Source organism: Globicephala melas, chromosome 20 (assembly GCF_963455315.2).
Source record: "Globicephala melas chromosome 20, mGloMel1.2, whole genome shotgun sequence".
NCBI classification, from domain to species: domain Eukaryota; kingdom Metazoa; phylum Chordata; class Mammalia; order Artiodactyla; family Delphinidae; genus Globicephala; species Globicephala melas.
The window spans coordinates 44,002,352-44,287,457 of NC_083333.1; the positions used below are offsets into that span (position 1 = coordinate 44,002,352).

The 285,106-nt window shown below is 45.7% G+C and overlaps 7 protein-coding genes, 1 long non-coding RNA gene and 1 other non-coding gene across 15 annotated transcripts; 5 read left to right on the forward strand and 4 right to left on the reverse strand.

Annotated features, from left to right (window-relative positions):
- Positions 1-5,483: 5,483 nt before the first annotated feature.
- Positions 5,484-69,137, reverse strand: TTLL6 (tubulin tyrosine ligase like 6). Of its 3 annotated transcripts, XM_060290105.1 has the most exons (17): positions 69,033-69,137; positions 58,873-58,984; positions 57,617-57,810; positions 55,906-56,036; positions 35,967-38,199; positions 35,699-35,829; positions 34,045-34,201; positions 33,127-33,270; positions 32,441-32,526; positions 27,548-27,773; positions 26,043-26,218; positions 24,563-24,751; positions 23,708-23,885; positions 22,473-22,817; positions 10,680-11,049; positions 9,934-10,202; positions 5,484-6,236 (listed from the first exon to the last, which is right to left on the reverse strand). In XM_060290105.1, exons 5-16 carry the CDS (start codon positions 35,985-35,987, stop codon positions 9,934-9,936), a joined length of 2,292 nt encoding a protein of 763 aa, XP_060146088.1. In that variant the 5' UTR covers positions 35,988-38,199; positions 55,906-56,036; positions 57,617-57,810; positions 58,873-58,984; positions 69,033-69,137; the 3' UTR covers positions 5,484-6,236. The 3 variants fall into 3 exon arrangements, with proteins under 3 accessions (XP_060146088.1, XP_030695938.1, XP_060146089.1); XM_030840078.2 differs by lacking the exons at positions 55,906-56,036; positions 57,617-57,810; positions 58,873-58,984; positions 69,033-69,137 and having other exon boundaries at positions 22,473-22,754; positions 35,967-36,085; positions 37,085-37,125; XM_060290106.2 differs by lacking the exons at positions 32,441-32,526; positions 35,699-35,829; positions 35,967-38,199; ... (2 more) ...; positions 58,873-58,984; positions 69,033-69,137 and having other exon boundaries at positions 34,045-34,816.
- CALCOCO2 (calcium binding and coiled-coil domain 2) lies at positions 61,326-83,990 on the forward strand. Of its 2 annotated transcripts, none has more exons than XM_030839714.2 (13): positions 61,326-61,409; positions 68,414-68,603; positions 72,963-73,065; positions 73,221-73,354; positions 74,166-74,291; positions 75,159-75,247; positions 75,628-75,697; positions 76,201-76,323; positions 76,612-76,698; positions 79,409-79,504; positions 81,049-81,184; positions 82,423-82,451; positions 82,962-83,990. In XM_030839714.2, the coding sequence occupies exons 2-13, from the start codon at positions 68,424-68,426 to the stop codon at positions 83,133-83,135; spliced, it is 1,347 nt and encodes a 448-aa protein (XP_030695574.2). In that variant the 5' UTR covers positions 61,326-61,409; positions 68,414-68,423; the 3' UTR covers positions 83,136-83,990. The 2 variants fall into 2 exon arrangements, with proteins under 2 accessions (XP_030695574.2, XP_030695573.2); XM_030839713.3 differs by having other exon boundaries at positions 61,382-61,428.
- On the reverse strand, positions 82,046-120,951 carry LOC132594105 (uncharacterized). The gene is made up of 5 exons (XR_009560242.1): positions 120,690-120,951; positions 119,825-120,250; positions 104,656-104,742; positions 84,518-84,619; positions 82,046-82,607 (listed from the first exon to the last, which is right to left on the reverse strand). It is a non-coding gene; the product is annotated as an uncharacterized lncRNA (long non-coding RNA).
- Positions 118,277-118,562, forward strand: LOC115843832 (small nucleolar RNA U89). The gene has a single exon (XR_004035891.1). It is a non-coding gene; the product is annotated as a small nucleolar RNA U89 (small nucleolar RNA).
- ATP5MC1 (ATP synthase membrane subunit c locus 1) lies at positions 120,306-123,156 on the forward strand. 2 transcript variants are annotated; one of them, XM_030839837.3, is made up of 5 exons: positions 120,306-120,412; positions 120,999-121,046; positions 121,970-122,047; positions 122,443-122,621; positions 122,939-123,156. In XM_030839837.3, the coding sequence occupies exons 2-5, from the start codon at positions 121,008-121,010 to the stop codon at positions 123,051-123,053; spliced, it is 411 nt and encodes a 136-aa protein (XP_030695697.1). In that variant the 5' UTR covers positions 120,306-120,412; positions 120,999-121,007; the 3' UTR covers positions 123,054-123,156. The 2 variants fall into 2 exon arrangements, with proteins under 2 accessions (XP_030695697.1, XP_030695696.1); XM_030839836.2 differs by having other exon boundaries at positions 120,374-120,482.
- A 9,144-nt stretch (positions 123,157-132,300) lies between these two features.
- Positions 132,301-147,236, forward strand: UBE2Z (ubiquitin conjugating enzyme E2 Z). Its single transcript, XM_030840287.3, has 7 exons — positions 132,301-132,732; positions 134,721-134,793; positions 136,722-136,909; positions 139,243-139,354; positions 141,960-142,072; positions 142,865-142,955; positions 144,929-147,236. Exons 1-7 carry the CDS (start codon positions 132,419-132,421, stop codon positions 145,097-145,099), a joined length of 1,062 nt encoding a protein of 353 aa, XP_030696147.1. The 5' UTR covers positions 132,301-132,418; the 3' UTR covers positions 145,100-147,236.
- A 1,324-nt stretch (positions 147,237-148,560) lies between these two features.
- On the reverse strand, positions 148,561-156,272 carry SNF8 (SNF8 subunit of ESCRT-II). The gene is made up of 8 exons (XM_030840289.2): positions 156,131-156,272; positions 155,720-155,770; positions 154,100-154,238; positions 152,858-152,962; positions 152,151-152,223; positions 151,055-151,196; positions 149,878-149,952; positions 148,561-148,833 (listed from the first exon to the last, which is right to left on the reverse strand). The coding sequence occupies exons 1-8, from the start codon at positions 156,182-156,184 to the stop codon at positions 148,696-148,698; spliced, it is 777 nt and encodes a 258-aa protein (XP_030696149.1). The 5' UTR covers positions 156,185-156,272; the 3' UTR covers positions 148,561-148,695.
- Positions 156,273-160,665: 4,393 nt separating this feature from the next.
- On the reverse strand, positions 160,666-164,769 carry GIP (gastric inhibitory polypeptide). Its single transcript, XM_030840276.2, has 5 exons — positions 164,684-164,769; positions 163,085-163,231; positions 162,436-162,525; positions 161,584-161,685; positions 160,666-160,675 (listed from the first exon to the last, which is right to left on the reverse strand). The coding sequence occupies exons 1-5, from the start codon at positions 164,767-164,769 to the stop codon at positions 160,666-160,668; spliced, it is 435 nt and encodes a 144-aa protein (XP_030696136.1).
- Positions 164,770-187,133: 22,364 nt separating this feature from the next.
- On the forward strand, positions 187,134-225,078 carry IGF2BP1 (insulin like growth factor 2 mRNA binding protein 1). 3 transcript variants are annotated; one of them, XM_030840034.2, is made up of 15 exons: positions 187,134-187,308; positions 188,497-188,557; positions 211,561-211,609; positions 212,129-212,180; positions 215,571-215,634; positions 216,920-217,201; positions 217,960-218,094; positions 218,804-218,926; positions 219,702-219,837; positions 220,686-220,808; positions 221,157-221,276; positions 221,982-222,056; positions 222,795-222,926; positions 223,192-223,305; positions 224,986-225,078. In XM_030840034.2, exons 1-15 carry the CDS (start codon positions 187,134-187,136, stop codon positions 225,076-225,078), a joined length of 1,734 nt encoding a protein of 577 aa, XP_030695894.2. The 3 variants fall into 3 exon arrangements, with proteins under 3 accessions (XP_030695894.2, XP_060146522.1, XP_060146523.1); XM_060290539.1 differs by having other exon boundaries at positions 221,160-221,276; XM_060290540.1 differs by lacking the exons at positions 216,920-217,201; positions 217,960-218,094.
- The last annotated feature ends 60,028 nt before the right edge of the window (positions 225,079-285,106 follow it).

Here is a 285,106-nt window from a genome sequence, read left to right on the forward strand (position 1 = left end):
GACTCCTAGGCTTGGGGAAGCAGGGTGTTAGAGAGACACCATAGTCTTTCCCTTTAAAATGGCTGATGAATGGCTAAAGGAGATGTGGTACATATATAGAATGGAATATTACTCAGCCATAAAAAGGAATGGAATTGGGTCATTTGTAGAGACGTGGATGGATCTAGAGACTGTCATACAGAGTGAAGTAAGTCAGAAAGAGAAAAACAAATATTGTATATTAACGCATATATGTGGAACCTAGAAAAATGGTACAGATGAACCAGTTTGCAGGGCAGAAATATAAACACACATGTAGAGAACAAACGTATGGACACCAAGGGGGGAAAGTGGCGGGGGGTGGCGGTGGTGGGATGAACTGGGAGGTTAGGATTGACATGTATCCACTAATATGTATAAAATGGATAACTAATAAGAACCTACTGTATAAAAGAATAAAATAAAATTCAAAAAATAAAATAAAATGGCTGCCCAAGTAGTATATACTCAAGAATTAAGAGGAGCCGGGAAATAAGCCAGCAAAAGAAGTCAGACAGAGAGCTGAAGACACCAAGCACCAAATCTAGATTTTTAAAATTAAATCCTAGATTTTGCTTTCTTTCCTCATGCTTTCTGGGGACAGTAGATATTCAGGAATAAAGAGGAAGAGGGGGCTTGATGAAGACCACCCCAGACCAGTCAGGGCCCATGGTTCGGGAGAGTCATGGCGGAAGCAGGATTAGTAGGTGCCTGGTGGGAGAAACACATGCTCAGAACAATCCCCTCCCACCTCAAGGCAGCTCCGGGAGCTTCTCACCACCTCTCCAGCACACAGCGCGTTCTCAGGAGACGTGAAATACCCTCCACAGGACACATGGCCTGATCCGCTTTCCCAGGCTGCTGGTTAATAACAAGAGTCATGGCTGGAGAATGCAAAATAATTGAAAGCAATGCTTAGTAAATTGCAGTTTCAAGGTCTTCATTGCCTTCCTAACAATTTGCAAAACCCATTTTATTGCCTTTTTAGATTCCTCGAGTTGAAATGCCACTGTGTGCTGTAATTAAGCTAAGTGATATGCCAGCTGTGAAGACAAGGGTTGTGAATGATTACATTGGGCTCATGTAATCAGTCAGTATGGGTGGGGGAGGACGTTGGAACAGCTGCCAGTCTGCCTGCCTCACACTCCCTGCCAGGGTGGAGGGAAAACTGGAATCTGAAATGGCTCTTTTAAGGCTAGGGAGAGCTACCCAGGCTGTTTGAGGTGGGCTGGGGCCGTCCAGTGGGATGAGCCAGGTAAGTGGTTCCCAAACTCGGCTGTTCTCTGGATGCTCTGAGGGAGCTTTCTAAATCCAGGTCAACAGCCCCCCTCACCCCAGCCAGACTGACCACTTTCGTGTGATGGGTGGGGGCACAAAGATCTTTTAAGCTGCCGGGAGAACCTACCCAGTTCTGAGCCTGGAGGACCTACCCAGTCCAACATGGCTACATTTAACAATTTTGTCTTTAGGAAATCACTTTTGTATTTGGAAACGTTTCCTTCAGTGCTGCTCTTTTAAATCCATCTGGAGACAGAAACTCATCCACCTGCTTTATGAAACAATGACCCTGATCTCCTCCCCCAAAGCTCCTTCTCCCAAAATTCCTGTTCTCTTTCGAGGGACTCGGTTCGTTTGAAGCCATCTTTCTTGTTCTCTTTTCCTTTTCCCCTGCATTCATTCAGCTGCTATGTCCAAGCTCGACAATGTTTTTCTCACCTGTCTCCCTTTCTTTCCCACAGTCAGCCATCCTGATAGGGGCTGCAAGGGCTCGAAATCTGGGTCATGGTAATGAGCCTCCTAATCTCTCTCCCACCTTCGTTCTCTTCCCTTGCCAATCCTCCATTCTACCATCTACTATGAGATTCACCTTTCTAACACTTAATAAAGTCTCTCTTCCATTCAAAAACCTTCAGTGATTTCCCACTGCCCACTGAATTAGGTCAACACCTCCCAGGATAACATTTTAGACTCTTCACGATATCAATTCATTCAGCAAGTATTTACCGAATCCAATTATGTCCTAAGCACCAGGCTGAAAGCAGGGGATACAAAGAAGTAAAGACATGGTACAGTGCAGTGGAGAGACAGCCACACAAACAGGTCCACCATCACGAAGGGTACAATAACGACAACATAAACAAAGAGCACCTGGGTCTCCAATGTCTTCTTTTAAACTATCTTTCTATCGTCATCTCCCAATTTTTCCTTTCTGATCCAGCCAAATTGGACTAGACCTTACTTCTTCTTTTTTTTTTTTTTTTAGACCTTACTTCTTAATCATTTTCAGGGTTGTTTTTATTTTCTTCCAGGACTTTATACCTCAGTCCCACACCTCATATACACTTTAAAAAATCCTATTTATAGGGAGAAGATATGTGTAGATGATATATCCGGTAAGGGGTTAATATCCAACATATATAAAGAAATAGCACACAACTCAATAGGAATTTTTTTTAAAGCCAAACAATCCAATTTAAAACAATGAGCAGAGGACCTGAATAGCTATTTTTCCAAAAAAGACACACAGATGGCCGACAAATGAAAAGATGTTCAGCATCACTAATCATCGGGGAAATGCAAAGAAAAACCACAATGAGAGATCACCTCACACCTGTCGGGATCCCTACTATCAAAAAGATGACAAATAGCAAGTGTTGGTGAGGATGTGGAGAAAAGGGAATCCTCGTGCACTGTTGATGGGAACATAAATTGGTGCAGCCACCATGGAGAACAGTGCAGAGGTCACTGAAAAAATTAAAAGTAGGGCTTCCCTGGTGGCGCAGTGGTTGAGAGTCCGCCTGCCGATGCAGGGGACGCGGGTTCGTGCCCCGGTCCGGGAGGATCCCACATGCCGCGGAGCGGCTGGGCCTGTGAGCCATGGCCGCTGAGCCTGCGCATCCGGAGCCTGTGCTCCGCAATGGGAGAGTCCACAGCAGTGAGAGGCCCGCGTACCGCAAAAAAAAAAAAAAATGAAAAGTAAAACTACCATATGATCCAGAAATTCCACTTCTGGGTATTTATACAAAGAAAATGAAAGCACTAATTAGAAAAGATATATGCACCCCTATGTTCATTGCAGCATTATTTACAATAGGACAGTTATGGAAGCAACCTACGTGTCCATCGATAGATAAATGGATGAAGAAGATGTGGTATACATACACAATGGAATATTACCTAGCCATAAAAAGGAACGAAATCTCGCCATTTGTGACAGCATGGATAGTTCTAGAGAGTATTATTATTATTTTTACATCTTTATTGGAGTATAATTGCTTTACAACGGTGTGTTAGTTTCTGCTTTATAACAAAGTGAATCAGTTATACATATGCTCCCGTATCTCTTCCCTCTTGTGTCTCCCTCCCTCCCACCCTCCCTATTCTAGAGAGTATTATGCTAAGTGAAATAAGTCAAAGACAAATACCAATTTTTTTCGCTTATATGTAGACTAAAACACAAAACAAATGAACAAACAAAATAAAACAGAAACAGACTCATGCTGGTGTTCACCAGAGGGGAGGAAGTTGGGCTAAATAGGTGAAGGGGATTAAGAGAATCAAACTTCCAGCTATAAAATAAATAAATCACAGGGATGTAATGTACAGCATAGGGTGTGTAGTTAATAATATTGTAATAACTTTGTTTGGTGACAGATGGTTACTACATTTATGGTGGTGGTCAATTCATAATGTGTGTAAACACTGAACCACTATGTTGTACACCTGAAACTGATATAATATTGTATGTCAACTATATACATCAATTTTTAAAAAATGTTTTGCTTTGTTTTTTGCCACACATGCGCGGCATGCAGAACTCCCCCAACCAGGGGTTGAACCCATGCCCCTTAAGTCCTAAAAAAAAAATTTGTAGGAGAAAGGGATTTGAACCTAAATTTTTTTGAACTTAAATTTTTATACAAAACTTCATGCAAAGGCAAATAAATCATCGCTGAAATGGAAAACTTTCTTACATTAAAAATCTTTTTAATAAAAAACAGTCCATTTATCTTTTTCTGTCACCTCAAGTATCACCTCTTCTATTGAAGCAGACTTGATCCTCGCAGCTGGGTGTGAGAGCGTTTCCTTCTCATCCACCGATGCTCTTTTTCAGCGGCACTTAACTCAGGCTAGTTCTCCGTGGACCTGTCTTACCCGACTGTGCACTCCATGGAGGCAAGGACCACCACAAGCGTCTTTTGTCCCCCATGAGCATTCAGCAGACAGCTGCTCTGCATAGCCCCAGGCAGGAGGCGGGTGGGGCTAGACAGGCAGACTACTGTTTTGCCTTCTCATTGGACAACTCAGAGCCGTTACAGTCTCTATAGGCAGGACCAGCTACCTAATTTGGTGGACCCAGTGCCAAATGAAAATACAGGACTCCTCACTGAAAACTTATTCAGCATTTCAAGATGGTAACGGCAGAGCATTAAACCAAACGCAAGGCCCTTCCTAGTGTGGAGCCCTGGGTGACTGCACAGACTGCATGCCCAGGAAGCCGACCCTGTCTCTAGGATCAAAATTGTCCCTTAGAAAGACAAATAATTCTGACTTCACCTTATTAAGAGACTTCCTTTTTATCAGCTCAGGAACCTTGAGTAGCTGGGGCTGGTGACTAGGGAGAAAAGGGGAAAGATACAGAGCTTCCAGGAAGCCCCATTTCAGCAAGTCTTACATCTTTTGTCTGGGCCAGACTATGACCTATGGCAATCTGATAGTGACAGTGGCATCAGGAAAGTGCTGGTGAAAGGGGGTGAGGTGACAGTTAAGCTTTTACTAGCCTGCCCAGTGGTAACCAGGGCTTCCTTCTTCTGGTATTCAGGTGGGCCTTGAATTACTACTAAAAAGAACCCTCTACCAGGAGTCCTTGATAATCAGGCCTAGGTCGGGATAAAGGTGGTGTGTCTTTGTGTGTGTTTCACAGCTGGACACAAAAGGCTAGAGCCTAACTTCTCCATTCAATATCTTGGATAATTAAAGTCTTTTGCCTGAAGGGTAATCTCAGAATCCCCTGACATCCTTGAGGCCAGAAATTCATCCCATTGGGAATCCATCAAGCAAAGCGAGTCAACATTGCAAAGCAGATGCTTGACTTCAGACCTCACCCTTCTCCCTCCTCTTCTGCTCCATACTCCTCCTCTAAAGCTCATCCCAGAGATCTAACTCAGGAAGAGCAAGTGAGGCAAAACTCCTGGCTCACATTCCTGGAGAGGGTAGAGAATGAACTGGCGGACAAACTGAGATGTTACGCCTCGAGTCTAGCCAGGCCCTATGCTAGCCAGAGACATGGCAGCCATGGTGCCCCCAAAAGGGCCACCTCAGGCTGCAGGCTCCCAGCAAGGAGGACATGGCTTATTGAAGACCACTCATCCAAAAGAATTCTTCAGAGCCTCCTGACATATTTGGGGCTCTCTTAATGAGAGGCGCTCAGAACTCTCTCCCACCCGCCCCTTCCCATTCTCACTCTGGTTCAGGCGGCTCATCCTGGCATGGAGCATGGCAGTTTATTTGATTAACGCACACTCGAGGGGAAGATGCATCATTTCTGGCAGGTCAGTGGGAGAAACACCTGCAGACAGGGTACTCTCACCTCACCTCTGTCTTCATCAGCAATTTGAGTTAGGCTGGTAAGGGAGATAGGCAGAAGATGTTTGCACACTGACGTGCTGGCATAGGAGGAGGTCTGGGCTTTACCTGATGAAGTTACAACCGCCTCAACTCCCTTACTCAGGGCTCAGAGTTCTCCATCAAGCTTAGCCTTCTGTCTTTTCTCTCTGGAGTTGAAGACAAACTGACACTGGCCTGTTGGTGCCCTGAGGGCTTTGGGCTCCTGGAAATTGTGAGTCCTTCTCTGCAGCTCTCCTCCCTTCGTGTTGCTCTGTCCTTGGGAGTGTTCTGGATGACAGTGCTCTATGCGGGACCCACAGGAATGTCACTAGTGGGGCAACTGGGGTGTGTCCTGGGCAGCACCAGTAACTCCCAGAAGTCATGGTCCTCCAGCACTGTAAGCTAACGGGGGGGTGGTGGTGGGGGGGCACAAAAGTCAAGGCTATTAGCCTCAGGGTGCTAATGGGTGGTAGTCATAAGACCAGGATGTCTAGATGAGGAAATAAAACTCAGTTGCTTCTATGGGCATTGTAGACACTGTAGGAAGAAACAAATCATTTCCTGGGATTAAGAGGAGGAAAGGGACACAGTGGCAGAGATCCAGTCTGATTCTGGAAAGAGAAAAGAAAAAAAGATTTTTCTTATATTTTCCTTTAAAATGGCTTCTAGAATATTCCAGCCAATTAACTCATCGTCATCATTCCTATCTAATGGGTCAGGAGGCACTCAGGTGATTCACATCCACAGTAACCAGAAACTTTATTTTTTTTTAACATCTTTGTTGGAGTATAATCGCTTTACAATGTTGTGTTAGTTTCCGATGTATAACAAAGTGTATCAGCTATACGTATACGTATATCCCCATATCGCCTCCCTCTTGCGTCTCCCTCCCACCCTCCCTATCCCACCCCTCTAGGTGGTCACAAAGCACCGAGCTGATCTCCTATACAACATTCATCTTCCTGTATCCTTACAGCCCCAAACATTTGATATGGATCATTTAAAAGCTGGCCACAGACAACAAGTGGTAGCAGTTCAGAGTACAAACTTAGCTCTTGGTATCTATGTGCCCTTGGGCACGTTACTTAACTTCTCTAAACCTTGGTCTCCTCATTTGAAAAAAGAAAATAACAACAGTACTTACCACAAAGGGCTGCTTTGAGGATTGAGATACTGTATGCAAAGCTTTTAGTACACCAAAAGCAAGTGTCCAGAGTGCTGGGCTCAACACCATGAGCACAGTATCATCATCACCATCAACATCATCATCATCATCATTGCAGCTACTTATTCAGTAGGGTGCCCGGCACCCTGCTTTAGCAAGCTTTAAATCATCCTTAAAATCCTACAAAATGGCCTATTTATCCCCTAAATAAGCGGCCCACTCACTATGAAAGTGGATCCCAAGAAAGGATGATGAGATCATAGAGATTTAAGCAGAAAAATGGAGGAAATTGTCAGGGGTCCATTCCTCAGGATGGGTCAGGATGCGATCTAAGTTCATGGCAGAGTGGTAAAGGGGAAGAAATATCAGGCTATGTTGTCCAGAGCCCACCACTCATGTGAGTTTGGGCAAATCATTTAATGTCCCCGAACCTTGATTCTCTTCATCTGCAATTTGAGGATAAAGGAATAATGTCTGCCTTGCCAAACTCACAGCACTGACCTGAGGATTATATGAGATACGGTACATAAACTTGATGTGGGAGATTTTATTATTACACCTACCAAGAAAGCCCATGATCCATAATTTGGACTTCTGTTCTGCTCTTTCCCTCTTTCATTCAACCATTATTTATTATGCAGAAGCCCTATTCTCACACCACATCCTGCTCCATTTGTAAATCAGTGTGTTGACAGGCATTCTGCTGTACATAATCAGACTTGTATGTGTCAGTCCTTTGCAATCCGGCTAGTTGGGAATTTTTAGAAGCCATTATTTGATCCAAAAGCAGAGGACCAGCTCTGAGATCTGGTGACACCACATGGTATTCTAGGAAGCCCTGCTTGGCCTTGGCCATCACTACTTCCTACAGAAATGCCTTCACGAAAGAGCCATTTATTATTCCCTCAGCTCTAACTGAAGCCTAATATTAAAAATGCCATTTGAAAGAACAATAGTGTAGCTTTAAGAGCTCGAGGGCTGGGAATCGGCAACGTCTGACTCAAATCCTTCCTCCACCACCGTGGAACCTCCTGAATGTTAAGCCTTATGCTCTTTGAGCCCCAGTTTTTTCTTTTCTAAAGTGTACAGTTATGATTAGAATTAAATTAGATAATATATATATATTTAGAGGAGTGCTGGAGCCTAGAGAGTACGCTACCAAAAAAAGGGTAAATTTTACCATCATTAACATTTATTAGAAAACATGTCAATACCTTCAGCCATTATCCACCATGGATGGTAGTAAGTCTATAATAGCAAACGACCACATGACAAACTGCTCTTAGAAATTAGAGGCAGGGAAGGAAGTCTCCCCTAAAGAATCACCTATTTACTAGATGAGTAAACTTATCTTTACTCATATTTTCGATATGAAAATATCGAAACCTTCTCTGCCTACAAAATCCCAGAGCTTCTCAAGGAGTCTGAACCCAAGCTGACTTTGCTAAAGAACGGCATGAAGAAGCAGCATCCCGTGTCAGAGCTGTTCGCCAAGGTTCCACTGAGGGGGAAGCTGTCCTTGTTCCCAGCTCACTACAACCCAAAGCTGGTGCTGAGTGACCGGTCATGTGAGTGCCAGTGTGTACAGGGATGTCCAAGAGCTCAGTGTGGGGTGGGGGTGGGAGGATGAAGCCCCTGCCTTCAGAGAGACCCCAGTGCGATGGTGGAGGCATAGTCCATGTCCTTAAGGAGTCTCTATTCTGACTGGGGAGACCACAAAGTCCAAAACAGAATGCTATGTTTGGCTTTTTCTGTCTAGAGCCAAATTCAATGGTCATTACGGGAAGCACTTTATCACATCCTTTCAATATAATTATCTCTTCCCTTTCCCTGTGTGGCTTCTGATCATTATAACTTCATTTTAATAGTCATATTAAATACAAGTTTTTATTGTAATCTGCTACATGATCCCCCTTTTTAAAAGTAGGAGCATAAATAACTTAAAATTATGGAAAATCACGAACCGAAGACAGTGGGGGTAGGTTTGAGCCCCATCAGGACTGGGGAGTTTTGTTCCTATCACAGGCCTACAGGTCAGGCCTGGCCGTCACAGGTTCCTCTGCCCAGACCTGGGTCTAAACACAGGACAGTGTTCACTACCACACCTGAGATACTTCCTTGACAGGCAGATTCTCAGTGGCCTGTCCCAAATCTCTTGTGTCAGGATGTCCAGAGGTGTGGCCTTGGAAACGACAGGCTTAACAAGGAGCCCCATGTGATTCATGTCATCTGGGAAGTTTGGGAAACACCAGGCCCAGTTTTTCTCTGATGGTGGTAAGAGGACCAACAGAATCACCTAGAGGAGTTTCTTAAAATGCAGATTCCTGGGCCCCAGTAGGACCTACTGAATAAGAATTTCCAGGAGCAGGCCTTGGAATATGCATTTTTATGAGCACCCAAAGTGATCCCTATGGGCTGATGTTCACTCGCCAGCCCTTCTGCAGTGTGAGCTCCAGGTCACGAGGGGGTCAGGGCAGACTGTCTGGTCACAGTCTGCTGTAGGTGGCTGGCAGGAGTGAGGGAGGTGATTAAAATGTATCTCCTTCCATAATCCGCCGAGCAGCACAGATCCCTCCACCACAGGCAATACTACGTTGTAGAGTTCTCCTAAGTTTTTACATATCCCCTTCCTTTAGAAGCACTAACTTTCTGACAGAGGGCTCCCTTGCTATCTCTTTGGTCCTTTTACACAGTGGAATCAAAGCTTAAGGGTCTTTGTTTCCAGATCTTCTCAGACGCCACCATCCTGGTGTTCCGTGCCCTCAGTACACTCCATCACAGGGCCAGCTCTCAGGGCAAGTGACCTGGACCTAGGCCAGGCTGGCAGAGCACGAAAGGTGTGGAAATCAACCCCTCACGGTTGGCCTGGTTCTACTTACGGGACCGACATCAGCGACTGTCTCAATTTCACCCATGAGTGGAAGACAAGGCTAAGTGTACCTAAAGCAGCGGGGCCGGATCAGTCATAGCAGAAATATACATTGCAAGGGGGTCACATTTTGACTGAGGTTAAGTCTTAATTGTCTACTTACCTGTATGTATTTATGGATCTATCAGTCCACCTACCTACCCAACGTTCTAGAAGTATATGTACAGTGCCCGCCAGTGCACCAGACACATGAAGGGAATATGGGTGGGCCTACCTAGTTCCTCTCACATCCTCTTCGGCCAGAGGTCAGGCAGTGGCTGTACGCTTCCTGATCCTGTGTACACCGGTCTCGCACAGCACCTGTATGGCTTCTGCCAGGCCTCGGATCCAGTCGGGCTGCAGTGGCAACCACCAGCAGGTCCTTCAGGGAAACAGCATGGCTGTGAGAATTCTGCAAGAGGAGGAGGGAGGGCACATCCAGCTGCTTCTTCTCGCCAGAGCTTCGGCCGCAGAAGCAGCACTCCCGGGGCAGGGAGGGGTTTTCTGGAAAGGCAAAGGCATTGGCATCATCCGTCTGTGCTGCTGGACTCAGCACAAATTCCTGGCGAAGGCCACCTCCCACTAGGGTCTCCCACTGAAAATTGGCGGAAGCTGCTGCATCAGAATCAGCCACTGTGCCTTTCCTCCAAACAGTTTCTCTTCCCTGTTGTTTTTTTTTTTTTTTCAAACTTAACACGCCCAACTTGTACAGGCTCAGTTGAGTGGGCCTCATCTGAATGAGAACAGGAAAGATTGAAGAGGGTACTTAGACATAGCTCTACGTTTATCATTTTTTTGCTTTCCCAGTAAGACTAGAGACTCCCTAAGAACAAAAACTATGTCTCCACCATCAGACTGGGGTCTCCCTGAAGGCAGGGAATACAGCCCCCCTCAGATGGGGCACTCCCCAAGATTAGGACAGGTTCTGTTGGTTTCTCCATCCCCTAAGCTCTTCGCACATCCCTGTACACTGGCACTCACGTGACTTGTCACTCAGCACCAGCTTTGGGCTGTAGTGAGCTGGGAACAAGGACAGCTTCTCCCTCAGTGGAACCCTGGCGAACAGCTCTGACACGGGATGCTGCTTCTTCATGCCATTCTTTAGCAAAGTCCAGCTTGGGTTCAGACTCCTTGAGAAGCTCTGGGATTTCGTAGGCAGAGAATTGTTTGACAATTTTTCCTGGATGAGGTGCCAAGGCATCTGCTGCTGCTTGCATTTGAAGGAGGCCCCCCTGTCCATCTCTGAGCTACTGCACTCAGAGCTGGTTTCCATGGTCACCCCTAGCAGAGACTGGGGGGTGTCTGAGACCTGGGTGGTGAATTCTGGGAAGGTTTCTACTGAGGTTAGAGGCTGAAAAAGAAAATGGTCCAAAATGAGATTGTGGAAAGCAGAGGGCTCCCTCCTATGCCATTTTTAATTAAAACAAACAGACGAAGAGCTGAGTTCATGAGCAGCAAGAAAGATTTTGGTTAGAACAGTTTCTTAACCATGAACTGGTTAAACACTAGGGCAGAAGATGGTGGGGAGTGTCCACAGAGCTTCCTCTGAAGGTCTTTAAACATGAGATCAATTTTATTTATTATTATTATTTTTAACATCTTTATTGGAGCATAATTGCTTTACAATGGTGTGTTAGTTTCTGCTTTATAACAAAGTGAATCAGTTACACATATACGTATGTTCCCATATCTCTTCCCTCTTGCGTCTCCCTCCCTCCCACCCTCCCTATCCCACCCCTCTAGGTGGTCACAAACCACCGAGCTGATCTCCCTGTGCTATGTGGCTGCTTCCCACTAGCTATCTATTTTACGTTTGGTAGTGTATATATGTCCATGCCACTCTCTCACTTTGTCCCAGCTTACCCTTCCCCCTCCCCATATCCTCAAGTCCATTCTCTAGTAGGTCTGTGTCTTTATTCCCATCTTACCCCTAGGTTCTTCATGACCTTTTTTTTTTTTTTCTTAGATTCCATATATATGTGTTAGCATACAGTATTTTTTTCTCTTTCTGACTTACTTCACTCTGTATGACAGACTCTAGGTCCATCCACCTCACTACAAATAACTCAATTTCGTTTCTCTTTATGGTTGAGTAATATTCCATTGTATATATGTGCCACATCTTCTTTATCCATTCATCTGTTGATGGACACTTAGGTTGCTTCCATGTCCTGGTTATTGTAAATAGAGCTGCAATGAACATTGTGGTACATGACTCTTTTTGAATTATGGTTTTCTAAACATGAGATAGATTTTAAACCCTGGAGACTGGTAATTGAGAAATAGGTATTACTTCACAGCTATTAGACTGGCGAAAATTAGAAAGCTGGATATCAGTGTTGGTGGGAAGGGCGGGGTGTCTCATGAACTGCTGTTGAGAATGTAGGCTGGTCCAGCCATTCTGGTGAACCATCTAGAAATACTTGGTTAGATAAGATTGCAAATACCCTGTGACCCAGCAATTCTGCTCCTAGCTATCTATGCTAAATAAGTTATTAGATTGCTCCTTTTAAACAAGTACACCAAGGTTCCCAGCAACATTATTCACAATAGCCAAAAGTGGACACAACCCAAATGTCCACCAACAAATGAATGGATAAAAAAAATGTGGTGTATGGGCTTCCCTGGTGGCGCAGTGGTTGAGAGTCCGCCTGCCGATGCAGGGGACACGGGTTCGTGCCCCCGTCCGGGAAGATCCCACATGATGCGGAGCGGCTGGGCCCCGTGAGCCATGGCCGCTGAGCCTGCACGTCCGGAGCCTGTGCTCTGCAACGGGAGAGGCCACAGTGGTGAGAGGCCCGCATACCGCAAAAAAAAAAAAAAAAAATGTGGTGTCTACACACAATGGAATATTATTTAGCCTCAAAAAGGAAGGAAATTCTGATACACGCTACAACATAAATGAACTTTGAACACATTATTCTAAGTGAAATAAACCAGACACAGAAGTACAAATATTGTATGATTCTATTTATATGAGCTACCTAGAGTCCTGATAGAGACAGAAAATACAACAGAGAGGAACAAAATAAGGCAGGAAAGATATATGAAGACATAATGGAGAGAAACGTCTCAAATTTGGTGGAAGACATCAATATACAAAACCAGCAAGCTCAAGAATCCTAAATAGGATAAATACAAATAAAACTACATCATATTGCATTTCAAATTGCTGAAATTCAGAGGTAAAGAGAGCAGCCAGAGAAAAATGTCACATTACATACATGGGACAATGATATGAATACAGTTAATTTCTCATTAAAAAAGAAAAAGAAGAAGATCAGAAGAACTGGAACAGCATTTTGAAAGTGCTTCAAGAATAATGTTAACCCAGAATTCTAGGTCCAACAAAAATCTCCTTCAAAATGAAGGCTTTTAAATAAAGACATTTTCAGATAAACAAAAACAGAAAATTCATCACCAGTATACAGATGTGCACTACAATAAATACTAGTAGTGTATGTTAGTACAAAAGAGAGATAAGTTTGCCATATTTAAAATTAAGTACAACGTTACCTCTAAGTAGATTCTGACAAGCTGAAGATGAATATTGCAATCCATAGAATAACACCCCCCACAAAAAGGCAAAAACTTATAACTAAAAAGATGACGGAGAAATTAAAACTAACAAATACTCACTTTTTGATTGATCCAAAAGAAAGCAGAAAAGGAGGAACACGGGGAAAAAGCAGAAACAGAAAATATGTATAGAAAACAAACAGAATTTCAGCCCTAAATTGTATTAATAACTACATTAAATGAAAATGGAGTACTCCAATTATAAGGCAGATGTTGTCACACTGGATAAGAAAGCAAGACCCACTTATGTCTGTATATAAGAGAAATCCTTTAAATATAATGAGAAAAGTGAGTTGAAATTAAAAGGATTTTTTTGAAAAAGATATACCATGCAAACACTAACCACAACCAGCTGGAGTGGTTATATTAATATCAAACAAAATAAATTCTAGGACAGGGAGTACTACCTGGGATAAAGAAGATTTTATCATTTCATGATGATAAAAGGGTCACTACATCAAAAAGACAAAATAATTATAAATGTGTACCTAATAAAAGAGCTTCAAAACACATGAAGCAAAAAAAAAAAAAAAAAAAAAAAAAAAACACATGAAGCAAAAACTGACAGAACAAAAGGTAGAAATACACAAATCCACAATTGGGGTTGAGATGTTACCGTCCATCTCTCAGCAACTGATATAAAAAGTAGAAACTAAATCAGTCTAGATATGGAAAATCTGAGTGACGCTGTCAACCAGAGTGATCTAATTGATTCACAGAACACTATACTCAGCAACTGTAGAACACACATTCTTTCCAAGTGCACATGAAACATTCATCAAGATAAATCATTTGCTGGGCCGTAAAATAAGTCTTGATAAATTTTAACAAAGCATTTCTACTAATCGCAAAGGAATTAAATCAGAAATTAATAACCATAAGATATCTAGAAAATCCCTAAATATTAAAAAATTAAACAATATACTTCTAGATCACCCATGGAACAAAAATGAAATCACAAGGAAATTAGGAAATATTTCAAACAATGATAATAAAAATGCAACATATGCAGATAAACTAGTGTTTACAGGGAAATTTATAGTGCTAAACACATATTAGAAAGGAAGAAAGGCTTACAATAAATAATCTAACTTTCTACTTTAAAAGGCTGGAAAATGGTGACCGAATTAAACTAAAAGCTAGTAGAATAAAAAGGAAGTAATAAAGATAATACTGGAAAGCAATGAAATAGAAAATAAACCATAGAGAAAATTAACAAAGCTTAAAGCTGGTTCTTTACTTAATAAAATGGATAAGCCCATAGTAAGATCAAGATTAAAAAAAGAGGAAACAGAAATTGCTTTTATCATCCATGAAAGAGGGGATATCACTACGGATCATGCAGACATCAAAGGGATAAGGAAATTTAAAACAATGAGAAGGGACAGTAGTCTTGGTTCTAGCTGAGATGGATTAAGCATACTGCATCTGTCTCTCCCACTGACTGTTCCTATAAAACCTGCACAGAATGCACGCATAGAGTAGCTATCTGACAATTCTGAAAAGTAAACAGTAGCAGGCAGATTGAGGAAGATGAGAATTTAAAGTACCAGCAAGAGAGCAGCGAGTCTACTGTTTTTCCTCCAGTATCCTCTGACCTGAACTCAAGGCAACTCAAAACTCAAAAGTGGCTACTGGGGAGTAGACAGAGAAAGCTCTACGAGAAGCCCTATAGCTGTGGCTCAAAGACCTTTTTTTCGTCTTTTCTTTTCTCCGCTCTCTGTACCCCCATGTCCATGATGAAATCCTGAGGTGGGTTTCGGTAATTAATAGAACTCAGTGATTAACAGAACTAAGTGTACAGAAAATTCATAAGAATATAGAAGGACTGAACGACATCAGCAACCAAACAGATCTAATTGACTCACTACGCAACAGCAGCAAAATAGACATTCTTCTGAAGTGCACGTGAAACATTCTCCAAAAGAGACCATATTCTGAGTCATAACATAAACTCTAACAAATTTAAAAGAACTGAAATCATATAAAGTATGTTCTCTGACGATATGGAATTAAAGTAGAAAGCAGTAACAGAAAAACACCAGGGAAATCTCCCAACAACTGAAAATTAAACAACACATTTCTCAATTGCCAAGATATGGAAGCAACCTAAGTATCCATCAACAGACGAATGGATAAAGAAGATGTGGTCTATATTTACAATGGAATATTACTTAGCTATAAAAAAAAGAAATTTTGCCATTTGCAGTAACATGGATGGACTTAGAGGACATTCGGCTAAGTGAAATAAGTCAGACAGAGAAAGACAAATACTGTACGATATCACTCATATGTAGACTCTAAAAAATACAACCCACTAGTGGATATAAAAAAAAAAGAAGCAGATTCACAGATATAGTGAATAAACTAGTGGCTACCAGTGGGGAGAGGGAAGGGGTGAGGGGCAATATAGGGGTAGGGGATTAAGAAGTACAAACTATTAGGTACAAAATAAGCTACAAGGATATATTGCACAACATGGGGAATAAAGCCAATATTTTACATAAAATAAATGGAGTATAACCTTTAAAAACTGTGAATCACTATATTGTATACCTGTAATTTATATAATATTGTACAGCAACTATACTTCAATAAAAATAAATTTTTTAAAATTAAAAAAACCCTACATTTCTAAATAACCCATGGGTCATAAAGAAAATCTCAAGTGAAATTATAAAATATTTTGGACTAAATGAAAATGAAAATATATCAAAATTTGTGGTATCTAGCTAAAGTTGTTCTTAGGAATTTATAGCATTAAATGTTTATATTAGGGAAGAAGGTCTTAATCAACATTCTAAGCTTCCCCCGTAAGAAATTAGAAAAAAGAAAAGAAAAATAATCCAAAGCAAGCAGAACATAAGTATTAATAAGGGCAGAAATCAGTGAAATAAAAAATTGGAAAATAAGAGAAAAAAAATGAAACAAAAACCCAGTTTTTCGAAAAGAATTAACTGATAAACTCCTAGCAACACTTACCAAGAAAAAAAAGAGAGTGAAAGAACAAACAAATTACCCATATCAGGAATGAAAGAGAGGGTATCACTACAAACTCTGCAGACATTACAAGGATAATAGGGACGTACTATAAACAACTTTTCACATATAAATCCAACAACTTAGATAAATTGGACTGATACCTCAAAAACCACAAACCACCAAAACTCACTCAAAATAAAATACATAACATTAAAGAAATTGAACTGTAGTCTAAAATATTCCAGAAAAGAAATCTCCAGGCCAAGATAATTTTACTGGAGAACTCTAACTGAATATTTAAATAAGAAATAATGACAATTCTACACTATCTCTTCCAGAAAACAGAAGAGGAGGGAACACTTCCCAATTTATTTTATGGAGCTAACAGACCAAAAAAAAAAAAAAAAAAAAAAGAAAAAAGTAAAAGAAGAAATAAAACCTTATAAACTAACATCTTTTATGAACACAGACATAAAAATCCTCAACAGGGCTTCCCTGGTGGCGCAGTGGTTGAGAGTCCACCTGCCGATGCAGGGGACACGGGTTTGTGCCCCGGTCCGGGAAGATCCCACATGCCGCGGAGCGGCTGGGCCCGTGAGCCATGGCCGCTGAGCCTGCGCGTCCGGAGCCTGTGCTCCGCAACGGGAGAGGCCACAACAGTGAGAGGCCCGCATACCGCAAAAAAAAAAAAAAAATCCTCAACAAAACATTATTAAGTTGAATCCAGCAATGCATAAAAAGAACAATACATCATGGTTAAGTGGGGTTTATTCCAGGAATGTAAGACTGGCTAAAGATCAAAAATTAATCAATGATGGGACTTCCCTGGCAGTCCTCTGTGCTTTCACTGCAGGGCGCATGGGTTTGATCCCCGATCCACGAACTAAGATCCTGCACGTCACGAGGTGTGGCCAAAAAAAAAAAAAAAAAATCAATGTAATCCACCATATTAACAGTCTAAAGTAGAAAAACTATATGGTACTATCAACTGATACCGAAAAAGCACTTGACAAAATTCATCATCCATTCATGATTAAAAACAACTCTCAGCAAACTAGGAATAGAAGCGAACATCTTCAACCTAGTAAAGAATATCTACAAAAACCCTACAGCTAACACCATACTTAATGATAAAAGACTGGAATGTTTCCCCTTTAAGACTGGAAACAGGGCAAGGATATCTGTTCTCTCCACTCCTGTTCAACACTGTACTAGAAATCCCAGCCAGGCAATAAGGTAAGAAAAAGAAATAAAAGGCATAAAGATTGGAAAGAAGGAAGTAAAACCCATCTTTATTTGAAGATGACATACTTGTTTGTTGAAAATCCTACAGAATCAACAACAAAAATCCTTACTAGAATTTATAAGGCACCCAAGCAATTCAATGAGAAAGGAAAGTCTTTCAATAAATAGTGTAGTAACTAGATGTGCATATGGGGAAAAAATCCTAGTGCCCATCACCTAGCACACTCAAAAGTTAATTTGAAACAGATCATGGAACTATACACAAAGCTAAAGCTATAAAGCTTTTAGAAAAAACCTAGGAGAATATCTTTGTGACCTGAGAGTGCATGAAAATTTCTTATATAGGACACAGAAAGCAAAAATCATAAAAGAAAAATTGATAAGCTTCGTCAAAATTAAGTTTTTTCACTAATCAAAAAACACTATCAAGAAAAAGAATAGGTAAGTTTCCAGACTATATAAAGCATTCCTACAACACAACAGTAAAAACATAAATAATCCTATTTCTTAAAAGGGAGGAAGGCAAAAACTTGAACAGACTCTCCATAAAGAAACATACAAGAATGACCAATAAGCATTTGACAAAGTGCTTGACATGCTTAATCATCAGAGAAATGCAAATTAAAACCGCAATAAGAAATCACAGCATAGCCATTAGAGTAGCTAAAATTTAAAAGACAGATAGCACCAAATGTTGACAAATGTGGAGCAATTGGTACTTTCATTCATTGTTGGCTGAAATGTACAAAAGATACAATCACTTTAAATAAAGACTTTGGAGTTTCTTATAAAGTTATACATAGAACTACCCTTTGACCTAGTAATCCTTCTTTTAGGTAATTATCCAAGAGAAATGAAAACTATGTCCACAAAAAGACTTGTACAGGAACGTTCATAAGAGCTTTAATTAAAAACCGGGAAAACCCAAATGTCCATCAACAGGAGAATGATAAAAAAAACCCTGCAGTGTATTTGTACAATGGAACACAATTCAGCAATAAAGAAGAACAAACAACTGATATACCCAACAACATGAATGGATCTCACAGATATAATACTGAACTAAAAAAGTCAGACTCAAAAGAATATATACTATATTATTCCATTTGCACAAAATTCTAGAACAGGCAAAACTACTCTAAGATGGAAAAAGTCAGAGTCAGGATAGTGGATGCCTTGAGGAGGGATGCAGGGAGCAGGAGGGCAATTGCCTAGGAATGGGCAGGAGGGAACTTTGGAGAAATATCAGAAAGTTCTATATTGTGATAGGGATATGGATTACACAGGTGTATTTATTTGTCAGAATTGTACAGTTAAGATTTTAGAAAAAAAAGTGGGGCTCAATAAGAAAAAAAATAGGACATAGAATGAGATAAATAACCCAATCACATTTAAACAGATTTTAAATGCATGTATTTAAAAAAATCCCTTCTTGGGACTTCCCTGGTGGTCCAGTGGTTAAGACTCCGTGCTTCCACTGCAGGGGGCGTGGGTTAGATTCCCTGCTCGGGAAACTAAGATCCTGCATGCCACACAGCGTGACCAAAAAATTTTTTTTAATAAAAATGACAAAATAAAGATTATAAAAAAATTTAGAAATCCCTTCTTTACAAGGAAACAAACTAACAAAAGATGGTGGATAGATGAATGGGAGGTGAGCATAGGGATAAAGGGACAAGTAAATAAACAAACCAGTCAAAGGCTTTGAATGAACCAAGTATGATACAACATCCTGAACCAATGATTTTGATTAAATCAACATGAAATCCAAAAAAGAAAAAAAAGAATGAATTGTTGTTAGCTGCCTTATTTTTTTAATCTCTTTAGTGTTCAATAGTACTGCTTTAAGCCTTAAGTTAATGCAAAAAGAACAAGGGCAGTCTTAAGAAGTAGTTATATTAAAATAATAGCTAATGCGTACTGACTCCTGTGTGATAAACACCACTCGTGGATCCACTTTCTTGGCTCCTTGCGTTTACTCCTCACGATGATCCGCTGGTAGGTACTATTATGAAAACACCATTTTTTAGATGGGGAAACTGAGGCTTAGGCAGATTAGAGTGACTAGATGGGAGTCATACATATAATAAAAGGAGACCCCAGGATCTAAACAGTGGCAGCCAGATTCCCCAAAGTATACTCTTTACTCATTATTATTATTTTAAAATTTTATTTATTTTTGGCTGCGTTGGGTCTTCGTTGCCGCACGCGGGCTTTCCCTAGTTGTGGTGTGTGGGCTTCTCCTGGCGGTGGCTTCTCTTGTTGCGGAGCACAGGCTCTAGGCACGCAGGCTTCAGTAGCTGTGGTTCACATAAACCCACATCATGTAAAACTTACCATCATAACCATTTTTAAGTGTACAGTATAGTAGTGTTAACTCTATGCACACTGTCGTGCAACACATCTCTAGAACCTTTTTAACTTGCAAAACTGAAACTTATACCCATTAAACATCCTTTTGTTTCTGCCTCTCCACAGCCCCTGGCAACCACCCTTCTACCTTTTGTTTCTAAGAGTTTGACTACTCTAGATGCTTCATATAGGTGGAATCATGCAGTATCTGTCTTTTTGTGACTGGCTGATTTCACTTTGGAGAAATGTCTATTTAAGCCTCTACCCATTTTTTTTTTTTCAGTACGCGGGCCTCTCACTGTTGTGGCCTCTCCCGTTGCGAAGCACAGGCTCCGGATGCGCAGGCTCAGCGGCCATGGCTCACGGGCCCAGCCGCTCCGCGGCATGTGGGATCTTCCCGGACGGGGGCACGAACCCGTGTCCCCTGCATCGGCAGGCGGACTCTCAACCACTGCGCCACCAGGGAAGCCTGCCTCTACCCATTTTTTAATCGGGTTGTTTTGTTGTTGTTGTCATTGTGAGCTGTAAGAGTTCTTTATATATTCTGGATATTAACCCCTTATCAGATATATGGTTTGCAAACGTTTTCTCCCATTCCACAGGTTGCCTTTTCATTTTGTTGACTGTTTAAGTCTGATGTAGTCCCACTTATCTACTTTTGCTTCTGTTGCCTGTGGGGTTGGTGTCATATCCAAGAAATCATTGCCAAATCCAATGTGATGAAGCTCCAAAGCATACTCTTGTAACGGTGTTTATCAAACCACGGTTGCAAACTTACCAGTAGGTCAGGAAATTAACTTAGTGGACTGTAATGGGTATTTTTTTTTAATAATTCTACAGCATTTCTATTGATTGATTGATTGGCTGTGTTGGGTCTTCGTTTCTGTGCGAGGGCTTTCTCTAGTTGCGGCGAGCGGGGGCCACTCTTCATGGCGGTGCGCGGGCCTCTCACTGTCGCGGCCTCTCTTGTTGCAGAGCACAGGCTCCAGACGCGCAGGCTCAGCAGTTGTGGCTCATGGGCCCAGTTGCTCCGCGGCATGTGGGATCTTTTCAGACCAGGGCTAGAACCCGTGTCCCCTGGACCGACAGGCAGACTCAACCACTGTGCCACCAGGGAAGCCCATGTAACGGGTATTTTTAAAAGAATAGAATGAGGGTTTCCCTGGTGGCGCAGTGGTTGAGAGTCTGCCTGCCGATGCAGGGGACATGGGTTCGTGCCCCGGTCTGGGAAGATCCCACATGCCGCGAAGCGGCTGGGCCCGAGGGCCATGGCCGCTGAGCCTGCGCGTCCAGAGCCTGTGCTCCGCAACGGGAGAGGCCGCAGCAGTGAGAGGCCCACGTACCGCAAAAAAAAAAAAAAATGAGTCACTATATGCAGTGTGGCTAAGCACTGTTTTAGAAAATTTTCTCCAGTTGTATGTGTGTGTATGTGATGAACTATGAAATAAAATGAATTTCTACTATGAGCTATGGTGAGAAATTTGAAAAACATTGCACTACTCTGCACTGCATTTGGACCAAGCAAAGACCCAACAACGCGGAAGATTTTCCAGTAGTTATAGTAGAGTCGTCACATAGCTCTTGGTGGGCCTAGGTATGATGAACACAAGAGAACCTGTGTTAGCATTGTTGGTACTACATTCAGGTGGCAACTTAGTTTCCAGAAAAATAGAAAATCAACTGTCATATTAAATTAATATCTTATGCAAATTTTATTGGTGCTACTTGTTTTGTTTTGCAGTTGCATAAGAGCTATATACGTGTAAAGACTTTATATCTGGTTTTATACTTGCATATATTTATACAAATAATTTAAGTTTACAATTGGAATCTAAAAGAGCTTTCTTTCCTTCAAAAGGTGTCCGTACAACAATGGAGTTTGAAAAACACTGTTTAGGTCATGGACTGGGTTCAACAATATCCCCCCGAAAATTCATGGACACCCACAGCCTCAGAACGTGACCTTATTTGGAAATAGGATCTTTGCAGATCTCAAGTTAAAATAAGCTCATATTGGATTAGGGTGAGCCCTAAATCCAATGACTGGTGTCCTTATAAAGCCACGTGAAGAAACACAGAGGAGAAGCACAGGAAGAAGTCTGTGTGATGACAGGGGCAGGGATTGGAGTTATGCTGCCACAAGCCTAGGAATGCCAAGGATTGCCAGCAACCACCAGAATCTAGCAAGAAGCAAGGAAGGATCCTCCCTAGAGAGCCCTCACATGGAGCGTGGCCCTGCCAGCACCTTGTTTTCAGATCTCTAGCCTCCAGAACGGTGAGAGAATGGATTCGTGCTTCAAGCCACCAAGTTGATGGTAATTTGTTACAGCGGCCCTACAGAAACTAACACAACAGGCGGTAACCTGCCCAAAAGAGGGGATGCATAAGACGGCCTTTCTAAAAGCCCTAAATGTATAGGTCTAGACTCCTAACAGTATGCCATTCCACAACTTGGGCTTCACAAGTGGGGAAATTGAGGCCCAGAGAGGGTAAGTGGCTTACTCAAAGGGCCATAGTACGTGCAGAGAAGGGACCAGAAAGCCAGACTCCTACCTCACCCCCCACCCCACCCCACCACCAGTTCGGCCCTCAGGGAAGGCAGACTGCTCTACTTACCACAGTGCTGGTGACTGTGTTCACTGCAGAGGTGGACTTGGCTTCCTTGATTCCGGAGACGGGTTTACTGAGCTCTGGCCTGGAGCAGCTGAGGAGGCTTGAATTCCTCAAGTCAGTAATAGAGCTGTAAGGCCTCGCAGATGTAGGCTTATGGGGAGCAGGGCCAGCCTCCTCCCTGGGGGCCTCCTGCTCGAGGCTGCTGTCTGTCTCATTTTTCTTTGTGTTTCTGATGCTCGACAGCAAGTCGGGTGTGCAGGACTCTAATGTCAATGGCTGGAGGTACTGGGAAGGAGGAAACCAAACGTATAGCCCATGGGAACCCAGCTCTGTCCACTTCCAGATCATCTGCACCCGAGGGTAGGTGCAAAGGAGATGAGGAGGAGAGGAAAGCAATCAGAATCAAAGTCTCTCTAATCGGGGGCTCTTAACCTGGGGTTCAAGGACCCCTAAAGGGCTCACGGATGGTTTCACGGGGCCTTTGAGCCACTTGAAACTGCAGTTTTAAAATTGTATCTTTGTATACGTTATGGCAAGAGATTCCATAGCTTTTTATCAGATTCTCGAGGAGTCTATGACCCTAACAAACTTATTTTTTTTAAAAATAAAAACCTGCTCTAAACCTGTCCCTTCAGGTAAGTCTTTGAGAAGGAGATAGACTGAAAAGTCAATGAATCTTTCCAGGGAGCCAGAAGAGAGAGCTAGGCAGAGAAGCAGGGGATCCAGAGATTCAGATGATAGGACAACTGGATAGCTGGCCCCAGCCTAGAGGCTGGTCCACACTTTGAGCAGAGAGCAGGCTGGAAGCACCAGCTGTGTTCAGTCACCCCATGTAGTGTTCTGAGGTCCTGCCTCCCAGAAGCTTTTCCCTGTGGCCTCCTCTCTCAGCTGTGCCCCTGGCCTGCTGGAGGGGAGCATTCCAACCCAAACTAGAGTTGGGGACCATGACCACAGGTAGTCTTAGAGCCTACTCCCTACATGGGGATGGTGGTCAGCCTCCCAGCTGCTTTTACTCCAGCTGAAGGAAGAAGGGCACACCAGTGAGAGTCCTCTCTGCCTGGATGGAGGGATCCTCTGAAGGCCTCCGGGCTCCCCTCCCGGGGCCCAGCTCTCCATGCGGCCCCATTCCCTCAGTGTGCCTGAGATCTCAGTAGCGGTCTCCTCAGCACCCGCCCCTGGACTGGCCCCAGCCAGGGAAGGGCGCTGGGCATGCGCGCTCCCCTCCCATCCAGGTTTACTTGTTTGGAGGCCGGGCTGGTGGCGGTCTTGGACTCCTGCCTTTGTTTCTGTCGCCAGTTCTGCGTGCGCTTGCCTCTCGCTCGCTCGCCTGCTGATTCCCCCTGCATTTCCACCCTCTTATCTTTCGTTTGGAAGGATATTTTCTCCTGTTTCAGTCTCAGCTCCTGGATCAGCTGCCTGCCCAGTGAGGAACAGTCATGTAGGTTAGGGATGGGCTGGGAATGTGGACACTGTCCTTGAGGGCAATGAGACACCCTGCCCTGCCCACCTCATAGAGTGGAGTGGCGGGCTGCACCCCACTCACCACACCCCACCTCTCTCCTCACTTCCCAGGAGGCCAGATCCCACAACTGGCAGGTGCTGGGAAGAAGGTCTCGGTAGGACGCTAAAGGTAGGGGCTCCCACGTTGGACCCCTTCACATGCTGGGCTTCTCTGGCCAATGATGTGACGGAAATAACTCAGTCACATGACTCAGGAGACAGGGGTTCTAGAGCCTCTTCTGCTGTTATCTGCTGTACGATCCTTTTTCTGCTCCATGAAATGAGGTGGAGGGCGGGGAATGGACCGAATGGGATGAGCCCCTTCCGGTCCTTAGATTTGACACCTGCATGAATCCAGGAGGCAGCCCTGAGGGGCTGGGCATGCTGGAGTGGGGTGGGGGTGCCTGTCTCATGGGTGAGTTTCTAGAAACAGCCCCATATCCACTTAACAACGTCTCACACCAAAGAATCTTACGATTCCTGGTCCTTGCGAGACCAAAGCAACTTCAAGGCTGCCCCAAGGTTACCCCTCAGGTCAGGCAAACCCCTCTTCCCCCAACACCCTGCTCCCCTAGCCCCAGGAGCCTTCCTACCGGGCATACATCTCCCGAGCCCTGGAGGCAACTGTATTCTGGAAGAGGGAGTTGTTGTCCTGGAAAAACTTCTCATACTTCTCCGAATTCACACTGGGATAAATCAGGCGGAAGCCTCCACAGTTTTCCTTTTCATACTTCTCAGTTTTCTCTAGAAGCACGGCCTGAAAGCCCTTGACTTCCTCCTTCCTGTTGGGAAGCAGAACACAGGGCTGCAGTTAGGGTTTCCTGGGACCGAGCTTGGAGAGGACATGGCCTTTCCAAGGACACGGATGTCATCTAGGGCCAGACGGAGGCCTCGCACGCAACAGTGGTCAGTCCTAAATAAATGAACGCATGAATGTTTCCCTGAAAGGAGATTCTAGCCCTCCCGAGACAGCAAGTGTCACAGTGTACTGAGAGCTGGTTGGAACGGTCTTCCTGACAGCTCACCAAATTCTCTCCCGTTACAAGTAGAGCCTGTTTCCCCCTTGGCTTTGTTCTGATGAGGCAGACTGTCGCCATCTTCCCAATCACAGCCCCTGCTACCCTTCTCTGGCGAACTGACAGCTTGTGTTTTGCTAAATTTGAGGGCTTCGTGGATAAGGCTGATGAGCTTTTATGAGCTGTGATGATCTCATTCTTCCTCACAGCCCCCCGGGGAGGTGGAGGTCAGGGAGCGAGGAACGATAAGCCCCTTTTACGGCAGGGAAACCAGGAGCCCCTGAGCCACCCAGGGGCAAGTCATGACGAGGAGACTGATCCAGAGAAGGGCCCTGGCCGCCCCTTAGCTGACGCTGCCTCTTTCTCCAGAGTTTAATGGAAGGCAGCCCACCCAGCGGGCTCGGTGTCCAGACCTGCCACTTACCAGCGAGGTGACCTGTACAAGGCAGTTCCCCTTCCAGAGTCTTGGTCTTCTTAGCTCCAAAATTAGGACCATACAACACCCCATGCTACCGCCTACCCATCCCCCTTCCAGGGAAGACAGTGCACGTGAACACGCTCTGAGAAACACAGTGCCATCCAAACCGAGATGCCATGCCCCGGTTCCAGAAGCTCAGTCCCGAAGGATCAGGCTGGCTCTGCTCATGCGGGGGGCAGCGGGCCACCGTGGGATCTGAAAAGCAACAAAGCCACTCCTTGGCCAGGCTCCTGTCTTCTTTCTCACTCTACAGAGGAAGGCCTCTGTTAAAAGGTAAATGCTACCCAGCAGGGAGCAGGGCGACAGAGGCTCCTGCCCACACAGTGGCAAGGGGAGGATGGACAAATCTTCCTTTTTGTATAGATAAATGGTTTTACTTTTCAATTGGTAATCCCTGGATCTTCATATGATATTAATAAACTCATATCCATCACAGGTATTTATGTCTATAACTTAATCTCCTACTTTTAGGAACAAAGGAATAGCCACAGTAAAACTGTTCAAACTGCCACATCCTGCCAATATATATTAATTTTCCAAACAGGATTATCATTTGTTAGAATTGACCCATTACTGTACCTGGTCTCCCGAGAACGACACTGCTGCAGGAACTGCGCCCGTTGTCTCTCCTCCTCCAAGACTTTCTTTTTGTCACAGCTTCTCAGGTTGATCAGGACCAAAGTGTCATACAGCAGACTGTCCTTTACCTCTTTATCCAACCAGGAGTCAGTGGAGAAGCTCGGAGAGTGGTTGACCTGTGAGGGCAGGACGGCAGCTGCGGAGGCTGGGCAGGGTGCAAGCAGGGTGTGAGGCGGGACGGCCCCTCCAGGGAACCACCCGAGCCCACCTTGGTCGGGGCCCTGGCTACCAAGATGAGTGGAAAGGAGAGGGAGAGAGGGTCTAGGCTGGAGCCACAGTGAAGAAAGGAGGAAGCAGAACCCCCTCCAGTTTAACTAGCTTTCATTTTAGTCCTGTCTTCCTGAGAAGCACGGCAGGGGGCGGGGGGGGGCTGTCTTTGGTTTCCCCTCCACCTGGTGTGCGTGTGCCCCGTCCCGTGCACTGTGCATCCCAGAGAGTAGATGGACGGGGACAGTCCAAAGGGCCAGGCTGGGAGGTGGGGAGGGGAAAGGAGTGATGTATTCGGGATCCTGACCGGGGTTGACAGGGAGACTGGTGGGAGGACGGAGAGGACTCATTTCTGCCCACAGAAGAGTCTACGTTGTTCAGAGCCACTGTGTGACATTTGAAGGTTTCCAGCAGTTTCTGAAGGCCTGCTCCTGGTGGCTTATTCTGCTCTTCGGGTGAGAGCTCCAAACGGCCATATTCTCCTTCCCAGCCACACTTGGGAATAAGGGCTGGGAATGGAGGAAAGGCAAGGCCCCAGGAATCTGTAAATCTGGGTCTTGAGCTCTGAGGGCTGACGCTGTGTCACTGGCAGCTGTCACCAGCACCTCTGATTTGTACCGCAGCCCCACTCCCACCCCCACTCCCGGCGTGCACCCTGAATGGCCACGGGAAAGGGCTGCTTGCACAGGTCCAATCGGGAAGAGAGGAGGCCACCCAGGAGCTTCTCTTCCTCCTCTTCCCACCACCCCATGGGTCTGGGGGAGGCAAGAAACTCACTGAGTGGCTCCCCACCCATTCCCGTGCCCACAGACACTGGGCCGCTCTCCGTTGGTGCTTGGGACTGAGTGGTCCAGGCCCCTGAGAACCAAGCCTGGTGGCTCCTGTCTGATCTTGAACACCCTCCACCCAGCTTTGGTGAAGAACCACCCTTTCTGGGAGATGACTCTGTTATGAAAGGTAGAGCTGTCTTTAGAATCACTCTGGGCCTGAGATGAGAGCTTCTAAGTCTGGGTGGACCTCGAGAAGGCACAAGGAATTCTCTAATTCCCGGCCGTCTACCTCCCTCTGGTGGCCACTTTTCAGCAAAGGGAGAAGCCCCAGGCAGCAAGCACCTCTGGGGGGCAGTGGCTTGGGAAGTGGATTACAACATCCTGGCTGAGCAGGAGGGCGGAAGGATGGGCCCGGCCGGCTCACCCTGGTAACAGGCGTCAGTTTCACCCCTCGCCCCAAGCCCGCACCTCCAGCAGCCAGGGCTTGAGTTTGTGATCCAGCAAAATGTCGAAGCCCAGGATTTCAAAGCAGGCGCTGTTGAGTGTGTGATTGCGGAAGCAGGCGTGGTAGTTATGCTTGATCATGGGGTGAGCCGAGATGAGCGTCTTGATGATGATGTCCTCGATCTCTCTCCAGATCTGCCCCACGTTGTAGCCGTGGCTCTCCATGTACACGTTGAAGGTGGAGAGCTTCCTGGAAGGGAACCACGGGCCATGAGGCAGGGCAGCCCACCTCTGGTCATCTAAGGCCATGGCATGCTGGAAACCAGAAACTTCTGGAGAAGATAAGGCCCCAAAGCCAGTGGGGAGGGACACCCAGGAGCCAGGGTCATACCAGGGCTGTGTCGGCTCAGGAGGACCTTGCAGGAGCCGCAGGGCCGTACTCCTCAAGCCTCCACCGTCCTGGAGTGGGCAGAGATATACTGACATGTAAGCCCTGGCCTGGGCACTTTCACTGTAACATAGAAAGCACCTGTGGGCTGGGGCAGGCATTCGGTATCCCAGGTGAAAGCTGAATGGATGAATAAAAAATTTTTTAAAAACACACCCTACGGGCTTCCCTCGTGGCACAGTAGTTGAGTCCGCCTGCCGACGCAGGGGACACAGGTTCGTGCCCCGGTCCGGGAGGATCCCACGTGCCGCGGAGCAGCTAGGACCGTGAGCCATGGCCTCTGAGCCTGCGCGTCCAGAGCCTGTGCTCCGCAACGGGAGAGGCCACAGCAGTGAGAGGCCCGCGTATCGCAAAAAAAAACACCCTACATCATGGTTTTGCTTTGGAGGCAATGGTTTCTCAGCCTGTGCTGTTCATTAGAAGCACTTAGGGAGGCTTTTAAGGCCACCGATACCTGGGTTCCACCTCAGCTATCTGAGGGGATTCTGGGGACGCTAAAGACACAGAAATTTTGTTCACTGTTAACCCCCTAAAGGGCTGACCAGAGGGGAAAGGAAACCCCAGGGCATCTCAACAGATAGGGTTACCAACTGTCCCAGGGCAAACCAGACAGTCTGATTTTAGAGCTGAAAGTCCCACATCCCAGGAAACCCCTCAGTCACAGGCAAACCTAGATGGCTGGTCACCCTATCACAGAAATCAGAGGATATCTACCCCATGAGGAGAGGTTTGTGAGGAAACATCTGAGGAAATGCTCCGGTCAGCTCTGAGCTGGGCAGTACAGAGACAGGGCGAATCTGACAGGTCCCAATGGTGGGGACAGACACCCCCTCACATGCACACAGGTGTGCACAGAGAGCCAAAGTGGGAAGTGGAAATATTGGAGGAGGAAATACGGGCGATACGGGGGAATGAAGAACAAAGAGAAGGATGAGAAGACAGGAAACACAGCTCACCCGGGCCATCCAAAGAGCTAGATGGACTCCCGTCAATGGAGCCAATGCACATTTGAAGAGGACCTGCTGTGTGTGCAAAACTCATGCAATGAGGGGATCCCAAGAAACCAGCACTTCTCTTCTGGGAAGCCTAAGGACCATCTGAGGAGTCAGCACACACATGAGACAACCAAAGATGCATTTATATCACGACAGATGAACAGAGGCCACTCAATATAGAGGCACACCTTTTCTACCTGCCATTGTCAAGGATGGAGTGTTGCACGTACATGAATTTTCCAGATCGCTTGAAAGCAACCCTTTCAAGTGCAAACAACAACAAAAAAAAGTGTTTAATTTGCCTAACTGGAAAATAAATATTCCCAGAGTAGATTATACACACCTCTACCTTCTTATAACAGACGTTATGAATCATAACATAAACTCTTCTTGATGACTCAGGCACATCACAATGAATACACATAATTGTGCAATTTCATAACGGCCAGTGGCTAGTCCATTCAATTGAACACACCAGCTATGTGCCAGGCACCCTGAAAGACGAAGAGGACCCGGTCTCTGCCCCAGAGGCCTGCCAGGTTTCCAGTTTTTCTTCTTCTTCATTGCTCCTACTGAGTTTGCAGCCTGGCAGGGGTTTACTGCCGGTACAGCTGGCCTCAGGCTAGGGAGGGGGGAATTTGAGGTAGGGGATGGGCTAGTAGGAGAAGCAGATTGTCTCAAAAGATGGGGAAGAGGAAGATGAGGAAAGGTGAAAGCAAACAGGAGGGAGAAAAGGCAAGGACTCTGCCCCGCAACATGGGAGGCACCTAGAAGGCCAGGGCACCATTCTAACCATCAAGGAACTTAAGTACCATTGGGGACACAAGGAAAACATGTGCCCCAAGCACAGAGAAGCTACGGGCTACAGCTGATGCTGACCGTGAGGGTGGTGGGAGTCCAGAGACAGAGAGGTTACTGGGGGTGGTTAGACTCGGATTCCATAGGCTTGTCCTTAGAGATGGAAGCCAGTCCTCTCATCAGACAGGTGAGGAATCAGAGGCCCACAGAGAAGATGGGTTTCACCCACACTGCAGTGGTTATATGGCTGAACCAGCACCTAGAACCAGGTCAGAGAAGGCAACACGGAAGCTTAGTTTGACAAAAGGGCCTTCAAGGATGTTCTCCCATGTTTTCAGTTGGAGCTGAGCAAAGGCAGAGAGGTGGGAATGAGCAAGGCCTGTGTATCAAAAATGAGCAAAAGAGTGTCCTGGGAGAACACCACGGAGCGGGTGGCACCGGCAGTACCGCTAGTGGTTAAGGGCACAGACTCCAGGGTTAATTCCAGCTCTGCCACTTCTTAGCTGTGCGAACTTGGGCAAGTTTCTTAACCTTTTTACACCTGTTCCCCAATATGCAAAATCGGGGTGATCATATCACGCCAACTTTATAGTGTTGTTATGAGGATTAAATAGGTTGAGGAATGTAAATTTCTTAGAGCAGTGCCTGGCAGACAGGAAGTGCTCAACAAATAAAATGGTAACTATTAATGTAGTAATAATAATAGTGGGAAATGGGGTCTGGTCAAAGCATACAGCAAGCAGAGGAGTTTGAATTGGATGCTCTAGGCACCTGGGAGCCACACTGGTTACCTGAGAGCAGAAGTAATGAGTATACGGAATGTGTGATAATAACAGCACCCACTTGCATAGGGGGTATTGCTTTTGAGGCCTATTCATACACATCATCTCAGTAGGTCCTTACGGCATATTTGTGAGGCTGGCCAGTCGGGATGCATTTTATTTATTTATTTTTGGGCCGCGCCCTGCTGCTTGCGAGATCTCAGCTCCCCAACCAGGGATCAAACCCGGGCCCCCTGCAGTGGAATTGCAGAGTCCTAACCACTGGACTGCCTGGGAATTCCTTATTGCGTCATTTTAGAGAGGAGAAACCGGAGGTACAGAAAGGTTAAGCAGAGGTGGCTGGGGCTAAGAAGAGTGAGGAGGCCGTGCGGCTGTCGAGGATGAGGATGAGGCTACGTCTGGTGGAAAGGAAGGGATGGAGGGACATTTGAAGGAGGAAACTTCAGAATTCAATGACATGCTGGAAAAGGAAACATCTAAGATGACACCAAACTCTCCAGTCCTGCGGGTTAGAAGTTAGAGAGGGGGAAGCTTGGACTGCTGAGGTGGAAGTGATGTGAGAGAACACGTGACATTGGGAAATGCTGAGCTGGAAGCAACGGGGAGACATCCAGGTGCAGCTAAGGAGAGATGGGCCTGGAGCACCGCAGGGGGACAGGTTGGGGGTAATGCAGGGGCAGGGGAAGGGGGGGCAGCCGACAGCTCCAGCAGGAGGGAGGATGGAGAAGAGGGATGAGGCCAGGCCCCGTGAGTGAGGCGAGGAGAAGGAAGGGGAAGGGGGGAGGGGGAATTAGGGTAGCAGAACAATACTCCACACCCTCACCTTAGCCCTGGCGCCACATAACACGCCCCCCCCATCACAGCCTGAGGGCCCAAAGCCTGTTAGTGGGGTGTCCATTCTCGTAAGAGGAGGGAGATGAGGGCCCTTTGATGACATGCCTTTAGACGAAGGAGAAATCACAGTAACTACAAGCAATATCTGTGCTCTGTCACAGGTCACTTGAGTCTCAGAGTGACCCTACGAGGTGGGCAGGGCAGGGCGTCTCACTGCCCTATTCTACAGACCAAGAAATGGAAGCTCAGAGAGGTGAAGGGACTTGCTCCAGCTGACTCAGCTGGCGTGGGTCAGAGCAGGGACTGGAAGCCAGGCCTCACCGAGCCCCGATGTTCAACATGCAACCGCGCAAGAGGCCAGAGGGTGCCCACAGACCAGGTGGGCAAAGAGGAAGTGTGGGAGCTGTGGGCAAAGTCGGGTGGCCAGCGCCCTCCGATAAGGGGGAGATCGCCTCCTGCCAGCCCAACACGTCCCCTTCCAGCAGGCTTAACCTAGTGATTTTCCATTTGCTTTTTGGAACTCTGCTACCAAGGGAGTCATGAAATTTCCTGTGCTTCTCTGATGCTCTGAAGCCAAGCAGACTGCCTGTTTATCAGTCCTTTAAGTCTGATGCAAGAGAAAGAGCAGGGGCATCGTGACACATCACTTGAGAATCTCTGTTGGAGCAACACCCCAGGGAACCACAGGCCTGGCAGGTCCTTCTCCGGTGTCAGACCAGCAATCGATAAATATCTGTTGGTCTAAAAATGTCAGAAGGGCCAACTGTAATACGAGTATGTTTTGGTGTGTGTGTGTGTATCCTGCTGAGGAAACAGTTCGTGTTTATCTCTCCTCCTCCCAACCTCCTAGGGTTTATGATGTGGCCTTCTTTTAATGATTAACAGCCAGAGGGCAGAGACTAAGGAGTCTGTTCTGGGCTTAGAGGCAAAGAAATATATTCTGACACCACGTGACCCAAGATGGAAACACTGATGGGGACCGACAGGGTTTGGATAGAATCTCAGAGAGCAGCTCGGAGCCCAGCAGGGAAAGAAAAGAGAAGGGAAGCCGCTTCCTTACCTCTTGCTGCCAGAGTGAGCATCTCGAAGGAAATTGGAACTGTGCTTATTAATGGAATAATTAGTCAGGTGCATGCAGATATCGTCCTGGGGAAAGAGACACAAGTGTGCGGGGTCAGGAGGAAGGGCAGCCTTCCACTTCCTCTCTGTGCCCTTCCATGGCCCCTGGGGCTTAAGGAGATGGAAAAGAAAGGGGGCGTCTTAGGGCTTACTTACACTGGCAAAACAGAGGAAGTAAGAAGGCGTATCCTACAGCCTGGAGAATAAGAAACTCCCACTCCTGAGGTTGGGTGGCGCTGTGCTGAGGGGGGACTTCAGGAGCCCTGAGGGCCTGGGGATGTTGTGGGAGGGCTGGGGCCTTGCCCACATCCTTCTTTCCTTGAGCACCACGGAATTGTGGCTTTGCAGTCAGGCCACGAGTCCCCACCTCATCTCTTCCTAGCTCTGTGACCTCGGACAAGTCCCTTATAACTGGATTTTAATTTCCTTATCTGTAAACTGGAGATGATAATCCCTATCTCTGAGGGCTTTGGGGAGGGCTAAAGGAAAGAACAGATACACCCTGGCACATAGTAAACCACAGTTCAGCAAGTGACAACCACATCCACCATGCGTTGAGAATGTAGGGGCAACTAGGAATTTTTACCAGCTAAGAGAGGAGGGGAGGCAGCATGTCCCCGAGCTCACCAGGTTGTCTGGGCAGGGGCGGGAGTAGGAGGTGGTGGCGAAGCGCGCCAGTCCTTCATTGTACACAAAAATCCTGAGAGGGTCACAGGATGTCATGAGCACGTAAATCCGCAGGTCAAACTTGAACCCGTCGATGATAAAGGGCTGGGAGGAGAGAACAGAAGACACACGGCGTCAGAGGAGAAACCCCGACTTGAAGCCCATTAGCGCCCTGTCTTGTTTTCATGGCTTCAGCTCCAGTGTTACCTGCGTTACAGAGGCCAGGCTGGGCTGGGGTTGGGGAGGGGGACAAGGGGATTTAGGCTATGTGACCTTGTGCAAGCCACTAACCACACCAGGCCTCAGTTTCCTCATCTGTCAAATGGCATGAGTAACCGCCTCCAAGAGCTTTCCTGGCAACAAGACAAAATAACATGAAAAAGGCCTGTGATGAAGGCCACGTTGTCACCACGCAGGGCTTGCTACCGTCGCACTTCTGCCAGAGGTCTCCCTGCAGTTGCAGTATTGATTGCAGTGCCAGCCACGTCTCCTATGCAGCTTCTAGAAGGCTCCCTCCCTGTAAAGGGCTATACCTCCAGTCATGGACAGCTGGTTACCATGCTCTCTCCAGGGCTACTTCCCTCTCCCAAAGGAGGTGGGGCCTCCACAGACCCAAGGGGCTCTCCCAGCTGCCGTCTGTTAGAGGCAAGGGGCCAGCATGGCAGCGCCAGACCAATCGACAAGAGTGCAAGGGCAAGGGCGCTCTGGCCCAGGCACATGTCACGTCTCTGGTCAGAAGGCTTGGTCCAACCAAGTCCAAGGCAGGACTTGGCTCCACCCCCACCCCACCCTCCCTTCCCTCTTTTCACAACCAGTCCAGCGGAGCTACAGCCTGAGGTTGCTGTGGATGATAAATAAATAATCACGAGGAGGAAGTACCTTTGAGATATAGAGTTGACAGATCATATCCTCCCCTGGTTTGATTTCTTTCACTGTCCGGGTGATGAATATACCTCTGCCCTGGCAGCCCGAATCCGGCTTACAGATGTACACCTTATTTTTTCTTGACCTGCTGTAGTTCTGCAAATCTCCCCAGCTACCAGAGCAGGAAGAGAATGAGAGACACCTTTAGCGGGGGGATCAATGAAAATGAAGGCTAGCTCTTTATTTAAAAAAAAAAAGAAAAAAGTGACAAAAGCCCTGGAGTTGACAGACAGACGCCCAGAGATCTGGTTATAGGAGAGGCAGTCGAGCACACACAGCGGAGAGAAGATGGGCTCTGGAGGGAATTCAGATCTGGATTTCAGCCCCAGCAACAGCACTCACCAGCGGTGTAGCCCTTTACCAGGACTTGACCTCTCTAAGCCTCAATGCCATCATCTACACCATGAAGACAATGACAGCTATCTCACACATGACACGATGCGGGCACGGTGCCGGTCCACGCCGCACACCCCACACAGGTAACTGTGATCCGAGCGCTTCGGCTCTCTGAGTTTGCAGACAAGAGGTGTGAAGTTCTGAATCTGACTCAGGCCCTGACAAATGATGTGACTTTGGATCCATCCGTCTCTTCCCCTGCTCTGGGCTTCAGCCTTTCCTCTGTAACACCTCCACTCCAGCTAGAGCGTGACAGGGCAAGTACTATCTTTGAATGTAGTTTGAAGAAAGTATATTCAGAAGAAAGAAACCAACTTAAAGGATTATAAATCTCAGGCTTGCTATACTTCTTGTTTTGCATTTTAACTCAAAGAAGCATTGTCACCCCTGGAGAAGTCACATGACTGCAATGTCCCTCAGTGGCCATGAAATCTGGAGGCGCCTGTCAACCCGATGGCAAACACATTTTCTCTGAAGTTGCTGCTAAGCTCTGCAAATTGTTCCAGACAAGTTAGGAAAGGCTGAGAACCCTGGGGCGCTTGGTTTGGGAAAGCACTGGGGGGAGACGGGAGCGTGGGATTCCTGGGGGGCCTTTGTGAGTAAGTATAATTCTGATGGCAATGCTTCTCTACTCCCCCACCTCGTCCCAAACACCAGACTGTACCCAGGTCATGCTCACGTCATCTCACATTCCTCCTGCTTCTCGTGATGCGGTCCAGAGTATCTTAGGTACCAGGAATGGATGTCCATTTTCCAGATGGATATAGTGAGACCAGAGATGGGAAAAGGCTGAATGCCATCCACGGCACTGCCATGGGTCAGAGGTTAGGTGTCCCTCCCTGCTCCTAACCTGGGTGCTAACGATTACCTCACTCCCTCCAGAAATGCTCGAGGGCCTTAAAAATTCCGAAAGTGCACAGTGAAAAGGCTGGAACAAGTTCAAAATCAACAGCTTTCAAGGTCAGAACAAATTCTCATCCCAACTGCAGGCACAGGCTCCAAGGCACCCAGCCCCTAAATGTCATCTAATTGTATAGGCAGAGCCTTGTGTTTTCTCAACCTTGGACACACCCTTTATTCCTTCTCTTCCTGAAGAGGAGAGAGAGATGGGAGACCCTATGGGAAGGGAAAGTAGCAACCAGGGACTCGGGGGCAAGTGGAAAATGTAAACTGGCAGTGGGGAGTGGAGAAAGGGGCGCAGGTGGGCACTCACTCAGCAGGAAGACACCAGGTCCTAGGGAAAAAGTGGAAATCTTTTGGGAATATCTTTAACATGCGGCTCATATTCCTGGCCAGCAAGTCCTTGCGGCAGATTTCAGTCATCCCTGGGAAGTGATTGATTTTCTGCAAAGGAAGCCGGAAGTCGTGAACAAGGGGGCCCATGGGAGTACCCATGAGCTCCCCCTGGGGACAGTCATAAGACTGGGGCTCCACGGGGTAGATGCCACGCTTACACAGAGGACCGGCTCTGACCCAGATACCTGGTAACTTTTGATTTCCATCACCCGCCCCAGCGACACCGAGTAGTCAGTCCAGTAGAGAGTCCAGTCGTCGTTTTCCCCTCCCTCTCGAAGGCCATACTGTTGGGCAGCCCTACGCACTGCCGTGGCAGGTGGAGAAAGAAAGGCCCATCAGCCGGGAAGTGGGGGAGGAGCACGTGGTGGGGAGGTTACGTTTCTAGGTGCTCCCAGACCGTACACTGAAGCCAGACAACTGGGCTCCTTGGGACTGGAAGCCATCTTGCCCCATCTGGACACACCGTTGCCGAGAAAGGAACAGGGAGAGTGGAAAGCTCCTGGGGAACACAGCCTGTGCCCAGTGACCTCCACAGAAGGTTTTCTGGGGTGAATGTTTCACCCACCCTTGCCAGGAAGTAGGCCTCTGGGTTTCCTCCAAGCACTAGCACTGAATGTTCAGGGGATATAAACTAATCCTTAACGTCGACCAGAGCCAAGCTTAATTAGCAAGGTAAATTGACAGAAAAAACTATGCAGTGTATTTCAAAACCATATACATGCTATCACGTCCTTCTTCCCCGGTCCCCATTAATCTTAATAACTAGGAGCTGACTCCAACACAAACTCAAATGCCTTCAAGAGCCTGGAAAAAAAGAAGGGCCTGCAGTGACCAGGAGAGTCAGGACCAAACTAAAGCACCCAAATTCGAAATGAAAATAGTGGACTTCCCTGGTGGTGCAGTGGTTAAGAATCCGTCTGCCAATGCAGGGGACACGGGTTCAAGTCCTCGTCCGGGAAGATCCCACATGCCGCGGGGCAACGAAGCCCATGTGGCACAACTACTGAGCCTGCGCTCTAGAACCCATGAGTGTAGAGCCCGTGCTCCACAACAAGAGAAGTCACCACAGTGAGAAGCCCGCGCACCGCAACAAAGAGTAGCCCCCGCTCTCGGCAACTAGAGAAAGCCTGGGCAGCAACAAAGACCCAACGCAGTCAGAAAATAAAAATAAAATAAATAATTTTTTTTAGAAAATCACCCTTCAAAAAAAAAAAAGAAAGAAGAATATATGAGTGAGCCTTCCCAACTCTTTGGGGGAATCCAGTGGGTCCCCATGGTGGGTGCCTTGAATGCAGGTGCTCACCACTCTCATATCGGCAGCTGGATAGATTGATCACCAATCATCTGGAAAAGAGAAAGGGGAAAACACCAAGACAGAGACAGACACACATGCCAGAACAAGGGGCTGCACGTAGAAACATCGTGTCCCACGTGGAGCTGCCTGATACCTAAGTGGTCCCGCTAAGCCCGGTTTGACCATCCCTGTTACTGAGGACACAAATCCCCAGGGTTGCAGAGTGACAGAAAACATGGGTTCAGAGTACTGTTACTCTGCCCACGAGCTAGAAATTCTGTATTGTGATTATAGCTGATTTTGCTTGAAGCTTCATATTAACATCATCGCCTCCTCAATCCTTTTACTCCAGTGGCCCATCGGGAACGGGAAGTGAATATCTTTTTGGCCAAAATACTTCATGGTCTCCCTCCTCTTGCCCCCCCACTAAGGGAAGCTGTGAGTTAGAAAGCAGACAAGCTTTCAGACATCAATCAGTCTGAGGAGGAATTCACTCCCCCTCCAGAATGGAGCAAAAGGCATGGCAAAATATTAAAGAAGAACTAGAATGTGGAAGCTGCGGTCAGATCCTGAGAAGTCGGCGTGATTCTGTTACAAGTACTTTAAGTACTTTCTTAAAACAAGGAAATCCATCGTCTCTCCCCACACAATTTTTTAAAGGGATTCTAAACAGAAATAGAATGAAGATTAGGACGGGCACGGTTTTATATTACACACCATTATTTGATTCTATAAAACAGATGATCAAAAGTGGGTTCTTTTTATATGAACCAAAAGTGGTGTGATTTTTACTCCGCACAGTTTCTCCTTTACCCACTCCTTAGCAGCCGAGGCCCGCCCCGCTCCAGGTCCCTCCTGCTCTTACCAACATGGATCCCCACTCCTCATCTTTCAGTCCTAACCTCTTTTTCTTCCTCTTCTTCTTGCCTTGCTGCTGGGCATGCTGAAGCCCATTTTGAGCCCCAGTGCTCTCTCTCACAAAAGCCAGGGTGACGATTTCTTTTGAATCTTCTATGGAACTGTCCTCTCTCTCTTCCGAGTCTGTCCCTTCCTCTCCTTCCAAAAGCAGGCACTGGAGCATCTCCCCTGCCTGGGGGAAGCTCTGGGGAAACACGGGTCCTCCCCTGGAGAGAGGGTAAATGGAGTGGCAGTTACTCGGATCCACCTGCAGGGGGACCCCCCTCCCTTGCTCTTGTGGGCGGTGGACCAGCGCTCAGAGACCAGACAACAGGTTGCAGTTTATAAAATGCCACGCCACCTCCACAGTTGGTGCAGGCTCCAGCAAGGAGCTGATTCCACCTTTTGCCATGACTATGACCTTGGGGACTCATTCAGCCAACACTGGCCTTGGTTTTTCCCTCCTGGGGTTTTCAGAAGCAAGCTGAGATGCTATGCATGGCACCATGCCATAAACAATCTTATTATTAAAGTGAGTAAGCGTCTGGAGACAGCCTCAGAACCAAGCCCTAAGCCTCCCTAGCTGAGGGAGTTAGTCCCCGTGGGTGCAGACAAGGTGCTTTGAGGAGGTCTGTTAACTATTTGGGCTCTGCACCAAACCTCCCTCCCACAATCTGCTGGCCTGAGAGTGAACACAACTGGCGCTCATGAGTGCAGGACTGACTCGTAGCTGGTTGAACAAGATTCAAGCCCGGGGCCAGATGCAGCCCTTCGGAGACCTCAACCACAGAAGAGGCTACAGTGTCTCCCTCACCATCCAATTCAAAATAAAAGCAAGACCAAATTGTAAAATACCTACAAGGAAGTCCAGCAAAGTTCCCATTCCACCCCCACCCCCGCCACCCCCATGATGACTTCTGTGATGTTTGCTTGAAATTTCAAATATCAAATTTTTTGACATGGTTTTTAATGCCCCTGCTTCACTAATCCTTAGGAATGTGCTTAGTCTGCCTTTGGGTACCCAGAACTGCCCAGGCCCAATAAACTGATTCATATCCTCTTCACATCTGAGGCTTCTATGACCATAAAGCCAAATTTCTGGTGCTTTCCCCTCCTCTCCTCACCTCCCCAAAGCCCGCCAACCTCCTCACTATTTCAGGCCCTCTCTCTTCTTGCTACTTACCCTGTTCTTTCCTCACAAACTCTTTGGCTTTGAAAAAAGATATTAATATCTTAATAAAGATATAATATCTTTATTATAATTTATTCTAATGTATTATTATCATTGAAATACTATAACATTAAAGGAAGCTCAGAAAAGGGCAGTGTGGGAAGTCACCCGTAGCTAACATAGCAACTTTGGCCCTACTGTGTATTCTTTTTTATTCTAAATTTCTAAGCATAATTATTCTTATAGGATTGTAACCATAATAGATAAACAATTCTGTATCTGCTTTTCGTCCACTTACTATCATAACGTAACCATCCTTTTGGCTGTGGCAAAGTTTACATGGTTCTAATTCTTAATGGTTGTGTAATAATATCCCATTGAAGGAACGTGTCTGAATTTAACGAACCATTGCTCTATTACTGGCAATGTAAGTTGCTTTCAATCTTGCTATTACATAAATAGCTCTAAAATGCACACTTTCATGTACAGAAGAGCTTGTATTTCTTCAGGATTATATTCTTAAGATATTTATCCAGAACTAGAATTACTAAGTTAATGAATATGAAAATCATGTAGCCTCTGATATTTTATTTATTTATTTATATCACCATGTTATTTCCCAGAGGGATTCCAACAATTTCGACTACCACCAGCAACGTGCAATGATAGCAGGCTCACCAGAGTCACACAATCTCTTGGGAATCATCTCCCCTCTGTACCCAACCGTGCTAATTCTAGACAACTTTTATACCTTACGGCCAGGTTTTTTTTTTTAACATTAATACACCCTGCCACCTCTCTCTGCTTCTTTCTCAAACCAGAATGGGGAAGGGGGCTCTAACTCAGAGGCTACCTATGAATAATTTCATAATAAACCCTTACATGGGCATCATGCTTTAGGCTTTCCAAAGAATTGTCACATATACGATCTCACTGAATGCTTGTCGCCACTCCTCAGAGGGAGAGCAGAGTTTTTTAATGGCCAGGGATTGCCACTTGTCTCTCTCTCTTGCTGAAGAGGGCTGTCCCTTAACACCCAAGGCCTCTGTGGTGACACCGGAACAGGGGCAGAAGGGGTTGTGCTCAGCACAATTAACGATGAAACCTGGGTCTTGTGAGTCAGTTTCTCTTAGTGAACGGGCACATTCCTGGCAAAAGCTCAAGAGGACTATAGTACATGAGATCTTGACCTTGGGCTGCTCCCTTCCTGCCAGGTAAACGGCCATCTCCCCTCCCATGGCCTCCACAACAGCTCCTGTTTACCAAGCCCTCCAGGAGCACTGGCTCCGTTTACCTCAATGTTAATGTTAACTTGAGGAGAGAAAACTGACCCTGAATTTGGTCTCTGGAGTTGTGAGCTGTCTGTGCCCTTTTTCGAATCCTTGCCCAAGTGGTATAAACAAGCCGTGGCTGCTTATATGTGTCTGCCTCAAAGAGAAGAACAAAAAACAGTCAAATTCTGTTTACTTTCGCACAAGAGGGCCTCAGGCACGTAAACAAGGAAGGGATGGAGCCCATGTATTGATACTTCTGCAGGAGCTGGTTCATCCCGGCAGCCTTGCCCACCTTCCCCTGTAAACTATGCTACCTATGACACGAGAACCTCTTGGAAGGCACCCGAGACAGGTGCAAGACGGCAGACAACAGTCAGTGCCACGTGTGACTATATTTGCTTTCTCTTTGGGGGCTTTCTCTTTTCCCAGCCCTCTCCTTCCTGTTTCATCCCCAAGGCTAAATCCTTCTGGCTTCTCTCCAACCCTCGAAAGAGAACGGCTCACTCAAAAGTTGCCCACCGGGCTTCCCTGTTGGCGCAGTGGTTGGGAGTCCGCCTTCCGGTGCAGGGGACACGGGTTCGTGCCCCGGTCCGGGAGGATCCCACGTGCCGCGGAGCGGCTGGGCCCATGAGCCATGGCCGCTGAGCCTGCGCGTCCGGAGCCTGTGCGCCGCAGCGGGAGAGGCCACAGCAGTGAGAGGCCCGCGTACCACAAAAAAGAAAAAGTTGCCTACCAGGGCTTGCGTCCTGAATCTAGCCTACAGAAATGTTTACTGGGCCACGGTGGTGGTGGTAGTTGTTATAGCTGTAAACTAGAAGTAGCTGCCAATAACTAGGAAATGTAGATTTCTCATAAAAATCTAGATTTCCATTCCTCTTTGGAAAAGCAGGTCCCCATTGCTTCACGCCAGCAATCAACTAGGGCCGAGCAATGGCTCCCTCTTTAGCCATTTTCCAGCCTGTCCCAGTCCCTGTCTTTCCCTATTGTCTCCGTGATTCAGGAGCCAAGTGACAGCTGCCCCTGTGCTATTATCTTCCGTATAGTAGCATTAAGAGAGAGGGAACATTTTCATATGCCTCAGATCACTTCTCTCTCATTTAGGCTACACGCCTGACCCCAGACATCTGAATTTACCCATCCTCCACCTGCGCATCTCTACTTCTCTTTCCCAGTCTCAACAACTGCTCCCTGCTAACCTGGGAGTTCCTCTCCTGCCTTAAAATTTGTTCAAAAGCAGTCTTGCAGCCTCGGGGAATCAAAAGAGGTGGGGCCACAGATTCAAAGGACAAGGCTAAGGAGAATACAAAAGAGAGAAGGGGGCTGCTGCTGGCATCCTGAAATACTATATCTATTTCCCAGTTTAAGGGCCTCTGCAGTCAGGGATGTGGCTTTAAATCACTTGCTAAGAGGCAGCTGTAGTGACGTGGCTAAGAACTCAAGATTCTGGAGTCTATTTGCCTGGATTTCAATCCCTGCTCTGCCACTTCCTAGTTGTGTGACCTCAGGCAATTTACTTATCATAACAGCCCTCTGCCTTAGTTTCCCCATCTGTAAAATGGTCTGCCCCAGCCATGGGAATTAGATGAGGTAATTCATTTGAGTTAATACAATGTGCTTAGAACAGTGCCTGGCACATAGTAGGTGCTCACTAATTGCTACCTATCATTCTCAGCTGTGTGGCCCTGGACCGTGGACTCCCTGATGGAAGAGGCTATGTCTAAATTCTCAGCTCCTACCACAGTGTCTGGCGCATAGCAGAGGTTTCTATGCTTCTTGAATGAATGGACTGGAAGGATGAATAAACAAATGAACTAGTTTCACCTAACTAAGGTTCTTTTTCCCCATTTATATAATAGAAATGTTGCTGTGAGCATTAAAAAATAAAAAACACTTTTTAAAGCATCGACCTTGCATCTTTTCATATAGCAGGCACTTAAAACACTTAGTTTCATTCACTTATAATAGTAAATACAATTTACAACCTACTTACCAAGTAACAGGTATTAACTATACTAAAGCACTTTATATACATACTGTCTCATCTCATCCTCATAATATCATATCACAGATACTCTCTTCCCTCTATTACAGATGAGAAGGCTGAAACATGGAGAGGTTAAGAGGCAGAGCTGGGATTAGAAGCCATGTCTGTCTGACCCCACCAGCTGTCTCTCCTCTATACTCCATGCACTGCCTTTTCCTCTCTGTTATCACCTATAAATGATTGTGACCATAAAGAGAAGCAACTGACTTCTTAGCTCCCAGAAACAGTCTCGGTGACTTCAGTCCCTCAAGAATCAGCTGGTCCCACATTGTTTTCCTTAAAGCCAAGTGCTTCTAAATTCCCACTTCCAACAAGGGGCCTAGGTCTCCTCAGGTTTGATATAATCTGGGACCAGCCCTATTGTTTCTACTTCGCATTTATTTTCACTCTGTTTCTTTCCCTTCTTTTCACCAGTATCCATGCTGTACCAGGGCTCTTATTTGGAGTGTAATTAGAACATTTTCTAGTGGAAGTCCTGAATATTACAACTGGGAGGGACCTTGGAGAGTGTCTAGTTCAATCTGTTTGCTTTTTAAAGGTTTTGAAATCCCCCCTCCCAGCTACTGGAGGGGACATGCACAAAGCCGGAGAGAAGTCTGCAGAGCCAGGATCAAAGCCCCAGCTTCCTGCCCTTCTACATAGCTTTCCATTATGCCAGGTAGGTGGGCAGGCAATGAGGACCAAGGGATTTGGGGAGTTCAAAAAAGAACACTATGTTGTACAAATATATGTAGCAAACATAGAAAATACCATCTTCAGTTTTTCTTTATGACACAAGACACATTCAATTCACCTTCCCAAGTAGGAGAGTTAAGACAGTGAAAAAACCCTGATGTTTCCTTCCATTTTGGTATGGGATTTGATCTTGGGATCTTCCAAGTCAGAGGCTGCCAACTAAAGCCGGGTTACGCAGCATGAAAATGACCTTCATTGGCCACCAGGGGGAGGGGATGAGCACTGGGATGGCTCCATGCAAACAAACACTTTGCAGGTTACTTGGAGGGACTCGTTTCCACTTCTGAAGGACTATTCATGTTGACTACTCTTCTTGGCTCTAAGGGTATTGCAGAAGGGTGGGAAATGTTTAGTGCTTTCCTTTGCAAGGCTGCATTAATATGGGTGTTCTGTAAATGGGAGGAAAAGAATCATTTGGTAGTTAAGTGTTTCAAGTTTTCGCCAAGTTTTTTCACCCTGACCTTCACAGCCTAGACTTTTCTTTCAGTCTGTAGGAATTCATACGGCACTGAAGAGTTTTTCCTACTGTGTCTGCCTGTGACTTTCCTTCTCTTCTCCCAAATAATAGGCTTTCCTGCACTCCCCTCCTCTTCTCATCTTCTGGTCCTCATTCCCCTTCTAGATGCATCCTCTGAAGGCTTTCAGTGGGTAGTCCTTGGAAAAGGTCGAAGTAGATAGGGGGAAAAAAAAAAAAAAGATGTGGAGGTAGGACCCCTGAATCTTGCTTTCAGCTTTGCCTCTTTGACACAGTATGTCATAAGAAGCCAGTATTTATCTCCTCCCTCATTCCCTGTCTTCTCCATCATTACAGAATCACCAGGAAGATAAAAGCTTCATATCCAGAAAAGTGCATTGAGCTTTGAAGCAGGCAGGATAAAATAAGATGCCTTCTATGGTCTTTGGCTTTGCATTCTAGCCACCCTTTGAATTTCAGCACAGGGCCTGAAGGGATCCTTAGCAAAACGTGGACTAACAAGGGAGGGGAAGGGACACTCAAGTACTCAAGGGCTTTGCCAGTAAGTGCTGAGAATGACTGACCACATTCCCTGGGAACAATAAGAATCTTGCTGACTCAGATGCCACCTTTTATTCTGCTAGAAACTGAGGAATTCTGCAAGACTGGAAGATGCACTTTTCAGAGCAGGCTCATGCCCAGTCATTTTCTCCACAAAACGCAGTGCATAACTAACAAAGACAGATGGTTCTGGATCTAAATCCCATCTCTACCACTTACTACAAGGGCGACTGTGGGTGAGTAACTGAGTTTCTTTGTACCTCAGTTCCCTCATAAGTAAAGTGAAGATAATAATATTCATCTCATGGGGTTGCTTTAAAGATTAAATGAGTTAATATTTCTAAAGCTCTTAAAGCAGTGTTTGGCTCAAAATAAGGGCTATATTGTCAAATGAAAATATAATGGTGGCATTGGTGTATACAATAAATAACTTATTTAAGTGCCTGGCACATACCAGTGCTTAGTAAACTGTTAGCTCACTTCCTGCGTCATCCCCAAATGGAAGTTACATTTTTCCCTAGGGTTCATATCCCAAAGAACTTTTCTCAAGCTTAGAAGAGTTTTCCTTCAGGAGGGTGAGAAATAACATCTGGAAATGAAAGAAAAAGAGGCTGGAAAGGGGGTAGGTTATTTGCAGAGGGCTGTGCTGCCAAGAAAAACAGCAGTGTCTTTCTGTTAAGGATTCTCCAGGCAAAGGAAAAAGGTTATCAAGAGAAGGATCCAAAGATGGGGAAGGGGGAGGTGGAGAAGGTTGTGCGATTCCCAGGGATCTCTTGTATCTAAGGGACTGCTCCCTGGGGGCACCGGGTTTGGGAAATCGAGGGAGGTCAGGAAGTGAGGGTGCACACAAAGGGCGACCCGGGTTCGGGAGAAAAGCTAGGACAGGAGGGGAGTAAGGAGCTGGGAAAAGAAGGGTCGGTGTGCGAGAAAGGTCCTGGGCATGGGGGTCTTGAGGATGAGAAAAGGGTGTGAGAATATTTTAGCAGTGAACTCAGTATGGGGCGTGGAAGAGGGTGAGCGATACCTAGACCTGCTGAGAAGCGGTGGGCTATGGAGCCGAGAGGAAGCGGGTGCGGGTGGCTTTTGCCACCTGGTAGAACGCCACCAGGGAGGGCAGAGGGGGTAGCCCTGGGGCACTGGGCACCGTGGGGGCCAACGGGGACATGTAGAACCTGGTTTTCAGTGGGGAGGCACTAGGAAGCCGCGGCCTGGGGACAGCACCGAGCTTTGGGGCGCTCTTACCCGCGATTTTTACTCTCCTGTCTCGGCCCCGCTCTGCCACCTGTACCGCTCGCAACCACACTTGTGGGTCCACTGCTCCAAGGATTGAGACACGCTCCCATTGGCTGCCAGACAACCCGTAACCCCAACCCGCGCCCCTCCTAACTTGGGGTCTGCCCGGCCCTCCTATTTGCATATAGGGCTTTCCAGGCCTTCGACTGGCCCCTGCGGTAGGCTGACATGCGCGCCCATCCCGCTCCCCAATTAACCGCTCGGAGAAGGAAGCGCCCGAGGTCGCCCTGGGAGACGCCAAGGACGCGGTGACGCCGGGCCGCGCTCCCAGCGCGCGAGGCGCGACTACCGCTCACCCTACGCAGGTCCCCGCCCTCCCCGGTCCGCCCCGCCTCAGCGTCCGCGTCGGTCCGGGCCCGCGCCGTCGGGGCGTCGTGCGCAGGCGCGGCTGGAACGTCCTGGCTAACGCAGATCCGCAAGTCTACCTCCGGAGCTCCGGCGGCGCGGGTGGCGCCGAGCTAGGGGCACCTTGCCCTTCGGGCCTCTGCGGAGGATAAAAAGCCAAAACCGGGAGCAGGAGGCACCTTGCAGAGAGCACTGGATTGAGACCTAAGTCAAGATCTCAGGTTGCTTGTGTAACCTGGCCCTTGCACTGAACTGGCCAATAAGAGAGGGCCGCCCAGGGCTCAGGGGTCTTGGCTTCTCGAAGCAACACTTTGACTGTCCTTAGGTGGAGAATCAGAGTAGTGACTGGATTTAAATAATTGTGGTTTCCTAATGTTTCCACCTGTCTAAGCTCAGAGTCCTGCCTGCAAAGGATTGGCAGCCAGTAGGGCTGTTTCTGCCTGGGTTGATTCAGGATTGGTGAAAGATTGAACAAAGGATAGATGTTAAGGTCTTGAACCATAGTGATTTGGTGAAACTCCCTTATGGATTGAGCCGAGGAGTCTTGCTGCCTGTGTCCATCCCTCTTCATTCTTGAAATTTTTCCAGATGCTTAACTTGATGCCACTGAAATGTAACTGCTCCTGTAAAAAAATCATTTAGTCCCAAGGAGTAAGATTTATGTAAGATTTGGATCGTTACTCTCCACTGAGGGTAGAGCTCTTTTCCAGCAGTTGAGGGGAGACATGTGAAAAGGAGAAACAAGGCCATCTCAGAAAACCTGTAGTCGAAACAACTAAGGGAAGAGGCAAAATCCACATCTCTGATGTGAAGCATGTTGGAGTTAGTCCAGGAGTGTTTCTTAGAGTATGTAAGCTTTTAGCAGATTCATTGGGAACATTCTGGTCAGTGACTATGCCCAGGACTTCATGCTATGCTGTGATAGGATATTGGAGAAACAGCAGGTGAAGGGACTAAAAAGAACCCTTCAGGATGGTTTTTACTTTAAGGTGGAAACATTTGAGCTACAGCAGATGCAGAAAGAAATCTTATCTGAACTTCTCTTATCTGAATAATGCAGAGGTTTACAAGAGCCAGCAGTTACAACCCAGCAACACCCCCACCCCTCCAGGGAGACCTCCAGTCATGGAGGCACCATCCCGGGATACACGGATATTCCAAACAAACTGTCTAAATAAGTCTCATCAGAGCCTTCCATCCTTTGAAGCCTTGAACACCCCCCCACACACCCTTATTAAACTGATGTATAAACCTTAATTCCTAGCTATCGGGGGAGTTACTCACTCTAGACTGCTCTCGTATGCATATAAACTGTTACCTTTCAGACGTAAATTGGTAGAGGAAAAGATTTCCTGCCAACACAGGACACTGCCCCTTTACCTGCTGATCTGCCCAGGCAGGAGGATAGAGGCAAAGGCATAGCTTAACCCGAAGCAGACACTGAAATCCTGCTACGTGGTACTTAAGTTCACACTGTAGGGCCCGAGGTGGAACCAGCAGCCCATCTGCTGCTCTTCCAGAAAACTCTCTGCCATCCTGTCCTCTTCCCTTTTCCCTTTTCCCTCTTCCCTCCAGGTGGCCCTAGGCCATCTTGCCCTTCCCCCTCTCCAGGGCCTCGAGGACCCAGGTGACCATCATCGACTTGTCACTCAGCAGATGCTTCCCTAAGACCAACTGTCCCAGCTTGGTTCCCCTTCCCCCATCCTGCCTCTTTCTTTCCCCAGTGTCCTACCAATCTGCTCTGGCAAGCTCACACTTTGGTCTCTGGTTCCTGTGGAGTGATATTGTGATGGAAATGAGGGAGAGGATGCAGGAGGGAGCTGCAAAGATTTACAGCTTCCAGAGGGCTTCCATTAAAATCCCTGACAACGGGTTATTTATGAGAGGGTTGGCTGCAGTGGGAGCTAATAGGCCAGAGCCTGGCACTGCTGTCCTTTCAGGGGTGATGACAAGAACAAACGCAGGGTGAATAGTAGAGCTGCCCCCACTGTAGAACAAAGCAGGCTTCGACCCCATTGGGCATCCTCTCCAGGGCCAGAGAGTGACAGCCAGGAGAACTGAGAGCATCAGCGATTTGTAGCAGACAAACCGGAAACAGAAAAATACACGTGACAAATAAGTGAGGGGTTTTCTGAGCCTGGGTATGAAGGTTGAAGCAGTGTGTTGGAGGGTCCTTCCAGTCGTTGCAAAATGTGAACTATGTACCCTCCTCTGAGCTCCAACTCAGAGGAAAGATTGTGTGAAAAAATACAGGTCTGAAACTTTGGTTTTCACTTTTTGTGCCTAAGGCACCCACCTGACTAAATAAATAGTAAGACAATAACAAACCCCTCAGAAGGTTGTTTACGGTTGACACACACTCTCAGTTTGAGATGCTTCCTTTAAGTAATTAATGAAAAAAGAGAGAGTCCTGCTTTTGCTCCCCTGAACCAAGGTCCCGCCTGGAAGCACTCTCTTCCTGTGCCAGTCAAAAGAAAGTCTTGGTATATGTACCAGGGAGGAAGTAGGGAGTTGAAATGCTGCAATGTATTAGGGAATGTTATAGAACTGTGTCCAATCACAGAATCAGAAGTCTTGTTAAATCAGAAGAGATCTTAAAGACCCTGGTATTTCTCTTGTTTTCAGATGAGGAAAGTGAGGCCCAGAAAAATATGGTGGCTTGGCCAAGGCCTTGCAGGGTTTCATAGAGAACGGCTCCTTCCTTCACACATTCTTAGTACTGTTATTGGTGAAACAGAAACAGAAGTTGCTGTCCAGCACCTTTTTTGATGTCTCCCATTTTGGTGTGTATCTGGTGGGGCTGAGAGAGCCCCTGGGAATGGGGTTACTTGACGAGGGCAATGGAGCTTCCAGGCTTCTGGGTTTTCTTTGTTTTTTTTGTTTTGTTTTTAAATTTATTTATTTTATTTATTTTTGGCTGCGTTGGGCCTTTGTTGCTGCGCAGGCTTTCTCTAGTTGCCACGAGCAGGAGCTGCTCTTCGTTGTGGTGCACGGGCTTCTCATTGAGGTGGCTTCTCCTGTCGCAGAGCATGGGCTCTAGTTGCGTGGGCTTCAGTAGTTGTGGCTCGTGGGCTCTAGTGCGCAGGCTCAGTAGCTGTGGCGCATGGGCTTAGTTGCTCTGTGGCATGTGGGATCTTCCTGGACCAGGGCTTGAACCATGTCCCCTGCATCAGCAGGCAGATTCTTAACCACTGCACCACCAGGGAAGCTCTCCAGGCTTCTGTTTTTATCTTGTCCTTCTTCATCTTCCCTCTGCCTTCTGGGGAAAACAGCTTTCCTTGAAAGGAGCTATTCATGGTTGTTTTTAGGGCACCCTTTTCTTGGCATAGATGCTCTTAGAAACAAGTTCCATAGAAAGTGCCCTGACTGCAGCTGAAATAACAGGCACATTACTTGAACAATTTCTATGTGCAAGGCAGTTTGCTGGGTGCCATGGGAGACACCCAGACACATGCACTTATAAGTGCACTGCATGTAGCAAAGGATCCTCTGCGAAGTTGCCTTTTTATTTTTCTTCAAAGTGCTTGGAACACTCATTTCCCACCAACACTCCTTTTTGGTGGGCCAAACAATATTTATGTGTGTGACATGGGTATATAGTATGGATTCCTCTCACTTACACATTGCTGTCATTTTATAGGGTAAAAATAGTAATGATAGTCAAATTCAAGAATTACAAAGCAGTTAAATAGATGTAGAATCTTTGCTTTTTAAAAGTTGTTTAGGGAATTCCCTGGCATTCCAGTGGCTAGGACTCTGTGCTTCCACTTGCAGGGGCATGGGTTCAACCCCTGGTCAGGGAACTAAGATCCCACATGATGCACAGCACAGCCAAAAAAGAATATAAATAAATAAATATATAAAGTTTGTTTAATGCATAACCTAAATATTCAATGGTTAGAGAATGGGGAAGTAAACTGTGGTAGAATCACTTATGTAACAACAACCAAAAAAAAAAACAAAACCAATCATTATGAAGTTTTACAGCAGTATAAAAGAATTTTTTACCTAATAGTAGTAAGTGAAAAATAATTTTATAAAGGCTATGACTATAATTATGTCAAACATGTATTTGTTTGCATTAAAATTTTGAAATACTAAGAGAATGTTCACCAAAAATGGTAAAACCGGGGCTTCCCTGGTGGCACAGTGGTTAAGAATCCGCCTGCCAATGCAGGGGACATGGGTTCGAGCCCTGGTCCGGGAAGATCCCACATGCCGCGGAGCAGCTAAGCCCGTGGGCCACAGCTACTGAGCCTGCGCGCTAGAGCCCGCGAGCCACAACTCCTGAAGCCTGGGCGCCTAGAACCAGTGCTCTGCAACAAGAGAAGCCACCACAATGAGAAGCCTGCGCACTGCAACAAGGAGCAGCTGCCACTCACCGCAACTAGAGAAAGCCCGTGCACAGCACCAAAGATCCAATGCAGCCCAAAATAAACAAAATAAAATTAATTAAAAAACAAAACAAAAAAAGGTAAAACCATGACCCATACTGGTATAAAAGTGAATGCATGTTAAAGATGTTATTTAACTTATTCACTGAAGATAGTCAGATAGTCAGATCGTTCAGCTGGTTCAAAAAAAGCAGCACAATTTGTCTGATAAAAAGAATTGCCAACACAAATAATCAATAACCAAACTATAATAGGAATATAAAAGAGTTGTATTTGAGCCAACCAGGAGACAGCCTCTCAGATATCTCTGAGGAGCTGCTCTGGAGAAGCATGGTTTTCAGCACAGTTTTATATCTTGTCAGAACAAAGAACATCAAACAAGTCAGAGATACATTCCTTCAAGGTTTCCAGGAAAAAAAAAAAAAAACCAGATCAACATGTACACAGCAAGTCAGTATGGCCTTAGCACCTGGGAAGAGAGTCTTATCATCAGAAGAGTACCAGCACTGGTGTCCCAGGAACTTTATTTTTAACATGGATATTCTTTACTTCTGGTCAATGTCCCCTTTTCTTTGATGAGTAAAGCAGATGCATAATGTATGTTTGAGAGGTCACAAACAGTCTGTATTAGTTAGCATAAAATTCAACATAAATCATCTATAAGCCAGAATGACTTCCCCATACCTCTATGTGAAAATTTCTTCCATTATTTCCCCCTTTTGATCGTAAATCTTTTTTTTTTTTTTTTTGCGGTACGCGGGCCTCTCACTGTTGTGGCCTCTCCCGTTGCGGAGCACAGGCTCCGGACGCGCAGGCTCAGCGGCCATGGCTCACGGGCCCAGCCGCTCCGCGGCATGTGGGATCTTCCCGGATCGGGGCACGAACCCGTGTCCCCTGCATCGGCAGGCGGACTCTCAACCACTGCGCCACCAGGGAAGCCCAAAAGCCAGTAGTATTTCAGATAAAAAGTCACAAAAATCATAATCACATTTACCAATTAGTCAAATCCCAAGTAGTTGATTTTTGTTCTGCTTGAATTTAGTTTTTCCTTTAGTTTTGCTGACCATGCCTGGTGATTGAGGATGATAGTGACAGTAATAATTTTAAGAAGTTTGTAAGGTTTTTTTTTTAAGATTCCTATGATTGGGAATTCCCTAGAGGTCCAGTGGTTAGGACTCTGTGCTTCCACTGCAGGGGGCACGGGTTCAATGCCCAGTTGGGGAACTAAGATCCCGCATGCCATGTGGCATGGTCAAAAAATAAAAGAATTTTATTTTTAAAAATAAAAGAATTTTATTTTTAAAAATAAAAGATAAAAAGAAGACTCCTATGATTTGCCCAGTGAAGTGGGTGCCTTGATCACTGGAGACTGTGGAAAGCATACCCCACATGGAAAATACATTTTCTAACAGTTTCTTTGTCCTTGGGAGGATGTCAGCTTTGCAGCAAGGGAAGGCTTTAACCCATCAAACAAAAAGGGGGTTGCCAGGGAGCCAGGAAGAGCCAAGCAGCTGTATTGGGTTTCCCATAGCAGCCCCAACTGTTTAATTTACAGCTATTGTTTACCCATCTTAATTTCTCTGATTTGGGAGCAGACTGTTGTCATGTTACAAAGACATCAAGATGGCAAAAGTCTGACAGCAAGGGGTTCATTTTTGCAAAAGCAGAATGGACTTTATCTACACGTGCCATAACCTTTACAGATTCTGTTGTTGTTGCCTTTGTATGAAAGTCAGCTAGAGCATTTCTCTAATACTTCGGTTCAGTCCCTTTAGTGTGAACCTCAATTTTGATGACTAATGACATTTTTGTGTGAGGACATATAAGACTTCCAGGAGGGACTTCGCTGGTGGTCCAGTGGTAAAGTATCCACCTTCCAATGCAGGGGACACAGGTTCGATCCCTGGTCAGGATACTAAGATCCCACATGCCACAGGGCAACTAAGCCCGCCAGCCACAACTACGGAGCTTGTGCGCTTCAACAAGAGAGCCCACGTGCTGCAAACTACAAAGCCAACGCTCCCTGGAGCCCACATGCCACAACTAGAGAGAGAAAACCCACACACCACAACTAGAGAGAAGCCCCCGCACCACAACAAAGACCCCACATGCCACAACTAAGACCTGAAGCAGCCAAAAAAAAAAAGACTTCCAGGAATTTCACATAATTTCTGAAACGTTTATAATATATATTTATATAGGCATAACATAAAGGAGGCTTAATGTTACCTTTTATTTGACAATGCTTCCCATGTAATTTAACATAACAAATAAGCCCAATTAGTTTAATATCTCCCTTTGAGACACTTTAGGACAAAATTACTTTCTTTTCCCTTAACAAAATTCATTTCCATTCCTCATACCATTTTTTTCTGGCTGCATTGGGTCTTTGTTTTTGCACGCAGGCTTTCTCTAGTTGCGGCGAGCAGGGGCTACTCTTCATTGAGGTGCGCGGGCTTCTCATTGTGGTGGCTTCTCTTGTTGCAGAGCATGGGCTGTACGCACGCGGGCGTCAGTAGTTGGAGCACGTGGTCTCAGTAATTGTGGCGCATGGGCTTGGTGGCTCCATGGCATGTGGGATCTTCCCGGACCAGGGATCGAACCCATGTTCCCTGCATTGGCAGCTGGATTCTTAACCACTGTGCAACCAGGGAAGTCCCTCCTCATACCTTCTTTTACTTAAAACACACACCTATTTTCCTTGTATACTGAAACATTTCCCATATTATTTCTAGTAGCTTTAATTACATATGTATTATAATTTGTAGCCCTTAAAAAACCTTAGTTGCTAGATTAAGAAACCAAGAAGCAAGCCACTGTGAACTGTTTGTCATACCAACATTTCCTGATTGGTGAACATATGAATATATTTCCAAACCTCTAGAAACATATATTTTCTCTTCCAATAAACCCAAACATCTAAGAAGACAAAGTAGGTAAACTTAGACTTGCTTAGCAATTAATGTTTTAGTATTTTATCTTAATTGGAAATGATCTGAATATTCAATGAGTTCCATTATTTAAATTAATTTAGCAAAACCCAAAAATCTGGAGAACCTATTTTTAAGTAGACATACCAGGGAGATCCCTGGTGGTCTAGTGGTTAGGATTCTGGGCTTTCACTGCTGTGACCTGATCAGGGAACTGAGATCCTACAAACAGCGTGGTGTGGCCAAAAAAAAAAATAGACATACCGTAAAATGTAATTATTCTCGGGACTTCCCTGGTGGCTCAGTGGTTAAGAATCCACCTGCCAATGCAAGGGACACGTGTTTGAGCCCTGATCCAGGAAGATCCCACATGCCATGGAGCAACTAAGCCCGTGTGCCACAACTACTGAGCCTGCATGCCACAACTACTGAAGCCTGTGTGTCTAGAGCCTGATCTCTGCAACAAGAGAAGCCACTGCAATGAGAAGCCTGTCCACTGCAACAAAGAGTAGCCTCCGCTTGCCACAACTAGAAAAACCTCACGAGCAGCAACAAAGACTCAACGCAGCCATAAATAAATAAATAAAAATTTAAAATTAATTAATTAATTTAAAAAAATGTAATTATTCTTAATCACCTAAAAACTCTTATCCTATTTGTCTCTATTTTATTACTTATGAAAATATCATCATACCAAGTTAATTTTCTTGTTGACAAGTTTTATAACAGAGATAACATAAGTTTATTGACTTTCAGTAAACCCAGGCACATTAAAAGTATTATACTTAATGTTGATGACTCCAAAGACATGCCTGTATTAATAAAACCAATAACTTAAACTTGTTTTCATTCATTAAAGATTAATCTTAGATCATGTGATCCTTTAAAAATTGGGGTTAGTTTTTCATTACTTGTAGAAATATTTGATTTGTAAGTGCTTACTTTTAAGTCAATTAAATAGAGCTCTTTTACAAATTAATTTTGATAATATCATCTGGAGGTAGAAACATCATATTTATAACACAGACACACGTATATCCAGATAGACACACACAGAGATCTCATAGTTTTCTTGCTTGAGTTTAAAAGGCGTCTCTCCTCCCTTTCCCCCACCTGCCTTTTGTTTTCAATTTTAGTTTCTAGTAATTGAGCCAAGGCTGTAGTCTCAGGCAATGTGGTCTGTGTTTGCATTTCAAGGACATGATAAGAGTTATAACTTCAAGTTTTCTCCTAGGAGTACTTTTGTTCTCTCAGGGTAAGAATTTTGAAAAGATGTTTTATCAAGCCAGATTTCTTTAACTGCACATGCAAAAAGCAGTTCTGGAATGTCAAAAGAGCTCCATCCTGGCCATTTTAGGGTTAGATAAGTACTTGCAAGTATTGGCTCCGTAATTGTACATGAAGCCAACAGTTCCAGTGGGTCGCTGTCTGTCTGGGAGCTGATAGGCTTTAGAAGCATAGTTTCCCACTTTTTTTTTTTTTTTTTTTTTTTTTTTTTGCGATACGCAGGCCTCTCACTGTTGTGGCCTCTCCCGCTGCGGAGCACAGGCTCCGGACGCGCAGGCTCAGCAGCCATGGCTCACGGGCCCAGCCGCTCCGCGGCATGTGGCATCTTCCCGGACCGGGGCACGAACCCGTGTCCCCTGCATCAGCAGGTGTGAGGGGGCTATGTTCTACTTTGGTGGGAATAGGACTGAGTTGACGCCCTGCATTCAATTTGTGCTTTTCCTGGAGTTTCTTTTCTGTTCTTTCCGGAGGAGAAGGGCCGAAAAAGGACCATTCCAGGGCGCGGCGCTGGGCTTGCCACATTTGGGAGCGCCGCCTGAAGTTGGGCGCACAGCCCCCCGCCGCCCTGCCGCTGGGCTGGTGGAGGCCGCAGCACTTTTAGGGTTGCATCAGTCCTCCTGTTTGCACTATTTCTTTTTGCGACCATGGCCCCGCCTTAAGTATTTCCAATTGAGAAACAAAACCTCAGGAAACCAAAACTTAACCAGCCGCTCTCGCTTCTGTAATTACGCTTGCTGACCCCCCCCCCGCAACCGTCCAACCAATCAGACGGCGACTAGTGTCTCTGTTTAAAAGTCAACCAATCGGCGACTAGTGTCTTTGTTTAAAAGTCAACCAATCGGCGACTAGTGTCTCTGTTTAAAAGTCAACCAATCGGCGACTAGTGTCTTTGTTTAAAAGTCAACCAATCGGCGACTATGTTTGTACCGGTCTATAAAAGAGCTGTACTAAACTCCGCCGGGACCTCTTAGCGTCACCGGCAACGAGTGCGCGGAGGTCCAGGTTCGAACCTGCGATAAATGACCCTTGCCGTTTGGTTTTGACTCTCGACTCTGGTGGTCTTGTGGAGGGCCTCGCGACCTTGGGCATTTCAGGTGGACTCTCAACCACTGCGCCACCAGGGAAGCCCTCCCACTTTTTTAAAAAAGTCTAATTTTACTATAAAGTACACATCTTTCCAATTTTAAGCTACATTTTTTAAAAAAGGTCAGCCGACCTAGTTCACTCCAAAGTTCTTTCTAGGTCCCTTGCCTAGAAATTCTCCCTAGGTCCTTGCCTAGGAATTTCCCCCTAGGTCCTTTTGTCTAGGAATTCTCCCTAGGTTACTTTCACCTAGAAAATGAACTGTTACCCCCTTAAGACTACGAATCTTAAGATAACAGCTCAAATGAAAGTGACGGACCATTACTTAATAAAAGGATATCCAGATATCAGGAAAAACTCACCAAAGCATCTGAAGAGTGCTGTGAAGCAGGGGTGGAGGGTGGGAGTCTCCTCAGGGGGCTTGGTACCAAGCACCAGCACAAAGTAGCATCCAGGTGACCTCAGGCCAGTTTTTCTGATATCCTGTCAAGAACTCCAAGCATTGTCGATGTAAATAATTAATAACCAAACTATAATAGGAATAGAAAGGAGTTGTAGTTCAGCCAAACTGAGGACTATAGCATAGGACACAGCCCCTCAGATATCTCTGAGGAACTGCTCTGGATAAGCATGGTTTTCAACACAGTTTTATATCTTGTCAGAACAAAGAACATCAAAAAAGTCAGGGATACATTCCTTCAAGGTTTAAAAAAAAAAAAAAAAAAAACATCAGCACATACACAGCAAGCAGTATGGCCTTGACACCTGGGAAGGGAGTCTTATCATCAAAGGAGTTCCAGCATTGGTGTCCCAGGAAGGGAGACGTTTACTTTTTATTTTTAACATGGACATTTTTTACTTCGGGTCAATATAACCTTTTCTTTGATGACTAAAACAGATGTATAATATATGTTCGATAGGCCACAAACAGGCTGTTTTAGTTAGCATAAAATTCAAGTTCAATCATCTACAAGCCAGAATGATTTCCCCATACCACAATATGTGAAAATTTCTTCCATTAGAATATTGAAAGGAGGGACTTCCCTGATGGTCCAGTGGTTAAGAATCTGCCTTCCACTGCAGGGGATGCAGGTTCGATCCCTGGTCGGGGAACTAAGATCCCACACGCGCTGGGCAACTAAGCCTGCACGCCACAACTAGAGAGAAGCCCACACGCCACAACGAAGAGCCCGTGCGCCGCAACTAAGACCCAATGCAACCAAATAAATAAATAAATAAATACTTTAAAAATATATATTGAAAGGAATTGCAAGCAGAGGTAAAACTGATTTTTTTCCACAAGGAAAGGAGGGAAAACATTCAAGCCTCTGTCAGACAAGTCAGAAATTACTCGTCCACAAATTACTTAAAATTTACAGAATTGTGAAATAATTCCCGTGAAATCAATTTGAATCAGCTAATTAAAGGAAGGGTGTGCAACACACACATTTTTCTCTACAGATGGCAGTCTTAAAAACATGGGTGGGATTATGGAATTTTTTTTTTTAGTTTATTTAATGTAATTTTAAAAAACAAATATATCCCTCCACAATTTTTTTTTAACATCTTTATTGCCAAATTTTTAACAGGACATTCCAAAGCACCTTTAAATATTAACACCCCCTGAAGTGCTTAGTAGGGGATTTGATTTGCCAGAACATTTTAGAAACGCATGGTTAATTTGAGGCATACCTGGTTCCTGTTTCTGTCTCTCTTTTTTTTTTTTAATTTTATTTATTTATCTGTTTGCGCCGGGTCTTAGTTGCGGCATGTGGGCTCCTTAGTTGTGACATGCAAACTCTTAGTTGCAGCATGCATGTGGGATCTAGTTCCCTGACCAGGGATCAAACCCAGGCTGCACCACCAGGGAAGCCCCTGGTTCCTCTTTCTCCTGAAGTTTATAAAATACCATACTTGATCTAATTAATAGTCTCCTTCTTCCCATTGATTACTCATTCCTTCTCTTTCTCAAACCTGGGCATACAAGCTATCTCTGCTTTGTAAGTCATCAAATTGCAGAGTCTCTAAATGGTTACAGAGACAGCAAGCTTCAGGGATAAAAATTCCTCTCACCTTCCTTTTCCATGGAGTCGAGAGTCCAAAGGCCAGAGGAGCCATTGCTACTGTACAGGACTGGGCAGGGCCGGAGCTGAGGGCAAAGGTGAAAGTAGCAGCAGCTACTTGGGCGCCTTCTCCTTCCCAAAGTCCACACCCCTGCCGCCCAGATGCTGCAGGTCTGCACTAGCCAGGACAATGATCACGTAGACCTAGTTAAATTTACATTAAAAGAAAAAATCCAGTTTCCAGTTGTAATAGCCACATTTCAAGCGTTCAATACCCACACGTGGCAAGTGGCTACTGGATCAGATAGTGCAAGTAGCGAACATTTCCATCATCGCAGAGAATTCTACAGGACTGCACCACTGAAGATGACCACTCCCTCCCTCCATCTCAGATTTCTCTCCCATCACTTTTTCTGCCAGCCACGTTTGTTATTCAAATAAATCAAGCGTCTGACAAAGACTGTCTCTTTGACCAAACTGAAGTTAGGTGCCTCTGAGCACTTTTCTCAACTAGGTCTCAACTTTTGGCTTCTGTGTCTAATCCTTGCCAAGTCCAGTTTTAGCAAAAATCCTAAGTCAATTTAGAGGGAATCCTCCACCCCTGAGATCTGATCCATCCCTAGCTTGCCCTCAGCAAAAATCCTACTTAGTCAGTTTAGCAAGAATCCCCACTACCCTTGGTGTGTCCTCTTGGTAATTTTTCATCTACTGACCCCCCTCACTCTGCTTAATGGCTATAAATTCCGACTTGTCTTTATTGTATTTGGAGCTGAGCACAATCTCTCTCCCCTGTTTTAATGTTCCTATTGCAACAGTTCTGAATAAAGTCTTCCTTACCATTTAACAGGCTTCAGAATAATTTTTTCTTTAACACCTCTTCTATGAAACCTTCCTTCTTGCCCCTAGGAAAAATTAATTCTCTTCTATCTTAGCACCACGTCAATTCCTCTTCTAAAGCCAATATCGTGGTATTAAACTCATTTATGTGTTTTTCGTCCCTTATGGATTACTGAACTCTCATGAAAAGTATAGCGAGTATAGTGATTAAGAGTACACTTGAGTCAGAATGCTGGGTTCAAAGCCTTCTAATGGCACTTACTAGCTGTGTGAGCTTGGGCAAGTAACTTTATTTCTCTAAGCCTCAATTTTATCATCTGTAAAATGGGGATAATAAAAGTGCTTCTCTTATAAGAATTAAATGAGATAACCCACTGTGTCAGGCACAGACAAATTACCCCAATCCCCAGTCTTTGTTCGACTCCATACCTGGAAGTTGAAGATAAAAGTGGAAGATTTTCTCTGTAGGTCTGAATGTAAATTCCCATTTCTTCAGTATTCAGTCATAAAGGGTTGTACTTGCAGGCTTCCCTTGACACTTCTATTGGAAATAAGTAAATCAGACTAATTAACCTTTTTTTTTTTATTATTCTGTGCTGTCAAATTTAGCTCTCCAAGCTATCAACAAAACAACCTATTGATAAGACAAAAGTGAGTTTATTCTTACTGCAGTAAGGAAGACTAGTATCTTGACAGAGTTGTAATAGTGGCCGACAGGTGGCAGGACAAAGTAGTAGTATTTATTGAGAATTTGAAGATTGGTTGGAGGCGGGGTGGGGGGGGGCCGGGAATCTTTCAGTGCAGGTGCGGGGGGCGCAGGATTTGATTAGAATTGGGCAAGGGTCATGATATAATAGTTTAGGACTGGAGGGCACAGCAAGGATTTTGAGGCCAGCGGTTCTAAGAGTCTTGGAGTGTACAGAATTGTCAAGTGATACTTCCTATTGAAAAGCTGATGGTTCTTTTAGGAAGTTCTTAAAATGAACAATGGATTTATTTGCATTTTTAACTTCCAGGCAAGAGTGTTAATAGTTGTCATATTAACATAGACAGTAAGCTGTGTGTGTGTAGGAGGTGTCAGTTCTCAGTGCTTTTAAGAAAGCTAATAAGTAGAATTAATGGAAATATATCCAAGATTCTAAGGTCACCCCTGTAGATAGAGTTTTAAAGGGAAGAGTATTATTTTGGTAACTCAGAAGGTGATCTGAACTTTCAGTAGAAACCCCACTCCCAGGTTTACTCATCATTTCCCACCATCCTTTCATCTCAGTTGAGTGCCACCAGTCTTGTGAGAAGGCAGGATTAAGAATGCTCATTCTCCTGCCTGAAACCTCAAGTGGCTTCAGGGGCATAAATCCCTGGTTAGATGACATGGAAAACTTTCTCTCCAGATTTAGACAGATGCTACTCCTTGGAGAAGGGGCACTTCTGAATTTAACCTTCCATAGACAGCATGTTCAGTGTTAAGAAATAATTATCCTGGGCTTCCCTGGTGGCACAGTGGTTAAGAATACGCCTGCCAGGGCTTCCCTGGTGGCGCAGTGGTTAAGAATCTGCATGGCAATGAAGGCGACACGGGTTCAAGCCCTGATCTGGGAAGATCCCACATGCTGTGGAGCAACTAAGCCCATGCGCCACAACTACTGAGCCTGTGCTCTAGAGCCCATGGTCTGCAACAAGAGAAGCCACCGCAATGAGAAGCCTGCACACTGCAATGAAGAATAGCCCCCACTTGCTGCAACTAGAGAAAGCCTGCATGCAGCAACAAAGACCCAACATAGCCACAAATAAATTAATTAATTAAAAAAAAAAAAGGAATATGCCTGCCAATGCAGAGGACACGGCTTCAAGCTCTGGTCTGGGAAGATCCCACATGCCACGGAACAACTAAGCCCATGCACCACAACTACTGAGCCTGCGCTCTAGAGCCCGCGAGCCACAACTACTGAGCCCGAGTACTACAACTACTGAATCCTGCGCCTAGAGCCCGTGCTCCGCAACAAGGGAAGCCACCACAATGAGAAGCCTGCGCACTGCAACAAAGAGTAGCCGCCACTCGCTGCAACTAGAGGAAGCCCGTGTGCAGCAACAAAGACCCAATGCAGCCAAAAATAAAAATAAATAATTTTTTTAAAAAAGAAATAATTATCCTGACACTTGATAAAACAGTAAAAGAGACTTTAACCAGGACTACTGCAATAGGGGAGAGAGATTGCACTCAACTCCAAATACAATAAGGACAAGTGGATAGAAAATTACTAAGAGGAGACATCAAGGGTGAGGGAATTGTTGCTAAACCTACTTACAGGATTCTTGCTGAAGGCAGGCCAGGGTTTGATCAGATATCAAGAGTGGGGAATTTTCTCTAAACTGACTTAGCAGGATTCTTGCTGAGTTTATTCTTACTCCGATTAGGAAGAGCACTACATTAACAGAGTTAACACTAAAGAATAATTTCTTTCTGGAGGGGTAATGATGAAACACAAACTGGGCTACCCAGGGGGGTTGCTGGGTCTCCTTTAGGGGCAAGTGGGAGGCATGATTAAATGACAAAGAGATTCTCATCTATAAGACTCTTAGTGAAGTATTACGTGGAGCAGGAGAAAAATGAAGATGACTTCTGAATGGTCCTTCAAATGTATGGAGCTTGCACTCAGGTCTAAAAGAAAAAAAAATTTTTTTTTAAAGGAAGGTAAATGGCTCTTTCTAGGGAAAGAAGTAGGCTCCTTGGAATGTGATCTTTGCTTCAGACTGGGGAAAACCATACAGGGCTGCGGAGCAACCCTGGGGCCCAGTCACCTAAACACTACAAGTCCCCAAAAGCACCGCGGTGAGGGCGGGGCTTGCTGACCGTTACGACGTAGCGGGCGGGGTCAGACGGGACCGCTCTGCCCTGGGTTTTCAGCCCCGCCCCTGTCTCTTTCCCCGCCCTGTTGCTGTGGCGCCGCCGCTGGCTGTAGCCCCTGGTGAGTCCCTGGAGTGAAGGTGGGCAATTAGGGACAGTTGGGCCCTCGGGTTCCCCGACTTCACACATCCAGTCCTGAGAAAGGGCCATGGGCGGGCAGTGGTGCGGCTGGTTTCGGTTTTCACCTCCTTCCATCATTCTAGGGTGACCGTGAGAGTGGCGTCATGGGGCCCCTGGAGCCCCTCCGCGGCCTTGGAGGGTTGAGGGCAGTTTTTTCCCCCAGGAGGGTAGGGATTCAGTGCCCGGGGCCGGGTGGGCGGCTCCTGGGGCAGAAGGAATCCTCTGACCCGAGTGAGGGTCTTGAAGTCACGACGTCATGCCCCCGCCTCTCTGGCCGAGGTCGTGTTGGTTCCTTAATCCCCGTGCTTGACGTCATTGGTGGCTGTGGCCGAGGGCGGACCTTGCCCAGTCACCCTAGGCAAGTTACTTTCTCTTTGGGCCTCAATTTCCCCGTCTTGATCCCTGAAGCCCCCTTCCTTCAGTTGAGGCCGTTTGTAATTGGAGGAGATGTTCTAGACGACCGAGAAGAAAGAGCACTTGGGGTGCGGTGACCTGCTTCTTTACCGTTGATCTCCGGTGGCCCCTCCCTCCCCACCATCCCCCCCCATCTTCCCCCACCCCCAATTTAGTTTGGGGCTAATGTTCCCACTCTAATTTATTATGATTTCAACCCCTCCTGGACATTTAAACTTTTTTCTATCACTTGGATTCTTTGCTTCTGATGTAAGCCAACAAGTGGCCATGGTTGGAGCTGAGTAGAATAATACAAAAGCTATGTATTATAACATCTCCACTATTGCAAAAACTGTTAAAAGCAAAAGACTTTTAATACAATAGGTCTTTGTAGACTGTGTAGAGCACATGATTAAGGAATATCCAGGTGAGTGACTTTCACCGATACTTTCAGAGGGCCTCTATTTGAAACTCTACCCTTTTGCAGAAATGACAGCTGTGGAGTGGGAAGGACCCTAAGAAAGGTAGTAAGAGTTACGTAACACAAGTCATGTGGTCTTTGGAGTCAGATAGTACAAATAGGGCTCTTTAAAATTTTTGACTGTGCTTATTAATATAATACCATGCTTCCTCATTTTCTTAGATGAAAAGACAGTTAAACTCTTTCATTTCCTTTTTCCTTCACTTGGGATCATCATTATAGCTGGAAAGTTCCTTAGAGATTTTCTTGCCTGATCCGTGTGTTTTACGGATGAGGAAACTGAGGCCTAAAAAGAGGTAATGTGACTTGGCCAAGATCTCAGAGCTAGTTAGTGGCAGAACTAAGACAGGAACCCAGGTGCCTTGGCTCCTAGCTTAGTCCCCTTTCTATTACACTTCAAACACTGTCACTACCCAGGTCACTTCAAGGGTTAGCAGAATCACCCTTTTCACAGAAAAAGTATAAAATCTCAGTAAAGTAAAATGGAATAAAATGGAGATTTAGTCCACAGCTTGGAGCTTTTCGCAGTTTCTCCTGGTTGCCCAGAACAGTTTTTCTGTTCTTCCCTAGTACTGTTGGCACTGTGGTGTTGTGGTATGTGGGATGAAGGCTGCTTAGAATAAGCCGGGCAGCTAATCCAAACAGTTGTTACTGAATTAGGTATTAAAAGTCTCCTGGGGGTACAAAATTTACTTAAGGCACTAGAAAGATTTTAGGTAAGGAACTGGAATGAACTTGGAAAATTCGGATTAGAGCAAGTGGCTCTCATAATTTGAGGACCAGTGACTATGTGTCTGTGCTTTTGCTCCCCATCTCAGGGCCATCTACACATCCATAATATCTATTGTCAGTGTTCTCTAAAGGGTAGTTTTGTGGAAGCATCTATTCCAGGGCCAGGGGGAGTGGAACTCAAATCAGTTTGTCCATTTTGCTAATTGCTAGTAGTTTAGAAACTTAAGTAAGCAGAAGGATGAAGGGATTAGGTTGAATGTGTGTTTAGTTTTTACTTATTTTTGTTTTTACTATTCCCAAATGAAGAACTGATTGGCATTTCTCTCTCGGCTGTGGATTCATTTGGTTTCCTTCTGTGAACTGATCCAGAGAAACTTATAATCTATAGTCTTCACTTCTCTTGAAACATGTGCCCACTGGTATAAAAGGCGAATGTAAAAATGTTGGGCATTCTTTGTGCTAGAATTTTAGTTTTTGTTGCTGTCGTTTTATAAGGTTATTCTTTGTGGTTCAGCACACATGAGGAAAAAGCTTTAGGAAAATTGGTGAATTGATTTGGTTGAATATTTGCACTGTTAGAACCTAAACCAGAAAGCTTAAAAAAAAAAAAAAGACAGAAAGCTTAACGTTTTTCAATTATTCTGCTAAAAAGCGTATCAGCGTAGTTTACAGATTCAAGAAAGAGCAGGAGTAGAACTGGCTTCTTGTTCCTTCAGGAGAATATAGGAGAATCTATGCCCTCATGGAACAGTCCTGGGAGTACTGTATTAGGCTTGAGAAGCTCATTAGATGAAAATGTGTCAGGTTTTCTTAGAAGCCAGGAGCCAGTTCGGGAGACTCATTTTAAGATATATTGCCTATTATTGCCTGCCTCCTCTGAGGACCCTAATCATTTTGGAAACTGAGCTGAAAAAAAAGAAAAAGTAGCAACTGTGTCAGAGTCCAACTAAAGTGCCTCTGACAGTTTGTGGAATCTCTGCATTATTTTCCCACGTTTGATGGTTTGTTTTCTGTTTTTGGTTTTGGTTTTTTTTGCGGTACGCGGGCCTCTCATTGTTGTGGCCTCTCCCGTTGCGGAGCACAGGCTCCGGACGCGCAGGCTCGGCGGCCATGGCTCACGGGTCCAGCCGCTCCGCGGCATGTGGGATCTTCCCGGACCGGGGCACGAACCCGCGTCCCCCGCATCGGAAGGCGGACTCTCAACCACTGCGCCACCAGGGAAGCCCTGATGGTTTGTTTTTAAAATTTTCTATTTGTTTTCCCTGGTCACTCGTTATATGGCCAGTCTTTGATTTGAGGGTAGGAGTAAGGAATTAAGTGGAATACCATTCCATGACTTCTAGGGAGCCTAATTCATCCCACTGCTTTTTAATGACTCTAGGTTTCTAAATTTAACATTTGCTCTTTTTGTATTTCTTCTCTCTTCCTTGTCTCTGTGGATATTGCCAGAATTAGAAGTGGATGGTGGACAGGTTCTATAGTGGGAAGAGTGGTTAAAAGAGGGGAGCTGATGCTTAAATCATTCTAATTTTCCTTCCGCATCCTTCCTGCCCGCCCCCGCCACAAACAGTCATTTCTAGACTGCTTTGTCAGAAAGACAATTTCCCAAGCCGTTGTTGGAGCCCATTTCTCCCAGGGAATTTTATCGCTGGGAGGGAGGATAAGCTTTAAGGATCACTGACCTTAAAAATCAGTAGATAGCTTCCTTCCAGGAAAAGTTGAATGAGGTACCTCCTCACTGACCCAGTGTAGATTGACATGGTTATGCTCTAGGTTTACCCATGGCCTTTTCTAAAAGTCGTCGGCTTTGGTAAGAAGCAGAAAAGCCACTATTTTTCTTCACTCTACCTCCTCAAACCCTTCTGCAGTCTTGGCAGAAGAGTTTTTTATTTCAAGAATGATTGAGTTCCAAACACCCGGAGTGCCATTGGGTGTCCCCTGAGTCCTTCTGGGAATGTAATGAGGTCTCTGAAATGGAAAACTTCATGGAGTCTCTTATATTTTTGATAAGCAAGGAACCAAGGCTGTTGACTTTTCCAGACAGATGTTAGGTTTTCAGATGAATGACAAGAGATGAAGGTTCCATTGGCTGTGCACTCAGGCCTCAGAATATGAGCTCTTTCATGTCATTTTGTGTGTGTATGCTGTCCTTTCTTCAGTGAGATTCTGTCAGGATCTCAGTTCCCCAACCAGCGGTTGAACCCGAACCACAGCAGTGAAAGCCCAGAATCCTAACCACTAGGCCACCAGGGAACTCCCGCCTCACCCTATTTTAGAAAAGAGAAAGCTGAGAAACAGCTTCTCCAAAGGTACCCAACAAGTTAAGAGCAGGGCTAAAGACAATAATCAGCCCCTCCATCATTCACAGCATTGTTTACCTACAAAGCCGCTTCCTTTCACTTTTTGATGAATTGCATATGTATCTTATTCATTCATTTATTCAGTGAGTAAGTACTATGAGTATAGCAATAAGTGATTGCTATGGGCTAGGTGTTCTGTTGTGTATGTAGTGGTGATAGTGTTATGAAGGAAAAGAACAGGGAGTATGATGGTATTTAGGCTAATTGAGAGACAGGCCCCGAATTCACTCTTTCCTGAGTGTTCTCATGATCCACAGTAAAGGACAGATTAAGTCACATGCTCAGATAAATGGTGCTCCAGGCTTAGGACACAGGGGCTATGCTGGCCTCAGTGTGACTGAAGACCACTAGGAAAGACAGGGGGTCTGCGAGCTGAGAAATCTCCCTGCCCAACCTCCCACAGCATCCAACAGATCAGTAGTCAACAGCTTATCATGAGGAACAAGTACTGGCCTAGACTGGAATGTGACCTCTTTCTTCCTTAGAAAAACTGATCTGAGGTTTGAGGTTGAGGATGTGGCCAAACTGTGTCACAAACCAGAAAGCTAGTACATTTCTTAGTTCCTTAGCTCAGTCTCGAGAACAGACAGTTCAGTGCCTCAAAGTCCTCTTACCTTCTCTATGAAAAAATTGACTTCTGGGGGAGCTGGAAGAGGAGGCCTGTTAGCTTAGAGTTCAAAATAAAACCAGGAAATAAGTGGGGTGGGGCAGAGCTAGAAGAGCTACTGTGTTTTTCTGGTTATTGTACTTACTCTTTTTTTAAGGGGTGTGTGTGTTTGTGTCTGTGTGTGTCTCTGTGTGTGTGTGTGTACAATCTTCCAACACGTTCTAACAGCTGAATTTGTAAGATACCATGTAGTAGTATTTGCAAATATACAGCCCTTTCTGCATCTGCTGTGTGGAGCTGCAGTATTGTTTTCATTTCCCAGTAGAACTCTGGGTTGAGAAACATAGACTCACTAAATGCATTTAGAAGACAGGCATGTGGCTTTTGAGGTCCCGACAATTCAAAAGACTTTGTTTTCTTTTGTGTGTTGTTTTTATCTCCCCAATAGTTCCCATCCTTGATCACATTTTATCTGTACTATGACCTAGAAAGGTGAAATACAGCTTACTAGCCCCATTTTATAGATAGGAATCCAAACTTGCTTGCTGTCCTCCATGGGCTGCATTTTTCTGTTTCTTTGCTTTTATGCATGCTGCTTCATTCATCTGGAATTTCCTCACCCCCAAACACATTTGTCAGAATTCTAATCTTCCTTGAGGGCTTATCTAGGATTCTACTCACTCCTCGAAGCTTTTCTTCATTTTCCTAACCAGTTTCATTTCTCTCTCTTTTGAACCCAAGAGCATTTTGCACTTATTTGGCAGTCACTTAAATTCTCATCTAACCTCCATATCGGATTGAGACTCTTTTGAGGGCAAAGACTGACGGAAAAGAAAAGAAACACAAACGTAATAGTCACTAACATCTGTAAAACCCTCTCTTTATCCAGACTTTGTGCATGTGCTTTATTCTGTCACTCAGCCTTTACTTTGTGTGAATTGCCTACTCTATGGCAGGTACTGATTTAAGGACTAGACACTGCACATTGTAGGCATACCTATCTGCTTCACAGATACTATTTTTTCTTTTTTTTTTTTTGCGGTACGCGGGCCTCTCACTGTTGTGGCCTCTCCCGTTGCAGAGCATAGGCTCCGGACGCGCAGGCTCAGCGGCCATGGCTCACGGGCCCAGCCGCTCCGCGGCATGTGGGATCTTCCCGGACCGGGGCACGAACCCATGTCCCGTGCATCGGCAGGCGGACTCTCAACCTCTGCGCCACCAGGGAAGCCCACAGATACTATTTTTTTTTACAAAATTGAAAGTTTGTGGCAACCCTACCTTGAGCAAGTCTGTTGGCGCCATTTTTCTAACTGCATTTGCTCACTTCATGTCTCTGTGTCACATTTTGATAGTTCTCACAATATTTCAGACTTTTTCATTATTATTATATTTGTTACGGTGCTCTGTTATCAGTGGTCTTTGATGTTACTTTTGGAAGTCTTTGGCATTTTTTAGCAATAAATTATTTTTCAATTAACGTATGTACATTTTTTTAGACATAATGCTACTGCACACTTAATAGACTACAGTATAGTGTAAACATAACTTTCATATGCACTGGGAAACCAAAAAAACTGTGTGACTTGCTTTATTGAGGTATGTGCTTTATTGAGATGGTCTAGAACTGAACTTGCAATGTCTCCGAGGTATGCCTGTGTTTCAATTAATGCTCACAAAAAAAAGAATGAGGTAGATGTTATTAGCCCCATTTTACAGATGAGGAACCATGCACAGAGTCCAGTTAAGTAAATTACCCAAGGGCATGTGTTTAATAGGTGATGAAGCTGGAATTTGAACTCCAACATTTTGATTTCTGAACCCATGCTCGTCACCACTGCATGTCAAATAATCTCCTTCTCTCATCCCTATCTTTCTTTCTGCACCCATCCCCAGCTCCTAGCAGAGTGCCTTAATGTATAGAAGGACCCGATAATTACAGGATAAATGAAATTGAATAGAGAAGCTGAAATCTAGAGAAATTGACATTCCAAAAGCCACAGGGCTTGTTGGAATGAAATATCTAGAATCTAAGTCTTAACAGTTCCTAGCTCAGGAACCTCTAGGCTGCCTTACTTAAGGCATTTAGAGGAAGGGGAGCAAACTAGATGTGAGCAGAGAACAAGGGTATGTGAGGGTGGTGGTGCCTGTGGTGAAGAGGTCACAGAGACTCAAAATTCTTATAGCACAGGAAGTTATGAATGCAAAGTGGCTCATAGTGAAACCGAAAGCAAGTTGTGTGCTCTCAATACTTGTCAGGCTTTTGCTTTAACTGACTTGCCCCGAACTGAATGTTTCCTGGGTGAGAGCCCAGAAATTTCCAGCATTTCAGACAACCCTTTTTGAGCCTTATTCTATCCCATATCTCATAACAGGACCCCTACCATGGAAGAGACAGTAGAAGATCCCCCCACATCAGCTGTCTTGCTGGACCACTGTCATTTCTCTCAGGTCATCTTTAACAGTGTGGAGAAGTTCTACGTCCCTGGAGGGGACATCACATGCTATTACACCCTCACCCAGCATTTCATTCCCCGTCGAAAGGATTGGATTGGCATCTTTAGAGTAAGTGCTTAATTTAGTACCAAGTGACTGGGAACTAGAGGTTCATCTTAGTTACCTGAGTGTGTGTCTGTCTCTGTATTATAAGCATTTTGCATATATGTGTGGCCAATGTTAAAATCCTAAACTAAGCTCCCTAGCACTTCTCCCTACACACACCAGCATGTGCTGTAGGACTCAAATTTTAATTTCAGTCTTAAGCTAAAATAAGATAGCAAATCATACAATCCACAAGTTTTATTATACTTTCAAAGACCAAATGTAAATGTTTTTTAAATTATCCTATTTTGAAATATTCATCTATGACTTGACTGGGGTAGGTGGCCCCTTATATAATTTCTGTGAATTTAAACGTCACTTGCTTACTTAGTACAGTGTTTAATTTGTTTTAATATAAGTATTACAAATCTGGAAAGGATGTTGAAAATTTACCTTGTCCTATATCTTGCATCCAAGAAGTTTGTTCCTGAATAAGCGTGTCTTGCTTCTTTGTGAAGATTTCCAAGAACGGAAAGTTTATGAGCTCCCTCGGTTTCCTCTTCCAGTGTCTAATCGCCCTGTCAGTTCAAGTACAGAAATGGTACTTTTTATTATAGTCAACTTACTGTCTATCTCCTCTTCTTTCCCCCTCTGTATCTCTGTCTCTGACATCCCCTCACACACAAACACACACATGCACACTCTTACTCATTCACTCACTCACACACCATAATGACAAATCATCCTATTTACAGAGACAGAGATAAAGGTCAAACGTAAGTAACTTACACTGCTGAGTCCCAACATAAGTGACCTTTGTTTTGACACCTCAGTGTGTCATGTGCTTGTTTACCAATGCTGTTCATCCTAAAATCAGACATCGTTCTTGAGTGCACTGTGTAGGAGCTGATGCTAATTCACATTTCCTCATCGAATTCCTTCTCCTTAATTGTTTGGAATTCCAAGCTAAGTGATAGAACGATGGAAGCTGTAGGTAACAAGGCTGGTGTTTAGAGGTGGGGGTAGTGGACAACCGGAGGGACAGCCGGAGCAACTTCCAGTGAGGACTTCACTCTAAAACAGATGAGAGTCTTATGCTTTTTATTTATTTATTATTTATTTAATTATTTATTTATTTTAATTTATTTATTTATTTATTTATTTTTGGCTGTGTTGGGTCTTCGTTTCTGTGCGAGGGTTTCTCTAGTTGCGGCGAGCGGGGGCCACTCTTCATCGCGGTGCGCAGGCCTCTCACTATTGCGGCCTCTCTTGTTGTGGAGCACAGGCTCCAGACGCGCAGGCTCAGTAGTTGTGGCTCACGGGCCTAGTTGCTCCGCAGCATATGGGATCTTCCCAGACCAGGGTTCGAACCCATGTCCGCTGCATTGTCAGGCAGATTCTCAACCACTGCGCCACCAGGGAAGCCCTATTTTTATTTATTTATTTATTTATTTGGCTGTGTCAGGTCTTCATTGCTACACGAGGGCTTTCTCTAGTTGCGGTGAGCGGGTGCTACTTCTTGTTGCCGTGTGTGGGCTTCTCATTGCAGTGGCTTCTCTTGTTGCAGAGCACGGGCTCTAGGCACACGGGCTTCAGTAGTTGTGGCGCGCGGGCTTCAGTAGTTGTGGTGCACGGGTTTCAGTAGTTGTGGCACGCAGGCTCAGTAGTTGTGGCTCTCGGGCTCTAGAGTGCAGGCTCAGTAGTTGTGGTGCACGGGTTTAGTTGCCCCGCGGCATGTGGGATCTTCCCAGACCAGGGCTTGAACCCATGTCCCCTGCATTGGCAGGTGTATTCTTTTTTTTTTTTTTTTTTTTTTGCGGTACGTGGGCCTCTCACTGTTGTGGCCTCTCCTGTTGCGGAGCACAGGCTCTGGACGTGCAGGCTCAGCGGCCATGGCTCACGGGCCCAGCCGCTCCGCGGCATGTGGGATCTTCCCGGACCGGGGCATGAACCCGCGTCCCCTGCATCGGCAGGCGGACTCTCAACCACTGCGCCACCAGGGAGCCCAGCAGGTGTATTCTTAACCACTGCACCACCAGGGAAGTCCCGAAAGTGTTATTCTTTTTAAAAACAAATGTTTAAAAGCATTGTTTTTAAATGCATCTATACTTCATTCATTTCAGAGGTATTGCGTACCACAATAAGGAAATTGTGGTTAACCCAGAGAATGGCCTCTGATGTTCATTGTCACAAAGCTGTTGATTTGAACACCTACCCTAAAGTGTGTAAGCAAAGTTTAAGACTAATAAAGAGAGAACACAAACTTTTTGAGAACATATGATGTGCTAGGTCTTTGATGAGGTGTGTGTGTGTGTGTGTGTGTGTGTGTGTGTGTGTGTTTGTGTGTGTTTGTGTTTTCTAATTTAATCCTTACAGCACAGCAGCCCCCTGAGGTAAGTAGTAGTATTGCTTGTGCACAGATGAATAAAGTGAATGTACTCAAGATGGTGACCTTCCCAAGGTCTCCTAGCGGTGAAGCAAGTTTGTTTGACTCGCAAACCTCTGCTTTTCTTCCTCTTTTCTGCTGAATTCCTTTGAACAACAGATGGTCAGTTAGAGAATTAAGGGCTGACTGTAAAGTTGTGTACTTCCTAGCTCACTTCTAAAGTGCTCCTGGTGTTCTTGCAGTGTAGTCTTAATCATACCCCTCAACTCCTCATCTGCCCTAACACCGCTGGTTCCCAGCACCAAGTAGGCCCTCACAAAATGTTTCTGCACGTGCAATATGCTACATCTTCTCCATAGAGTGAAAGCTACCACCAGTGATAAAGCCTAAAGTGGATGGGAGTCAGCTTTTCTTCCTTCAACGTGGAGCCCTGCGCTCCATACTCTCCTTTACCCGGGCATTTATGCGATGTTCCGAGGTTCCGGGGAGGGGAGATGTCATAGCACAAGAGGCAGGCTGCGACTAGCACTGCTCAGATGGAAGAGCCAAGGACAGAAATCGCAGGTGGCTAGAAGCTGCTTCCTTGTTCCAAGGCAGCAGTAATTCTTAGGCCTTCCTAGATGATATTTTGGTCACAGTGCATTAAGAAACTCCAGGATGTGAATGAAGACTCCATAAAATTCCTGCTTCCTGTACCTCCACAGGTTTCAGTGGCCCAGAGGTGCTTACGCAATGGTGTGGGTGTTAATGAGACACTAAAACATGCCCTAGTATGTGTGATGCACTTACAGCCTTTTCAACCCTGCTCTGATTCCTTAGTATATGAACGTGGAATTTATTTTTAGTTCTTTTTCTTCCCACTGGGCTCAGGCAGGGTCACAATATGGCAATAAATGTAATTTTGCTTATTTGCTGAGTATTCTCCCCTTGAAGACACACGGCTCCTTTTCTATTCTCCGGTGTACTCTCATCTTCCAGATGGGATTTGAGCCGTCTTTTACCCTCTTCACATTTAGTGAGAATGTTTTCCACTTCGCCAGCTTCCTGCTCTGAGGCATAGTTTACAGCATCCTTATATCTTATGACTTACTGCATTCCATACCTAGAAGGGGCCTTTATGACTACCAGATTGTTGTTGTTATCTTTATCACCAAAAAGCCTTCATTAAACATGCATTAAGAAAAACACTGAAGAAAGAAAACTCTACAGATTGGACTCAGTTATCTGGTACCTCATAGTCTAAGAACACTCTTGCATCCAACCCCAACACACACATTATTTTTAAAATGCACTTTTAGGGGCTTTCCTGGTGGTGCAGTGGTTGAGAGTCCGCCTGCCGATGCAGGGGACACGGGTTCGTGCCCCGGTCCGGGAAGATCCCACATGCCGTGGAGCGGCTGGGCCCATGAGCCATGGCCGCTGAGCCTGCGCATCCGGAGCCTGTGCTCCGCGGTGGGAGGGGCCACAGTGGTGAGAGGCCCGTGTACCGCAAAAATAAATAAATAAAATAAAATGCACTTTTAAACGCAGTGATATAACCGGGTTGGTATAGGTGACAAGACTGAATTGGACACAGGAGAGGACGAACCAGTGGAGAGGGCAGATCAGAAGTGCTTTCTGATTAAGAAGTTCCAAGAACACTGTTGTAGGAAAATAGCGGGATCAAGGTTCACAATCCCACAACTTTTCCCCGATCACTCTCGGTTCTATGTCTGACTTGGAGATACAATATTTGGAACTCTTGTCCTGGGTGTTGAATGGCCAGTTTTTGTTTCCTTCTAAGACAAGTAATTTAGACTGTGTGTGTGCATACCAGTTTTTAATTGTATATATAGTTATCATAAGTCAAAAAACAAGATTTGATCCATTGTGGGTAGATCTTATCATAATGAACTTACTCTATTGTAAAATCAACATAACAAAAAGTGCATTTTACGAAGACGTGGCCCAAACCTGAGCGCTTTCAGATGCTGAACAAGAGCCTCTTGTCATTGCAGGTGGGATGGAAGACAACCCGTGAGTACTACACCTTCATGTGGGTTACTTTGCCTGTTGACCTAAACAGCAAATCTCCCAAACAGCAGGAGGTCCAGTTCAAAGGTGAGAAAAATACTGGATCAAAGGTAGAAGACAGCTAGCAGCCAAGACTACTGAATTCCCTTGAGCCTGAGCTTTCTGGGTAGATAAAAGACTTCCGGATTTTTAGTTTTCTGAATAGACCTTATTTTGGATTAAAAATCATGTTCTGTTTTCAGCTTATTACCTGCCCAAGGATGATGAGTATTACCAGTTCTGCTATGTGGATCAGGATGGTGTGGTCCGGGGGGCAAGTATCCCTTTCCAGTTCTGTCCAGAAAATGAGGAGGACATCCTGGTTGTTACCACTCAGGTCTGTAAGCGTCTCATCTCAATCCCTTCCTGCCGCTAAGGGTAGCAATTCCAGGATAGGGTAGAATTTTAGTCAGTAAGCCTTTATTGAATGTCTAACAGTTAACTGTTGGGAAAATTTTATACAGTACCCATTCAAACCCACCATTCCTAAGGGAATGACTTAGGAATGTTAACAAGAATCATAACAATAAGTGATTTCTCCTTTCTCTAAAACTTCTGTAACTCAGTTGACATTCAGTTATTTAACTTTCCCAGTTACTTAATTTTTGTCATCTGCACATCTTATCACCATAGTAAATTTTATAAGCTCCTTTGAGGAGAGACACACCAGATATTCTTCTTTGTATCTCTCAGATTCATTTGCTTACTCAGTTATTTAACAGGACACCTACTTCCATCCAACACTCTGGTAGGCACTAGGGATGTAGTGAAGAATCAATTAAAATCCTGTCCCAGTCTCAAGGAGCTAAGTCTGAGAGGAGAGACAAACAATATTAAGTGTTTGCAAGAAAAAACTCTGTTCTTTTGTCAATTACCCCTTTTAACTTTTTGTGGCCTTAATTTTGTTTATCTTTCTTTCTTGGTAATGGCAGCCTCAATGCTGCAATTATACAGACACACCTCTCTTACCCCGCTTCCCTACATACTGAGGGGCTGCTTCCACTTGGGGTACACAGATGTCACTACAGTGAGTGGGAATCAGCTAGACCCTAACCATCCCAGCCTATGGGAATTTTCTGCTAGAGGGACTTGAATATCCATTGAGCTATAAAGGGCCAAACATGAGTTTATGGAACGTTCTTTCGTAGGGTGAGGTGGAAGAGATTGAGCAGCACAACGAGGAGCTCTGCAGGGAAAACAAGCAGCTGAAGGACAGCTGTGTCAGCCTCCAGAAGCAGAACGCAGACATGCAGGCTAGGCTCCAGAAGAAGCAGGTATGGCTGCTGGTTAAAGGTGAACTTGGAGGTTGGAGATCAGAATCATTTTCTGTTTTTCTTGTGATCTCACGCCCTTATACTAATATCTGGCACAGATTTTAGTATATTAGAGATTTCCTTTTTATTGTTTACATATTGAAATGATATTTTCATTTAATGAATTAAATACATATACTATTAGTAAAATAATTTCATCTATTTCTTTTTACTTGTTTTAATGTTGCTACTAAAATTTTTAAATTATGTATGTGGCTTTCATGAATTAATTGGACAGCACGTTTCTAGGAGAAAAGCACCTTTATTTTGCCCACTGCTGTGTCTGCAGTGCCAGAACAGTGTCTGGTGTGTAATAGGCACTCAGTAAATATTTGTTTAATGAATTAATGGACAAATATAAGCTCCACTAGAAGAGAAATTAGGTAGATGTATTTTTTCTTCCTTTTTTTAATTGAGTTGTAGTTGATTTACAATGTTGTGTTAGTTTCAGGTGTACAGCAAAGTGATTCAGTTTTATATATATATATATATATATATATATATATTAGATACTTTTCCCGTATAGGTTATTACAAAATATTGAGTATAGTTCTCTGTGCTATACAGTAGGTTCATGTTGGTTATTTATTTTATATATAGTAGTGTGTATAATGTTAATCCCAAACTCCTAAGGTAGATGTATTTTTAATATGGAAAGAACATATTAAGAACATTTTAATGTAGAACTCCTTTTACTTGGATATTTCATTCACTGCTGTGTCATGCTATATGCCTGACATATAAGTGCTCAATAAATATTTGTTGGCTGCCTGAGATACTAAACACTGTCTTAGAAATGTTAAGTCCCTTTGATGTTTCAATCTACAGGAGGAGCTAGAAACCCTAAAGAGCATCAATAAGAAATTGGAACAGACAATGAAAGAGCAGAAGGACTGTTGGGAGACAGAGCTTCTTCAGTGAGTGTGACTCTTGAATGGGAGGAGCTGCTGTATTATAGACACCCTTAGGCAGGGTCTGATTAGATTTTAGAACAGTCTTCCTATTATGACAGTGATAGGTATGATTCTCCTTCTTTGATTCATGAGCTCTTTGATTCTAGGTTAGAGAATTAGTATCAGAATTGTAAGGACAAATGACCTGAATTCAAGTATTAGCGTTAAGTATTGAACACTTGCAGTTTGAGGTCAGGAAGCCAAAATAGGACTGAAGAAGAGACTAGTGGATTTAAAAATAACTCTGCAGGCTTAGGGCCAAGGCAGCCTTAAATCGTTTAAGGTCTGGGGGAGCTGACCTAGAATCAGTATTTTTTTTCACTTAGTCGTCTCCACTTCCACAGGCTGAAAGAACAAAACCAGAAGATGTCCTCAGAAAATGAAAAGATGGGAGTCAGAGTGGATCAGCTTCAGGTAGGTAATGCCAAACCTTTGCCAAAGTATATTTCCTTAGCCTTGCCACCACTCCACTGCGGTGGCCCAGGAAGATACAGCTCATTGTACTGAGGGCCTAGTGGTGGATCGCTCAGAGCATCACACTACAGTTTCAGTGTGTGTGTTTTCCGTTCTTGGCCCTCCACACCCTTTTTAACTTTTCTTTTAGCTACAAAATCTTTTCAAGCAAAGTCTTACTAAAAAGCCTGGAATGTAAAGCAGGTAGCAGCAGGACTCTCTTTTTTAGGAAGCTGTGCCTTGAAGAGGGGCTTTAAAGGGTGGCTTGTCAGATTTTACTCAGCTGAGCCTTAGATTCTCAGGTGTAAGGTAGAGCTGAAGAGTGAAGACGTTCTTAGGGGTATTTGGCAGCTGGGAGTTGCTGGGGACACACATCTCTTTATGTTACTGCACATTTAAAAGCATTGTTCCTGTTTAGTTTTCCTTCTTTTTTATTTTGGTTACATTCACTATTTTTGCTTTAGGCCCAGCTGTCAACTCAAGAGAAAGAAATAGAGAAGCTTGTTCAGGGAGTCCGAGATAAAGCAGAGCAGTTGGAGGACCTGAAAAAGGAAAACGGCCAGCTCTTTCTCAGCTTAACTGAACAGGTGGAGTCATGGAACAAAATATTTTTAGGCATTTGTGAAAAAATATATACATTGTTCTTTCTTTGCTCTATCATATACCTGGGTGTCACTGGCTGCGGGAAAGGTCTCAGGGAAGCCATCTGAAATGAGGTATCTAACGGCTTTTCTCAGAAACTTACAAGAGAAGACTTGCTTTTCTCTCTGCACCCTGCTCGCTCATTAGCTTAGCAGGCCTTTCCCCAGTGCGTGCGCACGTGTGCGTGTGCGTGTGTTTTCCCAGCAGTGGTACTGAAATCTGTTTTTGTGCAGAGGGAACACCGGAAGGAGCTCGAACGGACAGTGGAGGAGATGAAGCAGAAAGAAACTACTGCAGCGAAGAAAGAACAGGAGTTAACGGCATGTCTGTCTTTGGATGGCTATGTGGGAGGGAGCCTAAAGAAAGGAAGGGATAGAGCCTATTTTCAGGGGATGGACAGGATAAATGACACAGATTAGAATAGCATTTACCTCTGGACTTTCTTCTCTCTACCCAAAGGGACAGAGAATCTGCCATTTATAGACTGTTGAGGAGAGGTGGGCATTTCTAATATGTGACGAGTGAAAAGGAATATTGGAAGTTAAACTTCACGAGAGATTGTAGTAAATAGAGCCTTGGGCTAGGAATCACACAGAATAACCCCTACCCCCTTCTTAAAGAGTTTTTGTCGGGGCAGACAAATTAATGACTGTCAAATGAGCTCTACAATTAGAAGATATTATAGTAGTCAAACAAATTTTGTTATAATTAATATAATGTTAGCGATTATCATAATTATAAATTGTTCTGAGCTATGTAATATAGTAATGAAAGCCTAATTGACTAATAATTTCCTATAATATATTGTTGGAAACAAGGCCTCATGGTGATCACAGGTGCCTAGAAGCTCCATTTTCTGAACTGTTGTAAGGACATGAGAACTCCTGATGTGTGGAGAATATCCAGTTATTGGGAATGTAACTCATATCCTCTATGCATCATTCATTCATTCAATCATTATCTAATTGATCATTGAGTACCTACTGTATATAAGATACTGCGTATTTTAGCTTATATAATAAAGAATAGATGCAACAAAGTTTGAAAATCTTCAACTCACAGATTAAGTATAGCTCACAGGAATGTTTTATTGTTCTAGATGGTGTTTTTTAAAAAACTGATTTGGTGAACAGCACTTAAAAATGGGAACATTTCCCGTTAAAAGAAATTTGTATTTCCAGCTTCTTGAAAAATCAGAGGCTCTGGCAACATATGAGCCGACACTCCCGCCCAGTAGCAGTATCTGGAGCTGGAGCTGCTGACCCCTTAGATGGGTCATGCGTTCCCCATGTGGCTGCCGTCCTCACTGTTTTGTTACATCCCACTCCTTCATTCAGTTCCATTACTTGCCAGGCCCCTATTGGCACTTCTGAGTTTGTGACCTCTGATGTAACAAAGAAATCTGCTTTAAATAATCTACAGCCATTCAAAGGTTTGAACCTCCTTGGTTTTCATGGAATACTTTGAAAGATCCAGGGGCTCCCCAGCTGTCTGACAGCAATTCTTTATTCCTCATGCATCCAAAAGTCCCCTAACTCTGACGACTATGTATCTTAGGCTTCAGGAGCCTAAGAACAAGAAAACAGCAGTGGAGGAGCAGCTAGTACAAGAGGTGGAACGCCTAAAGGCAAAGGTAGAGGCCGGGAAAGCCTGTTTCTTAGAGAAGTACAAAGAGTGTCAGCGGCTCCACAAACAGATCAGGCAACTCAGGGCTGCCGCACGGGTAGGTGACAGAGATGAGGGGCCCAGGAAGCAAAGGGTGTGAAGGTTTGTGGCTCCTGGACCAAGCCCAGAGGATTGTACACCCTTGTTAAGGAGAATACACCCTCTGCCAAAAAGAGGGATGGAATATGGGGCCAGAAACCAGCCTGGAGATCCCCAGAAATAGAGGCCCCAGCTCAGCCATGGGTCTCAGGGAAGGTTTTTTTTTTTTTTGCAGTACGCAGGCCTCTCACTGTTGTGGCCTCTCCCGTTGCGGAGCACAGGCTCCGGACGCGCAGGCTCAGCGGCCATGGCTCACGGGCCCAGCCGCTCTGCGGCATGTGGGATCTTCCCGGACCAGGGCACGAACCCGTGTCCCCTGCATCAGCAGGCGGACTCTCAACCACTGCGCCACCAGGGAAGCCCTCAGGGAAGGTTTTTATAACCATTGAGCAGGTTTCTGTACAGACTCAGATAGTGCTTTCTTATTTCTGCCTTTTGAGGAAGTGAACCAGGACCAGAAGAGCCAGCAGGAGCCAGTGGGGGTGGGGAACCAGGGGCCTGCAGTCAGCACTGTCATCGGGTAGCCCCCTTTCGCATTACTACCTTAGGGTCGGCTAGAAGTGCACAGCATTCAAATAAAAAATCTTGGGAAAAAAACCCCACAACTGGTAGGATTAGCTTAAAGTGTTTTTGTGAGGTATTCGCATGTGTGTGTATATAGGCAGGTGTCGGGAAGCGCTGAAGCATGCCTATGAGTTTTGGCTCCATGAAACTAGTCAGGTGAACCCATCGTACTGGGAAGCCCAGGACCGCAGTCTGGGTTCCTTTTAGCCTTGGATAAATGCCTTCCAGGGTTCCTTCTTCCTCAGTGTAACTTGAGTCCATATGCCTATCTTCACACTGGGAGGGAGTCACACCAGCCTAACTCAGTGCTTCACGCTGTGTTGGGTGAGATGTTTATTCAAGACAAAGATGATGATTGTTTCCATGGTTGCGTGGGGTTTAAAAAAAGCTCAGTTTATCCCTAATTCTGTTAAGCCAGTCTTGAGGTTTCCCCCAAGCTGATTTTTCTCTCTTTGGTCACTTACTCCCAGCTAAACCAAACGAAACTGGCATCTTGATGCCAGCCCAAGCCTTCAGGCATTTTGTTAAGTCATTTTTCTGTAAGTCAGCATCACCTCCATGGTACCACTCCTCCCTACCCCCATTTCCTTCTCCACCACCTCAGTCCCACCACTTTGGACAGCCAGATCCTCTTTGATCTTGTTTACCCCACCTTGGATCCAGACTGCAATAGGTGGTCCTAATCCTAATTTGTTTTGGCAGGACCAGAACTTTGACCTGTCAAGAAGACTGAGTGAGAACAAGGTTATATATAACGTTCTGCAGAAAGAGAGAGAGAGAATGGAAGAAGAAAATGGTGTAAGTGTGTAAAAGACTTTTTAAGGGAAGGAGCAGGGTGACCCAGAGATGTGATGATAACATAAAAAGTTAAACAAAAGAGCCCTTTCTGGGACATTGGATGAGACAGTTGCTCCCAAACAAAGGGTACATTTCATCTGGTTTCCTAATCTACCGCAAAACCCATTCTTTGTTCTGTAACTGAAGCTTGTTTGGCATGGCAGTAGTGACCTTGAAAGGAACAGCCTTGATGAAGATCTAACTTATTATTTTTGCTTTTAACTCCACAGCTATTCTAAGTATTGTCTTTGGGGAGTAATATCCTACATCATTTTTGTGCTAGCTGAGGGACCCTTTTCCTTCAGCACAACTTTTTTCTTTTTCTCTGCTGCCAAACCAGGAGAAGTGGTGGTCTGTACCAGTGCTGGACCCATGGTAGGCCCCAAATAAATACCATGCATTCATTCATTCATCAGTTCATTCTTTCATCCAACCAGTATTTATTTTCTGCTGTATGCTAACACATTATTATTGATTGATTGAGGATGATGGCAGCAAATAAGGTTGAACTTGAAGTCATTCTCACGTGCTTGCTGGCATCAAAGAGCAGGTGTCCATGCATTCTGGCTGCTCCTCCGATCTGCACCTCCAGCCATTCTCCATCTCTACCCTCTCCATAACCTTCTGGGCTGTGCCTTCAAGTGATCATTTCTACCTTTGATTATATCATTTATGCCAATGTGTTTCAATTTTGCAGAAAGACTTTGGGGTCTGTTTCTGGTCCTGTCATTCTCATCCTCTTGATTTAGTTAGCGGTACTTTGACTTTGAAATAGTCGATGGTGTGGGCTGGGGGTGGGGGAAGGGTGTGCAGCGGATGGGGAGGAAGAATGCACACAACTTGCAGCAAGAAGAGAAAGATCTGATATTTGGAGCTTTGTTAGGAACTGTAGTAAAACCCTCTGAAGATGTTAAGAGGAAATTTACTGATTTTCTTTTTTCTAAGAACTTTAAACGCTGCCTGTCCCCCTTGTGGCTTGATCTCTTACATTCTTTCTCTCTCTCGCATTCCCTCCCTCTCTTTTTTCCTCCCTCTCACTCTCTGTTGGCATATCCATTTAATGGGATAAAACATGAAGAGGGAAAATTATATCAGATGAATATTCACACTATGTAAGAAAATTGTTCTAGGAAGGAGACTAAAAAGCATTCTGCTCTCAATAATGTGTAACAATTTCAATCTTAATATAGCTCCCACCACCCTCACATATCCATAAAACTTCTGTACCCCCTTCAGTTGGTGTGTATTTAAAGGTTTAAAATTCCTTTTTGCATTCATTCTAAACAAAATTCAATACATATTTAAATTCAGATATTAAGAACTCAGATCTTTGGAATACTGAGGCTGCTGCTTCCCCTTTTGAAGGATTATGGTTTATCATTTCTTGGGCTTCTCCAGTGCCACACTGTTAATTGAGAACTACCTGTAATGGGCATCCCTGGCCAGTTCCTTGTGGCCATTTGTTGTTGGCTTTTAACATGTCTCTTTAAATACTCTATCCTTAGCTTTTGAAGATGGAGAACAGCACACTGCTGAGTTACATGGGTCTGAATTATGACTCTTTGCCGTATCAAGCGCCTGCTTCGAATCAAGGAGGTGCGAGACCAAACCCAGGACTTGTCTATGGAAACCCATATTCTGGTAAGACAACTTTGCCATTCGAGGTGGAGGCCCCTGCTTGCATCCCTTTCCTCCAATAAATTTTCTTTTTATCTGAAATGCTAATTAAGACCAGCCTCATTGTTAAGACTTGTTGGGCAGAAGCTGAGTACCCAACAGAAAGACTGCCAGGCAAGAAGTGTTAATTGAGAAATAAATCTGAATCTAGAAGACACAAATAGATCATTCGCCTAGAGGCAGCAGACACAAATTGAGTCCCGTGGCTATATTCCAAATATATGAGTCAGAGAAATGTCTCTGTGTAGAAGATATATACATCTAAAGCTGAGGAGGCTAATTAAGATTTGGAAGTGGAAGCACGAGCGGCGGACTGTGCCACCCAGGATGGGCTGTTAGGCAGCCACCCCCGTGGCCTGACCAAGGGTAGCAGGGATGTGCTCAACAGAGACTCCTGAGTGGTTTGGAGGACAGGAAGTGGGGTGACAACCAGTCTTGTCATTGAAGGACCCGGGGTCAGATGTCTTTGCCAAACAGGGAACTTTCCTCCTTTTTTGTCTCCAAAGCGATATGAGACCTCATTTGCTTTTTTGCGACAGTTTAAAGCAGTCCTCTTCTCTTTTTTTTTTTTTTGCGGTACACGGGCCTCTTACTGTCGTGGCCTCTCCCGTTGCGGAGCACAGGCTCCGGACGCGCAGGCTCAGCGGCCATGGCTCAGGGGCCCAGCCGCTTAGTGGCATGTGGGATCTTCCCAGACCGGGGCACGAACCTGTGTCACCTGCATCGGCAGGTGGACTCTCAACCACTGCGCCACCAGGGAAGCCCAGTCCTGTTCTCTTAACAGTCACAATCTGATCTTTGCAACAGGCAGGGGTACAAGTTTATTTTTCCTTAAAAGTATATTTTTAAACATTTCATTTAAAAAATGACTGTGTGGATTTGGTCTTAAAATCTATTCTCAGACTATTTCCGTGTTAAATTGTTACTGTTTTCATTAAAATCTCATTTTCTCCACACTGAAAATAGGTTTATTGTTTTTTTCTGATTATATAATGGCTACTGAAAATGCCACTTCATTATTTTTTCCTCTTTTCCCACTATCCTTGACCTAGATCCCCTCTATCAAAGTAGATGGTATATATGAGAGCTAAAGAATCAGAAGGGGAACAATGAGGGTTACAAAAAACAGCTGCTAGAACACAGCTGGAGAATGTATTCTAAGGATGCATTTCATTGAGTGCAGTCTTTTTTATTACCTTCAGGTATCCAAGAAAGTCCTGCCCCCAGCCTGGTAAGTATTTGATTCCTGAGATTGCCCACAGCAAATCTTTGAGAAGATTTCCCTTCCTGCTCCATCCAGTTCACGGAAGAACCGTAGGGAGACTGGTTCGCTGTGATAATCCAAGTCAGCAGGGTCAATTTGGTCAGTGCCGAAAGCTGAGAGAGCCTGTTAGGGCGGGGAGAAGAAAACACAGTTCATCCATCAGTGTTCCGCTGAAGATTTTTCACCTGTGAATTGAGTTTGGTAGAAGGACTAGGGAGGAGATATGAACCAGGCAGGTAGCCAAACAAGGTATGTCCAGTGCCCCTTCCAGGCAGTATTACATCCTTTCAATCCTGGGGTTAGAGAATGCCCCAGTGAGTAGCTCCAAATGTGAATTTGTTCATTCATCCTCTATTTCTTGATCACCTACCATCTGCCAAGCATGATGCTAGGTGCTGAGGATATAGTAGAAAGTCAGACACAGTCTCTGCCGCATATAGCTTACATTCGGACTGACCTCTTTGCTTTTCCTCCCAGCTCTCCATCAAGAAATGCCCCACCTGCAAATCAGACTTTCCTGATGACTTGTTTGATCACACCTTGGAGCAGCACATGCAGCCCCTTAGTTTGAATTGTCCAATTTGTGACAAGGCCTTCCCAGCAAAAGAGAAGCAGATCTTTGAAGACCATGTGTTGTGCCACACTCTCTAAGTGTCCCGGCCTCCTGGATCTATACTGTCCATGGATTTTATAGAGTAGAAGCTTCTACTATGAGTTATGACCCAAGATCCTGCCTAACCTGAATCATTAGGGATTTACTTAGTCCTGCTGCCCTATAGGTGGAGTCATGTCGATTATCTGAAGCATAGTGTTAAGGGCTGTTACTTCCATCCTTGTGGGTTTTAGTACCTTTTAAGTCACATAACTCCAGCTGTGTCAGCCTCTCAACTAAAATGCCCATTCTTGCGAGGGTCTCCAGCATAAAGGCCCTGGGTTGGAGCTGACCTGGCTGTTCACAGGAGGCCTGACTCGAGTACTAAGTGAGTAGTTTTCCAGGTTGTCCCACTGCCATTCAAGGTCAGGCCTTGAGTGTGTTTGTACTCAGTCCTCAGTCCTAACCCTGGGGCTGGTGACTGATCAGAGGTTGAGAATTTCTACCTCCTCCTCAGGCCTCCTTCTCCAACTAATTTAGAATAGTCAAAAAAGGCATGGCAGAGAACCCAGATATCCAATTTGGATACCAAAGTTTTCTCATCTTGATTTCCCAGCTCCCGACGGAAGCATTCCTGAACAATGGACATGAAATATTTCACTCACAGAAAGGCTTTCTCTCTGGATACCTCTGACTGGCATTTTCTACTCTGGTTTTTTCCTGTGCACATAACTATTATTGTTGTAAGTCCTTTCTTAATGGTTAGTGGGACTTGTTAGAAACTGTATGGGTTTGCAACTTTCTGAGCAGGTGAGTTTGAATATGGATAAGTTAGAATAAGAACTATTGTTAATCGCTTTAATACTAAAAATAAACTAGTCCTCTATTCAGGGACTTTGGTAATTTAAAATAAACCTTGAGTTCATGTTTGTTTTTTTTTAAGCTTGTGGGGAAAGTATAATCAAAAGGATTGTCGGAATTATAGACTCCACCAAGGATTTCTCTTCACCTGTCTTAACTAGTCAACAAAAGAGTGTCCTGGCCATTATCTTGAGGTGGAGAGGGAGGTGACGAAGCATTAGTTTGAGAAATCTGGAGCCCTGACTTTCTTGTTCTAATTTTCTGTGCATTTTTGAAAGGGTGTGGATTTGGGCACCTTTTGTGAACTAACTTCAGTTCCCTCCATCCAGATCTGCCTAATTGAACTATAAGAAGCAATTCCATTTTCTCCACCCCAGGGACTGAACAAATGGAAATGACTCCCAGGCCGTCAGCCAGCTGGTCACTGTAGAGACTTTTACAGAAACTTTTGAATGATGTGAAACATGATGCTGTGCATCAGGTTGAGCCAATTATAGCTCTGCATTCCTTCTGTGGTTTTCCCTGATGTGACTAAGTTAGGCCTTAGACTAACTGTATTGTCCTAGTCACAGCTCCTCACCTTTATTTCTCCTTTGATAAAATGAAGATGAGACTATACTCCCACTGCTTCTCCCGTATCACCATTTCGATATGATGTCTCTTGGACTCATAAGCCTTTGCCCTGTAAGAATCAGATGTGACATTAAGACAAAGTTTAGAATAGAAATATAGGACTTCCCTGGTGGCGCAGTGGTTAAGAATCCGCCTGCCAGTGCAGGGGACAAGGGTTGGATCCCTTGTCCAGGGAGTTCCCACATGCCCCGGAGCAACTAAGCCCGTGTGCCACAACTACTGAGCCCGCGTGCCGCAACTACTGAAGCCTGCGCGCCTAGAGCTCCACAACAAGAGAAGCCACGGCAATGAGAAGCCTGCGCACCGCAACGAAGAGTAGCCCCCGCTCACCGCAACTAGAGAAAGCCCACGCGCAGCAACGAAGACCCAACGCAGCCAAAAAAATGAATGAATGAATAGAAATATAACGGGGAGAGAGTAACACAGTTTTTCTGGCAGATACCCTTCCTGCAAAATTTCTGTTGCTCCCCAGATAGTTCCAGTGAAGAATTGCAGTTTCATTTATTTTATACTAGTCAGCTCTTAATTAAGCACACGAATGGAGAGGAGCAGTGGTGCACATAACCCAAATCAGCGAATACCATTTTCTGGTGAATCACCCACCCCTTTGCCCCTGCTACCCTGAGGGTTACCGTGATTATCAACAGCAGCAGGAGCCCTTCCACAGGCTTGGTACAAAAAAGCAGTTGAGGTGTTAATCATCCTTTTTGCTGGATGTAAAACAAAGCATCTTTAACCACTGTTCATTATCCCCAGCTGCTCTTACCAAGGCTTTGAAGGGGAAATTATGCTCCAGGCATCTACTAGTGGTAAAGGAAACAGTCATTCTTACATAATCCAATCATCACCCCAGCCTTTCCCGTCTATACCTCTTACACCCACAGATTTTTAAAGCTGGAAAATTCCTGCAAGAAATAACAGCTTGTGGGAGCAAAATGGATTTGAGAATCTGTGTACTTATTATGGCAACAAGTTTTCCTTCCTAGTTCATTTTCTCTTTTCTAATATTAAACTGTTTTTGCGTTACCTTAGCACACTCACTAAGCAGTGGGGAAAAAAGTCACCCTGGCATACATGAGTGTGAGTGGTGAAGGAAAGCTAACCTAAAATCAGAGAAGGGAGAGTTGGCAAGATATTTGGTAAACTTAGACCCCTAAGAACACCTGTAGCTTCAGCCCTTTTGCCTCATCTTGCTAAAAATTGGGATGAAATGGAACTGCCTTGATGTTTAAATATGATCCTGGGATTCGAGTGATTTTCTACAGTGGCTGTGGACTGCACTGAGCTAAGCACTCTCTAACCTGGTCTCCTAGCAACAAATGCTAATGAGATGGTAGGCTGTGGCAAAAAGATGCCGTCCATTACCTAGGGAAAAAAGCAAAATGGACTCAGCATAACATAGAGATCAAACCTGAAGAGATAGCACCTAATTCTCCTGAGTTAACCAACAACAGGCCACAAGCTCGGGGAAATTACACTGAGATCTCCTTAATTGATCTCATATAAATATTAAAATAATGGCTTTATAAGCATGTAGTGCTTTATAGTTTAGAATACATTTCATATAGTCCATGTATACTTTCAGTAACCCTTTGAAACAGAGAGCTTTTTTTAAATTTATTAATTATTTTTGGCTGCATTGGGTCTTCTTTGCTACGCGGGCGGGCTTACTCTAGTTGCGGTGCGCGGGCTTCTCATTGAGGTGGCTTCTCTTGTTGTGGAGCACGGGCTCTAGGCGTGCGGGCTTCAGTAGTTGTGGCACGTGGGCTCAGTAGCTGTGGCTCACAGGCTTAGTTGCTCCACAACATGTGGAATCTTCCCAGACCAGGAATCAAACCCATGTCCCCTGCATTGGCGGGCAGATTCTTAACCACTGCGCCACCAGGGAAGTCCCTGAAACAGCTATTAACTCCCATTTTTATAGATGAATAAGATGAAACGTGGAGAAATAACCTGCTAAAAGTGGAAACAACCCAAATGTCCGTCAGTTGATGAGTGGGTAAATATGATATAGCCATACAACGGGATATTATTTGGCAATAAAAAGGAACGAAGTACTGAGATGTCACAACATGGACGAACCTTGAAAACATGCTGTGAAAGAAGCTAGTCACAGAAGATCACATACTGTATGATTCCATTTATATGAAATGTCCAAAATAAGAAAATATTCTATGGAAATAAAATAGATTAGTATTTTCCTAGGGCTGGGTGTTGGGGGAAATGGAGAATGACTGCTAATGGGTGTGGAGATTCTTTCTGGGGTAGAGAAAATGTTCTAAAATTTATTACAGAGATGGTTGCACAACTGTGTGAATATACTAAATACCACTGAATTATACACTTAACAGGTGAATTGTGTGCTATGTGAGTTATATCTCAAGTTGGTATGTTTTTAAAAGGTTAAAAGGATGTCTTTTTTTTTTTTTTTTTGGCCATGCCATGTGGCATGCGGGATCTTAATTCCCCAACCAGGGATCAAACCTGTGCCCCCTGCATGGAGAGCGTGCAGTCTTCACCACCAGACCGCCAGGGAAGTCCCTAGGATGTGTTAAATACAGATACAGAGCAGGTTCAGCACTGTTGACCTTGGTTAAATCACACTTGTCAGTACAACCCCTGCCTCAGCAGTGTTGGGTTCTCCCCCTCTCTTGGGCTGGAGGCAGCGCTTCAGTTGTGATTAGTAGCGTCAGGCCAATTAATGGTAGCCTACCATCTGGCCAGCAGCATTGGTGGTCTCTGGGAATATCTATTTTGTGGAGATGAATGGACCCAATAAAGTTGGGGTAAAGAGTCACCAGCCCACAAATCCCAGGTAATCATATGAAGGGATCCAGCCTGCTCTGCCTAGTGTTATTACTTTCTCCCTGTGGAAAGAAAGAATATGACACTCTGGGGAACTAAGTCTGTCGTTTACCCAGTCAGTCAACATTTAGTGAGCACCCACAGTGTGCAGAGCTAATACAGGGCCAGGATTTTTTTTTTTTTTAATAGAAAAGTTCTTCCCTCGAGGGATCTGCAAGATTAATGAAGACATTCTGTCTGCCCTCTGGGAGCCCTCGAACTGCTGGGGGAGAGATTCTCAGGTTTCAGGGGTCTCCTAATCTGTTGGGGAAATGAGATTAACTGCCCAATTTAAGGACGCAAAGATAAGGGACATCATCTCGCAAACTGAAGACATGAGGGCTATGGGACCTGAGTGTTAATTAAGATGTGAGCAAAGCCCAAGTTAATGATGTCTTATATGAGTGTGCTTTGGAAGAGGTTGAGGGACAAAAATGGCAGACCAAAATGGGGAGGGTATCCTGAGGGTCTCTACAAAGGGGGAGAGAGAAGCCGCTCCAGAATGCAAAGAACTTTGAAGCAAAAGTACTAGCATATAAAAAGAAACAAGTTTCTGTCCTGAAAGACACTCCAGTCAGTTGAACCACATCTAACAAGCTCATTTGAGCTCAAAAGGGACAGGAGGGAGGGTGGCGAAGGGTGTCAGTTTTAAGGATATAGGAGTGTCTCAGAGCCCCAGGCTTAAGATTCCCAGCCCTCAGGGCTAGAGTGCCAGGTGACACAGAGACATCATCCCTTGCCATTTGTTACCCTGCTTCTCTGCCTCTGAGTCAAACCTCTTTCACTGCAGTCTGATTCTCTGCCTCCCAGACTGCATGATGGAAACTGGTTGCTGCTTATCTGAGTTTTTAGGCTACTCTGCTTTAAAAAAAAGAGTTGTGAAAGGAAAGGATGGGAATCTCAGTCCAACTCTAGATTCCCTGAGGGAGGGACTTGTTTGGCCCTGCTAGGGTGAACCAATGCACTCACTCCTTGTTCAGTCAACTGTGGCCAGAATGTGCGGTCACCCTGCACCAACCTGGCAGCTCTGAGTCACTGCAGGGATGGGAAGGGAGGTGCATGGGGAGAGGAGAGTACCAGAGAAGATGGTCTGAGCTGAGCGTGCAACAGATAATTGCAATAATTTATAACAAATGCTGCGGGTGGGAGGATGGGATTCAAATCTGATTAAAGGATGAGTGGCCTTTAGGTGGAGAAAACTGGGGAGGATGCCATAATAGAGCGCAGGATGGGGACTTCCGTGGTGGTCCAGTGGTTAAGACTCTGCACTCCCAGTGCAGGGGGCCCAGGTTCGATCCCTGGTCAGGGAACTAGAACCTGCATGCTGCAACTAAAAGAGCCCGTATGCCACAGCTAAAATCCCCGCATGCCACAACGAAGGTCCCGCACACGGCAGCGAAGATCCCGCGTGCCACAGCTAAGAACCAGGCACAGCCAAATAAATAAATAAATTTTTTTTAAAAGACAAAGGATGGAATACTACCGAGCAATAAAAAGGAGCAAACCTGGCACATGCAATAACTTGACTGACATCTCCACAGAATTAAGCTAAATTTGAAAGCATTTTAAATTACATACTATATATTCTGTTCATTTAACACTCTTGAAATTTCAAAATTATAGAAATGGAGACTAGGCTACTGATGCTGGGGGTTAGGTAGAAGGGAGGTTGGGGTGTGAGGGCTATGTGAGGAAGGGGTCCTCGTGCTGTATCTTGACTCTGGTGGTGGACCCACAAACCTACATGTGATAAAAATGCATTGAACCAACTATGTAATGAGAACCAGAAAAATGGGAAATTGAATAAGGTAGGTGAATTGCATCAACGTTGATATCCTGGTTGTGATATTGTACTAAGGTTTTGCAAGATGTTGCCACTGAGGGAAGCTGCATTAAAAGGTGCATGTGAGGGTTTCCCTGGTGGCGCAGTGGTTGAGAGTCCGCCTGCCGATGCAGGGGACATGGGTTCGTGCCCCGGTCCGGGAGGATCCCACATGCCGCGGAGCGGCTGGGCCCATGAGCCATGGCTGCTGAGCCTGCGCGTCCGGAGCCTGTGCTCCGCAACGGGAGAGGCCACAACAGTGAGAGGCCCGTGTACCGCAAAACAAAAACAAACAAAAAAAAAGGTGCATGTGATCTCTCTATTATTTCTTAAAATTGTACATGAATCTACAATGACCACAAAAGTAAAGTTTTATTTTCTAAAAAAGAGCAGGAGCTTCAAAAAGCAGGTCATGACAAGGAGATTGCAACAATCCGTGTGATGAGAGCACGGCGTTCCTAGTGGGGCAGAGTGAGAAAGGAGGAGGCTGGAAAGGTTAAATCCAGCCTGGGAAAGGCCTTGTATACCGTCCTGAGGAATAATCTGGACTTGGTCCTATTAAAGGCAATAGAGAGCTTTTGACGTCTTATAATAGGGGAGTGATGTAGTCAAACATATTCTAGAATGATCCCTGTGGTTCTAGGTTGTGGAAGCACTGTGGAGAATGGATTGGGTGTAGGGATAATAATCAGGGGAAGCCGGGAGGAAGGGAGACCAGTTAGGAGACCACTACAGTGGTTCAAGAGAGCTCAGGAGGGCCTGGACCAGACAGTGGAGATGCAGAAGGGAGGGAAAACCAGAGCTATTTAGGAGTTGAAGTCAACAGGACTTTTGTGATCAATTAGGTGCCAAAGAATGAGGTTATATTAATTTCCATAACAACACTAACTGGGTGCCTTAAAGCAACAGAAAGTTATTCTTTCACAGGGGCAGATTCTGGAGGCTCTTAGAAGTTCAAAACCAAGGTGTTGGCAGGACCACACTCCCTCCCGAGGCTGGAGGGGACAGTCCGTCCTTTGAGTGGCTGTTGGCATCCCTTGGCTTGCAGCGTCATGCCAGTCTCTGCCTCCGTGGTCACAATACCTCCTCTTCTCAGTGTGTCTCCTCCTCCAAGTGTCTCTTAAGGGCAATCCTCATTGGATTTAGTACCCACCTAGATAATCCAAGATAAGCGCCTCTCAGGATCCTTAATCACATCTTTCTTCTTATAAGGCAGTATACTTTATCCATATAAGGTAGTAATTATAAGACATGGACATCTCTTTTCAACCTGCTACAGAGAGGTAGCGAAGAATAGATGATAACTACGATTCTGACCCAGACCACCAAGATAGATGATACAGAAGGGAGAGTTGCTCTCAGGCAGAGAGTTTAAGTTTTAAGCATATTGAATCTGAGGAACTTGCAGGAATAGACAGTAGATGATTGGAGAAATGTTTCTGCAAGAAGATGGGCTGGGGGACTTCCCTGGTGGTCCAGTGGTTAAGAATCCGCCTTCCAATGCAGGGGATGTGGGTTCGACCCCTGGTGGGGGAACTAAGATCCCACATGCCACGGGACAACCAAGCTCGTGCGCCACAACTGGAGAAAAGCCTGTGTGCCACAATTAAGACCTGATGCAGCCAAATAAGAAGATGGGTTGGAGCTGCAAGTTGTTACTGACACAGGGCAGTGTAGCTGCAGCCATGGGAATGAGTGTGCTAACGTGGAGGGTCAGTTGAGGACAGGCCCTGAATAACATCAACTTTCGGGGCTAGGCAGCCATCCAAGAAGCAGAAGAAAGCTGCCACCTGAAAGCCGAGGGGTGAAACAGCTTCAGAAAATGAGTTCAATAGTGTCAAATACTAGCAGGTAAATTAGGTGCAAAGGAATCATTAACAAAGGAAAAGAAAAACATATGGAAAGAAGACGTGCAAGTGAAGTATAAGGTGATGGAGGCCTAAGTAATTTAGTCAGTTTTAGCTATATCAGTAGGGCTAGAAAGAAACCTTTGATTTCAGGAACTAAACGTTGACAGGCAGATGCGCTTCTTTTCTCTCTTTAAAAACCAGTATTTGCTCATTAAAGAACATTTGAAATGCATGAAATAGAAATAAAAGAAATATAGTTCCATCAAGCAATCACTATTAACATTTCCATCCAGTTCTTTCTATGCATAGGTGACCTTAAAAAAAAAATTTATTTATACGTGTGTGCTCCTGTGTGTGCATAGCCACCTGCCTTGATTTCAAACATAAGGATCCTTCTCTAAATCCTCCTGGAGGATCTGTCTCCAGGTAGGGAGACTGAGTTCTGGACCTTGGTGAGGCTCCCCCAGGGCGAGCTGCAGGAGCCTCGGCCTCCCAACCTGGGCCATCTTCCTGCACCTCCTCCCGCAGAAGCTGCTGCACTGGTCTGGCCTGGACAAACACCAGGCACTTTTCTCTGGGTCAGTATTTCACATCCGTTGTCAGAGGCTAATCCTTTCTCAACATCTGCTCCCTGGGGTGTTGTTCACTGCCCCGATACCTCTGATACCACCTGGTCTCTCTACAAGCCCCCAAGGCAGAGGTGTTTTCTCCACCTTACTGCTTCTTGGTGTTGATCCTCCTCTCCTTTTTGAATCCTATACCCTTTGCCTGAGCCACTAATCTCCCGCCAGTTACAAGAAGAAGCCCCCTCCACCTGGAAGCCTTCTCTGATTACTGAACACACAGGTGCCTGGTAGACGCTTGTTGCCTCCTGTTGAATTCGGTGACCCCTGCCTAGTCTTCAGCCAGCACAATCTAGTCCCTGCCATCCCCTCTGTGCTTTTGTAGTGAAATGGTCGATTCCCCAAGTCAATTCCCCAGAATCTGCCAGGCGGCCCAGAACACATTCTGACCAAATGTCCGGCTCGCCACCATGTGCTTCCTGACTGCTGCTTCCTGCTGTCAGTGTGTGGGAGCCCAGAGGACACACTTTTATTTGAACAGCATCTCGAGATAGACAGGGCTGAGAAAACCAACGCAAAGGTGTGACAAAATATACTGCAGAGAGTAACTAGAAATTCTTTCCAATGTTTGTGTTTTGCTCCCCACCACTGGCTGGAAAAGGCATTTTCCAATTGCATTTCTTTTGATTTATGCCTGGCTTGTTCCTCTAATCAGCTCCCAAGAAAAGGGACAGACTCTCTTCTCTGTTCCTTCCCCTCAGTGCAAATCTTTGACCTCAGGAGTCATCACATATTATTTAAATCCAAGATACATTGAGTGTTTGCTACCAGTTAAGCGCTCTTGTCATCCCCTTTTATAGAGGAGGGAGCCAGGGCTTAGTGAGGATGAGGACTGGACGAGGGTGGCACTGCTGCAGGAGGCCAAGCTGGATCGGGGTTTAGGTTTGTAACACAGAATCCTGCTGTGGGGCAATGGGTGGGGTGGGTGTGGCGCCTGAGGCCAACTTCCTCTCGTCCACCCATTCTGCCCTCTGCAATAAAGTTCATAGTCCAGGAAATCCCCTGCAAGTGACAATGACTCTGAAACTTTCCCGAAGATAAAAACTGCTTGGCCAGGGCCCCACTCACCACTCGCCATCCCTTCAGCTGATGCTTAGTAACTCTTCCTTTGCCAGTAGTCGGGCTTTCCAGCTACCTTCAAGTCAGGACAAATTCTCTTAAAGAGGCCCTAGGGACATCCAGGCTCGGATTCAGGCCCATCCCCCATTATGGAGGACCCATCCCTGCCACCCCACCCAACCCACTATCCCTTCCTTCCTTTCTTCCTTCCCGGAGTTTTTGCAGCTCAGCTCTCACTCAGCCAAAGGGAAGCAACTGCTAATGTTAAGCAGTAAGGAGACTTAAGTAGGGGCCCAGGAGGTACTTTTTAAACAGAAATTTACTCAGGTTCAGGAAACAGCTATAAAGGGCATCTTGGCAATGCAGGCGCTCCTTCTCCTGGTTGTAAACCCCAGGCAATGCCATACAGAGTGTCTGTTTATCAGTTGTCATGGATTCAGGAAGCCACACAGACCTGCCCATCACCAGGGCATCCCCAGGCCCTGCCTCCAGAAATGACCACCCCTGAGTTGAGATCCACTCTTGGAAAGAAACTGAGGAGGGGCTTTCACAATTTTCTTAGGCTTCACACCCTTTGTTGTTAGGAAATTCTTTCTACAGCCAACTTCAGTACCTGTTAACATATTCTGAACAATAGAATTGTTTTTGTTGTTGTCCCCCATTTAATTTGAATAAAATAATAGGCATTGAATGTTTGTATGACAAGCATTGTATTAAGCACTTTGTACTTGGTCATTTTAATTCCCACAAAAAGCCATTAATCATTACTGTATAAACAGTTAATGATCAAAGGTATCATTAATATACCCATTTTACAGATGGGGCACCAAGACTTAGGTTGAGTAAATTACCCAACATCATACAATAACAGAGTAGGGATTTGAATTCAGACAGTCCCAACTTCAGGGCCCATGTGCTTAATTAATTATTAATGCTCTGTATCTCCCTACAATTTTCCTTTCCCCAAATGGGATCGTTCCACCTGCATATATACCTGTCCACAATATTTCCCCTTGAGGCAGGCAAGAAGGGGAAACGATCTAGTCTCACCTTTGGGACTAGAACTGGTCCCAAAGACCCTGAATAGAGTCATATTAGGGACCAGGGCCATGGAAGCTTTCCATTCCATCTCCTAATTCAATCTCTGACCACATCCACACCAGCCTTTCCCTTGTATGGTCCCATCTTGTTAATATCCTTCGTAACAAAGTGGTTCCTCAGCCTAACTGGAGGACTGTGAACCATTCAGGAAAGCTCCAACAGACCAGGAGCTCTGGTCACAAGCGGAAAATAAACCCCTCTTTGCAGAGCAGCTGTATTTGCTAATTAAAAATTACTTCAACAGGGCTTCCCTGGTGGTGCAGTGGTTGAGAGTCAGCCTGCCGATGCAGGGGACACGGGTTCGTGCCCCGGTCCGGGAGGATCCCACATGCCGCAGAGCGGCTGGGCCCGTGAGCCATGACCGCTGAGACTGCGCGTCCGGAGCCTGTGCTCCGCAACGGGAGAGGCCACAGCAGTGAGAGGCCCGCGTACCGCAAAAAATTAATAATAATAAAACAAAATAAATAAAATTACTTCAACAAAATGCCATAAGGAAAAGATACCTGGGGAGGCATTATGCTCTCAGTAGTTTTGGTAGGAACTCAGCATTGAATTCCAACTGAGGAAACAGCAGAGTAAAACACTGTGATCAGCTCCTGTGGCTGGGTTCTCCCTCACACATCACATAGACCACTACATCCCTCCCTCTTATTCTCTACCCCACTGGGCTTGTCACTGCCCCAGCTCCATACCTTATGACCCCATAGAGTAGGCAGGCTTGTGGTAAAGAGCCCAGACTCTGGAACCAGACAGCCTGGCAGCAACCTTTAGCAAGTTACTTAGCCTCTCTTGGCCTTGGCTTCCCCATTTATGAGTGGCAAATGAGTTAAAATGTTCAAAGCATTTAGAACAGGGTCTGACACATTGATTGGGAACAATAAATGTTCCACCCTTCCATGTAATTCATAGCCCTGTAAAATTGGGCAGGCCACTTTGAAAAAGGGCATGATGTAGTGATTAAGAGCACTTGGTTTGAAGTCAGATAACCTTGCCCTTGAATCCTAACTTTCAACAACTTATTTAACCTCTCTGAACCTCAGTTTCCCTATTTGTAAAATGAACCTAATAACATCTACCTCTCATTAGGATTGTTGAGAGGATTAAATGAGACAATATATGTAAGGGGCTTAGCACAGGGTCTGGATGGAAGTAAGCACTCAATGATTGGCCTTGGTTACTATTATTATTAACTCTCTGAACTTCACCCCTTCATGTATGACTTGGAGACACCACTGCCCTATGAATTCTGTGAAGCCTGAAGGACATGCCATCTAGTTTCCCCTCCACTCTCTCCTGCTCTTTTAGGATGTTCCAACTACTGCCTGTGTGACACTCACCTGTCAAAGCCAACTCAAAATACTGCCTCTTCCCAGAAGCCTTCCTGGGTCCCTACCTAGTGCTTTAGAGCCCCTGACTTGTTCTGACTTGAATTCAGAGTCACTTGGTCCCGTTCTTGTCTCCTGCCCATTCTACCTGCTGAGCCAGAAGTCCCAGGGGACAGAACCTCTTCCTATTCAATATCTTCCCAGTGGAGAAGCTTAAACCACCCCTCTGCCATCTTACCTTGAGACCAAGAAAGATGTTGGCTGAGGTCAGCCTTTGTTACTGACCAGGCCTGGGTAGGCATGGCTCCAGAGCCCCCAGCAGGAAGGGGGGAGACAGATGTGGGTGTGCGGGCCTTCAGCCTCAGACTCATTGGGTAGCTGAGCTAAAGAGAAGGACCCTGAGCCCTCTGGTGGGGAGTCTGGGCTTCCAAGTAACATTCCATTCCGCTTACTCCCTCCCAGGGCCTTTTCAAGGGCACCAAGGGCACGCGATGCTTTAGGACTGCCCACATAATGACAAAAACTAAGATGCACTCACATGCCACATGAAATGTCATTTATACATAAACTAGGTACAAGTGGAACTGCAGTTAACTTGTTGGCGTTTTTGTCTTATAGCCATTTATTTAAATACGAATTTTCATTTTGCAATTTTCTTTGTTCATTTTGAAACCAAAAACTTTTTTCCATCTTTCAACCATAGTCCCTAGGCCCTAAGCCTATGTCTAAGGTATGGGCCGGCAGTGCCTGGTTAGAGTCCCAAATCCCAGTGCTTGTCAATTCCTGGGCCCATCTGGACCACCCGACCATATCTATCCACGCAACTATCTATCATCTATGTAGCATCTAACTACCTACCTATCTATCCATCATCATCTATGTAGACTGCCTAAAGTAATAAAGGCAACTGGACAGAGGGTAGAAAAGCCACATGTGGTGTGAGACTGCCCTCTAGAGGTTGCTCCAGGAAGGTGCAGGTGGGGAGCCCCCTCAGCCGTCAGGCTGAGATCAACCCCACCATTCACTCACTCACATTTATTGAGCGCCTACCTATACCAGGCGTCCTGTACGCACTTTGGGAACAAAGGGTAATAGGAATAAAATTCATCCCTGTCATCTGGGAGGTCACCATTTTGTAGCGGTGACTACAAACACAAACACAATTACAATTCAGTGCAATGACTACTGTAATATATGTGTGTACCAAGTTCCATGGGAGCACAGGGGGGATGTGAATAAGTCTGGGACAGTAGGGGAAGGGTCACCACAGGGGAGGTGACATTTTACTTGGACTTCGAAGGATAAGTAAGCATTTTCCAGGCAGCGCTAGACAGGGAAGACATTCTGGGCAGAGGGAATCGCATGAGCAAAGGCAACGCACTGTAGAACTGTGAGCTTGTTGGGGGGCAGTGAGAGGTGCCCTGCAGCTGGAGTGTGCATAGCATAGAACAGTGCAAGACCCGCCTAGAGAGGCAGGTGGCGCCAGATGGGACGCAGCTCCTGTTTGAAAAACAGGGACATGCTACTCTGGCCAGGACCCTGTGCCCAACAAGAGGGAGGAATGTCTCTCCATTCCCATGGGTTTGGTTAAGGTCTTGCATTGGCCTCCTTGTTTCTCTCCTGCCCCTCACATCACTACCTAAGGACGCTTCTAAATCACAGTCAGGTTGCTCCTGATTTCTGCCTGCTTAAACCTCTCCATTGGCACATCAACATGCACAGGGCAAAGGCCAGACTCCCAGCCTCACATATAAGGGGGTGAGTTTGGGGCTCTTTCAAGGAGAAAGTTCTTTACATAATGGGGGTTTATTACGAGGCCGCACGAGGAAGGCAGGAGGACAGGAGTCTCAGCCGCCAAACAACAAGGCCGTGCAGTGACTGGAAGGCGACTGAGCAATGCCGAAGGCTGCAATACAGCTGTGAGGGAGACAGTCCTTTACTGGCAAACATGACACATTCCTACAAAAGTGTACGAGGGTGATATGTCTGAAAGCTGAACAATAGATTCGTGTGTTAGAGGAAAGAAAGTTCTGGCCCCAGGGAGCAAAACAAAAAAAATATATCTCAAAATACCTAAACATGGTCCAGAAGCAGAATAAAATAGTGACTAAGAGTATTGGTCCCGGCACCAGGCGGCCTGGCTGCATCGCTTATTACCTATGAGATTCTGGGGAAATTAATTAATTGACTGCTCTCTGCCTCGGGGTCCTTTCTACACTAGTGCCCATTTCATACATTTTTGTGCAGATTACAAGTTTCACACGTGTCCTGTGTTTGAAATAGAGTGTCCACGTAGGAGCCACTCAATAAACATTCTCTATTATGATTCATGCAGGCCTTGGGGCAGAGAGGCCTAAGTACCCCCTGAAGTACTACTCTCCACTACCTCGTCTCCCTTTCTTCTGGTTGATAATGGAAACCCCACCCTCAAGGATAAGTGGTAGTCCAGCCAGAGACCAGATTTCATCACCCTCCTTGCAGCCCGCTGTGGCCACATGACCGAGTTCTGGCCAATAGGAGGCAAGCAGTACTGAGGTGCCCAACTTCTGGATCCCGTCCTTAGAAGGAGAAAAGGTGCTTGCCCTTCACGCCTCCCCTTCCTGCTGATGAGAAGTGGCTTAGACACAGAGATGGAAGCACATGTTGAAGGTGGCAGAGGCACTCCAAAAGCCCCAGGCTGCTCCCTTCTTACTGCTACATGAGAAGGAATTGATCTTCTGTCTTACCTAAGCCACTGTATTAGGACCTAAGCCACTGTATTAGGGGCCTCTGTCACAGCAGTTTAGTGTATACCTTTAATGAACGCAGTATCTTTTCTAAAGTAATCCTTCCCCGTTAGAATAGTGGGCAAGAGGCACAAAGAGATAGTTTACTCACATACATCAGGATAAAACATCTAAAAATGGCCTTTGAATAGACGAAAGTATGCTCAATTTTACTCATGAAGAAGAGAAACGCAAATTAAAAGTACACCGTAACCCCATTTCTCATTTATCAGATGGACAGAAATTCAAAGGCTTGACCACATACTGTTGGCGAGGCTGTATGGGAAACACACACTTTCGTATTTTGCTGCTGTGACATAAGACAAATATATTTGGTCTCTGCCACTGTTGCCTGACACTGAGCCCCTAAAGCCCTAGGAATTTCCTGAGTGTAGGGGTGATAAGCCCCTTTCAACTTTACCTGGATTTATGCTAGTGAGGTGACTCTTGGAGGATAGGGGCCGGTTGCCAGAGGAATCAACCACAAGATCAGAGGGTTGGAACTTTCAGCTCCATCCCACGTCCACCTCTGGGGAGGGGAGAAGGTCTGAGGATCAAATTAATCACCAATGGCCAATGATTAAATTAATCATGCCTGTGTAATGGAACCTCCATTAAAATCCTAAATGAATGGGTTCAGGGAGCTGCACATAGAGGTGCTGCGTGGCTGGTGCACCTGGAGAGGGTGGGGGAGCTTCGCACCCCTTCCCCACATACCTTGCCCTGTGAACCTCTTCCATCTGGCTGTTCCTGAGTTACATCCTTTATAATACACCAGTAAGAGTATGCAAAGTGTTTCCCTGAGTTCTGCGAGCCATTCTAGGAAATTATTGAACCTGAGAGGGCTTCCCTGGTGGCGCAGTGGTTGGGAGTCTGCCTGCCAAGGCAGGGGACACAGGTTCGATCCCTGGCCTGGGAGGATCCCACATGCCGCAGAGCGACTAAGCCTGTGCACCACGGCTGCTGAGCCTGCACTCTGGAGCCTGCAAGCCACAACTACTGAGCCCGCCAGCCACAACTACTGAAGCCTGCGCGCCTGGAGCCCGTACTCTGCAACAGGAGAGGCCACGACAATGAGAAGCCCGCGCACAGCAGCAAAGACACAACACAGCCAAAAATAAAAACAAATAAATGTGGGAAGCCCTGATTTACAGCTGGTCGGTCAGAAGTATGTGAGGCCTGGACTTACGACTGGTGTCTGAAGTGAGGAAGTAGCTTTGTGGGCCTGAGCTCTTAACCTGTGGGGTCTTGGGGTCTGCTCTAACTCTGGGTAGTTAGTGTGTGAATTGAATTCTAGGACACCCAGTTGGTGTCTGCAGAGAATTGGAGAATTGGTTGGTATAGGAAAAAAAACCACACATTTGGTGTCAGAAGTATTGTTGGTGTTTAGAGGAAACAGTTTTCCTTTAGCTGGTAGGAGTGCAAAATGGTACAACCCCTATGGAGGAGGATCTGGCAATATCTAACAAAATAGGCATTGACCCTTTGACCTGGCAATCCCAGTCAAGAATTTACCCTGTATATAACCCTCCAACACTATTTTTTAAAAAAATACACACAGGTTTTTCAGCATTATTTGTAATAGCAAAGTATGAGAAACAAATGCCCAAACATAGGAGATTGGCTAAAGAAATTCTAGTACATCCCTGCAGTGGAGTACTAAGCAGCTATAAAAAAGGAACAAGAAAGTTTGCTTTGAACTGATACAGAGTCACGGTCAGGATGTATCATTAAGTGGAAAAAGCAAGATACAAAAGAGTATGCGGATATCCCCTGCTTCTCAAAAGTTCACTTTACACCACTTTGCTTTTACAGAAGACCTACATTAGTATCTGTTTTTGCTAACCAAAAGAAATCTGAAGAGGATTTTTGCTTTAAGAAAAAAGGTGAAAGGGGGAACTTCCCTAGTGGTCCAGTGGTTAAGAATCCACCTTCCAATGCAGGGGACGGGGGTTCGATCCCTGGTCTTGGAACTAAGATTCCACATGCTGCAGGGCAATTAAGCCTGCGAGCTGCAACTGGAGAGAAGCCCACCCACCGCGACGAAGATGCCACATGCTGCAACTAAGACCCGAAGCAGCCAAATAAATAAATATTTTTTTTAAAAAAAAAAAGGTGAAAGGGGATTCCCTGGCGATACAGTGGTTAGTGCTCTCACTGCCAAGGGTATGGATTCATCCCTGGTCACGGAAATAAAATCCCACAAGCCGCCTGGAGCGGCCAGAACAAAAGAAAGAAAGAAAAGCGCTCAGCTTTGCAGCTAGCTGGGCAGCGGGAGTGGCGCCACCAGGCGCCTTCCCTGGGAACTACAGTCAGCATCTCAGCATCAAGCCACTGCAGCTTTGAACGAGTCTGTGAGCATCTGTGATTTATCTGTTTATTTTGTGCATCCCATTAGCAAGATGTGTCCGAAGGTAATTGTTTCTTCACTTCACGCCATTTTATTTTATGAAAGATTTCATAGGAACACTCTACTTTAAGATAGCAAGGGAAACCTGCATATGTATAGAAGACTACCTTTCGTATAAAAGAAATATTCCCAGTCACAAATGGGATTAAGGAAGGGGGAGGGAAGAATTAGTAGTAGCTTCAAAGAAAACTAAACAAATGAAAGAATGAGACAATTACTTCCAGGCAAACCAAAACACTGCATAAGAAAGGAAATGTAATTATAGTATAATATATGGCTTAGCTGGGAGTCATAGTTATTTAGTCATAAAATGTAAATGTTGAATTAACCAAAAATTAAGATATGTGAAGTGTGGAGGTGTACAAGAGGAGAAACCAGGAATTGAAGGGAGCTCTATGCTCATCTACCATAATAATAAGTAAAATGGGTAATGTCTAATGTTGAGAAATTAGGCGTTAACAGTATAAGCATATTACTTAGAAATATGGGGGTAATACCAGAGGAAACAGCTAGAAATGTTAGATGAAAATAGTGGCCTCTGAGAAGTAGGGAGGGGTCAGGCAGGGAATTGATATTTTCCATTATAAGCCTTTTAGTATCATTTGCTTTTTTTTAACATCTTTTTAAAAATTTTATATTCATTCATTCATTCATTCATTCATTTTTGGCTGCGTTGGGTCTTTGTTGCTGCGCGTGGGCTTTCTCTAGTTGTGGTGAATGAGGGGCTACTCTTCATTGCAGTGCACAGGCTTCTCATTGCGGTGGCTTCTCTTGTTGCAGAGCATGGGTTCTAGGTGCACGGGCTTCAGTAGCTGTGGCGCGTGGGCTCTGTAGTTGTGGCTCACGGGCTCTAGAGTGCAGGCTCAGTAGTTGTGGCACACGGGCTTCATTGCTCCGCGGCATGTGGGATCTTCCCTGACCAGGGATGGAACCCATGTCCCCTGCAGTGGCAGGCAGATTCTTAACCACTGCGCCACCAGGGAAGTCCTCATTTGCTTTTAAATGGTGTAAATATATTATGTTGACTTCAAAAACATGTTTTTCACTTAAAAAAAAATAAATGAAAAGTTAAGAACAGGAGACTCCATACCAGCAGTAAAAGCTAGTAGAGCGTGAAGGGAACTGGGGAACCCACTTCTGTTCTCATTTGGTCAAACCACATTCTATCCCTCTGACGTCAGCAAAGACCGCACACAGGGGAATATTACTGGCAATTATCTGACCCAATCCTGAGAAGTTTGGGTTTTTAAAACAGAACAAAGGACTTAACCTGGGTTCCCCCAGAAGCAGACCCTGAGTCTGTTTTTCAGGACAAATAGTGTTATTGGGTGGTAGTCCCAGGAAGCATGGGCAGAGAGGGGTGTGGGGGAGTGAGGGGAGGAATGCAACACAAGATGTGTTCCGCAGCAGATGATTGCTATGGGCAGCTGGGGCTCAGTCCTTACAGAACCCACCTCAGAGCTGTCCCAACCACGAGTGAGAAAGCTGGGGTATTTATCCACCAACTCCTACCCACCATTGGTTGAGGGCCACCCCCAGAGCTGTTAACTCCCACCAGCTGCCCCGTTTCCCGCCTGCCCCAAGGAGGTCACCTCACTTCAACAGCAGAGCGTGCCTCAAGTGGGAAGTTGCAGGAGCGTGATGTCGAGAACCATGTGTGTGGAAGGGAAGGTACTTGAGGGGAGAGCGGACGTGGAAGGGATACAGGAGGGACACTGACGTTGTCTGCTTTTCTTTTGGCCAGGGGTGAAGCTTCTCAAGAAGGGGCTGGGATGCACTGTACTGTGCGTCCTATAAGAGGGGAAAGGGGGGAGAACTGAGGGGACAGAGAAAGCTGAGTGAGAGGGACCGTCCACATTAAACATCCTCCTTTCTAAGGCCTAGGATGGGAAGACCCTTCCCTTTTATGGTACGAGGGAACATGTAACAAAGTTACTGCTCTTTTTTCCCATACTCTACTGGTCTTTTCAGCCCCTTTAGTCATTGTTGCCTGGTGTGTGTTTCATGAAGGGCAGACAGGACATCACTTTACAGGGGTCTTCTGTCGAGCTAGCCCAGATTTCTAGGTGGAGTAACTGTTAGTCACCCCCTGATGGTGTCAGCTTTGCCTAAAGACTCTTCTGTCACAGCCGCCAGGCAAGTACAGCAGTTCATGGCATAAATCCAGACAACAACGTCCCGAGTAAGAAAAACGATTAGTTATCCTTCTTGTATCTCGTTCTTAGAAATCCCCTGGCAGACTTCCCCTCATATATCATTGGCCAAACTTGGGTTTGCTGTAGAGGAACCAACCATCCTGGTTTGCCTAGGACCAAGGGTTTTCTGGGCTGTGGGTCTTTCATGCTAAAACCAAGATAGTGCCCTCAACATAAAAACAAAAGCAAACAAACAAAAAAATGATTAAAAAATGGGCAGAGGACCTATTGAAAAATAGATATTTTTCAAAAAAAGACATACAGATGACCAACAGACACATGAAAAGATGTTCAACATTGCTAATCATCAGGGAAATGCAAATTAAAACCACAATGAGAGATCACCTCACACCTGTCAGAATGGCTATCATTCAAAGACATCAAATAACAAGAGTTGGCGAGGTAGAGAACAAACGTATGGACACCGAGGGGGGAAAGCGGCGGGGTGGTGGTGGTGCTGTGATGAATTGGGAGATTGGGATTGACATGTATACACTGATGTGTATAAAATGGATGACTGGGCTTCCCTGGTGGCGCAGTGGTTGAGAGTCTGCCTGCCGATGCAGGGGACACGGGCTCGTGCCCCAGTCCGGGAAGATCCCACATGCTGCAGAGCGGCTGGGCCCGTGAGCATGGCCGCTGAGCCTGCGCTTCCGGAGCCTGTGCTCCACAACGGGAGAGGCCACAACAGTGAGAGGCCCGCATACCGCAAAAAAAAAAAGGATGACTAATAAGAACCTGCTGTATAAAAAAATAAATAAAATTAAATTAAAAAAAAAACAAACAAACAACAAAAAAAGAGTTGGTGAGGATGTGGAGAAAAGGGAACCCTCATGCACTGTTGATGAGAATGTAAATTGGTGCAAGCACTATGGAAAACAATATGGCGATTCTCCAGAAAGTTAAAAATAGAATTGCTATATGATCCAGAAATTTCACTTCCAGGCATTTACCTGAAGAAAACAAAACCTCTAATCTGAAAAGATATATGCACCCTTATGTTCAACCTAAGTGTCCATTGATAAATGAATGGACAAAGAAGATGTAGTATATATATATATATATATATATATATATATACACACACACACATATACATACATGTAATGGAATATTATTCAGCCATAAAAAATGAAATCTTGCCATTTGTGACAACATGGATGGATCTAGAGACTATTATGCTAAGTGAAATAAATCAGAGAGAGAAAGATAAATAATGTACGATCTCACTTATATGTGCAATCTAAAAAACAAAACGAAAACAGACTCATAGATACAAAGAACAAGTGGGTGGTTGCCAGAGGGGAGGGGGTAGGGGTTGAGTGATATAGGTGCAGGGGATTAAGAGGTACAAACCCCCAGTTATGAAATAAATAAGCCACAGGAATGTAATATGCAGTATAAGGAATATAGTCAATAATATTCCAATAACTTTGGGGACAGATGGTTACTAGACTAACCATGGTGATTGTTTCATAACGTCAAATCACAATGTACTACACCTGGAAACTAACATAATATTGCATGTCAACCACATTAAAAAAAAAAAGGAAAAGAAAAAAACCAAGACAGTCCCATGCAAACTGGCACAGTTGATCACCCTAGCTCCATGCTATAATACATGTCTTTGGTGTGCTGCTCAAATTCCCTTTGCTGGGCTGGGGATTCCCCTGAGGGTTGACTACTAATGACCCACAGATTGTCTCCAACTCCAAAGAATTGCCTTCAGCTGAACCAGAGCCACCTTGCTGTGGAGGTTACACCATCACCACCACAGCCCCTCCTCAGGGGAGCCTGTAGCCAGTGATTAACTCATGGGGGGTACAAAAGGTTGGCCCCTGGTTCCAAGATGGGAGGAACTGTGTGGTGCAATTTACACTCCAGAACTCCCCATGGACTCAGATTGAAGCTAATCTCCAAATGAGACCATGTCCTTGCTTCCCAGATTCCCTCATTTCCCTTCTCCCGAGGGCAGTCCATCTAACAATCAAGCATCCCTGTCTTAGGCTGTGCTCTAGTGAACCCAACAGAAGACACTCAACCATTGCTAAACCAATTAACGACAAGGGCAATGGAATTGCCATGACTCACTTCAGGTGCTGCCACTGGAGTTGGGATAGGGTCTCCTTCCACTGACACATGTAACACCGTGGAGAAAAAACACCAGTACAAACTGCCCTTCAGAAGGAAGAAAAGGAAGACATGGTTATTAGTCAGGCAATCAAACCAACAGGGGCGCCCTAGCAAGTAAAACTCTTGGGAAAGAATGGAAGTAATCCGCTTACATCTGGGCTACACATTGTATAAGGAGCAAAGCGTGGGGTTTTATGAAATTTAAGCTTTTACTCCCTGTGAAACACCTCTATATCTTTATAATAAGCCCTCTTATTTTAAAAACAAACTAACTTGCAACCAAAGAGTCCTAGGTGACATAGAAAGGAGCATCCAGAGTCGTGTTCATTTCACAAAACTTGAGAGATACCGTGGACTTGGCTGAGTTGGGCAGAGGGGTGCGAGAAAGAATATGTGACCACAGAAAGGGGAGCTGGCAGTCCTTGCTACGTGGTTGGTTAAGCTCTTCCCTGGTGTCTTTTTTTTTTTTTTGGTAGTTTCTCTTTTTTTTTAATTGAAGTATAGTTAATTTACAATGCTGTGTTAATTTCAAGTGTACAGCAAAATGATTCAGATATATATATATATGAATATATATATATATTCTTTTTCAGATTCTTTTCCATTATAGGTTATTACAAGATATTGAGTAGTTCCCTGTGCTATACAGTAGGTCCTTGTTGGTTACCTATTTTATATATAGTAGTGTGTATATGTTAATCCCAAACTCCTAATTTATCTCCCCCACCCCTTCCCTGGTGTCTTTTGGTGCTCAGTCCATGTGTCCACTAAGACCAAGGCTTCAGATGACCTGATAGCAAGACACAGTGTGTTGGCCATTGTTTGTGGACTTCAGTAAGGTGCAGCCAGAGACAAGCTGTTATCCCGCAATGGCCCAGCTGACCAAAAATGGTAAAACCCCGGGCGACCTGAGGTCGTTGCAGTCATGATCAAGAATTAGCCTTGGGGAATGTAAAATAGCTAGCTAGTGGGAAGCAGCCGCATAGCACAGGGAGATCAGCTCGGTGCTTTGTGTCCACCTAGAGGGGTGGGATAGGGAGCGGAGAGGGAGACGCAAGAGGGAGGGGATATGGGGATATATGTATGCATATAGCTGATTCACTTTGTTATACAGCAGAAACTAACACAACATTGTAAAGCAATTAAACTCCAATCAAGATGTTAAAAAAAAAACAAAAAACAAAAAACGACTTAGCCTTGGGGGAATTCCCTGGCGGCACAGTAGTTAGGACTCTGTGCTTTCACTGCTGAGGGCCCTGGTTTGATCCCTGGTCAGGGAACTAAGATCCTACAAGCTCCATGGAACGGCCAAAAAAAAAAAAAAAAAAGAATTAGCCTTGGAATGGGAGTTTGGGATTAGCAGAGGCAAACTATTATATATAGAATGGATAAACAACAAGGTCATACTCTATAATACAGGGAACTATATTCAATATTCTGTGACAAACCATAATGCAAAAGAATACGAAAAAGAATACATGTATAACTGAGTCACTTTGCTGTACAGAAGAAATTAACACAACTTTGTAAATCAACTATACCTCAATAAAAAATTTTTAAGAAATTAGCCTTGGGCTTCCCTGGTGGCGCAGTGGTTAAGAATCCACCTGCCAAGGCAGGCACCACGGGTTCGAGCCTTGGTCCAGGAAGATCCCACATGCCGCGAAGCAGCTAAGCCCGTGCGCCATAACTACTGAGCCTGGGCTCTACAGCCTGTGAGCCACAGCTACTGAGCCCGTGCGCCACAACTACTGAAGCCCACACGTCTAGAGCCCGTGCTCCGCAACAAGAGAAGCCATCACAGTGCGAAGCCCGCGCACTGCAACGAAGAGCAGCGCTCCCCCACACTCGCCGCAACTAGAGAAAGCCCGCATGCAGCAAAGAGAAGACCCAACACAGCCAAAAAAAATAAATTAAAGAAAATAAATACAGAAAATTAAAAAACAAACAACAAATTAGCCTTGAATCCTGCTGAATTGCTGTGTCAGATTTTCTGATTCTCTATACCTCCCCACACCCAGGAATGAAGTTAGAGCATTGATTAGAGAAACTGTAAGATCTTAGCTGTTGGAATGAAGGTATTGATCGATTCATTCAGTCAACAGATATTTGTTGAGCACCTACTCTGGGCCAGGTACTATTCTAAGCACAGTGAATGAACATCCCTGCCCTCAAGGAGCTCATGTAGGAGGGAGAAAGATGATAAATAGTAAACATAACAATTACATTTGTTTGTAACAGTCAGTACAGAACAGTATGTTAGAAGGTGCTGAGTACTGTGGAGGAAATAACAGAGCAGGCTAAGAAATTTGGAGAGAGAATAGGGAAATGGTGGTTGCAATTTTAAATAGAGAGGTCAGGGCAAGCTTCATTGAAAAGGCAAGATTTGAGTGAAGACATGAAAGAAACTAGGGAGTGAGTTACCTGGACATAAACGGGGAAGAGCAAGAATATGCCTGGGAGTTCAAGCAACAGCCAAAAGGCTAAGGGGGCTGGAGCGGGGTATGGGGTGGGGGGACTTGTAGGACAGGTCAGACAGGTAGTGGGGGACCAAGTGGGACGGAGTTTGGGCTTTTACTCTGAGAGAAATGAGAAAGCCTTTGCAGGATTTTGAGCAGAGGAGTGACACAGTATACTTATATCTTAAAGGATCTCTCTGGCTGCTGGGTCGGATGAGGATAGATGATAAGGAAGCAAGTAAAAGCTGGGCAAGTGTTCGGAGGTCTCTGCAGTAACCCAGATGAGAGAATGAAGGCGGTTCAGGCTACAGCGGTACCATTGGAGGTGTGATTAAGTGGTCAGATCCTGGACGAATTTTGAAAGCAGAACCAGCATAGTTTCCTGGGATCGAATGTAGGGTGTAAGAGAAAACAGCTTTGTTGGGAAAAAAAAAAAAAACCACCACCAAACCTCAGATCTCTCCAAACCATCTTTCATTGAGCCCCCTCTGCTGGACAAATGTGAAATTGCCTCCCATCTTAAAAGACCTTCCCCATGGCTGTGGAACGCGAGGTTGCAGGGATGACTGACCTTCGAGGGCAGATTAGAGGAGCAAGTCAGACACCTCCACCCTCATTATTCACCATCCATACCCTGAAGCTAAAGCATGAATTGGAGAATTGGTATAGCTGAGCAGAACCCCCTAGGCAGACCCAGCTCTGAATCTTCACCAAGCCTGGATATTATCAAAGACAGACAAGATTCTTAGTTTGGACTTTTTAGCAGAGAACTCCCAAAGGAAATGCTCAGGTCACCAAAATTTTATGGGAATTGTAGTACCAGAAAAAAAAAAGTAATGCTGGCAAATAGAGGCCTGAGATTTTCTTAAACCAATGTTACAGGAAGACTCGATCCCAAACCTCATAAAAATGATACCAGCAATAATAGGAAGTAGATGTTTCCCTAGAGGAGACCCTACCCACTGGTCCTCTTTGAAGCAGTCCTGAAGGATGCTGGTTATATCAATATAAAGGAAGTCCTCCAAGCAGGTAGATCATAGGGACCAAGGAAGTCACTCCACTGCTCAAGAAGTGAGTTATACAATGATGCCAATGTGATTTGCTGTTGCATCATTTACCTATACAGACTTGTCCAGCAGCAAGATACAGCACAGCCCCTGGACCAGTGGCCAAGTATGGTGCTTTCATGGAGGCCTCCCACTAAACCCTTTTCTTAAGAATAACTAATGTGATTCTCCTTTTTTTTTTCCTTTCCCACTATTGCATATGAGTAGTGGTTACTGGTAGGTACTACTAATCAGAATTAAAATTGGGATTTTGTATGGTCAGTAATATGTAGGGAAATGTACCTTATAATTGATGCTAATGTGAGCATGTATGTTTAGGAATACTTTGTGTTAGAAAAAATTCAGTAAATTTATATGAATGTGTCTTGGTCAGCAAAATGCTGGGAGATGCAAAACTGATTTAAAAAATAAATTGTACCATTTGACTTTTTTTTTTTTAAATCATAAGAGAGAGGGAGGCATTGGGCTAGAAAGTGGAAGAATTTTGTGCAAAGATAATGACTGAGATCCTTAAACTGAAGGTCTAAGTTATGGACAAAATGCAATGCAATCCACCTAGTGCTCCAAAAGATCTTGGCACTGCACCTGCATAAATGAACCAAGTGTCCATGAATCTGTCCTGATCCTTGCACCATCTGAGACCTCTGCTGCATGGAAGGAAGCCCAAGTGTGCAGAAGGTGGGGCTCTATCTATTGTTTAGTCCATAAATAACAGGATGATGTGGAGCCACACCAAGGTAAGATTGAACCTGAACTAGAAGATTAGATAGACATCAGAGGGAGGTAATACACTTGGGGAATAGCTGCCTCACTATGGTGCCTCTGGCTACTAGCTGGACACAGATGATTTTAGCTTTGGGAAGAAGGTGAGTAGTGGTCATTCTTGAAGTGGTTGGGCAGTGCTTAGAGGGCTCATCTTAGGCTGTACTGGGAGAAAGGTGGTGGGGGGATGGGGTTTAGAATGTAGTGGGGACTTTTCAAGGTATTTGCCTGGCTAATGGGGGTCTTCACTCCCTCTTCTCTAGTTACTGCCCTTCAATTCTTGATATGGACTCCAGCAGTCACGTTTGAAAGGTTTCTTTATGTCTAAATGCATGTTTTGTAATGTTTTGATTTCTCATTTAATTACATTGTGGTCGGAGAATGTGGTCTGTGTGACATTGATTCTTTGGTATTTATTGAAGCTTGTTTTGTTATTTAGTAAGTGGCCAATAAGTGTTCCATGTGTGCTTGAAAAGAATGTGTACTCTTTAACTGCTGAGTGCAGAGTTCTATATAAGTTCACTTAATGAAGGGAGTTAATTGTGTCATTCAAATCTTCTATATCCTGGTTCATTATTGGTCTGTAGATCTGTCAATTACTGACAGAGATGCATTATCTCCCAACATGATGCTGAATTTCTGAATTTCCCCTTATAATTATGTCAATGTTCACTTTATATGCATGTTATTAGATGCATACACTTTATTTTATTTATTTTATTTATTTATTTATTTATTTTATTTATTTATTTTTGGCTGTGTTGGGTCTTCGTTGCTGCCCGTGGGCTTTCTCTAGTTGCGGCAAGTGGGAGCTACTCTGTGTTGTTGAGAAGTGTTGCGCCGGCTTCTCAATGCGGTGGCATCTCTTGTTAAGGAGCACAGGCTCTAGGCACGCGGGCTTCAGTAGTTGTGGTGCATGGGCTCAGTAGTTGTGACGCACGGGCTTAGGTGCTCCGCAGCATGTGGGATCTTCCCGGAGGAACAGGGCTCGAACCCGTGTCCCCTGCATTGGCAGGCAGATTCTCAACCGCTGTGCCACCAGGGAAGCCCAGGAAAGTTTTTCTTTATCAACTGAATCTATTTGATTATCCCAAAATACAGTTCCTACTGGAAAGGCAAGACAAATGCTTGTTTATTTTCCTTTAATGACCAATTTTCAAAGTAACGTTTGTTTGTTTGTTTGTTTGTTTGTTTTAGGCCATGCCTCACGGCATGCAGGATCTTAGTTCCCCAACCAGGGATCAAACCTGCACCCCCTGCAGTGGAAGCACAGAGCCTTCACCAGTGGGCCACCAAGGAAGTCCCTCAAAGTAAGTTTTAGTTAAACAGTCATTTAAAATTATGACAAATAACTCTGTTCTCAAACCCACTCTAATCATCTTTCACTCCCACCAATCTACAAAACTTTCCTTGTTAAGTTGACCAATGACCTCCAGGTTGCTCCACCCAGAAGTAAAGCCTAGTTCTCACTGATTCGCCTATCGGCAGCAGTTGAGACAGTTGATCACTTCTCCTTGAAACATTTTCTTCATTTTACTTTCAAGACACCACTTTGCCTAATTATCCTCCTACTTCCTGAGCCATTCCTTCTCAGACTCCTTTGCTAGTTCCCCTCATTTCCCTGACCTCTTAAGATTGGACTTCTCTATCTACACTCATTCTTTTTTCAACTTTAACCGAAAGGTATGTTTTTATTGTTAATTTATATATTTGATTTTTCAAAGTAAATATAATATATATTCATTATATACAATTAAAAATTCAAAAAAGAAAAAGATTAATTGAGGCATTGTTACTTATAAACTAAAAACCCAGGGGCAACCATTGTTAACAAATGTATTTTTCAGACTTATTAGGTTCTCTATTTAGGAGTTGTGAAATGCCATTAAAATGTATTTACGTCACCTTGGGGACTTCCCTGGCGGTCCAGTGGTTAAGACTCGGGCGCTTCCACTGCAGGGGAACTAAGATCCCGCATGCCTCGCAGCCAAAAGAAAAAAGAAAACAAACGTATTTACATCACCTGAAACTAACAGAACATTGTAAATCAACTATATTTCAATTTTAAAAAAATTTTAATAGTATTTACATATCACTTGGATATATTTTCCTCCATATTGTAGTGTGTGTGTGTTCTGATACACAATTTTTGTTTAATTTTTACACATATTTTAAAAATTGTGGTAAAATGTACATAACAGGGCTTCCCTGGTGGCGCAGTGGTTGAGAGTCCGCCTGCCGATGCAGGGGACGTGGGTTCGTGCCCCAGTCAGGGAAGATCCCACATGCCATGGAGCAACTAAGCCCATGCGCCACAACTACTGAGCCTGCGCTCTAGAGCCCACAAGCCACAATTACTGAGCCCGTGTGCCACAACTACGGAGCCTGCAAGCCACAACTACTGAGCCCACGTGCCACAACACTGAAGCCCACGTGCCTAGAGCCCATGCTCTGCAACAAGAGAAGCGACCCCAATGAGAAGCCCGCACACCACAACAAAGAGTAGCCCTCGCTCACCGCACCTAGAGAAAGCCCACGCACAGCAACAAAGATCCAACGCAGCCATAAATAAATAAATATAATTAATTAATTAATTTAAAAAATACTTTTACATTTACTTGTGTATTTACTTTTGCTAATGCTCTTTATTTCTTCATGTGGATTTGAATTACTGTCTAGTTTCCTATCATTTCAACCTGAAGGACTCCCTTTAGTATTTCTTGTAGGCAATTCTGCTAGTAGTGAATTTTCTCAGTCTTTGTTTATCTAGGAATGTCTTAATTTTTTCTATTTTTTTTTGTGTGTGTGTGTGTGGTACACGGGCCTCTCACTGTTGTGGCCTCTCCCACTGTGGAGCACAGGCTCCGAACGTGCAGGCTCAGCAGCCATGGCTCACGGGCCCAGCCGTTCTGCACCACGTGGGATCCTCCCAGACCGGGGCACGAACCTGTGTCCCCTGCATCGGCAGGCAGACTCTCAACGACTGCGTCACCAAGGAAGCCCCCCTTCTATGGTTTCTGAAGGATATTTTTGCTATATATAGAATTCCTGGCTAACAGGTTTGTTTGTTTGTTTGTTTTGGCTATGCCACGCAGCTTGTGAGGTCTTAGTTCCCCGACCAGGGACTGAATCTACACCTTGGCAGTGAAAGCACAGAATCCTAACCACTGGATCTTTCAGCACTTTGAATATGTCATCCCACTACCTTCTGGCCTCCATACTTTATGGTAAGAAATCAGCTGTTAATCTTATTGAGGATTCCTCTGTCCATGATCAGTCATTTTTCTCTTGCTGCTTTGAAGTTTCTCTCTTTGCCTTTGTCTTTTGACAGTTTGGCTCTGACGTGTCTAGGTGTGATAAATGCTAACTACTTACTGATGACTTCCAAATACATATTTCAAGCCCAGACTTCTCCTGGACCCCAGACTCATATATTCAAATGCCTACATTTTGTCCTCACTTGAATGTGTAACAGTCACCTCAAACTTAATACGGTAAAATTGAAATCCTAATCCCACTTTCCCAAAAATACCCTGCTCTAAACATAGTCAAACCTTATCTCAGTTAATGCCAACTCCATTATTCCAGCTCTTCAAGGTAGAAACCTTGGAGTCATTCTTAATTGCTCTCATTCTCTCATTCTCATCATCCATTAATAGCAATTGTTGTCTCTACTTTTAAAATAAAACCAGAATCCTATCATTTCTTACCACTTCCACTGGTCCAAGCCACATCATCTCTCATCTAGATTATTACAATAACCTCCAACTGGGGTCCCTGCCTATCCTGGTCAGTACTATTTTCTCAGAATTACCCTTTTAAAACGGAAGTCAGACTATGTCACTCCTCTACTCAAAACCCACTAATGAGTCACCATTTCATTCAGAGTAAAAGTCAAAATTCTTATAAAGCTAACATTTACAAGCCCTCCTCTCCCACCACCAGTATCTCTCTGATTACATCTCCAGTGATACTCCTTGCTCCCTCCTCTCTATTCAAACTGGTCTATTCCTATTCCTAGAATGTGTTAATCATTCTTCTGCCACAGCACTTGCTGTTCTTTCTGCCTGGAATATGTTTCCCCCAGATATCCTCATACTTTATTGCCCCTCTTTCAAGACTTTTTCAAATATTACCTTCTCAGTGAAACTTTCTATTGTAGACAAATTGTTTTTCTTTGTGGTAACTTTTAATATCTTCTCTTTGTAGAGTGGTCTGTAGTTTGACTAAAATGGGAAATGGGATTTTTCTTTTTTTATAGCTATCCTACTTGGGATTTGTTGAGATTTCTAAACTATAGGATTCATGTTTTTTATCAGTCTGTAAACGTCTCAACCATTATATTTCAATATTTATTATTTCCCATTCTCTCTGTTCTCTCCTTCTAATATTCTAATTAGGTGGATGTTAGCTCTCATTTTGCCCTCCACGGCCTTTAACCTCCTTTTCATATTTTTGATCTTTTATTTCTTTGTGCTTCAATAGGAATAATTTTCTCAGACCTGTTTCCAGTTTGCTGACTTTTCCTTCAGCTCTCATTAATCTTTTGTTTAACCTATCCATTAAGTTTTTTTCTTAACTTCAAGTACTATATTTTTCATTTTTTGCTTCATTCATTTGTTTTTCTTTGTTCATTTCTTTTTTATTATTTATTTATTCATTTATTTATTTACTTATTTTTGCTTTTTACTGAAGTATAGTTGATTTACAGTGTTGTGTTAGTTTCGGGTGTACAGCACAGTGATTCAGTCATATATATATATATATATGTATATATATATATTCTTTTCCCTTATAGGTTATTATAAAATATTGAGTATAGTTCCCTATGCTATACAGTAGTAGGTCTTTGTTGGTTACCTATTTTATATATATTGTAGCGTGTATATGTTAATCCCAAACTCCTAATTTATCCCTCTCGCCCCCCATTTATTTCTTTTTCAAATCTGCAAGTTCTTTTTTATACCATCTTGATTTTTTCTCATGTCCCTAATCATTGTAAACATACTTAGTTTTAAATAATAACAAATGCATCTGTGACACTATGTGCCAAGCACTGTTCTAGGCACTTTATAAATATTAATTCATTTAATCCTCATAACAACCCTGTATAAGGAAGTGGAGGCACAGAGAACTTAGTCAACTTGCCCAAGATCACCTGGATAGTAAGTAGAATGCCTTGACTAGAATGCCTGGCAGTCTGGGTTTAAAGTCCACATTCTTAATCACTATACTTTACTGCCTCTTTTATAGTTGAGTTGCAATCTGAATATTGTGTTATCTGAAATTCTTGCTGTTTGTTATGTTTGCTGATGCTCATTGTGGACTGTTTCTTTATGGAGATTATGTTTCAGTTATTGTGAGAATCCTGCATGGGTCCAGAGGAGTTTGACATTGTTTCATCCCAGGGACATCCCCTGTCTAGAACAGCTTTCAATATCAGTTCCTTAGCCTGGACATTCCTGGACCCAGGGTATAGATTTGAATCCAAAACCCAACATATAGTCCTGTCACTATAAATTCTCAGGAAAGTTTTTGTTTGTTTGTTTGTTTTTCTTTTCCCACTGAGAGCCAGGAATAGGCACACAAGCTTCATTGTTACCTCCCTGTGGATGGTAGTCCACATTTGAAGTCCACCCTTCAAAGGGTGTAGCCTTTTGAGGATCTTAGGTTTATCTGCAAATTTCAATTTTAACTCCTTATTTTATACAGACCCCAAATCCTTCTGTCCCCATGGGCGATTAAGAGCCAAGCCACTTAATTGCTGCGACTGATACCCCTTTCCCTATCCCACTATATTCCCAGTCATGGCAGCTTCAGTTTAATATTACATGTTTACTGCTCTAATTTTATGTTCTCGCTTTCTTTTGGGTCCTTAGGGACTCTCGTTACTTTCTTGTGAGCTCAGCTATGCATTTAAAAGCTAGGATTTATCACCATGAATCATCTATGCCAAAAGCTCCCCCCACCCCAAAAAAAACCTCCCTTTATATTTGTTACTATTGTTGTTACAGAATATATCATCACCACCTGGGTCATTTGGCAGAGGAGATATTATTTTCAGACTGTGGGAAATTGGTAATTTGGATATAATATAGAATATATTTTATTTTAGCTGTCAGAAACAAGGCTATGCGTTTTAAAATATGTGTGCTATATTTATGTAGCATTTTTAGGTGTTGTGGCAGGAGGATTTTCAGAATACTTAGTCTGGCCATATTGCCAGAAATGGAGTATAGCAGTCATATTTCTGCTGTCCCATGGCCATGACTGATTGGTCTAAAATTGGCCACACCAACTCTCCTGGGTTTCTACATCTCATTCACTCTGCCTGGAATATCTTCATCCATTCTCACTCTCTCCCTTGATATATCTAGCTAACATATGTTTATCCTCAAATCTCAGCCCAAAATTTTTTTTTCCAAAAAGTTCTTCCTTGGTTCTCTCCACCTCCCTTCTCTGTACTTTGCAGGAAGTTTTCTTGTAGTGCTCCTTAAGATACTAGTTCTTAGTATTTATTTGCCTATTTATTTTCTTGTTAACTGAGTTTCCTTAGTGTGGAAACTGGTTCTATTCATCTGTGTTCCCCCAGAACCAAGTGCACTGCTTGGAGCTGTCAAGTGATCAAAAATGTTTGTTGAACTGAATTCCTAAAGGAAGAGTGAAACTGAATTCCTAAAGGAAGAGTGAAAAGGAAGAGGAAAAGCGAGACGATCTGAGATAAGACTCTGGGTGGAAGAGGTAGATTTGAGGAGTCAGAAATGCCTTTGGAAAGAGGGACCTGCTGGTATTGTTATCCACAAGTTTGCCCTTTGCCACCTTCATCAAAAGCTTTTTTGCCATACAAGTGAACTTATTTACAAAGCATAAAGAGACTCACAGATAGAAAACAAACTTATGGTTACCAAAGGGTAAAGTAGGGAGGAGGGATAAACTAGGAGTTTGGGATTAACATATACACACCAAAATAGATAACCAACAAGGACCTACTGTATAGCACAGGGAACTATACCCAATATTTTGTAATAATCTATAGGAGAAAGAACAAGAAAAAGAACAAATTGAAAAAGAACAAATATATATATATATATATATATATCTCCAAATCACTGTGCTGTACACCTGAAACTAACACAACATTATAAGTCAACTATACCTCAATAAGAAAATATATCTCTAATAAATCATTTTGTAACCATAAGAAAAAAGCTTTTTTGCCTACTCAGGAATCCTCTCAGAGTTCCCACAGAAGTTTTTGGGCCTCCTCCAAGCCAGCTAGTACAACCCCCAAGATGTCAGGTCTGGGTTTGAGGTTTCCTAACCTCCTTCTACTTCCCACAGCCTCTCCTGGTTTACCAGTACTTTTTACTTCAATAATTAAAGGAGCACCTCTACATGTACTATCTCATTTACTCATAACAATTCTGTTGAAAAAGGGGTATCTCCTTTTTATAGATGATGACAGAGCACTAGAGAGGTTAAGAGCCTTGCCCCAAATCACACAGCAGTAAGTGGCATTGCCAGGATTTGAATCCTGCTTATTTAACTCCAAAATTCATGTCCTAAACATGGCACTGAAATACCTGATTTCCAGCAGGTCACAGGATAAACTTGGCAATGTTGAAGTTAAGCTATGAGTAGAGCTATGTGACAAATCTGGATATGAAAAAAAAATTAAAACACGTAGACAAAGTTAGGGATTTCCACACGAAAATATAACTTGTCCTAGAGTAGTAACAGCCAGGGACTATTCACCAAACACCAACCTAGGCCTGGCATTTATTTTACCTCATATTTCTATAAGGTAAGTAGTATTAACCCTGTTTTACAGCTTCCCCAGTTTTAGGGAGACTCAAGAGCTGATAGTTAAGCACTTTGGACCCAGACCGACCTGGGTCCACATACTGACTTTACCTCTTACCAAATATTCCAAACTGGAAAAAAGATTTTCTGTAACATGGGGGTAATCTGTAAAATAGGGATAATAATCCACTTAAAAGGCTGTTGTCGGGCTTCCCTGGTGGCGCAGTGGTTGAGACTCCGCCTGCCGATGCAGGGGACACGGGTTCGTGCCCCCGTCCGGGAAGATCCCACATGCCGCGGAGCGGCTGGGTCTGTGAGCCATGGCCGCTGAGCCTGCGCGTCCGGAGCCCGTGCTGCGCAACGGGAGAAGCCACAACAGTGAGAGGCCCGCGTACCGCAAAAAAAAAAAAAAAAAAAAAAAAAAAAAAGGCTGTTGTCAAGCTTAAATCATATAACAGGTGAATCCACCTAATCCAATGCTTGCCGTATGGTAAATGGTAGCTTACTACACTAAAGCCAAAAGAGATGTGGTAATCTGCTCGGAGACAGACATACCTAGTTATATGATAGAGCCATGATAGGAACTCAAGTCTGTGTGATTTCAAAACTCCACATTCTTTCCATTGTACCATTCTTGCAGGATACCTTAAATCTCAATCTTAAAATATTTTTTCTAAGAGTCCAAAGTTCAGACTTTCCAGATTAGCATAATTGTTAATATATTGCTATTATAAATCTTATACAGGGACTTCCCTGGTGGCGCAGTGGTTAAGAAACCGCCTGCCAATGCAGGGGACACGGGTTCGAGCCCTGGTCCGGGAAGATCCTACATGCCACAGAGCAACTAAGCCCATGCACCACAACTACTGAGCCTGCGCTCTAGAGCCTGTGAGCCACAACTACTGAATCCCGCACGCCTAGAACCCATGCTCCGCAACAAGCCAAGCCACCACAATGAGAAGCCTGTGCACCACAACAAAGAGTAGCCCCTGCTCACCACAACTAGAGAAAGCCTGCGTGCAGCAATAAAGACCCAATGCAATCAAAAATAAAGTAATTAATTTTAAAAAATTTTTTTAAATAAATAAAAGTACATCTGGCTGAAGTCAGATTAAAAAAAAAAAAAAGGAATCCGCCTGCCAATGCAGGGGACACAGGTTTGGTTCCTGGTTTGGAAGACCCCACATGCCACTGAGCAACTAAGCCAGTGTGCCACAACTACTGTGCCACAGTGTGCCACAACTGTGCTCTAGAGCCCGCGAGCCACAACTACTGAGCCCACGTGCTGCAACTACTGACACTCACACACCTAGAGCCTGTGCTCTGCAACGAGAAGCCAAGCCACCACAATGAGAAGCCCGTGCACTGCAACAAAGAGTAGCCCCCACTCACTGCAACTAGAGAAAGCCTGCCTGCCCAGCAACGAAGACCCAACACAACCAAAAAAAAAAAAAAAAAAAACTAATACATACTCATAAAAATATAAATCAACCTTATTATACCATACTGAATTAACTATTGTTTTATTTTTTTAATCTTTTTTCCATTTTTTTCACAATGCCATACAGCTCTGCATTTAAATCTTCAAAATTTGTCTTACATCATGAAAATTTTCTCAGTATAAAACATAAAACCAGAAACATGGTTTTACAGGCCTTGCCTCAATTTCTGATGCTGCCTCCTGTTCCTGGCAGCTGCCCACAGGGAGGGTTCACAGGTAGGGACCAAAGTAGGGCTAAGCACGAGCCACCTTAATGCAACCTTGGATCTGAGAGCCCAGAGGATGGCTGGGGAGAGGGGGGTAGTAAGGGTGGGGGTCAGGGATTGAGACTTGGTCTTGTTGAACCCACCGTGCTCACCTCAGAGAAGCACTGAGCAGGAACCCAGGCTACATCAAAACTGCACAAGATCTGGGCAGCACAGAACATCTCCAAGACAATCGCCACATCACAGAATCGTATCTATCTCACTGCTGACAGCCTTGTGCTGAACCTACAACATGAAGTGTAGGTCACTTCCCTACACCCAGGGAAGTGACAACCTCATCAAGGGTAAGAAATGAGCCTGGTGACCCAGAACTCGGCCCCCAGAGAAGAAGTGGATCTGTTTCTCCCCTGGTTTTTCAGGAGCCAGTTCGGGGTCCAGCACACGCCCACCCTGCCCCCAGCAACATGTGATGGTCCCCTCAGCATCTGTCCTCCCAACACTTCTTGGAATAATGAGAACTGACCCATTTTCAGGGGAATGACTTTCCTCCCTATGTTGGCCAGGGGTGTTGGGACTGTGTGATTTCTCAATGATTTCCTAGTGTTGGTTGTTCCTCTCTTGAGGTTGGGAAGCCACAACCACCATCCCAGGAATTAATAAATTTTTATTACTTAAGCTGAAAAAAAAAAAGAAGGGGAGGAAGGAAGGAAATTTACAGTGTCTGCTTATTTCATCAAGTGAAAATATCACAATTTGCTTAACGTTTACCATTTACTTGTTTCCAATTTCAACAAATTCTGCAATGTACATCCTTTGAAGGGAATCTTTGCATTTCTGATTTTTTTCTTCAAGACCGATTTCTATGAGTGATATTCCTGGGTCAAAGAGGATAGAGAGTTTAAAGGCTCTCAATTCCTCGAGAATTTCTGAGTCAAAGAGGGTGGACCATTCAAAACCTTTCAACAAACATTACCAAATCACTTTCAAGAAAAGTTCTAATTCATACTTCTCACCAGCAGTACAGAAGTGCCTGGCTCACATTAGTAAAAAGAACTCTGCTTTTTGATTTAGTGAGAAAAGTTGCGTTTAAACTTCTATTTCTTTTTATAGTTTAGTTTAAGATTCTTCCCTTCAATTTATATTTCTTCTACCTGTTTCCCATCCTTTGCTTGTTTATCAGGGTGTTACGCGTTTTGTCCTTGGAATGTTGTTTTTAACAATACAAAAATACTTTAAAAAAACAAGCAAACAAACTACTGGTTGCTAGCTCATGACTGCTCAACACTGGCAGAGGCCCACAAAGTTGCGCTCACCCATTAGAGAACTTACATGGAGGCAGGTAGCCTTTACGCCTCTTGGCGGAAGCAAGACTCCCACAAAACACTAGGGCGGGAGTTGCTGCAAAGGCATTGGCTCTCCCAGCCTGGGGAGAAACGTCTCGCGGGATCTCAGCCGCCCTTAGGGCCTCTGACCCGACTACAAATCCCAACATGCAACGCGCCCCAGGGCCCGAGCGCTCGAATGAAGGCTAAGGTCCAAGGTCATGTGTCTCTCTGTGTAAGGCGACCGGTCATCTCTCCCACGCCTTTTTCTGCTGCTTTCCACCTTGGCCGCCATTTTGTGCGGGAGGTTATAGAACCTCTGAGTCAAGCCGACTCTGTGATCGAGCCCTTCAGGGATCGGCCAATCGGAAGCCAGATCTCGGAGGAAAACCCCGCCTTTACCCGCACGGAGGCGGGAACTGCCACGAAGCTCCTGTGGAGAGAGAGGAAGAAGCTGCGGAAGACCAATAAGAAAGGAGGACTCGAGGATGTTAACCAATGAGGGCGCGGGGGGATTGCGGCCAATGAGAGTGGGGGTACCCCCGGACACGTGGGCCGGGGAGCTGAGCGCTGAGTCTAGAGCTAAAGCCCGGAGGTGAGTCAGTCACCTTGAGCCGGGCGAGCGCTGTGTTCCGAGAAGGGGCAGCAGGGCAGTGGGAGTGCAGGTGACCTGGGGCCGAAAACCAGCTATCGGCAGGGATGTGGCTGGGTTGTGTGGTGGGGCATTTGCCCCTAGGGCCGGGAAAGGCAATGGCCGTCTGTAACCTTAACAATTAATGTTAGTTACCAACGGTAATGAGCAATTTACTGTCCCGGCTGAGGCGGGCCGTGGACTGCTGTGTGAAATGGGCAGGACCCTGAACGGCACTTACCTAGTTTCTGCCTCCCCAGTCTTCCCGGCAGATCATCCTCTTTGGGTATCATTTCCCGGCTGGGGCTCGGGCCTCCTTCCTTTACTTCCGATCTCCGTGACCTTCCTTTGCAGACCTGTCGCGCTGAAAGTGGTGGAGAGGGTATTTGCGCTGTCCCTCTGACCTCTAATGGCCTCCTCAGCTGGGGCATGGTTCGAGGAAGACCGTGGTCCAGGGAGGACGGGCGGGGTGAAGGGGACGACCGAAGGTCGCGACTGTAAGCAAACAACCAGGTTGTCAGTGGATTTTTTTTTTTTTTTTCCTCTGCAGACCGAAAAAATGCAGACCACCAGGGCACTACTCATTCCTCCTGCTCTGGTAAGCTGCGGCTCCCGGGTGCTCTGTAGCGCCAGCTGTGGGAACCATGAGTGTTTAATGAATGAACTGAGAGGAGCTTGGCATTCTGATGATGTTGCCCCTTTAGCGAAGCAGTAGGATGGATGCAGTTAACCCCTGATTATTTAAGCCTGTAAACCAAGCTATCTTGGCTTTGCAATGTGGTCAGAGTCTGGATCTGACCTTTACCCCCAGTCTGACTTGGCCATAGTTAGCCCATTGAAACAGTGATTTTCAACATTGGCTGTACAATGGAATCATCTGGGGAGCTTTTCAAACTCCTGATGCCCAGGCTGCACCCTATGGGAGTAGAATCCATGCATCTGTATTTTTTTTATAACGCCCCAGGTGATTCTAATGTTCGACCAAGTTTCACAACTGCTACGTTATATTTCTTGAAATAGTTCAAGAAAGCCTTGTTACAGGAGTCTCTGCTTAGGTGACTGTTTCAGGAGCCTCACCAGGCTTACTGGCTCACTCCATTCAGGGTGTATAACAGTGACTACAGTTTTAGCAAAATAAGATTTTCCCCTTCTGATTCCTTTGGTGGTCTGGGTACAAACCCTTCCTGTACTTGGTTTGATGTTAGTGTGGGTTTTTGGTTTTGTTTTTTTCCATTCTGGGATATTGATTAAGGGCTGTGCTCATAGAAGTGAACTTTGTTACCCAGTTTTAAATGGAAGGGTTGCCACTGCTGACTACACCAGGGTCTCAGGACAGCTGTCTCTGGTGTGGGCATATCTGGTAGCAGCAGTAACACATTAATTGACCTTGAAATACCTTGGACTTGTTTTATTTATAATATTTGTAGTCATTTTTGACTGAAGCTCAGCAGTTAGGGGGATTTTTTGTTTTGTTTTGATTTCTTGCCTGATTTGGAGAAATGTGTCTTTCTGATTTTATAGATCCGCTCTTGTACCAGGGGTCTGAGCAGGCCTGTGTCTGCCTCCTTCCTGAGTAGGCCAGAGATCCCATCTGAACAGGTAAAGGAGATTGGGCCTTAAGAATTTCCCCAGACTAAGTTCCTTTAAGTTTGTTCAGTTGCCTTTAGGCCAAAGTGGGTGGAGAGTCTGTGGTGCTTTAATAGTTCTAAGTACCTCAAGGTGAGCATTGTAGGTGAGAAACTTGCAAAAGTGAAATTGGGTTTATCATGAACCCCACGAAATTTCCCTAGTCCTGTCTGGAAACGGACCCTAAGACTAATTCCAAGCATGCTCTGCAGTCTGAGCGTTCTGTACTTGCTAAGAGCTTGCCAACAATTTCCGGAGCTCAGGTGGGTGGGGTGAGGGGTGGAGTCAGCCACCTGTCCTTGAGCCTCACTATCTCCCTTCTTCCGCTCTTTCCTTCTCTACTTCCCTCTCTCTCCCCCTCCTTCTAGCCTTCCTACAGCAGTGTCCCACTCCAGGTGGCCAGGCGGGAGTTCCAGACCAGTGTTGTCTCCCGGGACATTGACACAGCGGCCAAGTTTATTGGTGCTGGGGCTGCCACAGTTGGTGTGGCTGGTTCAGGGGCCGGCATTGGAACAGTGTTTGGCAGTTTGATCATTGGCTATGCCAGGTAAGTTGTGGGGTGGCCTAGAGCGTCTTCTACTATAAATTCCATCTTATTTGGAGGAAGCCTCAGCAAGAGATTCTTCTAGCTTTGTGTTGATTTCATCTACCTCCTGTTTTCTCAGAATTTAAATATAAGTTTCCAGTCTGGCTCACTTAAACTTACCGTGTTGGTACTCTGCTTGCCTGTCCAATCCCCAGGATATATGCAAGCTAGGCCCTCTCCCAGTTTCAGCACTATCCATTCACCTAACCTACTTGAGTCCTCCACCACCCATGACCCATACCCTCACCCCTTCCTTTCCCTGTCTCTGTCCCCGGCAGGAACCCGTCTCTGAAGCAGCAGCTCTTCTCCTATGCCATTCTGGGCTTTGCCCTGTCTGAGGCTATGGGGCTCTTCTGTTTGATGGTCGCCTTCCTCATCCTCTTTGCCATGTGAGGCTCCATGAAGGTCACCTACCCACCCCTGTTGCTTCGACTCCAGGCCATGCCCGGTGCTAGAGTGTGCTAAGCTTTACCATTAAACACAATGTTTCTCTAAACTCATATGCCTGCGCCTCTGTCCTTTGCCCTTGGGGAGGACCTTCATAGAAAGGTGGGACAAGGAAATGGGATTGGGTCAGGAACCACTGGTGATTAGGAACTTCTCAGGGCTGAGAAGTAGCACTGCCATGACTGTAATAACATCTCCCACAGGAGGGAACACGGATTTGTCTAATGATAATTGGTGCTTTTTTCCCTTCAAATTTACTGTAATAATATGTAACATTTTTGAGGGGCTTAATTTGCACCAAGCTCTTTACCAAGTGTTTTGCATTTTTTATCTCAGCAACACTATGAATTGTAAGTGTAGTTATTATACCTGTTCTGCAAATGAGGGAACTGAGGCTTAGGGAAGCAAAATAACTTGTCCATCATCACAGAGCTGGAAAGTGGCAGAATTGGAGATTCCCCCCCCCCCCGCCTTGGGCCAGCCTAAACCTTTACCTGCTGTGCTGTGCCATCTATTTTCATTTTGGCCACACAATTAAGGTGGCACAGATAGGGAAACTTCGTCCCAAAGAAGTTGTATAGCACGTTAGAGTTGGAGGTGGGCCTCCATCTGCCTGCACTTAGCTCCACCTGTAAGTTTCATTTCCTTTCTTAGAGTGCCTAAATGTTCTTGAATAAAGCAGATGAGGGACATGGTCTGTGTTCTTGGAGAATTTACAATCTTAGCTTTGCTAGGGATGAAAACAGTGTTTGGGGGCTGCGGGGTAGTGAACCAACAAATGAATTGCTTAGAGAGCTCCTCATGGTATCATCCTGTGCTCTCAGTCTGTGCCCAGCAGGTGCCCCCCACTTGGCCTGACGTGGGACTGATAACCCAGGTAAGAGAAAGCTAAGCTGATATATCCACAGAATGAACTCAGGGGTGCTAGTAGGCATGGTCTATCTCAAATATGGGACCCATTTTTTTGAAAACCCGATACTTCAACTTATTGCAAAAGTCTGAACTAGTGAAACCAAAATAAAATTCCTAATAATTGTTAACACCTTCCAGCTGAAGGGCAGCTAGTAGGGTTAAAACACCAAAAAATGTGAGTCAATAAGAATGGATTCAATTTAATGCAATTTAAAGACAGTTATGGGACTTCCCTGTTGGCATAGTGGTTAAGAATCCGCCTGCCAATGCAAGGGACACCAGTGCAAGCCCTGGTCCGGGAAGATTCCACGTGCCACGGAGCCGCTAAGTCCGTGCACCACAACTACTGAGCCTGCGCTCTAGAGCCCGCGAGCAACAACTACTGAGCCCGCATGCTGCAACTACTGAAGCCCGCGCACCTAGAGCCTGTGCTCCGCAACAAGAGAAGCCACCACAATGGGGAGCCTACGCACTACAACAGAGTAACCCCCACTTGCCACAACTAGAGAAAGCCCGTGCGCAGCAATGAAGACCCAATGCAGCCAAAAATAAATAAATAAATAAATAAAGATAGTCGTGCAGTTATTTAGGTGTTAAGCATCCTCCTAGGAGTCTTGGGGAATGCTGAAAAATCAAGAGTGGAAACAATACTGAACAATGCCATAAATTATTGAACACGTGGGTACAGAAGCTATGTGCTATAGAAGAGGAAAAGCAAGGAGGCTAGTGTTGGTTGTAATAACATGAGCTAACGTTTGAGCACTTGTATGTCAGGCATGGTGGTAAGCATTTTCAATGAATAACTTCAACCTCCCTATGAAATAAGTCATTCTGTAGGTAAGGAAAATGAGGGAGATTCAGAGAGGTGAGGAATCCTGTGAAGGTCATACGGCTGGTTAGTAAAGCTGGGATTCAAACTCCAGAACCTGTGTTCTAATCACTGTGCTGACTCATCCAAGATTCAGTGACATGCTCAAGGTCGTACAGCAAGGCAACGATTTCAATCCGAGACCACCTAACATTCAACAATCATGGTCTTCTTCCACAGGATCGCTCACCCTTGGCACATTCCCGGCCAGATAAATCATTGTCTGATAATGTTTAGCAACATCCCTAGTCTCTACCCACTAGATGCCAGTGGCAACCTCCCCTCCCCCAGTTGTGACAACCAGTTGCCAAATGTAAGATCGACAAATGTCTCCTAGTTCTGGGGCAAAATCACTCCCGGTTGAGAACTGTTGGTCTACTGTAACCTGCTACTTGTCCTCTTAGTCTGTTCACCTTAAGTAACTCTCAAGATTGTCCACAGCAACCCAGTAATAGAACCTGAAGCAGAGCCCAGGAATCTTAGGGCCAAAGAGAAGGAATCAGACTGAGGTTGAAGTGGCAGCTGAGGTATCACCAAGGGAGCAATGGATTAACTGGTAATGCTGTTATGCAAATGGATGCAGTAACCTTTTGGGATGTCAGGCTGGCATCCTTGCCAGGTCACTACCCTTTGGTGGTAATCAAGGGGCAGCCCCCAGGGAAGATGGTTACCTTTTCCTTCCTGTGAAGCTCCAGGAACTTATTTTTTTCCCAAGGGGCTGGTAAGAATTTCCCTTCATCATGCGTTCCAAACAGCTTTGGAATTGCTGGGCTTTCAAATCCAAATCAGCGGGGTTGGGAATGTGGTTGGTGGGCCCATGGAACTCTAGAGTCAAGAGAGAATGTGCGGGACTTCCCTGGTGGTCCAGTGGCTAAGACTCCGCACTCCCAATGCAGGGGGCCCAGGTTCCATCCCTGGTCAGGGAACTAGGTCCCGCATGCTGCAACTAAAAGATCCCAGGTGCCGCAACTAGGAGCAGCCAAATAAAGAAATACTAGGAAAAAAAAAGAGAGAATGTGCTCCCACCCGCAAGCTGGCAATTAGTCCATTACCATTGAGATTCTTTATCTAAGCTCTATGGCCCATGGATGGGACCATTTTGCTTACCGCAAAATATTTGTGAGTACATACAGAGGTGCACTGTTCTTGGGAGAGGGGTAATGACCAAAAAAACAGAGTAACCACTGCCTTAAGAGTTCAGCAAGGTGGCAAAGACCATAAACTTGGGAGTTAGAGGGGAGTGCAAATCTCAGCCCTGCCATTTCCTAACTATGAAGTTAATTATCTCTCTTGAGCCTTGATTTCCCCATCTGTAAAATGGGGATGAGAACAATTCATAGTGATTGCGACAACAAAGTAAGATAATACAGGTAAATGTATGCAAATAATGATAATATATGTAATGTATACATGTACAGTATTTTTAATATACATGTACAGTATTAATTATATGTAATATAAAGATGTATTGAGTACGTAATGAGATAACACATAATACGTGTATTATTAAAAATTTTAATATAGCTATTACTTATAATCAGAAGCCTCCAACACCCAGTCCAAGTTCTGATTTTTCCTTTTAGCCCCCAATTTGTGACCTGGGTGGGAACTCTTCATCTATTCCTGGCACTGAGCCCAAGACAAAAGGCTAGGCCCTGGAGGGGAAGGACTGCCCCAGAGAGCAGTGGGACACAAGACCTTGGGGAAGAGGAGAAGGATCTTCACGATGTATCTATTTAGAAGGTTGAAGCACAGCAGTGACCTGAACATCAGGATACTTGCTGGTCTGTGTCCTGGGGGAGAGTGCTTGCCAGGTTGCCATGAGCAAGGTGCTACCAAACTTTGCTGCACTGAGAGATGGCTCAATGCAGTCCAGTGTGCTGGGGAGGAGAGAGAGGCTTGGATCCAGTTTCCTGTCGGAACACAGCTTGGTTGTGTCATCCATCCCCAGAGGCCATGGGAGTGGCTTCAGAAGGCACACTCTCGCGCTGTGGCCAAGCTGCCAGGGAAAAGCAGCCAGGTGTTGCCTTGAAAAAGTCAGTGAGCACTGGACTAAGCAATGCCAATTCACAAAGTTCTGCTAGCCTCTCCCTGGTCCTTCCTTTCCCAGTTTAGAGGCCTTCTGGAGTTCCCTTGGGCGTTGGTGAGCTGGTCCTTCAAGCAGCTGCAGCCCTTTAGACCTTGAGTTGAAGATTCTTTGTACAAGCTTGGCCAGCCCTTTGGAAAGAAAATGGGCATTTCTGAGGAAGAGGAGGTGAAATCTTAAAGATCCATGGCCAGGGGAAGGGCACCTGGCTACCAAACACTTCCATTGTCTTTACCATTTCTGCAATACTCACTGAATGTCAGGTCCTGGAGATACAAGATAGGTGCTCCATGCTTACTGCCCTAGAGGACGTCATATGTAGTAGCTAGACAGATGAGTAACCAAACTACTAAAATAAAAAGCAGGGCTTCCCCGGTGGCACAGTGGTTAAGAATCCGCCTGCCAAGGCAGAGGACATGGGTTCGAGCCCTGGTCCGGGAAGATCCCACATGCCGCGGAGCAACTAAGCCCGTGAGCCACAACTACTGAGCCTGCGTGCCACAACTACTGAAGCCCGCGCACCTAGAGCCCGTGCACCTCAACAAGAGAAGCCTCTGCAATGAGAAGCCCGTGCATTGCAACGAAGAGTAGCCCCCGCTCACCGCAACTAGAGAAAGCCCACACCAGCAATGAAGACCCAATGCAGCCAAAAATAAATAAATAAATAAATTTTTTTAAAAAGCAGTACGTGCTATAATAAAGGTATGAATTACTTCAGAGGATGGAGTAATTAAAAATGACTAATAATATTAATAATATGCCTGGGGGTGTTAAGGCTTGGCAGAGAAAGTAATATTACAGCCAGGCTTGAAGGTAAGAATAATAAGAGTTAATAATTATTGGGACTTCCCTGGTGGTGCAGTGGTTAAGAATCCGCCTGCCAACGCAGGGAACACAGATTTGATCCCTGGTCCGGGAGGATCCCACATGCCTCGGAGCAACTAAGCCCATGCGCCACAACTAATGAGCCCGTGTCCCACAACTACTGAGGCCTGTGCGCCTAGAACCCATGCTCCACAACAAGAGGAGCCATCGCAATGAGAAGCCTGAGCACCGCAACAAAGAGTAGCTCCCACTCAACACAACTAGAGAAAGACCGTGCACAGCAACAAAGACCCAATGCAACCGAAAATAAAATAAATAATTTTTTTAAAGAGTTAATAATTATTGAACACAGGACTTCCAGGACTTCCCTGGTGGCACAGTGGTTAAGAATCCACCTGCCAGTGCAGGGGACAGAGGTTCGAGCCCTGGTCCGGGAAGATCCCACATGCCACGGAGCAACTAAGCCCATGTGCCACAACTACTGAGCCCACACACCCAGAGCCCATGCTCCGCAACAAGAGAAGCCACCCAATGCAGCCAAAAATAAATAAGTAAAATTTAAGATAATAATAATTATTATTATTATCGAATACTTACTTTGGCCAGGTATTGTGCACATTCATCATCACATTATCTCTTCTTTATAGCTACTATTTTTTTTATCAGTATTACTGATGAAGAATAGAAGCTTAGAGACTTTAAATAATTAGGATTTTCCCTAATAAAGGGAAAGCGTATTCCAGGTAGAGAAAATATGAGCACAGGCCCAGAGGACAGAAGGCACATGGGCAAGTGAGGTGCCCGTTATTTGGACAGTGCTTACCACTTTGCAAAACACTTCTAAAAATGCCACACTTAATCCTCAGAAAAACCCTGAGAGGTAGTAATTATCACCATTCTATGGATGCAGAAATAGGCTCAAAGAGGATATTTGCAGAGTGGTACATATCAAAGGTTGAACCTCTTTTTTCTGGATCTGAGGTAAGTGGTTTTCTGTTCATTGTCCCATCTCTAATGGACCTTGTACCTGAAAACAATGGTCCAATAATAAGTAAGGGACCCATTGAGGAGTCCTCTCACCCCATGGGCCCCCTATGGGCCTCAGCAGTCTGTAGCCATGGAGAAGCTATGAAGTAGTGTTTTTCTTTGCGTGAGGTTACCCAATGACTTTTGACCATCTTACTAAGTAAATAATACCCAAGAAAAATTCTAGAATCCTTAAAAAATGAATGAAATATATAGTTTGAATAGGCAATAGATGTACAGCACAACATTTAAAAGGTACAAGTGTGTTTGTGTGTGTGTATGTGTGTATATATATATATATATATATATGCCCTTTGCCCCATCTTGTCTGCAGTCAAGAGGCAACCGCTGTTACCAGTTTCTTGCATATCCTTTCAGAGATATTTAGGCATCTTTATTATAGAGTGGTAAAATGCTATACCAATAAAACATGAAATCTGTATAAAATATTGTATCAATTCATTTTGCTTCATGTTAAGTACCTAAGCTGTGACAGGCCCCATGCTGGATTCATAGATAATACACGATCTAGAGTCCGAAGAACGGGGAGCAGGAGGGAGTAGGGGGTGGAAGCAACAGGTACCAAAGGACTGTAATTAGTACAAGGTACAATGTGATAAGTGTGGGAGAGAGTTCCAAGCTGTGACAGTATCACATAGTGGTCAGAACGTTTTTTCTGGAGACAGATTTGGCTTGCTCTCACTGTGACCCATGTAAATGACTGAACCTCTGTAAGCCTCTCTTTTTCCATCTATCAGAATGGACTAATAATAGTACTTACTTCATAGGTTTGTTGAAAGGAATAAATAAGACATACAAAGCACTTGGCACAGGACTTGCCTGGTGGTGTAGTGGTTAAGTGGTTAAGAATCCACCTGCCAGGGACTTCCCTGGTGGCACAGTGGTTGGAAATCTGCCTGCCAGTGCAGGGGACACGGGTTCGAGCCCTGGTCCGGGAGGATTCCACATGCCGCGGACCAACTAGGCCCTTGCACCACAACTACTGAAGCCCACGCGCTCTAGGGCCCGCGTGCTGCAACTCCTGAGCCCGTGTGCTGCAACTGCTGAAGCCCGCACGTCTAGAGCCCATGCTCCACAACAAGAGAAGTCACTGTAATGAGAAGCCCGCGTACCACAATAAAGAGTGGCCCCTGCTGGCCGCAACTAGAGAAAGCCTGTGCACAGCAACGAAGACCCAGCACAGCCAAAAATAATTTTAAAAATAAGATAAAATTTTAAAAATAATAATAATAAAAGAATCCGCCTGCCAATGCAGGGGACACAGGTTCAAGCCCTGGTCCGGGAAGATCCACGTGCCACGGAGCAACTAAGCCCATGTGCCACAACTACTGAGCCTGTGCTGTAGAGCCTGCGAGCCACAACTACTGAGCCTGTGTACCACAACTACTGAAGGCCGTGCGGCTAGAGCCCGTACTCCGCAACAAGAGAAGCCACCACAATGAGAAGCCCGCGCACCGTAACGAAGAGCAGCCCCCGCCCGCCGCAACTGGAGAAAGCCCACGCACAGCAACGAAGACCCAACGGAGCCAAAAATTAAAAAAAAAAAATCCATTTGTGTTAAAAAAAAAAAAAAAGTGCTTGGCACCTATTAGGCACTCAATAAATGTTAACTAAAAATCCAGTATTTTAGCTCTCAATAAATGCTGGCTATTATCACTCAACTCCACAGTCCCTGGCTGGAAAATTCATAAAGCTGTGAAAACAGGACTTCTTTTTTAAGAAACAAATTTGGCGGCAAAACGTAATCTAAAGTGAGGCTGGGGCTTCCCTGGTGGCGCAGTGGTTGGGAATCCGCCTGCCAATGCAGGGGACACGGGTTCGAGCCTTGTTCCAGGAAGATCCCACATGCTGCGGAGCAACTAAGCCCGTGAGCCACAACCTACTGAGCCTGCGCTCTAGAGCCCACGTGCCACAACTACTGAGCCCTTGTGCCACAACTACTGAAGCCCGTGCGCCTAGAGCCTGCACTCGGCAACAAGAGAAGCCACCGCAATGAGAAGCCCGCGCACCGCAACGAAGAGTGGATCCCGCTCGCTGCGACTAGACAAAGCCCACGAGCAGCGGCGAAGACCCAATACAGCCAAAAATAAAAATAAATAGATACAACATTAAAGAAATAAAAAAAGTTTAAAAATAAAAAATAAAGTGAGGCTATTCTCTGATTTTGTATGAATATTCATAAGTGTACCCAAATTAATATGAATATTCATATGCTTTGCTACAGAAGTATAAGTATGTTTGGTTACTGAGTGCTGCCCGAGGTCTTGCTGGGAGTGTTAAATTATGATCCTGTACTCTTTTTTTTTTAAATTATTATTTATTTATTTACTTTTTTATTTTTGGCTGTGTTGGGTCCTAGTTGCGGCACGCGGGATCTGTGTTGAGTCATGTGGGATCTTTCGTTGCAGCACGCGGGCTTCTCTCTAGCTGTGGCGTATGGCCTCCAGAGCGCATGGGCCCTGTAGTTTGCGGCACGGGGTCTCTAGTTGAGGTGCACGAGTTCAGTAGTTGTGGCACGCAGGCTTAGTAGCCCTGTAGCATGTGGGATCTTAGTTCCCCGACCAGGGATCGAACCCATGTCCCTTGCATTGTAAGGCGGATTCTTTACCACTGGACCACCAGGGAAGTCCCGATCCTGTACTCTTGATAGGCAGAAAAGGGAAAGCTTTTTTTTTGGATGGCTTGTTTTTGTTTTTTTGATGGCTTGTATTTTTTCAGCTTAATCTCAGTAAAGTCCTGAGGAATCCTCCCAGGATTTAAACTCACAGCCCCTTGATTCCTGCATATTCAAGGCCTTGTGGAAAGAAATGTTGAGCTTGGAGTCAGGAGGCCTGATTTTCTTCTTTTTACCAAGCTTCTCTAGGTTTGTTTTATTATCCCTATGGCAACGCCTAGCAAAAGTGCCTGGCATTTAGCAAGCCCTTCATAAATATATATCGAATAAACTCTAAAACGAGGTAGTTTTTCACTCGTAGTTCCTGATTCCTTCCTTCCTTCCTCTTGGTCCTGTTGCAGGCAGGGGGCAATGGCAGCCTGCCCTCCGTGGGTGAGGGTGCAGGAAGGATAAATCACAGAGACTTTAGGACAGGAAGGGCCCTAAGCGGGTCAACTCCTCTACCCAGCACCTCCCCACAAGGAAGCTGGATCCCCAGTCCTACCCCTTGGGCACGTCAGAGGGTCGCTTTCCTAGATGTGGTAAATGGTCCTCCTCTCCTCCCCTTTCAACGCTTGAAACTAAAATATTCCTTGGAATGGGGTCCTCAACTGCACCTAGGAGTCCGTACCCGCCTCAGAACTTCCTCTCGCAAAGCGCGGGACCCGCGCAGGCCCAGTACCCTCGCTTGGCCGGCGAGCTCCGACCCCCGCCCGCCCTGGAGGACTGTGGGTGGACGCTCTTGCAGAGCGCCTCTCGCTGGTCGGGGCGGGGGTGGGCGGAGCCAACACCGCCCAGGCCGGGGAAGCGGAGGGTGGGGACACTCTGGCCCCGCTCTCGGTGGTGCGGGGAGCGGGAGGGAGCAGCGGCCGCTCTGGTCGGCGGACGTGCTGCCGAGCAGTCCCGGAAGCGAAGGAGCGATGGCGGAGAGTCCGACTGAGGAGGCGGCGACGGCAGGCGCCGGGGCGGCGGGCCCCGGGGCGAGCGGCGTCGCCGGTGTTGTTGGCGTTAGCGGCGGCGGCGGGTTCGGGCCGCCTTTCCTGCCGGATGTGTGGGCGGCGGCGGCGGCAGCGGGCGGGGCCGGGGGGCCAGGGAGCGGCCTGGCTCCGCTGCCCGGGCTCCCGCCCTCGGCCGCTGCCCACGGGGCCGCGCTGCTTAGCCACTGGGACCCCACACTCAGCTCCGACTGGGACGGCGAGCGAACCGCGCCGCAGTGTCTACTCCGGATCAAGCGGTGAGCCGGGGTTTTTCCTCCCCCAGCCCCGAGCTCCGGGGCTCGACCTTCCCTGCCGCCCCCACTCTGTCCCACTACCACCCCCACTGCCCTCGCGGTGGCCCAGCTCCCAAGCCCACGTCTTGCCAGCCCGGAGCGTCGGGATCCAAGTCCCCTTTCCCCCCGCCCCCAGCCCCACACGCACCAAGCCCCTCCTCGCGTATCCAGGTCCGACCCCGCCCCTCGGTAACCTCCCTTGAGCCCTCAGTCTCCAGTCCGGACACCCTCCCCCACACCTCCCGACCTCCCGCCCGAAACCCGACCCTTCGGCGCTTCAGTAACACCCCCTCCCGCCCTCCGCACCGCCCCTCTCCCCCCTTCTCCACCCCAGCCCTGTTAGATGCAGCCCGGAGGCCCCACCCAGCGGTCCCCTGCGTCGTCTCCTCCCGAGCCCCATTTGTAAGACACACACACAGCTTGCTTTGCCCGGCCTGAGACGTCAGGCCATCCTGGCTTTATTCCCGGCCTCCTCAACCCCCTCCACAGAGTCCCCTACCCAAGTCTAGGTCGCTTCCCACGCATGCCAGCAGCCTTCTCTTGAACCACTTTTCCAGAACCCCAAAGCTCTCTACTCTCACACCTGTTCCAGGAACTCAAGCTTCCATCCCCCTGCCGCCCCCCCACCCAGTCTCACATTGGCTTGTGATATCCCAGTCAAGACTTTCTTTTCTGTATTCTTTTCTCTGAGTCATGTGATTTACTTTCTGAAGCAAATGTACCCAATTGAAATATAGGAACAAAGGCCCAAGGCCCTTCTGTGCTTATTTCTTGGGTGACTGATCTCAGATCATATCATTTAATAGATAATGTTTTTGTGAAATTGCTTAGCATAGTACCTATCACATAGGAAAAGGGAATGCTTTTTAGCTGCTATTAATCCTGAAACCTGTTTGCTGATAGCCAGACTCTCTCTCCCCATGCCACCATCACAGTCATCCTCATCTAGGTAATCACATTCCCCACATTCCAAGTTCTTTCAGATGTTTCTACCTACTTTCAAGGTTGTACTAAAAATTAAACAGCATACTGTGTGTAAAGTACCTGGCCCAGTGCCTGACACAGTTTGCCAACTCCATCAAGGTTGCCACCTCTAACTTGAGAAACTCAGCACTTCTCAACTCTTGTACTCCTTCAGCCATTTCAGTCTTCCAATCCTAACATATCTCTGAGTTCTGCCAATACTTCTTTTCCTCCACTCTGTCACTTGTTTGCACTTTTTTATGTCCCTCTGTACCGTAGCAAGTCCCTAGATTTCCCACCTATAGGCCCTTGCTCACAACTGATGCATTCTAGTTTATGAGCTATGACCTAGAAGTCCTCTCATCTTCTATAGTAATGACTTCATGTCATCCTCCACCTGTGAGATTCTCAGCAATTTCAGAGGGTCCCCATCCCAACCTGAAGAGGTCTGTACACTGTTAGTCTCCTGGGCAAGAAGGCCATTATTGCTCCCTGCTAGCTCACTTGCTTCATATAATCCCCGTGCTAACAACGGTCCACTGTGTGGTTTATGGAATTAGTTTTTTAGTGGAGTTGACTATGCCTTCCCAGTTACCGAGAAATCTTCATGTAGCATTCAGCCGTAGTCCCTGGGAATCTCGGAGGTGGGGAGTGAGTGAAGTGCCATGTGGGAGGAAGTGAGTAAATGGGATGCGGCTTTTCCAGGGCGACATTGGATACCATTGGGATCTCTGATTTTTTTTTCCCCCTCTCCCTTCCCTCCCCCTGAGGAAACAATGCCCCTTTGATGATAATTTGCTCTCTGCTTGCCTGACAAATACTCAGCTGAGATTTCTCAGCCAACAAGACGGTGCAAACGTTTGTGGTACCAAGCACCACTTTCTCGAACCCTGGCCTCACTGAGGTGATGACAACTGTCCTGCTCAAGGGATTCCCCTTTTTTCTCCTCTCCCTCACTCCCTCCCCCACTTCCTCTTGGTGTTATACAGGGATATCATGTCCATTTATAAGGAGCCTCCTCCAGGAATGTTCGTTGTACCTGATACTGTTGACATGACTAAGGTATGTACCTTGGTGGGGTTTGGGGGTTATTGGGAAATTGGGTCCATAAAGTTGAAAGAGCCTAAAAGAGATTATCCAGCTCACATCTCTGATTACGTAGATGAATAAATCAAAACCCCAAGAGAGTAAGTGGCTTGCCCAAGGTCACACAGTGAGGTGGAACAGAGCCTTGAACAGGTATCTCTTTTGGGGTGCCAAAAGGTCCTGGTTGGCTTGGAAAAGCCAGTTTATGCCTGTTGTCCAAGCTTAATTATTAATAGAGCACTCTTTACCTCTCAAAAATGCTCCAGTTTGGATGATAAATTATATGGTCACCCTATTGTACTAGCCAACTCTTCCCCCATCTTGCCACTCTTGACCTTTAAGTGTGGTGCTGTAAGTCAGATGCCAAGAAGGTTGGGGATGGGACAGGCTTGAGTGAACAGTGTTTGTAGTTACAGGGCCTTGTTTAGGCTCCTGTCCTTACTGATTGCTTTTGAATATCCTTTCCACCCCAAAGACCGTTCCTCTCTTGTCCACACACAGACACAAGAGAAAGCTTAAATTCCTCTGGCATAGATACCTAGACTTCTCTGTCATTGATTGCTCTACCCTGAGAAGTGAATTTTTACTTAAACTGATATCGGGAAGAAATCAGATTACCTAAATCTAGTGTTGTTTAAATGAAAACTCCTTTTAGTGTCAAATTTCTTATAGTAAAAATTCAGATTTGGTATTATTTGTGTGTCTGTTTTGTTTTGAATAGGTTTCCCTTTAAATTGATTTTTTTCTTTTTATGTGGTTGGAAATGTTTTTCCTGGGACATCTTGTTCTTAGTCAAGTATTAGTGTTAATATGCTAGTCCCTGGGGTCCCAGAATTGATGTCATGTTGATACCATTTGAGCTTGCTATTCCAAATGACTGAAGGCTAAAAGATAACATAGGATGCCACCAGGGCAAGGTGGGGACTATAGACAGAGGCATTGGATTGCAAGTCCTTTTTCCTCTTGCTGTTTAAATTCTGAGCAGACTTAAGTGCCTAGGAGCCTTTGTAGATGAAGAAATATAACTGAGTCAGTTAGGTTTTCTTCCCTTCAAGAAGGGAAGTCTTGTTCAATAAATCACAGCTGGAGGAAGAGAACTTAGCATTTTGTTTCAAGTGCTGCTGATTTTTTTATATTATTATTAACCTACAGTGTTGGGGAAAGTTCTGGGGATAGTCTATGGCTCCGAGTGGACCCTGAGTTTCCCCATTTTTCTTTGTATCTTTCACACAGCTGGATGCTGCCTGAGCCACATCCTCCACAGTAGGTTTGATCCTCTGCGGAGGAGACAGATACTGTAGGCCTCCATCACAACCCTCAGCTCTGCCCTGTGATTGGCACTGGTGCTGTGGCCTCCAATCCCTTTCTTCTTTTCCATTCATCTCCTCCCCTTTGTGCCACATAAATGGAGGGTGGAGTTGCATCGTACGCATGTTTAACCTAGGCAAATCCAAACATACGTACTCAGTAAAAATATGTATTGATTTCTTAAAATTAAGCATGCTAGGACAATATTTTACAGATGTATATTATGTTTTGCACGTTGGTGTTCTATCCATTTGTTATATAAAATACTGATCAGGGAAGTCCGAACAAAAAACATGCTTTAAGGGAGTTTTAAGGGACACTCAAGGGTGATTTTGGCTAGATTCAATTTTCACCTTGGGCTCTAACTTTAGAATGTAACCCCTGAGTAAGATGCCACTACACTGTAATGGGGTTTCTTAAAATTCCAAAAATGTTTATTGGTGTGAGTGAGCACAGGCTATTCATTTTTCATGGTGAGGATATGGAATATGGATTCAGATGAAGGTCCTGCTTCTGGCGTGGGTAGCAAGTGGAAGCCAGGAGGGTTTGGGATGGGACATCGCCTCACGATTTTGAGATGGGGTTTTATTTTGCAGATTCATGCATTGATCACAGGCCCATTTGACACTCCTTATGAAGGGGGTTTCTTCCTGTTCGTGTTTCGGTGTCCGCCCGACTATCCCATCCACCCACCTCGGGTCAAACTGATGACAACGGGCAATAACACAGTGAGGTTTAACCCCAACTTCTACCGCAATGGGAAAGTCTGCTTGAGTATTCTAGGGTAAGAGGAGACTTCTAAGTGGCCAAGTTGGTTGTTAGCAAATATTACTCTAGGCCAGCCTTCATCAACCAGGGTTTCTCATCTGAATCACAGGACACAGAAAATGATTGGAGTGACTGTTTCCTCAATTCTCCCCCGGATGGTACTTGATTACTGTCATTCTAGATGCAGAAAAAGAAGTTAATTCATGACGTACAGTGGATGCCTTAGTGAAGTGGTTCACCCCGAGCAGCAGTAGCATCTGGGAATTTATAGCCATGTAGAGTCTGGGCCCCCAACCTAGAATTATTATATCAAGAACTCTGGGGGTAGGGCCAGCAGTCTGTGTCTTACAGGCTCTCCAGGTGATTCTGGTGCAAACTGTTGGAGAACTACTCCCTTAGGGCATCAGGGCTTAATTCTCTCCTGAGCAGGTTGAGAAAGGCTGCAGATCCTGTGCCATTCAAGGCTGTGAATGTCTTATTCCTGAGTCTCTCGTGAGTGGCTTTGGAGGCAGTGGTGGTGATGATGATGATTATGTTTTAGCAACTGAATGAAAATGTCTGAGGTTGGAAGTCACATCAGATATGAAACACAGATGTTTCAAGTACATTTTTGTTTCTGGGTGCTACCAAGATTTTGCTTCATGTAGTTCTCATCCATTCCCTTTTAATCTCCTTCGGGGGTTAAAAATTCAGAATGGAAATATCTTCTAGCATATTCTGAATTGGTCTTTTTAGTGTGGTCTGAATTTCCCTGGGGCATAGAACAAGTAAAAGTTGAAGTTAAGAAAGTTGCCCAGACTGGTGATACTGTTTTCTTTCTTCCTGTCCAATCCAATATATTAGGTTTGTGTGGGGAAAAGGCAGCTGAAACAAACTTCTCCCTCTGCCCAATTCTCTCAGATCGAAGAATATGTTCTGTGATTGCGGCAGTGAGAAAGTCCTTTGAAGGAGGTTGTCCTTAAAGAAGTCCTTTATCTCGTTAGGGTATAGGATTGTCTGTGCTGGAAGGATAGCGGTATATATAAACCACAGTGGTAAGGAAACTTAGTTGTTGTTTCTGTATGAAAGTTGTTCTTGTAAGTGTTTTTGTATTAGGTTTTCCTTCATTAGGCCAATATAAAACTATTTCGAGCAAACATTGGTTCACAGTAGAAACAGGGGAAGTAAGATGGTGGGGTAAAAGTGGCAGAAGTATTGGGTGGAAAAGGAGAAGCTACTCTGAATTTGAAAATTTGCCGTCAAGAATCAGAGTAGAAAATTCCCATGCGTACTTAGTTGACTATTCACTTTAACAGCTGCATTCCTTTCCTCCCTACCTAGAAAAAAATATTGGGCTGACTTACAAAAGAAATTGAATGAGTTTACCCTGTTGACTTCAATGCCTGAATACTAGATGCTTCGGAGAGCACAAGGTCTAGGGTTCCTGGGGAACTGAAGCTGAGAAGAGAGGTTGAGAGGCACTGAAGAGCGAGCTCTGAGGAAGTTACTGTTCCCCATTACTTACTGGCCTTCCCTCAAGGCCAGCAGGGAAAGGGAAGTGGCGAGTTAACTTGAACAAGGCAGTCCTGGTTCAGGTTGTGTTCAGCTTCCAGCTCAGGTGCCATCTCTTCAATTAATTGAGTTAAAAATAAATGTCCTTAATGTCCAAGCTTCCCTCCTTCTCCCAACATTCCATCAGGCATACGAAAGAGAGGAGCAATTTTGGTGTTTCTCTGTTGTTGAAGATGTTGTTCATGTATTATTTTCAAACCCTCCACATTCTAGAAGTGCTCCTTATTCCCTTTCTGTCCTTTGGCAGAGTTCTGTAGTTTTCAGAGGATTTGACACTCTTTGGGGGTTTGATAGAGAGCTGGATCCCCGATCATCAACCCCACCACATGGCCTCTAACCAGGGAGCTTCAGTCCCTTCTCTGCCTCTGTGCTCAACTTCTGTCTCCTCTCTGACTCCATCACCACCCATAAATAAATAAGCTTTTTAAGATCCATAGAGGTTAACATTTAGCTTGCCTTTGGAGCTGTTTTCTTACCTTATTTCTTTCATTTTGATGAAGGGAACCTTCCCTGGCTACTGTTTCTCTCCTAGCCCAAAGAAAATCCCTTCAAAGTTACTTTGCTTACTTTGCCCTCTTTTGTGACACTTGATAAGAGGATTAGGCAGTTGAGTGATTTCTGGTGAATGAGGGTGAGATGGAGGCTGGGAAATTCCAGAGTATTAATAGTGAAAGAGAAAGTGAGTCACTTATGATGGTGCTTCCAGGCCCCGGGGTACTCGTACACTGGTCTTTCTGTAGGGCCTTTCCCATCTCTCTCTGCCTCACCCTCTTCCCTTCCTTCTGATGTGTTTTGCAGTACATGGACTGGCCCTGCCTGGAGCCCAGCCCAGAGCATCTCTTCCGTGCTCATCTCCATCCAGTCCCTGATGACTGAGAACCCTTATCACAATGAACCTGGCTTTGAGCAGGTAAGGCCAGGTGGGCCCAGCTTTGGGGTGTAGAATATTGGGTTTTAAGAGATCTGAAAGATCTACTTGGGGGTTTTTGTTTTGTTTTTGACCTGGCTCAGCCCCATGTATTAAACTCGTCACTGTGGGAGAAAAAAGGAGCTGGCATGTGTGTGCCTTAATAATGAATTTTTTTCCCTATTACAATAACATTGTCAAGTTATTTCCATTTGACTTGGATTAAAGTTAGTGGAGTCATTTGGAAATTGATTCTGTGTCTGTTTTGGGGGCTCTTGGAGCCAGTGTGTTCTTCTGTATGCCTCCATTCCCCAGTATCCCTTTAAGGTGCTCCCTAGTGACTACTGCTGAGCCAGACTTTCTTTTGGAGTTGTGAAGTACTGTTACCTGCAGAACCACAGGAACAGTCATTGGCTAGGGCAAGAGTATTTTAGTCAGTGCTGCCAAACAGAAGGTGGAGAAAACCCATAATTCCCAAGGCTGTACTATATGCCAGCCCCTTCCAAACTTTATATATAACTGCTCATTTAATCCTCATACTAACTCTGCAAGATAAATGTTATCCCCATTTTCAGCCGAGGTAATGGTGACTCGGAGAGGTTAGTTAACTTTCACAAGGACACACAGATCAGGATGTAGTCCCAGGAGCCCAAAGTCTTCCATTGTTTCAAAGCCCCTTCCAGATTACTCATGAGCACAGGAAAAGAGTTCCAGTGATATTATCAAAAGATACAGTAATTCAGTTTAAATGATTAAAACGGCTTAATTCATTTTGAAACTATTTGAGATAACACTAACATTGGTGATTCTTCTGTAGTCCTAAACAAAGGGAAATACCCTTTAAGAATGAACAAAAATTGGGCTTCCCTGGTGGCGCAGTGGTTGGAGGTCCGCCTGCCGATGCGGGGGACACGGGTTTGTGCCCCGGTCCGGGAGGGTCCCACATGCCGCGGAGCGGCTGAGCCCGTGGGCTGTGGCCGCTGAGCCTGCGCGTCCGGGGCCTGTGCTCCGTGGCGGGAGAGGCCACAGCAGTGAGAGGCCCGCGTACGGGGAAAAAAAAAAAAAAAAAAAAAACGAATGAACAAAAATTATTCCCTAAGCCATCCTTTCAAACAAATAGTGAATGTGATTTCAGGAGTAGGTGGAAATGGAAACGGACCTCATTGGCTAACCAAGGACCTGATTTTTACGTCTTGTTTGGAAATTCAAGAGATGGGACCCCTTTTATTCTTAAAACTACCAAACATTCTTGGTTCACAGAACCCCCTTGTCTTGGTAGTTTTTTTTCCACAGTTCCCCAGGCAGAAAGAAATGCCACACTGTTCCATTTGTTAAGTAGTTAGGTCCAAACAACTTACTTCCTTCTCAGATGACTACACTGACTTAATAATAGGATGTGTACACCTGTTCAGTGCCATACAACTTTTAAAATCTTGGAATCAGACCAGAGCCACCACCCTCATTTCTGTTCCCTCCGTTTTCATATGCTACTTGCTATTTACTAAAGTAGTGACTGAAAATTCAGCTTCGTGAAAACAGTATGTCATCAAAAGGAATGTACTACAGTTCAACATTAAAACTGAACTACCTAGGGCTTCCCTGGTGGCGCAGTGGTTGAGAGTCAGCCTGCCGATGCAGGGGACACGGGTTCGTGCCCCGGTCCGGGAGGATCCCACATGCCGCAGAGCGGCTGGGCCCGTGAGCCATGGCCACTGAGCCTGCGCGTCCGGAGCCTGTGCTCTGCAACGGGAGAGGCCACAACAGTGAGAGGCCCGCGTACCACAACAACAACAAAAAAAAACTGAACTACCTATCTCAAGGTAGTAGTTTGCATGGAATTTCACAGGTGTTGAATACTGTGGTTTTCCTCAAAAAGTTTACAGTATCCCACAGTGCCCTTGTGATTTCGCTGTGGTGCACATTGGGAACCGTGATGGTAGGCTGAAGGCATGTGTGTATTTCCTGTTCATTACATGTTTTGATCAGAGCCAAGGCTCTGATTGACTAGAGTTGGTGGTGGGAGGGGGGACCAAGGGAAGAGTTAAAGGGTGGAACGCCATGCTCCCGTCTGTTCACGCCCACATGTTCCTATCAGCTCTCCAGACCAGGTTCGGAGTTTTTTCTTTTGAAAACTTCAGGTTCTACTTCTGATAGACAATAGTTGAATTCAATGATGGTGGAATCCACAGATGTGTAAAGGAGTTAACCAGGAAGCATCCCGATATCTATAGGTTTTTCAGGCTAAGACTCCTAGCATCATTTATACCTTTTTGTCCCACCATTATTCTTACACATGGTTATTTCCCACTTAATCCTTCCTGTGAGGCCTTTCATTTCAGGCTTAGGGAAATTTGATGGATGTAGTTTGCTGCTTATAGGTCAAATGACCCATAACAGAGGATGGGTACTGGTATGTGGGGGGGGGGCGGGGTGAGTGGTCTCAAGGACTTAGTTGCTCTTCATGGATCTGCCATATAGTGGGAAAGGCATCCTCTTAGTTCATTTGCTTGGGTCACGTACCCCATACTAATCCTAAAATCTCTTCCCATTGGCTTTTCTTTTTACCTAAATTTTGTACTTGGATACTGTGGTGTCTGTCACATTATAGGAGAGACATCCAGGAGACAGCAAAAATTACAATGAATGTATTCGGCATGAGACCATCAGAGTGGCGGTCTGTGACATGATGGAAGGAAAGTGTCCCTGCCCTGAACCCCTACGGTATGTGTGAAGAGAGCCCACTTGGTACTTGGTATTCCTTCTGGATATTGAGCTTGTTCGTACATTTGAGAACCTTTGCGGCGAAGTCCAGTGTTGGGCACCAGAGAAAGAGAGAGAAAAAGGAAAGATGTGGTTCATGCTTTTAAAGAGCAAGTGACCAAGGGGTTACCCAAAAGGAAGTTCAGAGAGCTTTTCGGTTCTTGGAGAGTGCCGAGCCTAATGGGAAAGACATAGTCCATGCCTTCAGGGAGCCCCTGTTTGACTAAAGACACTTAACTGTTATACAGCCAAATGAGGTGTAGAGTACTTCATAATAAACCCATTTCTTAGGGTTCAAGTTTATTTCTAGGTGTTAAAAACTAGATGAGCAAAGAGTTAATGAAACAAACTTTTCTAGGAAATGGGGGGGCAACGTTTTTTTCTTTCTTTTTTCTTAATTGATGTATAGTTGATTACAGTGTTTCAGGTGTATCTAGGAGAATTTTGAGTAAGGTTTGGGATTAGGGATGGCCTGTGGAAAACGAATGAGAATGAGCAAAGTCATGAGTTGAAGTTGGAGTTCAAATGATCAGTATTAACAGTCACTCTCATTTTATAATCCTTAGGGTATAAGGGAAATCAACCATGGTCAGTCAGCTGTTTCTTTTTCCATTTTCCATTGAAAGATCTTTGTAGGAAACCAAATCTGGTCTTGGAAACTCTAGCTGCTGAATTTGGCATTAAGGTTCGATGGTGAAGGGGTGGTGCCTTCCCCTCTTGTTCCTAAGTGAAGCTGCTTTGCTTGTTTTCCAGAGGGGTGATGGAGAAGTCCTTCCTGGAGTATTATGACTTCTATGAGGTGGCCTGCAAAGATCGTCTGCACCTTCAAGGCCAGACTATGCAGGTAACAGAGCCCCCGCTGCTGACTCCAGAGGCCTTACAACAGACCATGTGAACCCCCCTCACAAGGGTGACATCCACATCTCTCATAGAGTGCAGAGCCAAAAGGAACCTGGTACATTGAGTAGCTGAGGCCCAGAGAGAGACTGAAGTCATATGGAGTTGGTTCTAGGTTCCTGGCATAAAGTAGGTACTCAAGAGTAGAATCTGAATCATCCTGCTTTCTAGCCTGGAACTCCTTCCCTTCTTGGTCAGTAGTCTTTTCAAACCAAGAACATTCAGCCCTCTCAGAACTTAGGGATTATGAGAGTCATCTGTTGGAATTCCATCCCTAGCTCAGGGGGTGCTAAGAGAAGTAATGCTTAGGGAAACATTGGGTGTGCAATTATTGTTGAAAGAACCTAATACAAGGATGGTAACCAGTTGTTCGTTCTCTGCCTCTACTGGGGAAATGTGCTTCTGCTTCCAATAAGAATGCAGAATTTAGGCTTGCTTAAAAGAAGAGGTTCTTATTAAACCGAATTGTAAATAGGATCCAATATAAGCAACTGGTTGAGAATCTTCCTGTCCTGAAGGGCCAGTCCTGTGTCTGTTGGATCATTTACTTGCTTAGAAAAGTGGTGACTTGGATAAGTGGCTAAAGCCTCTTCAGGTTCTTTCCAGTTCTTTTTGGTCTATGTTCCCACCCACCCAGCACCACCAGCAGTGGGAGTAACTGTTTTGTTTCCTCAGGTGCTGCTCAGAGATGGTAGCTTCCCTATCCTCCCTTCAAGGACTTCCCTCCTATGTCCCGCATTTAAACTCAAAGGGCAGGACCAGCTCAAGGCTGACTTGTTTCCTGAACCTTTTCTGAGAATATATCGAGGATGATGCATGCTGTAGCTTGTTCCCCATCAAGAATTATCATTGCTGGTATCTAGCAGCATTTCTAATATTCAGTCTGTGAAGGAAAACCAACTCATGACAAGGGAAGGGCAGGGAGGAGCAGCATCTGGGAAGGCGGAGAATGGGTGGAAATGGAGCCAGTGAAGAAAGGAGGAAGATTTGGGAAATTGACAGCTCCAGAGTAAGTGTGGAGTTCAGTTTTGGGAGAACATAACCCTCAAATGTGAAAAGTATGGGCTGTAGTCACAAGAGACTGACTTACATCCACTGGCCCTTGATCATGATGGTAATGTGCGGGCAGAAGTGTGGAAGGAGTTTAGGTGGGAGAAGCAGACATTATGTGAGAGGGAAAATCGTGGACTTTTTGTAACTGCCAAGGAAAGAGGTCTCCACTTGTTTGAACGCTGGGCAGGCTACTTTGCTGCCATAATCCTTATTTAGCATTTTAAATTTCTTTTTTTATACCCTTCACCCCACCCATAGTTATTTTTGAGACTTTAAGGACAGTTAACCCCTTTCCACGTAATGTTTGGTTATCTTTGATCTCGAATGACAAGGACTGGAGTGATGCCCAGAAACTTGGACAGGAATGTGATGACTGGTCCGTGGGGAGGAGGGCAGGTGCTTATCCGAAGTCAGAACTCCTTCCTTCTAGACCTGCCTATGATCTCAGAAAAGCAAATTACCCTTTTTGAGTATAGGGAATGAAGGGTAATTTTCCCCTTATATAGTTTGTATGAGGTTAATTGAAAACACCAGCACACTTAATGATTACAGTCCTGGTCTTGAATTTCTCTTCCCTATCTATCTCGCCGTTACTGTGTCCCCCTTCTGCACAGTGGCTTGCTTTGGGGGAATGCAAACACATTTTAATGTTGGCCCAAGCCAGACCTATCTGGGGTGGTGAACGTGCCACAATATTCCTAAACAAAGATGATGATGTCTGCTGTTGGGAACTCTCTGTGCTATGCCCCCTTCTGTCCCCATGCTCAGAAGTTGAGCGTGTGTTTCACGTGGGCCTAAAGCTGCTCTGTCTAGGGTGAGCCACCCAGACTTGAATCTTCCTTCCCGCTTGTCTCCTTTCCCCCACAGGACCCTTTTGGAGAGAAGCGGGGCCACTTTGACTACCAGTCCCTCTTGATGCGCCTGGGACTGATTCGTCAGAAAGTGCTGGAGAGGCTCCATAATGAGAACGCCGAAATGGACTCTGATAGCAGCTCGTCTGGGACAGAGACAGACCTGCACGGGAGCCTGAGGGTTTAGACCCTGCTCCCCTCTCCCCTCCCCCCACTCGAGAGTCCCAGCAAAGTCCCTTCCCCCCACCCCAGGGATGGAGAGGCACTTGTATATCTCCCTCCAAATGTGACATCATCCCGCAAGATGGCAAGAACCAAGCAAGCTTGGATCCCAGGGTGTGGAAGTGGGGAGGCTGTTCCCGATCTGACCTCCTTGGCTCTCGAGCATCTGGGGCTGTGTTCATCCCATATCAGGGGCCAAGGTACCTATGCAGGAGCACCTAGGGCGAGGGCCTCTGGCAAAAACAAAACAACCAACACACCTCTCCACAGGGCCAGCTCCTTAGGGACAGGTGGAGACAGAAATTGCAATTCCTAGAGGGAGTGTGCCCAAATGATTTATGGGGATATCTGGAAGGGAGCTTGGGGTGGGGGGCTGTCTGTGACACTTAAGCAGTCTGGGTGGTTGTCTGTCTGTCTGTCTTCAGTTTTGAAGCAGGGCTTCCCAATGCCCTTTTCCTCCCTGCCTCTTTACCCCCATCATTTCCCACAGGCCAGCATAATTTTGTTTTTCCTAATTTATAGTCACTGTTCTAGACAGACCAAAGAGAAGGAACAGTGGTGGAGTCTAGGCTGCTGATGAGTAAGCTTTACCTAGCACCTGAGCACCTTTCTCCTCTGCCCCCCCCCTTCCCTCACCCATTCTAGATTTAAGACAGAAGGTAAATGTGACTGGGCCTGAACCAAGGTCTTGGTAAAGCCTGCACAGGCACCATAAGAAGCTGAATTGCCGTTTGTTCCCGCAATCACCGATTTGAAAAGTTCCCAATGCAGACAACTGTTGTGTGTATGGGATTAGAGCCACTACATAGAACAGTCTCTTACAGATTTTTCATAAATACTAGTCACAATGAGGGTATTACTCCTGGGGGTGGGGTACAGGGGGGAGGCTGATGCTAGTCCTATTGTATTTTGTTTGGCTGTCCTTGTGTGTTTTCACCTCAGCCTGTAGTCCCCCTCCTCACTTCAAGGCCCAGGGAGGGGGCTTCCGTGGTGGTGGGGCTTCCGTGGTGGCGCAGTGGTTGAGAGTCTGCCTGCCGATGCAGGGGACACGGGTTCATGCCCCGGTCCGGGAAGATCCCACATGCCGCGGAGTGGCTGGGCCCGTGAGCCATGGCCATTGAGCCTGCGTGTCCAGAGCCTGTGCTCCGCAACGGGAGAGGCCACAACAGTGAGAGGCCCGTGTACCAGTTTAAAAAAAAAAAAAAAAAACGGCCCAGGGAGTTGTGGGGAGCAAGGGTGGCCAATGGCAGAGGGGATTGAAGCTGGGACTCTGTGAAGACTCCTCTCCTTCTCTCCCCCCCCCCACCCCCAACTGCTCTTTGTCACTGACTCTGATGGGTGTTTGCCTGGCTGTGTCGCTTCTCTATTTAGCTGCAGTGATCCTTTATCTGGTTGGCTCAGAAAAATGTACTTTAGGTGCCCTGTGACACTGGGCATCAAGGGAACCCATCCTTCCCCTTTTTGATGTGTTCTCCTGTACTTTCCAGATTCTTACTGATAGGTCTCCCAGTGGGGTATTGGTGATCCACATGACACAGGGCCTCAGTCAGTATCCAGCCACATGTAAGGGAGAGGATAACTTGTACCTGCTCTGCCCGCTGCTAGAGAGGCCTCTGCCTTGTGGGTCATGAGACTTCCTGGGGAAGTTGGGAAGGGGGTTGGGCACAAAGGAGAATGTCCTACTTGGGAGGGCAGGAAGCAAAGGAACTGGACAGGAAGTGGGCTTGGGGGACAGAAGTATAGCTTTGAAACCTGAAGGCTGGGCCTCTTCACAAGAAGACTCAAGAAGGGGCCCTGCTTCCAATTTCCCTCTTCCATTCCCAGAGCTAGTACAGGCTTGGAAGAATGCCCTTGGTCTGTTGGTCCAGTGTTACCTGTCATACATTTAAGTGTTCCCACTTTCAAGTGACAATCCTCTCCTTGGTCCTGCCATGGGCAGAGCATGTCTGGCGTACTAGCCTGACTTTTACGTCCTAATCTTGAGTTGAGGAAATATATGCACAGGAGTCAAAGAGATGTCTTTATATCTGACTGTACATAAATGAAGTTTTTTGTTTTTTTTTTTTTTTCTTTTTGGTGCAATAAAGTTTGTTTTGGCAGAAGGAGGAAGCGCCTATGGGTGTGGGAGGGTTTGTGTAAAAGGAAGAACGGGATTGTTTTGACAGCCACACCTCTCACCTAGGCCTGAAACTGTCAGGGATAAAGATAGTGCTCAGTGGAAGCCAAAAACTTGGGTTACGTGGTGTGGGTGGAAGCAGGACTACTGGTGGCAAAAGTTCCCATCATTAAGAAATAAGGTCCTTTTTTTGAGGCTGTAACTTTGGCAGTCAGGAGAGGAATGCCATCTTAGCCTCGGCTGCTTTGAAAGAAATACCTGTTCAGGAAGTGAGCTTGTCCTCAAGGACAGGCAGAGGTAGAGATGGGCTCAGGCTATATATCCCCTTGCTAAGGGAAAGGTGTCTTAGTATGGATAGTCCAAACCATTGGGTTTTCAGTTTTCTGATACCAAACGACCCCTTCTTAGGAATTCAGAATTCAGACCATGAAGACGGGGCTTAATGCTGGCCTCCCAGCTCATCACCGTCTCTACTTGCTATAGAAGGCTCTTGCTTTCTGGTACAGAGGCTTTTCCTCTTCGCTGACCATGTGTGTCGGAAGAAATTATACACAAAACGTCCTGCCAACCTGTGCCACGCAAAGCTGCATACAGGAAAGCGGGGGCCTGTGGGCCTAGGCTCTAGCTTTGGCTCTGCTTAAGGTGGTGGCCTCTGGTCAATTAGATTCCTCACCTGCCAAAGTTAAGGACACCTATTTAACTTTTAAGGTTGTGAGGACTATACAAGGTGTATATAAAACTGGGTGTCTGGTAGGTGTTCAATAAATGATTCCCTTTCCCACCCCTGAGGTTAGAGGGATGACCTGATGATCACTATAGGAGGAAAAGGTAGTAAGGAATTTGAGAAATACTGCATCCACTATTGGTAATTCCCCTCAAATTAAGTTTTCTTTTCTGTAACCACCATTTAACATTGACCTGTTTCCTTCATACTCGTAGCTAAGTCTGCTGCCATAACCTGGAACCTCTACAAAGGAAGCTGGAAGAGACTGAAAGGGTGACTATTTACTGGTCCGTTAGGGTCTGCTCATTTGAGATAAGGAACATTTTATGAGGAAGGGGTTTGAATTAACAGAGGCTATAATTTATGTCTCAGGGCCACAGAAACTAGACTGTCTAGCCAGGAGACAGAAGGCCTTCATTCTAGGCCCAGCTCTACCATGAACTTGTAGATGACCTGTGCAAGTCATTTTATACATGTTCACTGTTATCTATGTTACTCAGGTTATCCTTAGCGGATAAAAAAGGTTTTCTCCAATAAAGATGCAATGTGAAGGCACTTTAAAAAAAAGAAAGTAATGGCTGAAGAATACTGGGGGAAGAAAAAAATTGGAATTTTTTTGGTTTTTTGGTTCTTTTTTAAAACAAAGTTGTCGAGGTTTTATTCACCACCAGCTCCTCCCTCTTCTCCCTGCCTGCTGCTGTGCCCCCTTCCGCATTCCCAGTCAGGGGAGGGCTTCTCTGGCCTCCTCAGCTGTAATCTCCTGGGAGTAGAGGTCAGTAAAGAGAGCTGGCAGCCAGTAGTGGGCCTCCCCTGGGGCCTGCAGGTCCAGCCAAGCCAGCCCTTCCTTCAGCAGGTGTTCCTGGCAGAAAAAGGAAAAATCAACTGAGAAAGGGGAGTTTACATAATGTAGGGTAGATAATCCTCAAACCTATCTTGGCTTCAGTGGGGTTTTCAAACTAAATCTACAAGAGTGCCTTCACATATTTACACAGCCAAATTAGAATGATTTGTTTAGCCTAGGTCTTTGCCTGAGGTGTGAGAAATGCCACCAAGTTGCTTAATCTGTGCTGCTGGGAAAGAGGATAACGACAAAGTGGGATGTTGTGGAAGGAAGGGCTACAGAAATATTTGCTGTATGGCTTTGAGCAAATCACTAACTGCATTCCCTAAAACAAAATGGAGATCAGTACCTTTCAGTTAACTTATGGAGTAACAGACAGCTAGGGGGAAACCTTTTTGGAAAAGTTAATGGAAAAACTGTATTAGTATTAGAATGGACTCATAGTTCCTATAGCTGGAAGTATGCTCCAGATGGGTTGGTTCTACCCAATATCATTAAATGTTTGTTATCCCCACTTCACAGATGAAGTTAAGTCTATAGTTCAACTGCCTGGGTAAGGAGAAAGGTATTGAAAGCCAGGGTTCCTACGTGTTCATGCCACTCCCTCTTCACAACATCAGTCTTTCATTAGTACCATGAAATGTGTATATATAAAACTATATGTAACATGCACTATAATAGTATATAATTATAGCAATGTAGTTATCAGTAGTTAATAATTCCCTTCACTCTGTACTAACAGTGTTACTTCCAGTACAAGCCACATTAACCATCTGACCAGGCTTTACAGGTCAGCAGAGAGAGGCATTGGTGACTCCCCAGTGGCAGTGGCAGCCTGGCTGTACCCATGTGCCAGGGCTGGAAGCCTGCCTTTGTGAGTTCTACCTCTCAGTGCCATCTTCAGAGAAATGCTGGGGTTACTTCTGGTGTGGCAGCAGCAGCCTTCCAGGCAAGAAGTCAGCAGAGAGAGAGAGGCCACAGCTCTTGCCTGTGGGGTACCTGTCTACCCTCCTCCTCCCATCTGGGGCCCATCTTTTCTGGGCCATTCCAAAAGTCACATACCAGCACTTGCCGCGCTCGCTCCGTCTCCCATTTAAGACTGGCTTTGATGTCACTGACAGTCACATAGCCACTTTTCTGAAGGAAGGAGGAATGGAGGCTGCGTCAGTTAAGAGCGTGCTTTCCCTTAGAATCCAGCATCTGCCCAGGGACAATTAATTTACCCAGGCAGGAGGGGGAACTGCCCTTGGGTGAAGCCTAAGAGAGCACAGAAGAATGTTTAGAGGTCCCAGTAGAGAGCAAGAGAGAAGTGACTTTCAGGATGACAGAGGTAGGTTGAGGGGTTCAGTCCTAAAAAGTAGTCGAGTCCCTGGTACTAAAATATCAATGTAGACTTTACCAGAGAACTCTAAAGTGACAAGGAAAGATTCAGAATGATTAACTGATAGGAAGAAATGGTGATCATCATAAACTGTTCATAATCTAAAATATTTAAGTATTCAGCCCCTGTCCTGCCTCACCCTAACCATTCCCCAATCCAGAAAAGTCCCCTCCCTCATTTAGTTCTATTCTACATTACAGAATTGAGAAAACTGAACATGTCTTCCCTAAAAACATGATAAGGATTTCGAGGAAGATGATATAGCTTAAGGCATTGCTGAGGAACAGGAGGATGGCAAACAAGATTAAACATTTTTTCAAAGAATCCATAAAGTAGTTTTACGAACACATCAAAAAATCTGTCCACCAAGGAAATTCAGTTAGTGGTCTGCATGTCTGTCTACACTAGACTGTAAGCTCCTTGAGAGCAGGAACTATATGGTACCCATCTTTATATGCTCCTACAGCCTGGCCCAGTGCTTTGCACTATAGCTGCTCAATAAACGTCTGCTAAATAAGCACAGGTCTGAGTAGTGCATCCGTTAGACAGTTTCAGCAAAAGACCTGAGTGATGGAGGGGAGGAGATCAGAAAATCCCCTCCTAGACTGCCTCTACATGCACATGCACGCACGGACACACACACACGCACGCACGCACACATACACACACACACCCTCCCTCCCCCTCCCTCCCTCCCTCCCTCTCCTCTCTCTCTCTCCCCCTCACACACACACACACACGCACGCACACATACACACACTCTCCCTCCCTCCCCCTCCCTCCCTCCCTCCCTCCCTCCCTCTCCTCTCTCTCTCTCCCCCTCCCTCCCCCCCCCCCACACACACGGCCCACCAGTACCTCTGCCAGCTGCAGCACCACAGTGTGATCCATATTAAGCTCAGCTGGAACAGACTGAATGAGGTAAGTGCCGCCCACAGGGATGATGCCGAAGCCAGTGCCCAGTGCCTTTAGCTTCTTGATGGCCCTGATCAGGTCGTCTCTGAGGTGAGGAAGAGCTGCTTAAAGACCCCTGGCAGACCAGACTAGCAACAATGCAGTTTCAGCTCTGCCCTGGGCAGGATACCATGGCTGAAGACTCAAAAGGCTGCACAACATTTAACTACATCAGTAAAAAGGCAGGGTCAAAGTGCACCAAATGGTGCTTGGACATTCCAGGGAAATGGTATAGGAGTCAGGCTCTCCACTTAGCAAACCATTCCAATACCAGACAGAGGTAAAAAATATGCTTCCAGGAGCCCATCAGGAAATGTGAATAAGTGAGCTGAACTTAAGCGACAATAGGGAGTACTGTAAACTATGGCAAAACAGAGACTTGAAAGGGGCAACCCAGCTGATTGCCGCCATTTGGAAATTCAGGCCCAGTGGTGCCAGATTTTGATTTCTTAGTTGACAACTAACTGAAATTAAAGAAAACCCAGAAGATAATGTGTAGACCACATATCCAGCCCACATACTGAGAGTCTTTTTTACCTTTTCTCAAATTGGAGTCACACAAAGGCTAGTGAACCAGGTCAATTTACACCCCATCTTCTGAGCCCAGCTCCTTTCCCCAGCCTTTCTCAGTGCCAGCTCTAGTCTCCTTGACCACAAATAATGTCAACAGTGTATACAGCCCCTTCTTTTTATGTTCAAAAAGAAGAAGAAAAAAAAAAGTGTATACACACACCCACATTATTTTTATGCATGAAAAAAATGCTTAGAAGGAGATCTACCAAAACTTTTAACAGTTGTAATATCTCAGTTGAGAAATCATGGGTTTTTTGTTTTTTATATCTCTATTTTCAGATTTCTAAAATAAAACATTTCTTCTGATGATGAAGAGGAATAAAAATGATTCCTAAACTAGCCTAGACGAACGAGTGGTAAGGAGAAAAGATTTCCACCTTTTTTAAAGACCTTTCTATACTCCAAGGGGTTGGAAGGCAAAACCTACTGGCTGACATCCTGGGCGAATTTGCCCCTTCCTTTTAACACCTGTTGATGTAGTTCCTCCAGAGTTATCAGACCTATTGGAGAGGGGGACAGAAAGCAGTTGAAGGATTACCTTTATGACTTTAAAAAAAAAAAAGACAGCATCTCTGAAAAACTGTAAATGCTCTCTTGACACCAAGGCTGTGTCTACAGCCAATGATTTCTGTCTATAGCCAATGATTTCTAACTAGGTTTAAGTTTTATTTCTTAACTTCAACACAGACCATTCAGTGTGCTTATTAAGATGATATCACTGAATGATCGTTTTAAAGCTAACATTCTGGGGAGCACAGAGACTCCATTGACATCACCACACCTTGGAGAAGCAGGGCAGGCCTATAGTTACTAATGAGAAAATCATAACCCAGACACATCATCTATCAGGGAAAAAGGCCTATTTCCTACCTGCCTATATGTTCTGTAACAACTAGGAGCTAAGCCTTCCTGGCCAAAGACCTTTGGAGAATAGAGATAATCATTCAGATTTACCCTTGGCCATGGAGACTGGTCATGGATTCAACATCGTGAAGCACTAAGATACTTCTCAGGACCTAACAGCTTCTCAAGACCTTACTGGCCTGCAGACTGCAGGATAGGAAAGATCATCTTTCAACATTTTTTCCCTCTCAGAGAAGCCCAAAGCCCAGTCCAGGACCGAGCCACCCTCACCTCCATTCCGGTGTTTCAGGGCCAGGCACACTTCGATAATCTGGACACCCAGCTCGTAATAGAAGTCTCCCACGCCTAGCATCTCAGACCAAAATCCTTTTCCAGCTAAAAGACAGAAAAACAAAAGCTAGGTTATTCAATAGTTACATCTTTTCTTTCAAAGCTAGATTAAAACATCTATTCTAGTGCTTGCTTCGGCAGCCCATATACTTAAAAAAATACATCTATTCTATGGGAAGTCTTCTCTGCCCAGCCTTACGTCCTTCTGCTCCACTTACAACTCAGGATCCTTAACACAATCTGTCTCTTGGTAATTCCTACTAAACAACAGGTTCAGACAGTTCTAAAGGTGGGCAATCTATTTGGCTGCTAACTCTGGCTCAGGATACTATAAAAGTGAGTTTTCTTTCCCAAAGCATGCAGTGAAATATAATGGGACATAAGGTCTAGACAGGCTAAGAAAAAGAATATGCAGACCTGGCATTCAAAAATCCATTGAAGATATTTTATTGAGTAAAAAATGCAAGTTACAGAGTAATAATTACAGCATAATCCCATATATATTTATATATATATATATTTTTTTTTTGCGGTACACGGGCCTCTCACTGTTGTGGCCTCTCCCGTTGCGGAGCACAGGCTCCAGACTCGCAGGCTCAGCAGCCATGTCTCACGGCCCCAGCCGCTCTGTGGCATGTGGGATCTTCCCGGACTGGGACATAAACCCGTGTCCCCTGCATTGGCAGGCAGACTCTCAACCACTGCGCCACCAGGGAAGCCCAATCCCATATATTTTTAAAAAATAGTTTATAAATATGATGAAGGTGTCTAGAAAGATATACCTTAAACTGTTAACAGTACTTTATCTCTGCAATTACGGGCAGGGTCAGAAGACTTCCACTTTCTCGTTTTCTTTTTTCTCCTTTGTTGACTGACTGCCTGAATACATGCTACTTTTATCAAAACTTTTTTAACAAAGGGAAAAATAGTCATAAAAAATTCCACAGCACAGCATTCCAGGGAAGATCACGTACACTGGCTACTCAGCCTGCACTCCAACCTCTCCATCTTTCCCATCAAACTGGATACTCAGCCATCCTGCTAGGGACTCCCTGAAGACAACATCCTCTGGATCTCCCTGTAGGCCCTTACAGAAGACGCCCCAACAGTAGTGACAACAACTAGGTGAGCTTTGTCCCTTAGCAACCCTAGAAGAACACTGGACCCCTACAGACAACTTACAGGCCAGAGGATCCACCCCAATGGTGGCACACATGTCCTGGAACTGCACCCGGAACTCAGGATTCTTCCGGATCTCCTGCTTGTGCTTGCTGGCAAATTCTTCCAGGTTGGTCTTGAACATGTCCAACTGCTTTGACATCTGCAGGATGAATCACAGTTAAGTTTAGAGAACTTCCTTCATCACAAAATACAAAATTAAAGAAATAGAAAAAAAATTTTTTTCCTTGTGCTGAGAACTCTTAGGGTTTACTCTCTTAACAACTCTCATTATATAACATACAACAGCATTAATTATATTTCGCTTGTTGTAAGTGCTTCTTTTCTTTTTCCCAGAAGAAAAAAATGTTATTAAATTGAAGGTGCAATCAACAAGGACCTATTGCATAGCACAGGGAACTCTACTCAATATCCTGTAATAACCTATATGGAAAAAGAATCTGCAAAAGAACAGACATATGTATATGTATAACTGAATCACTGTGCTGCACACCTGAAACGAACAAAACATTGTAAATCAACTATACTCAAAAATAAAATAAAATTTTTTTTAAATCTAATGAAATTAATTAATTGAAGATGCACCTAATAATTTTGCAGCATTCACACAGTGGGAAATCTTCAGCCACTGACAGAAAGGCTAGATAGGAGAGAAAGGAAGCCTGGCATGAATTAGGTGTGTTGTTTTAATCTCTGAGTCAAGAACCTCCTCGGGGATAACCATAGATAAAGAATCTCTGAGGAAGGGATGTGGCTCTACCAGAGTACATTCTAAAGCTAAATACTTTTGGTTTGGGGATATTCTGACTTCCCATTTGCATTACTCCTTTTCTTTCCCTAATTAACAACCTATCTTCAACTCACCAAGAATAACCACTCCTGGCCCAGCATCTCCTCATTTCCAACATATTAGAAATTTACACATTATTATAATCACCATTTCCAGCTGATTCCTGCATGTTATCTCCCCTGAGTGGGAGCTTTTGAACAGCACACCCTGTGTCTATTTATTTTCCTCAGTTCAAGGGCCCATTTCCCTGCCTCACTGCCTCCTTCTCTTCTTCACCAGGCAAAATAACTGAGTAAACAACAGGGCATGTACAGAAAAGGGAAGTGTTAGAGAAGGAAACTGCAGGAGCCATACCCCCATCACTGACACTTCTGGTATGCACCTAGATGTGATGGTGGTGGGTGCCACAGGTTAGGCAATATTTTCAGGTTATTCTTAGGCATTTAAAGTAAAAACCCAAAAGACCTAATCAAACAACTCTACCACTTACTACCCATGTAACCTTGGATAAAGCACTTAACACCTCAGTGCCCTCAATTTGAAAGTGCGAAGAACAGAGTTCCTTCCTGATAGGATTGTCAGGAGGAATGAACAAGACGGTGTATGTAAAGAAAACGGACATGTGCCTGGGACGCTACAAGTAGGTAATCACTCAAAGATGTTAGCTATCATTGTTATCAGCAAGTCACCTAAATGATCTGAGCAGCCCAGAAACTGGGATTTGCCAAATGCCCTATTTTTAGTTCGATCCAAACAATCTGGTTTATATCAAAGGTGTCCTGCCCAGCCTTGTCGGATCTCCCTTGCTGTCTGGAGCCCTCCATCCCACTCACCTGGGCCAGCTGGTCCTCAGCCAAGACAGTCCCTCGCTCCTTATACTTGGCCTGTCAGACAAATAGACCAGGATGAGTTGAGAGAGTGGGTGCTGGGGGCTCCCACTTGTACTGCCTCCGCAGAAGTATTAAAAGGGTCTCGCAAATGGTTTTTCTTAGGGAGAGGGAGTGAGGAAGTAGAACAGACGACTCGACTGTAGTCTAATTGGGGGAAGTGGGGGAAAGGGCTGATGGATCTAGGGATGCTGACATTCCAATACACCGGAAGCTGGAGAAACTCAATTCCCCGGGACCGAGAAACCCGCGTCAGATTCTGTTGGGAGGCGATCTGAGGGTACAGAGCTCTGCGCGGAGAGACTTCTGTCTCTCGCGGGTCTGGAGTGACTGTAGGGCCCGCCTCCTTCCCCTCACCTCCGCAAGCTTCTTCTTGGCGATGGCGCCGGCTCCTACTCCGCGGCGGTGCATCCCCACCGTGGCCCGCGGGCCGCCCCGCTGCCGGGACCCCGGGTCTCCGCGTCCCGGGATCCTCCACCAGCTCCCCCACGCGGATGCGCAAACTGGACGTCATCTCCGCGCGCCGGAAGCTACGCCCAGACTTCCGGCCGCGGGGCTGAACTCCTCCACCGCCAGGGGCCTGGCGGCCCCGCCTCGTGCTCCAGCCAGGATCCGCAAAACTGTTTGCGGCCCAGCGCTCCCCACCCAGGTGGACGCCTCGGACTCGCTCGACTTCATGCGACTGCCCCAACCGCCACCCCAGCCTGCAAGTGAAGGTCCGCCGCTGCTCACTGGCCGTCTGTTGCGTGCGACGCGCTGAGTTGGGCGCCGAGCGTTCCATATTAAACATAAAACAATCCGTTCTACGCTAATGGAGCTTGCCTTTTGGAATCACACGTAGAGCTTCTGACTGGGAAAGGCCTTACAGTTAAGAACTTGGACTCTGGAATTAGTTTACCTGGTTCCATAGCTCACTTCCACTACGTATGGTCCAGTAACTTAAGGCAAATTCCTTAACCTCTTTGTGTTCCATTTTCCACAGTTGAGAAAGAGTAATACCTACTCATGAAGTCATTGTGAGAATTAAGCCAGAAAATATATAACAAAGCATTTAGTGCAAGGCCTGGCACATAAATAAGTATCAGCTATGTTTGTTATTCATCAGGTCTGGGGTGAAATCAGTTATCTGTGTTTAGGAAGTTCCATAGGTGATTTCCATAGCATTATTGAGTCTTTAAAAAAGGAGCCAAGGGAGGTTTAAGTCAGGGAGTAATAATATCAAAATTTTGTTATAGGAAAATTAGTGGCAACCTAGACTTAATTTTAAGTCAGTTGTAGCAGTCCAAAGTAGAAATGATGAGGGCCAGAACTAAGATGGTGGCAGAAAGGATAGAGAGAATGCGACAGATTCCGGGCAAAGTAAGAAAAAGGGATGGTAAAACTGATGGGGACAGAGTGGGTGGGAAACGTTAGCAGGATGTTCAGTGTCCTGGCTTGGGCAACTGCGTGGTGCCGTTCAGAGAGAGCGGTAGGAAGAGACCACAGGATGAAGCTGAGGAAATAAGAGTGGTTTTGAAAATGTTGAAATTGAGGTCTGTGGGACATCCCGGGAGAGATGGCCAATTGTCATTCAGATGTACTGGTATGAAGTTCTACAGAAAGAACTGGGCTACAGATCAAGGCAAAACCATGGATGTGAATAATGTTACCAGAGAGGTTTCAAGTAAAAGGAAAAAAAGAGGATGGGAGCAGGGACTTCCCTCGTGGTCCAGTGGTTAAGACCCCATGCTCCCAATGTGGCAGGGGCAGGGGGGTGGGGGTGAGAGAAGGAGTTCGATCCCTGGTGGGTGAACTAAGATCCTGCATGCTGCACCATGCAACCTAAAAAAAAAAAAAAAGAGGATGGGAGCAGAGAGATCGGTGGCAGGATATTTAGTTGCCATTTGGGGCCTTGAGGGATGGTGGAGCCATGAGCCAATGAGTCTGGGTCCCTGAGGATTTCACGGAGCAAAAGCTGTCACACCAGCTCCGGGCTGCCTGCTTCTGGGTGTTTACGAGAAAGAGAAATAATGCTCTATCTTGCTAAAAATATTTAGCACTGTTATTTGTGTTTTTCTGTATTTTGAAAGAACGACCAAGGCTGAAACAATTATTTAGGCTATCATAGTCCTACCTTCAGATTCACTCCGATACGTACCCTTAGACACTAAACTCAAATAACATAAGCCCCCTTAAACACAAACTTACTTTCTCAGACACAGATTTGTCGCCTCCCAACACATCCATTTGACACCCTCTCATACACATTGACTTCCTCCATTACACCCTGTCTATGAAAAATGCATTAGCCTCATGTATGCACATACTGACCTCATATTTTCATATTCTTACTACACCACTCCCTAACACAAAACCTCCGTCCCTTAGGTGCCCACTGACACCATCTAGACACACCTGCCTCACTTCTCACTCTCTGACTCACACTGTATGACTCTTTAAGGTATACACACTGATCCCTCACTCACACTCATGACTTCAGATTTAACTATTCAGACCCTCAAATGCACACATACATACTCCCTGAGGTACACACATTGACCCTTGATAAACTTCATTGCCACCCTCAAGCAGACATGTTCATTCCCTTCTTCAGACACATTTGTTCTCCTCTATAATTTAAGAGAAAGTATGCTGACCAGTATTGTGCTGGTAAATGTTTAACAATCACCTCTCCAGGTTGGGAGGGTGGTGCTCTGGTTTATATCATTTGCCAATTTCCATAGTGTAAATACTCTGACCACAGTCTTTGGAGCTATTGTTTCAAGCTATGGATGGTTTTACAGCCTGCTCACAGAATTCCTGACAATTTCACAATGGCTCTCAGAAGCACTCTGCCCCGGTGCACCACTGAATGTGACCGTCACAGATGCTGTCAGTTGCTTTAAGTGACTAGTGAGTCATTGGCCTTATGGCAGAGTGGCTAAGAGCATGGGCTTTAACTCTCTGCCTCAGGGAGGCAGTGTAGTGCACGGTTGACAGCTATGATGCTATCATTACCTCGAAGGACTGTGATGAGGCTTTAAATGAGATCACCATGACTTTTTTTAAATGATGTTTCTAAATCTGAATAAAAGCCAAAAAAAAAAAAAACAAAAGTTGAAAAAAAAAATGGCGTCTCGAAAGTCCTGAGCACTAATGCCTGGCCCATAGTGAGACAGTTGTACAACATTTTTTTTAATAACACTTACAGATTCGCTGATTCCCAGAGACACCCAAGACTACAGAAATATAGATCTGAACTCCTCCCCAATACAATCAGTTCTATCATGGAGAATCACTAAAATATAACCTCTGAGCAAAGGCATGCTCTAAATTGTGTGGTACACACTCTTAGAACTCTAGGAGTTTAGAGGAGAGGAAGCCCAAAATGTTAAGAACTGGAAGAGATTGCAAACTGGCAGCCCTCAGGCAAATTCAGTTCTCCAAAGAGTTTTGTTTGGTCATCAGAATACCATTAGGGGCACATTTCTTTTCCATTTTCACAGTCCCAATCCTTCCCCTTACTTTACACACTCCCCACTTTGCTTATTTAGGTTACTGGCCCAGCCGTTCAGCCAATCCAGTTTGCCACTCCCTGATTTTAAACTAATACCCCAGTGTTTTTAAACTGAGGTTTAACTGTGTGAATAATAATAACAAAAGTTAACTTTTATTGACCACTTACTTTGTGCCAGGCATTATTTTAAAATACTTCAACCCTATGAAGTGAGTACTTTTTAATCTTTTCCAGACAGCAAACTGAGCTTCAGAGAGAGAGGAACTAACTTGCCAAGTCACAGACCTAGAGAGTGATTTGAATCTAGGTGTGTTTGGCTCTAGTATGCTAAAATATGACTAGATCAAGGGGAGAGGAGGGGACATTAGGCAAAGGTAACCTAAACTAAGCGGGAAAGAGAGACAGCCTTGTCTTCTGTGGATGCAGGGCACTGGGAGAAGGCAGCATGCCGAGGTGGATAAACATTTAAACACTGGAAGAAAGAGGTATTGACTTTTGGACAAACTGAGTTCTCCCACTTCCCTTCACCTTCACTGGCAACTCCTTAGTGTGAAATCTGGAATCCCTTAAGAGCCTCTTCCACATTCATCCCTCTTCATCTCAATATCATTCTCACCATCATCAGGGTGATTGTTCGGGGATGCAAATAGATCTTCTCTGACCTGCCCCTGCTTAAAATCCTTCAAGTACTTGTCCTTGCACTGAGGATAAACACTCAAAGCTTTAACATGGCCTTTGAGGCCCTGCCTCTGCCCACCTGCCCCATCTCTACTTGTGCCGTTCTCACCGTTGCCCATTTTGCTGTGCAACCATAGCACTGGCTAATATTTATGAAGGCTCCCGTCACCCTTTGGCCATTTTATCCTTCAAATCTCACTCAGCTTAAACGTCATTTTCTCAGAGAGGCCCTCCTGACTGCCCACTCCATCTAGATGAGGCTTCTCTGTCCTCTCACAGCTCCCTAGTGTTTCTTCACATAACTCTGCATGTTATGTAGTTATTAATGTGTTTGTGTGTTTAAAGATTAAAGTCTGTCTCCACCACTGGACTGTAAACCCCTTGGGGACAAGGATTGTGTCTGTTTCCATGATTGCTGTATACCCAGCGTTCAGCGCAGTCTCTGCCTGTGTTAAGTTTCCAGTAACTGTTCGTGGAAACAATAGATGAATTAACAGATGGGTAAGAGCCATATCTGCTTTTCACTGGGTGGTGCACACACGAAGACAAATGAACAGTTAGTGCTCAGTAGACACGTGAATATGTTTTGACAACGGGCACAAAGATTTATTTCAGCTTGAACTTGGTTTTGTTTCTTTGGGGTATCCTGGGGTGGAGCTGAGGCAGGAGCTGAGTAAGTGAAGGACAGAGTCCAGTTCTGAGCTGGGTTTGGTCAGAGTCACTGAAACCTGTGCAGAGTGGAGAGAGGAGTGGAGCAGTGGAGAGAGGGTCAGTATCGGCTCAAAGGCAGCAAAGTAAATGTATCCTGGCACCCAGCCATAGTTCAACCGCTCCTACCTCCAAATTACCTCTCTAATTATAAGTAAGCAAAATGATTCCCAAAAGCACAGAGACTGTTACCCACTTTCCTGTGGAGATTTTCTCATACTCTCTTCTCCATTGTTCGGGTCACATGCCTCTCTTCCTTCTAACCCTCTTACAGGACGCCATCCCAGATTTGTGCCCTCAGTCCCTCAACTTCTCAGCACCGAAGTCTGAATTTGTTTTGGTTTCTGTGCCTCGGTGTCTGCATCTTAAATGAGTGTCCTGTCTCACCATTCGGGTGGGTGGATCTCTCCATGGTATTGAGCCATCCCTTGTTTCTGAGACATAATAGATTGAAAGACTTCCTAGCTTAGGAGGAGGATTTGAGGACTTGAGACCAGCAGCAGCTACAGAGAAGGGCAACATGCCTCCAACTCTAGGGGTTCCATCACTGAGAAGGTGCCATGGCACAACGGTACCAAGGAAAAGCTAAGGTTAGGATGGGCTCGGGTGGGTAGGGCAGGTGAGAGCAGCATCTCACCTGGAGGAAATTGAGGAAGAAGTGCAAGTGGTACTAATAACTGTCAAGGTTACCAAACTCTTAGTACTCTGCAGATGTTGATTTCAGCCTTTTCCTCGAATTATCTTATTTAAACCCCACCAAATCCCATGAAGTGGTTTAAGTAGCCCCAATTTTCACAAAAACCCCAAGGTTCAGAGAGTCTAAGTAATTTGTCAGCATGTGTTGAGGTGAAGATGTGAACCCGTGTCTGACCCCAGAGTGCGAGCTCACAACCACTATGCAAGATGCCCAAAGCTACCAAACTCCCACCTGAGCCTGCAGAGCTCCATCTGATCCACGATCCAGGACAGCAGCTCTCGAATCAGTAAATCCTTTAGCAAACCGTCATCACTGGGGTTCTTGGGTAGGGAGCTACAAAGGAGAAAGCCTCAGGCAGGTGCCTTTAGCCTGGGCACCACCCAGAGAGAGTAAATACCGGACCTGGGACTCCAACGTGGTGGGACAAGGTGGGGTGGGGGTGGGGTGTACGAGTCAACACAGCTGCCTCTCAGTTGTCTCAGCTTTCAAAGCTCCACCCAGACCTGTCGGCCAGGGAATATAGGCTCTTCCATACAGGCAAAGACAAACAATTCTGGTGGGAGACATCCCACCCATCCACCTCTCCAAGTGTCCCAGAGTGCATTCCAAAACCCCAAGAGATTACTTTGGGAATATTCACTGTTTAGAAGGATCTGTGTCATCAATTCCTCAGCTTCCTACAGAGACAGGGTAACTGATTTCAGGGGACTGGGCTTCAGAGGGTCCCAGTTTCACAAAAGCCTTCCTGAAGTTTGGCAGGCAGAAGTGGAGAAGCCAGTTTCCGAGGTCTCTTTTGTTCCCCACTCCTGGACTTGGTGACTCTGCACACTAAGTCATCCACCTTAGAAACTCTGGCCCCAGATTCCCTCCCAGGACCCCCACCCCCATTCCTCCCAGGCTTTCCCTTAGGCTTGGGCTGTCCTCCAGGAGTTCTGTGAAGACCCCTCTTTGAACTCTGAGTAGAAGGGGATGCTTATCTGGGGCCTAGCCCTGCTCTGGAGTCTGGGAGAGGGAACAATGAGGTGGGGTCAAGAGGCACCCCCCCCCCCGACCCCCGACCCCTTCCCCTGTGGGCTGACTCACCCCTGCTGCGCCCTTGCCTCCTCCTTCCTGTTAGATTGATGGGCCAGCTCTAGGGCCCGGGCCTCCCTCTGGGTGATGTTGTGTTTCCAGCTGGTAAAATAAAGATTAGGGAGTGGGTGGGGCCAGGCGGGACTCCAGATGTTCTCCAGCCCAAAGAAGCTCCAATCTTTTGGTACCTCAACCCAAGGAGCAGAGGGGACCTCTTTCTCTACTCAGCCTCCCCGCTGCTTGTCTTCAGCTATCAGTGACAAGCTTTTCAGGAGCTACCATGCTGGCCAAACAGTAAGGGCGGGGGGAAAAGATTTTGCATAGAGAAGAACGATGAAAGCAGTTTATCCTATTTCCAAAGTCTGACGCTGCCGCCACCAAGTAGTCATTGGCAGCAATTCAGCTCCCTTGGTTCATCCCCAGCCCCCCGGGGATCCTCTGTGAGTCCCACACATCTTCCCGACCCCTCCTCTCAGAAGAAAAGGATTGGAAAATTGCCCAAATCCTGCCCCAACCCCCGACCAGACTGCTGCCTGAGCCAGGGTCCCAGGCAGGGCCGCCATGCGGTCCAGCTCCCCAGCAGCACCTAAGCGAAAGGTGCCACCTGGCCTTGTGCATCACACGGGGGCACAGGGAGCAGGGAAGGGCACGCATGACTCACTCGCTCTTCTTCCCCTTCTGCGCCAGCAGCCAGTTCACAAAATCTTGTTGGCGGATCTTGTCCATGGCGATGCTATAGTCACTGATGAAAGTGCCTTCGGCGTACCTGGGGGCTCGTGGTTGGGAGCCGCTGGCCTTAGTGTGGAACCTGAGGGGCAGGGAGGGGAGAGAGAGGGAAACCAGGATGCCACAGACGGAGCAGAGGGTGCGAAGATAAATGATTGTCACCAGCAGGAGGCTGCTATTTGGAAAGGAAGCAGCCCATTTCTAGGGAGTCAGTTTTTATGGACACACCCTCTTGTCCATGCATCAAGCCCCTGGGGCTTTATCCTCAGCTCAAGCATCCACTTCCAGCATCCTCAGTGTTTGAGGCTCTGCTTCTGGGCAAAGATCAGGGGTCCCCCTCTTCCCTAAGGACTGAGCCACAGTTTTCTCCTTTGCTCCTCTTGCCCTGGCCCCACCAGATTCAGTTCTTTGGTTCTCAGTTTCCTAATAGTGAGCTCTCATATAACGGCACTTACTATGAGTCAGGTCCTCTACAAGCCCTTGAATACAGAAACTTACTAAATCCTCACACCACCCCAAGGAGGTAGACACTATGTATATCTCCCTTTGGTAAGTGAGGAAACCACCGTGCAAAGAGATTAACTTAGCATACAGTGTAGGTATGATCCAGGGTTTACCCCAGGTAGTCTGGGTCCAGGTCTATGGTCTTTAACTTCTGCATGATGTTGTCTGTCCTTGTATACGTGTGACAGCTGCATCTCAAACTTAGCCAACTTGACAGGGGCATATGGCTTGTCCTTGCATATGAGAAGGCCTAACTCTACTCAGACACGTCTCTCGGCCTCCCGAACACACAAACAGAACTCCCTGCTATATTCATTCATAATCTTCCCTGCCTTTTCCTCACAGCGCTCATGACAGTTTGAAGCTTTGCTTAGATGGTTCTTCGTCTGCTTTCCCCTTGGGCCTATATGCTCCACGAGGGCAGGTGGCATTTGTGGACCACTCTTCAGGTATATCCCTTGTGCCTGGCACACAGGAAGCCTGCTGTAAAATTTGATCAAATGCACGCATAAGTGACTGGTTAAGGCTTTCATTAGGAAGGGAGATGCTATCATCTACTTCAGACACTTAACCACTGAGAAGTCCTTCCAGAGATCTAAGCACACTCTCTCCAGCTACAACAGTAGCTCGTAAAAAAGACTCCCTGGGGCTTCCCTGGTGGCGCAGTGGTTGGGAGTCCGCCTGACGATGCAGGGGACGCGGGTTCGTGCCCCGGTCCGGGAAGATCCCACGTGCCGCGGAGCGGCTGGGCCCGTGAGCCATGGCCGCTGAGCCTGCGTGTCCGGAACCTGTGCGCCGCAACGGGAGAGGCCACAACAGTGAGAGGCCCGCGTACCACAAAAAAAAAAAAAAAAAAGACTCCCTGGTTCTAGCCTCACTCTGCACTCAGACTGCCGAAAAGTTTTTTTCCGTCGAGCATCTTTCCTCTTGGCCTGGGATTCCTCCCTTTCTCACCTCCCCCTTGAAAATAGAGCCCAGTCACCCCCCGAGCCTCCTCCCCGGCACCTGACCCCTTCCTTCTCACCCCAACCTGGAGTGATCTTCTTCCTTCTCTCCTAGCACCAATGCCAGGAGCAGGGACACCAGCAGCAGAGAGAAGGTCTTCATGGCCAGCATCTTCCAATGGTTATTTCCTGAGCTAAGAGAGAAAAGAACCAGCATGAGGTGGAAGCCCTGTGCTGAGGAAGCAGGCAATATGGCCACGCACTCCTGGTGCCCCAGAGCCTGTGGGGAGTCTGAAAGCTGGGGGGCCCTGTGCCCTGGGAGTTGGAGCTTTTCTAAGAGGCTAGAGCAACACCTTGGGGATGGTGGGAGGAGCTGGCGTTAGAGTTAGAAGGGACATTAGAAGGGATATGGAGCCTGGATGAGAGTGGACCTGCTTCTTGTTTTTTAGGTGGAGTCTGAGTGGGGTGGGAGGAGGGCAGCAGGGGGGTGATCCTGGCAGGAGAAAGCAGTGAAGGCCTGTGTGCAGGGACAGCCCCCTTCCTGGCCCCTGTGGCTAGACATCACAGGCATGTGGACTGGCAAGATTCTCCCTTCAGAGCCTCCAAAGTTCATACCAGCCAGCCTTCCAGCTCTCAGATTGGCTGTCACCTAAATCTTCGCAGCCCTCTTGGCCTGAGTGAAAACCATAAGTAGAATCCCTACCCCCTAGCCTTCACTATCCCCACTTAGGGATGTCCGACGCTTCTGCCGAGGGCAAGCCCCGTTTCATCAGGGCATCTTCAGCAGAGACGAAGAACAGTAAGGAGCCTTCCTCCCAAGCCCTGAACACCAAAGCTAGCTCTACAGATGTGTGGATTTTCCTGCGTTGTCACCTGGGTGTTAAAGGAACCCTCAGCCCTACCTTTTCTTTCTTTCACGGAGGAAAAGAAAGTGAGGGACTAGGGTGCCAAACACCTCAGGGGTGCCAAGACCCACCTCCTCTCCAGTGTCCTGTCCACGTCCACGTCCATCCCCATCCCAGCTGCTCTCTTACCAGCCTTCCTTTCCGGCTCTCCCAGAAGAAGGATAGGGCAGGGGTCTCCTCCTCCCTTCTGGCTCTTTGGAACCTGTCTCAAGAAAGTCTGCCCCGGCTCCTTTATATCCAGATATCGCAGACCTACTGATTAGCCTAAAAGCATCTTATCTCAAGAAATTAATCCCACAGCTCCTGCCACATTAAGTCCATTTTACACGTAATAAAGTTGCCCTTTCCACCTGAACTGCGCTAATTGGTAATTAACATTTGGGTATCTCCAGAGGCTCTCTGGGCCTGGCCTGTGGGCAAGGTACCTTAAGTGCCCCTTTTCTTCTTCCCCTTCCTCCCTTCTGGGCAGGGAAGCCCAGTATTCCTCCACTTCCTTTATAGGTGCCCTCAGTTTGAAAGGATGGGTGCCCTTGGTGAGGGCAGGCTTGGGTAAGGTGACACTAACTTGGGTGGGGGGGGCACTGCCATAGACATTAGACTACTCCTGGGTCAGAGAGAGAGGGGCCACAGTGGCCCGCGGCTTTGTCAATGTGGCAGTGCCTCCAGCTCGATATCTAGGGGGTGTCCAGCTGCCTGGGGAAAGGGCGGGAGAGTGATGGAGCAGAGGGTTGAGGGAACATGAAGGATGGGGGTTTCCTGGTGGTAGCTGGTGAACTGAGAACTTCTACTCAAGCTGCCTTCCTGCTGAGGGGCAGGCAGGGTGGGGAAAAGAGGCACATGTACACCGTGGGAACGCAGAGGAAGGCGGACCAGCTACAACTCTAACTGTAAAGATTTATGAGGTCCAAGCCTCTCTCCTCCAATGCTCTGCTCTCCTGTAAGAGAGAAGTATGTGCCCCTGTGTTTTGCCATCAGAGTGGGGCCTCTGAGGCTGCGCTGTGCCTCGATCAGACCCGGGGCCCTCAGACTGGAGACTCCTTGAGGTGCACCCTTTGCCTTTCTCCAAGCACTTAGTGCATGGCTCTGTCCCCAAGCGCTCTCAGTCTGGAAGGGGCGGGGCACAGCCTGCACGTTTGGCCGACCCCCAAGGCCTCCTTCCCAGGCTCTTCCCTCTCCACTCTCTGTGGGTACTTTGAACCCTAAACAGCCCCGCTCCTGCCCTGCCTGTTAGCTGCAGGGCTGAGTAAAGGCCACTTTCCTTTCCGGGTCAACTCCCCAGCCTGGGAGCCGGTCCAGCATGAAATTAAGTGCTTGTGTGGGATGAGAGGTAGCTGACTAGGATGGTCACTCACCTCTGCTTCCTGGAAACCTCCCTGACCCACCACCCATTTTCCACCGTCTCGAAAAACTCCTCTCTGGGCAAGCTTTCCAGATTCCATCTCCTAGCTATCAATGGGCAGAGATTAGACACCAACTCAGATTTGGCCTCCAAAGAGGGTGCGGAGGCTGCTTGTGGTCCTGCTTCCTGCTGAGCAGCACAGTAAATGGGCTCAAAGGGGTTGGTGCGAAACCTGAGCCCCACTGCCGGAGGCACAGCATATCCAAAACGTGTGGACATCATCCTGGGACCCGTAAGTCTCACGCCAAACCAGACTCAAGGAAGGTTCTGGGATGGGTCCCAGCAGCCCTGAACCCCTGCCTGGTGCTCTGGGGATTCGTTTGGGGGTGAACTGCTCTGAAGGCCAGCTGCACTTTTGGTCCGTAGCCCACTTCCTCTTGGAAGCGACCTCTCTGCAGCCCCCTTCCCTGTTTCCCTTTGATTTGGGGCTCTCATGCCCAACAGTGGACAGATTAGGGAGAAATGTGGCCTGGGTCCTGGGGGAGGGACAGATGTGGGGAGGACCAGGGAAGGAGATCAGAGAAGATACCAAACTCCCAGGGGAACCTACAGCCCCGACCCCGCACGGCGTATTGGGAGGCCAGGGAATGGGAAAGATGGCCTTGGGAAGTTTCTGGAGATCAGAAGGGCCTGCTGGACTTAAAATAGTTCAATAAACCCAACTGGCAACCCAACCAGCCTGTCGATGCCAATATGGGCAGTGCCCTGGTGTGTGGAGTCCAGTGCAGTGCAGGGGTGGGGGCAGGGCAGGGAGTGAGCAGAGCCTCCGACCACAGAGGAGAATTTCTAGGATGTGAGGGATCAGATGGACACAGGGGATGGGGAAGCAGGAAATGCCCCTCACTGGTTGGAAGCCCAGATACAAAGACTGATGGCCCAGAGAGGTGGAGAAAGTCTGTGGGGTTGGGGTGTCTGCGGAGCCAGGGAAGTCAGGGAATCAGCGCAGGAGGGGGTGATGGCAGTCCTGTTGCAGGAGAACCCAGGGTGCTGCTTCCCAGACCCTCCTGGCATCTGGACTGAGGCGCCCCGGGAGCTGGAGTAGCAGAAGAGCTTTGGAGGCTTGCTGGCTCTTCCAGCTCACAGAGGTGACTCACCATCTCCCCAAGGCCCACAGGGCCACCACAGACATTCCAGGCCAGTCTCCGAAGCCAAGACAAGGTGATCCAGAGGGCTGGCTGCAGCCTCCCTGCCGTGGACTCTGCTTTAGAAGTTCACTTGCTCTTCGAGCTCACCGGCTGACTCAGAAAGCAGACATCCCTCTCAGAGCTCACTTACACCAGGTGGCAGATTTTATTCTTCTCCTGAAGAGGAGACAAGAGGTGACTGGAACCCCGACAAACTCTGCTGAGTCATCTGGTCTCTCCTGATTCCTAGAAGGACCACCTCCATCTTTCCTCCCCAGTCACATCGCAAACACAGGGGTAGTCCCAGACATTATTACCCACTCAGCCTCCAGTACCACTGGAGTCAAGAGAGATACCTTCCAGAAGGATCTTAAAGAAAGTATGTATTGGGTGGGCCAAAAGTTTCATTCAGTTTTTTCTATAAGATGGCTCTAGTAGTGCTTAATTGTCTTTAGCTTCATTCAAAACAATTTCGTTAGATTTTATGTGACAGCTGTCATATCAGCGTGCTTTTAAAAAAAGACATCAAAATTAGTGAATTTTTGTGTGAAGAAAAAAGCAACATTTTTGGCATATCGTGCTTTATTATTTCAAGAAAGGTAAAAATGCAACTGAAATGCAAAAAAAGATTTGTGCAGTGTATGGAGAAGGTGCTGTGAGTGATCGAAAGTGTCACAAGTGGTTTGTGAAGTTTCATGCTGGAGATTTTCCGTTGGATGAGGCTCCACGGTCAGGTAGACCAGTTGAAGTTGACAGCAATCAAATCGAGACATTAATTGAGAACAATCAACGCTATACCACGCGGCAGACAGCCAACATACTCAAAATATCGAAATCAAGTGTTGAAAATCATTTGCACCGCCTTGGTTAGGTTAATCACTTTGATGTTTGGGTTCCACATAAGTTAAGTGAAAAAAACCTTCTTGACCCTATTTCCGCATGCAATTCTTTACTTAAACGTAAGGAAAACGTTCCATTTTTAAAACAAATTGTGACGAGTGATGAAAAGTGGATACTGTACAACAATGTGGAATGGAAGAAATGGTGGGGCAAGCGAAATGAACCACCACCAACCACACCAAAGGCCGGTCTTCATCCAAAGGAGGTGATGTTGTGTATATGGTGGGATTGGAAGGGATTCCTCTATTATGAGCTCTTTCTGGAAAACCAAGCAATTAATTCCAACAAATACTGCTCCCAATTAGACCAACTGAAAGCAGCACTCGACGAAAAGCATCCGGAATTAGTCAACAGAAAACGCATAATCTTCCATCAGGATAACGCAAACTGCATGTTTCTTTGATGATCAGGCAAAAACTGTTACAGCTTGGCTGGGAAGTTCTGATTCATCCGCCACATACACCAGACTTTGCGCCTTCAGATTTCCATTTATTTAGGTCTTTACAAATTTCTCTTAATGAAAAAAAAATTCAGTTCCCTGGAAGACTGTAAAAAGCACCTGGAAAAGTTCTTTGCTCAAAAGATAAAAAGTTTTGGGACGATGGAATTATGAAGTTGCCTGGAAAATGGCAGAAGGTAGTGGAACAAAAGGGTGAATACGTTGCTCAATAAAGTTCTTGGTGAAAATGAAAAATGTGTCTTTTATTTTTACTTAAAAAACCAAAGGCACTTTTTGGCCAACCTAATACTACCTACAGCCTCTCTTGACCATCTGCTACAGGGGATCGGTTTGGAAGTCCCCTCTTAGCTTTAACCCCAGTCCCTCTTGCTGTTTTCAAAGGGTTGCTTTTTGTATGTTTGTTTTGTCTTTTGTTTTGTTTTGTTTTTGGTCTGCTTTTGTTTGTCAAGAAAAGAGTTCAGTCCTTAGTAATTGCAGCCTAATCCATGGGAGAACAGCAGTGAAGAGTTAGAATTGGGAGCGGGTGGCCACAGGTTCTCAGTTCCAGGGAGGGAAAGGATTGGCATTTAGGTAAAAGGCCAAAGGACTGGCCCTCCCAGAGAGAGCAGCATTCCCTCTCTCTCCCAGGTGGGAGCACACCCCAGGGAAAGGAAGAGAGGGGTGAAGAGTGAAGAGAGGGGTGAAAAGTGAGAGCTTTCCCTTCCTTTTCCTTGAACGAGGACATGAAGGATGAAGTAGTTTCCAGGGTCCCCAGTGAGCCCCCCCACCCTCCCATCAACACAACACACACACATTCCTGCAGTGTGTATGGGGAGGGCCTTCTGCAACTTCAGAAAACATGCCCCTCATTAGTTAGATTAGGGAGTAGCCTGGTAGGATGGAGAGAGGAGTAGAAGTATTCAAGCCCAGCTCTACCTGCTCACCACTCCCGGGGCTGTTTGGCTTTGTCTGGGCGAAGGCCTTACCCACTCAGAGTCTTAGCTTACTTGTCTCTAAACTGGGGTTAAGAAAACAAAATCTGCTCTGCCTAGCTTATAGGTAAGTGTAAAGTGTGTGTCCTGTTAACTTGAGGGCTTCCTGCCAGTGTTGGCTGGTGGTTTTCTCTGGAATTACCTCCCCTATCTCACTCTATGGTGAGAATTAAATAAGATGAAATAATAAGGTCAGCCTGATTCAGCCCAGCATCGGAATCGTGGAAGGCTCTGAAATTCCTGAGTAGGGGTGAGGGAGGGCTTTGGAGACAGATCCATCTATACTTCCTGGTAGGGTGATTTGGAGCAACGTGCGTGCCCTTTCTGTGCTTTAGTTTACCTTCCTGCAAAATGGGGAATGTAATAGTTCCTGCTTCAAAGAATTATTTGGGGAAGCATGTATACTTAGATGATACATTATGTTACATTATATCTTGATACCTTAGTTATCTTTTGCTGTGTAACAAATTACTCCAAATTTTAGCAGTTTAAAACAAAGAACATTTATTTCTCACATTTCTGGGGATCAGGAATCTGGGAGCGGCTTAGCTGGGTGGTTCTAGCTCAGGGTCTCTCATGTCAGCTGAGCTGCAGTCTCAAGGGAAGACTCATCTGGGGCTGTAGATCACCTTCCAAGCTCACTCCCATGACTGTAGGCTGAAGGCTTCAGTTCCTCACCATGTGGACTTCTTCATAAGGCTGCTCATCGCAGGGCTTCTTTCCCCCAGAGGCAGGGCATGCACCTACGATGAAAGCCTAAATGTCTTTTAAAACCTAAATCCAGAAGCAACATACCATCGCTTCATCTGTATGCTATTGGTCACACAGACCAACCCTGGCACAATGTGGGAGGGATTACACAAGGCTGTGACTACCAGGAGGCGGGGTCATTGGGGGCCACCTTAGAGGTTGGCTACCATGTGCATAATCAACGTTAAAAAATGTTGACCATCATTATCATTAGTATAGAAGATGCTAGATTCATTAAGTGTTTCTTTTCATCATCATAAACTCTGGCCATTTAATATCTATTTATATTTATCTCAGTCCCTATCTCACTGCAAGAGTAGAAACGGAGATGATGTTAGATATTGAAGGAGGATAATGCAAGTTAATGTCTCTGATATGCTACAAGACTAGCAGAGGACAGGTATCAGAATGAATTTCAGGGACTTCCCTGGGGGCCCAGTGGTTAAAACTCCGCGCTCCCAATGCAGGGGGCCTGGGTTCGATCCCTGGTCAGGGAACTAGATCCTGCATGCCTCGACTAAGAGCCCGCATACCACAACTAAAAAAGATCCCGCATGCCAGCAACGAAGATCCTACTTGCCACAACTAAGACCTGGCGCAGCCAAATAAAAAAAATAAAATGACATAAAAGAAGAATTGCATTCCAAGAGGGTACTTCTTTGGGTAGGCAGCAATACTGCATGGGAGGTATTTATACTAAAAAATGTTAAGATTGTTGTTTATCTGAAATTCGGATTTCAGTGAGCATCCTGTACTGTTATTTGCCAAATTTGGCAACCCTACCTGGAAAGATTTTTAAAATCCTAGTGCCTCAGTGTCATTCCCAGAGACTCTGTTGTGTCATCTGTCTGGAGATTTTTAAAACCTTCTATTGTGAAATAAGTTAAAACTTACAGGGAAGTTGCAAAAATAATATGGAGAACTCCAATATACCCACAGATTCACCAACTTTCAATATGTTGCCACTTTTCTTCTATCATTCTATTATGTATCTTTTAAACATTTGAGAGTAGGTTATGTCCATCATGCTCCTTTACCAGTTAATATTTTCACCCACATTTCCTACAAACAACGATATTCACTCATCTAACCACAATAAGTACAGTTATGAAATTCGAGACATTTAACGTTGATATAAATCATATAGTCCATATTACAATGTTTTCAGTTATCCCAATAACATCCTTTCAGGTATTTCTCCTCCATTCTTAGATCAGGTCCAGGCTCATGTATTGCATTTAATTATGTCTCTTTATTCTCCTTTAATCAGTTTCTCAGCCTTTCTTTCTTTCATGATACTGACATTTTTAAGAGTATAAACCAGTTACGTTATAGCATGTTTCTCCATTTGGTTTTGTCTGAGATTCAGGTTATGCATCCTGACCAGAACACTAGAAAATGAAAGTGTGTCCTTTTCGAGGCATTGCACCTGGAGGAACAATGTTTCCGCCTTCCGCCTTCCCATAACTGACGATAATTTTGATCACCCAAAGTTTTGTTGGATTTTCCCACTGTACAGTTACTATTTTTCTCCTTATAACTAATAAGCAGTGTACACGGAGATATGTTAGGACAATGCACATACCCTCTTCCTCATCAGCCTTCCCCCACCCTCAGACTTATTTAACACCTTTGATGATTCTTGTGTGAACTTATCTTTACTATGATGATGGAAAATGGTCATTTTTCCAAGTTACCACTCCCTCCACGGTGCTGGGATTTTTTTAATGGCATTGTTGAGGTAAAACTGACACATAATTAACTCACATATTTAATTTAAAGTGTACAAATGATTGTTTTGACATGTGTCTTCTCCCATGAAACCATCAGTCCAGCTAAGGTAAGGAACATATCTGCTGTCTTCAGAAGTTTCTTTGAGCCTCTCGCTCTTACTATTTACTCTGTCCAGTCGCTGAACTGCTTTCTGTCACTGTAGATCTGTCTGTATTTTCTTGAATTTTATATAAATGGAATCATACAGTATGTACTCTTCTTGTCTGGCTTCTTTCATTTAGCATACTTATTTTGAGATTCAATTACATTGTGGCAGGATGTTCATTCTTTTTTATTGCTGAGTAATATTCTTCGATCGTATGGCTATATTAGTTTGTTTATCCATTTACCTGTTGTTAGACATTTAGGTTATTTCCAGCTTTTGGCTATTACAAATAAAACTGCTATGAAAGGGGCTTCCCAGGTGGCACAGTGGTTGGGAGTCCGCCTGCCGATGCAGGGGACACGGGTTCGTGCCCCGGTCCAGGAGGATCCCACATGCCGCAGAGCAGCTGGGCCCCGTGAGCCATGGCCGCTGAGCCTGCGCGTCCGGAGCCTGTGCTCCGCGGCGGGAGAGGCCACAGCAGTGAGAGGCCCGCGTATTGCAAAAAAAAAAAAAAAAAACTGCTCTGAACACTTGTGGACAAGTCTTTGTATGGACATAATGCTTTTATTTTTCTTGGGTAAATACCTAGGATTAGGATATATTTAACTTGTTAAGACACTGCCAGACTGTTTTTGAAGTGGTTGTAACGTTTTATATTCCCAACAGCTGCATGAAGTTTCCAGTTCTTCCACCATCTTGCCAAAACCGGATATGGTCAGTCTTTTAAATTTTAGCCATTCTAATAAGTATGTAGTGGTACCTCACTGTGATTTTAATTTGCATTTCTCTGATGGCTAATGATGTTGAGTATCTTTTCATGGGTTTATTAGCCATCTGTATATCTTCTTTGGTGAAATGTCTGCTCAAATCTTTTGCCAATTTTTGCGGGGAGGGGTGTTTGTTTTCTTGTTATTGAGTTTTGAGAGTTCCTTTGACAGTTCTTTGGATACAAGTCCTTTGACAGATATATGATTTACAAAAATTTTCTCCCAGTCTGTGGTGTCTTTTTTTTTTTTTTTTTTTTTGCATTTTTATTTTTCTCTTCCAGTTTTAGAGGTATAGTGACATACAGCACTGGATAAATTCAAGGTGTCCAGCATAATGATTTGACTTACATACATCATGAAATGATTACCACAGTAAGTTCAGTGAATGTCCATCATCTCATAAAGATAGAAAATTTTAAAAAAAGGAAAAAATTTTTTTCATTATGTTGAGACTTTTAGGGTTTACTCTCTTAACCACTTTCATCTATAACCCACAGCAGTGTTCATTATGTTCATCATGCTGTACATGACATCCCTAGCACTTCTTTCTCTTATAACTGGGAGTTTGTAACTTTTGACCACCTTCCTCCAATTCACCCTCCTCTCACCCCCCCATCTCTAGTAACCACAAATCTGATCTTTTTCTGTGAATTTGTTTGTTTGTTGGAAGTATAATTGACCTACAACACTATATTAGCTCCTGGTACACAACATAGTGTTTCAACATTTCTGTACATTGCAAGATGATCACGACTGTGGCTTGTGTTTTCATTCTCTTAACAGTATCTTTTGAGAAGCAGTTTTTAAAAATTTTGATAAAGTCCACTTTATCAATTTGGTTTTTTGTGAATTTTGCTTTTGGTGTCGTACCAAAGCTTTGCCTCACCCAAAGTCACAAGGATTTTCTCTTAGAATTCTTATAGTTTTGGGTTTTACAGTTAATTACATGACCTAAGCGGTTTCATTTAGGTATATGATTGAGTTAACTTTTGTATATAGGTTGGGGTATGGAAGGATATTTATTTTTTTGCATATGGATATTCAATTGTTCCAGCACCATTTGTTGAAAATATTATCATTTCCCCACTGAGTTGTCTTGTTTTTAAAATTAATTAATTAATTTTTGGCTACGTTGGGTCTTCGTTGCTGTGTGCGGACTTTCTCTGGTTCCCGTGAGTGGAGGCTACTCTTTGTTGCGGTGCGCGGGCTTCTCATTGTCGTGGCTTCTCCTGTTGTGGAGTACAGGCTCTAGGTGCGCAGGCTTCAGTAGTTGTGGCACGTGGGCTCAGTAGTTGTGGCTTGTGGGCTCTAGAGTTCACGCTCAGTAGTTGTGGCTACAGCCTTAGTTGCTCCACGGCCTATGGGATCTTCCCAGGCCAGGGCTCGAACCCATGTCCCTTGCATTGGCAGGCAGATTCTTAACCACTCCACCACCTGGGAAGCCCTGCACTGAGATTTTTAAATGCTCCACTGGTATAATGGCAAGTGCAAGGACTTGGGTCCAGGCATATTTGGGTTAGACTCCTGGTCTTGCTACCTATCTGTGGCCTAGCTAAGCTATAGAATAGAAACAATGATCCTACCACCTCAGGGTATTTACCACATTTTACAATGTTCTCTCTGCATTTCTTCTTTCCTCTTCTGCTCTCCTCCCAGGCAAAGTGCTGGAATTAGGAAAGCTCGTTCTGACTAATGTTTCTCTAACCCTAGGGTCCTCAGATCCAGGGCTCTAAGACAGAAGGAAGGAAGGTATAATGGGTACAGTATACCCATGAACTATTTTCAGCCAGTTAGGACATCAAACCAATCAGACATTATTCCAGGCAAGGCTCTATGGGTAAATTCCAATGCCAAGTCCCTTTGCTTTTGGTGGAAATAGTATAACCTCTTGCCACTTGTGTGGAAGCTCTGCTTAGCCACTCAATATTTGATATTACTTGATCGATGGAATTTTTTGATAGGCAACGTTTTTCAAAATATTGGGCTCATGAGGGAATAATAAAGGAGATCTTAGGTGGTAAAAATAATGAAGCCACTCACTTAGAGACAGGAAGCAACATGGATCCTGCCATGTGTATTGAAGGGCATGAGATCCCTCAGCAAGAAACTCCGAGACTAATGAGGAAGAAGTAAGCTTCAGTCTTACAGGTTTCCAGTGAATGCAAATGAGAACGAAAATGACTCAAGCCTGGGAGTTGAAAGGAGCAATGTGTCTGCAAGATCCAGGACAGACTGGGCAGGTGTGAATCTGGGTGCTTGCTTCCTGTTGTTCACCAGCTGGTCCTAAGTTTTAGCACATACCACCTCAGTTTATTATGAATACATGTATAATTAATCAGACCTTTAGCTAAAGTCAAGCCACATCCATGATGGGTCAGGGTGAGTTGCAGTTAACCCTCAACCCTGACTGCTAGCGGAAAAAGAACTTCTGGCTGCATCAAATCTTGGAAGAGCGGATGAGCCAAAGCTATTCCCTAGCTTTTAAAGGTATTTGGGGATGATTAACTTGAATATCCCTTTTACCTTTTTTAAAAGTTTGTTGTAAAAATGTAATAGTCTAGAAATCTTGAAAATATAGCAGAGTCAAGAGACAGCAAAACAGACAGGGGGGAGAGAAAGGGAGAGAGTGAGAGGAAACAGAAAGAAATCCACTCATATTCTCAAAACCGAAGAGTTATTGTTAGTGGTGATAATTTTGAAATGTATAGAAATATTGAATCACTATGTTCTGCACCAGGAACTAACATACTGTTGCATGTCGTTACTTCAAACAAACAAGCAAACTCATAGAAAAAGAGATCAGATTTGTGGTTACTAGAAATGGGGGGGTGAGAGGAGGGTGAATTGGAAGAAGGTGGTCAAAAGTCACAAACTTCAAGTTATAAGAGAAAGAAGTGCTAGGGATGTAATGTACAATGTGATTAATATAACTAACACTTCTGTGTGTTATATACGAAAGTGGTTAAGAGAATAAATCCTAAGAGTTCTCATCACTAGGAAAACCAATTTTTTTCTATTTCTTTAATTTTGTATCATATGAGATGATGAATGTTCACTGAACTTGTAATCATTTCATGATGTACATTAAGTCATTACGCTGTACACAAACTTATACAGTGCTGTATACCAACTATATCTTAATAAAACTGGAAGAAAAAAAGTATTGTTAACAGTTTTTCCAAACTTTATTATTTCCATTAATTTTTATTATGAAATATTTATACTTAACGAAAATAATGCAAACTATATACGTACGGTTTCGAGAATAAAACAAACACTTGCATAGCCATGACTCAGATTAAGAAGTAGGACATCCATTCCCAATATCTTTGAAGTGCCCTATGAGCCTCGCTACAATCATCCCTGTGCTACTTCCCAAAATTCACCACATTCTGGAAGTTTGCTTATCATTCTCTTTCTTTTCTTTAAAGTTTAACCTCTTTTGGATGCATCTCTGAACAATATAGTTTAGTTTTGCATATTTTTTTGAACTTACATAAATGGAACCATAACGTGTATATTACTCAGTCTCTGTTTTTTTTCTTTTTTTCAACCGACATTACGAAATTCACCCATGCCGATACACATTGCTAAAATTCATTCACTGTTACTGCACCTAGTATTCCATTGCATAACTATACCTGGCTTTACTTACCCACTCTCCTGTTGATGAATATTTGTAGCGTTTCTAGGTTTTGTTATTATAAACGACGCTGATGTAAAATATTCTTGCACATGTCTCTGGGTACCCACATGGAAGAGTTGCTGTAAGGTAATTTCTAGTCTTTATGCACATGTAGGTTTTTTTTCAATCACACAGACTATATGAGCACAAATACTCAATTTTGTGACATGCATTTTTTGTAAGCTTCCCCCAAGTTTTTCTAAATTCTGTTTGAACATAATTTTTTTTGATGTTTTAACACAAATGTAGTTTTATTTTATTAAAGATTTATGCTAGTAACTGAGTTAAGAATTTGCATACTCAGGTAAAATAAGATAAAGGAGAAAATTCAAAATAATAAGACATGTATTCAAGGAATTTTATACAAAATACTGAGTCCAAACAATATCTCCAAATTTAACTCTATAACAAGTGCTAAATTATCTATTTTGGGGACTTCCCTGGTGGTCCACTGGATAAGACTCCACACTTCCAAGGCAAGGGGCACGGGTTAGATCCCTGGTCGGGGAACTAGGACCCCACATGCTGTGTGGTGCAGCCAAAAAAATAAAATGAAATAAATAATCTATTTTGTCAGTAAAACTAATATTACTGAGGTTACACTTTGAAATGATATTACCTCTGTTGTATTTAATGAAGGAAACAACATACAGACATACATCCATTACTGTATTCACGTGGCCAGTTTGTAAACTAAACAGAGTGTAACGTGAGATAGTTTTATGCCTCTCTAATCACAGTCATCAGTGATGATCTATGGAATCTCATCTTCACACCACTTAATGAAAAACTGATCAAATTTAATAATTTAAAAATTTTTTATTTTAAAATTTAGTCTAGTTTAAAACTTGAATTTTAAACTCAATGTAAATCACGTTTCTTCCTCTGCATTATATATGTTCAGGCTTGATCTGGAACTCTTGACAGTTTATTGTGAAGGATGGTAGGAAATATAAAATATAGGTCAAGTGTACAATTTGATAAGTTTTGACACATGTATACACCCAGGAAATCACAACCCCGTTCAAGAATGTGACTCAGAGAGTGTGGAATTTTGTGCATGTCCTTCAGGAGCAGAGTTTCTGTTTCTAACAACCCCCCAGCTCTCCCGAACACAAGCTCCACTGGCCTTGTTTGAACATAGTTTTTAACAGCTGCATAATATTTTACTAAGTAGCTATGTTAAAGTTACTTGAAGATTCCACTACTTTTAAGCATTTATATCGCCAACGTTTTTTTTCTTGACATGCACATAACACATCCATGTTCATTTTTTTTTAGTTTTGAAAAAGATATTTTTTGCCTTCTTTAATCATGGTAAAATATATATAACATAAAATTTATAACTGTAACCATTTTAAGTGTAAGGTTCAGTGGCATTAAGTACATTTACATTGTTGTGCAACCATCACACTATCTCAAGAACTTTCTTATCCTCTTAAGTTGAAACTCTGTACCCACAAACATTAACTATCCACCCCACCTGCTCCTCCCAAATCCTGGTACTTTCTGTCTCTGTGAATTATTTAACTATTCTAGGTATCTCATGTAAGTGGAATCATATATTTGTCCTTTTGTATCTGGCTTATTTAATTTAGTGTAATGTTTTTAAGGTTCATCTATATTGTAGCAGGTATCAGAATTTCATTTCATTTCTTTTTAAGGCTGAAAAAAAAGTTTTATATACTGGGCTTTTGGTAGAAGTGTTACTCAAAGGTGCAATTTCTTAGTCAAATGGTATGAATTTTGAAAGTCTTTTGTTGCTTTAAACTTGTTTTCCTCCACAGTTATATGGAATGTTTTATTTCACTATATTCTTGCTAGTAATGAGTATTATAAATTAAAAACAAAACAAAGCACTTTGCTATTTTCATGACCGACTTAATTTTTTCTTTAATTTAACCTGCTATAAAAATTGGTTTGCCTTCTCCTTGAGGGTTCATAGCTGTATTGATAGCTAGGATATTCAATAAACATCTACTATGGGTGGGTGACTCTACCAGACATTCTGGGAGATAGTCATCAAGATGGAAGGCTGTCCTGGAGTGACATTTTTGCTTTGGATGACATACAAAATAACAAATCATTACATGGTTAATGGGGTGCTAGCTGCATTCCCAGAGGAAGACCCTAAGAGAGCTCTTGGCAGGAGGTGCACGTAGACTGTCCCTTGAGATTGTCATGCTGGCTGTGTGGCATCAAGGGAGATCAGGATGACAAAGAGGTGTACCAACTAACTCTGATGGTTGCCAATGAGTGCCTGAAACCCCGAGTTGAGAATAATTCCGAGGCTATTCCTTTGACCAGACATGGAGAGAGGATGTTCCTCAGTGGGCAATGGGTACTGTCATGGGCACAAGACTAGGGAGCGACAAGCCCAGAGATACCCCTTGGCTGCTATTTTTGATGTAGACCAATCAGTTTTTTGGAGGGCTGCATTTACTTGTAGTTCATCTGATGATTGTTGAGTATTGTATTTAAAAAAGAAAAGAAGAGGAGGGGAGGGGAGGGGAAATGAAAGGAAAGAAAAGAAGGAAGGAAGGAAGGAGTGGGGGGAGGGAGGGAAGGAAGGAAGGAAAGAAGGAAGGAAAGAAAAAGCACTTACAGGCTGAGCACAGCATTTTATCTAATCACACTGACCTCATCTTCTCGGGTAGTATCAAAAGATACTTATTTTATATATATACACACACATACATATATATACATATATATATATACACACACATATACATATATATACACATACACATATATATACATATACATATATATATATCAGTCACCTGTGTCTGACTCCCTGAGTGATAGTCTTTACCCCCAAGGATTTGAAACATAAAATGCTAATAACCAAATTAGTTATAAGCAACACAAGACACAGGAGAATGATGCAAAGAAGTACAAGTGTCTAGTGAATGTTCAGACAACACATGCTGGGAGTACAGGATGGAGGAGCTCTGGGGTCTGAATTACCCTGGAGTTCTCCTCAAAGATGTAACAAGTTTCCCGTTTTGGTGTATAAAATAATTCAAGCATCTCTGTATCCTTCCACTTCACCGGAAATAACAGTTTGAATGACAACAAGTCAGTGATAGTGGGAGAAGAAGGAAGAGGGAAGGAGTGAAGAAAAGCATAGAAAGTTTGAATAGGTACACCGATTAAAAAGAGGGAAGAAATGGGTTGAGGGGCAGAAGAGTCAGAGAATAATAAAAGGGGGAAGAGAAGTAACAAAGAAAAAAGAAAAATTGAAAAGAGGGTAAAGGTAAAGGGGGAGGAGGAAAGGAATTGACAGTGTCGGGAGTAGGAAGAAAAATGGAGGAACAAAAGGAGAGGAGGGGGGAAGAAAAAGGGGAGGGGCGGGGGGGAGGGGCGGGGAGGAAGAGGAAGATAGGGAAAGAGATCCTGAACCTCATTTCAAAGCAATTTAGAAATAACTCTAATATTGCTTCCTACACACTTTGTAAGCAGATTCTAGAAATGAAAAGAAATTCATAAAAATTATTCAATCATTTATCATACACATGCTAATCAAATACTTTCCAGTTATGTTTAAGAATGGAAGTTGTGTTAATAATAATTCTAAAAAATTTTTCAGCATTTATGGGAGAAGTGTGTGGACCAAAACTCTTTCTAGATTGTTAACCCATGAAAATTGAAATCACTTTTAGAATTGTATCTCAATTTAGTTAAACAAACAGTTTTTAAAAAATAATATACTGTTAGGCTGGGTCCCTTTCCTTTTACAAAGGAAAGGTTTGTTTTACAAAGACAGATTGAAGTGTTTTTAATGAGTATTTTGCTGATGAAATATTAGTGAAATAGTATATGTATTACTTTTTTCAACTTAATAAAAAATAGTAGCATCCCCTTTTAAGCACTCAGAAACATTTAAGACACCTCGTGAAAAAAAAAGTCCTAACTAGAAACAGGAGTAAAATCAATTAATTTCATCATCAGAAGTAAATTTTTAATGAAGCAAACAAAAATATTTTGCTTTCCAGATAGAAAAATTCTTTCAGTCTTAAAAAACATAGAAGTTATGCAGCTAAAGTCAAATTAACTCCATGCAGTTTGATGTTGTAACTGATTCATTTTGAATTAAAATCATTTAAATACCTGGAAGATATGTAGCTTTCAAGTACAAAATTGTCTTCCTACTATTCCCAAATAATATTGAGTTATGTATTCCCTCACTTTTGTTGCTTTTTACAATTTGTTTTATTTTGAAAAGTAACATTTATTTCCTTGTCTTTTCTTCAATTGTACAATTTCCCCCCAAACAAACCAATAATCTATTTTACATTTTGTGCAAAATAGGGACTAAACAAAGTTGTTCATTATCTTTTAACCAAATGATTTTGGAGTGAAATGCAGTATTTGTAATCTGAGGAATGTTATCGACCATCTCTTTTACATGTGTCAATAGGGGCTAGTGTGGTGCAGTTTAATTGACTAACAAATTGAATTTGGAAATATCCATTTTTTTTTAAGTTAATAAAATAAATGATTCCCTGCCTGATCCAAGTTTCTACATTGTAAACCTGGGCCAAAACCAAAAATTGAGCAGCTTTGTCACACACATTGTGTGACCCATACAAAAACAAATGATTGTTCTTCAAGTTCTTTTTCCTCCTTGAATCTCTTCTATCCCTGGAATAAATACATTTCTATTTAAGGCTTTAAACATTGAACACTTTTACATAATAATTTGAAGGAGTAAATTTCCTTTTCTGCTTATAATTCTCTTACCTTTTATGAGTTATCTTAAACACAGAGTTATCTTTATTTATTTGACAGGAGAAAATGCTGAATGTGCTTTAAAATTGGGACAAATTTACACTTTTTCAAAGTGTATAGGCATTTAAAGAACCACACTAAGACTTCAAGTTGCAGGAAGAAATAAAATATCTGAAGACAGTAACAATGAAAAACAAGCAAACAACAACAGAATAAACAAAAACCAAGCAAACAAAAGACAAATTCTTTCAAACACTTTGAAGTCAAAGTGGCCATATATCAGTAAATGTGAAATTTTCTTTTTCTCTATTTCATAGAAACCATAAGTTTATTTCAATATTGATTATGATTCATTAGAAAACAAAAAATGGAAAAATTATATTTTAATGTATTTTCCTCCTAACTGCTTTCCAGTTTGTGTGTGTGTCTTTTTTGTAAAACATATGAACCTTTTAAAATAGAAAGTCATTGATAACTGTTAGATTTAAAATGCAATATATATTTTGGGGATTTATCCAAAGGAGCTAATCTAAAAGAGGAAAAAGTTATATGCCCTCAAATACCTATTCAGCACTAACAAAAGTAAAAAAAATTTGATGTAACGTATATCTAAGAATAATGATTAACTTACATCTATTGGACTGATGAGAACATGCTGGCTAAAAATGATCATTATCAAAACTTGGAGGCAGCATGGGAAAATACTTACGGCACAACAGCAAGTAAAAAATCAAGATATACAAATAAGATGACAAAATATAAATCTATTACAAATGGAAAACAACTGAAAAGAAATACTAAAATTAATTTTGTATGACAATGGTAGACATTGATTTTTTTTACTTTATATTTAAATTTTTTAAGTTGTTTTATTCTCTTTTTTTTCTCTCTGCATGTATTTGTATGTTCACACTGAAGGAAAATGGATCAGAATCCCATCTTTAAAATGGAGTCAAGTTTCAGTGTTTCTGAATTCAGAGAATTGAATTATGTAACTAGACCAAACAGTTCTCCAGGAAAAAATAGAGAAGGAGGAAGGGGGGAGGAGAACAACAAGAAGTATAATGATAATACTTTTAAAAATCATTATTCTTAAAGAAAACAATTTATCCTGCAGCTATATTTTTAACTCTCACAAACTAAGTTGAACTCTGCACTGAAGATTAAATTTTCCCAAAGAAGTTGTGTAGAAAAAAAAATATTAACAAATAAGTGTTGAGTAGTTGTCTTTAATTTTTAAAAAGCCAAAGAAAAGAATGATGATAAATTATGGAATCCCAAGTCATCCCATTCCTATCCCTAACCTGGGAATGTGAGTCTTGACAAGAAATAGCCCTTCTCTCAGGTTAATTTTAGAGCTGGACTCACTCAGAGGGGAGAGATGAAGCACCAATCAACATCATTCAGTCTCCCCAACCTCAGCCTAAAATAGCCAGGTCACTGAGGCAAAACTGATTTGGGGGCTAAAAGGGTCTGCATCTCAGTCCCAGCTGCCTCCTCTCTCTTGTGTTCTTGCAGCCTCTGACTATACACAGAAGCTCTTGGTGGGGGTGGGGGGAGGATTAGAATTCAGTGAACAGCTGATTTTTAAAAAGAACTAATCAGTTTCAATTTATCAGTAGTTGGTAAATTTTTAATTTAATACATTTATATTTTTTCCTCTGTCATTTTAAAACATTAAAGAAACAGTAATTTCAGCTAACATTTAGACTTCTATTTTTAAATGGAAAATATCAACATAAAAGTGAACCGATTTCAATTATTAACTTAAATTTGTTTCCCTTTGAATTTAGGATAAGAAAAGGTGGGCTGCATTTTACAGGCGTCTAGAGATCTGAATGAAGATTTTTGTGGGGTGTAACTTGCTTTTGTTTTAGGAATAAAGAGTAGTGGACATGCTCCCCAGGGAGAAAACCTGAGAGGTGCTTCTATTAATTCCTAAAGATTTAAATTAAATGAAGCAAACAGCACTTAAAGTTTCTGGGAACTGGAATGCCCTCCCAAGTACCCTCTTCCTTGTTCCCAGATATAACAGAAAAGGTTTCAGGAGATCGGGGTTCCTATATAGGGAAAGGCCAAGGAACACAACAGCCTTTCTGAGACCATCTTTTAGCCCTTTCAAAAGTACACACACAGCACCAAGAAGAGTCCCCGGGCAACAGACCCACACATTCTCGCCAAGATAATTTTTTTTTTTCCCCTGGCCTCTTAATTTTCCTCCGAATGTTCTTTGCTCTAGTACAAAGAACATTTGTATTAGCTTGCTTTTCACTTAAGAAATTACTTCTTGAATACCTACTATGTGGTAGGCAGTTTCCAGTTCGTTGGTTTGTTTAAAATTGTTTATGGTCAAGAGCTGACTGAATATTAACAGTTAGAAACAGGGGGTAGAGTCGGAGGAGGTGTGGGGGGTGGAAGAGAGATATCGCCCACCTTCTTGGAGAGAAAACATTTTTTGTCTGCTCAGCAACTGATGGCTTATGGTATTTTAATTTCTGCAGACCCATGGAAAGAAAAAATATCACAAAAGTAAAAATCCGACAAACACGTGGCTGGCAAGAACAAAACGCGGATTTGGAGGGTGGGTTTTTAAGGTGGTGGAGATGGAGAAACCGAGTTGGAAGCCCTCCCCCACCTCCACCCCCAAGCCCCATTTCTTTTCAGCGCGCGGGGAAAACGGGGAGGGGGACAAAGGTGGAGCGTGCAGTTAACTCCTGACTTTTGAACGGTAGAAAATCTTCTGCCAGAAGGGCGGTGCGCCGAAGTCGGAATCGGCTCACTGACTCTGCAAACACAAAATAATAACAAGAAAAAAAAAAATCTAAGGCATTCATATCGGTGCAGCCAACACGTGTTGCGGAGTCGGCCCGGGCCGCAGGCGACTGAGACAATGGGGTCGGGGACCGGGAAAGGGAGAGTGACCCCCTTCCTCACCTGCCCTCGCAGCACGCGTGCCCGCGACAGAATTATTTCTCCCTCCCTTAGAACCCAGAGCAAAACCCCAGCTTCCGCCCAGTTCGAAGAGACTCTGGTATGACTGGGGGTCCACCCCCGCCCCTTTCCCTGGTTCGCTGGGTAAGGGGGCTCCAGGGTCCCCTGGCCGCGCTCTCCACCACCCGCTGGCGCCATCCCAGCCCCCGCCGCTAGAAACTCGTTGGCCTCGCTCGCCCCTCGGCCTGGGATCCCGGGTGCTCGTGGACCGCACGCCCGGCTCTGCGTAGCGTAGCCGGGACTCCGAAACGCGCGGCCAACTGCCCCCTCCCCCACCGCCGAGACGGGGTGCGACCGCCCACATCTCGCCCCTTGCCCAGTCGGGTCCGTCCCTCGGGTTCCCGGGGCTAGAAGATCCGGAACGAGTTGGTCAAAGGCGAGGGAAGGGACCAGGGCGGATCCGCTTCCCCCTCCCCAGGCGGGCGGGGGAGGGGCCGCCGCCCCCTCCTCCGAGCACAGCTCCCGCCCCTCGCTTCCCCGAGCGCCGAGCGGAAATTACCCCCTCCCCCTGCGGGTCTGACCTGGGGACGTGGGCGGGGCTTAGAGCTCGGCCCCCGGCCCTCGGCGCCTCTCCCGCCTTCCCGCCGGGATCCAAATCCCGCACCCCAAACAAAGTTCCGAGACCCGAACCCAGCGCTGGGAAAGCTGCCGTCGCTGTCGCGGGTGGGACGGGGGTAGGGTACTCCACCTGTCTGCCCCCGCGTCAGGGAGGGAGAAAGGGATCATTTAGATCTCCACCCTGTCACTCCCTGTCTGAGACCTCCCCCTTTGGTTAGCCCGGGTCCGCTCACGCGACCACTCCTCTTCCTTCTCTCCACCCCTCCCTCTCTCTCGGGGTCATCTTGGGCCGGATCCGCGCTTTCCCCCGGGACCACGAGACGTTATAGTTCAACAGCCGAACCCCCGGTATGAACCCCGGGGGAATCCCGAAACATGATTTCCTGTGGATCCCTGGTTTCCAGCCACGATCCCCCGTGTTTCCAGCTTCCCAGTCCCGCGCTCGCCGGGCCCCTCGATCCTGTATCCCCCGAGGCGAGGGATTCTCCTAGCGATGGGGCTGGGAAGGCCGAGACCCCCCCCCCACTTAAAGATGTAGGGGAATAGCGCTTTTCTTTTGAAATCATCGGCTCGCGCGACCCCCTCTTGAAGACCCCAAAGTCCTCGGCTTCTCTTTGTCTCTCTCGGCCGTCCCCCGCCTGTCAGTCGCTAGCAGTTAGCTGGGGTAGGGTGGGCAAACTCCCCCCACTCCCGGCCACTCGAATAAAAAATAACCGCACATTTTATCCAACCCATTAAGAGGTGGGAGATTCTGGGCCGGACCACTCTCCCCCCAGCTAGGGCCCGGGTAGGGGGATGGGTGGGGGGCGGGGCGCCTCCCTAGGGGCCAGATTCTTGCAAGGGGGAGGGGGCAAGTAGAGCTTCGGGAAAACAGCCCCCACCAGCCCAACTTACCCGGGGGGTGAGTTGAGAGGCACCCTCCCCCCCCCGGCCGGGAGTTTGGTGGGCTGGGCCAGGTTGGAGGGCCCAAGGGCCCAGAGGCGTCGGGGGTCTTCCCCTGCAGGGTGGGTGGGGGCTTTCACCACGTGGCTTCGCCTTTTTTTTTTTTTTTTCCGCTCCATTTTTTTTTTTCAAGTCGATTTTATTTAGAGGCGGCGCCAGGGCGGCCGCGGAGAAACGTGACACACCAGCCCGCTTGGAGGGGTTTCGGACAGAAGGGAAGGAGCCGCGCCGCGTCGTCCGCCTCCCAGCGCGCCGCGGGCACTTCTCCCGGGCCTCCCCGAACTCTCCCGCGACCTCTGCGCGCCCTCCGGCCGCCTTCCCCTCCTCGGCTCCGGACAACTTCAGGGGTGGGGTGCAAAGAAAGTTTGCGTCTGCTGCCGCCGCCTCCCGCCTCGGCCTAGGAGGCTCGCCGCCCGCGCCCGCCCGCTCGGCCTTGCCCAGGACTGCGTCCTGCCCGAGACCGCCACCATGAACAAGCTGTACATCGGCAATCTCAACGAGAGCGTGACCCCCGCGGACTTGGAGAAAGTGTTTGCGGAGCACAAGATCTCCTACAGCGGCCAGTTCTTGGTCAAGTCCGGCTATGCCTTCGTGGACTGCCCCGACGAACACTGGGCGATGAAGGCCATCGAAACTTTCTCCGGTAAGAGTGCACCCACCTCCCCGGAAAAAGCACCGCGAAATGCCTAAACTACGGGGACCTGCTCCTCTTATTTCCTTGCCCGCCAACTCCTCTCTGCCCCCGGCCTGCGGGGCTTGGCCTCGGTACCGACTCCCATCCACCTTCTCCGACGCCCCCTGCGTCCCCTCGCTGGCCCCTCGCGCGGAAATATCCGTCTTTCCTCGCCCCTTCCTCTTAGCCCGAGATGAAGAGCTGGAGGCTTTAGTGAGGTGATTCTCCTAGCCCCCAACCGACGGGGCGGGAGCCCCTGTTGGCAGGAGTTGGGGGGGGCTCGCCACCGAGGCGAACTCAGTCTGGGCGCCCTACGTCAGTCCCTCGGTGTCCGAGGCTGGACGCCCCCACCCCGTGCGCACCCCCTCGCCTTCCTCCGCCGTAGGCCTTTCCGGGCTGGGAAGGGGTCCCCGCTCCGCTCCCGACCTCCAGGGTTTCCGTGGGGACGGCAGCCTTCGGGCCTGACCTGAGAGGAGCGGGGTCCCGCCTACCGCCCAGGGCCCGGGGCTTGAGCCATTTTGATTTGAAAGTGGGGCGTGAGCGGGGTGGCGCGGCGGCGGCGGCGGCGGCGGCGGGTCGCCATGCTGCTTCCCGAGACGCCCAGGCTGGGCCGAGAGGAGCGCGCGGCGGCCGCCGGTGACCCTCCTCGCGGGGCCCAGCTCCGTTCCCCCGGACCTCGCCAACCGGCCGGCCCCGACAGGTGACCACCCCGCCGCCCGAAGCCCTTCTCCCTGGTTCGACAGGAAAATAAAGTTTCATTCTGCAGCCCCACCCCCACCCCCCGCCACAGACTTTGGGAGAAACGGGGGAGCCCTTTCTCGGCCCCTTCTCCCCACATCTGGGAGCCGTAAAGGCAGCCGGCCCACACGGACGGACGCCCTCGTACCTCCCCCAGATCCGGCTCCCAGAGCCGTCCACTACTCGGCTACCTCAGTGAGAGAACAAAACAAAAATTCAGAAAACACGGTAATGAATTTAGAGAGTCCACCATTCCCCAGGCGACCTTTTCGCATCCGGCTGCGGAACCCACTACCTGGATTCCTAGGAAGATCTCAAATCCCAGTAACTCCTGAATTACTCTGATTTCTCCTTCCTTTTGCCGCCCCCCCCCCCACGCCGTCCAAGCTCTCATGTTGTCTTTTTCAATTTAATCTTTAGGGAAAGTGGAGCTGCAAGGAAAACGCCTAGAGATTGAACACTCCGTCCCCAAAAAACAAAGGTAGGAAAGAGCTCTTCTCTGGGGAGGGGGTCAGCCTGGGGGCGCTGAGAGGCTGTGTTGAGGGGTCCATAGTGTCTCCAGTGGAAGAAACCAATTACTGGCCTTCCCACCCCCAACTCCGGATGTTGGGGGCAGGGAGGGAAGATTGGCTAAGATCTTGTAATGGGTGGTTTACAGCTTGTAAAAAAAAAAAAAAAGCTGAGGCTGGGGTGGGCTAGGAGATGTTACTTGGAGAAGTAAAAGCGAGAAAAATCAATAGAGGAGGAACCTTGTGGAGTTTGTTCATGGTGTGTGGGACCATTTTTGTGGGGAAGCTAAAAATCTTTAGAGAGTTGAGACTCATGGACATTCAGCAAGTTTCTAGCAGGACTGTTTTTCCCCCCCTTCCCTCACCATAATTCTTAAGTGGATTGGGAGGGGGTCCCCTTTGACTCCCTAGGGGAAGTGGAATGAATTCCTGCCACCCAAAGAATTCTGTGCTTTATTTATATTTCTGCAACAGGCAAAGACATTATTTTTTCACAGACACCTATCTCTAGTCCCTCCCATCACACATCCTCCCCTCCCAACTGGATTTTGCAAATATGCTTTGGCTGTACTATCCTTTCTGAGCCCCCCACCCCCACTCCTTCAGTCCATTGTTGCAAGGGGACCGACCATCTGGGGTGAGAGCTTTGTGTTCAGGCTGTGAGCTGGGGCTCTTTGGAGGGTCTAGAACTCCCTGGATGAATTGTGTGTGTGTGTGTGTGTGTGTGTGTGTGTGTGTGTGAGAGAGAGAGAGAGAGAGAGAGAGAGGGAGAGGGAGAGAGGGAGAGAGAGAGGGAGAGAAAGAGAGAGTGTGTTCCAATACCTTCCTATCCTCACTTCAGCAAAGGGGGTAACTCTTATCATGTTATCCCCAAAGCTGATTCATGGTTCAGATCTTTCATTGAACTCTGGCTGGGAAGTATAAGGGCAGTCTTTCTGCTTTCTCAGACCTGACTTTAAACATGTTGACAGTGCAGAGTTTTCTCTCATGTTGCAGCCCCCAGTAAGTCTTTGATCTTCTCCTCGCTTTCTCCCCTCATTTCAACTGGAAAGTTGCTACATTTTAGAATAGTTCCTGGCCTTTTCTGGGTGGGAAGGTGGAGGTGGGTGGCTGTGTTTTTCTGAAGGCAGTTAAGAGAGTCTAGAAAGTTTAATGTGAGAAAAATCTGTTCCGTGGTTTAGCTTGAGATACTTAAGTAACTTGGAACTATTGTTTCTATAGATGATCAATATGGCTTGTAACTATGTTTATAGAGCTTGTGATGTAACCTCAAGTGCTTGAAATACTTTGTTATTGGAAAGGCAATTAAGAGTTAGGAGTAAAGAGACAATAAAATCGGAAGAAAGAAAAAAAGTCTTATTTATTATTTGGAAGCATTTCCTGGAGATGGGAATGAGAGAGCTATGTACACTGACATCAGTAGATCTACTGAGAAGATAGTGGATATTTGACCTGAAAGCTAAGTGTTTGAAACATGTTGATGGACAATAACCAGAATAAGTGGAATTCTGAAATATATGGAATTTTTTTCTTTTGCTCTAAAGGATGGTTTAAATTTTAAAGGGAATAAAGTGATAAGCAAGAAAATAGCAAAATGTGATGAAATGGAACGCAAAACATTTATATTTTAATTTTCATGGTGCACAGTGTTTATGGATCTTTTCCCCTAAGCCATCTGCTTGCTTTAAAGCCATTTTTAGGCTCCTTCTTGTTCCCTCCAAAATGTATTACTGAGGGCTCCTTTGAGTTGGGAAGGGGTGGGGTTTGTGAGGAGTGGGTACAAAATCTTCCCTTCCACACCCATATTCAATCTTTTGTGTATTCTCCCCCCCCTTCCTGAAATAATTTTTGAGCACAAACATTGAGTCAGTTGTGTTTTTTTTTTTTTCTGAGTGGTGGTAAGGCATTTCATTTTTCTAGAATGAATCAATTTTTGAAGTTTTAGGATTTAAAAAAAGAAAGTTTGTTTTCATGAAGTCAGTTTGCTCTCTATCATTTTGTGTTCTTTGAGGAAGCATGTTGTGGTGTGTGTTTTTAGTCTGTCTGAAAGTATTTTTTCAGTTGGTTTGTTCCTGGCGTTTTCAGTCTCATGATGTATAGAACAGGAACTAGTTAATTAATTATGACTAATATATTTTAAGCAAAATGAACAATGGTGCATATATATATATATTTTGTGTATATATATATTGTTTTTACTGTTTAAAATAGTACATCTTCTTGATGTACTCAGTTCCAAATGAATTATGACTTTTTAAACATTTCTAAGAGATTCATAAAAACCTGGCAACCTAAATGTTCCTCTTTTTTTTTTTTTTAAGAGGGGGGTTATCAAAATGATAAAATATTTTTTAGCAGTTAACTTTAACTGATTTTGAATTATTAATATATTTTGTTTTAGCCTTGTATCTATTTGCTAAATATAATTTATTCCTTTTTAAGAACTCAAGAGACTGAACTTTAAGTTGAAAAACTGAAAACATTAAGTTGAATTTTTAAAATGGGTGGCGTTAAATTTCTCTGAGATCACCTTCCCAAATACCCTCTTAGTCAGTGTTGGAATTTTGGTCAAGAGTTTCAGCTTATTGTTGAGAATTTGTATATATTCACTGTCAAGTATTAGGACAAAGGAGGAAAACCAAAAGCATTTTAAAGACAGTTGTGAAAAGGATTTGTATGTTTTTTTTGTTTGTTTGTTTTTAAGACACTTGAGTAGTTAAGGTAGAGGGGTATCATGTTAGTGAGGCTTGGGTATTTGGGGAGAAAATTCCTTAAAAGGGAATTAAATTTTTGTTTCATTTGCCACTGTGTGTGCCTTTTTCTAGAGGAATGTGGCCTAAAGATAGCATACCTCCTGTCCACTGGTGTCATCAAAATAAAAGTTGTTGCTGTTAAGAAAAGTAGTGAAGAGATGTACTGCATTTCTCTAGGTGAAATGTGTTCAAGTTAAAGACTTTGATTTCCTTAGGCAGATTAATGGTTGTTTTCTCTGACTTAAAATGAGGTGGGCTAATAACACTTTCCCTTAAATTTCTAAATATCAAAAAGCACACAAAAATTGGTCTCCTAGCCCTATAAGTGTGAGAACTCTCAGAAGAGAAGTATTCAAACTTAATTCTGATTTTATGGTTTAATTTTCTAAAGTTAGTTGCTTTAAAAATCTCTGCAAAGGGATGTCTCGTAAGTGGCAAAAATATTTTTAAGTGATTTGCGGAGACTCTGAAGAAATAATTGGATCACTAAATGTTTTCAAAACAGACAAAAATTTTGCCTTCAGAAATGGGTTTGCCTTTAAGGAAAATTGTTCTTATGGGCTGAAAATTAATTATGGGGGTTGTTAAGAAACAAGGGAATGTCTTTAAAAAACAACTGTAAAGGAGGACAAGTACTAGGGTGGGAGTACTTGCAGGCACTTTTGCCTTAGTGGTTATGGTTGAAAGATACGTCTGACCAGATAATCAACTAGTAAGTTTAAAGTAGAAACGGTTTGTGACACTTTTAGTAAAAAGGTTTTCTTACTAATATCAAGTTTTTGAGTTTTAAATAAGTTGATTCTTAATTTTTCTGCGTTCTTTGGAGGAAAGGTGGAAATCAGTTCACTTTACCCATTTTAATTTTCACCTAGAAAATAAATGTTTACAAATTCATAAATTAAGTTTTTTTCACTGCTAGAGAAATCTTTAACTTGTTATTTAGTGCTCAGTATTTCAAGGTGACTTTCCTAAAGACAGTGGTATATGATTATCCTTTGGAAGAGTTGTAGGTTTCCAGAACACTTTATTTTCTAACCCAAAGTAGAAAGATGAAATTTTACTCCAGTGGTTTCCCAGATGGAGAACTTTTGAGTAAAGAGGGGGAAGAATTGTAATTCCCATCACTAATTTATTCAAAGTATAGTTAGCTGTTTCAAATGTAAAGTTTTAATGGCATAGATTTTGCTGGAACAAGAGCAAAACATTCTTTCTTGTAATTATGTTTTAGAGACAAAATACATGACATTCCCATTGGAAGAATCTTGATTCAAAGGTCCAGAGCTTCTAATCTTTTTAAATTACCTTAATATATGTTATTTGAACCATATTTTATGTGTTTGGGTACTTTTAAGGCTTATTTTTTGAGCTTATTTATTCTATAATGTGTAACAGCCAGTTGACAAAGATACCATTGAGATTGGCTAGTGATTATAAAATTTTAAAACATTAAAATTTTAGTTAAGTGAAAAGAGGGAGACCTAAGTGCTATTTGTGGAAGTCTAAGGGTTTTTGTGTTGAAGAGATATGTATTGGTTGTACCTGTGTTGGTTTTCGCGTGTGTGTGGGGGGTGGTAGTGTTGGTGATGTTGTTATTAGAATAAATGTATGAAGCAAAGGCGTTTGAAGAACAGACATTTTGCCAGCTGTTAGAATTTAAATTCAGTCTTGTTCGCTCCCCATCCTCTTAAAAGATTCTTAAAATGTGGCTAATGCCTTCCAGAAAGTGCAGCTTAGATTTTGGGATGGGAGTGTTTGGGAGAGAAAAGAGGAGGAGGAAAAAAGCAGCAGGGGAGACTGGAAAAATCAGACGAGTTAGTCCTGGGTTGGAAATTCCAGACGGGGAGAAAAAAAGAGAGAGAGAGAGGGAGAGAGAGAGAGAGAGAGAGAGAGAGAGAGGGAGAGAGACAGAGAGAGAGAGAGAGAGAGAGAGAGAGGGAGACAGAGAGAGAGAGAGAGAGAGAGAGGGAGGAGAGAGAGGGAGAGGGAGAGGGAGGGAGATGGGGGTTGGGGTGGATTGCCCGCTTCCCTTTTAAAGAGGAGCGGCTAGAGGCGCACAGCGACCCACGGGAGGAGGGGGTCGCAGACACCAGGTTTGGAAGACGGGTGGTAGATTCAGACCAGGGCAAGGCGATTTTTGCTTTCGGAGTTGCCTGCCTTCCCTTCGCTTTTTCAAAAAACAGAGAAAGTCGCGGCGGCGCTGGAGGCGCTTCCTGGAGAGCCCGCGCCGGCCCCGCTGCCCTTCCCCGCCCGCCGCAGACCAAGCCCAGCCCCGGCCTCGCAATCTCTGCCCGCTCCGCGCAGGGGCCCTCGCCTGCCTTTGAACCAGCCCCTACCCGGGAACATCCGCAGGCCTGGGTCTCCGACGAGGGCTTCCTTTCCCAGGGTCCCGAGACCCCTGGCTGCGGCGCGCCGGCCCACAGCCTCGCCTTCGTCCTGGGAGCCCCCAGATCCCAAACCTCGCCGCGGCTTCCCCAGCCTTCCCCACTGGGAGAGGTCCCAGGCCCCGCGGTGCAGACCTTCCAGCGCCCGCGCTGTCTCAAGCCCTTTACATTCTAAGGCAAAAGCTAAAGGCTGGAGGGTGATTGTGGAGTGAAGAGTCAGGGGAGGGAGGAAAAGAGCAGGTCAGGGGAAAGTAAGAGGATGGAGAGGTGGAGAGAAAATGGAAGTCCATGTTAACTGTTGCCCTCTCCCAGGAGCTGAGGCCCCTTGGCCATGGGGCATAGAACCTTGGAGAGTTAACAGCGTCGCATAATCTGTAATCTTCAGTAGATAGACTGTGTGTCCCCATGTTCCAAAGGCTGACTGAAACAATAACAAAGGGAGTAATAGTAACCAGAGGTTCTATGATGGGTTTTATTTATGTTGTAAAAGATTGACAACAGGTCTTCCATTTGGCCACTGGTGAGGCTTTGAAGATCTTTCTCAGGGTCTCAGTCAGTGTTTGACTCCATGTTAATGTCAAATTTGCATAATACCATTTCCACCTGGGCCCAGTCCACACCTTTTTAAATGTCTGTCAAAACAAATAAGAAAAGGTCTCTCCTCAAAAAACGTGGAATCAAAATGTATGCTTTTTTGGTTATTGATAAAAGTTTGATTTAGCTAGAAAATGATCAACCAGGAGAGTGCCTGTGACAACACAAACCGTTTCAAGGGCGCATCGCCAGCAGGGAGATGTCCAGTCCCCAGTTTGTTAACTGCATTCTAGTAGAAGAACTTGAGTTTGTTCAAAGGGGGCTCTGTACTTTTTAGTGGGTCCAAGGGGTCATCCTAGTATTGAACAAGCAGAGCCAGCTTTGTAAGACCTGCTTCTCCTTCGCAGCCAGTAGGTTTGCAATAGATAGTCATGGAATGAAGGAACAACAGGCTGGAACAAGCTTTCACCCTAAACGCAGACTGCTGAAATCAAACGTGTGTTGATAATGGGTAAATCACAGGAGAAAAGTAGGTCTGGACCTCATCATTTTAATATAGTTGGAGAAAACCTGATTGCGAAACACTGAAATGTAACTGTATACAGAACAAACACCACCAGAAATGCAGTCCTAGTGCAGAAGTCCAGGCTTCCAGGATTTGATGTTCTGGTCGTGTGGCAGAGAGCAGAGAGCATGGCGAGCCCACCAGTAAACTGCTTTTGTATGAAATACAGAGCAAGAAGCTGGATGAGTAAAAGAATTTTTGACTGGATTGTCCAGATATTTTCAACACCCCTAGGACAAGTCTGATTATTAGACAAGTGGCATTTTGGTGGCTAAAGGCGTATAAGTGACCCATCAGGATGGGTGGGAATTTTGGCCATAGTTTAGGGGGAAGGTTGTGGAGACAGGAGAAGTGGAGGATCTCTCTTCATTTTCTCTTTCCCTCTCCAATGTATCTGTTTTGTGGATTCCAGTCAGTTCTTTCACCGTTTCCTTAGGAAAAGTGGGTTAAGGAAGGCTTCAATTTTTATTCATTTTGCGTTAGTTTCAGTTAAAAAATTAGTCCTTCATCCAGATGTTTTGGCCACCTGAAATGGAAAATGTTAAGTCTAAGTGAGGTGTGATTGCATAGTTTAGTTGATTGGATATAGTTAGAATCTTTAAGAGGAGAAATCGGAGAATTTAGAAATTTTTAAAAAAATTGTCTTGTGTAAAGGTTGTTTGTGGAGTCTGAGTTCTTTGGCAACAGGAGCAGGGAGGACAGGAATCATTTTCAGAATTCTTGAGGCTCAAGGAGGGAGGAAGCTCTATTATTAGGTCAGAGTCTCATGACCTACCCTAGGTCCCTCACTCAGTCCTACAGGAGTGTGGAGGAAAGGTCTCTCCAGGAGAGCTCAGTGCTCAAAAACAAGAGTTTTGGAGTCAGGCAATGACCGGGAAACTGGAAAAGTTACTTAACCTCCTTGAGCCGTCATTGCCTTAACTGTAAGCTGGTGCTATTACACATTAGCTATTATTTGTTTCCCATGTGGACCTGTGCCTCCTGTCTTTGGACTGTGTGTAACAGCTTGGCCATATATCTAAGGCAACAGGTACGGTGTTCAGGTACACTTCTGTGAATATGGCGTGTAGTTTATGTGGAACGATGATGGATAGGCATATTGAGGGGGATTGGTGTGCAGGATGCTTTTGATCACCTGTGTGCTGAAAGGAAAGGCCACCTTTTGGGAGAAGGAGGTGAAGCTCATCAGGGCAACCCTCAAGAGCCCCTTACCACTGTCTCTTAACCATCCTCTTAGGAGAATGGAGCATACATTGCAACGTTGATGCCCTCAACCTGGGCCAGGTTCCTCGCTGAAATTTCACACTTTTGGTGCTCCTGTCAAAAGTGCATGTAGGGTAGGACTTTGATGAGAGGAGAACTATCCTAATTCTGCAGATGAGGTGTTGTAAGAATTCAGGATGAAGGGGACTGTGTAAGTCCTTTTGGGGGTCTGAGGAAGAAGAAATGGGCAGCTTCCCCTATCTGGTAGGAGATGGGCATGTTTGTCTTGAAGTTCCCTTCTTGCTTAAGCTAACAAAGTAGGCATTCAGGAGTTGGGGACCCTTGGATGCGGAGGAAGTGACTGCCATGGCTCCCCTTCCCGTGCCTCTTAGATAGCAAAGCCACAGTGGTCTCAGTTTCTCTACCTGGTCTGGAAACAGTCCCCAAAGGGGTGCTCAGGACCCACTTTGATGTCCACTTGCTTTTTTCAGCCCTCCCTGCCCCAAAGGTACAAACTCACAAACCCACAGACATATAGCCCCTTTCCACATCTCAGTCCAGGGAATGAAGGTTGAATCTTCTCTTAGTGGGGTGGGGAGAAGGGCTTCCAATCCGGATGTGGTTTTAGGCCATTTAACAGGCTTGTGACTTTATTCAGTTACTATAAAGGGTTTTACAATTAGTTTATGCGGAATGATGTGTGTTGCCTCTTTTCTGGAGTGGCATTTGGGATTGCTTGGGGCTTGTCACCTTTCCATCAGGTACTCTGAGGAGGAGAAAATGGGGGGAGAGAGGAACTGGAGTGGGGCTGTTGGGTGGAGTAAGCTTGGTGAGGCTATCTATTCAGAGTTAGACGTATTTATGCCACTTCCTCCTCCAGGTCTCTGAGTTGCTTGGGAGGAGAAGTCCAACTGTAATAGAGAGCAGTTGCTTTGGCAGGATTTGGAGACAGAACCCTAAATTAAAGGGCAAAGATGATCCTTCACAGACGTGGCTGTTGGTGGCTGCAGCCAGTGTGTTCTGAGCGAGGATGAGATGTAAATAGGATGTTGGCTGCGGAGACGGCAGGGTTAAGAAGAACAGTCTCTTCACTTTTCTAGAGTATCCACTCCAGCAACCTTTTATTTAATGTAGAAGAGAAAATCTAGCTGACTGAAGTTATTTTATATAGAGAGGTTTCCTCCCAACGTTTATTACCATTTGATTCAAAGCCGCTTCTGCTGACTTTTTAGAATAGAGTGGAGTGATATCTGTCCAGAATAAGCTGTGGGAGGCAAGAGGTGGAATAAAATGATCTTCACGAACCTCATAACCTCACAGATCTCTCGGATCATCTTTCTTTCACTTTCCCACCCTTGCCCCTGACCATCTTGAGTAGTTTCCTTTAAACTTTTTTTTTTTTTTTGCGGGGGTGGGGGGCATGCCTTACAGCATGGGGGAGCTTAGTTCCCCGACCAGGGATCGAACCCCTGCCCCTTGCATTGGAAGTGCAGAGTTCTAACCACTGGACCGCCAGGGAATTCCCTACACTTCTAACTAGAAGAGGAATGATGCCTGTCTAGGCCTGAGTTCCTTTGTTCTCCTCTTCAGAACATCACATGGTCAGCCACTTTAGCCTGGGTGTGTGGGGCTCTTGCCAGTCAGTCATTAGCCATTTTTCGGAGATGGAGTGGGGTGTTAATTTTAAGAATATATATTTACAACTAAATCATGCAAGAAAATATTTAACATGGTATAGACATTTGATAGCTTGCATATTGCTCCAAAGCTTGGTACTTCTGATCATGCATTCATTCACACATGTATGCGTGCACCCACTTATTTTTATCTATTCAGAGTCTACTATTTATTTTTAATAAATGTATTTATTTATTTATTTTTGGCTGTGTTGGGTCTTTGTTGCTGCGGGCGGGCTTTCTCTAGTTGCAGCGAGTGGGGACTACTCTTTGTTGTGGTGCCCGGGCTTCTCATTGCGGTGGGCTCTCTTTTTGCGGAGCACGGGCTCTAGGCGCAAGGGCTTCAGTACTTGTGGCACGTGGGCTCAGTAGTTGTGGCGCACGGGCTTAGTTGCTCTGCGGCATGTGGGATCTTCCCTGACCAGGGCTCGAACCTGTGTCCCCTGTATTGGCAGGCGGATTCTTAACCACTGTGCCACCAGAGAAGCCCCAGAGTCTGCTACTGACATGCCCTCTGCCAGGTTATAGAAATATAATGAAGAACAAACAAAAGACCTTGGTCTTTACAGTGGAGATGGCAAAGAAATACAATTTATCAGATCATTTTTCTCCAGGAGCTTTTAGGTTTCCACCTCTATCCTTTTTTCTTTTTTTATTCTTTATTTTGCTAAGCTGAATGTCACAGCCAAAAAATAACCCACCTAAATTTAAAATTAAATTTTTATATTAAAAATTAATATGAAATAATTAAAATAATTTTACATAGTAAAATACACATAACATAAAATTTACCATTTTTAAGTGTACAGGTCGGGTGTATTAAGAACATTCACAGTGGTGTGCAACCATCCTCTCCGTTCGTCTCTAGAACTCTTTTCATCTTGCAAGATTGAAACTGTACCCAGTAAACAGTAACACCCCATTCCCGCCTCCCTCTGGCCATATTTAAAGATCACCAATTTTGTTTCTTACATGGTGGCCACCTCCTCATTCTGTATAAAATGGGGGTCTTTGCCTGACCCCTCTCCTGAATTAAACATTTGATTATTTATTGGGTTTTTATTTAGCATTATTGGGTCTCTTTCAGGGCAGGGAAGGGAGACATAGGGAGGAGGAGCTGCACAAAAGAGGTGCAAGATAAAATTCCTGCCCTCCAGTGTTTTCACTTTAGATCCAGGAAAAGCTGTGGGACAGCAGAGGCTAAGAGACTGCAATGAGAGGCACACAACCTCAGGAACTAACAGGAGGTAGGCTTTGAGTGAACTTAAGCTGTGTTTTTGGAGGACAGGCAGAAAAAATAGGAGTGGATTCAGGAGAGCACTGTGGACAGGCAGGGAGATGTTTGTGGGAAGACCACTCTTCTGGAAGAGAGGGATGGCATCCTAGTGGGGAGAGGCCCCCAGGTAAGTATGGCAGATGTCCGTAATTTCCCTTATTGAGCATCTTCTTTTCTCTAGAGCTGTGTGTGACGTGCTGTGGGTCAAAAGACGAGTTCCTTCTGCCATAATAGGGAGCACAGGGCTTCCCTGGTGGAGCAGTGGTTAAGAATCCGCCTGCCAATGCAGGGGACACGGGTTCGAGCCCTGGTCTGGGAAGATCCCACATGCCGTGGAGCAGCTAGGCCTGTGGGCCACAACTACTGAGCCTGCGCTCTAGAGCCCGCGATTCACAACTACTGAGCCCACGTGCGGCAACTACTGAAGCCCTCTCACCTAGAGTTCGTGCTCTGCAACAGGAGAAGCCACCGCAATGAGGAGCTCATGCACCGCAACTAGAGAAAGCCCACGTGCAGCAACAAAGACCCAACGCAGCCAAAAACAAATAAATAAATATTTTAAAAATGCTTTAAAAAATAATAGGGAGCGTTTATTGAGTATCTATCTACTCAGAGCTAGGCACTGTTCCTTCATTGAATCCTAAGAACGCTGCAGGCATTAGTCTTCATTCCACAGAAGAAGAAGCTGGAACTCTGAGTGGTTATGGTAACTTAGCCAAGGTCATACCTTGAATACTGGTGCTGGGTTTCAAACCCAGGCCTTTCTGCCTTCAAGGCCGAGCTCTCTTAGAAGGTGGGAATAGCTGATCCTCTAACATTCAGAGAAGTTGAATGTTTTGCGGGGGAGAGCATAAGGCTAGCAAATAAAAACATGCCCAACATTAACTTCTCCCTGCTCTGAGCCTCCTTCCTCCGTAGGTGTTTCATACTCGTCTTGCATTATTTTTCCTCTCACCATTGCGATGTTCAGGCAATCTTGAATGGTTGAAGAAAACTAAGAACATTCTCCCCTTGTCTGGGCAGCTATCATGGGAGATGGGAATTCTGCTTTTAGTGAAAAACCACGGAAAGGGGGCTGAATGAAGTGGAGAAGGACTTGAGTGGTTTAGGATTCAGGCGTCAACCTCAGTTTGCCCTTCTGCCAGATGTGTGCACACTGTGGGATCTGGGGTCAGTATCCTCCTGGGCCTCGTGTCCTCATATGAAGCCTCCCCATCTCCATGAACCCCGCAAAAAAAAGCTGGTAGCTATTTTGAGTTCTAAGAGCTTCCATCCTTTGGCATTCCTCTAGGTGCCAGGGCTGGCGCTTTGGGCTAATTTTTTTTTTTTTCCCTTCCCCTTTCCTTTTGTTTGGGTTCAAACCTGGGGAAAATGAGAGGTTGGGGGGAAGGGCGCAGGGATCGAGTGGCTTCCCCTCCCATCCCCCCTCCTCCTAGCAGGAAGGGACAAAGAGTTGACCTTTGTTACAAGCCTGCAGAATCATAATTCATAGCTCATACATGCTTTTGAGGAGCGAGAACCCAGTTACCTTTCACTGAGGAGCAGGAGCCGGCTTCATGGTGTGGTGACAGTGGCTGGCTAGTGTCACCTTGGGACTAGGCACTTAACCTCTCTGAGCTTCTTTTTGAATTGCAGAATGGAAATAAAAATATTCTCAACCTTCTGTGGTTTAGAGGCTCAAATCAACCTGTGTTCTAGGCTCATAGGAGAGTGTGGATTGTAAACCTTAAAGTACTGTGTAAACGTGAGTTATTAATAAGACTATCAGTAATTGATGACACCCCAAGAGGGCAGACAAAAGAAGGTCATTCGCATCCCCAGACAAATGCCCTACTCTGCATGGAGGTGTGACTCTTCGATTATAAATTTTCTGTAGCGGCTCCCAGAACGCCCTGGGAGAGGAGGGTCTTTTTTTCGAGGCCCGGAAGGCGTCTTGGTTCCGCGCCCCCAGCCCACCCCACTCCCAGGCCTCAGTTCCTGCCTTCTCAGTGGGAGGCCTCCCGCCCGAGTCCTGCCTCCTCCCACAGCCCAGCCGAGGTCTCCAAGGAATGCCGCCTCCCGGGCCATTTTCTCCCCTTCTGCTTCTGCGGCCCCACTTCCAGCCCCCTCCCAGCCCCCTGCCCCCAGCCGGTTCCCACTTAAATGCTTGCAGGCCTGTTCGCAGGCGGGAAGCCCCCTCCCCCACAGGACCACCTCAGTCAGCCCTGACCACGGGGAGGTCGGGTCTGGATTTACTAAAGGACCCCGGAGGGGGAGCCTGCCCCTCGCTGGCTGCCTGGCTCACTGATGGGGTCGGGTTTCGGCCGGTGGCTCTGGAGAGAGAGAGACAAAGGGCAAAGTCCTGGTCCCCACCCCCACCCGGCAGCCCCCGGCGCGTGTCCCCTCCCCCTCCGGGCCCTGCGCGCGTAGCCCAGGGCCCCCTGGGCCGGGTGGGACGGGCTGGGGAGAGTCGGGACGCCGAGGGGGTTCTGGCGGCAGAACGTTCTAGACCGCCGGGCCCCGCAGGAGAGGGGGCCCCCGGGGACATCCTCTGTCCCCCTCCTTGTGCTCTGCCGACTCGGCCCACCCAGCGGCCGGGGTGCGGGGCCGAGCGTTCAGCTTCCCCTGGGTGAGGTGAGAGGGGCTGGGGGAAGGGGCCGGCCCACGTGGGGCACAGGCCCGGCGACGCCAGCCCGGCCGCTCAGCTGCTCGGCCCTTCTCAATTGCCCGTTCATGAGGACTCCCCTCCTCCCCCCCAGCTGCTGCCAGCCCTCCCCCACTCTCAGCTGCTGCCGCCCTTCCCCGGCACCTCTTTCTCAATTGCCCTGCCCGTGCCTGCTTTCCGCCGGCCTCCTGAAAGGCCGTGTTCGCCGTCCCTTGGGCTGTTAGAGACCTTGCCCCTGCTCCCCCCAGGATGGATGAGAACCGTCTCGAATGGTGCTGTCGTGACGCCCTGGCAGAGTCTGGGGCTGGGGAGAAAGACCTCTACAGAGAGGGCATTTTGCTCCCGCACAAGCGAGGGCAGAACTCAGGGTAGGTGTCCACGTCAGAACAGAGTTATTCTGATGAAGACCTACACGCTGGAAAGAAACAAACAGCAGCTTCCTGAAGTTTTCGGCCACCAACAGGTCTGTGTTGGCAGCCGTGGAGAGGAGACAAGGCTTCGGTGAGGTTGTTAAACCTCCTGTTGGAGGGTCACACCAGAGCGCCTTTCCACTAGTAGGGTGAATTCGTATTTTTCAACGTATGCTGACATGCATTCTCATCCTTTAGCCGGAACACTAACAATTCCAAGAAGTACCCAAACTCCACTAGGGTCTTTCTCAGTGCAAATTGTGAGTTGCAGAAAACTGATTTCTCTTGAGTCTGGTCTAGTATCCTTTTCTTTGCTTCTCTGCCTCCAAATCCTAGCCTGGAGCTGTGCTTCCAAGCTTGCCGGTCCCTCCTGAGGAGAGAGCCTCTCCACCTTGCTCCATTTCCGAGGCATGCCCCGCAGGGCTTTCCTCCGGGTGTCAGCTCCACCCTCAGCCAGGTCTCTGGGCCCCAGAGTGCCAGACCTTTTGTCTCTTAAGCTTTCTGGAGAGATGCTGACATCTCCACTGGGGGGTGAGCTAAACCAACGTCTCTAGTGAGGCTGGGGCAGGAAGTGGTCTTCCTAGGCTCCCTCCACCTTACCCTCTGTCAGAGCAAATTAACACCCGCGCCGCTGCCCCACTCCCCACCCCCCGAAGAAGATCCTGGAAATGCTTCCCACTGCTAGCCAGAGAAGGCAGGTGAGCAGTGACCCCAGTGGTTAATTTCTTATCCACACCATCGCTGCCTGCACCAACAGGGTTGCACTGCTTACACTGGGTCACCTCTCCTGTTTGTCTCCATGCATTAGGTTGAATCTGATGGCTTCATCACACCTCGCACTTCACACTGTGTAGGGCTCAGGAGGCCAGCTCTGGCTCTAGGAGCCCCTCAGGTGAAAGAGCACGGTTCTAGGCAGAGAGAGCACGGTGGAGGGAGGGAGTGGCAGTTGGCCCAGGCCGACTTGGAATTTGACTGGAAAGAGCTCCACTGTCTCAGCTTCTGTTTTGGCTTCCTCTGGCACTGCCTAGATGGGCAAGAAAAAAACCCGTGAGCTCTCTCTAGTCAAACGGTGTATTTCCGAGATGAGTGAATTGAGCAAAGGATTTATTCCTCTTCTGCTTGCTTTCCAACATCGGGTGGCGCCTCCCACCGGCCTCTCACCTTTGCAGCCCTGCCTATCCCAAACCAACGTGAAATTTTTCAAGACAGAATTTTTGGTGACTACACTTTTTCCCTGCTAACAAATCTCTCTGACAGTCATCCAGCCGTATTATAGTACAGTTAGCTCTTCTGAAAGTTAAATCCTGTGCCCAAATTGGAGCCGCATGCAGTAAAAGCCAGTTGGCATGCACTTAGCCATACAGGATATGGGCATTTTTCCTGGTGCTGACATCGGGGCTATACAACTTCTGCTGTGTTAACACTTCTTGTCAGAGAGAAAGGAGCGAAGTTTGGTGAGATGAGCATAAACCAGCCTGGGAGGAGGCTGGTATAAGCTCATCATAAACCAGGTAGGACTAGAGCTCAGCATAAACCAGCTGAGTTCCAGTCCTACCTCAGAGTTGCCAAGTCTCTTTCCTTTTCCTGAGCCTCAGTTTCTCCATCTATGAAACGAAGGTGACTATTTAAGACCCTCTCAGACCTCGGTGTATGAATCTTATTTCCTCAATGTAGGAATCTGATTTTCTTCAATTGGAACTTCCGATTGCCAGGTTCATGGGGTGTGTGTGTCCTTGGTCATGTAAGAGGCCTAGTGAATCCCCCTCTTCTTCCCTGACTCCAGGTAGGCCAAGAGCACATTAAACACAGTACAAGAGCCTGCCAGAGAGGGAATGTCATCCATCCCAGAGTTTCTCCCCGAGATTTGCTTTTCCCTCCTATCCTCAGAATTAGTTCAGGAGCACGTGTGGGACAGTGTGTGTGTGCCTCATACCTTTAAAAGACCATGTTCATGGGACCACAGATGCATTCCAGTGGTGTCCCTGCTTTCCAGCTCCTCCCCCCGATACTTTGACCCCTTGGTGGTGGCATCTGCCCTGCTTGGTCCTGCACCTTCCAGTAGGTCAGTGTTTTCCTTTCCAGCCCCTACCTTGCTGGTCAACCCACCCGACTGCCTGCCTGTCTGGCTGCCCTGCCTCTGGATCAGCCTGGCACGGAGCCCTGGGCATTGGGCCAGCTCCTCCTCCCCTCCCCAGCCTGGCCCGCTTTCTCAGCTACTGCCATGCTTGGAGCGTGCCAGGTCCGCCCCCTTCAGAAGCTTTCCTAGACAATTATTTTTTTCTCCACCTCTCTACTCTACAGGGATAAGGAGGCAGGGTGGGGAGGAAGGACTAGGTCGGTGGTGATCTTATGGAAAGGGCAGAGGTTGGCACATTAGGACATCTTTTATGTGTGATTTCCAGCTGGGGGAAAAAAACTGGGATGGAAGCCAGCTTTGGGGGGGGGCGGTGCTTATTCTCCGGTGTCAGCCGCATGGGACTCTTGCTGAGGAGTCAACAAGATCACCCACTTCTTTTCTTTGGCCGCACTGCGTAGCACCCGGAACTTCCCCGACCTGGGATCGAACCCACACCCCCTGCAGTGGAAGCATGGAATCTTAACCACTGGACCACCAGGGAAGTCCCAGGATCACCCACTTCCGAAAGGGTACTGTGGCCAGCCCACCTCCCCAACCCACTTAACCTTGTCTGTTCTCTTCTCCCATCCCAAACCAAACTGAGGGGAATTCCCTGGCAGTCCTGTGGTTAGGACTCCTCGCCTGCACTGAAGGGGCATGGGTTCGATCCCTGGTCGGGTAACTAAGATCCTGCAAGCCCCGCAACATGGCCAAACAGAACAACACAAAACAACAACAACAACAACAAAAAACCAAACTGGGGTCCCCTGCCGGACTGTAAACTCCTGAGAGCAGGAGCCTTACCTGGCTTCTTCATCCCTCCATGCTGTGTACTGCAGCGTAGTGCCTTGCACTGTCCAGTAGAAATGTGAGGCAAGCCACGTGTGTAAGTGTAAATCTTCTAATAGCCACATTAAAAGAGAAAAAAGTGAAATTAATGTAGAAGATTAATTCAAAATTACTTTTAAAGTTAATTCAAAAGATTATTAGTTCAATATGGAATCAATATAAACGATTAATGAGATCGTTTACTTTTGGGGGGGCTACTAAGTCTCAGGAACCCAGTGTGTATTTTATTTTACTGTTAGAGCCTGTCCCAATTCATATGCTAAATTTTCATTGGAAACAGTTGATCTGTATTTAGAGTTCATAAAATATACAGAAGAAAAAGTTACATTATACAAACATTTTAATTTTAAGAAAAAATTCAGTTGCTGCTTTGAAGTGCTCAGTAGTTTACACGTGACTAGACTAATGGCTACTGTAGTGTGGACAACACAGGCCCAGTGCCTAGTAGGTGGCAAGAAAATCTGGAATGATTCCACGTCAGCTGGACACCAGAAACCTTGGGGAAGTGGTGGTGACCTTCTTGACTGCCGATCAGAATGGAAAGAGCATGGTGTTACTGCAAGTTTGAAAAATCCTAGTTGCTCACTCTTAAAATTGCCAGGTAATAACCCCAACTCCATCCCCAGTCAAGCTTAGCTTTCTAATTGCCTTGGGCTAGTTTCTTCCCACACTTTCGAGGAGATGTCTGCAGGCTGGAGTGAATTTTGCATTTTTCTGGTGGAGAGTGTTCTTAGCTTTTATCTTATTTCCTAATGGGAACCTAGTCTCCAGGAAAAAAAAAGGGGGTTAAGAACCACTTAGGCAGACCATTAAGGCACAGGAAATCACTCTAATGAAGAAAGTGTATCACTGTAGGTGGACAGGGTTGATCTCTGTCTGGGGACACAAGATCCAGTAAAAAGGACTAATCCTAATCCTTTGGTCCCTGATGTGAGAGAAACTGAGGTCTAGGGAGTTGAAGGCCTAACTTGCCCTAGAGCAAGCAGACTGCTAGTCAGAGAATCACGGCCCGGGGGAGGGGTGGAGGTAAAGGGTCTAATCTGGAGATCCTGGTTTAATCCTAGTTCTCTGGAGAGATGAAAGTCCAGGTTTGACTCTGATAGTGGCCTCTGGGGGTTGAGGCCCCAAGCCTGAAAAGATTTCCAAAACCTACTGTTGCCTCTGTCCTCACAACTGGTCTGCCCCACCCTGGTTTAAAGGAACGCTTCCCTCTCGGGCAGGGTGAGGCCCACGAGCATGTTCAAGACAGCACGCTACCCTCTGGGAATGGGGGTGGAAAGAGGAAGGAGCTGGTTTGCAAAGGTTTAGAAAAAGAAGACTCCCTGGGGCAGTTTTTAGCTGTCCTCCGGAAGACCTGAAGACTGTTCCCAGGGTGCATTCCGTCCAGGTGTGCATTCTGTCACATGGGGACCCCCCTTCTGAAAAGTGTCCCATCTATGCATCTGTTTCGCTCTCCGCTGGACCTGAGGCCCGTTCTCCCTGCCCTCAGCCGGCTCCTCACCAGGGCCTGGATTCTTGCTAATAAAAATAAAAGAGGAAAAGCTCATTGGCTTAGACCCATTCATTTTGAATCTGTGATGACTTTAAAATTGGGTGAGCTAGAATTATCTTTTTATTTTTATTTATTTATTTTTACTGGAGTATGGTTGCTTTACAATGTCGTGTTAGTCTCCACTGCACAACAAAACGAATCAGCCACACACACACAGATATCCCCTCCCTTTTGGACTTCCCTCCCACCTAGGCGACCACAGTGCATTAGGTAGAGTTCCCTGTCCTATAAAGTATGTTCCCATCAGTTGTCCAGTTTATACATAGTGTGAATAATATATACGTGTCAATCCCAGTCTCCCAGTTCCTCCCACCCCACCCCTTTCCCCCATGGTATCCATACATTTGTTCTCTACGTCTGTGTCTCTGTTTCTGCTTTGCAGATAAGATCATCTATACCATTTTTCCAGATTCCACATATATGCGTTGATATACGATATTTGCTTTTCTCTTTCTGACTTCACTCTGTATGACACTCTAGGTCCATCCACGTCTCTACAAATGACCCAATTCCATTCCTCTTCATGGCTTAGTAATATTCCATTGTATATAAGTACCACATCTTCTCAGAATTATCTTTTTATTTAAAGTTTTTTGTTATGGAAAAAAAAACTTTGAAATATGGAAAGGATAATTAAATAATTCCACCATGTACTCATCACCTAGCTTTAAAAATGACCAAATCGTATCCAATCTGTATTAATTTTCCCCCTAATTACTTTAAAGCAAGTCCTAGACGTGACATTTTATCTGTAACTATTTCAGTATGTATTTCTAGAAATCAGTATGATTTTATTTTATTTTTATTTTTTTGGCCGTGCCGCACGGCTTGTGGGATCTTAGTTCCCTGACCAGGGATTGAACCTGCGCCCTCGTCAATGAGAGCGCAGAGTCCTAACCGCTAGACTGCCAGGGAATTACCTGATTTTAAAATATTAACAATATTATCAAATGTCTAGTCAGTGTTCAATAAGCACAGAATCACTTTTCCACTAACAATGGAAGTATGCGTCTTAAGGAGTTAAAGGTGGGATGTTTCGACTTATTGGAGAGCAGCACCCACTCAGCAGGCCCGCTCTTCACTCTGTTGTGTGAACTCTGAGTATTTTAAACTCGTTCTCAAGCGAAAACCTGAATATATTTTGGTGAAGGCTTTTGTTTCCTTTCTGCCATTGTCAAGGCAGCTCAGGGGACTGTGCAAAGAGCCTGGAACCAGACAGTCTTTGGGTTCAAATACTGGCTCTGGCTCTTAGAACCTGTGTGACTTGGCAGATACTCAAGCCCTCAATCTCAGGACCCCAGTCTGTAAAGTGGAGCCGTGGTTATCGTGCTCATGGGTAGTGGGAGGCTTATAGGAGGTGCTGAACCTGAGCCTGGCATCTGGTAAGCACTCCTCACATGTTAGCTTCTTCCTTAATGAACTGTTTTCCTTCCCATTCAGTCTAAGTCAATGACATTTCTCTGAAAAGGTGAAAAGGACGAGAGCTTCCTGCTCAGGGAGCACTCCCAGCCATCCTTCCGGGTGCCTCTAGCTCCTGTGCTTCCTGAATCTCTTGTTTTCCTACTTAACTCCTTACGACGCTGCTGCCCAGATTCTCTCTCCCTCCGTTCTCTCCTGGAATCTCCCCTGGGCTTGAATGGTCACTCGGTCCCTGTGGCCCTGGTGTCCCCTGTTTGTCCCCAGCAACATTAGAAAGGAGCATCCCTTGTGATTGCTCTGTATCTGGGGAGCTGCCCCAGGACCTGGTAACTGCCCTGCTGGTCGGGGCAGGCAGAGAGGGTAAGAAGCCTCCGGGTATCAGCCCCTGGGGAAATCATTTGACTGGCGCAACCATTGCCTTCATTGCCAGGGGCTGGAGGCTTCATTCTTTCACTCAACGGGTTTATCAGCTCCAGGGTGGGTGGCGGCTCCTGAACCTCCGGGAGTTCCCTTGCTTTTCTAAACAACGGGTGCTAGAGTTGAGGGTCCTGCGCACAGTGCAGCGCCCTATTGCCTGTAGGGCGAAGGCTCCCCTGGAGCCTGGTGGAAGCCCATCCTCAGGAGTGCTGGAGTGGGGCCCTTCGGTTGTCACGGGAGGTGGGAGCGCGGGGGCTCTCTCTAGGCTGTGGTATCTCCCGCTATTTCCCCACCAGTGCAGAAGCCTAACCATTTCACTATCACAGGTAGTGGCTCCTGGGGACTGGGGCTGAGCACCACGGCCTGGCAGGCACACCCCCGCCCCCGCAGCCCGCCTGCTTTAAGCCCTCACAAAAGCCCTGTCAGCTTTCCACAGGAAAGTAAGGTACTGAGCAAAGAAGTAAGCAGTTAGGGTCTCTTAGCTTCCATGCTGATCCCCCAAGCCCTCAGCACACTGCCCCGGCCCAGTATGAGCTAGGCATCCAGAAATACCTGTAGGGCGAGTGAGTTACCCATGGGCTCCTGGAAGGGAGTACCGGGTCCAGTTCTCAGCATGGTCACATGTGCTTTGGGCCAGAAAGAAATTAGGTAGCACCACACTTCACACAAACCAGGCCAACGGCTTAAAAGACAAAGGTTCTTCTTGGTCTCTGTGTGTTTGTCAGGGTTGCTTAAAAGACAGAGGTTCTTCTTGGTCTCTGTGTGTGTGTCAGGGTTGGGGGCTTTGCCGGCCAGGTTTGCAGGCCTCAAGGGGCCTGGCATGGGTTCCCAGGATTGGGTGTGTGTGCCCTGGAGGGGTGGGTGAGTCCCTGCCTGTTGGGGGTGGGGGAGGGTTGCCAGGATGTCTTTTCTTCCATTGGTTGGGTGTCCCTGCCCTCCTCCCCCTCCTGGAACATTCCAGACATTCCAGACTGCCATTGCTTTCAGGATATGGATTAACATCCCAAACTGAGATTTGATTTCACCTCCCCATCCCCTCCCAATTCCTCCCTACCCTGAAGAGGAAGCCCTTAAAACTGGGAGTTTGAAGTAGGAAGAGGGTATTTTTGACCCTTGACCTGAGATTAGAGTAATCTATAGGACCATCTTGAAAGAGGGCTCTTCAAACTGAACTTTTGCAGGGGACTGCTTTAAGCTCTTACTGATTTGAACTCCAGGCAGGCACCGCCCATCTCCTTGCAGTCCTTCCAGAAGCCTCTGCTTGAGGGAGGTCCTCCCTCAGCTTAGGTAACCCCCCCCCCCCCCCCCCCCCGTCACTAGCATTAAGGTAGATCAGTATTCTCAATCTTCCGACGGTATAATCATCTCTTCAGCTCACCAAGAGTTTGATTTTCCTCATGGGAGGGCCCCTGCGTTTTCTTTGCCCATTTCATCACGAAATGTGTTGTGTATGGGTAATCCTGTACGCCATGTCATGCAGATGCCATGAGGCTCCTCCCTCTTGGCCAGTGAATTGGATCCCAAGAAGCTGGCCCGGTGTGGGAGCCGAGGACCTGGAACGGGACTTGTTTCTGACCCTTGTTCTTTTGTCCTCCTATAATCTAACCTCCTTAGATCAGGTTCATGAACCAGCCAAAGTAGAAAACCGTGGACATAGATTCTCCAACACTTATGCTACATTTCCACTTCCCTTAAGTTATTTTAACCCGGGAAAAGATTCCATTGACAAAGACTTTCTACCCTCAAAGCGGCAGAGCTAGAAGGGATCTTAAAGACCCTTCTGCTTCCATTTTATATCTCAAGATACTTGGTCACAGGGATGAAATGAGTGACCTGGCTGAGGACAGAGCCAAGATCAAAAACATTTACAGTTAGAGCTTAGCATCCCTTCCCTTGCTCTCGTGTGTTTTGAGTACCCCTTCCCCCTAGCTTGGCAAGAACTGCCTTGGGCCCTGTTGCATGTCAGCCAGGAATACGGGGGCCTGAAGCTTGAGTGGCTTAGTCAGAACAGCCAATCAGGGGCAGTTTAAGGGCTAGAACTGGATTTTCTTGCTTCCTAGTTTCATTTTCCCTCGTGCCACTAGAATTTTGTTGGACCATGTCCCTGAACTAAGAGTTTGTGATCAAGGATATGCAAAGACATAAGTGACCATTGACCAATGCAGATCAAGTCAGTTGAAATGTTTTAAGCCCAGGGATTAGGGCATTGATTTGGGTGGTGAGCAGTTAATCACCGTGGGAGTCAACCTTGAACCTGAAAGCCTTCCTCAGGGAAAATTACGTTTTTAAGAAGTATTGGAAAGATGGAAAGGAGAAACCGTAGTAAACTGGGAGGAGGGAAGGGGTTGGTCCTAATGCTGGGTTGCGTGTGTGTTAATTACTCCACCTTAGCGTCCACACATGTGTCTGTTATTACATTTTAAGTACTTACTCCAAGCCCTTTGCTAAGCTCTTGATAATATTATCTGACATTACTTTATACCTCCCTGTGAATAGGTATTATCCCTGTTTCACAAAGGAGAAAATTGAGCCTCAAAGAAGTTAAATAACCTTTTAAAGATCAGTGCTGTTAAGGGGAGCACAGGTTTAAATCCATATCTGTACCGAGAAAGAGCCGAGCTGCTGCCAATTATCCCGCTGTAATTTGTTTGCATATACGTTTCCCCTAATAAATTGTGAGCACCTTGAGGCCAGGTACTTTGTCTGTTTGGCTTATCATTGTGTCCCCAGCATGCAGAACAAAGTCCAGCATGGAGTAGACACCGATTGAAAAGGTATCAGGTTAATGATTCGTGTAGTAATTCACACAGCTAGCTCTGTATTCCTAGATCCTGAAACACGGTGGGTGGTAATAGATGGTTGCTGAGTAAGAGAACTGGTGAGGAGAACCTAGGAGAGACAAAGCAGATGTGACTGGTATGTGGAGGGGGGAAACTATGTTATCCCAGTGCTTAGGGCATCTGATTTTGGCTTTCCTATCTGTGGTAGCACTCTATTTTGCTTTCTAAAACGCAGCGAAATAAATCTCCATTCCCAAAGGTTGTCGTTCTCAGACTCTTAAGTCTTTGGTGTTGAGCAGAAGTTTAGGAAGATGGACTGGAACAGGACTGAAAAATGCAAAAGGTCACAGGCGCCTAAAGTATCCAGAGCTGTCACTGATGCTGTTCTCTCTAATTTCAGGAGTCGAAAAATACAGATCCGAAATATTCCACCCCAGCTTCGATGGGAAGTAAGTGATTGGGGGAAACTGTCAGTGGCACTGGGAAAGAAGTCTGGGTCAGCCTGAGCTGGCAGAGATGACTGGGAGGTGTCCTGGGGGTTTGGGGCTAGGCCAGAGAAGCTGGAGCTGAGGGGAGGCCGGTTGGATCGCATCCTTAACCTAAGACTTCCAGTATTAGTCCTTTGGGCAGTCCCTACCGTGAGAGGCATTAGGGAGGTGGGAAGGGTATCCCCTGATACCCCAAACTTAGTGATGACAGAGGATCAGCTAGGGACTCAGGTGGCACAGGTCTGCTTCCAAAAAGGCCCTTAAATGCCTTTTTGAGCTCAAGTACATTCTGTGAAGACACCCCGACGGATTGCCGTCAGCATTAGTACCTGAGAAAGGGCAAACTGAGCAGGTGACGTGCTCAATCCCCACCAAAGGCTCTGCCTGTACCCCGGTGCTTTGGGGTGAGGAGTGTCTAGTGATGCTCTGTGAGTTCCTGGGATGCCCAGAGCAGCCGTATTCCCTTCTCCCTGCTCCCAGGTACTGGACAGCTTGCTGGCTCAGTATGGGACAGTGGAGAACTGCGAGCAAGGTAAGAGTGGGCAGAGGAGTGGGGTAGGGGTGGGTGTTGGAGTTGGGGGCGGGGGCGTGGGTGAGGAAGAGGGGCAGACGGCCAAAGGTGTGGAGGGAGGTACGCTGGGGTGGGGGCTGGGACATGGAGTTCCAGCTTCAGCTCTGCTGCTTCTCCGGGACAGGTTTCTCCTCTGTTTAATGAGAGACTCAACAAAGTCACTCATTCCAAGCACGGGGTCCCCAGGCTCCTGGGGTCAACCAGGGTAGCAATACACGTCCCAAGATTTTAGGAATAGATTAAGAATGGAAACTGCGCACGCGCCTTGAGCAAATCTGTAGCCCTTTTGCTTGAAAAGCTTCACAATTCTTTGTTTTTGTCTGGAATAATCAATGGGTTGTCTTTTTTTTTTTTTTTGTAGAACCTCTGATTGTGAGCTACATGTCTTTGGTCAGTTAAAAAAAATAGCAGGATTTTTGTACATATTGATAGCGGGCAGGCAACATCTTTCAAGAGTGCAGAAGAACTTATTTTTATTATTAAGTTCTTTTTATCACTTCTCTTTCAAGAAGGAGAAATAATAAAAAAGAATTCTAGATCATAAGAAGTTGGGTACGAGTTTTGAATTTATTGCTTAAGGTTATAAATTATTTTAATTTATTTATTCTAGATCATAGAAAGTTTGGTACGATTTTTGAATTTATTGCTTAAGGTTATAAATTATTTGCAGAGAAAATAAGCTAAAATAAAATGTGGAGTGATTTGGGTTGGACATAAAGCAGAGCTTGGTCGTTAGGTAGACAAAGTAGTTTGAGTTTGCAGACCTTTAAGAAACCTAGACAAGACTCAAGTATTGATCTCCAAATTCTTTGTGGAAAGGGGCAAGCTGTAAATCATTATAAACGATTAAAATACTTGCCTGCATAAAGGTATGAAGTGCTGAATCCATCAGACAGGTTCTCTCCTGCTGACCCCGAAGCTTGCCTTTTATCATAAACGCCAGGACACAACTGGAAGCGCTGATAACCATCACCCAGTCCTGCTTACAGCTTAGACTGATGACTCCGTTACTCCTGGACAAAGAGACAGCCATGGCTTGGGAGCACGTTGGAGAGCCTCACTGGGGGCGCCCAACAGGAGTCACCGCTGGTTAAGAGGCTCACCAGGGAGCTATAACATACCGAATCCGGGGGCAATACCTGCTACCTGGAGAGAACAGAATGGGAAGTGTTTGATTTTGTAAAAATTAAGTCTTCTAGGCTGCTCAGATGCCACTTTTTAGTTAATTAATTTTTGGCTGCGTTGGGTCTTCGTTGCTGCGCACGGGCTTTCTCTAGTTGCGGTGCGCGGGCTTGTCATTGCAGTGGTTTCTCTTGTTGCAGAGCACGGGCTCTAGGCGCGCGAGCTTCAGTAGTTGTGGCACATGGGCTCAGTAGTTGTGGCTCGCGGGCTCTAGAGTGCAGGCTCAGTAGCTGTGGCACATGGGCTTGGTTGCTTCGCGGCACATGGGATCTTCCCGGACCAGGGCTTGAACCCGTATCCCCTGCCTTGGCAGGTGGATTCTTAACCACTGCGCCACCAGGGAAGTCCCATCAGATGCCACTTTCTAAGCAAAGTCCTCTCTGTCCACCCTTTTACTTTTTTTCAGGGAGAGAATGACTTTATTATTATTATTTTTAATTGAAGTATAGTTGATTTATAATGTATTAGTTTCAGTTGTACAGCATAGTGATTCAGTATTTTTAAAGATTATACTCCATTCAGAGTCATTGCAAGATAATGTCTATAATTCCCTGTGCAATATATTTTTCTCAATTGTCTATTTTATTTAAAAATTTTTTTTGGCCACACTGCGCGGTTTGTGAGATCTTAGTTCCCTGACCAGGGATCCAACCTGGGCCAATGGCAGTGAAAGCGCAGAGTCCCTACCACTGGACCGCCAGGGAATTCCCATCACTTGTCTAATTTTATACATAGTAGTTTGTATCTGTCAATCCCATACCCCCCCACCCTTAAGGTTCTCCCCCTTCCTCTTGGGTAACGGCTAGTTTGCCTTCTGTCTGAGTGTCTGTTTTGCACATACATTCATTTGGATTTTTTAGATTCCGCATATAGGTGATAGCACACTATTTGTCTTTCTTTGATATTTCACTAAGCATAATGTTCTCTAGGTCCATCCACGTTCCTGCAAATGGCAGAATTCCATTCTTTTTTATGGCTGTGTAATAGTCCTTTGTCTCACCGTCTTTTACATTTATTTGTTTGTTTATGGCTGCGTTGTGTCTTCGTTGCTGCGTGCGGGCTTTCTCTAGTTGTGGCGAGTGGGGGCTACTCTTCGTTGCGGTGCGTGGGCTTCTCATTGCAGTGGCTTCTCTTGTGGCAGAGCACAGGATCTAGGTGCGCGGGCTTCAGTAGTTGTGGCACGTGGGCTCAGTAGTTGTGGCTCACGGGCTCTAGAGCTCAGGCTCAGTAGTTGTGGCGCACGGGCTTAGCTGCTTCGCGGCATGTGGGATCTTCCCGGACCAGGGCTCGAACCCGTGTCCCCTACATTGGCCAGGCACATCCTCAACCACTGAGCCACCAGGGAGGTCTCTGGTAGATTATTCTTTCAGAATATTCCTCTCCACTGAGGTGGGAGAGCTGTACCGCTGAGGTCAGAAGGGCTGAGAGTGGTCTGCGTTGCAGTTTTGTGGCTAAGTGCTTTCAGTGTCCTCGGGCGGCGGCTTGATTTTTTTGATCCAAGTCCTCCATGCCAGGGGCTAAGCAGGCCTAGGTGACCCATAATCACAAGACGAGGCATAAGCGGTTAATTTTATCAGTCCCAAAAGGGGGAAGAGTATGTGCCCAGATCGCCTGGAATTCTAATGTCCAACCCAGGTCCACTCCCACGTCCTTCCCCCCGGGCTCCATGGCAGCCACCCTTGTCAGCTCATTCAGCCAGGTCATGATACACCTACATTTGATCAGTATATCTTTGAGGATACTCTAAAATGCTTTTGGGTGTTTCCCCAAATCTCTTCAGCCATGTCCTTGCAGACCATTTCTTGGTCCAGTCGCACTAGGTGTGTGATTTTAACTAGTTAAAAAAACTAGGGGTGTGTGTGTGTGTGTGTGCGTGTGTGTGTGTCTTTTCTCCCTGCTGCATAACTGCTGAATGTGTTGACTGCACACCCTTGTGTATTCCTGTCTCTCTTGAGGGCTGGTAGGGGAATCAAAGGAAGGCACGTAAAGTCTAATTTGAATTTTCCAGGAGTTGTGGTGAACGTGGTCTATAGGGGAAAGGCTTCATCATTCAAGTATTTCCTTCCTGATCGCGTAACCATCAAAGATGAGCTTTCTACAATGTTTACACCATTGGTGCCGTCTCCAGATCTCGCTGCTCTAACCTTGACCTCTGTTTTGCTTCCCCAGTGAACACCGAGAGTGAGACAGCAGTGGTGAATGTCACCTATTCCAACCGCGAGCAGACCAGGCAGTGAGTGGACCCAAAAGTGGGGCAAAGGAGGGTCTTTGTGAGTGGTGGGAGTCAGGTGCCCCTGCTTGGGCAGGGATGGGGTCCAGGTGGGCACGAGTCCACACCTAGCCTCTGATTTTGTGGCAACCAAATCCAGACTCTTGTCTTTTGGTTCAGGAATCTCAGGTTCAGAAACCTCACCAGGATTGATAGCAAATACTTTGAAGGGAGGGACCCAAAGATCTCCCGGGGAAGGTGGGACATCCTTTTTAGGACAAGATACTGGCTTTTAATAGGTCTCTGGTTGCGGGAGAACCCATGGGGTCCTTTGCTGTGTTGATGGCGCCATCTAGTGGTGATGAGGAGGAACTAAGACCTAAAGGGTTTGTTATGATGTGGCGGAGGCAGACATTTTATCTCGGGGATTGCCTTGAGTCCCATCACACCCACAGTTTCTGGCTCCTTAGCCTGTTTGGTTGAGTCACACTTCTCCACCCACTGGTACTGACAGACTTGTATACTTTGTGTACTCATTTATGCTCACTTATAGGCCATTTTGCTTTTGATGGCTTTCTTGTCCCTTCAGCATGTTGCCTCTATCATATTTGTTTCCTCCAACCTAGTGTCAAATCCACCCACTTTCTCAAGCCATTCAGTTTTCTTTTAGATGCCTGCTGGACTCAGAAGTTTCTGGAGGTCCCTGTGGCTGATCTATGGGCCTTGACCTGGCTTTAAGTCAACACTTGCTTCCTTCCTACTGCGTATTGTTGCCTTGTTAACATTTCTAACCAGCATCAGCCTTGGGAATGCACGGCGCTTGCCCCCTCCCTCCAGTGTTCATCAGTCCCGCTTTTCAGACATTCCAGACAGACTTAAGCTCCTGCAAGCCATTCTGTCTCCACCTCTTCTGTTTCCATGGAGTTTGCTTAAACATGGACAGTATCATTCTCAAGAGGTGACACAACAAACCTTGTTCTGGCATGTTTTATTTATTATTCACGTATCGCGAATCACATGTGGTTCTCCTGTGAATCCTATGTGATAGGTAGCTCTGGTCGAAATTCCCAAGCCAGTTCCAGAATTCAGTGGAGATAACTTATTTGTGTTATGCTACCTTACTTGATGTCTTATGCTAATTAGACTGGAAGCTTCTCTAAGGTGGAGGTGGGAGTGGTGCACAGGTGGTCATCTCCCTTTCTTCTGGCATGTTCCGCGTTGTAACCCAGCTGAGTGCTGTACACCTGGAGGGCATTGGGTGTGATTGGCATGGATTGGAGTGACCAGTAGATTCTCCCTCTGTCCTCAGAGCCATCATGAAGCTGAACGGCCACCAGCTGGAGAACCACGCCTTGAAGGTCTCCTACATCCCTGATGAGCAGATAGCACAGGGTCCCGAGAACGGGCGCCGAGGCGGCTTTGGCTCTCGGGGTCAGCCCCGCCAGGGCTCTCCTGTGGCAGCGGGAGCCCCAGCCAAGCAACAGCAAGTGGACATCCCCCTGCGGCTCCTTGTGCCCACCCAGTACGTGGGCGCCATCATTGGCAAGGAGGGCGCTACCATCCGCAACATCACGAAACAGACCCAGTCCAAGTGAGTCTTGGCTGCAGGGGAAGGGGAGGTGGGGCCAGGGAACAGTGGCTGGCGCCCAGGAGGCGAAGCCTCTCCTGGAAGCACGCTGAGGGTCCTCAACTCAACTTAACCTCTTAGGAAACGTTGGGGAGGTAGAAGAAGCCTGGGGGGTGCCATCTGGTGGCAGTGGCTGGGCCACACACTTTCGTTAGTAAGAAGGGTTTGTTTCTTGTAGAAAGTCTCACCGAGCAAACCTAGTCTCGGTAAGGCGGCCACTCCTTAGTGCTCTGTGATTTCAGCACCGCTTACTGGCGGCAGCAGGATGGGGCCCGTCAGGGACCTTAGTAAGAGGTCACAGTTCTGACCCATCTCCCATTCCACCACAGCCACCCCTCTTCGCTGATCTTTGTAGCTGATCGTCGTGTGTTCTGTGGAAAGAGAACAGGTCACGTCGTGTCCTTATTCATGATGCATCCTTTTATTATTTACTTTTAATTTGGGACAGCGTGCCTTCTCTTTATAGTTCTCTCAAGGGGGAAATCCAGAATTCAAGGGGAAATGCAGCTTCAGAGCTGAGGACTGTTGATCCCCCAACCCTGTATTCCCATGATAGATGCCACCATTCTCAGCCACCACCTCCTGGCTGGGACAGAATCCACAGCAACAGGCTGGCCCTTTTCTCTGCCCGTTTCAGCTCTGCACTTGGCCTTGTTCCAAAAGGAGCCGGACTGTAGCTTCGGCTGAGGGTTAGCTAACGTCCGTGTGCTTGTGGCCCTCAGGATCGACGTGCACAGGAAGGAGAACGCAGGCGCTGCCGAGAAGGCCATCAGCGTGCACTCGACCCCCGAGGGCTGCTCCTCTGCCTGTAAGATGATCTTGGAGATTATGCACAAGGAGGCAAAGGACACCAAAACGTAAGGCTTCAGCTTCTGGGCACATGGGGACTGCCACCTCCTCGACTATAACACAGACTTTTTTTTTTTTTTTTTTGCGGTACACGGGCCTCTCACTGCCGCGGCCTCTCCCGTTGCGGAGCACAGGCTCCGGACGCACAGGCTCAGCGGCCATGGCTCACGGGCCCAGCCGCTCCGCGGCATGTGGGATCTTCCCGGACCGGGGCACGAACCCATGTCCCCCGCATCGGCTGGCGGACTCTCAACTACTGAGCCACCAGGGAAGCCCTAACGCAGACTTTTTAAAAGCAAGAATAGAGACAGATAGGAGACACAGAAATTGTACGAAAGGATAAAAGCTGAGAAAATGAATCCTCCATGTAAATAACGCCTTGTGTATCCTAGCAACGCTGTGCCCTCACAGGTGTGTGCACGTGTGTGTATGTGCGTGTATTTTAGCACAAATAGGACATAATGAACACGCTGTCCTATAGTTCGCTTCTTTCCATCTATAAAACCATCACCACAGTTAGGATAAGGAACATACCCATCGCCCTTATTGACCTTGTGCCCTTGGCCACCCATCCCTGCTTCCCATTTCTCTCCCTAAACAACCACTGATCTGCTGGTTTTCTTTGAAAACGTAATTTTGTCTTGGGGTTACCTTGGAAACCCCTCGTCTGCGGTGGCCCACCATCTAAGAAGCTCTTGTCCCTCGCTTCTTCCCAAGGGCTGACGAGGTTCCCCTGAAGATCCTGGCCCATAATAATTTCGTGGGGCGTCTCATTGGCAAGGAGGGGCGCAACCTGAAGAAGGTGGAGCAGGACACAGAGACGAAAATCACCATCTCTTCGTAAGGCACTCTCTCATTTCCCTCTACGAGTGGGATGCCTGGGCACCTGGGGTGGCAGTATCTCATCGCTGAGCCTTAATATCTGCCCCTTAAGTTGGATGCAGTTTCTGCTTGTTGAAGAAGAAGAATCAAAGCAGCGGTAAAGAGCGTTTATCCGTAAGGGCTGGAGCGTTTATTATAGCGCCCGTCACCGCTCTGGGCTGCTGTTAGCCTGCTGCCTCTTCAGTCCTTTGCTGCCACATCCTGTCTCTCTTGCTCTGCATCTGGAGGAGAGAACCTGTGGCCAGGAGCCAGGGCTTTGGGGTTTCGGGAGCATTTGCCAGGCCATGGGATGTGGACAGACCCAGATCCTTTTCTGAGCCCTGAGCACCTGCTGTGCGTGGTGGTTTGCCTCACTGCGGGGGGAACCAAAGTCATGCAGCTGGACTGGCAACTCAGTGAGCACTGTGCCTCTTGATGTCGTCAGAGACTTACCCGTGGGCAAAGTAACTGCTCTGTTCCTGAGGGCACAGGAAGTGGAGTGCTCGGCACCATTGGGGACCAGCTTCCAGTTATGAGCATCCTCCTTGCCCTACCAGTCTGCTCTGAGTATCCTCACCTCCCTGTGCGGAATCCTTGCCCCGGTTACAAACCGAAGGCCAGAAGCAGAGAGCTATTTGCCCAAAACTAAACAGCCTGCAGAAATGGCATCGTTGTGTCTCGGCCCCAGCCAGGAACTGTGTCCCGGTCCTGGCCTGTCAGTGGAAGGTTGACACTGCTCTGCTCCCCGCCCCAGGCTACAGGACCTCACCCTCTATAACCCCGAGAGGACCATCACCGTGAAGGGCGCCATCGAGAACTGCTGCCGGGCCGAGCAGGAGATCATGAAGAAAGTTCGGGAAGCCTATGAGAATGACGTGGCTGCCATGAGTGTGAGTGTCGGGTGCCTCTGCTTGCCCTTCTGTGAGCCTGAGCCATGGCAGAAGTGGGTCTCCAGTGAGGTGGGCATTCACAGGCTGGGGGGCCTTTGTGGTACGCGGGCCTCTCACTGTTGTGGCCTCTCCCGTTGCGGAGCGCAGGCTCAGCGGCCATGGCTCACGGGCGCAGCCGCTCCGCGGCACGTGGGATCCTCCCGGACCGGGGCACGAACCCGCGTCCCCTGCATCGGCAGGCGGACTCTCAGCCACTGCGCCACCAGGGAAGCCCGGGCCTTGGAGCTTTTGCTTTGCTTTTTGGACCTCGATTCATCAGAATCCTTTTTAAATTAAATTAGTAGGGATTCTTCATTTGATTCCTGGGGCGCAAGTGGGAGTCCAGTCTTGGGCTTTGAGGTCTGTGATCCTCCTGTAAAGTTTGTGTTTACGTGCACTTTAGTGGGGAGAGGGTCCATAATTTTCATCTGGTTTTTAAAGGGGAGTGAGGATGTGGGGCACGTGACCAAAAAGGTGAGTCCTGAAAGTCAGAGATGTGTCTCTTCCTTGTCATCGGCTGAGTCCGACGTATGTCTCTGTCAGAGCGCTGTAAACCACTAGAGAGGAAGGACGTCTGAGGGTCTAACGCTGGGCCTTCTCCTCAGAGCTGCCGGTTCTTAGTCCAGCGAGAACCCTCGGTGTACATGTGAGTGTGTGTAAAAACCAGAAGGGCAGGCAGGTTTGGGGCAAAAGCACGTCATTCCGCTGTTGAGGCCCACTCACCCTCTTGTTCAGCCGGGGCCACGTACAAGGGCCACCAGGTCCTGTCAGAATGAGCCGACCTCTCTCTCTTCACCTTCCTTCCCCAGCTGCAGTCTCACCTCATCCCCGGCCTGAACTTGGCTGCTGTAGGCCTTTTTCCAGCCTCCTCCAGTGCAGTCCCACCACCTCCCAGCAGCGTCACCGGAGCTGCCCCCTACAGCTCCTTTATGGTAGGTGCAGGGTCTTATTACAGGGGACCATGCGGCTGCAGGGTCCAACTCTGTGGCAGCCTGACGCTTGGGGATTTGCGGGGAGAGGGAAGGGCTCCCAGCCACTGGCGCCAACCCTCTGGAGCACCAGCCCTGTGCACGGCAGCCTCAGATGCTGGCAGCACTCTTCCTGTTTGTCTGGCCCGGCTTCTTCCCTTTGTCCCTGCTGCAAAGAGCTACAGAGCACGTAGCCCAGGGTGGCCGCTGGGTGCCTGCACCCTTCCCTCCTCGAGGATGCAGGGCAGGGCCACGGAGGGCTTCCGGGCTGTGTCCACTGACCTGCGTTAATAACACGTCCTGTCTTGGCAGCAGGCTCCAGAGCAGGAGGTGGTGCAGGTGTTCATTCCTGCCCAGGCAGTGGGCGCCATCATCGGCAAGAAGGGGCAGCACATCAAACAGCTCTCCCGTTTCGCCAGCGCTTCCATCAAGGTGACCTGCCCTGTCTCCTTCCGGTGCCCGGGCTGGGAGAGCGCTCTGCTCCCATCACCCTCCGCTTTTGTTCTCAGACACCCCGTCTGCCCAGCGTTGGGCAGACGCTTTGCTTTTGACCTCGCTTAGTCCTCCGGGGGATGCCTTCCAGGCTCCTGGGCTTTCAGGCTAAGGGAGGAGGTGGTATTGTAGCACAGAAGAGAACTTCAGTTCAGACAAGACCGACCGGGTTCAGATCGCAGCTTCTGAGCTCAGGTCCTGAGCCTTGGATTCCTCGTCAGTACAGTAGGGATGATGATACTCTGAGGCGATGCAGCCAAAGCCCCTGGCTCAGTGCCTGGTGCCCAGTGGTTGCTCAGTAAATGTTAGCCGTCTTTCCACCTTCCCTGGCCATGGAGAACCTGTCACAGTGAACAGATGTTTTGTTAAATTTCTGTGCCCCTCCCTCTTGGCAGGACTCTGCTGAAACCTGCTGGGGAGTGGGGGAGATGGGGTGTGGGCGGGGCGCCCCAACTTAGAATACGTCAAGAAACGAACGCACCCACGCCCTCATATAAGAGTTCTGATGCAGGCGCAATAGCCTTGGGGTTCGGGGTCTCTGTTCTCCCCTCCCCTGGCCGTCCCGGGTGGGGAGTGGAAGCAGGGTGGTAGGGGTCTGGAGGAGGTGGAGGTAGAGGGCACCTCTGACGGGCGTTTGCTTTGTAGATTGCTCCTCCTGAAACTCCGGACTCCAAACTTCGTATGGTCATCATCACTGGACCCCCAGAGGCCCAATTCAAGGTTCCGATCTTTATTGTCTTTCCAAGTAGGACCCAGAGGAGTCGAGTTTGGATGGGGGCGCAAATCTGCGTCCTGTTTTTAAGCTTCCCTGCGAAACAGGGCTGCAAGGCTGCTCTCAAACTGCCGTCAGGCGGGAACTCTGTTGCTCTCCCTCTTTGCCTCCTGAGAGTGAATAGGCACGTGGGAAAGAAGGCAGTCCGAGGGCTTCTTCCTCGCCCTCTGCCTTCGTGACTAAGGAAGGCCCTTCTCTCCTTTATGTCCCTATGACGTGCCGAGGTTCTCGAACTTCCGGGCAGACAGTCAAAGAGCTGATAGCTTATTCTGACCTAGGGAGGGGTGGAGAGCGGGGACAGCTCTCTAGACTGTGTGGAGTGACCAAGAGCCCGCCCTCTGAGTGGGTGACTTCCACCAGCTGCCACTCAGGGCCTTGACTTGCCAGCCACAGCTTGTCCAAGTCCGCGCAAGCATCCCAGACCCCATAGGTCTGGTTTGTAGCTTAGGTGCTGTGTTCCTCTGGGGAGCTACGTACTCATACTCAGTTACTCTGCCCGGGCTCCCCAGTGTTACAAGTGAGCAGGTCAGTCCTGTGCACCTTTTGTTATCACCTGGCCTAGATGGTGACCCACCCCGAGCGGGCGTGGGCCTGTGGGCCGGAGGAGGAAGGGGTGGGGCTTGGGGAGCTTCCCTTTCGTCATATGCATGTGGCCCACTGACACAACAATGACCTCCTCTTCTCAGGCTCAGGGAAGAATTTATGGAAAACTCAAGGAGGAGAACTTCTTTGGTCCCAAGGAGGAAGTAAAGCTGGAGACCCACATCCGGGTGCCAGCGTCGGCAGCTGGCCGGGTCATTGGCAAAGGTGGCAAAACGGTGAGCTGTGAGGGTCAGGTTGAAAGCTCTGGACACTAGTCCCCAAACCCAACAGCTCTTCCCTGGCCCCCAGCTCCTCCGCCCGGCTCAGCCTGGGTACTCCCGATTTGCCCGTTTACTTGATTCCACTTCCCAAGCCCAGCTCCTGACTCCTCCAGTTTCTAGCTGCTAGTGACCACGCTCTTGAGCCTCCAGTCCCATCCATGTTGGACATGGCAGCACCCTGAGCTCCTCTCTGACCCGTCCTCCCTGCCCCTACCCCCAGGTGAATGAGCTGCAAAATTTGACAGCAGCTGAGGTGGTGGTGCCGAGAGACCAGACCCCTGATGAGAACGACCAGGTCATCGTCAAGATCATTGGGCATTTCTATGCCAGCCAGGTACGTATGTCACTCCCCCATCACGGGAGGGCGGCAGGGCTCCGGGAGCATGACCTCGACAAATCCCGTGCACTCTGCCCGCCTCTGGGCTGGGTCATTCTTTCCTTCCAGGTGTAAGGGTGTGAGGTGTAGATGTTCTTTTCCCTCTGAAGGCTGTAGGGACAGTGATTTGACCGTTTTCATAGGTAGTCTACGTTATGTAATAACTATGGTGTATCATGTTATACGTTAATAGTCTTCCCTGTCGTCTAACCTTAGTCCTTCTCTTTTGCACTGGATAAGGAGAGAAATGGATCTTATCCACCACCCAGCCTTGTTCATGGAATAACATCCTGGGTTGCCCGTTTGCAGTGCAGTTCCTTCACCTTTCCCAGAACCACTGCTCCGTCCTTGCTTCCAGTTCTTCCACCCTCCTGTTCTCTTCCTGGAACTCACCATCTATCCCTGCACTGCTTCCAGTAAAGCCAGTCAGCAGTGCCCAGCATTGGGACTGACCCCAGAGTCTAGAAAGGAGGGCAGGTATCGGGTTCAAATTATAGGATGATTGGAAGCTAGTGGGGTTTTCCTAAAACCCCTTAATGTTGGAGCTAGAAGGGGTGTGGAGACTACTGGATACGGTCCCTTCCACTCACAGAGGATAAGCACGTCACATCAGGCTTGTGGCCCACCTGAGGCTGCTCACGCAGTCAAGGGCAAGACAGGAACCCAGACCCCAGCGTAGCGTGACAACTTTCTCTGACAGCCCTTTGGGAGCCATTAATAGCCACAGAAATATTTAAGATTTGTGGGTTCTGCTGCTACACCAGGCATTCTATGTGGTCTCTATTAACTCGTGTAACCCTCATAACAACCTCATCGTACAAGTGAGGAATGTGAGATTTAAATGATGTATCCAGGGATGCAGAGAGCCAGGGTGTATTAAATACCAAAGTGGTGACATTTTTCATTGGTTAAAATGAGAACTCAGTGAAAAACTAGTAAAACATCAAGCACAGGCCTGACAGAGTAAGAATTAATGTGTAAATATCGACTCCACATTCTTTCCCCAACCTAGACCAACTTTCTCTTCAACCAAGAAGTCAAGCACTCAGTTTATGGAAAGGAGACATTCTGGTAAATTTCTGTCAAGAGAATCACATTCTACAGTTGACTTCCCTTAGACAACTTTGTTCATAGGGAAGACACGTTCAAGAAGGAGAGAGTAGAGATGCCAGTCCTTCGGTGTTCTGTCCATTTCCACAGTGGGGCTTCTTTCACTGCCTTTTGGTTATCCCAGTTCATCCCCTTTCCTGGGATGTTTACATGCGTAGTGGAGTTGTGATTGGTGACGAGGTCTCCTGCTTTTCGACCTTCTGACGACACATGCTCCTGGAAACTCTGGGAGTTCCCCCTCGAGTTCAGTAACGTGTGTCAACTTGGTCATGTTTTAAATTCTGATGAATGCGTTTATACTACTGTTTATCCTCCCTTCCTCTGTATGAATCCAGTGGGTGCTCAGGGTCTGCTCGGAGGCAAAGAAACTTATGGTCACTCTAATCCTCAGTCTTCTCTTACCTTTCTTACAAGTCCAACATGACCCGTGGTTGCCGCTGGTGTCCAGACCCCGATGGCTTCTCTCCGCACGTAAGGCTGTAACTCCTTGCCTTCGGAGACCCTCACTCTCGTTTGTTCTATCTGCAGATGGCTCAGCGGAAGATACGAGACATCTTGGCCCAAGTCAAACAGCTGCACCAAAAGGGACAGAGTAACCAGGCCCAGGCCCGGAGGAAGTGACCGGCCCCTACCCATCACGTCGGCTCAAGGACAACAGGCCGAAATCGAGAGCACGTTCTCCCCAGCAGGCCTGAGAATGAGCGGGAATCAGGGACACTTGGGCCGGGATGTAGATCAGGTTTGCCCACTTGCTTGAGGAAGTTGTTCCAGTGAGGAACCCTGATCTCTCAGCCCTAAACACCCAACCAATTGGCCCAACACTGCCCACCCCTGAGGGTGTCACCATGGAAATTCTAGCTCAGGGTGCTTTTAAACGTGGATTGTTTAAGTTCTCTAGGTCCCACCGAGAGGGTGGGTCAGACCCCAGTGGGAAGAGAAATAAAATTTCCTTCAGGCTTTTAAAACACACAGAGGGGTGTTTTAATCAACCTCAAAGGATGGTTTACTTCTTGACCCTAAGATCCTTCCAACCTTCTACTTGGTTTATTGATTAAAATACCTCTATTCTTGTGCCCTGACATAGCCTTTTCGTATATTCACGCTGGTTATGTTACCTTTCTGCTACTGGCAAAAGTGAGAACCAATCCATTGCTTTGCTTACGTTATTGACTCGAAGGGAGAAGACACATTGGCATCTGTAGATTAATTCCAATCCCTTCCTAACCAGCCAGTAGGAATGGCAAGGAATGGGGGAGAAATGGGGAGAAAGGTGATTGAACTATACAGTAATCCACGTTTAAAAGGGGTGCCCTTGTGGCTGATTGATTCCAGATCACCACCTTGAAAAATTGGCACAGTTCAAATTTCCTGCTCTGTTGGGGCTTCCCCACTAGGATTCCCGCCCCGTTCATGTCCCTCTAACCATGTAAGTCCCACGTCATGTCCAGGTGCACATGGGTGGTACTGACTGCTCAGCGGGATAGGGGCTGACCACTGTACTGTCCCTGATTCCTATCATTCTCAGGCAGATTTTATATTTTTTTAAAGTCTATTTTAATGATTGGATACGAGCACTGGGAAGGGGACACTAACGCCCCTTGATAAAGTCTCAGTTCCATGGAGGACTTGAGTGGCCCCAAAGGCTGCCACTGTGCCCTCACGCCAGCCCATGTGCTCCCATAAGGGCTGGTTCCCAGAAGCAGGGGTTGCGGGGCACTCCCCCCCACGGCACTGTTCCCTTGGTGGTGGTGGGACGTGGAACCCGACCCTCGGCTCCTGATAAAGCCGAAGTCCATCATTTGGCATCTTTCATGACTGTTCAGTAAATTGGAGAGAAAATTTGCTTCTGTTTCTATCCTAGAGGCCTATTGAACTGATGGCTTCTGCCTCCACGAGTCGTTGGCATGACGTTACGTGTGCCTAAAAAAAACAAAATTCAAAATACCAGCAACGTTGTGCACAAAGGGGTAAACAAGCTTAATTTATTAATTTTCCAGGCTCAGCAAGATCCCGTTTTCAGTTCAGCCCTTGTGGAAGACTTAGCAGCCATCAGTTAAATGAGGTTAGGCCTCCCCTCCAGACGTACTGACCGTCAGTGCATGTTAGCCAGGTGGTGCACTTTAGCTACCTTGGACAATGCTATCAAGTGTGCTGGGAAGGGAGGAAGGCCTCCCGCATGTGGACGAGCCCATGCTCTGGACTCCCCTCCTTCCGACATTGCAACAACGACAGTAACAACCAGACAACCTTGACATGTGGGCGGAGTCAGTCAGGTAATGCTGTGCGCGAAGTAAACTACCTCAAGGTATGAAGTTACCTCAGCAATTACTTTCCTCTTTGTTCCCCCACCTCTTTTTTTTTAATCTTTTTTTTTTCTTTGCGGCTTGCTGATATTTTATATAAAAAAGAAAAGAAGCAAAAGAGAAGCTGATAGTCTTGAATATTTTATTTTTTTAATGAAAAGAAAAAAAAACGAGAAAGTTATGTTTCATAATTTCTTACAACATGAGCCAGTGTAACCCTTTAGGAACTCTCTATGGAGAACAGGCCCTGTGGGAAAGGCAGCTGGAGCTGCCCCTTGGACGGAGGCTGGGCCGAGTGGGGGAAGGCCCATGCGTGTGAGAGAGCCCAGGGCCAGGCTCTGATCTCCTAAGCCACCAGCCTCTCCCAGGAAAATCCTGCCTGATGAGATTAACAGGCCCAGCAGAACTGTGGCCCCAAGGGCGAAACAACAGCCCCTCCAACGGCCGGCCTGTGGTCTCCCCTCCCCGCTTTGGTTAAAGGGCACCCCAGTTGGTTTTTCCCACCAGTGGTGCTGTTGAGATATTTAAAAATATTGCCTCCGTTTTATCGAGGAGAGAAATAATAACTAAAAAAAGATACCCTTTAAAAAAATCTATACTTCTCTGTCTAAAAATATGGGAGCCAAGATTCCATTAGTGGAAGAGACAAAGCCATCCTCTCGCCCTCAGAGAGGTCCACCTGATTTGTTGTTGCAGTGCTTTTCACTTTTTGTTCTTGTTATTTCATTTCAATCCCGTCTTGCTATTCTCGGTCTTTTATCAACAGACCAAGGGGCAAACAGTTAACTGCCCCCTCTGTCTCCCCGTCTTCTTTCGATTGATCTGATGGACTCTTAACCGTGGACCCAAACTTACCAAATTCTTGATTTAGGGTGGTGGGTGGCAAGGAGGGGCAGGGGATTCGGGAATGTGACTGGGGACAGGTTCCTGCCTCACTTGTGTCTTGTCACTCTCTCCCCATGACATTCCTGGATAGCCCCCCAGAACTGTCTACCCCAAAGAGGAGGAGGCAGGAAAGCATTTAGGGATGCTATCAGGCCAGTATAATTAAGCTTCCCACCTGTCCAAACCACAAAAAAAGGGTCTCCCAACTTCTCTTTCTGGCTCTATACGCTTTATTCCAAGATGAAGCAGATAACGTTCAGACGTCGGCCGTTTAGTGATATAAGGTGAATTTCCGGCAGCAAGCATGCTTTGATATCCGGTTCAAACGCTACCATCAGAATAAAATCCCCACAGTACCTGAAATGTGATTGTTGCAGTGTTCAGTTTCCTTGGGATCCGGCTCCCTTCACACCTGAAGCCCACTTCCTTTCCCTTTCGCTGACTCAGCTCCCAGAAGAGACCAGGAGTGTGGCAAGGGACTGTCAGACTTGACCTGGATTAGGCACGGCTGATACTCGCCCAGCAGGAAAATGGTGGAAGTTACGCTACCAGAAAGCAAAGGAATATGGTTTGGTGGTTAAGGTTTAGCAGGATAAAAGGCCTGTCTTGGTGGGTCTGCCTTTGACCTGTAGACGAGGGCTTTGGGCACCTCATGCCCGCCTGCACATCACCTCCATTTCCCCATCCTTGGTGAGATAACAACGTGAAACGCACTTGGGAGGTTTGGTTGATTTGAGAAAAACGACTTTGAAAAAAAAACAGCTTCTGTGCTCTGATATGTGTGTGAGCTACATATATATTTTGAAGAAAGGACCATCACTTTGGGAAATATTGTTTAATTCTGTGGAACACGTAAAAAACCAAAATGGTTTGATTCCCTGACTTTGAAGCTGCATCTGACAGTGACACCCAATGGCTTGAAACCCCTCGAGGGTCTGCTTGCCTTTTGCAGTTTGGGTTGTGGACTTGGCTCTTACGGAGGGGTCTGGGGAGGAGAGAGCTGTTTTTAGGGACAGGGAGTTTCATCACCTTCTCTTTCCTCCCCTTCACCTGGTCCTTCTCAGTCTTTTTCCCTTTACCCTGAGCTCTCCACTTCTGGGGGGCGGTTGGGGGCTGTTAAGTTATGCCTCACGATTGGCAGAAAAGACCCTGTGTAAAACCCAGAGAACACTGGAGGGGAACACTCCAGTTAGTTCTGTGTGTCCGTTTTCCTCTGTGCCAAAGACAGACAGACAGAGGCTGAGAGACGCCATTTGTGAATCGAAGCAATAACCATCTTTTGACGTAGACCTGGGCTGTCTGAGTGGGGGAGGGCTCCCGGACGCAGCGTGGGCTTGGAGACCCGCCCCTTCCCTTCTGAGGCTCCTGGGGGATTGGGGGCGGTACGTGCCAGGGGGCGGGGAGCTGAGAAGGGGGTCCGATGGCTCCTGGTTGCACTTTGGAGAAGGAGGGGAAGTTCGGGGCTCCTCGGAGTGGGGCTGTGCTCTGTCCCCTGACCCCACTGCAGAGGCAGCACTGCGAGTTCTCTTCAGGCCTGGCAGACTGGCAACGAGGAGGGGCCTCAGTTAGCTCTCAAGGGTGCCTTCCCCTCCTCCCACCCCAGACGTACCCTCTGCCAAACTGGGAACAGCAGTACTACATAACTACCTCACAGAGCCCCAGAGGGACTGCCCGAGCTTCTGCCTCCAGTCCAGCCTTCCCTCCTCCTCTTGGCTCAGGGGTGGGGAGTCCCCTTTCCCCCCTGAAGTGTTGGTGGGGAGATCCTAGTGGCTTTTGACGTTCAGACCCTGCCAACTTTTGCCGATTTGTTGAAAACTGGTAGGAGGAAAACAGCACAGCCTGCCACCGTAGCTGCAGGAAGCTAGGAGAATCCTCGATGCCAGGGGACATAAAGCCATTTCCTCTCCAAACTCTTGGTGATTTAGATGCAGGACTTTTCTCTTGTGTTCAGACTTAGAGGAACACCAGCTAAAAACTTCAGTTTCTTTCCTTTGGATACATAAGGCTTCTCTGTCGGGGTACAGAACAGGGAGGGGGCCTCATGACCGAAGGTGGATTTAGAGGGTGAGGGCGGGAGCCCCAGCCCTGGCCCTTGGCCCCGTGCAGCTCCTTGGGGGCACCATTCCTGGTGCCGTAGTCTGGTTGCATCTGGATGGACAAGACAAAAGAAAGAATTTCTTTCCTTAAATGAAATAGCAGGAACCTCCTCGGGGCATGTGTTCTGAGTAACCACAGGTGACGGATGCTAGGAGTATAAACGCACTAACTACCTCAATCCTCACAGAAAGATTAGAACCAAGGGCTGGGACTGGCGAGTAAGGGTTTGGATCCCAGTCAGGAGGAGTGAGCTGAGGCTTGTGCCACAGAAGGTTTGTCCTTGAGGAACAGGCATGCCTGCTAGATACTCATCGGTTGGGTTGGGAGGACTGGCCATTAGGCCCCCCTCTCTGCCTTCCTTGCCCCCGGGGTCCTATGCTTCACCTTGTTCCCCTCAGCCTGTCCCTCCGTCACCTGCTGTATCTTATTGGACCAGAGGGTGAGGAGAGGACTTGCCTCCTCTCTTCCTGCAGAGGGGGCTGCCTGGAGGTGAGATGTGGGGCTCAGCCTGGAACCCGCTACTCAGCCCCAAAGCCAGGAAGCCTGGGGAAGCCGGAGCTAAGACCTCTTCAACAGGGTTTCTTGGAGATGTTCCACCTCCTCTGTACCCCTTCGCAGTCTTCACAGGGACGGTTGGCTCTAGAAGGACAGGTGGTGCAGGACCCCTTATCCTGAGAGTCCGAGGGCCTGGTCCTCTGGTCACTCAGGAGTCTTTGTAGTCGGGGAGTTCCACTGGGCGATCCCAGCCCCTCCCCACCCTCTAATGGACCTCCTCATAGAAGCCCCATTTCACTTTTGTTTTATCTACCTCTTAGCAAGACAATAGAGATAAATTAGGTAGTGGCAACTCCACTTGCTTAGATTAGGGGGGGAAAAAGATTTCTTTTTCCAAAGGAAAAGAAAAATATTACCTTAAAAATACTTTCCAAAAAATTAAAAAAAAAATACAAAAAAACCAAAAAAAAAAAATTTTAAGAGGGAGACATTTTCCAGTGACTGCTGGAGTGTTTTAATTCCCCAAACTTTTCTCTTTTTTTCCCCCGCAAATAAGTTTCACTCTTCGGCGATTTTCTCCACTTGTTTAAGATGATGTGCTCTTCTAACAGGTTCAGCTTTCACAATCTGCCCCCCGGCTTGCCCCACCCCAGACGCCATTCCTGCCAGTGAGTTCCTACCTGTGCTCTCCCTGTTGCTTCTCAGCCAGGTGACTTCACTCACCCCCACCAAGAACAAAGGCTTGTGTATGTTGGGGTGCTGAAGTCTGGTCTCACCATTTCAACCTCCGGGGGTTGGGGGAGCACCTGTAACACTTCCATGCAAAGTTTCTGTAACCTGCCGCAGTGCAAAGGTGTTCGAGACGAATTTCAGCCGATAATGAGTTAGCAGGAGGAATAAAAACCCTCTGCCACCGTTTGAGGTCTCCCCCTTTCTCCAGCATCTTGACCCTGGTGCCAGAAACCAGAATAAAAGAGCCCCCTCCCCTGAGGCGAAGTGAATTGGTGTCTGGTCCTGAGACATCACTCACGTGGGAGAGTGAAAAATGTATTTTTATAAATGCGAAACATGGGTGGGGGCTGGAGGGGGGACTCACGCCTGTGATATGTGTAACCGTATTCTGTAACTGCGGCCACTTTGAAAACTGTACTTGGCTGGGAATCTGCCGGCCCGTCGCCACCGGGTTTTGATTGTACCCTTCCTTCCACCCTTGAACCTGCTCTGCGCTTGGTCTGGGGAGGTGGGGCGGCTGCCTCCGACTCTTGGGGTTTGTTCTTTTGCTGGGTGAGCGCGCTCCCGTTTTCTTTCCTGTGAAGGTTGTTTCAGCTACAAATCACTTCATTCCGCTGTTTCAATTTCAAAATAAAAGGAAACATTGAAAGCTGTGAACTGTGTCTGTGTTTCAGGGAGGGTTTGGGAGATCTGGTAGCTGAGATGCTCAGACTTCTGGGGGGCTGAGCTCTGGTCTCCAGGGACCAGAGCCACTCAGATGCAAAGTAGGCGGTTTTTCTTCTATTTACAGGATAGCAAGAAAGGAGTGGCTTTTAAATGGCCTTGCTCCTAATTTACTTTGCATATTGGAGTAAGGCCTCCACCGTTAAAGAAGATGTTGGATAACGTCTGCAGAGGAGTTGCAGTTGCTGTTCCTGACACCTGCCCTAAGAAAAACGGTGCCAATGGCTTTTTGGGGGGGTTTCCTGGAAGGGAGCTTGGTCATCATCTACTGTGACCCTGCCCTCCCTTATTTTTTTTTCCTTTTTTGAAGCCCAGATTGGTTGAGGGACAGCCTTGTGTGACAACCTGGACCCGAACTTGGCTCTCCTGATTCTCGGTCCAGCCTTTTCCACTCTATCACCCATCCTTAAAAGATGACATGATGGTACTGGGCAACGCCACACTGAAAGAAACATTCCAGGTTATCTTTTGAGTGAATAGATGCGGCCACCCCCAGAAATCTGGTGTAGAAGGAACACACTAAGGACTGTCCCTCCCACGTAGGCTTTTTAGCAGCCCTGGATGTTGAGCAGATCAGTGAAAACTTGACTTCCACAGGGGACAGTGAGGGATATTTGCTAAGTATGGTGATCCCATACTTAACCCTCTTCCTCTGCAAAGTGACTGGATGGGGGAAGGTCATTGGGCTAGATTTAGTGTTGCTGTTATAGTGCCTTCCCAAATAATTGGATAAATGTTGGGACATGATTTTCAAGTCTTAGTTTAAGCTTTATATAGGAGATTAATATTTATTGGCTCCCTGACTTTTTTTTTTAGGAATAATTAAGGTGGAAAAAAAAAAGCAGCTTAGGGAATTCCCTGGTGGTTCAGTGCTTTCACTGCCGGGGCCCAGGTTCAATCCCTGGTCGGGGAACTAAGATCCTGCAAGCCACTTGAGGTGCGGCCAAAAAACAAAACCAGGAATACTTAAGGTGGTTAAACATGGGAATGAAACCCTGTGGATACTTTCCTAATGGTGGCCAGTGTTTGTCGAGATAAATATTGTGCTTGTTACACATTTAAGGCATCAAGGGCTTTACGTGATGGGTTATTTATTTAACCCTTACAACAATTCTAAAGTGAATGTTATTCCCATTTTATAGATGAAGCAACTGAAGTTCAGAGTGGTTGTTACTAAAGTCACACAGACATTTGATTCTAGAAACTACCTTTCACAGCAAGGCTAACCAGCATCTCTACGAGAGAAATCGTCATTGGTGCATGTGAGACAAGACGAAAGGTTTACTGGAAAACATGCATGTAAGTAATTAACTGTAAATCTCTTTGTATCTTTGCTGGTCAAGTCTGTTAGACCTTGACCTTGGCCCTGCCTTGTCACGTGTACATGAGTTTGACAAATTGGTGCCCAGTGTGGAGCTCATAAAGTTAAAATGCCCTTAAAAGTAGACTGGAGGCTGTGTGGACCAGGCTAGGGAATAATATACTTGCCCCCGGACCTGGTAACTCAGTGGTTGGCAAGAGGGCAGAGGTCCTGTCTATTCAGGGGCTGTGTGCTTCGTGGGTCGCATTAGGGGACAGGACTTCCGGGGACCTGATAGCTAATGCCGCTTGATCAATGTTGGACGTCAAGTGGCCAGAGGTAGGACTGGAGCTTTCAGGTGTTAAAAGTGAGTTTGAGGCTGAATTAATGATCACTTAAAACCCAAAGTAAGTGCAAAGCTGCTTATTGGTGCAAGTTGCTCCCTCAGCTTCCAGCTACTGCAGTGCCTGTGTTAAAACTCCTTGGTCTCTGTTTCTGTGAAAAAGCACCTAATAGAGTTTGGGCAGAAAACTTGCAGTGAAGACTGGAAAAAAAACGGTTAAAGTAACTTTGCAGGCCAAGGGTCCAGCCCATTCATGGTATGAACTATTGTATAAACGTGCAATAGGCATTGAAGTGTGTCGCCTGTTTGAATCGTGACTGTGCATGAAGTGTTAGAAAATTCCTCTAGTGTCCAGAATATTCACTCTATGCAGGTATCTCGTTTGGTGAGTTTAGAAGTCTCGTTCTTAGTGGCCTTGGATGCCTGCCAGTGGCAGCGACCACAACCCATGGGCCTCAGCGAGACTCAGGCCTGCTTGCCAAGTCAGGTGTCTTGAAACAATGATTTTCTCTGACAGTCAAGGAAAAGCTGCTTTTTTTTTTTTTTTTAACAAGAAACTCCGTGTCCTAATTCAAAACTTGTAACTCTTGGCAAAAGTTGGTCAAAGTTGGCCTATTCATCTTGCTGTAAAAGAGACCATATGAGTTTCCTTGGGCCGCTGTAACAAATTACCCCAAAACAAGTCAGATCAAGGTGTCAGCAGGTCTGTTCTTTCTGGAGGCCCTTAGGGACATCCATCTCATGCCTGTCTTCCAGCTTCTGGTAGTTAATAGCAATCACTGGCCCTCCGTGGCTTGAAGACAGATCACTCCAATCTCTGCCAACATGGTCTTCTCTGTGGCTCTGTCTCTGTTTTTCTGTCTGCTATAAAGACAGTCCTTACTGGATTTAGGGTCCACCCACATCCAGGATGATCTCATCTCGAGATCCTTGCACATATCTGCAAAGACCCTTATTTCTATTAAGGTCACATTCTAAGGTCTGGGGTGGGGATATCTTTTGGGGGGACACCATGCAACTTACTACAGAAGACATACTACTTGGGCCTACCTGACAGGCTGCCTACATGGGTTTTTTGGGGTTTTTTTTAAGTTTATTTTTGGCAGCGTTGGGTCTTCGTTGTTGCGTGCGGACTTTGTCTAGTTGCGGCAAGCGGGGGCTACTCTTAGTTGCGGCGCGTGGCCTTCTTGTTGCCGTGGCTTCCCTCGTTGCGGAGCACGGGCTTCAGTAGTTGCAGCACGTGGGCTCAGTAGTTGTGGTTCATGGACTCTAGAGCGCAGGCTCAGTAGTTGTAGCACACAGGCTTATTTGCTCCACGGCATGTGGGATCTTCCTGGACCAGGGATCGAACCTGTTTCCCCTGCATTGGCAGGCAGAGTCTTTTTATTAAAATAAATTTATTTATTTATTTATTTATAGCTGTGTTGGGTATTCGTTTCTGTGCGAGGGCTTTCTCTAGTTGCGGCGAGCAGGGGCCACTCTTCATTGCGGTGCGCGGGCTTCTCACTATTGTGGCCTCTCTTGTTGCGGAGCACAGGCTCCAGATGCTCAGGCTCAGTCGTTGTGGCTCACGGGCCCAGTTGCTCCACGGCATGTGAGATCTTCCCAGACCAGGGCTCGAACCCGTGCCCCCTGCACTGGCAGGCAGATTCTCAACCACTGCGCCACCAGGGAAGCCCCAGGCAGATTCTTAACCACTGCACCACCGGGGAAGCCCAGTTAGTGGGTGTCCGCCTCCACAGTGAAACAATGGCCTACCCTGCAGGAGCTTCCCTTGTCTGGTAAGCATCCATGGGTGATAGAAGGAGAACCTATACATTTCCTTAGGGTTACTGGAACCCCAGCCTGGAATTTCAGTGGAAACCATGAGGGCCGAGGTGATGAGATAGTTACTCAGGGTCAGACTGACTGGCTTGGTCAATTGGCACCAATCGTCGGGGACAATTAAGTCCAGAAAACTATTTAGCTACTGGGCAACCAACTCCACAGGTCAGAGGCCTGACACAGGTTGAGGTAAATGCCCTTCAGACTAAAGAGGAGAGAAACGGATTGAACATCCAGTCTGTAGGACAATGTGGACCTAGCATTTACGTCAGGGAGTTCCCAAACAGGAGGTTGATGACTTGCCCACGAAGGAAATTATCACTCTTGGGCCATTAGAGGGCCACAAATTTTAAAGATCTGGGCTGTAGCAGGTGAAGGTGCCTGGCCAGCTGTGACATTTACTGTGGACAAATAGGAGGACCAGGAGGGCTGAGAGGCCCTGCTGAGGTCTGCGCTGCTTACACTTGTGTTGGTCTGATGCCTTCACTTCGCCCGTCTAACCAGACGTCACCCTTCAAGAACAAACAGGACTATGGCAGAAGCCAAGGTCCCGTCTTCCCTAAGGGAGGCTGGAGGCTGTATGCACTGGTCAAGATGTGCTGGGGACCTGATGGCAACCAAGGTTGCCAAACATTTTCAGTCCTTTTGGACACTGAGGTACAAGTCTGTGGTGCCAGGAAACACCCAGGGACATGGCTGGAAAGCTACTGCCACTGGATTTGGGACTAACTCTCAGCTTGGACAGTGGACAACTGTAACTCGATGAGTGGGCCCTTTGGCCAATACACACTCAAGTGGTTGTCACTGATACTGCTTTTGACTACAAAGAATGTTCCCAATGGGGAAATGCCACAATTAGAACAGTGGTAGTGGGACAAGTCCACAGTCCGGAGCCCAACAGGCTTCCCTGGCCTACTCTTATGACTGTGAACCAATACAGGATGCTATGAGGTAGGGGCCGAAGAAGGGGTAGGAGGTCACTATACTGACCAAGAAGCTAATGGAGTCAGAGATGTTTAAGAAGTGTTATCGGGGCTTCTCTGGTGGCTCAGTGGTTGAGAATCCACCTGCCAATGCAGTGGACACGGGTTCGAGCCCTGGTCTGGGAAGATCCCACATGCTGCGCAGCAACTGAGCCAGTGCGCCACAACTACTGAGCCTGCACTCTAGAGCCCGCGTGCCACAACTACTGAAGCCCACGCGCCTAGAGCCCGTGCTCCGCAACAAGAGAAGCCACTGCAATGAGAAGCCTGTGCACCACAACGAAGAGTAGCCTCCATTGGTGAAAGTGGGTTGCTAAAGTCCCCTACTATGATTGTGTTGCTGTCGATTTCCCCTTTTATGGCTGTTAGTATTTGCCTTATGTATTGAGGTGCTCCTATGTTCAGTGCATAAATATTTACAATTGTTATATCTTCTTCTTGGATCGATCCCTTGATCATTATGTAGTGTCCTTCTTTGTCTCTTATAATAATCTTTATTTTAAAGTCTATTTTGTCTGATATGAGAATTGCTACTCCAGCTTTCTTTTGATTTCCATTTGCATGGAATATCTTTTTCCATCCCCTCACTTTCAGTCTGTATGTATTCCTAGGTCTGAAGTGGGTCTCTTGTAGACAGCATATATGTGGGTCTTGTTTTTGTATCCATTCAGCCAGTCTGTGTCCTTTGGTGGGAGCATTTAATCCATTTATATTTAAGGTAATTATCGATATGTATGTTCCTATTACCATTTTCTTAATTGTTTTGGGTTTGTTATTGTAGGTCTTTTCCTTCTCTTGTGTTTCCTGCCTAGAGAAGTTCCTTTAGCATTTGTTGTAAAGCTGATTTGGTGGTGCTGAACTCTCTCAGCTTTTGCTTGTCTGTAAAGGTTTTAATTTCTCCATCAAATCTGAATGAGATCCTTGCTGGGTAGAGTAATCTTGGTTGTAGGTTTTTCTCCTTCATCACTTTAAATATGTCCTGCCACTCCCTTCTGGCTTGCAGAGTTTCTGCTGAAAGATGAGCTGTTACCCTTATGGGGATTCCCTTGTGTGTTATTTGTTGTTTTTCCCTTGCTGCTTTTAATATGTTTTCTTTGTATTTAATTTTTGATAGTTTGATTAATATGTGTCTTTGCGTGTTTCTCCTTGGATTTATCCTGTATGGGACTCTCTGTGCTTCCTGGACTTGATTAACTATTTCCCTTCCCATATTAGGGAAGTTTTCAACTCAATACATAAGGCAAATGCTAACAGCCATAAAAGGAGAAATCGACAGTAACACAATCATAGTAGGGGACTTTCACCAATGGACAGATCATCCAAAATGAAAATAAATAAGGAAACACAAGCTTTAAATGATAGATTAAACAAGATGGACTTATTGATATTTATAGAACATTCCATCCAAAAACAACAGAATACACATTTTTCTCAAGTGCTCATGGAACATTCTCCAGGATAGATCATATCTTGGGTCACAAATCTAGCCTTGGTAAATTTAAGAAAATTGAAATCGTATCAAGTATCTTTTCCGACCACAACGCTATGAGACTAGATATCAATTACAGGAAAAGATCTGTAAAAAATACAAACACATGGAGGCTAAACAATACACTACTTAATAACCAAGTGATCACTGAAGAAATCAAAGAGGAAATCAAAAAATACCTAGAAACAAATGACAATGGAGACATGACGACCAAAAACCTGTGGGATGCAGCAAAAGCAGTTCTAAGAGGGAAGTTTATAGAAATACAATCCTACCTTAAGAAACAGGAAACATCTCAAATAAACAACCTAACCTTGCACCTAAAGCAATTAGAGAAAGAAGAACAAAAAAACCCCAAAGTCAGCAGAAGGAAAGAAATCATAAAGATCAGATCAGATCAGAAATAAATGAAAAAGAAATGAAGGAAACGATAGCAAAGATCAATAAAACTAAAAGCTGGTTCTTTGAAAAGATAAACAAAATTGATAAACCATTAGCCAGACTCATCAAGAAAAAAAGAGAGAAGACTCAAATCAATAGAATTAGAAATGAAAAAGGAGAAGTAACAACTGACACTGCAGAAATACAAAGGATCATGAGAGATTACTACAAGCAACTCTATGCCAATAAAATGGACAACCTGGAAGAAATGGACAAATTCTTAGAAATGCACAACCTGCCGAGACTGAACCAGGAAGAAATAGAAAATATGAACAGACCAATCACAAGCACTGAAATTGAAACTGTGATTAAAATCTTCCAACAAACAAAAGCCCAGGAGCAGATGGCTTCACAGGCGAATTCTATCAAACATTTAGAGAAGAGCTAACACCTATCCTTCTCAAACTCTTCCAAAATATAGCAGAGGGAGGAACATTCCCAAACTCATTCTGTGAGGCCACCATCACCCTGATACCAAAACCAGACAAAGATGTCACAAAGAAAGAAAACTACAGGCCAATATCACTGATGAACATAGATGCAACGATCCTCAACAAAACACTAGCAAACAGAATTCAACAACACATTAAAAGGATCATACACCATGATCAAGTGGGATTTATCCCAGGGATGCAAGGATTCTTCAATATACGCAAATCAATCAATGTGATACACCATATTAACCAACTGAAGGATAAAAACCATATGATCACCTCAATGGATGCAGAGAAAGCTTTCGACAAAATTCAACACCCATTTATGATAAAAACCCTGCAGAAAGTAGGCATAGAGGGTACTTTCCTCAACATAATAAAGGCCATATATGACAAACCCACAGCCACCATTGTCCTCAATGGTGAAAAACTGAAACCATTTCCACTAAGATCAGGAACAAGACAAGATTGCCCACTCTCACCACTATTATTCAACAGAGTTTTGGAAGTTTTAGCCACAGCAATGAGAGAAGAAAAAGAAATAAAAGGAATCCAAATTGGAAAAGAAGTAAAGCTGTCACTATTTGCAGATGACATGATACTATACATAGAGAATCCTAAAGATGCTACCAGATAACTACTAGAGCTAATCAATGAATTTGGTAAAGTAGCAGGATGCAAAATTAATGCACAGAAATCTCTTGCATTCCTATACACTAATGATGAAAAATCTGAAAGTGAAATTAAGAAAACACTCCCATTTACCATTGCAACAAAAACAATAAAATATCTAGGAATAAACCTACCTAAGGAGACAAAAGACCTATATGCAGAAAATTATAAGACACTGATGAAAGAAATTAAAGATGATACAACAAATAGATGGAGAGATATACCATGTTATTGGATTGGAAGAATCAACATTGTGAAAATGACTCTACTACCCAGAGCAATCTACAGATTCAATGCAATCCCTATCAAACTACCACTGGCATTTTTCACAGAACTAGAACAAAAAACTTCACAATTTGTATAGAAACACAAAAGACCCCGAATAGCCAAAGCAATCTTGAGAACGAAAAATGGAGCTGGAGGAATCAAGCTCCCTGACTTCAGACTATACTACAAAGCTACAGTAATCAAGACAGTATGGTACTGGCACAAAAACAGAAACATAGATCAATGGAATAGGATAGAAAACCCAGAGATAAACCCACGCACATATGGTCACCTTATCTTTGATAAAGGAGGCAAGAATATACAGTGGAGAAAAGGCAGTCTCTTCATTAAGTGGTGCTGGGAAAACTGGACAAGTACATGTAAAAGTATGAAATTAGAACACTCCCTAACACCATACACAAAAATAAAATGGATTAAAGACCTAAATGTAAGACCAGACACTATAAAACTCTTAGAGGATAACATAGGCAGAACACTCTATGACATAAATCACAGCAAGATCCTTTTTGACCCACCTCCTAGAGAAATGGAAATAAAAACAAAAATAAACAAATGGGGCCTAATGAAACCTAAAAGCTTTTGCACAGCAAAGGACACCATAAACAAGACCAAAGGACAACACTCAGAATGGGAGAAAATATTTGCAAATGAAGCAACTGACAAAGGATTAATCTCCATAAAATACAAGCAGCTCATGCAGCTCAATATCAAAAAAGCAAACAACCCAATCCAAAAATGGGCAGAAGACCTAGACATTTCTCCAAAGAAGATATACAGACTGCCAACAAACACATGAAAGAATGCTCAACATCATTAATCATTAGAGAAATGCAAATCAAAACTACAATGAGATACATCTCACACCGGTCAGAATGGCCATCATCAAAAAATCTAGAAACAATGAATGCTGGAAAAGGTGTGGAGAAAAGGGAACCCTCTTGCACTGTTGGTGGGAATGTAAATTGATACAGCCACTATGGAGAACAGTATAGAGGTTCCTTAAAAAACTACAAATAGAACTACCATATGACCCAGCAATCCCACTACTGGGAATATACCCTGAGAAAATCATAATTCAGTAAGAGTCATGTACCAAAATGTTCATTGCAGCTCTATTTACAATAGCCAGGACATGGAAGCAACCTAAGTGTCCATCATCGGATGAATGGATAAAGAAGATGTGGTACATATATACAATGGAATATTACTCAGCCATAATAAGAAACGAAATTGAGTTATTTGTAGTGAGGTGGATGGACCTAGAGTCTGTCATACGGAGTGAAGTAAGTCAGAAAGAGTAAAACAAATACTGTATGCTAACATATATGAAATCTAAGAAAAAAAAAAAAGGTCATGAAGAACCTAGGGGCAGGATGGGAATAAAGACACAGAGCTACTAGAGAATGGACTTGAGGATATGGGGAGGGGGAAGGGTAAGCTGTGACAAAGTGAGAGAGTGGCATGGACATAGTATACACTACCAAACGTAAAATAGATAGCTAGTGGGAAGCAGCCGCATAGCACAGGGAGATCAGCTTGGTGCTTTGTGACCACCTAGAGGGGTGGGATAGGGTGGGTGGGAGGGAGGGAAACGCAAGAGGGAAGAGATATGGGAACATATGTATATATATACCTGATTCACTTTGTTATAAAGCAGAAACTAACACACCGTTGTAAAGCAATTACACTCCAATAAAGATTTAAAAAAAAAAAAAAGAGTAGCCCCCACTCGCCACAACTAGAGAAAGCCCGCTTGAAGCAATGAAGACCCAACGCAACCAAAAATCAATCAATTAATTAATGAAGAAAACCCGAAGTATTATCACCTTATAATAAGCCTTGTGGTCAGTGAAAAAGCCATTGGCACCTGGCATCTTCCTGTGGACCCCTACAAGCTCAATGTGACCTAGTGCCCCACTGTGCAGACTGGAGCGGCCTCATACACCGTGGGGGAGCGATGCTAATGCCGACTCCAGCATCCCACTGCTTCCAGATGATCAGAGCCGATGTGCCTCCACGTGGCTTAGGTTACAGTGTTGTCACTGGGCTGCTGCAAGGCGGCCTGATCTCTCCCACAACTTGTCACCAGTGCATAGATCGAGACCTAAAAAGGCTGACATCTCACCAGCAGGGTCCAGTACCATTATATGGAGACATTATTCTGACTGGAAGGGCTAAGGACAGTATACCGACTGCCTTAGATAAGATGGTTCAGTTTCTGAGTGAACAGGGCTGGAAGATGAACCCCATCATGAATCTGGGACCAGTAACCCAACCAAAGTTCTTGGAAACTGTTATGGTCTGAATTGTGTCCCCTTAAAATTCATGCGTCAAAGCCCTAACCCCCAGAATTCCCATGCAGGGGTGCAGGGGTTCGATCCCTGGTTGGGGAACTAAGATCCTGCAAGCCACGTGGCACAGCCAAACAAAACCCCTGACCCCCAGTACCTCAGAATTGGATTGCATTTGGAGAGAGGGGCTTGAAAGAGGTGATTAAGTTAAAATGAGGGTGTTAGAGCGGGTCCTAATCCAGTCTGCCTGGTGTCCTTATAAAAAGAGGAAATTTGGACACACACAGGCACCCGGGATGTGCAACACAGAGGACAGGCCATATGGACATACGGTGAGAAGGTGGCTGTGTGCAAGCCAGGAACCGAGGCCTCAGAAGAAACCAAACTCGCTGACACCTTGGTCTTGCACTTTTAGCTTGTAGAACTGTGGGAAAATAAATTGCTGTTGTTTAAGCCACCCCGTGTGTGGTATTTTGTTGTGGCAGCCCTAGAACATGGTTGCAGACTGCATGGGCAAAGGAATTCTGCCCAGTAGGCAGAGTGCAGACTTCGGTGCTTGTCTTGAAAACACCCCCCCAAAAATGTACGTTGTGATCTATTTATTAACTCATGGGACTGGCAGTGTCGTCTGGTGCCTGGCCGGAGTTGACCGGATCAACAAGTCTCAGGCCCCGTGGGGCCAAACACCATGGCAGCAGATTGCACAAGAGCCACACCCCCTGTTCATGACCCCTGGGGAAAGAGACCCTTCAAGGATGAACATGGGTGGAGTCGACAAGCTGGTCTGCACTGCCCAGGTGAGGACCACAGCTTTGTGCATATACACGGTCGCACAGGGTGTGGTCATCCATGTACAGTTCAGAACTGGGCCCTAAAACAAGGCCTAGTGATTCCAGCCCAGGAGGCTAAGGAAGCCTGGAAAATGTGCCTGGACTGCCAGCTACATAGTTGAGTAGCAACGGGGACTTCAGAGTGTATAGTTAGGGGTACCAGGCGGGGCTGGCCCTGGCAAGTAGACCACGTAGGCCCCTACTCTTTCTTTCTTTTTTTTTTTTTGCGGTACGTGGACCTCTCACTGTTGTGGACTCTCCCGTTGCGGAGCACAGGCTCCGGACACGCAGGCTCAGTGGCCATGGCTTACGGGCCCAGCCGCTCCGCAGCATGTGGGATCTTCCCGGACTGGGGCACGAACCCGCGTCCCCTGCATTGGCAGGCGGACTCTCAACCACTGCGCCACCAGGGAAGCCCCCCTACTCTTTCTTGAGGGCACTGGCTGCAGGAGACTTGTGTTCTTTCCCTATCGCTGCTGTAACAAGTTGCCGCACGTTTAGAGGCTTAAGTCAACATACAGTTATTATCTTACAGTTCTGCAGTTCAGAAATACAAAATGGGTCTCACCGGGCCCACATCAAGATGTTGGCAGGCCTGCATTCCTTCCTGGAAGCTCCGAGGCAGAACCCTTTTCCCTGTCTTTTCCAGTTTCTGGAGGGTGCTCACACCCTTGACTCCTGGCTTCTTCCATCTTCACAGCTAGCAATGGCTGATCCAGTCTTTCTCACGTGCGTCATTCTGACGCTGACCCTCCAGCCTCCCTCCTTCACTTACAAGGATCCTTGTGATTTCACTGGGCCCACCCAGAAAATCCAGGATAATCTCCTCACCTCAAACTCAGCAACCTTAATTCCGTCTGTAACTCCAGTTCACCTTCCCAGGTAACATATGTTCACAGGTTCCAGGGATTAGGATGTGGATACCTTTGGGAGTCCATGGATATCTTCGTGGGGTGGCACAACCATCTCTGTCTGCACAAGAGATGGGTGCCGTACTGTTCAAGGACTCTTAGATGGACTGAGTAACGTTTTTGGATTCCCCGAACACATACAATCAGACAGTGGCATTGCCTTTGCAGCAGAAAGTACAGCCGCAGTGGGCAGCACCTGGAACATTCACTGGATCTTTCGTGCCCCATATCACCCCCTGGCTGCAAGTGCCGTTGACGCCTAGTATGGACTCCTTTTTTTTTTTTAAAATAAATTTATTTATTTTATTTATTTATTTTTGGCTGCATTGGGTCTCCGTTGCTGTGTGCGGGCTTTTTCTCTAGTTGCGGCGAGCGGGGGCTGCTCTTCGTCGTAGTGTGCAGGCTTCTTATTGCGGTGGCTTCTCGTTGTGGAGCACGGGCTCTAGGCGTGTGGGCTTCTGTAGTTGTGGCTCACGGGCTCTAGAGCGCAGGCTCAGTAGTTGTGGCGCACGGGCTTAGTTGCTCCGCGGCACGTGGGATCTTCCCGGACCAGGGCTCGAACCCGTGTCCCCTGCATCGGCAGGTGGATTCTTACCACTGCACCACCAGGGAAGCCCCCCTACTATGGACTCTTAAAGGAAAAACTGGAAAAGACAACTAACCAGACAACCGAGGTTCAGTTTCCAGCAAATCACACTTAAGAAAGGCAGTTTGGTCTCTGAATGTGGCAATTTTCTAGAAAGTGCCTCCCGTTTAAATAAATTGCTTAATTATGAGGTTGGGGAGGAGGGGAGGAGACCCAGAATGGCTGTAAGAGACCCAAACCACATAATGAACCCTTCTCAGGTCACATTTTTCCTTTCCACATCTACCCTTGGGAGACTGGACCACTGGAATTGGAGAGTAACAGAGAAGATCAGGCACCGCCAACCCAACCTGGTGATTCTTTTGCCCCCACCCCCCACCCCCTGCCCATGCTTGCTGGATTTGGACAATTATGGACCCTGAAGTTAATGATCAAGAATGCAAGTGACAACTCCTAAGCTAGTCCTGGCATAGATCACAGAGCGGTGGAGCTCACACAGTGGGTAAGGTACAGGGTGAGATGGTCTAGGATCGTACAAGTTATATAAGAAAGAAATTGCTGAGCCACCTAGGGATGAGGCTGAGTGTGCGATGCAGGCAGGACATGGGGAGGACTGGATAAAGGGTGGAATGATCCCTGCAGAGACTGGTCATATAATCACGTGGCTGTGGAAGGCAGGGAAGAACTTGGGTCGGTGGGAGAGACAATCCTAGACCTCGAGAGGCTAGTCAGTGAGGCTCAGTCAGGCAGTGTGACAAGGCAGAGTGGGGCAATCCCACCAAGTGGGTCTCGCCGCTCTCGGCAGGGAGAGGGATGGTACCTAAGTGTGCAGATTCTACCTCCCGTCTTTCCACCTGAGAGCCTGACCCGTGCAGATATGTGATTCCAGGTGCTGCATCTTTCATTCCAATCAGCTGATCTGTTGTGTCTTTCCTTTCCTGACCGAAGCAGAGAGTCCTACCTCTGCCCCACTCCGAAGGGAGAATGCAGGGTGAGGAGAGTCCTGACAGTTCAGCAGGGGAAGCGGTAGATGAGGCAGGGAGCTTTGAGCAGACGCTCCTGCAGGAGGCTGGAAAGAACAAGGAAGTGGCAACATTCCCAGCAGCAGTGGTTTCCAGGGCAGAGACGAATCTACCCATGTCACTGAGCGCAAACTGAGCCTCAGGAAGGGAAAATAAGGTGATAACATCAGATCTGGGAGGGGAATTGGGGTGGGGGACAAAACAGGCTAAGAAACTGATAAAGGCTGGAAACCTAATCCAGAGAAGGGAGGAAAGAGAGGGAACTCAGGATGGGTTTACATATTATTTTCACTCTCCAGGATTAAGGGTCTTGCTCGGAGGGTCCTTGGTTTCTGGACATCAAGTGGAGGTGAAACCGTACATTTAGATGCAAACACCTAACTCGTTTGCCTTCTCTCCTCCTTGCCGAGATGGCTTTTATAGGTTTACTAATTGTTTGAAGCCAAAATTCTAAGCCAGTCTCAAGGCATGGCTTGGAAGGCGGGTCCAGAAACTGTCCAAACAGCTGTCTACTAGGCCCCGCTCTCCTGTGAGAGCATCTGCAATCTTCTCCTGGGACAGAACCAGCCCTGCCGCGAGGGAAGAGCCCCTGCACCAGGAGGAGAGAAGAGGCCTTCTTTCTGGCTGTAGTGTTCCGACAGAAGAGTGAAACCTTCCCAGGGAGAGTCAGAGCTGATATGCGACCCTGACCCCAACCGCAGGGGAAGAGCTAAGATGCCCTGACACTGCGGGTTGGGGGCGGAGCCCACAGTGTTTACTCAGGGGAGGAGTCGGCACCTGGACTGGGGCCTGAGGAGACTACTGAGTTTAGGATGATTATGCGTGCTGCCAGCCCCATTTTTTTTATGTCCCCAAGCTAGGAACTATTTTCTTGACCAGACTAGAAGAAACCAGCACCTGTTTCCTCCACCTGGACTCCCAGGGTCAAAATCAGCTCTACTTTCCCTGTAGGCTCAGCCTTGACTTAGGCTCCTTCAGACCACAGCCTCCTTCCTGCCGTGCGCTAACCCCGGGTTTGCAATCACTCAAACTCTTAGGCAGAGTGCGGGAGCCATGTAGACCTAACCTCAAATCCACAACTGTTCACTCATCTGCAAGATAAGGCTATTAATACTTAAGTTCCAGGATTGCTTTGATAATTAAGAAAACAAACTACCACATTTAATCAATGCCAAAATGATATCAGTTGTAAGATGCAGCATTAATCACCATGAAAAGAAAGTCCCGTCATTGCTGCTTTTTTTTTTTTTTTGGTACGCGGGCCTCTCACTGTTGTGGCCTCTCCCGTTGCGGAGCACAGGCTCCGGACACGCAGGCTCAGCGGCCATTGCTCACGGGCCCGGCCGCTCTGCGGCATGTGGGATCTTCCCGGACCGGGGCACGAACCTGTGTCCCCTGCATCGGCAGGCGGACTCTCAACCGCTGCGCCACCAGGGAAGCCCCATTGCTTCTTTTTGTTTGTTTGGTTGGTTTTGGTAACCATATAGTCCCATATACCCATATAATTCCATAACATAAAATTCACCCATTTAAGTATACAATTCCATGGTGTTTGTATATTCATAGAGATTCATATTCATCTATTACCACAATCTAACGTTAGAACATTTTGGTCCCTCCCTCCAAAGAAACCCCATTAGAGGTCACATCCTCTAGCCCCTGGCAACCAGTAACTTACTTCCTGTCTCTATAGATTTGCCTGTTCTGGACATTTCATATAAATGGAGTCATACAATATGTGGTCTTTATGACTGGCTTCTTTCACTTAACATAATAATGTTTTCAAGGTTCATTCATGTCGTAGATAAGTTAGTTTTTCATTTCTTTTTCTTACCAAGTAATATTGCTCTGTATGGATAGAGCACATTTTGTTTATTCAGAAGTTGATGGACGTTTGGGTTGTTTCTACTTTTTGGCTGTTATGAATAATGCTGCTGTAAACATTCCTGTGCAGGTTTTTGTGTGGACATATATAATTTTTTCTCTGGGTATATACCTATGAATGGAAGTGCTGGGTTATATGGTAATTCTATGTTTAACTTTTTTTGTGTGTGTGTGGTACGCGGGCCTCTCACTGTTGCGGCCTCTCCCGTTGCGGAGCACAGGCTCCGGACGTGCAGGCTCAGTAGCCATGGCTCACGGGCCCAGCCGCTCCGCGGCATGTGGGATCTTCCTGGACCGGGGCACGAACCCGCGTCCCCTGCATCGGCAGGCGGGCTCTCAACCACTGCACCACTAGGGAAGTCCTATGTTTAACTTTTTGAGGAAGTGCCAAACTGTTTTCCAAAGTAGTTGCATCATTTTATTTTTCTACTAGCTACGTATGAGGCTTCCAATTTTTTCACATCCTCACTAGTACTTGTTATTTTTGTCTGTCTTTTTGCTTATAGCCACCCTAGTGGATGTGAAGTGGTATCTCAGTGTGGATTTGGTTTACATTTCTGAGATGGCTGATGGTGTTGAGCATCTTGTCATTGCTTCCTTTCACTTAGAAATTTTATTTTATTAAAAGAGTCTTTTAAGACTTATTTAGACATTTTAAAAATCATATTACTATTATGCACACGTAAGAGTGAAACTATGCAGCTTTTCACCTAATGTTTTTAGCAGCTGCTTACAATCCCTGCCTAGTTTCATTATTCCATTAGCCATTTTCTAATTCTATCATTCCTTCTTTATTTATTAACTGGAACGTTTCTATCATAAAAACTTTTCCCTCGTCAACTATTTGGTTGCCCTGAGGAACAGTTCATACAGGAAAGACAGGATAAATGCTTAAAATTTCACCTTTATTTACCTGTTTTCTGAATAACAAGTTGGTTTCTAAGCATTCTCCAAAGCCAAAGATGTTTTTGAAAAGTATTATTATGAGTTCATGAATTTTGGCGTAATTGATGTGTTTCAACTCACTGCTGTTGTTATTCTTTTTGCTGCTGGTCCAGTGAGGAGACAGAAATCTTAATAGTTATTTGAAAAGATAGAACTTAATATAATTGTTATTAAGAATTGTTATCATGCGCCCCTATGTTCATTACAGCATTATATACAATAGCCAAGATATGGAAACAACCTAAGTGCCCATCAATGGATGAACGGATAAAGAAAATGTGAGATACACACACACACACACACACACACACACACGCACACAACATAATATTATTCAGCCGTAAAAAAGAAAGAAATCTTGGGGACTTCCCTGGTGGCACAGTGGTTAAGAATCCGCCTGCCAATGCAGGGGACACGGGTTTGAGCCCCAGCCCAGGAGGCTTCCACATGCCACGGAGCAACTAAGCCCGTGCACCACAACTACTGAGCCTGCGCTCTAGAGCCTGCGAGCCACAACTACTGAGCCCGTGTGCCACAACTACTGAAGCTCGCGTGCCTAGAGCCCGTGCTCAGCAACAAGAGAAGCCCCTGCAATGAGAAGCTCTCACACTGCAACGAAGAGTAGCCCCCACTCTGTGCCTGTGTGCAGCAATGAAGACCCAACGCAGCCAAAAATAAATAAGTAAATAAATTAATTAAAAAAGAAAGAAAGAAATCTTGCCATTTGTGACAAGGATGGACCTTGAGGACATTATGCTAAGTGAAATAAGTCAGACAGGGGCTTCCCTGGTGGCGCAGTGGTTGAGAGTCCGCCTGCCGATGCAGGAGACACGGGTTCGTGCCCCGGTCCAGGAGGATCCCACATGCCGCGGAACGGCTGGGCCCGTGAGCAATGGCCGCTGAGCCTGTGCGTCCGGAGCCTCTGCTTCGCAGCAGGAGAGGCCACAACGCTGAGAGGCCCGTGTACCGCAAAAAAAAAAAAAAAAAAAAAAAAAAGTCAGAGAAAGACAAATACCATATAATCTCACTTATATGTAGAATCTTTAAAAACCTGAAAAACAACCAAAAAAACGTATTCATAGATTCAGAGAACAGATTGGTGGTTGCCAGAGGTGGAGGATGGATGGTGGTCAAAATAGGTGAAGGGAGTCAAAAGGTAGAAGCTTCCAGTTATAAGCAATGTATAGCATGGTAACTATAGCTAATAATATCGTATTGCATACTTGAAAGTTGCTAAGAGGATAAATCTTAAAGGTTCTCATCACAAGAAAACAAATGTTGTGACCGTGGATGGTGACAGCCGTTAACTACTTACTGTGGTGATCATTTTACAATATATATAAATACTGAATCATTGTGTTGCACATCTGAAACTAATATGTCAATTATACCTCATCATGTTATATATCAATTATACCTCATCAATGGGGAAAAAAAAGAATTGTTAACTAGGTGAAGCTAGGTATAAAATGGTAAAAGAGGTAACTCAAAGTGTAAAAAGAGAAGTCTAGGGTATCATGGAGTGAGGAACTGAAGTAGCTACAAATAAAATGAAGAAGCTGCTTCTATTGGCTTTTAGCTACAGGTTATGAGTTACTTTCTTCCTTCTCATGTCCAGTAATTTTTTTTTTCATTTTACAAAATTTTTTAAAAAATTTATTTCATTTATTTATTTTTTGGCTGTGTTGGGTCTTCGTTGCTGTGCAGGCTTTGTCTAGTTGTGCGTAGCAAGGGCTACTCTTCCTTGCGATGTGCGGGCTTCTCATTGTGGTGGCTTCTGTTGCAGAGCACAGGCTCTAGGCGCGTGGCTTTAGTAGTTGTGGCGCATGGGCTCAGTAGTTGTGGCTCACGGGCTCTGGAGCACAGGCTCAGTATTTGTGGCACACGGGCTTAGTTGCTCCGCGACATGTGGGATCTTCCCGGACCAGGGCTCAAACCTGTGTCCACTGCATTGGCAGGTGGATTCTTAACCACTGCGCCACCAGGGAAGCCCCCATGTCCAGTAATTTGTATTGTGTATTGGACATTGGGATAATATGTTGTAGAGGTTCTGGATTATTTTATCTTCCCATAAAGAATATTACATTTGGTTTTGGCAGGCAGTTAAATTGCTAATAGGTAACCCTGACTTAGGTTTTGTTAGACTGAGTCTATTTAATTTTTTACTTTATTCCTAGAGTGTGTGTAGCCTTACTTCTAGGACATGGTCTGTCTGGGATCTCAGATTGTTCTCAGAACAGCTCAGATTGTTTGCCAAGCTCTTTTCATTCTGGATGGGGAAATTTGGGCTGACCACAAGAAACCATATCTAAGAAGCATGAGAATAAAATTAGATTTTATGGGAAATTTGCTGCCTTCAGCTGGCCCTTCTAGAGAGAAATTTTATTTTCCAATTATATACTTCACTTTTCATTTCTCAGGATTGGGTTTTCGTCCTCAAACTTTGAACAAGAGTAGAAACAGCAGACAGAACAGAACAGGCATAGTTTGGGAGTTGAGGGTGTTAAAAATTCTGGAAGAAACAGGGAACACACTGCAGTCTTCAGTAGAAGTTTCGAACTGCTTATATTAGAAAAAGCAGAAGTTAGGAGGGTAGGGGAAGAAATAAAGCAAGTAGAATTTGATAGAAGAACCAAAGCTGTTTTCCCCTTTACTTCTTTTTTAATAAAAAATTGGGTTAGTTAGTAAATTGCTTTAGGCTAGGCATTAGGAGTCCTGAGATCTATTCTCACTGATTGAACTATCATTAGGGACATTTATTTCAGCCAAGTCTCTTAGTTATTTATGTTATTAGGGAAGACCTATGCATAATCAGAATTTTAAACCTTCACCCGAAGCAATATCTTTATCTGCCTTCTCTTTCTTTTAAACCCTTTATCAGAAGCACTCACACAGGGAAAACCATGATTTGCAAAATCATGATTTGGAAATCGTCTCTCTAGTCCTCTTCCTGTTTTGTGGTGGAGATGCTGTGAGAAAGCAGTGGACTGGTTAAGTCATAAGCAGAGAGCATCACACTCTTGAATCCCTGAGAACCAGCTGCATCCCTCACTCTCAGGGGCTCAGTTTTCCATCTGGCTTCCTGGGGGCTTCAAGCAGGCCATCAAAGGACCTTGGAAGAGCACTAGTCAGTGGTGGGGGTCCTGGAACCCACAGGTCTCCTCCCCTAGGGAGGTGGTCAATCGAATAGATACCTTCTGGTGCCCGTGGGCTGTGTTCTACCTGAGGGTGCCAGAATGAGGTACAGGAGCACTTTGGGCAGCCAAGGATTCTGGAGTGTGAACTCAGATTGGGCACGGATGTGGAGGTGGAAGGGCGTTCTGACCTCACATTATCTCCAGCTGCTAGAGCCATTCGTGGCCTCTTCCTCCAGCGGCCGTGCGGGTCCTGCAGCAGTGCTGTCGAAGCCATTACTCTGCCTCATCTCGTGCTCACTCTCTCCCCTTAGACGCATCTGACCTTCGGGAAGGCGTTCACAGAAGTGCTGGAAGCCAAACAGGTGGCTCAGTAGGAAGAGGATGCAGCAGTTACACACGACCAGATGATTGAAAGGACTCATGAGACTTAGCAAGGTATACTTGTTACGACAAAGGGTACAATACAGTAGAAGAAAGAGAACCCAAGCAAACATCAAAGAGGTCCAAGACATTCAGGTCCTATCTCAGTCACCTAGGACATGATTTTGGGGGACATCACAAACCACCAAGATGTGTGTAAGAGATCTAGGTCTTGCAGAAAAATAAGATAACAAAAAACTGCAGTGCTGTGGAAGAATTGTGTCCTCTCCAAATTCATACGCTGAAGCCCTAACCCCCAGTGTAATGGTATTTGGAGATGGGGCCTTTGGGAGGTAATTAGTTTTAGATGAGTTCGTGAGGATGGGACCCTAAAGAATGAATTAGTGCCTTTAAAAGAAGATACACAAGACTTCCCTGGCGGTCCAGTGGTTAAGAATCCGCACTTCACTGCAGGGGGCTCAGGTTTGATCCCTGGTAGGGGAACTAAGATTCCGCATTGCATGCTGCACGGTGTGCCCTCCCACCCCCCCCCAAAAAAAAAGATATACAAGAGAACTTCTAGTCTCTCTCTCCACCATTTGGGCACACAGCAAGAAGGTGGCTGTCTGCAGGCCCGGAAGAGAGCTCTCACCAGAACCTGACCATGCTGGTGCCCTGCTCCCAGACTTCCAGCCTCCAGAACTGTGATAAAAGAACTTTCTTTTGGTTAAGTCACCCAGTTTATGGTATTTTGTGATGGCAGCCCCAGCTGACTAACATATACAACCATGTTTTTCCAGAATGAGGGAATGCAGGACAAACTAGCTCAGCCTTAAGCTGAGTGAGCATAGCTCATCTAATTTTATTCCCAGACCTTCTGCTATGTGTCTCTTCATTTAGCGGGTCCTGATTTGTATCCTTTATAAGAAAACTGTAATAGTAAGTATAGAGTTTCCTGAGTTCTGTGAGTCATTCCAGCAAATTATTGAATCTGAGGGGGTGTGGTGACCTCTGAATTTGTAGCCAGTTGGTCAGAAGTGCAAGTGGTCTGGACACCCCTGCACTTGGCATATGAAGTTAAGAGCAGTTTGGGAAATTGTGCCCTTAAACCTGTGGTGTCTGTGCTAACTCTGGGTGGTTAGTGTCAGAACTAGAGGTACAGATTTGATAGTCATTGGCATGGAGATGATGTTTAATGCCATGATCTGGATGAAATTTCCTAGGGATACTGTATAGTTGGAGAAAGGACTCTCAGGAATGACCTTGGATTACATTTTGAGTTTGAGCAGATAACAGAGCCAGGAAAGAAGACTGGAAAGCAGCTGCCAGGGTGTGGGAGGGAAACCTGAACTATGTGGTGGGGTAGAAACCAAAAGAAGAATGGGTTCCTAGAAAGAGGGAGCAGTCAACTGCTAAAAGCTCCTAAGAAGACAAATAGCATGAGTGTAGAGAAGGGACTATTGCATTTGGCATCGTGACGTTCTCAGTGGAGTGTTTACCACCTGGGCATCCTTCCTGTCAGACCTAGCTCAGTATTTACAAGATCCTTCCTTTCTCATTCTCCTCGGTCACTTTGGAAGAAAGCATTGAAAATATGCCCCCTGTGTTGGCAGAGAAGCTCTATTAACCTTCTTGTCTTCAGTGTCAATGAAAATAATAATGCAGGAGCTGCAGATAAGAAAAGAATTTACTTATTTATTTAATTGGGGTCTTGAGAATTGCGATTGAGGGCTTCCCTGGTGGCGCAGTGGTTAAGAATCCGCCTGCCAATGCAGGGGACACAAGTTCAAGCCCTGGTCCGGGAAGATCCCACATGCCGCAGAGCAACTAAGCCCATGTGCCACAACTACTGAGCCTGCGCTCTAGAACTACTGAAGCCTGCGCACCTAGAGACTGTGCTCCGCAACAAGAGGGGCCACCGCAATGAGAAGCCCGCGCGCTGCAACGAAGAGTAGACCCCGCTCGCTGCTATTAGAGAAAGCTCGTGTGCAGCAGCGAAGACCCAATGCAGCCAAAAATAAATAAATAAAGTAAATAAATTTTTAAAAAAATTGCAATTTGAGAGGCACAGATTTGGGTAATACTGAAAGAATGTTCCAAGGAAGAGAGTCAGGGGTTTATAAATACAAAAAGCCACTAGGTTGTTAAAAGTTGCCTGGTGAGAATTGTGATTGACTTTGACGAAAATCGGAAAATATTTGTCCTCAAGGAATCCCAAGTTGTTGTAGGGTAGGTGTCTGATAAGTAGATAATCACAAGTTATTCTAGTGTAAGGGTCCAATGCATATGTTGAGTTTCTGGCAGGTGTTCTGTGTGACTTTGTCAGGTCAAAAGGTCAGATTCCATCCAGGCTGAGAAGTGCGTACATCACACTTCCCTAGTGTCCTGCTGGCTCCTTTGTGGAGAGTGCTCTTAGCAATGCAGACTCCCATTGTGATTTTCCTTTCATAGTAGAAACTTGCGGGCATCGAAGTTCTTTTACATCTCCTGTCTCTTTCAGTCCAAGTTGGGGCCACTTTGTCCACATAACTGCCAGAAATGAATATTTCTTATGTATTTGATTTCAGACAACTTCATGGGCCAGAAGCCATGCTCACAATTCTTTTATGCTCTCTAGACTTAATATTGGATATTTATGAACAGGCATATCAACTGTTTACAATAGCCAAGACATGGAAGCAACCTAAATGTCCATTGATAGAGGCATAGATAAAGAAGATGTGGTACATACATACAATGGAATGTCACTCAGCCATAAAAAAGAACAAAATAATGCCATTTGCAGGACTTCCCTTGGGGCACAGTTGTTAAGACTCTGCACTCCCAGTGCAGGGGGCTCATGTTCGATCCCTGGCCAGGGAACTAGATCCCACATGCATGCCGCAACTAACGGTTGGTGTGCCGCAACTAAGGAGCCTGCCTGCTGCAACTAAAGGAGCCCGCGTGCCACAACTAAGGAGCAGACAAGCTGCAACTAAGGAGCCCGCCTGCCACAACTAAGACCCAGAGCAACCAAATAAATAAATAAAGAGTTTCATACAGTAGAGCATTAAAAGAATAATAATAATGCCATTTGCAGCAACATGGATGGACCTAGAGATTGTCATACCGAGTGAAGTAAGTCAGACAGAGAAAGAGAAATATCATGATATCGCCTACATGCGGAATCTAAAAAAAAAAAAAGATAAAAATGAACTTATTTACAAAACAGAAACAGACTCACAGACTTAGAGAACGAACTTATGGTTACCGGGGGTTGGGGGAAGGGGTAGTTAGGGAGTTTGGGATTGACATGTACACACTGCTATATTTAAAATGGATGGGGACTTCTCTGGTGGTGCAGTGGTTGGGAGTCTGCCTGCCAATGCAGGGGATGCGGGTTCAATCCCTGGTCCAGGAGGGTCCCACATGCTGCTGAGCGACTAGGCCCGTGTGCTACCGCTACTGAGCCAGCACGCCTGGAGCCCATGCTCCACAACAAGAGAGCTCACCACCGTGAGAGGACCCTGCTCGCTGCAACTAGAGAGGGCCCACGCGTGCAGCAACGGGGACCCAATGCAGCCAAAAATAAATTAATTAATTAACCAATTTTAAAAAGTAAAGAAAATTAAGGTTTAAAACAAAATGGTTAACCAACAAAGACTTATTGTATAGCACAGGGAACCCAGCTCAATATTATGTAACAACCTAAATGGGAAAAGAATTTGAAAAAGAATAGATACATTTATATGTATACTTTGCTGTACACCTGAAACTAACACAACACTGTTAATCAGCTATAATCCGGTATAAAATAAAAAGTTAAAAAAAAAAGGCAAAGCAAACAAACAGAAAAAGAACTGGCATATCACTCTTCTGTGAGTTTACAGTTAATCATTCCAGGAACCCTTCTGTCTAGCTGAGTGGATTTATTAGGCCCTGCCTTCATCTTTTCAGAGGTCTTTTTAAAAGGGTGTGATAGCCACACACTTGACTTTTTCTTTATCTTAAAGCCATGTAGTAGATGGCAGTAATGGCCACAAATTCCTCCAGTGGGTGTATGCACACCCCTTTCATTGTGACTGCCAATCCTTCCATCAAGAGGTAGATCCTGTTTTTCACGCTTTCAATCTGGGTTGGGCCAGGTGGCTTGCTCTGTAGGATGTTACATTATTAGCAAAATTGATGGAAGCAGAGACTTGGGAAGGGTTTGCCCTCACTGAATTTAGGAACCTTTCTCCCTCAGAAGGGTTCCGAAATGTGAAGGGTCCTCAATTCCAGCTGAGGTCTCCTTAGGCCACTCAGCCTGCCAACAATCAGACATGCCATGAGGCTCTCAGGTTATTCAGCCCCAGCTCCAGCTGAGTCCAGTCCGGAGCAGAGGAGCTGCCCAGTCTACCCACAGTATCATGAGAAAAAATAAGTGCTTGTTGTTTTTAAACCATTCAGACCGGAGAAGTTTTTTACGTAGCAAAAGCTAACTGATACAGGCTGTATCTTAATGGCAGCGTCATAGTATAGATGGTAAAGTGGTCAGAGGTTAAGAGATACGTGAATGTCTGGATAATAAAGAATAGCTTGGCTGGATGCTCTGGGGTCTGGAAGAAGCAAGATTGAAAGACTAGAGAAAGGAGGTCTAGAGATGTGTGTGGATGGACCTGTGGGAGTGGGCATCAGTGTGCATATATTTATGTTTTCCATCAATAACCGTAAGAGGGCATCCACCTCAGAGGCACTCAACAATGAGGTGGATACACTAATTCAGTGGAGGCCAGCCAGCCTCTGTCCTGCCCCACCCCCCAGCCCCACCCCATGCTTGCCAATGGGCCCATGAGCAGAGTAGCCATAATGGCAGGGATGCAGCTAGGCATGGCCCTGTGCATGGGCTCCCATCATCAAGGCTGGTCTCCGTTCTGCTGCTACCTCTGAGTGTCTGACCTGTCAGCAGCAGAAACAATGGCTAAACCCTCAAAATGGTACCATCTTTAGGAAACCAACTTGCCAGTCAGAGGCAGGTTGATCATATCAGATCCTTTCTGCTCCGGAGGGTCCTAACTAGGATTGATGTAAATACCAGGCAGGGGGTTGTTTTCCCTGCCCAGTCACCCTAGTGCTTGCTCAATGGGCCCAGGTACAAAGTGGCCATAGTGGAGACACGTTCTTCCCTTCCCAAGGTTGATTTGGCCTCTGCCACTGCTGAGTGCCGAACCTGCCAACAGCAGAGAATAACACTAAGCTCCCCCAATTCCCTGGGAACCAGCTGGCTACCTGGAGGCAAGGTGGGTGGACTACATTGGACCCTTCCCCATCATGGAGGGCAGTGCTCTGTCCACATGGGGATAAGACACGTTCGGGTACAGATTTGCCCGCCTACCCTCAGCACTTCTGCCCGAACCCCCTGTACAGAATGCTTCGTCCATCACCATGATGTCCCCATAAAATGTGGAATGCCAACCAGGGGGCACGTTTTGTGGTGAAGCAAGGATGATAGTGGGTTCGTGCTCACAGAATTCCTGGTCTTAACGAGGGGCCCCATCACAGAAGCAGCGGCTTGACAGAACAGCAGAAAGGTCTGCTGAAGACTCAGCCACACACTAGCTGGGAGACAGCACTGTGCCTTTGGAGTTCTGTCCCACAGCGCACAGTACACAGGCCCAGTGGCGAGGCTAAGGCAGGAATATAAGAGGCAGACATACCGTGTGTCTAAATACTTTAAGTTACAAATGAGGCTAGCAGTCAAATAGAAAATGTTCTGCCCTCCTACCTTAACAAATACACTTTCATAATGAATTGGAAACTCAATTTTTTAGTGCATCTATTCCTTTTTTTAAAAAGTAAATAAATTTATTTATTTTTGGCTGTGCTGGGTCTTTGTTGCCGCACGTGGGCTTTTCTCTGGTTGTGGCGAGCAGGGGCTACTCTTCATTGTGGTGCACAGTCTTCTCATTGTAGTGGCTTCTCTTGTTGGGAGCACGGGCTTTAGGTGCGAGGGCTTCAATAGTTTTGGCACGTGGGCTTGGTAGTTGTGGCTCACGGGCTCTAGAGCGCAGGCTCAGTAGTTGTGGTGCCCCGCCCGGGCTTAGTTGCAACGTGGCATGTGGGATCTTCCCAGACCAGGGCTCGAACCCATGTCTCCTGCATTGGCAGGCGGATTCTTAACCACTGCGCCACCAGGGAAGCCCCAGTGCATCTATTCTCTATTTCTGTATTACTATTTTTATTGAAATATAGTTGGCTTACAATATTATATTAGTTCCAGGTGTACAAATGGCAATTCGATGCAAAGTTATTACAAAATATTGACTATATGGCCTGTGCTGTACTTTACAACCCTAATACACTGCTGGTGGAAATGTAAATTGGTACAGCTTCCATGGAAAACAGTATGGAAGTTCCTCAAAAAATTAAAAATAGGGGACTTCCCTGGTGGCGCAGTGGTTAAGAATGCACCTGCCAATGCAGGGGACACAGGTTCGAGCCCTGCTCCGGGAAGATCCCACATGCCGCGGAGCAACTCACCACAACTAGAGAAAGCCTGCGCACAGCAACGAAGACCCAATGCAGCCAAAAATAAATAAATTAATTAATTTTAAAAAAAAATTAAAAATAGGACTACCATACATCCAGCAGTTCCACTTCTGGGTATTTATCCGAAGAAAATGAAAAGATATGTGCATTCCTGTGTTAACTGCAACACTATTTACAATCGCCAAGCTATGAAAGCAACCTAAATGCCATCAACAGTGACTTCTCTGGTGGACCAGTGGCTAAGACTCTGCACTCCCAATGCAGGGGGCCGGAGTTCGATCCCTGGTCAAGGAACTAGATCCCACATGCCACAACTAAAGATCCCGCATGCCCCCAACTAAAAGATCTCACGTGCTGCAGCAACTAAGACCTGACGCAGCCAAATAAATAAATATTAATAAAAAATAAGTGCCCATCAACAGGTGAATGGATAAAGAGGTTGTGGTATATATATATATATATGCAATGGAATATTAACCATCAAAAGGAATGTTGGCATTTGCAACAACATGAATGGAGCTGGAGGGTATTATGAACTAAGTGAGACTGAGGAAGAGAAATACTGTATGTTTTCACTTATATGTGGAATCTAAAAAACGAAACAAACAAGTGTAACAGAAACAGCCTCACAGATACAGAGAATAAACTAGGGGTTACCACAGGGGAGAGGGATGGGGGAGGGGCGAAATAGGTGTAGGGGATTAAGAGGTACAGATTAGAAGGGGAAACTCAAATTTGAATTGAGAGTTTTCGGATCTCTGTAGTGCAAGGCAAACCAAAATCCAGCTGCAGCCCGTGGTCTAGCCCCTTCTCTTTCCAACCACTGCCTTTGTCTTTCCGTAAATTTGTATAGACCAAACCTTCACATCTCAAGCGCCATCCACACGCCCTGCAAATAGCTAACGCTTGGCCACTCTGTGAGTCTAGGGATGTATATGTTGATGGTGGTGACACATTCCTAGGGAAGAGGCCTGTGCAGATTCCGGAAGTGGGCAGGGAATTCCAGGGTCCTGGGCACCTAGAGAGTGGCCTGAGTGTGTGTGGGCTCTGGGGTGGTACATCCCCTTGGCCCAGACTCTTCCTCCCATGAGAGCGCCCCCACAGGAGAAACACAACAGGGCCTCTGAAGTTCATGGCCCGAGTCAGGGTTCCCTTTCGCTTGCGTCTAAAGGGCATATGCCTTAAACCTGTGGCCAGTATATGCCATCTTCTTCCCCTTAGCCTGGAAGCACGGATTGGGGAACCATGGAGTGAAGGATGAAGCAGTCCTCTTACTATTACACATAAAAATTTGCTTGAATAATTTTTCTTCCCATCCCCCATGACCTTGTGTTTGGGGATGTGAAGGTCCTAGTGAACAAGGAGGAATGTTCTCACTGAAATGCACAGTCATGGTTTCACAGAATTAGGAACTGAAACTGTCTCCTGGAGGTTTGGGGAGAGAAGTGAATATACAGGTTGGTTGGCCTCCTTGTTTTCCTTAGCCCCTCACTTGCTTGTGCTGCCCTGATTTTACTCTGAGGACACCTGGAACAGCTCTGAGTCACCACAGGTGTGGCCAGGCATGAATTGTTCCAAGGTAATGGCATAACTCCAATAGCTCCTCCTTGAGTTTATATAACCACCTTCGGCTAACCTCGAGCCAAAGCTGCTGTCCTATACCTTCCACCCACCCCTCCACCCCTAGGTTTTTTCACAATCTTCCCATTTCATGGTATTTTCCCTCCATAGTTAGTTCAGCTTACTGGTAAAAACCAGAACCACACCATAGTTCACTTCTAAATATTTAGCAATTTCCATTGAGATTTCCTCTTTAAGGCATGCATCATTTTAAAGTATGTGTCTCAGTTTACAAATTAATAAGGGTTCCTGGCGTGTGTGTGTGTGTGTGTGTGTGTGTGTGTGTGTGTGATTCTAACTGCTCTGCACTGTGGTTAGAGAATGTGGTCTATAAGATGCTGACTTTTTGGAGATTTTGGGGGGCACAGTAAACAGTCCATTTCATAAATGTGTGTGTGCTTAAAAAGAATGTATATTCTCTATCTTTTGAGTACATATGTGTGTGTATGTGTATATATGTCAGTGTACATAAGCGTGTGTGCGCGTGCACACACACACACACACACACTTGATCAAGGTTGTTAACTAGATTTTTCGATTCTAGTAAATCCTCACTAGAATTTTGTCTGCTTGAACTGTTTATATTAAAATCTCCAACTATAATCGGATGCTTGTTAATTTCTCCCTATAATTACATTTTGAGGTTCTATTATAAAGAGACAGAAGATTTCCTGATTACTATCTATTCTTTTAAGACTGTTCCTTTTATCTTTACAAAATATTGCTCCTTGTCTCTGTTAATATTCATTGCCTAAGATTTTCCTGTCTGATTTTAATATTGTTCTACCAGCTTTCTTTCAGTTAGCTATTTGCCGAGTAAATATTTTCCATCATTTTATGTTTAACCTTCCTGTGCCCCTTTTGTTTTGTTTTATTTTGGTTTGGGATGTGCCTTACGAGGATCATATAGCTCATTTTAATAATCCAAGTTGATAGGCTGTCTTCTTTTTTTTTTTTTTTTTTTGGCCACACCTTGCAGCTTGCAGGATTTTAGTTCCCTGACCAGGGATCGAACCCCCGGCCCCTGGACAGTGAAAGCGCCGAGTTCTAATCACTGGACTGCCAGGGAATTCCCAATAGGTTGTCTTTTATATATGAGTTTAGTCCTCATAGCTATCTTGGTTTCTAATATAGCTGTACATATTTCTAACATCTTATTTGCAGGTGATTCAAAGACAAGAGGTATAGCTAATATAGCAGATGACAGACCCAGCTCACCACCCCTGTTTGGTGCTTCTGCTTCTCCCGAGCCTGGGTCTGCCACCAGGTGCCCAACTAAACCCTGTGGTATTACAGGTAACCTGAGGCTTATGCAGTGCCATCCGGCTGAATGAAGCACCTGTGTAAAGTGTTCATAAAAAACTGCAAACAAGCTGTACCCACTCGTTCACCGGCCGTTCGGGTCTCCATGGGGCCTCTGAATTAACTAAAGGGCCATGCAGATAGACAGTTTTCCCAGGGGTGTCAGATTACGGGTGGACAATGCCATTAGGTGTCCTTTGGAGTGGGAGGTCATTCGAATATCCCTCTTTCCACCTCTTGCCCCTCAGCCTAAGGTGGTAACAGCTTCTTGCTGCTGCTCATCACCCAAAGGTTTCACTATCTCATTTTGGTTTCTTTAACCCTACCCACATCTCTGTAAATAATTCTTATTCTAACTCCCTTCAGCCAAACCCTTTGGAGTGAGCCAACTGTGAACTTGACATTGACCGATGCATACGATTATTAAAGGAACTTTAAATATTAATCAAAGTTTTCCTTAAAACTTAGGATTAAAATGTACTGGACTTGTTGATAGAAATATGTCTTAGTTGACTTTTGTCAAAATAGTGCTGTGTAAAAACCATCCCAGGGCTTCCCTGGTGGCGCAGTGGTTGGGAGTCCGCCTGCCAATGCGGGGGACGCGGGTTCGTGCCCCGGTCCGGGAAGATCCCACATGCCACCGAGCGGCTGGGCCCGTGAGCCATGGCCACTGAGCCTGCGTGTCCGGAGCCTGTGCTCCGCAACGGGAGAGGCCACAACAGTGAGAGGCCCACGTACCGCAAAAAAAAAAACCCAAAAAAACCCATCCCAGAAATGCGTACAAGCATTCGTTCTCAAGTTTGTGGCGTCCAAAGATCAACTACATTTCAGCAGACCTAGGCTGTGCTCAGCTAGGTGACTCTGCTATAGACTGCTCATCAGTTGGTCTTGGCTCCTGGCCATGGGTTCGGTTTGAATCCCCTTCCTGGGTTTTCTTCTAGAGTCAAAAGCTGAAGGGACAACAGCTACCTGGGGCGTGTTCTTCTAAGGGCAGGTCACTGGAACTCAGGAGAAGAAGCCGACCCACACAAACAGGTTTCAGCCTCTGCTAACATCCACTTGGCTCAAGCAAGTGTTGTGACTGAACCCAGGGTTGCTGGGCTTGGCCCACGCTGAGGCCATGGCAAGCATGTGATGTAGAACTCTACAGGGGAGTGAAGTATTGGAACCCATAATTCATTCCACCACAAATAATAAGATTTGTTCATTGAATATGGAGCTTGTAGTTGTGATTTCATTACATTCAGTATTAATTTGTGAGTCAGAAAGAGAAAGACAAATACCATATGATATCATTTATATGTGGAATCTAAAATGTGACACAAATGAACCTATCTATGAAACAGAAAGAGAATCAGGGACATAGAGAATAGAATGGTGGTTGCCAAGGGGGAGGGGTTGGGAGAGGGAAGGATTGGGAGTTTGGGATTAGAAGATGCAAACTGGTAGATATAGAATGGATAAACAACAAGGTCCTACTGTATAGCACAGGGAACTATATTCAACATCCTGTGATAAACCATAATGGAAAAGAATATGAAAAAGAATATATATGTATAACTGAGTCACTTTGCTGTACAGCAGTAATTAACACAACATTGTAAATCAACTAGACTTCAATAAAAAATAAAATTTAAAAAATATTAACTTAAACCCTAGTAGTTACAGAGACTTCAAAGCACAAAAGCGGCCCTTCAGGCAGAAATTGGGACACAGATGTAGAGAACAAACGTATGGACACCAAGGGGGAAAAGCGGTGGTGGTGGTGGTGGTGGTGCTGTGGTGAATTGGGCGATTGGGACTGACATGTATACAAGGATGTGTATAAAACTGATGACTAATAAGGACCTGCTGTATAAAAAAATAAAATTAAATTAAAAAATTTAAAAAAAAAGCTGCCCTTCTGCAAGAGGGAAGACATATGGGAACATATGTATAACTGATTGACTTTGTTATAAAGCAGAAACTAACACACCATTGTAAAGCAATTATACCCCAATAAAGATGTTAAAAAAAAAAAAGCTGCCCTTCAAATAATAATTGCCAACACTTACTATGAGAGTACCACTTGCAGGCACTGTCTGAAGCAGTTTACATGTATTAACTCACTTAATTCTTAAAACAATCTCATGAGGTAAGTGATATTATCATCCACATTTTCACAGCTGAGGGTACTGAAGCACAGAGATGTTGAAGAACTTGTCCAAGGCCACACAGCAGGTAGGGGGCAGGAGCAGAGCCAGGCTCTGGAGTTCACCTTTTTTTTTTTTTTTCTTCTTTTTTTTTTTTTTTTGCGGTACGCGGGCCTCTCACTGTTGTGGCCTCTCCCGTTGTAGAGCACAGACTCCAGACGCGCAGGCTCAGCGGCCATGGCTCACGGGCCCAGCGAATCCGTGTCCCCTGCATTGGCAGGCGGACTCTCAACCACTGTGCCACCAGGGAAGCCCTGGAGTTCACCTTTTAACCAGTACACTCTGCCTCTTGAAGGCATCCAGAGAATTCAGAAGACAATTGAGAAGAAATCCATAGCCTTTCAAGTCTGCTTTCTTTTCCCCTCGGTCCTCATCAGTGAGGCACTTTTTTTTTTCTTTTTTGGCCGCACCATGCAGCTTGTGGGATTTTAGTTCCCTAACCAGGGGTTGAACCTGAGCCCTCAGCAGTGAGAACATGGCGCCCTAACCCCTGGACCACCAGGGAATTCCCAGTGACGTACTTCTTGACTGTCGGGTTAAGGCTAAAGACAGCGAGGCAGTATCCTCCACTTCAGTCCTCGCTTCACTGTTCCAGACTTGGCCCTATCCTTCCTGACTTTCTGTCTCTTCCTGTCTCTTCTGTCTCTTTCTGTTTGTCCGATAATCACTAACCTGGACCCTCCCTTCTACACAGGCAGCAGGGGAGGTATAGGGCTTTAGATCCAGCAGACCCGGCTCCAGTCCCTCTGCCTCCCCTCACAAGTCTCTGAGCTCACTTTCCTCATGTGAAAATGAGACAAACACAACACTGAAGGCCCGAGATTGTTCTGAGCATCAAATGGTAAAGCAAAACGCGTTCATTCCTTTCTCCATGAGATAGTTTTGAACATTAACTATGAGCCAGCTCCTACGCTAGGGATAAACTGGAGAGCAAAACAGAAGTGGTGACGTTCCTTGTTTTCAGGGAATGTTGGAAACAGGCAGCAAACACACACACACACACACACACACACACACACACACACACACACACACACACACACACACACACACACACACACACACACACACACACACACACACACACACACACACACACACACACACACACACACACACACACACACACACACACACACACACCTTACAAACTCTGCCCGGGACAGCGACCAGGAAGTACTGGGTGCTACAAGGACACCGAAAGAAGAATTTGACCTGGTCCCTGTGTTACCGAGTCCAAGCTCGCTCTGCTCACCACACGACTGGCCAGTGAATCGGAGGTGTTGAGGCGAGGAACATGACTTTATTCGGAAAGTCGGCAGACCAAGAAGGTGGCAGACTAGAGTCTCTGAAAAACCATCTTATCTGGGTCTGGCTGCCAGTTTCTCTTACAGTATCAGAGAGGGAGAGGCAGTAAGGAGGTAAAGTAAAAGGGCCATCAGTCTTGCAAAACATCTGCTGGAATGGCCAGCTTCAGGGAGGGGATGTGTTAGTTTCTTTTTTCTTGCAGCCATTCACAGGTGGGCAGGGTTTCCTGAGGCAGGTATGATTATAATAACAAAAGCAACGAAAAGCAAAGATTAAAGTCAAAGAAACAGGTCGAACAAGGAGTCCGATTTAGCTACACCTGCTCTGGAAAAGGCCACTTTGAGGAAGTGACATTTAACCAGAGACTGAAAATAAAAGCCAGACAAAAGAAGCATGGAGGATTGGAGGAGTCTTTCGGGGAGAAGGAATAGCATGTGAGACCTTGAACAACCTTTGAGCCCACCAAGATCATAGCCTAATTTATTTAGGACCTTCCCTCCTTGAGGGCCCAACCCTGTACATCTAGAGCTTAATTCTTATTCTCGGGCAAAGGGCACCACTTGCCTTTTGAGATTATGGCAAGCCAGGTGTTGGAGGAGGTAATCAAGAGGACATGGCCTCTGGTTGACCCTCGAGGTGGATGTAGGCAGCTCCTCGCCCCCTCCCCTGTCCTTGGAAGGTACACTCTGTACATTGTTCCCACAGCGAGAGCCACTCCAAGGACACAACCTTGAGAGAGCAAGGTGGTGTTGGGACCATCAGCAACGGTATACGATTGAACCCTGTTAAGGCCTCTATATAAACTTAAGATTCTGGCAGATGGATGCTGAGATCTACTTGTCTTGCTGCTGCTCAAGACAAGCCTTGTAAGTTCCCTTGCTTAGTAAAATTGCCAGCTACCAGTCTGGAGTGATCTGCTGCTTTCTTCAGTCGCTTCTTGCCCTCCGTGTACACGGGCCAGTTTGCAAACCAACACCAGGGTATTTTGTCCCTGCTCCTTCAGTCCTTTGTACAGCTGACCCCCACCTTCTTTTTTTTTTTTTTTAATTTCAACATAGGACTTCCCTGGTGGCTCAGTGATTAAGAATCCACTTGCCAATGCAGGGGACACGGGTTCAAGCCCTGGGCCGGAAAGATCCCATATGCCACGGAGCAACTAAGCCCGAGAGCCACAACTACTGAACCCCGTGCGCCTAGAGCCTGAAGCCCGCGCACTGCAGCGAAGAGTAGCCCCTGCTCGCCGCAACTAGAGAAAGCCGGAGCACAGCAATGAAGACCCAACGCAACCAAAACTAACTAAATAAATAAATTTATATAAAAATAATTTCAGCATACATTTATTGAGCATCAGCAAGGACTAGATTTGGGGAGGAGGAAGGGCTAGTGACTATGTGGATAAGAAAGCAATTCCACCAGTCAAGGTAATCATCTACTCAGTCAATGAACAGTGCCTAGTTTGTGCAATTTGCTGTACAGCAGTAATTAACACAACACTGTAAATCAACTATACATCAATTAAAAAAAAAAAAAAGAGTTTGGACTTTGACCCAGTGACACCAGTAATGGAGGTGGATGTAATGGGACACTGGGAGTGGCTAGAATAACCAAACACAGAGGAGGTTCAAATGACTTAAGAACTTGCCAATTTATCAAGTGACAGCCAGAAATGGGCCCACACATAGGGAGAAGTGGAGGTCTTGTTATGGTGGTAAAATACATAGTAACCAGCCACCATGAAAAAGCCTGAAGTCATCCTGGGAGAGGCTACCCTCAGGCTGGCCCAGGCAGCACCTGGTGTAAGATGTGCACAGACCTGGCCACATGTTAGGGCTCCAGGTAGACGGGAGGGGCCCCTTCTTCCCTATGTCTCAGGGCAGCAGCGAACACTGCTTGGCTCTGGGTCTAGACACCCAGGGACCACAGCCAGGCTTTTGCCATGGGGAACTGGTGTTTAAACCCCTGGCTAATCGAGCTGAAAACCAGCAAACATCCTCACTTAGCTAACTTTCCCTTCCTGCCCATCACAAAGAATGCACCCTGGAACCAAAATCACAGGTCACAATGTTACGGAAGAAAAGTTCTGTGTCCAGTGCACAATGAGGCCAAGCTGAGGCTTCAGAGTTCGGAGCAGAGAAAGGTTTATTTCAGAGCCAAGCAAGGAGAATGGGTGGCTCGTGCTCAAAACCCCCTAATTCCCCAATGGTTTTCGGGGAGAAGATTTTCTAGGCAAAATTTGGGGTGAGGGCTGCAGTGTGTGTGACTTTATTCCGATTGGCTGGTAGTGAGGTAATGGTTGGTGTTCCAGGAATTGAGACAGGCTGGGATTTGGGACCTGGGACACTTTGCTGCAGTGCTTGCACCTGGACAAAAGTCTCCTCAAGCAACAAAATACAAAGAAACTATAAGAGACTAAAAACAACTGCGTCCATGCGCAATTGGGGTAAATTATGGACAAGATACAGAAAGACGAAAAAAAAACCCCAGCTGCCATCTCTGAAGAGTGGGAGCAAATACCAGGGTGTCGGGAGCAAAAGCAGGGTACTGCGCATGCCCCCTGCACTCAACACAGACAAAAGGGTGGGTAAACCTCCTAAGCCACCCCTTTGGCTAGACCCCTGGACACACCCCCTACCCTCACCCCCTGTAAGGGACCAGCTCATCCCCCCTCGTCTCTCCTCTGGAGCCAGAAAGGGAACCTGTTACTTGTTTTCGCTCCCCCTCCCTGCTGCAGCAGGGGCCCCAATAAAGCCTTGCCTGAATTTCTTGTTTGGCCTCTTAATCAATTTCTATTGATGGGGGAAGACCAAGAACCCTGGTTGGCAACAGAATCTTGTGTTCAGCCTTAAGTTACCACCTCCGCTTGGGTGGGGGCCTTACTTCCTGTAGAAGAACTCAAAGGTATTGTTATGTATATTCCCTGAGGAGGAACCAGGATCTTGCCCCATCGCTGCACTATAGTTTCTTGATAGTTCCTCCTTTGTTTCTGCATTCCCTATTTCCTTATTTGAATCTGCTCTTTGGTACTCAGGGAAGGTCTAGAAGGCTGAAACCTTTATCCTGCAAATATGAAATGGGGGACCTGATCAACTATACTTCAATAAAATTTAAAAAAAATAAAAAAATTCAAAAAAAGAAAAGAAATAGGGGACACCCAAAAGGCTTTTGTGCCCAGGAGGACCCCACAGGGTCCTTCTCGGTTCAACAATACTTCTGTGAGGCAAGAGTTAATCTGGCTGAATTAATCCAGTCCCACTTCCAAGTCACAAGAAGAGCTCCCCATTTAGATAGAGCTGGGGGGGGGGCGCGGTAGAGTGGAGTCAGCACTGGCCTTAGAGACACAACTCCTGGGTGCAAGTCCTAGCTCCAGGCTGGCCACAAAAGTTTGAACAAGTCATGAAATCTCTCACAGGCTGGGTGTTCACATCTGCGAAGCGGTTCACAGCTTTATTATCCGTTGAATTAAGAAGGACAATGCATGTGAAAGCCCTTGGTAAACGGTGAGGTGTTTTTATTACATGTACGTGGCAAATAGTACAACGTACAACGCTTTGCTGATTAGTCTTGCCCGGGAAAGCATAGTATCCCTTTCACAGCTATTCCTAGAAAATAGTTACCTATAATAGCTGCTTCAGAACTCTCTCCAGCAGGGTTTCTCTTTTCTGCTGGCTGCTGAGAAGCTCTGAGCCGAATTTGGGACTCACCTGCAGCAAGGTCGTAGATCCCTCTGGTAGCAGATCTCTTTCCAGACTTATTTGGTTTGACTGATTGACTGTCATTTTTCTCTTTTATTTGCACGACATTCTATTTTATGTCTCTGTCTTAAATTCCTTTTTGGGACACGGCAGGGTATAAGTAAGGACGTACTATATACACATAGAAACACCGGTCATTTTGCAAGCATTTTAAATGCCTTTGTTTTATTTTTTTAAAATAAATTTATTTATTTTATTTATATAGTTTTGTCTGTGTTGGGTCTTTGTTGCTGCGCTGGGGCTTTCTCTAGTTGTGGCGATCTGGGGCTACTCTTCGTTGGGGTACTCGGGCTTCTCACTGTGGTGACTTCTCTTGTTGCGGAAAATGGGCTCTAGGCGCGCGGGCTTCAGTAGTTGTGGCGCATGGGCTCAGTAGTTGTGGCTCGCAGCCTCTAGAGCGCAGGCTCAGTAGCTGTGGTGCAGGGGCTCAGTTGCTCCGTGGCATGTGAGATCTTCCCGGACAAAGGCTCGAACCCGTGTCCCCTGCATTGCAGGCAGATTCTTAACCACGGTGCCACCTGGGAAGCCCAGTGCCATTGTTTTGTCTAGTTTAAAGCAAGGTTATGTTTGTGACTTAAGCTGGGTCATAGTAAAATACAGTACAATCGCACTTGAGATGAAGCACAGGAAGCCGCCCAGCACCGCACCTGGCTTATGAAAAGGTTCCGGCAAATGCTAATTTCATGTGAAATTCACCAGACTCGTCCAGACACAGAGGCATTAAGTGGCTGTAAGGGGCTGTTAGAGGGTTTCAACCCACTCCAGTTTTCCTCCCCGCCTCTTTTGCCGGAACTGTTCCGGTGGGGTGTGGAGTGCGGAGCGAGGTGGAGGCGGGGCAAAGACGGAACTCTAGCTTGAGCTGCGCGGGAGGCAGTGAGGCTCGCGGACAGGTGGATACGGTTTCAATGGGAAGGAAAGCGAGAGGCCGCGATGGTAGGGAGGCTAGAGGTGGGCGCAGGGATTTTGTTGCTCCTTAAGGTGTAGCTGGAACTCCGTTTACCCACCGAGCGGGAGAAGTGGTCCCAGATCGAGTCTGGGAAGTTGGGAGAGAAGCGTGGGAGCGGGACTGCAGCCCTTGGGTAGGGTGCGCTACGCGTTCGAAGAGCGCTGCGAGGACGGGCTCCGACAGCCCAGGGCTGGTGACCCGGCCGGGAGAAGGGAAGCGCGGGTGCCGCGGGGTAAAACGCTGGGTCCACGCGGTTCTTCGCAGAAAGGCCCCTTCTTTCACCTCGGACCACCAACAAGGTGGCGTCTGGCCGGTGTGGGGGTTCCGCGTACAAGGGACGGAAACTGCTCCACTCGCCCGGGGCTTCCGAGTCACCCAGACTCACTTCGAATTCCAGCTCTTCCACCTACTAGCTGATCACCCCACTTCTCCTCAGCTTCCCCATCCTAAAAGTGGGGCTAATAACAGCACTCGTCTCTTGGGGCTGTTGCGACGAATAAATGGTACAACGTAAATAAAGCGTTTAGCCCCCAAGCCCTTGCCTAGTATCTATCACAAGCAGGGGCTGTGGTCATTACTGTCACCTTTTCGGCAATTCCCTGGCGGTCCAGTGGTTAGGACTCGGGGCTTCCACTGCAGGGGGCACTGGGTTCGATCTCTGGTCCGGGAACTAAGATCCTGTAAGGTGCGGTCGTCCCCAAAAGACCACAAAGATGCTGGGACGGACTGGCGCCAAGCTGGGCGGAAGGCAAGACCCAGGAGGAGGGCGGGGGTTGGTGGTGACGTGGACAGGTCCGACCCAAGCTCTCGCGGCTTCCTCTACCCCGGGTCGGTGCCAAGGGCTGGACAATCGGCGGGGTGGCTGCCCGGCTCCACCACCTCGGAACGTGCGAGGCGGCGGGTTTCGGGATGACTTCGTGCGGGTGAGTGTCCCCGAAGCAGAGAAAAGTGGGAGGTCAGACTTGGCCAGCCGGACGCACCGTCGGGAAGCGGCCAGGTGCGGGGGCCGCGGAAGCCAGGGCCGAGGGAGGGGGCAGCCGATCTCTAAATTAAGTCCAACCGGTCCCCTGCGTAGGTGGGGCAGCGAGGAGACAGTACCTGGGGACGGTATTGAGAGCCCCTGCTCGTTTTCCAGCGCTGCGCTCCAGGGAACACTGGTTTTCGAGGTGGAAAATTCGACGTGGAGGCTGCCTCTCGTGCTTGGAGTGCGTAGTGCTGTGGTGCCGAGCGTGGGGGGCGGCCTGGAACACGGACGCTCTGACCAGGGCTGGACATGTGGGTCCCTGGTGATGTGGGTCCCCGGCGAGGGGACCGCGGGCTCCGGGCAGTCGGGAAACCTAGGCTGCTCCTTCTTACGCAGCTTCAGAAAACAGCCCGGGGTTTTGGAGTCAGGGGTTTCGAAAAGTAGGTTTTCAGGTTCAGGCGACAGCCTCGAGGCAGAGTGAGCGTCTGTTTTGGGGCTCCGGGCGCTAACGCCTCTAAGGAATAGCATATTAATTAACGGGGGAAGAGTAGACTTGGAGGGCTCATTTAGTTTTTATAAACCAGGAAGAAGGATCAGAAATACATTTTGTGCCTTTTATCCCCAAAGTTTACTTTTTCTTTTTCAAAACTAGAACGATCATTTAACGCTAACAAGGAAGGTGTCTCCCGACAATGCAAAAACGTGCTGGTCAGATGATGTTTCAAGAGCACTAAAATGAAGCACACGTTGTACAGAGGCTGTGGCGGAGCGAGGGGAAGGAGGCAGCCCTCGTGTCGCCGAAAGTCCCTGGCTAAGGCTTTCATTCCAGCACCTTCCTCATTCCCTCACCCCACATTCCTGGTGCCAACGAATTTAACGCTGGCAAGTCCTCGGCAAACTTGACTTTCCTTTCACATATGGGCAGCCGGAACCGTGAACAAAGGTCTGGGTTTTAAATGATGTTGTTGCTGTTTAATTTACATCTCTATGATCTTAAGGCGGCTGGCCTTTGTGGCCTTGGGGAAGTAACGTTTCTTCCTCCGAAGAAACTATTTCATTTCTTTGCCTTTTTAGTTTTCCTTTTTATTAAAAAGTATCTGGCTTTGGGGCTTCCCTGGTGGCGCAGTGGTTGGGAGTCTGCCTGCCGATGCAGGGGACACGGGTTCGTGCCCCGGTCCGGGAGGATCCCACATGCCGCGGAGCGGCTGGGCCCGTGAGCCATGGCTGCTGAGCCTGTGCTCCGCAACGGGAGAGGCCACAGCAGTGAGAGGCCCGCGTACCGCAAAAAAAAAAAAAAAAAAAAAAAGTATCTGGCTTTGAAATAGGTATTTCTGATTTTTGTCCCTCTGAGATAGGCTAGTTGACTCCAACACACCCTACCAACCCAGGAAATGATCACTACAGTAGCACGCAGTAAACTCAGTAAATGTTAGGTTTTTTTTGCATATTAGTAAGTTTTATTTAAAACTAAAATGTCAGTGACTTAGACTAGCTGGCAGGAATAATCTAGATTTTCATATTTTTTATTCTTCGGTAATACCGCAGGACCTTCATCGGCAAATGCAGCACGTGGCATATGAGTCAGGGGAAATGAAGCAGCGTTATGTTGAGCAGGGTGTCTCCAAAAACAGTTTTCAGACTGATGGGAAATACAGACAAGAGGGCTGTTAGTTGGTAAATTCATTTCATTTCATTCAGTGTGGTGCACTTATTTGTTACGTATAGGCCCTGTTCTAGACTGTGCCACTGGTGTTCACCGAAGCACTCTTTGAAGAATTATGTCCATGCCATAGTTGTGGAAATGGAGAATGAAATGAAGTTTGCCTAAAGACTACAATGGAAGGAGCAGGTTGGAATCCAACTCCATTTGGGGATAAAGCCAGTATTTTTTTGATTGTGTGGGACATTTTATTCATAATATTTCATTCCACAAAAGTTTGATAATCCTACCACGTGCGAGGCATCATACTAGGTACTGGGAATACAACTGACACGACCTCTTGGAGAAGTTATGACTCTAGCGTATTTGACATCATCAGCTGATCATTTTTTAATACTCCCCTTCTCTATAGGACAGAATTATTTTCAGTAATACTATGTAATACCAATGATAATTACTGTTGTCTTGCTTTCTTTTCATTTGAAGACAATTTTAAAAAACTACAATTTTTAAAGATATGCAAACTGGGTAAAATATTTTGTGTATGAATTAATCCATACGTGGTAAATTCACACTTACCAGACAAAATATACTTGGCAGTCTGCACTGTTTTAAATTTTAAACACTAATGAAAAACTCAAAGTGCTCACACGAATGGCCGAATTGAAGTAACTGATGCTTGGTTTCATCTTTAAAATCGCTGTGCTATTAGTGTTTATTTCACATCTATTGCATAGATGGAGGAATGAGTAGTACCCCCTAGGTTAGGGACACAAACTTCTCCCTAAGCCAGCTTGAACAATTCTGAATGTTATATATTTACTCTGATTGCAAGTTGACTCTTGAAAGGAGCCTATGTTGCTGAGCCAGGTAGTATGTTAAAATCTCACACCATGACTGTGGATATGTCTATTTCTCCTTTGAATTCTTTCAGGATTTTGCTTTATGTATTTTGAGGCTATGTTATTAGAATAAAGAATTGTCATCTCTTCCTGTGAACTGAATATGTTATAACTTGAGGTATCTGTGGTTTTGGCTTTTTGTCTTAAAAGTCTACTTCATTTGATATTAATATAGAGATATCAACTTTATCTTCGTTACACTTGGTATGTTTATCTTCCTTTTTACTCTCAGTGTTTCTGTATCACTGTTTTAGATGTGTCTCCTGCAAACCGTGTATAATTGGGCTTCTTTTTTCCATCCGTTCTGATTGCCTTATGTTTTAATTGGAGCATTTAATCAGTTTACATTTATGTAATTATTGATACAATTGGTTTAAATCTAACATCTCAATGAGTGCTTTCTGTTTGTTCTACCTGGTCTATGTTCTTCTCTTTTCTTGTGCTATTTTGTATTATTTTATTATCCCATTTTCCTATTGAATATTATTTCTTATTTGTACTACTTCTATAGTAGTTACTCTATAGATTATAACATATTCTTGACCTATCATAGTCTAAAATTACTTGGTATTTTTAATCTTCTTCCTAGACAATGCGAAGACCTTGGAACGATTTTAGTCTGTTTGCTGCCTTTCCTGATTTACATGTCATTACTTTACCCTTTTTTGGTTATAGTGTGCTTTATGATTTTTTTTACTGTTTTGTTTAGGAACAAAACACTATTAATTTACACAGTCGGTAGTCATCTAGACTTACCCACTTATTTGTCATTTTTATTTCTCTTCCTTCTTTCCTTATGATCTTCCTTCTGGAGTAATTTGCCTTTAGTAGTTACTTTAGTGCAGGTATACTGGTGACAGATTCCCTCAAATGTTGCTTGTCTGAAAATGCCTTTATGGGCACCTTCATTTTTGAATAGTTCTGATGGTATAGAAGATATTTCAGTGTCTCTGGCTTCCCGTATAATCTGCTGGAAAGTTAACTAACAATCTCTTTTATTTAATTTATTTATTATTATTATTTTTTGCGGTACGCGGACCTCTCACTGTTGTGGCCTCTCCCGTTGCGGAGCAGAGGCTCCGGACGCGCAGGCTCAGCGGCCATGGCTCACGGGCCCAGCCGCTCTGCGGCATGTGGGATCTTCCCGGACTGGGGAACGAACCCGTGTCCCCTGCATCGGCAGGCGGACTCTCAACCACTGCGCCACCAGGGAAGCCCCCCCCCCCTTAATATTTATTAGCTCCTTCTTTGGTGCATAGGCAACAGCCTCCACAGTATGGAATCCAGCTTCTTCCAATTTCTTCACATCATTGGCATGTATGCCACATTGCTCTAATCGAGAAATAGGTTGTGGGTCAAAGCTCTCTTCTTCCACTGAAGTATCTGCATTTGCTTCAAGCTGTATCTGCATAGCCACTACTTAGTGTTCAATACTCCGCCTGCAGCGTAACTCGCCCGGGCGGGCTGCGGGCTCTGACTACAGTACGCCGGACCCGCGCGCGCCCGACCCCGGGCGGTCTGCAGACCCGCTCGCCTGTGCGCCACTTCTCTACACCGTTGCTCCGGCCTTCTGCATGAAACCCAGGCGAGTTTCAGATCCTAACTGCGCTCCTGGGGCGCGTCTCAGCTCTCTTCAGGCCTCGGTCTCAGGCGGCAGCGCCCACTCCGTCTGCCGCTCTTATTTTATTTTTTTATTGAAGTATAGTTGATTTACAATGTTTCAGGTGTACAGCAAAGCGATTCAGTTATACATATACATATATATATCTATTCTTTTTCAGTTTCTTTTCCATTATAGGTTATTACAAGACACTGAATATAGTTCCTTGTGCTATACAGTAGGTCCTTGTTGTTTATCTGCTTTATATATATCAGCGTATATCTGTTAATCTCAAATTCCTAATTTATTCCTCCCGCCCCTCCGCCTGCCTTGGCAGTTATAGTCTGACTTATCTTCCAGTCTTGTCTAATTGTCTGTTAAATTCATCCACTTAACTTTTCAATAGTGTTATTTTATTTTGTATTTCTAAAATTTCTGTCTGTTTCCTTTTGTATTCTCCAATTTTGTGTTAAAATTCTCAATAATTAATTTACAGTTCTTTAATACTAAGTCTATTTACTTTACAATATATGTCTGATAACTCCAGTATCTGAAGCCCTGTGTTTTTATTGCTTTATTTTCCTCTTTTTAAAAATGCTATCTCCACATGTGCCAAACAATGTCTTTACAAAATAGTTCGTGAAAATAATCTGAGACCTAGGATAACTTCTGCCAGAGATGATTTATGTTTTGTTCTGCTAGGCACTGGGTTCACTAGCAATGTGGGATTGCCTCAATCCAACTTCAAGAGATGACGGGAAGCCTTATGGCCATGCCTGGGAATTCCTATCTGATTCTGGTTCACTCCTCCGAGGTGTAAGCCATTGGAGTTCCAATGCAAAGCAAAGGGGATTCACCAGGAACGCCCCCCCCCCACCCCACCCCCGCCCATCTCCACTCACGGTGGATCTTGGACTCTAACGTTTATTCCCTTAACCCCAAGGGGCTGAGATAAACATGCTCAGCCTGTGAGCCGCCCACTTAGGAATCAGCAAACACATCCAGAGGAAAAAGTAGCCTCCATCCTTAGCCTCTGTTATCTCTTGAATCCAGTCCCAGTAATTCCTCACCGTCTTGGTAGCCATCTGATCCTTTCAGGCAGATTTGTTGTTGTAGTTGTTCAGCTTTTCTAGTTGTCATCAGTGAGAACGTTGGTCTGAATTGCCCAGTCAATTGTTATTGGAGGCAGAAGTCTCTTTTGCCTCTAAGGCTCTTAGACTAGCCAGTAGAGGAGGCAGGAGCTCCATCAGAATGTTTTTCTGACTTTCTACCAATCACAGTAGAGGATGGGGTATAGCCAATTCTAATTTAGTTCAAGGAAAAAAGGATAATGTTATCTGTGTTCTTAATATAGTGAAGCAATTCATAGGTATTATATAATTACATAATAACTCATAGTTGTTATGTAAATAATTTGACTATGTTTCTGTTACTTGCAACCAAAAATTCCTGACTAAAATATTTAAAAGTAGTGTGTATATATCACCTTTGCCCACAATTTCACCAAACCTTTTTGGTTATTTATTTATAATTAATTAATTAATATATTTATTTTATTTATTTGGCTATGTTGGGTCTTCGTTGCTGCTCGTGGGCTTTCTCTAGTTGCAGCGAGCGGGGGCTACTCTTCGTTGTGGTGTGCGGGCTTCTCATTGCAGTGGCTTCTCTTGTTGCAGAGCACGGGCTCTAGGCGCACAGGCTTCTTAGTCGTGGCACGTGGGCTCAGTAGTTGTGGCTCACGGGCTCTAGAGTGCAGGCTCAATAGTTGTGGCGCTAGGGCTTAGTTGCTCTGCGGCATGTGGGATCTTCCCTGACCAGGGCACGAACCAGTGTCCCTTGCATTGGCAGGCGGATTCTTAACCACTGTGACACCAGGGAAGTCCCACCCTTTTTGGTTATTAACTTAATAGGCATAAAATGCTACTTCAGGGCTTCCCTGGTGGCGCAGTGGTTGAGAGTCCGCCTGCCGATGCAGGGGACACGGGTTCGTGCCCGAGTTCGGGAAGATCCCACGTGCCGCGGAGCGGCTGGGCCCGTGAGCCATGGCCGCTGAGCCTGCGCGTCCGGAGCCTGTGCTCCGCAGCGGTGAGAGGCCCGCGTACCGCAAAAAAAAAAAAAAAAAAGCTACTTCAGTGTTATTTTCAATATCAATCTTTTCAACTTATAGGTGAGAACAAATATTTTCCTGTGTGTTCACCTGCTAAATGTACTTTTTCTTTGGTCAGTCATTTCTTCATATTCTGTGCCCATTTATTACTTGGTGTCTTGGTGCTTTTCTCGTAGGTAAATTAAGATTAAACCTTTGCTCTCATATTTGTTAGGAACCATTTCAGTAGTCTAATACTACCCTTTTGATTTCAGTTTTTTTTTCACTGTGCAGACATTTTTAAAAGTTCTGATGCATCTTTAAATATTTAAATCTTTCTCTTTGTAGATGTTTCTATGCTGTCAAAGTGTCATGGTTCACAAAGGGATTATTGTAATAAAGCACACAGAATCATGAGACTACATTTTTAGGCAAAAGGAAAATCTTGACTAATTGGTTTCCACTGTCTGCAGAGACAGCTTAACATCAGACCCTACTTGCTCGGGTACAAGAGTGCTTTGGGGCAATGAGCATCACCACCTTTGACTGAGGACTCAGGCTGCCTCTCTAGTTTCTGCCTGGTCCCAAAGCTCTCTGTACTTGGACTAGGAGAACCACTTGGCAGGGTTAACAGCTTCACCTGGCTTGAAGGGACAAGTTGCCATCAGCTGATACACATGACAAGCTCATTTCCTTATTTCTCATTGACTTTATAAATTGGATTTTGGCCCTTTTTTGAATGTTTCTCAAATATGGTCCAACCAGAATAGCAGACCCATACAATTATAATTTTAATATCCCCTCATAAGCACATAAACAGTGTGATTTTAACAGTGTAGAACATTTGTAGTCGTCTGTTAAAAATTCGGCTGTTGAACATTTTATTAGGAATCGCCTACGGAACAATTCCTATGAATGACTGCATCACAAAATGCTGTCCCTAGCTGGAACCAGCTTTGATAAATCAAAACTCCAAGCTGAGAGGGGTCTGATCAGATGGTTGAAACTTGACTAAGAGGAAGTAAAGGCCTTTTTTCTGCGGGCATGTCTGTAACTTGAATAGGTTAAAGCATAATGCTGGCTTTGGCTTGAAAGGTAAATCTTTTGCCATGTTAAGAAAGCATCCACCTATTCTTATTTTACCTGAGGAATTTTTACTTAATTGTTTATAAAGCCCAAAGTTTTATTTTTAAAATTGTCAAACTAAAGAAGGCTTGAAACAATGTTACTGAATACACTCATACACCCTGCACCTAGATCCACCTAGGTTAATATTCTACCACATTTGCTTTATCTCTCACCCCTACTTTCAAATGGCTGAACCATTGAAAAGAATTTTCAGACATCTTAACACTTCACCCGTAAATACTTGAGCATACTTCTAAGAATAACAGCATTCTCCTATATAATCATAATATAATGATCTCACCTAAAAAAAATGAATTCCCTAACATGATCTAACATTCAGCCCATGCTCAAATGTTCACAATTGTCCCCTAAATGGCTTTTTAAATTTATTTTATTGAAGTATAGTTGATTTACAATGATGTGTTAATTTCTATTGTATAGCAAAATGATTTAGTTATGCACATATGTACATTCTTTTTCATATTCTTTCCCATTATGGTTTATCACAGGATATTGAATATAGTTCCCTGTGCTATACAGTAGGACCTTGTTGCTTATCCATTCTCTATATAATAGTTTGCACCTTCTAATCCTAAACTCCCAATCCTTCCCTCCTCCACCCCCCTCCCCCTTGGCAACCACAAGTCTGTTCTCTATGTCTGTGAGTGTTTTTTTCTTTTGGTTGCTCTGCGCGGCCTTGTGGGATCTCAGTTCCATGACTAGGGATTGAACTGAGGCCATGGCAGTGAAAGCACAGAATCCTAACCACTAGGCCACCAGGGAACTCCCCTGTGAGTCTGTTTCTGTTTTGTAGATAAGTTCATTTGTGTCATATTTTAGATTCTACATATAAGTGATTATCATATGATATTTTTCTCTGTCTGACTTACTTCACTTAGTGTGATAATCTCTAGGTCCAATCAACATGCTGCAAATGGCATTATTTCATTCTTTTTTATGGCCAAGTAGTATTCCATTGTGTGTGTGTGTGTGTGTGTGTGTGTGTGTGTGTGTGTTATATACATATATACCACATCTTCTTTTATCCATTTATCTATCAATAGACATTTAGATTGCGTCCATGTCTTGGCTATTGTAAATAGCACTATTGTAAATAGTGCTGCAGTGAACATTGTGGTGCACGTGTCTTCTCGAATTATAGCTTTCTCCGAATATTTGCCCAGGAGTGGGATTGCAGGATCATATCGCAACTCTATTTTTAGTTTGAGGAACCTCCATACTGTTTTCCGTAGCGGCTGCACCAATTTACATCTCAACCAACAGTGTAGGAGGGTTCTGTTTTCTTCACATCCTCTGCAGCATTTGTTATTCGTAGATTTTTAAGTTATGGCCATTCTGACTAATGTGAGATGGTACCTCACTGTAGTTTTGATTTGCATTTCTCTAATAATTAGTGCTAAATGTCTTTCAAAACTGTTTTTTGAAACAATGATCCAGTCAAAGTTCACACATTGCATTTTGTTGTTTGATCTTTTTAGTCTCCTTAGACTATCAAAAGCTATCCCATCCCTCCACTTTTTTCTTTTTTCTCTTTTCATAGCATTGTCTTTTTGAAGAGTCCAGGCCAGTTGTCTTACAGAACGTTCCACATCCTGATGTGTCTGATAGTTGTTGATGGTGTTATTCAGTTTGCTTTTTTATCTGCTGTTATTTCCTATAAACTGGTAGTGAGGTCTCTGAGTCTTGATTACATTTTGATTCAACATTTTTGGCATTAATACTCCATAAGTGATTTGTGTGCTTCATATCACATCATATCAGGGGGACATTTTGTTAGGCTGTCTCACTATTAGTGATGCTCATTTGGATCACGTGGTTAAGGTAGTGACTACCTGATCATTCCATTGTAAAGGTGAGTTTTTTTCTCTTTGTAAATAGTAAGCAATCTGGACGTTGGCACCATTCAATATCCTGCTCCCCAACAGCCTTCCACCCGCTGGTTTTAACATGCATTGATGGTCCTGGCCAGAATCATTTATTACATTGGTGGTAGCAAAGTGGTGATTTATTTCTCTAATTCTATCATTTCTCCTACATACATTAATTTTCATTTTTTTGTAAAGAGGAGCTTTTTTTCTTCAATGGAAGATTAAGATTTCAATTACAGAAAAATTGATAAAAGATTAAGATTTCAATTACAGAAAAATTGATAAAATATATTTGCATGCAAAAATATAAGCAAAGAAAAAAGGGAAAAGTTCTGGAGGTCCATTGTACAACAATGTGAACAATATACTTAACGTTACTGAGCTGTACACTTAGAAATGGTTAAGGTGGTAAACTTTATGTTTATTCCCACAATTAAACATTTTTTTTTAAAGAAAAAAGACAAGTGACAAATTGGGAAAGACAACCTTAGCTATTTACACCACAGACAAAAGGTGAATATCTCTGTACATCAAGAGCTTCTAAAATTAGGGAAGGAAAAGCCTGTAGAAGAATGCGCTAGAGCAGGGCTTCTCCAATTGTGGGCCGTAGAATCCCGAGGGTCCCAGTGACCCTCAGGGAGTCTGCAAGGTGAAAACTATTTCATGATAATAGTAAGATGCTACTTGCTTTTTTCACTGTGCTGACATTTGCACTGATGATGCAAAGGCAATGATGGGCAAAACTGCTGCTGGTACCTTAGCTTGAACTGGTGGGAGTTGTACTTTCCCACCACACTCAGGGAAAAAAGCCAGTTTACTTCAGAATATCCTTGATGAAACAGTAAAATCGATTGATTTTTTTTTTAAAAAGTGTCAATTTTAAGTAGATTTTTTGATGATAGGTACACGTAAAACATTCCTGACAGAGACTGAAGTACAGTGATTGTTGTCTCAAGAAAAAGTGCTTGTGCAATTTGAGTAGCGAGCTGAAGTAGCTGCTTTTCTTTTTTTTTTTTTAACTTATTTATTTTTGGCTGTATTGGGTCTTCATTGCTGCAGGAGGGCTTTCTTTAGTTGTGGCGAGCAGGGGGCTACTCTTCATGGTGGTGTGTGAGCTTCTCATTGTGGTGGCTTCTCTTGTTACGGAGCACAGGCTCTAGGCGCGTAGGCTTCAGTAGTTGTGGCACGTGAGCTCAGTAGTTGTGGTTCACGGGCTCTAGAGCACAGGCTCAGTAGTTGTGACACACAGGCTTGGCTGCTCCGTGGCATGTGGGATCTTCCTGGATCAGGGCTCTAACCCGTGTCCCACGCACTGGCAGGTGGATCCTTAACCACTGCACCACCAGGGAAGACCCTGAAGTAGCTGCTTTTTAATGGAAATCTCTTTTTTTCTTTTTCTGTTTTTGGCTGCGTTGGGTCTTTGTTGCTGCGCCCAGTCCTTCTCTAGTTGCAGTGAGCGGGGACTACTCTTTGTTGCAGTGCACGGGCTTCTTATTGCCGTGGCTTCTCTTGTTGCCCAGCACTGGCTGTAGAGCGCGGGCTTCAGTAGTTGTGGCTCGCGGGCTCTAGAGCACAGGCTCAGTAGATGTGGTGCACGGGCTTAGCTGCTCCGTGACATGTGGGATCTTCCCGGACCAGGGCTCGAACCCATGTGCCCCGCACTGGCAGGTGGATTCCTAACCACTGCGCAACCAGGGCAGCCCCTGAAGTAGATGCTTTTTAAAGGAAATGTTTTTTGCTTGAAAGAATAAGAATGAATAAGAATAAGCTGGTTATTCAGACTTCTGTACTGGGTAGATGTCTTCTCAAAAAAATGGACCATGTGATGCACCAGTTGCCAGTATTAGTTGCCAATCATAAAGTTCAAGCTTTCCATAAATTAGGTTTTGTAAAACTTATTTCCACCGCAATGAGTTTGACAGTCTTAATATTTAAAGACTTTTCTGATGAGATTGGTGTTGATATTAATGAATGTGAATTCTCGATATTGCATTAAAAATACATCAGCAGGGCTTCCCTGGTGGCGCAGTGGTTAAGAATCCGCCTGCCAATATAGGGGATACGGGTTCGAGCCCTGGTCCAGGAAGATCCCACATGCCGCGGAGCAACTAAGCCCGTGCGCCACAACTACTGAGCTCACGTGCTGCAACTACTGAGGCCCTCACGCCTAGAGCCTGTGCTCCGCAACAAGAGAAGCTGCAACAATGATAAGCCCGAGCACCACAAGGAAAAGTAGCCCCCGCTCGTCGCAACTAGAGAAAGCCAGTGCGCAGCAACAAAGACCCAACACAGCTAATAAATAAATAAATAAATAAATAAATAAATAAATAAATAAATAAATAAATGCATAAGCATTTGCGGGATCAGCATAACTCAGTTAACCAATATTTTCCATATGACTAATGTATAGTGTAATAAAATCATGAGTAGGTAAAAGATGCATTCAAAGTCCAAGTCATACCAGTGGATTTTAATGTAACAGTGTACAAAAAATTCATTGACTTAGGGCTGGAAAACGAGAGTCACACACACATACACACCAAAATTTCCATTACTAAGAGTCAGATTTTGGCTTCAAAACCAGCCCCCAAGAAACCTACCCAAAGCCCCCGAGAAATTACAGGAATTCTAATTTTCTTCTTCTGGGCAACCTTCTCTGGGTCAACCCTCTAAACACCCCTCTCCCAGCATCTTCCATTACTCACCACCCCTCCTCCACCCTCAGCATCACCCCAGACCCTGATTTTCTGATGATGCCCATTCTAACTGGTGTGAGATGATACCTCATTGTAGTTTTTTTTGGTGTGTTTGTGTGTGTGTGTGTTTTTTTGTGTGTGTGTGGTACGCGGGCCTCTCACTGCCGTGGCCTCTCCCGTTACGGAGCACAGGCTCTGGACGCGCAGGCTCAGCGGCCATGGCTCACAGGCCAAGCTGCTCCGCGGCACGTGGGATCCCCCCAGACCGGGGCACGAACCCGTGTCCCCAGCATCGGCAGGCGGACTCTCAACCACTGCGCCACCAGGGAAGCCCTCATTGTAGTTTTGATTTGCATTTCTCTAATGATTAATGATGTTGAGCATTCTTTCACGTGTTTGTTGGCAGTCTGTATATCTTCTTTGGAGAAATGTCTATTTAGGTCTTCTGCCCATTTTTGGATTGGGTTGTTTGTTATTGAGCTGCATGAGCTGCTTGTAAATTTTGGAAATTAATCCTTTGTCAGTTGCTTCATTTGCAAATATTTTCTCCCATTCTGAGGGTTGTCTTTTGGTCTTGTTTGTGGTTTCCTTTGTTGTGCAAAAGTTTTAAGTTTCATTAGGTCCCATTTGTTTATTTTTGTTTTTATTTCCATTTCTCTAGGAGGTGGGTCAAAAAGGATCTTGCTGTGATTTATGTCATAGAGTGTTCTGCCTATGTTTTCCTCTAAGAGTTTGATAGTTTCTGGCCTTACATTTAGGTCTTTAATCCATTTTGAGTTTATTTTTGTGTATGGTGTTAGGGAGTGTTCTAATTTCATACTTTTACATGTACCTGTCCAGTTTTCCCAGCACCACTTATTGAAGAGGCTGTCCTTTCTCCACTGTACATTCCTGCCTCCTTTATCAAAGATAAGGTGACCATATGTGCGTGGGTTTATCTCTGGGCTTTCTATCCTGTTCCATTGATCTATGTTTCTGTTTTTGTGCCAGTACCATACTGTCTTGTTTACTGTAGCGTTGTAGTATAGTTTGAAGTCAGGGAGCTTGATTCCTCCAGCTCCATTTTTCGTTCTCAAGATTGTTTTGGCTATTTGGGGTCTTTTGTGTTTCCATACAAATTGTGACATATTTGTTCTAGCTCTGTGAAAAATGCCAGTGGTAGTTTGATAGGGATTGCATTGAATCTGTAGATTGCTTTGGGTGGTAGAGTCCATTTTCACAATGTTGATTCTTCCAATCCAAGAAAATGGTATACTCTCCATCTATTTGTATCATCTTTAATTTCTTTCATCAGTGTCTTATAATTTTCTGCATACAGGTCTTTTGTCTCCTTAGGTAGGTTTATTCCTAGATATTTTATTCTTTTTGTTGCACTGGTAAATGGGAGTGTTTTCTTAATTTCACTTTCAGATTTTTCATCATTAGTGTATAGGAATGCCAGAGATTACTGTGCATTAATTTTGCATCCTGCTACTTTACCAAATTCATTGATTAGCTCTAGTAGTTTTCTGGTAGCATCTTTAGGATTCTCTATGTATAGTATCATGTCATCTGCAAACAGTGACAGCTTTATTTCTTCTTTTCCGATTTGGATTCCTTTTATTTCTTTTCCTTCTCTGATTGCTGTGGCTAGAACTTCCAAAACTCTGTTGAATAATAGTGGTGAGAGTGGGCAACCTTGTCTTGTTCCTGATCTTAGTGGAAATGGTTTCAGTTTTTCACCATTGAGGACGATGTTGGCTGTGGGTTTGTCATATATGGCCTTTATTATGTTGAGGAAAGTTTCCTCTATGCCTACTTTCTGCAGGGTTTTTATCATAAATGGGTGTTGAATTTTGCCGAAAGCTTTCTCTGCATCTATTGAGATGATCATATGGTTTTTCTCCTTCAATTTGTTAATATGGTGTAACACGTTGATTGATTTGCGTATATTGAAGAATCCTTGCATTCCTGGAATAAACCCCACTTGATCATGGTGTATGGTCCTTTTTTTTTTTTTTGCGGTACGCAGGCCTCTCACTGTTGTGGCTCTCCTGTTGCGGAGCACAGACTCCGGACGCGCAGGCTCAGCGGCCATGGCACACGGGCCCAGCTGCTCCACGGCATGTGGGATCTTCCTGGACTGGGGCACGAACCTGTGTCCCCTGCATTGGCAGGCGGACTCTCAACCACTGTGCCACCAGGGAAGCCCATGTATGATCCTTTTAATGTGCTGTTGGATTCTGTTTACTAGTATTTTGTTGAGGATTTTTGCATGTATGTTCATCAGTGATATTGGCCTGTAGTTTTCTTTCTTTGTGACGTCTTTGTCTGGTTTTGGTATCAGGGTGATGGTGGCCTCACAGAATGAGTTTGGGAGTGTTCCTCCCTCTGCTATATTTTGGAAGAGTTTGAGAAGGATAGGTGTTAGCTCTTCTCTAAATGTTTGATAGAATTCACCTGTGAAGCCATCTGGTCCTGGGTTTTTGTTTGTTGGAAGATTTTTAATCACAGTTCCAATTTCAGTGCTTCTGATTGGTCTGTTCATATTTTCTATTTCTTCCTGGTTCAGTCTCGGCAGGTTTTGCATTTCTAAGAATTTGTCCATTTCTTCCAGTTTGTCCATTTTATTGGCATAGAGTTGCTTGTAGCAGTCTCTTAGGATGCTTTGTATTTCTGCGGTGTCTGTTGTAACTTCTCCTTTTTCATTTCTAATTCTATTGATTTGAGTCTTCTCCCTTTTTTTCTTGATGAGTCTGGCTAATGGTTTATCAATTTTGTTTATCTTCTCAAAGAACCAGCTTTTAGTTTTATTGATCTTTGCTATCGTTTCCTTCATTTCTTTTTCATTTATTTCTGATCTGATCTTTATGATTTCTTTCCTTCTGCTAACTTTAGGTTTTTTTTGTTCTTCTTTCTCTAATTGCTTTAGGTGCAAGGTTAAGTTGTTTATTTGAGATGTTTCCTGTTTCTTAAGGTAGGATTGTGTTGCTATAAAATTCCCTCTTAGAACTGCTTTTGCTGCATCCCATAGGTTTTGTGTCATCGTGTCTCCATTGTCATTTGTTTCTAGGTATTTTTTGATTTCCTCTTTGATTTCTTCAGTGATCACTTGGTTATTAAGTAGTGTATTGTTTAGCCTC

Excerpts from the sequence above, each read along its gene's own strand:
- TTLL6 (XM_060290105.1), bottom strand. The coding sequence starts at position 35,987 with ATGGAAATCAAAAGTTACCAG. Across the intron at positions 26,219-27,547 it reads TCAAGCCCTGGCTGCTGGAG|GTCAACCACTCTCCGAGCTT; the intron begins GTGCGGGCTTGG and ends CTGCCCTCACAG. Across the intron at positions 23,886-24,562 it reads GCTCGGGAGATGTATGCCCG|GCAGCTGATCCAGGAGCTGA; the intron begins GTAGGAAGGCTC and ends CTCACTGGGCAG.
- CALCOCO2 (XM_030839714.2), top strand. The coding sequence starts at position 68,424 with ATGGAAGAGACAGTAGAAGATCCCCCCACATCAGCTGTCTTGCTGGAC. Across the intron at positions 68,604-72,962 it reads ATTGGATTGGCATCTTTAGA|GTGGGATGGAAGACAACCCG; the intron begins GTAAGTGCTTAA and ends TTGTCATTGCAG. Across the intron at positions 76,324-76,611 it reads TTCTCAGCTTAACTGAACAG|AGGGAACACCGGAAGGAGCT; the intron begins GTGGAGTCATGG and ends GTTTTTGTGCAG.
- ATP5MC1 (XM_030839837.3), top strand. The coding sequence starts at position 121,008 with ATGCAGACCACCAGGGCACTACTCATTCCTCCTGCTCTG. Across the intron at positions 122,048-122,442 it reads CAGAGATCCCATCTGAACAG|CCTTCCTACAGCAGTGTCCC; the intron begins GTAAAGGAGATT and ends CCCTCCTTCTAG. Across the intron at positions 122,622-122,938 it reads TTGATCATTGGCTATGCCAG|GAACCCGTCTCTGAAGCAGC; the intron begins GTAAGTTGTGGG and ends TGTCCCCGGCAG.
- UBE2Z (XM_030840287.3), top strand. The coding sequence starts at position 132,419 with ATGGCGGAGAGTCCGACTGAGGAGGCGGCGACGGCAGGCGCCGGGGCG. Across the intron at positions 132,733-134,720 it reads TGTCTACTCCGGATCAAGCG|GGATATCATGTCCATTTATA; the intron begins GTGAGCCGGGGT and ends GGTGTTATACAG. Across the intron at positions 142,956-144,928 it reads TTCAAGGCCAGACTATGCAG|GACCCTTTTGGAGAGAAGCG; the intron begins GTAACAGAGCCC and ends TTTCCCCCACAG.
- SNF8 (XM_030840289.2), bottom strand. The coding sequence starts at position 156,184 with ATGCACCGCCGCGGAGTAGGAGCCGGCGCCATCGCCAAGAAGAAGCTT. Across the intron at positions 152,224-152,857 it reads CCTGAAACACCGGAATGGAG|GTCTGATAACTCTGGAGGAA; the intron begins GTGAGGGTGGCT and ends CCTCTCCAATAG. Across the intron at positions 148,834-149,877 it reads AGCGAGCGCGGCAAGTGCTG|GAACACCTGCTGAAGGAAGG; the intron begins GTATGTGACTTT and ends TTTTTCTGCCAG.
- GIP (XM_030840276.2), bottom strand. The coding sequence starts at position 164,769 with ATGCTGGCCATGAAGACCTTCTCTCTGCTGCTGGTGTCCCTGCTCCTG. Across the intron at positions 162,526-163,084 it reads CAGAAGGGGAAGAAGAGCGA|CTGGAAACACAACATCACCC; the intron begins GTGAGTCATGCG and ends TTATTTTACCAG. Across the intron at positions 161,686-162,435 it reads GAGGCAAGGGCGCAGCAGGG|CTCCCTACCCAAGAACCCCA; the intron begins GTGAGTCAGCCC and ends TCTCCTTTGTAG.
- IGF2BP1 (XM_030840034.2), top strand. The coding sequence starts at position 187,134 with ATGAACAAGCTGTACATCGGCAATCTCAACGAGAGCGTGACCCCCGCG. Across the intron at positions 218,927-219,701 it reads ACGAAAATCACCATCTCTTC|GCTACAGGACCTCACCCTCT; the intron begins GTAAGGCACTCT and ends TCCCCGCCCCAG. Across the intron at positions 223,306-224,985 it reads GGCATTTCTATGCCAGCCAG|ATGGCTCAGCGGAAGATACG; the intron begins GTACGTATGTCA and ends TTCTATCTGCAG.